We start from the raw sequence: 288358 nt of genomic DNA on the forward strand, positions 1-288358 counted from the left end.
AGGACACGCAATGCTAGAACTATGTAAACAGGTCGCGTGCTGTGTTTATCCAATCAATGACTCTAATATGCAAATATGCAAATAAGAATGTTAACCCAGGCTTTAGAAATGCACAGTGTGAAACGTCAGTTTATGAATATCCAGGATTAATTGTTAACCCCGGGAAAATTATGAGCAATGTGAAATGTGAAGCAAGATAACCCAGGGTAAACAGATTCCTGGGTTAACTAGTGTGAAAAGCCCTATCAAGTAGTTTTCTTTGGGGTAAAATCAAATCTACGAAACAGTCTAGTTTTTTTTATCTTCCTGTCACAGTGAGCAAATCCTTTGTCACAAGTCTAGTGTTATTTTATTTGCCAGTGAGTTTGCTTCGATGATGAACATTATACCAAAATATCATTATATCACAATACTCATACTCATATTATTTGTCAGGATGTTCATTTAATTGTCCTTTTTTGCCCCAATTGGTTATTTAATATTTTACTTTAGGGTTAAGGTTGTTGTGATTTATCAATATCATGTCCTAGAGATATATAGTGCCACATATGTTGAGATGGCTGACTGTTACATGGCTTTTTTTGTTGTTGCAGTTGTCTCTTTTGCAGCCCATTGATTCATTGATTGATTTACTAGCATGGAAAGGGAGCCAGACTGATGACGGGTATGAGTGAAGGTCTATAGCTCCTTTGGATAGCCTTGTCCTTGATTTAGACAAATTAATATCTATCAGGCAATAACTCTCTATGGCTCATCTAGCCCAGTGTTTCCTCCACTGGGTGAGAGGTGGAACACACCACACTGCTGGTACTAATATCAGAGTCATGATTGATGACAATTATATGCAGAGCTGAAAAGCATTCCATGTGGGCCTCAATAAAAATTATCAGGAGCATGCACAAAAGTTTCAATAGTTTACATAATAAAAGTTGGTCTTGTGCAAATAAAAGATTTATATAGTTTACATAATAAAAGTTGGTCTTGCAAATGAAAAATGTATGATGCAAGTATAAATGGATTCTAAACTGCTTTTATATTATTCATTATTTTATATGCATTTAAAATATATGCATTTATATGCAAACCTGTGTGATCATACAGTATTATTCACATAGTTCAGAGACTCAAATCGTTTTTGTAATGTGTACATTTACATGAATGTGTCTGAATGAACTGATTCACTAGAATGAATTGGACTTTCCAAAGTTACACATGAGCAAGTGGACCATATAGGACAAATTATTATTTTTTTAGTTTCCAACGTTACATATGAGACAGAGAAAGTGAACCGCTTAGACATTAAACACAGCAATGTGGCATTTGGTACACTTGTAAATTAAATAAAGTCAAATGATCTGATGTGATTTGACCTAACGCTTGCCAATTTTTATCAATGAACAAACTGTGGTTGGTCCTCATGCTGAAGCCCTTAAGTGAAGTCATAAATATTGTATTTGGGTCAATGACATGACGGGTCTTTTTTTTGTCCATAGTTCTTAATAATAATAAAAAACAAAGATATGACATCCAAAGTATGTAAGGTTGTACAACTAGATCACTTTTATTGAATCCTAAAGTTTTTAAGTATATTTTGCTACATATAAAGGTATTTTAAAGATTTTGAAATGTCAAAAGGTCATTTGGTTTAACCCTCCAAAGGCCATTACAGCCATTTCATTTGTGATTAAAATATCTTAAAATGTAATAAATGTATATAATTTTTATTCTGGCATGATTTTATAACATCATATATATCAACAGGGTGCAAAATGGTATTAAAATTATGTGTAGAAGTTGTTGCTTTCTGAGAAAGAATGTCCGGAAAAATGAATGTCATTGATGTCATTCGGAGTAATAAAGGACTATTTTGGATCAAGTGCGTTCAAAATCGTGTGACAGGATGTGACATCATTCAGAGACCTGCAAAGGACCACATGGTCATGAATCAAAGTAATTAACTCTCTCTTAAATATTTGAAAAATTTATGTTTTCATGTCCCGAAACATCAGGTCATTCAGTACAACCGCTGTAAAACATGGAAAATGTTGTAAGCAGTGTTAATTGATTACAAAAACCACATAATCTCATTTTTAGCACTTAATAAAACTTCAAAATTAATTATATCTCCATTAGTTTTTTTTTTTTTTTTTACACTTTTAAAAACCTTATTCATCAATGACCCATTTATGAGTTCAAGAACAAGAATGACCATAGAAAAAAAATTATTTTCAAGTGCGAAACTGAGAATTCTGGTGCGTCTCCGAAATATTGGAAATTATGTTTTCCGAGCACATGAATGTCCAAGTAATGTTGTATTTACAAGTGGGGAACTGAATTCTAGATGATAGTTGGGGGCATGTTGATTTGAAACATTGCGAAAACACATCTATAATATAGTTGCTATTATATAATATATCTTTTTTATTTTATTTATCCAAAAAGTCTTTGGTGAATAAAAATAAATGACTTTGCTAAATAATTTAATATATATATATATATATATATATATATATATATATATATATATATATATATATATATATATATATATATATTTTTTTTTTTTTTTTTTTTTTTTTTTTTTTTTTTTTTTACAAAATTAGTTTTGATATGAATGATAGAAATTAATTTTCCTCATTTTGAGTGAACATGTTTAGTTATTTGGGTTTATTATTCACAATAGTATAATTCTTTTGCATTGTTTAGGTTAAATCTGTGTTGTTTACTAATTGAGTGCATGACATGTTGCATTAACGAATGCCAGACTCTGAGGTACAAGTTTTTCAGGTGCACTTGAAGGCAGCATAGATACCTGAGTTTTGATGTCGGAAGGGGCAGTAGGTCAATCACGTGACCCATGGTGACAAACAAGTCTGTTCTGAATGGGAATGAATGATTTTGCAGCTTTTTTTCCCAGTAGAATTTTGCAAATGCACCAATGAAGAGTGCATAATGATGATCTTTGAGAGACTCAAACAGATTCATTAAAATCATTTATTTGTTCACCCTGTGATTCTGGTGATTTTAATTCCTTTGATGCACTTCACTGGCTCCCCTGCTGAGAGTCAACAGTTTCCCAGTCTATGCTAAACTCTTTGTGAACATGCTGTGTGCTGAATAATTGACTGGAGGTCTGATCAAGTCCCAGTAGCAGCTGGTCCAACAGACACCATGCCGCTATCACACTTCATCATTTCATTTCAAACCATTGATAATATCTGTCAATGGTCATCAGATGTGATGGCCCTGAATTCTAGAAATGGAAACCTAGCAGTCAGTTAAAAGTATAAAGAAGTCTGTAGTAACAACATGGGCCACTGCATGATGAGAAGGGCATTCATTAGTCAGGCAACATAGTTTTTGCTGGTTTGTAGCGAAGCTCATGATTAGTGGTTGAGTATTTCTCTAAGAGCAGGGCTTTGAAAAAAGCTTCTCTCATCAGAAAAAGTGCCAACAAACATACAGCACCCACTTAAATATAATAAGACTTGTCAGTTTTTAAAATAGCCATATTTATACTTTTTTTCATTTCAGACTATTGCAAGAAAGGTTTAATCTGGTTGAGCTTCTTGTCTGGTGCAAGCATTGCCCTATGACACATTTTCCAGCTTAAATAGATCATTAATGTCAGCAGTATATATAAAATAGTGGACAGAAACCAGTCCTGCATTGAGTGACCTTTTCAGAATAGTGTAACGGTGATGTATGCCAAAAGAGTTAGAGAAAGAGTGCAGATGGATGTCAGAAGCCTTTGTGTGATATCACAGATTCAAGTGTTTCATCAAGATGAGGAACTGTTTGCGATGATAAAAAGGCTTAAAATGGAAGATAAAAAGGCTTAAAAATGGAGGAGAGTGAGAATCTTTATTGACAATTCCAATTCTTGTAGACAATCATTTTCAGAACATTTGAACAGCTTGTGCATTAATTACATCTGATGCTTTTAATGTTTGTTTTATGTACTGTTTGCATGACGAGATTTATGCTCTTTATTGGAGTTGAATGACAGACATGCCCATAACTTTTTCAACTGTGAAAAAATTGAATATCTCAGGCATTGTTCACATTAGAACGGATGGGATAGACTGTGTCCCACTTCTCAGATTAAGTACTGGCTGTTGTATTTAAGTTTGCTTGATGGCTGCATTGTGAAAGGGTTGCTTTTAATTTACCAGCAAGTAGGTAGCTTCATTGCTGTTAAGCGAAAGAAATTGGTCAGCAAACAGTCATATGAATATATATATATACCATATACAGTATAAAATTGTTTTTCCTTTCTTGCTGCAGACTCCTTGAAGCTTGTGAATATTTGAAGAGTGGCCTTTTTCCTGTTTGGTGACCACATCACTGTATTTTTATGAATATTTTTCAAACCATATGTTCTGTCTGTAAAACTTTTTCCCCAGTAAACTCCAAGCAATGTTTCAATTTTTTTTGTACCTATTCAGTGGGGTCCAAAGCAACATTTCATTATACATGAAAAAAGCTGTCTCTGGAGCAGCTTTCAAAAGGTACGCTTTTGTACCTTAATTATCCCTGAAGGGTGCATATTAGTACCTTAAAGGTACACATTAGTTCCTAAAGTGTTCATGTTAGTGGTACATGGTTAATGGTACATATTATACATTTTGAAAGGGCACCAGCTAATAACAGTTTTTTTTCTAAAAGAGTGTATAGACTAAAAAACACAGACATTTTTGTGTTCCACAGAAGAAAGAAAGCCATACAGGTTTGGAACGACAAGCGTGATTAAATGATAAATTTGGAGTGAAGTATTCCTTTAACTGTAAACTGTACAATGCTTCAATTTTCATAGAAAAAGTCTCGGAATCACAGCATAAACAAGCTTAAAGGCCATTCTGAATTGCCATCAGACCTTACAGAGATAACCGAATGAAGGCAGATATTGATGCCTCCTTAGATTACCTAAGTGCTGACTATCAGTTTGCCTTCTCTGCTCAGGGGTACAGCTCGAATGCCAGATTTTCATTCCATTGTTCTGCTCTGCCAGCTGCAAGTCGATTACTCCATTTACTTACCCTAAGGAGGTTAACCACAGAGCAAGTTCAAGGCCACTTAAGAGACTCGAAGGCTAGACCTCTCCAATAGCAAATGTTTACTGCAAACTCACCATATGGAGAATCTCTGTGAAAAAAAGGTTAGACCAGTGAGCTGTCTATCCATGTTGTTGTCTAGTCTCTGGTGTCAGTAACCTAATATATATTCAGCTTCCCTAGCTGTTAACCAGATGGTGCATTGGAATCATACACAAGCGTTACTTCAGACACATTTCAGATTAGGTTATCATTTATGGAGGATTTGAAGACCATCTGACAATTTCCTCAAAACAGAAACATCAACAAAACTACACAACCCATAGACCACTTAACAAGTTTTCTGAGTTTTAAGAGAGCAAACATATTGTACTGTTTAAAATTGTATCACGTTTTAAAGGATTCAAAGAACAATATTATTTTATATCAGCAGTAAAATGGAAAAAAGGGGTAAACTTGATGAATGAGAAGACTGCCAAAAGCACTGGCTCATTGCTCATTAAAATTTCTCCCTTCCTGAATATATTGCCCATGGCTCATTTGATCCATTCCATTGTGCATTCTTACTGTACTTTCAATGTTTTGGTGAAGTTAGAGCTCATGCAAATGGTAGCAATGCTAGACCAGTCAGAATGTCTCTAGAAAACAAAACAAAACAAAACAAAAATAACATCTCCCTTTTTGGGAGATTTTTTTGTTTTTTTTCTGATGAAGCTTACTGTTTAGAGAGCTGTTCAGTGAGCTACTTCAAAGCCCCGAAGGTTGATTCATATATTTACATGTTCAGTGATATCAGTATAATGATGGAAAAATGACCCCCCTGTAACCGCCAAGCATATATTAAAGCTTGCTTGTTAGTAGTTCTTCAACACTATACTTCTTTGTTTCATGTTCATGGAATCAGTGCTTTCTGGTGCCCTGCTCATCTTTAAAATTTGATACAAATGGTGAATAATACTCTGTAATTCTTCCTCTGAAAGATTAAATTTCAGCTTACCATAAAAAGCTGAGGAAAACAAAGACGTTCAGAGCCTGCTGGAAACTATCCTCCTTGCTAAAACAATGAGATGTAACAATGAAAGGAAGACTCAGATGAACTTAGGGCAACTAATCCTACAGGAATCATTTACAATTACAACAAATTGCTTTTTCATCTGTTTTTTCTGTTTTTTTTTGTTTTTTTTTTCACCTCCAAGAACAATAGGCCTATGCTGTGATGAATCTTAATTATTAATACGATTTTATGGAGGTATTATATAGCTTGTTATAGCTTTATAGCTCTGATTTGTGTATGTTGATGGAGCTGTGTGGTTATACAAGAACAAGTATTAAGCTATGACATTAACTTTGTGTTTTTAAACACAAACAACCTTCAGTTGTTTAATTTCCTTGTATATATAGAAATGTGTCCATTTGAATATTGACCTTTACCTTGACCTCAAACTTTCCTCATATGAAGTAAGTTCTCTTGAAGCACAATGAAATGCAAACTACCCCAAATACTCATACCCACATAACTGTTTTTCGTCAAACTTTGTAATGCAGTTTTCCTCTGGTAGGAAACAAACAATGCATGATATTCTTCTTTTGCATAACTCAGTTTAGAGAAAAACGTTATGCTTCTAAATGCCGCCCACCATAAAAGGTTATTCACATTATACATTCGAATTGCTTTCTCAAATGTAATATTGCCCCCTCAGGTGCATCATTTATGTCTATTGGATATGTAAATTGTTTCTTACTCAGTGCCTCTATCCAACTAAAGCTGAGATTATTGCATTATTGTGAATCTATAGCATGAAAACATTATACATGTTCGCACACTCCTCCGTTACAGTGGGTTACATTACACAGCCTTTAATGTTATGTGTATTTATAATATATGTTATTTATGTTAAACAGTTCTCTAGATTTTAAGATGTTGCTACAGGATAAAATGTTTGTTCAGCAAAATAAAAACAACAACAGCAACAAACAAGCAATGGAGGCCTTTATTCCGGTCCTCATATTTGTTTACATGTTCCAATAGTTTAGACTAACTGCATAAGGATTTTTTACTGTTTGTATCACTCCACTTATATGTGTTCACAGCATTTCAGACTAGAGTAAATTATACTGTAAAAAATAATTGTATTATCAACTTTCAAAAGTGAACACTATGGAGTGGAAGTAGTTCGCCTATAAGGAACAGGTTTTTTTCAAAGTTGAAACATTTGTGTTTTCTTTGGCAAATGAATAGCAGGATTTATCTCTCTTGCATGCTGCGAGTGTGAAATGGAAAAAGTGGAGTGGAGCTGGAGTCGGGTGGAATCTCTAGTCCAACAGTGAAGCTTGAGGCTTTGACTTCTTTTGGAACTGCTTTCATTAGGGAATAAGAAATATATGAAATAGCTGGTCAGTAAACTTTACAGTAAACTTTAAGCAATATTAATTCTTTACAGAGCTATATTGAATTTGCAATCATGTTGCAGTACTAAATAAGTTTGTTATCTGCGATCTTGTGCCTATGGCTGAATCACAGCTGTGCTGATAATAGATACAACAGCGATCTTGTTTTTATATGATATTGCTTCATTTATGTGCATAAAGACCAGGACCCAGATTCATGAATATCTTTTTAATAAAGAAGTTAAAGGTGCCCAAGAATGCTTTTTCACAAGATGTAATATAAGTCTAAGGTGTCTCCTGAATGTGTCTGTGAAGTTTCAGCTCAAAATACCCCATAGATTTTTTTAAATTATTTTTTTTTAACTGCCTATTTTGGGGCATCATTAACAATGCACTGATTTACACTCGGCGCCGCCCCCTTAAATCGCGTGCTCCCTGCCACACGAGCTCTCGACTATATTACAGCGCATTTACAAAGTTCACTCAGCTAATATAACCCTCAAATGGATCTTTACAAGATGTTCGTCATGCATGCTGTATGCATGCTTCGAATTATGTGAGTAAAGTATTTATTTGGATGTTAACGTTTTATTCTGAGTGAATTTGAGGCTGTCCTCCGTGGCTAACGGCTAATGCTACACTGTTGGAGAGATTTATAAAGAATGAAGTTGTGTTTATGCATTATACAGACTGCAAGTGTTTAAAAAATGAAAATAGCGACGGCTCTCTTGTCTCCGTGAATACAGTAATAAACGATGGTAACTTTAACCACATTTAACAGTACATTAGCAACATGCTAACAAAACATTTAGAAAGACAATTTACAAATATCAGTAAAAATATTATGCTATCATGGATTATGTCAGTTATTATTGCTCCATCTGCCATTTTTCGCTGTTATTCTTGCTTACCTAGTCTGATGATTCGGCTGTGTGCAGCTCCAGACGTTAATACTGGCTTGTGTAATCCCTTGAACATGGGCTGGCATATGCAAATATTGGGGGCGTATATATTAATGATCCCGACTGTTACGTAACAGTCGGTGTTGTGTTGAGATTCGCCTGTTCTTCGGAGGTCGTTTAAACAAATGAGATTTATATAAGAAGGAGGAAACAATGGGGTTTGAGACTCACTGTATGTCTTTTCCATGTACTGAACTCTTGTTATTCAACTATGCCAAGGTAAATTCAATTTTTCATTCGAGGGCACCTTTAAGAAAATTCTTAAGATGAAATGTTATAACTGCAATTCTTAAAAATATTTTCTTAAACCTGATTAGTATCTTCTGCTAGTTAGTGAAGCATTAAAAAACTCTCTACACTGCTAAATAACAGATTGGAGATTAAAATAATATCCGATTTGTCTAATTTTAAATAAACAAAAAATAGAGATGAAAAGTTAACTTAAGAAAGAAACTACTTTTGCTATTGTTAAATAAATGTTCAGCGATATCTTCCAAAGATTTCTGAATTTTTGCACATTTATTTCTCTATATATTGTTGATATGGCAACTAGTAAATCAAAGATTCCTCATGCTAGCATATGTGGAAGTGTTTAAATCATGTTTGTTACAACTAACCCTGTGTTAGGTTGTGGTCCGTGCTCCCCTATAGTATGAATGTGTTTAGTGTGAATGAAATTCTATGTTCTACGTCAGAACGCCGACTCTTTATTGGCCGGCACCTGCATCAGCATCACACGCATACGTTGTGTTGCTCACGTGAACAGCTTCGGCCAGTACTGAGCCAGCGTTCTGACGTATAGAAACTGGAAGCGCTACAACGTAAATAGCATAGAAGAATGACAGGGGAGAGACAAATTTGTTGAATAAAGTCGTTATTTTTGTTTTTGCACAGAAAAAGTATTCTCGTTGCTTCATAACATTAAAGTTAAACCAATGCAGTCACGCTGACTACTTTAACAATGTTTTTACAACTGTTCTGGGCCTTGAATGTGGTAATTTTGTTCTATTGAGGATGAAAGAAACACTTGCATTTCATCAAAGATATCTTAATTTGTGTTTTGAAGATGAACGAAGGTCTTGTGGGTTTGGAATGACATGAGGGTGCGTAATTAATGACAGAAATTTCATTTATGGGTGAACAAAGACTTTTAAATAAGAAGAAAATAGCAGTTAAGTAGAAATTTAGTCTTGTGAATCCGGCCACAGATTCCCAAAATAGTTGGCTTTTACATCCAATTATATATTTTCACATTTAGGCCTATAGAAAAAAGTTCAAAACCTTGTTTGTACCATGAAATATTGAAAGACAATATTCCAAAAAATAGAAGAAGAGACAGTGCAAGTAGTATTTCAATTAAGTAGCTTCCACAGTCATTTAGCGTTAAACAGTTTTTTACTGAAGTCATTGACGACAAGGTAACAGTATATCTCCCTATTAGATTCTCGCTACATCAAAATGCAATTACATGACAACGCGATTTCTTCCCAGCGTAACTGCGCGCACACATAATATTCCCACCTGACTGGTGCTGATGCTTGTGGTGAACTTGACTCCGCCCACCGCGGTGCGCTATTGGCTGGTTCGACTAGTGAGCGTGCGGCACCTGCAAGTCTGAGTGCACTAGAACGAGGCTCTCAAGCAGGGAGGGTACAAGCCTGCACGGTGTCTGAAGTTCGGAGCACAGCAATGATGTATCCTGATCATTCAGAAAGAAGTCAGAGCACTAAAGTGAGAGAGACCAATAGAGCAAAAAACAAGGAACTGTCACAACATCATAAAAACGGGCGAATTTACCCCCTAAAATGACTGAGAGAAACAGAATAGAAATGGGAAGTACTGTGAAGCGACGTCGGCGCTTTTTGGAAATCATCCTGGTTCTCGCGCTTTGTCCGTCGTGCGCCAGCGGTCGAGGTAAGTGCTGAACGTGGGAGAAAATATGTTTTGATATTTACAGTATTATCACCTCCTGTTGTCATTAGTTCAACTTCTATACTGGATGGAGAATCTCACAAGACCTGTTTGATCTATCTCTTTGACCACGCGATCGTGCACGCGGCAGCGCTATTTAAGCGTAATTCTTTCTCAGAAAAACGGACACAGGATGCACAGTTTTGTGTGTGTGTGTTTTGCCTGTATATTCGTCGTTTATGTATACACTGAGGTGTCTGACAATGAAATGGAAAGTTAGTAACATCTGTTCTGAAAAAGCAGCAGTTTTCCCGCAACATACGTGTCAAGATTAGGAAAACTAAAGGAAACTGAAGAAATATGTTGACAGAGCTGGAGTACATTAAGTATTTCCATAGATAGTCCATGTTCAACAGGCGACCTTAGTTCTCTCTTTCTAGCTCACATCTACCAAATATCATTACTGTGACACTGTTAAATTAACTAAATGCAGCTCTGTAATTTAAACCTTGTGCTGAAATCAGTTTGTGAGCGTATATAGCAGACTCAAACATTAATTAATATAGTATGTAGTGAAATTTTTCAAGTTTTCAAATGTACCTATTGTTCTGCTGTCTTGAAGTTTACTGTCATTATTATTCCTTAGATATACAAGGTTTATCTAAGTAATCTTACATATACAAGGTTTCCAGTGTCATGGAAAATATTAAAGTATTGGTTTTTGAGCAATTATATAGGCCTGATGTGTTTTGTATTTTATTCTAATAGTACGGTTCATTGTTAATTCGTTAGCTTGGGTCCATTAATTAACAGATACAACTTTTGATTTTAATAATGTATTAGTTCATGTGGAAGGATAGATTAATAAATGCTTTTTAAGTAATTTCATGTAAAAAAGGGTAATTAATTAATGTTAACAAATTTTGAATCCCATGTTCATGGAAATCTTTTAAAAATATTTTAATAAAATGTAAAAGTGTCAGATTTATATATGGAGTCTACATTTTCCCAAAAGAATTAGATCGAAAATCTGTCGTTGTGAATGCAATCTCTATAAAACTTCATATTTGTTTCAAATTATCTAGTTGTCACAAAAGACACTAAAAGCCTTAAGGCTGTGTTTGCTGCACAAAGGGTCAGCTTTTAAGTCTTGTTATTTTTGTCTGAGATGTCTTGAAGCTTGTCAGGTTTAGCTGTTCTGAAATCAATGTGGATGAGCATCATATGTTCACAATGACTGCAACTCACGTGAAGGGGCAGTAACTGAGACTTCTTGCGTGCTACACTGCTCTCAGCAAGCCCAATGGGGCCTATATGAAACTTTAAAAGGGTTCTCAATGTATCCACCCGAGCGTGCGTGCTCCGTGGATCCCACATAACGGCACGCGATGGTAAGCTTTCTTTTTTTCCCCTAGAAGAAGGCGGCACGGATTGCATAGAATAAATTAAGGTCTATCAGCACAAGTTTGGAAAAAACTGAGTTGAAATGGAGGTGCATTAATTCATTCTCAATATTGAAAAGGTAGATTTGGCATCATTTTCTGTCATTCTCATGCAGGCGTATACCTCAGCTAGAATATGAAGATCTGTGTTGTAGATATGACAATGCGTGGCCTTTGTTCACTTTTGCTACACTTAAATATGGCAGCAATGTGATTACTCTTTTGCTCTTATTTTTAATTAATAAATATGTTTACATGCACTTTTAAAGTTTGATTTCAGTCAGATTAAAATCAATATATATATATTTTTTAAATGTCATGTAAATGCTTTAGTCTGACTGAAAATGTACCTGTTTTTTTTTTTTTTTTAGTTTTTTTACTGTGCTAAATGCTAAATGTGCACAGTAAATGCGTATATACATGTTAATCGGACTAAGTTGGACTTGTGTACTTGCTCCGAAAGACACAGCAAATGTTTATTTAATGTTCAAGTTTTTGATTGAGCATTGTGTAATGTATACTTGGCAGATGGATGAAGAACGTATAGCTTGGCTATGCAAAAACCCACTGTAGATAGAAATGCGCATGTAAACATGTTTGTTTTTGCCTTGTGCTAAAGGATTTAGTTTGAATTTCAATTATTGCACACAAGTACAATGCAGTTTTAGCAGCAACAATCTAATTTTAGCAGCGAAATTGTCTAGTCGCCAAACTCCGCCAGTGGACCGTTCAGTGAGAGTAAGCAGCCAATCTGGAAGCGACAGAGGTTCTGTGTATTTTCTTCGCTGTTATAAAAATCCATCACCAACTCGGGTCTGCTAACAGTGTGCCAATGCAGTGCTGCTCACTGCTCAAATTTACATTTAAATGAAACCAAATGACTGAACACTCACAGATGAGAGTCAGTAAAAAATCACCAGCTCCTTGTTTTGCAAAAGTACAATTCTCTACCTAAAACTGTTATTAGGCTCTAATGGGATCTGTGTTGGTAAATAAGGAAATTACATGATCGATCCTTGTTTTTGTGAAAGAAAAACTATTCTCATATATGGCCTCCAGAGATGGAATAAATCTGGTAAGAGAAAGTACCTTGAGAGCGTAACCTTGAGCATTAATAACTCATTGCCACACTTATGAGTGTGCAGAAAATAATATAGGCTTGCTGTGACTGCTTTCTCTATGTACTTCTTCAGCTAGGGGCTGTGTGTAAATATTTATTTATTTGGACGAAAGAGTGAATTTAACTTCATTAGTCTAATGTAGAAGCAATGTGGGCTGATCCACCATCAGGCTTTTTTTTTTCTGGTTTTCATCACCTCCTCTCCCACCTTCAGAATGATCAGTGCAGTCAGTAAAAGCTTTTCCATGCTATAAACACAGACTTATAGTCAAGAAATGTAGAAGTAATGTTCCATTTCAGCCTTTTTGTGTCATTCATATTTCCTTTAATCCAAGGATATGCAAGCTTATGTTTGAAGATGCAAGATAATATCTGGGCTCAGCAGAAGCTTTCACACATTCTGCAGCATTTGCAAGATCACTTCCGATAACATCTGAACATGTGCAATATTATGTATTAGTCATAAGTGTTAGATCTTTGGAAGCATTATAATCAAAAAATGTCTATTGTCACCATCACTGCCTGATTTATACGGTGCATGATATACCGTTGTTGACTCATCTCCCGTCAGACACAATGCTTTAATGGCGGTCTAGTACACAAATTTCCATTTATTGGTGAATACGATATTACAATTGTGGAATTTTGGAAAATTATGGAAAAATGTTTCAATATCAGTAAAAATATTGGTAAAACCGATTATTGGTCGATCTCTAAAGGTTGCCCTTTTTCCCAGAAGAATGAGGCTGCAGAATATGTTTAGGCAGGATTTAATATACTGTAGCCAAAAATGTAGTGCAATATGTAAAACAACAACAAAGGAGTTGCGTGTCAGGAAAATGTTAAGGCATATTGTTTTTCTCTTTAGAGATGCACAATATGTTTTGACCTCAAGGTTAAATATGAATATTTACCAGCTTTTTTGCCTTGACTAAAGAATAACACAAATATTCTTACAATAATGCTCTAAATGGCATTGCCGATAAAATCTGGAAGTTTGCCCTTTTCATTCCTCAGAAATATCCACATTTACCATTTCTTTTTGTGTACAGGACCAACTCGGTGCATATGAAAGTTTTTTTTCTAATTTTGTAGCAAACTGTGGATTGGTAGATCACTGGTGGAGCACTGTGGTGTAAAGAATTACACAAGTTTTGCTGTAGTAAATTTGTTTAAGACTAATAGAGTGCAGGAACCTGGAAACAAGTCTTTTTTTCCCGGTTTCAACTCTGGGAAGTCATTGTGACATTAAGGTTGTGGGATCGTTGTTTAGTTCATTTATAGCCTAAAATGTCTTAAAAGTTGTTCATTTATGAAGATGATCTTGATGAATAAATGTGTAAAAAATCCTACATTTTTGTTGGTCACAGAGCTTATTTTCTGCAATAATCCAAAAGCCAGTGGAAAAAATCCTATGATTATTGTCGACTTGGATTTGTAGCAGAGCTGGTGTTTTTCTGGTTCAGAAACCTTTTCCTGAAGTGTTGTCAGTGTTTACAGATGGCACAGACCAAATGAGCTTTTTATAAGCCGTTTTTATGATAGTCCCTTTTGCCCAGGCAGTTGTTAGGTTTGCAGGATTTATTTGTGTCTGCTCTGCAAGAAGATCAGTCTTCTGTCCTCCTGTAAATTGTTTTATCCACACACATTAAAGTGAACCATGAAATATCCAAAGTGTTCTTCCTCTCATTTACAGATTTATTTACTGCTACATGCAGTAAAGTTCAATTTGCAGGCCTTCCCAAGGCATCAGAAAAGTATTATTGCAATTTGAAAGTGCATCTTAAAGAAGCACAGTTTTCTGTCTCTGAATGAAGCCACAAAACACTGGACTTTTTTGGGGGGGGGAGGTAATCTCCCTTTGGGTCACTATTTCTCAAAGGTTTTGTGTGTAACTACTGTAGAAATGCAATGAGTGATACAGTCCCCTATAGTTTAAATCAGACTTTTTGGATCATAAGTTTGGTGTAGTATTGCTGTTTCACGATTATGTAGGAATGTATAACAGGATATCAAAAGAAGTAATAAGTGTGCGGGGAGAAACCAAACTTTGATCATCTCTGGTGGCATTTATTGATTTTTTTTTTTCTTCTTTCAGCTTGACTAACTTGCACATTATACATGCACACTTTCTCCGATCTGCTTTGAGTGGTCTAAAATCACTGTTTGAGTGCCTCAAGCCATTTTTGCTCTCTCTTGTCTGTGCTTTCCAAGTTTCGATCATAAGTGCCCTTTTCTTTTGTTCCAGTGCCTAAGTTTTTCTTAGTGCGACCTATAGTGGGCTCCACCCGCCTCTCACTGACACTACATTCTTCTTATCCGTCCCAGGAGGATGCTCGGCTGCTTTTTTCTTGATTTAACCTGCACCTACACCAAGGGTCATGGTAATTCTTGTGCTTTTTGATGCTGCATTTAGGAGTCAGAGAACTAGAAGAGGATAAAAGATTTCTGGAATATTCTGTAATCATTTCACAATGCCTTTGATCCAGTAGAATGAAGTAGGTCATAAACATTATACTGCAAAACAATGTTTTTTTTTCCAAATGTGGAATTGGTTCTAAAACTATTAGCTCTTCTACAGTGATTTTCATGTAACTTGATTATTCATATACCAGCCATTTCACTTAAAGATTCTCTGTTCAAGCTAGTAGCGTAATTTTCATTTCGAGGTTAATCTACCTTTGAATCATAAGCAACCAATTAGGCACCCTATGACACTTACTATTGAAGCCTTTGGCACATTATTAGGCATTTTTGATTCAATCACGCTAAAATATAGACAGTATTTCTACCCTAACCCAAAGATGACCAATATTAATCACTCACAAATTAAATTTAGCATAGATAATATATTATTATTCAGCATAGATACGGCATGTGTAGTCCAAAATAGTCATATTGATATTCATGAAGTCAGAGGCATATGCACAGCAGCAAAGGTGAGTGGAAGGGTTTTATAACACTGTATAAAACCTTAAAAAGTATTCAAAGGGACAGTTTCATTGCAAGCTCTTACCTTGGACCATACACTCACATTCATGTATATATAGAATAAGGGTCAGAGCATTGGGTCAGCTGATGGGCCAGATGAGATTTAGCTTACGCAGCAATAGGACGACAGGAGAAAGCTAGATCAAATGGAAAACCCTCTGAGTAATAACACTCTCACCTTGAAGTGCTTTACAATATCACATTACACATTAGGTCAGTGCCAGAAATAAGAAATAACCTTTTTTTTTTTTTATTAAAGGGCAATATTTGATAACTCAATTTTTCGTGGCTTTTTGCTTTTATGAGGGTATACGTTTTTCTTAACCATATAAAAACACAGAGCATCATCAAACATTCAATTTATATCACAAAAAAAATGCTTTGGATGCTGTTTTGTTGGCTGCTGCTTAAGGGCTTGATCAGAAATGTTTTTTTGTTTGACAGTATCTCCAAAGTATACTGGATTCAGACCGGCGATCAAGGCCAAACTCTGATGTAGAAAAAAACTGAGCTTTATTGATTTTCAAGCAAATTTTTATGCCTACATTTAATTTTTTTTTCAGTAGGTATAGAATCGTGGACTTCCTGTAGATTTTATAAATGAACTGATGTCTTTCAGATGCCCCATTTTTTTCTTTTATTTAGTTTGATGTCTTCCAAAAGAATATTCCCAAATTAACTCAGAAAAGACTGTCGTAAGACTAATTTAACTTTTTAGTGGTAGTGTTTTCATTTTGGTTGTAGCAACTGCAGCATGTTATGAAGATCTTTCATTTGTATTTCAATCTGGTTGTACTTTATTGGTTTACATCTTTTACTGTATGTTGTATTCACACTTCAAAAACATGAAACACAATTGAGTTCTCTTTCATGTCTTCTTGTGCTAGAATGCTTTAAAATAGCTTGAAAGTTAAATTTGCAAGACTGAACTTTTTTGATGATGTAGCACTGGCCCGATTCTATCAACTGTCCCGAGCATCTTTCACGCCGGTCCCCGGCCATGGGGCAGTCCTTATTACAAACACAGAAGTGTGATGAAGTGTCCACAGAGGCATTAAACATTTTATGCAATATCTATTCTATGCAGTAAAATATAGAATAGAATAGAATAAAATAGAATAAAATATCAGATACCCCGTTTTTTTCTTACCCTGCCTTAGTGACCTTTCTGTTGCTTGATATTCCTCATTAAATATTCGTTTATGCATAGTATTTCATAGTTATAGTTTGAAGTAAGTTTCACTTGAGCAATGGAGCTTTAATGAAATGGCATTTCTTTCTCCGATTATTTTTTCTATGCTTAAAGTAATGCTTGCCTCGCAACATGTTATGCATTTAAGCGGTGGCTTATTATGTCAGTTCACCATATGTGCACATCTAGAAGCATGTTTTTTGGACTGCCCGCATGACTGAGGTTTACTGCATACATACCTTGTCCTTCATTTTATTCTTCATCTTCATATATGCAGAAGGCTCGTAGTGATTTAATGTCTCATGCACTGGAAGGACACGCAGATAAAAGCCATCTATCCCAACTGAAAGATCCCCCCGTTCCCATTTCCATATATTGCTCGTCCTTGTAGTGTATATAAACTGCCTACTATCCAAAGGGCAAATATCAAATTAGGGAATACTATTAAAATCACACCTGAGCTCTTTGAATGTAAAGACAGACCCTAGGTCAGAGAGGGATTTGAAAACTGTCTTTCCACCGTCGTTAGAATGTCTTACGGCCAGGACTCAGGGACTGTTTGTATGAATACAGAGTCTGCAAAAAAGGCAGCATTAATGGCTGTGACATTTTATCAAGGAAAAATGAGCCACTACATCAACAGAATGGGCGTACTTGTCTAACGGTGTAATTTGTTTGCGTAAATATATCAATGAGTGGGCAGGCGAATATGAATTTTGAATAAACTGTAATTAATGGAAACACATTGATTGTGCATCCAGGGTTCAAATAATTAATGAGGTACTTTGAAATATTTATGCTGTCTAAATGAAGTGCTTCACCGAAAGCAGTCAGGCTGAAAAGTAAACTCAGCCCATCTACTAAATATTAAACAAAACATCAATCTGTGAGCTCGCTTTTCATCAGTGAGGGCTGCGGGACTATATCAGAGCAGAATTAAAGTAATTATGTTCACTGCTGGAGAGAATTGCAGTGCTTTATCATTAGATGATTATGATGTGTCTGAGGTCAAAGGTCGTAATCATTTCAAAGCCTTAGGCTACATATTCACGACATTAAAATAGGTTTGGTGTTATTGTCTTTTCTGTTTGCAGGACACAAGGTATGAATTTCAACACATTTTCTTGAAAGTTTTATTGAATTTGAAATTTTGGACCTTTCACATTTTGAATCTGCAGTACTTTGGTTATGACTGAAAGCCTATAATTCAGTGTCACTGCTGGGCTTCTAAAATTGCACACCAGTAATCTAGCGGATGTCACTTAAACACCAAATCACTGTGTCAGACATGGTACAGGATCTGTCAACTTAACAGCGATTATTACATCCATGCCTATTTCGAGATGTATCCTCTCGGAAAGCTAGCACATTAGCATTTGAAAAAGACGTGCAGGCTAAATTAATGCGTTGAAAATGTGTTTAAGTAGTTTTGAACATTTTATTTTCAATCAAGTTGAAGCAGTTACAATTTTTGTTATGCTTGAGATGGATTTTTTTAAATAGCTAAATATGCCCAATTTCCTTATTAAAAAGAAGAAGACTGCAGAATGCTGCGAGTTTACATCAGAGTAAATATCTTTCCTAATTCTTAGTGCTGTGTAGCTGAAACCTCTCTAGTGTACTGCCAGATAGCATAAGATCACCAGTCATTTGTGGCACTTGAGGCAGCTCAATCCATTTGTGCTCTTGGGTTTGAATCCCCACGTGAGTGTGGTGGTTACGGTTGTGGCTCTGATTTCATTCAGATCAGTAGAGGGAATGGCACAGAAAGCAGGAGGGGAATTAGCTGGGCTTCATTTGGTCCGTGATTAATTTCCAGCAGTAGTATTAGTGACTCTTAGACACAGTAGGGTGTGGATATTGTAATAAATACTACAAACCACTCTCTTGGGTGGTGTGTAGTGTGTTTTTACACTGTGTTTTTTTTTTTTTTTTCCTGCTCAAAAATGTATTTTTTTTTGTCATATTTTTCTAGGTAATCCCTATCCCTTATGCTAAATCTTTTAGCGTATAGATATAGAAACTTACTTTTATGTGGCATTTTTCTCTTGTATAAATCTAGCTAAGACTCTAGTGGTAAGTTTAAAGCCAAATCACTAATGGCTAAATTATCAATAATATCAATAATTTTAGTGACACCCAAAAAGGTTGGGTTAACATGACAAACAAACCATCACAAATCCAAGCACAAATAAATTTATATGCTATAAATTTCCCTTGGGTAGTGGTCAAGTTCAAGACCTGTTTAAAGAAGAGACTACATATAGAAATTAGGTGTAACAATTTCAGATATCTAAAAATATCTGCATTTCAGATAAGACTTTTTTAGCAGAAAAATCAATAATAATGCTATGAATTGTCTGGCATTGTGGCATATTTTGATAAATGACATTTTCTATTTGCTTCAGCATCTCTGGTATTAGACTTTGATAAATGTTACTTTCCTTGGTTTGTCTTCAGTCAAAGGCCTTTCTTAAAGGCCACCTTTGTCATCATCACCGCTTCCTTTTGATGAGCTGAAACTTGCCACAGTTATAGGGGTTTAAAAAAAAATAAAAACATAAATGTCAGGGTAGGATTCACATGCACTGCTAGAATTAGCTTCTTTCACTGATCTAAGACTGGATTCAAATCCTAAACTTTTTATTATACATGGTCTATTTTTAGATCATCTTAAAAGGAACACCAACAACTGTTATTGGCGCTTCCCACAGCTTTATCAAAGGTAGTTGTGTCTCGATGTGTCTTTGGTCTAAGGGCAGCAACACTGGTGTAATTACCTGCTGAAATCGGAGAGGGCTGAAGCCCAAAGCAAATGTGCAACAAAATAAGATCTTGATCTTGGACTGAGAGGCAGACCGGTTGAGAAGTAATAAGAAAGCATGATATCACAGGGGAGAACAAAGTGCTGTGATTACATTTATCTCTATTGGTCTGCTACAGGGCTGCTAAAGGAGAACAATCCCTGAGCTCTCTATGTAGCAGGTCTACTGGCTTTACTTGCTCTGCTTTTATTCAAGGCATATCGGAAAACAGTCCTCTTTGCAACAGTCCCAACAATTCAACAAATTCAACTCTATTTAGATTATGTTGGCATTTCTGTGCAGAAACCCTGAACAAAGCGTAGAGCAAAGACGCCACTAACGCCAAAAGAATACATTACAGAATATTCATTTGCGCAACCTGATTTTTATTTATTTTTTCTGTTGTTTTTATTGTCTTTAATATGAAAAAAAGTACATACATTTCAGTCGCATTAGCGAAATTTCAGTAAAATTACACAGGCAAAAAAAGGTCCATTAGTGTAGCTATTGTATGCACAGCTTACATAAAAGTCAATTTCAAACCAGAAGTCATTTCCAATGGTTTGTATTGGTCAACACTGTAAATACGGTTGACCAACTTGATCATGCTGCGACATCAGTGCGGGGAAATCTTTTGACCTCACACGAAATTCCAGATCGCATGGATTACTATTGAAATGGCAGGACTTTGTCCACAGCGGTAAATGTGACCGCACCTTTATTCACAGCATTCATTTTAGTGGTTTTTCATGTAAACGTTCTAGATGGACATGACTGAAATGATTTTTTCTTTCTTTTTTTTTTTTTTTAGTGTCTCATGCCATGAGCACCTTGTTTTTAAGATGCAGTATCAAATAAAATAATTTGAACTTTTGAAGTTGAAAATGTTTGCTCCCTTAATTCGGCACCATTTCGTTTTTCTCCGCTATGTTTGAGTTCAAGCACATGTCTTGTGTGAACGGCTTTTAAGTGTTAATAACTGTAAATTAAACCATCAACCCATTCGTCATGTGCTTCTGTCAGGGCACGACTCTCTGTAATCCTCACTGACATTTCAAACACAGCATGTGTCTTCACTCCTATACTTTTACAACAAAAGAGCACTACCAAGGTTGTTTGAACTTTAGAAATGTAGCTGACAGTTCATAATGTTACAGAATATATTGGTATCTAAAGGCCAATTCACACTGCACCAAAATGTTCAATCTGCGAAAACAAGCTTTGACCAATGGAAACGGATGCCTACGTGCAGGGTTAGCACGCTGATCTGACAAAACCCGATGAAATGTCTATTGCCTTTGGTCGGCGTCTGTCGGTGCTGGTTGAAAATTGGCCTTTCACCCAGAAATGAACATTGTCTTAATTTACTTACTCTCATGTCATTCCAAACCCATAATATTTCCATTCATCTTCGAAACACAAGTGAAGATATATTTTTAATGAAACCTCGATTGAAAGTGTATTCCATCAAAACTGACATCTGAAGTCTTCTGAAGACACACAATTGCTTTATATGATGAACAGATTTAATTTTGGCTTTTATTCATGTATAAATATTGATCAAAGTGCATACATAGATTTATCAAATATGGTAAATGGAAGCTCAAATGTGCTTGCTCTAAGGCAGAATTATTATTTTTGGGTGAATGGTTCCTTTTGGTATTTCTAATAAGCACATTGCAATTATGTTCTAAGTTCTGAACAGTTTTATGCAACAATTAATTGTAGTCTACTCATTTGATTTCACAAGCAGTGTTCTAAGAGTGATGATATTTAGTTCAACAGCACTAGAATTTTTCACTGTTTGTATAACCTGTGAACCTTTTTTTTCTGTGTGTCATCTTTCTTTGGCTTCTTTTGGAAATATTTTCATTAGTGGGGTAAAAAACAAAAAAAAACATTTGCTTTCTTATTTCTGTTAACCCATTTTTTTAGTTGTCTGATTGAGCAAGATTATGATCTTAATTCAGTGATAATCTCTTTTGTCCAACATATGCAATTTGTGTATTTTAGTTCATTAAACTTTTCCTCTCAGCTTTTATGATTCTGCATCTCTTCAGCACTTTTTCATGCAGATGTGGCTCTGGGAGGGCGAGATGACACGCAAACAAGATGGATACTCCTCCATTATCAGTGGGCAATTTTTCTGGCACCACATCCCATGGGGACAGTGCCGATGTGAAGTTTATTAATCGTATGTGTATAATTTCTAATAAAAGGCCTTCAGCACAGTACTGACTTTGCTCTCCTGAACACTGTGTGGACTGGCAAGACACATTAGTATGCCAGTCCACTCGAGTGAATAAAAGGTATTGCTAATGCACCTTGTAACTGTTTTTTTGGACCAAAATCCTCTTGTGGGATTGGAGATTGGCCTGAATGCATTTTAGATCATTTAGAGGGAGAGAGATGAGGGTGCTATTATTACATTAATGACAAAATGGTGCAGTAGTTCCTCTTAGTATGGCATTTACATGTCACTGTGGCTACCTTTGTTTTCTTGGAGCATGTTTTGTCACATGTTTCCTACAGTGAACGGGTTATCTCTGCATTTAGAGGAGATGCGTGAGAGTGCTAAAGCTAATTTAGTTTTGTTTTCACAGACTAAGGGGCGGGAAGGCTGTTGATGGGCTGGCAGCCAAGAAAGAAGAAAAGTTTTAATTAACTGTTTGTCTGCAATGTATTCTCGAACTTTCTAAGTATTCACACCAAATATGAGCAAGATAAGTCATTATTTCATGAGCGTTTTTGTTAGAATAGAAAGAAAGATGTGCAAAAGAGATGTTGGCTGTTGAATATCATACAAAATAATAAAAGACTTTCTATCTTTGATTGACAGATTTAGTTTTACCATCTAAGCAGGATATTTAATTGGAAAGGTCTTTTGCATGATTTTAGATTTTTTTTCAAGATTATTGACCTTCATGTTTTTCTGAACCTGTCAGACTTTCTTCTGTAAAGCACAAAAGGAGATATTAGGCAGAATATTAGGCACTGACAGCCTCAATCACCATTGATTTTTATTGCATGTGTTTTCCATACAAATGTGAAGAGTGACTGAAGCTGTCTTTTTACTAATAACCTTTTGTATTTCACTAAAAGTTACAGATTTCAACAACATGTTGAAAAAATTACTGGATGATGATGACACAATTTGTTGGGTGAACTATCGCTTTAATAGTTACAAAGTCTTTGAAAAAGTTGTAGAGTGCTCAGATCTGCATGAAAATACAATGACTAATAGATATATTATGAGTACCAGTATATATTAATATCCCTGTAATTTATTGATTAAATAATGTTAATCATAACATGGTAAAGTTTTCTTCTTGGCATTTTCTTCTATACAGTACTTTATTGAGATCCATGATTTAAGACTAGCGTGGAATTTTTGCACTCAAACCACTGCCTGCTGCTTCTGATTGTTTTTAGATAGAAAAGCTGCTCATAACTGCTGCTCGAGGATCAGTTTTCTCTGTAAAAATATTGGCGATTTGGCAAACAGTCCAGTCAGTGCGTATCTGTGTTTGCGCTCTGGAGAGCGTCAGAGGTTTCTGTTTACAACGTAATTTTGCAGTGTTGAGCAATGTAGCCAATCACAAACATTTCTGTTGATTTCTTGAACACAATGGCCTATCAGAGGTGTTTGAGTTAAGAATCTGCACGATTGCAAATCATCTCATTATAACAAAGTGTAGGCTATGTACATAGTAGATTCAATGTGCAGTGTAGACAGCTTCATTGATTATAATTGAAATTCATGAGATTGCGTCATTGCGATGAACTAGGATAAGTGACAGCTTTTTAGTGATAATAAAGGGATCGTTCTTTGCACACTTTCTAGGCATATTTATAATTTGAATAAATCTTTTGTTTTTCATGCTTGACCAGCAGCTATGTACACGCTGCAAAGTTTCGGTAGTGACATCTGCTAATTAATTTATTTGTGTGACTATTATTGTCATGAATGCGTGATTTTTTTATTGTAATTTTTTTTCTCCTTTCCCACGAAAAAAAAGTTACGTCTCATTTGATTGACTGGACCAGCCATCAATCTCATTGCCACCCTGGCCCTTATGTAGGCCTTATGGCCTTTTGGCCAAAATATTCTAGGGGCCATGAATGTTTTGTGAACATTATCAAAAATGCTGGTGCTGACTGGCAACTTAACAGGGAGATTGTTGAATTACATTCAGAATTACATTTTTTTTTTTTTTTTTTTTTAAGTCTGGCAGTAGTCATCAATACTGTTACTCATTCAGAGTTTTGGCAAGAAACATGCTGGAATCTTAGTCAACTCTTAACCCTGGAGTTGTGTAAGACTGCTGTCTGAGCCTCAGATTGTACTTTGTTCATGTTAGTTTGCTGTTAGATTGCATGTTAGATGGCACCAGCTTTTCTTTAGTTTTCAATAAGTATGTTGCAGTAAACATGGGAAGTGGGATTACCCATGCACTAGGGGTGTAACGATACGCTCAGGTCACGATACGGTACGTATCTCGATACAGAGTTCACGATACGATGCGTATCACGATATTTTGAACAAAATGAAACTGAAATTCAAACAAGATTTATTAAAAAAACATGAACAAATTTCAATAATTTTCCTTGTTGTACATACAAGATCACATTTCAATAAAATAAATAAATATAAAATTTTAATAAAAACCTTCTGTATTCAAATTAACAGTTGAATAGGGCTGTCTGTCACTGAAAAAAAAAAAGTTAAATTTAACATGAACTTAGAATTATGAATAGGGGCCGTTCACATATCGCGTCTAAAAACGCGTGGAAGGCGCGGCCGCACCGCTTCTCCTTCTTTCCAAAGCGCTTGCGCTCCTGTGGCGTCGGTCGTTGCTATGCAACCATGAACTGAGCTCTCCAAGAGGATCAGGATGTTTCTGCAAAGGATAAATGATTTCTAGCCCTTGCATTAGTTTTACTACGAGATATATTGATGGAGATAAGATATAAAAACCACCATGAACAGCTATGATCAGCTGTTCGGCTGAGCTTTTGATGTTTTGTTACGGAAAGGCCATAGCTGATCGGTTGATTCTTGTCACGCGACCTGCGGTGCGCTTGCGGCATTCTGAGAAGTTGAGAATTGCATGCGCGTCGCGACCGCGTTGATCCCATTATGAGCGCGCCTGCCGCGCGGCTACATTTGAAAATAATAACTGACTTGCACGCGGAAAAGACGCAATATGTGAACGGCCCCTAACTTAAAGCAAAGCATCGCAAGCGTCTTTTGCTTTTCTGTGAGCACAGCTGTTGCTGTGCACTGCGGTGAAAGAAAGCCACGACTTTTCTCACGCGACCATGCAAGAGACTGACATGAGAAACGTTTAAACCTGCTTGCAAGATTCAATGTGTGCCCCAAACACTTACTGAACTAGAGAGCTGATTGAGACACACCATCTACGATAAATCGTTACACCCCTAATACTTATAGTAATTTAAAAATGTGGTAGCATTGGAGCTGGACAGGAAGGATAACTCTGGGAGTTGGAAGGGGTGTGTCGCGATTCTGCCTTCTCACATCGCGATACAGGTTCGTGGACCTGCGTATCGCGATTTCGGTTTCATATCGCATATCGTTACAGCCCTACCATGCACCATATTTCATTCTAAAAAGCTGCATAATGCGTTTACATTGCTTTTGAGAATGGCACAAACATTGAGATCAGATTAGAGGTTCATTGAGGGCTACATGATTAATCAAAATAAAACCAAAATTACAAATTGGCTTGGTGCGGTTATCAGAAGCTGTGATTTAAATAAATAAACGTATGTGCTGCGACTTTCAGAGTGAAGCGCGGCACTGAGTTCTTACATGTGAGCAGCTCATTATCTGCCGGTGGTTGCAGCATCTCAGAGTGGCTCGGTTCACAGTAAATGCTTCTCCACATGAACTCCATCTCTGCAAGTGCTCTGAGTTTGGGTCACTTTAATGTGCATCTGAGAACGCAACATGCACCAACCGTCTTCCCATACTTTTAATTAGAATTGCTTCTCAACAAAAGAGAAGATTTAATTGCTCCCTGCAGTTTTTAATCAAAATAAAAGTTTGATGGTTTAAAGTTGTAATGAAAAATAAAAATATTATTCGATTTTTCGTAAATACTCTTATATTACATTAAAATATTACAAGTGTAATATTTATTTTATTTTGTTTTTAGTAAATAATAACACTACTAACACTACTACTACTAATTATTATTATTATTAGCCATATTGATATATAATTACAAATAGCCAAGTTGTGCAGCCCTACAAAAACAAGCAGGATTTTTTTTTTTAAATCACAATCACAGTTTTTATCTAGAAATATGATAAAAATCATGCAGGCTAGGTATTCGCTGCATAATAGAATGAAATAACTAGAATAATAATTACTGTTAGCAGTGCTATAAACTGACTGTGAAAATGTTGTAGGCGTCTGAATGGCTGAATGGGCATAAACCTGTACTTTAGGTGGAGAAGCCGCATAGAAACATGTCACTCCATAATCCTGATTTATACAGATTTATCGCCACATCCTCCAATTATATGCAAATAAAACATAAGTCACCCTGTCCATGAATACCATCTTCTGGTTTTATAACCGGTTACATTTCAAACTGGTCAGATTATTCCAAATTTTAATTGCTTCTCAGGACAAGTAATGTTTCTCAGTGTATTACAGTGTTTTTGATAAATCCCATGTTTTCAGGACTGAGACAGATTTAATGGATGAAGCAGATGAAGAAATAGAAGTTAACCTTTGCGGCCCAATTAACATTTTTTATAATTTATTCCACATGGGTGTCCCTTTTCTTCTTTCTTTTAGCTTACTACACAAGCAAAATTCCCAATCTCTTTATTTAGCACCCCTGGTATGGACCCAACTGCTCCAGCGACGACTGATAAGAATACAGTACAAAGCAACATTGAAGCTGAAAGATATGAAGATATGACTTAAAATTGGCATCTTAGACTTTGTCATACCAGTTGAACTGTTATAAATGACAATGTTAAAAAGCAAAGCAAATTTTTTTTTTTTTTTTGCTTTTAACACTTCAGGAAGTTGAGTGAGTGAAGTGATGTGTAGCCAAGTAAGGTGTCCCATACTTTTGGGAATTTGTGCTCTGCATTTCACCCATCCAAGCGCACACACAGCAGTGAGTACAGTGAGTACTGCTAGCTAAAAACAATTTAGAAAATGATTGATGTACAGCATCTTGTAATATACCTGTTGAAAGTAATGTGAAAATGGTGCCAAGGAAGCTTAAGAGTCAGCTGTGTGTAGAAAGCTTTTTCCTCTATGATTTTTTGCTTCATTGCAGACGGTTCAGTGCCAGAATCATCATGCTAATCAATGGCAACATCTGTTTCACCTCCCCCTGGAAACATTCTCATTGACACATCATAATCCAATCCGTTCCCACCAAACCTTTACTCTTCATAATGTGCTCAATGCTGCAATGCTGCATGTGTGCAATGCTGCCGCAGTATATGTCCATATCTCCACCATAGGTTCCACCGCATCCCCCCCTAATCATTATAGATTTGCTGTTACTGGCTCAAAAACAGATGGTAGAAACCCAAAGCCTGCGAGTGCCAGTGAGACTACAGTACTTCTGAATTTGAATTACTTTAGCCTATTAGGGGACTGTGTTTGAAGCAATGTAAATGAGATTTCCTTTTGCCTTTTCCCTGATGTTGTTAAGCATTGCCTATGCTCCTATTATTGAATACTAATTCCGCCCATCTTATCTGGAGAAAGTGCTCAATTGTCCTAAAGGGATTACAGATAGGTGATTTTGTAGCGGCATTGTATTCATTTGTTTTTATTTCACGTCATACTTAAAATGCTTACAGCTTCGGTAAGCATTTTTTTCTCTAATTGCGGCTTGCATAAGACTGCTAGCCTGGTTTGATTGATTAGTTTTTGGTCTCCCATATTTCTCTTGGTTTTATAAGCCATCTGTTCCGTCAAGCTTACCTAAAGGACATTTCCAGTTGTATTTCCTAGTTTTACAAGTTTTACATTACGAGAAAAGCTTTTCATATATCTGTGAATCAACTTGTTTTTCACATGCACTACATTTAGATTGTATTTCCCTCCATTTTGTGTCCTTGATTAAGCTGAAATGGATGATGCCTGTATCTTTGACACTTTGACAATGAGAGTGAAGCTGTTAACGTCAGTAGAGGCCCTATAGTGGAGTGGCTTTGAGGCAGTAGAGACACTGTTCGTCTCAGGATGAGAGAGGAAAGCTGCCGTGCCATAACACAAGGTCAGACATTGTGCTGAGTGATGGAGGACACAAGTGGTGAAGGCGGCCATAAGTCCTGCCTCTTCCATTTAGTATGGCCCCGATGGATGGGGTCATTCAGAGTTTTACACCGACCCTGCAGCTGCAGCAAAGCTGAGGACAAGCCAAAGGTTTGACTTCCATGTCCTTTAAACTTTTCGAACTCAGGCACCTATGCACATCCTCTTGATTTTATTGTGTCAATGCCAAACTCATGTCCTAAGATGAAAAAATACAAAGATATGATTTTTTTTTGTCCATATCACCCTGCCTTAAGTGTAAAGAAATGATAAACTTAAGTTGTGTAACAGGTTTGTCATTTTCATGAGGTGTTGCATATTATTTTTAAGTTTTTAGAGGAGATTACAAGAGACAAAGTAACACAATCACCAAAAAACAAATACCAATCACTAGTACCTTTTTTCACCATCAAATGATGATTAGGGGTGTCACAATGTAAATTTTTGACTCTGTTAGGTGCTAGTTCTGTGCGTACCCTGAGATAAAATCCTGCAGGCGCCCCTGCACGGACCAATAATTTTATATATGTTTTTATATACATTTTACATGTGCATGGGCCGAATGCATCTTTCCGCGCTCACAGGCAAAGGAGTGTCTTTGAAAGGCTTCCGTGCTCAACTGTGAGCGAGACGGAGCGTAACGTGGCAAATGAAGTATAACCGGGCCTTAACTACTACAAATTGAAGTGGACTAGTTCGGAGCAGATGGCTCACATCGCATATATGTATATGTATATGTATATGTATATGTATATGTATGTGCTTCAATTATTAACATGCGTGTAGGTTATAAGCGGCTCAGAGTGGCTCCATTCACAGTAAATGCTGCTCCACATGAACAGTTATTATTTAGGTCTTTTTATTACCACAAAAAAAATATATATCAGATTAATCGTCAAGATAATTATCCGATTACTCAATTACCAAAATAACTGTTAGTGACAGCCCTAATCTTGACCATTTTAATAGTTGTTAATTGTGAAATTGGGTAATCGCAACATCCCTAATAATGATATATGATCTATATCTTCAGCATATTAAGCTTTTACACATTGTAGAGCCGTATAGGCCTGTTTCTTCAAAGAAAAAACATGGCAGTGGGTCCACAAGTTGAAGTCTCATGCCAATTTTACCTGATGTGCCCTGAGAGGTTGAGGTTTTGAGGAGCCCCATTTACTATTTTGTGCAACTTTTCCATGGTGGCCCGAGGAACTGTCAGGTCTCTTATCAGCCAAAGGAGAGCTGAATCCCATTACAGCCGTCAGTCAGGCAGACACAAAATCCATTACGTGATCAGAGAGATCAATTGCAAAAGGTTACATTTTTGATGTCTGCATTTAAAGTAGCTGAGGGTATGATGGATGTTTTTCAGCTACTTAGGTTTCCAGGAAATCGACTGAAATTCCCTCTCAGGTTTAACCAGTGTTGATATGAACAGTGCAACGTAATGCGACAGAAACACAGAATGCCTCGGGGTGATGAGGAAGTCTAGTTAAGAGTAGACAAGTCGAATGCTCCATAAGAACCAACTGAACTAAAACAGTTACAGTAGAAAACACTGAGATCAGCCCTCCTACCTCATCTGGCCTGGCTTCTGTCTCTATGAAGGATTGCTCATTATGTTCCTATCAGTGTTCAAGCAGCAGGCTATCTTAACACCCAGAGACTCGCTTTTAATAAATAAGCTACTTTTCATTTGCATAGACAAAATGAGAAGTTGTTTTCATTGACTTAGAGAACCACTTACATGCATACAAGTTTGTTTTGCTTGGAAATCCTGTTTTCTCTGAGTAACAAAGCATGTGATCCAAGGCCAACTTGGCTTGACTTTAAGATTCTGAGTAGAATAACAGAAAGACGCTGTCTCCAAAATGACTGACAGTTAAAACAAGCGTGCTGGTTGTGAGGGAAGCAATTCATTAATCCATGGTAAATCCCCAGCAGTTACTGAGGTGGAGATTCAATTTTCACATTTCTAATTCATTTCCTCTAAAAGATTAGTTACTAGTTGTTGGCAGTAATCTCACAGATAGCAATGAACTATGTAATTGGTTCATTTAATTTTCTAGAAAGAGTACTAATTTTTCTAATTTGCCTACCTTTGCTTCACACATCTTTTAAAACATACTGAATAAATGTGCCATTTAGATACAAATAGTCTTAAGCTTAATAAATAAAGTGTAGGCTTTATTTGGTTTTATAAAACGGTTAGTTCCTGTCCTTGATTCTGATTGGTCAATAGCTGTGTTTTATTCACGATAAAACACGGCTATGACCGCTTCACCCAGCGGTTCTACACAACACCCTTACCAACCACTCTTAGCAACGGAATCTTTGTTCTCAGTTGATATTGTTCATTGAAGCTTACTGTATTATGAAGAGTATTGTGAGAAAAAGATAGAGTGAGCGAGTAAATTACCTGCATTCAGATTTAGCATTTTCATTCAGGTCAGTCCTATGTTCATAATAAAAAATCTGTTTAAATGTCTGATGTATTAACTTGTCCTTATGGCAGTTAAGGGATTTTCCTGTGACTGACAGTGCTAGTCAAAGCATTTGTCAGTTGTGTCTTGTTTCGTGTTCACAACAATTCAGTATTTCAATTTAAAATTCTTTGTTACTGACTGACACACTCATAAAGTCAGTCTTTGCCACCATCTAATGGCGTGATAATGTAAATTCTGTTGCTGTTCATGGTCAGGGACTATTTTTTCCGGCAGAAGGAAGGCTTTAAAGGTCCCGTTCTTCGTGGTTTTTTGAAGCTTTGATTGTGTTTATAGTGTGCAATATAACATGTGTTCATGTTTCGCGTGTAAAAAAACACAGTATTTTTCACATAATTTACTTATCTGTATACAGCTGTTTCCACTGTCATAAAAACGGGCTGATGACTTCCTTGTACTATGAAGTCCCTCCTTCAGAAATACGTAACGAGTTCTGATTGTGCCAGCGGTTCCTGTGTTGTGATTCGACAGCAGCTTAGCGCTCCTTGCCCGGAAAGGTCACGCCTCTTACCATAACGGGGAGATGCACGCGCTCAGTGTTATCGTAAACATGTCTTTAATTTTACCTTATCAATTTGAGCCGGAATCAGACCCGGAGAACATAGATGAAGAGGATCGAGTAGAACCTGTGCAAACACGTCTTTTACAGGATGTGTCACAATGGTAAGCTGTTTATTTACAGTAGGTAACGTTACATAGGCCTAAACATAGAACAATGATTCGCGTGGCTGCAGCTAAACCAGCATGTGGTTAAACAGTAAACAACAGATATAATCAACAAATAATTTAAACTGATCATAACAAACACCAACAATCGATGGTGTCCGGTTGAATTACTACACTTTTTAAAAGTTTTGGTCGGATAAGTGTCAATTGCAATGTAGTTAACAAAGCTAAACAGCGTTGCCCTTTGTGTGATAAGTTACAGAAACTGTTAAACGCACCAACGTAAATAATAAAATGCACTTACCGGTTGTGGTCCACAAACAACGCCTTCTCCAGACAAAGAGGGAACTGCTCCATCTTTCAAAAATAATCTTTGTGCGAATCCGGCATTAAACTGACTGAGATTGAGGAAGCTGTCCTCAGTAAAATGTGCTGCACATAGTTTAACATGTGGATTATAATTTTCGGGAACCGAGTTAAACATAAATTGTAACCACTGATTTCTAAGTACAGCGTCCCTGGGAAGGCCAAACAAAGGTGATTGGACTGCGGGATGAAAATAACAGCGTTTCGACGACATGGCGACAAACACACTTTACAAACGCAACTCTTGCTCTTCTCCGTGGGAGTGCAACAAGACCACGCCCCCTTTTTTTGTGTATTCCTGTGGGCGGAGGTTAGTCAACGTCAGTTTTAGTGACGTCATTAAAGAAGGAAGTAGAGGGATGTAGTCCAAACAGGCCGTTCGTTGTAGGCTATTTCTGTTAAATAAAATATCTCGCTTGGCATTGAACTTTGAGCTTTAAAATTTTACAGATTTTATTTATACTCTAACAACAACATTACACACTAACTAAAGTTGGAAACATGGGATCACGAAGAATGGGACCTTTAAGGGAACGTTTACTTCATGAAAGTTGCATTGATACATATTTTTGGCTTTAATATTTGTATTGTGTGGTAGCCATTTTATAAAAGCAATAAGGTACTCGAGGGTAGTACTGTATCGTGAATAAGTCACCGCTGAAGGGCTTCGCGTCTTGCCTAACAACACCCTTAAGCCGTGACTTATTCATGATACAGCACAACCTCTCGTACCTTATTGCTTACTTATTAAACATTTTCTTTTCCTTTTCAGTCATTTTCTCCTTTTTTTTTCTTTTCTAGCAATCCACACATACATAACCTTGAATATGATTTATAGAGCAAGAACACTCGTGTTCAAAAGTTAGGGTCAGTAAGATATTAGTGTTCTGTTTACAAAAAAAAGCTGTTTTTTAAACTTTCTATTAATCAAAAAATCCTGAAATGTATTACAGTTGCGGCAAATATTAAGCAGCTGTTAAAATATTAAAAATATTAAATATTAAAATGTTACAAATGTTGAGCACCAGATATACTGACAGATAAATGATTTCTAACTGTCAAAACATCACCCTAATGAAAAATATGAGCAACGTTTTAAAAAATTAGCATGGCCTTATTAACAGTAGCACTATAGTATATTTCATTTTTGACAGTAAGGTAATTGAGTATATAAGGGATAGACTTACAGTCTCTTCAATAACTATGCACTGTATAAAGTTGTTTAAAAACCCTAGGATCACATCTAATTTCCATAAAGGTCTGTTTTTTATGGATTTTTTTTTTTGTCTACTGATTGTTTGTAAATGTGTAGAAATGTGTTCCCCCCCTATCTTTCATCTGCTGAGTAATCAACACCAATTAGTAGTACAACCTATTGAAGAGAGTGTAGTCAGTCCCTCACAGCCTCATTTTCATTTCTGTCAAATTAAATTAAATATTGAATAAGGTAGCACACTCTTAAAAGAACTGCTGTGTGGGATCATTATTGAATATTTATGCTGATATATATACCCAGTAGCTCTCGTGGACCTGAAACTGTTTATCCATTACTAAAGCATTGTAGAGCTTCCCTGCCATATGCTGTGGAGTGTAAGAGCATTAGAGTTAATTGTACCACAAGCTACAACCAACTCTTACTAATGGCCCTAAACAAATGGACCATTGAAAGTGCAGGATGATACCTCTGTCCTACCTCTGAACTGATTACCCATAGCTAATTATCACTCATTTAATGAATGAGTAAATTAGGAGCAGAGAATGTGGACTCCCTTTTATGCTTATTAGCCTCTTATGGGGACAGCATGCATCAGACAGACCAAACGGAAAAGGACAAATTGAATAAGGACTTGGGTGCAGGTACAAAAGAGAGAAAGAGAAAATGAAAAGGGAAAGGGAGACTGGGAGAAATCGCTGCTCAATGAGGTGTTCTGAATTGGCCTGTGCTGTTTGGCACACTTGTCTGTAATCCATGGCACAGTTTGAATTGGAGCCCCAGCTTAGTCCCAGACAACCTCTCAATCACAGGAACAATCTCCTCTCTGCATATACTATGGTCTCCTGAACTCACATTAGTCCCTGATTTCCACACCACTGCTGATTCGTGGGTCTAACCGTGTTTGCTTTGCACAATAGAACAGACTGTTCCTCCTGGGAGAAACACTGCCGTTTCTGTTGTGCTCCCAGTGTGGCTCTCCGGCTCCTTTTAAGGTTATTCCAGAGGTCACCATTGTTATCTTTGAAATTATGTCCTCTCTGAGAGCTCATTTTGGAGCTGTGTTGGGCGGCACTTTACCTGGCTAATAAGCTCATATGATTCATGCAGTCCAGCACAGGGTGGGTGGCATATGTATATAAAGGGAAATTGCAGCTTTTGAATTATGTGTTTTGAAGATGTTAGAGCACATTTTTGACAATTAAGCTCTATGAACACATAGTTGATTCTTAACCATTTCTGTTTATTTGGTAAACTGAAGAGCCACTCTCTTATCAGTAGTGATTTTTGTTTCAGGATGTTTGTGCGAGAACAGTAGGCTCATTTTCCACTTTTGTTCACAAGGGTCAATCGATGCCAGCCATAGTGTTTGTAAAAGGTGTCTTTTTTTTTCTTTTTTTTTCTTTTTTCCCTCCATGTGTCAGCCATGTTTAAGGACCTCTTGTTAAATTACTCCTATTATCGCACCATTCAGAACTGTGGCGCTAAATTTCATGCAAAGAGACAATCCATGGCCAACAAAGATAAATTGCCCATACCCAACATCTAAACATGATTCTTTATGATAATAAATCTTGAACCCCATATATCAAAGCGTCATTCACTGCTTCAGCAGCCGTATCAAGATGAATGAGGTGTGTCATAACAATCACATTAAATCAGCATTAGACTGCCTGTGCCAATCAGCATATGTCTTGCAGTCCTAATTATACCCATTATTCAATCTGTAAAAAAAACTGCTTGTATTCTGAGAGAAATGAAAAATAAATATAAAAACAGATAAGATCTGGAGCTTGCATTTGCACTTTCATTTGTTTTAGTTACAGTCCATTGAGCTACTTGAGAGATTCATTAACACTGATGCATGCTGGGATTTTATTAACGGGCTAATAGTTATACTGCTGTCAAAGTTGAATGACTCTTAAGTGATTTTGAGCCTAAGATGAGGTTCAACAATTTGGTTTTAATAGTCAGTACTTCATTGCTCACACACATCATTTGTTCTACCATGGCTTGATGTTTCCACTGCGCATATCTGCTCTGGATTAATCAAAATCAAAGGCCTGTTAATTCTTAAATAATAAAAAAAAAAAAAAAAAAAAAAAAAAATTTATATATATATATATATATATATATATATATATATATATATATATATATATATATATACATAATATATATATATATATATATATATTATGTATATGTTACCATACAGTATGTACACTAGTGTTGTTGGTGGTAAGATTTTGCAATGTTTTGAAAGAAGCTGCATTTATTTTATCAAAAATTCTATACTTAACAGTATTAGTATGAAACATTATATAACACAAATAACGCAAATAAATTAATGAAGCATTTATAATGGTGCATGCAGCTGTAATCTTGGTAGGTAGAAATTTCTATTCTAATCTCTTATCCCAATTTCGCTTCTCTGTTTGCGATCAGATCATTTTAAGCTGCTCTTAAAATGATCTGGAAAACTCTGGAAAAGTTTTCAGCCCAATTATCCAGAAAGTGAATGCATTCAAACAGTCCAAAACAGCACTAATGTAAAGAAAACCAGGCTGATTACATCAGAGATGGCAGAGAGAACAGTGACTCACAGACAGTTTTCAGTGAATTATTTATTCCAGTGTCTGTTTAGCTTTAAAACACAAGCTCTGTTATATTCTGTCATTGTTTCTGAAGCGCGAGCCCTCAAGCCCACACGTCAAAACGTCCCACCGCTGTACGGCCAGATGATACACAAACTATGTTTCTTGGCTTGATAAAGTAAACAAACCAGCTTCTCGCTAGTAAAGTTTTGATGGATGTGAATTGTAATCAGGATAAAGACAATTGCAGTGACATACAGGAGCATACAGTAAGCATGCATGAGTCCGTTAAATTGATCCGCAAACAAGCCTCTTGATGTATTTGATCGCACATTGTATTTATGCAGACACATTTCAGTACATTAACAATGTTTCCACATACATTCAGGATAATGTTTTTATCTGTCACGTGTATGTTGCTTTGTTTAGTAATTCTTAATGGATCCATCTACTATAGTAGGCAAATGCAGTTAGGTCAAAGTGGTTGATTAAGTTTTTTTTTTTTGGAATCACCAAGTGGTCCTGTTTAGTATTGCAACTTGACACGTCTAAAACATAAACAAGCTCTTTACTGTTGTACTGTACGGATATTGCACACTGAATTCTGAAAAGTTTTGTTCTGTATTGCTTTTTTTTCCTCATGTATGCTTTGGTGTACATACATTTATGAATTATATGGACTCCTTATATCATTTGGTTATTGCTTTTTTTTGGAAAGACCTACATTTACCGTGAAAAAAAGCTTGCAGAAATGATTATAGCTTGTGGAAATGGATATAGCAAATGATGACACAATAAATGCATTAAACAAGACAAATGATGTATGCTTAAATTTATGAGTATGCTATTATTCGCATTCTTTTGTGAATAAAAAAAATGTAATCTATTGACAACCAAATTATTGAAATTCTTAAAGGGTGGTGGGGGTATAATGCTATTTCATGTATTCTAAACATGGTCAACGTTTCAAAACACGAGTTGGACGTATGACAGAGTATTTCTGTGCCAAAAATACTCTTCCAAATCCTCATAAATGTCTTTTTTTCGAGCATGTGCCTGTGTGACATCAGAAAGGTCGGAATTCCTTGCACGGGCACTTCTCCTGGAAGAGCGTGTGCGCCAAGCGGCAACCTCCCCCAGCCTTTCGTGAAGCCAATACGGAAGCAGAATCTCAGTGAGTCCCATGTTAAATTGGCCAAGTTTATAGCAGAAAAAAACATGTTTACAAGTTGGTTCAAATTGTGGTTTTGGTCTATACTGCTAATGTTGCCCTTCATGACAACTCTGAGGGGGGTGAATTTTTTTCTAACTCATTCGTTTAAATTATATTAAGCCTTAAAGTTCTGCATAATTAAGGGCGTGGTCACTTGAGTGACAGGTAGATGCCTCTGCTGTCTGTGAGCCATCACTTTACCTCAGCTAATTCCAGCCGCTGAATTTGGCATCTCAGCCGTATTTGTGCTCGATTATTTTATACAATTATAAAATATGGCTTGCTGCATAATATTCGAGACTGATGTGTGTCTGTGTAGATGTGCATGCATGCGGAAGAGACACAGAACACACGTTGTTGGATCGTGGCATTGGCTGAAAGTTTTGTTTGTGAGATTTACTACAATGACAATGGCGGGAGGATATCAAAATCCAACAGCACTGCTTGGATATTATAACTAAAACTGCTGCACTATTTTGAAAAAATATACTTTGGACACGGCTCATTTGTTTGTTAGATACGATCGTATACAGTTTTACAACATAAACGCTGCTCAGATTGCATTATTTCTTGAAGAACGATGACAGAGAGCAGATCATTCAGAGGAAATGTGACATGTTTTTTTGTTTTGCAATGGACACTCATATTTTACCCAAGTGCCACGGATTGGATTCATCTCGCGATCTCTATTTAATTATAAAGGTATGAAGTCCCATTTGATTTTCCATGTTGTTATTTGCACATCCAACACTGGTGTTGGAGCATCTATATCTTAAATTAAAAAAAACACCGTAGATTGACAGTAAACCTTTAGAACTTTCTAATGATAAAACCAATCATTAATATTTTAGATCGTATCTTAGATAGATAGATAGCTCCTTGGCTTTGACTGCTAACATGGTCACGTCGAGCTAGGCGGGCGTGGTTTCAGCAACCAGTCGCATCATCTCAAACCACCTCCCCGCCTCTTTGCCCATTTTCAGTTATCCGGGAGTGACGTGCAGTCACGTGCTGCTAAGATGAACTCTATGGGTGACGTCACGGACACTACGTCCATATTTTTTTACAGTCTATGGTGTGCGCACATGTCGACCAGAGTGAGACAGCAAGAGCACACCCATCAACGCGCGTTCGGCTTTACAGAAGTCGTCGGCAGCGCTGCACAGGTCACAGGACTTCACAAAATCAACAATGTCACCAAAGAAGTGTGTTTTTGGTTGTGAGGGAAAGATAACCTTGCTTTCCAAAGAACCCAGCGTTAAGTGGGGCTGAGAGTTTTGTGCTCGCGCATTACATTGATGGGCTCTCAATATTTTTTATTAAAAAAACCATAGAAACTGATAGTTGCAATCACTTTTTTAAAGTATGTGATTTTAAAGTCATTTTAAAGTATGTCTTCTGAGTTTGTCACACCGAAGAAAAATGTGTTATTAACCACCCAGCCAAATTTGAATGATTAAAAAAATCTGCAAGTAAATGAAATTAGTTATCAAAATCTCGAAAAAATAGGCAGCGCTCTCTGCTCTCAAACGCTGGGGGCGTGTCCGCTGTCTGCGCTGAAACCACGCCCACTCGCGAGAGCTGCCGTCTCAACTGACTTGAGTCTAATGAGTCAAACATACTGATGCATATAAAAAGAATCATTTAGAGGGTTGCAAATTTTAGTAGAGTTACTGTGGACTACCTACTAATTATAACATAAGCAAACTCGGCAACTTAAACTCATTGGTGGGCACTGGGCAGTGGGCACATACTGCCGACTGTTGTCGAGTCGACAGATGACGGCGCCGCGAGACGGGAGGATGAAGGCCGATGTTGTGCCTAATTTCGACTCCCTGCCAAATTATTACCCCCCTAGTTGAAGTCGCTATCTGATTGCCTAATCCTAACCCCACCCCTAATCCTAACCCCTCCCCCACACCTAATCCTTAACCTACCAATACTAGGGGGGTAATAATTTGGCAGGGGTAGGAATTCGGCACAACACACCCCTTCTTCATATCATCGTTTTAGGAAATTTAAATAAGGAGACCGAGCATATTGTATATTATAACAACCATGTAATATTCATTTGCGTGAAGAAGGCATTACTAGCTAAATGTGCAAAGGGCTGAATAACTGTAATGACACTCGAGATTGAGCGAGTGAACCGCTGTAGAGTTAGAGGCGGCGCCACACTCGGTGCGTCATCAACAGTTATATAGTGTTAGGGGCGGGGCTATGCTCGGGGCTCCAAGTGCGTCATCAGACCCCTGTTTTAGCTCCGCCCAAAAAATCCTGAGCAGAGACTTGGTGAAAAACTGTTTAATGCTCTAACTTCACAATTAAGCATTACACAATTCACAGTCTTTGTAATGTGTTTCAGCAATACATTTGTAACATTTATAACGTGTTTAGAAAGAATTCTCAGAATTGACTTTACAGGGACTTTAATTATTCATCATTCACTATACGCTATATTCATTATAGTGATTCAAAAGTTATCCAGGGATAATGTGATGGTGTATTGTCTGTGTTTAAATACATTTGTTTAGCTGACCATTGATAGCTTGCAGACAGTCGCTACACAAAAGCTGCTCGTGCTCCTCACTCTTTAGCTCTGCTCACACGGCACGCCTCCAGGCGCTCGACTGTTTTCGGAAAGACTCGGTACTAGTGTTGTCAAAAGTACCGGTACTTCGGTACCAAGTCGGTACTGAAATTTTGAAAATGTGACGATACCAGCATTTCTGTAGTACTGGTAGTACCAAGAATCCGGGTATATTCGGTACCCACTGATAGGGCTGTGCCAGTATTTACGTGAATATGACACGAGTGAAGCATAAAGCTTTGTTTACAAAAGAAATAATAGGTTAGCAATTAAATGTGACCGCAGCCATGGAAACATTTTGGTTCATGCCGAATATTTTTCTTAAATAATATTTAACTTTCTTATTATTTAGGTTACCATTATTTACCGATATTTATTTCATACTTTTACAGGCTGTAGTCGTGTGTCGTTTCATTGACGGAATATCTAAAATAAACACATGTCTGATGTTACAAAATGGATGTTTGAGCATTTTTTTTTTTTTTTATATATTTCAAAATGTATTTCATTGAGGTATATATACACACACAAACATACACACATGCTCCAAATATTTATATGTATGATTACCATATTTAATATGTTTTTAAAATAGGCTATACAAAATAGTAAATTATTTCCAACAGATTTTGCTGTGGTACCTAAATTGGTACCGAGAACCGTAACATTTTTATGGTATTGGTACCGACGACTAGAATTTTGGTACCGTGACAACACTATTCGGTACAGCGTATATATCTTTTATAAATACGATAAAACTAAAGACTTTTTGGAGATATGAAGGATGCACTACTACTCTATAGGTATTCGAGATTAACATGAGATTAGCAGAAACTGTGTGTGATATAATATATATGATATAATATAATTATGATAAATATGATATAATTAGGGCTATATTATAATATATTATTTCTAAAGAATTTCAATAATTTGGTTGTCAATTTAGTGCAAAACTACATATTTTCACAAATGCTGGGTTACCTGACTAGTTTACTAATCAGTGTATAAGAGACTCATTACTCTTACATTACCAAGTATTTTAATTTAAGATTCTGTTTTTTGATTTACGAGATGTCTGCACATAATTTCTATGAGCAGTACAGAAATTCCTGGCATGTCTTGCCATTATGTTCTTTTTAGCTCCTATCTATTTCCCTTTTTTTTTGTACTGCTGTCTCGCTGATATGCTTTCTGGCAGCTTGGGGCTGTTTAAATATATTTTTGGAGATGTATATACAAACCAGGAGTATTAAGAGGGCTGACCGTGTTTGTGACATATGTTTAAAAAGGAGCAGCTCAGGGGAGCTGGGACAGACCCTGCCTGTCAGATCACCTGTCTCCTGGGAACATTCCCACACTTGCCCTGATTCCCTTGCTTTTTTAAAGGAGACAGTCATGTAGATGTATTCAAATGATCTCCCTATAACACAGCAACTGCACAGAGAGAATATAAAAAAAAGACCTGAAGCCAGACCAGCTAACAAGATTTTGTTTCGGAACCAACTCCGAGGAGAGAGTTAAGCAGTCAGATGAATTATTGATATCAACTTTGTTGTGACATGGTGAAGAGACAGATGAAGTTCATTTGAGCAAATTCCTGACAGCTCCTCAATGGAGCTCCAAAGACTCGAGTGAAGCTCAGGCAGACGCCTCTCTGTTCTTTTTGCGTTTTGATGTTTTGGGGTTTTGTTTGACAGTTTCATTTATACGGAGGTCTTCATTTTGATTTCATGTTACAATGAACTAATGATTTATTTTATCTTTTTCTTTTTGAATTATGTAATAGCAACTGAGTGCTTCATATGTATATGTATCATCTGTTCATTTTCTAATTAGTGGTGCTTGATAAGAGTATTACTGTTGCTCATACTTTGATTTTGAGTATTAAGCTTTTGGGGAGAGCTTTGCTATCACTTTTTTAGACAATTCGGCTTTTTTGCCTGGCGAACAATAAAACGTGCATTGAATAGACTTCCATTAAAAAGAGGCCTGAACTGTATCTAGGGACCATAATATGTAGGGGTGTAATGATACACTCATGTCACAATACAAATCATGATACTGATATGATACTATCACAATATTTTAAGCCAAAATAAAGAAGAACACTTTATTATTATTATTATTACTTTATTATTATTAAAATAATATTATTATCAGGACCCACAAATGTCCCCCAATTGCATTATTATACATTATATTCAACATTAGTCTATATATAATAGTTTAATGTAGTAATGTTTATAATATAATAGTTTAATTTAGTAATGTTACTGAAACTCCATAAACGTAATGTTTTTTTCTCACGCAGTACTCACGCTTTCAATGCAGACATTCGTTGGATCCAGTGTTGTAGTCGAGACCAGCTCATTCGAGTCCGAGTCAAGACCGAGTCCAGAGAGGGTCGAGTCCGAGTCAAGACCGAGACCAAGTTCAAGTTCACATCGGTTGGGTCAATAGGTTGGGTCTGAGACAAGACCTAACAAAATCTAAAGACCTAAAAGAATATGTAAATGTTTGGTGGAAACAATAAAATTGGCACCAAACTCATCAAATATACCATGGCATGTACATTGTAATTTATTTACTTAGTGTGATATTGGTTTAAAAAATATTTTCAGTTAAGAGTAAAAAGGCCACTTAGTAGGTGGTGTAAAGGTAATTTGTTAGAAAAGATCTCTATTTTGAATAAATGCTGTTATTAGTTATTTTTAACATTTTTAAATAAAAGATATGTACGAGTACGAGTCAATTCCGAATCAATATGCACACGAGTCCATGACAAGACCGAGACCGTTACAATATGGTCCCGAGACCGAGTCCGAGTCTCGAGTACTACAACACTGGTTGGATCTCTTAAACACAAGCTGCACACATAAAGACTCCCCCGGTTCTTGCTATGTCCCATCTCTCCAGTGACGTGACATATCTGCCAGATTCAAACTATGCTTGCGCTTTGGCTGCGAGACGGACGTGCTCATTGCTTGCCATATGTCACAGCTATGCGGTGTTTTCAACCACATAATGTTTCTTTTAAGGTTTCAGACATTTACATACACATACATAAGCACCAGTAAAACAATACATTTAGATATTGTAAAATACACACTGATGTCAGACATCAGTGGAAGCAGCATTAACAATCCATTCAAATATAATTTCCCGACGTTTATTCATATTAGACACATATAGTGGGCCTAAGTAACTATACTCTATTATTCTTCCAGTTCACCAGCCACTTACTTTCATGTATTTAGGGAGAAACTGATGAATTCAAGTGCAAGTTGCACTTTCACTTTGAGGAGTGCCGTTCCAGCGCGTATGTGCTTCAGATGATCAGTGCAATCAATCACAGTTCTAATCACAAAAAAGCATGTCAAAATGACTATTCCCAAAAATGGTAGTTCATCCAAAAAAATAAATTCTGCATTTGTGATAGAGAGGATTTTTTCGTCGACTGAGAATCCAAAGACTGTTAGTGAGTTTTTGAAATGAGCGCATGCGTAAGAACAGCCCCCCTCCTTCACAGCTCATTTCAAAGGAACGCCTCCCAAAACTCGTGCACGAGTATTGGAACACGAGTGTTTACCACCGGCATCCGCTGTGTCGTGTTTTTGGATTCATTATGTCGGACTCACAGCAGGTAACTCATAATCTGCAGTTGTTACTCCTGTCTCCTGACAAAAACATTGCATGCGGCGCCTGTAGAATGTGGAAAGTTACTGGAGAGCGCAGCCGCGCTCGTCTCTCACAAGGAACGTCACGGCAGTGATTGACAAGCCAGAGGGCCAATCATCGCGTAAACGATTGGCTGATGTTTTTAAGGCCCTACCTCGTGCACAGATGATGTATATTAATATTATTCCTTTCAGTGCACCTAATAAATAGTCTTTTATCAGTTAGTAAAGACAATTCAAGTAATGTTGCAAAAATGTATAAAACAAAACATCCTCTTTAGCACCTTTAATCTTATGTTGTTTTCATGCATCTTCAAGCATTTGAACAAAAATCTTATAGGTTTGAAATGACATGAGGGTGAGTACAAAGAATGGTTTGGGTGAATTATACCTTATAAATGCAATAAGAAATAATATTGTCTATACTGCATGTCATTTTGTTAAAATTTTATATCGTGATAATCTCAATATAACGATGTATTGTTACACCCCTAGACCATAATATCACAGACTTGCCCGCTTTTGACTTGGTTCAGTGAAACAACCTAGAGAACATCCTAGGAACCATACAAAACACCTTGGCATTGTGGCAATGAGTTTTGCATGGGAATTTTGTTTTTGTTGTCTTTGTCTTCTTTGTCCTTCAAACCTCATAAATAATTGCTTTCTCATTGATTTAATAAAACACTGTCTGGCTGTCTGTTTGAATTTTCCAAATGTGTAATTTTCAGCTAAGCAATATCATACAAATGTATGGACAAAGTAATTGAACTCATCAAGCAGGGAGTGATTGATTTAAACCACAATGATTACACTGTAATATAATCAGTCTAGCTGACCGTGCTTGGTTTACCCTCCTGCCACTTCATCTTAACTCAGATTTAATGGAGGAATCTTATTGAATCTTATTGTGGCAGGTTTCCGGGCATCAGGCTATAACATAAGTCAGGACAGAGGTTGCTGACAAATCTGTAACGATTGTGGCCTATTTGTGTGTTTTCATTACACCCCTAAGAAAACTAACGGTGTAGAGCCCCACAGCTACAAAAGCACATTGAAGCCAGTGTGTTTTTTTTCTTTTCTTTGCAAGAGCCCTGACGGAAAGTGGAATGGAAGACTCCTCCATTTCTTTGAAAACATCTATATCTATGGTTTCTAATTACTTTCTCCTCCCAAGGTTATTAATATTTCTGTTCACTTTCATAGAGCATGGTACCACATCCATCTGTTGTCTTCCTCCTTGATGAGATTCAACTGTGTTACTGGAGAATCAATCCTTAGGTGATCTTCTGTCCACCACTCTCATATTTCAGCATATTAACATATTTTGTACTGCATTGCCTATCGAGAGAGGGTAAGAAAGAGAGAGATGTAGGGCTAGTCTAAAGCCTTGAGGTAGAATGGAGTGTGACTCCATAATTAAAGTTTAATCCTTTTTGTCGTTCACACTGCTCTGGGAAAAGCGTATGAGTTTGATGAGTCTAATGGATTTTTCTTGCTCTGGTAAAATCTCATACCTTTGAGTTTTTCACACCTCTGTGACACTTGAGTTTTTTGCTGCAGACATCTGAATGGTAATATCAGATAACTGAGACGTGGCGGCTGATGAAGTCTGTTTCTCCAGGGTAATTTGTATATACGTGTGTGTGTATAAGTGTATTTCTCATAAGAGATGTTTATTTCAGTTCATCATGCCTCAAACACCCTCTTCTATCCTCTTTATTTCCTTCTATTTTTTCATCCTACTCTGTTTTTGTTGTTTCTTATTTTTTTGAATTATTCAAATACTCTGTTCTTGAAGGATTTAAAAGCAATGCCAACACTGTATATGAGTTTTTGCTCTTAGTATAAAGTGAGATGGGATTTTCTTCAAGCTATCATAATCATTTTGGTTACATCGTGCTGCTCTGAGAGCTTAGTGATTCGTGACATATTCTTCATGATTGACCAGCTGCTTGGACATCAGAAGCAATGAATAACTAATGAAGGCAGGAATCTGAAAAGTGAGAATGAGTTTATGCCAGCTGAAAGATAATGTTTGGGACACTTGAATGCCAATAAGTTGACTTCCTCTATTCACAGATGGAATAGGAATTCATTTCACAGTGAACGACACAATGGCACAGTGTTAGATTCCATTAGGGCAAGGACATGAAAAGACAGGGAGATTTACATTAAATATTCATATATATTCATATATAAGTAATATTTACTTTTGCTGCCTATCAGATTCTGTATAAGGAAATTGCTATAATTGACCAGGCACACAAGGAACCAGAGAGACTGACCCACACTTTGCAGTCAGTAGCTCAACATTAGGTACAGATTTTTTTTGTTTTGTTTTGGGGTTTTTTAACAAATGTTCTGCACTGGTTGTTGGACAAAAAATGTAATTCTGGGCATTGAGTTTAATTTGATATCATATCATATCATATCATTTATTTAATGAAAATGAGAGTACTAATTAGCTGAAATTTAACACGGCAAGAAATGAAACCCAATCAGAGCAATAGGCTAAATTCAGGTTGATTGGTACACTTTTTCCAGGTCATCTCAATGGCATAAAGTGTCCCAATCACCCTGAATTCACCCTTCCTCAACACTCACTCCAAATAAATCTGCTAGTGGTTCACAGCTGTAAAACATTGTTTAGTTTAACAATAGAGAGTGAGGAGTAACTTCTCAAATCCATGACACGCTCACTGTTGTTCAAAACATTGAACAAAGGTAAATTGCAGTAATACTTGCAAGTCTGAGTGGTGCTTGTCTGTGGAAAACATACCACTGCAATGCTATGGGGAGCTGGGGTGTTCTGAATGGTTGCTAGGGCATTGCTAAGGTGTTCTGTGTGATTGCTAGGTGGTTTCACAATGGCTCAAGTAAAAAAAAAAACTCATTCCTTCAATGTAAGTATGATTTTTTTCCACCCATCCTGTTTTATCATCAGCCAGGTAAAAATCACAAGTCTGATTTTCACAAGATCACTTATAAATGAAAAAATAACTGAAATGTTGTTTTTTGTATGAATAGAGACTGACTTGCGATGCCTCCTCTTTTGTGGCAGGAGAGAACGGACTTATAAATGTTACATTAACATGTGAACATTTGCCAGTGCCTGTGAAGAGTAAATCAGACGTTTTCCAGCTCAACTGAGCTTCAGTTCTTTCTCTCTCTCTCTCTCTCTTGCTCTGATAGTTGTCCAGATGAGGAGCTTTCTGACTCCCTAGAGATTTGGGACAGGCCAAGTTAGAGGGGCCAATTAAACGGCTATGCTTGGTTTATTTTTCAGCTAAATTTATGCCATCGCTGTCTTTTGGCGCCCAAACCCCCCCACCCCCTTTCTGTATCGTTGTCTTGATTTCTCCCTTCCGTTTTCTTTCTGCATTCATCCATGGCCGGAATTTAGATATACCCCACAACCAGACAGACTTGGGTAATACAATGCTTCTTTTGCATTGTAATGATAATGATAACAAAGGAATGATTTGGATCTGATTTGATACTTTGTATTTTATGCCTCCTAAATTGTGACTTGTTTTAGGTGTCATACTTTTTTTTTTTTTTTTTTGGCACTGATTTTGGGGGAAATTTGTGGAGTGGATTTAAACGTGAAGCAGAGCTGACAACTTTCTAGCTGAAAGAATTGTCACATTTGCCAAAATATTTAATTTAAAAAAATGCAAGGGGACATGAAGTATGTAGAACTTTTTTGTTTTTTTTTGTTTTAGTGCATTGATAATTACAGTATAAATAATAATACAGTGTAGTGATGAGGTTTAGTATTATTTATTTATAATTATGATAAAATTCTTTCTTTAATTTTTTTTTCTTAATGTGAATTAACTGAACCTAGTCATAGCCTTTTGGTAAGACATGAAGTGGTGTCCCTTTCACTGTCTTGTTGCTTATGGGGAAATATGAAATGATTAATCTTGTACAGATTATTAGGTAAAGGAATATAATTTGTCAAAATATATGTTCATTCAAAATAAAGTACACAACCCTTCCAAAATTTGGGGTCAGTACAATTTATCTATAATTAATACTTTTATTTGGCAAGGGTAAATTTAAATTGATGAAAAACGACAGTAAAGACATTTGTAATGTTACAAAATGTAATGTTCTCTGTTTTAAATAAATGCTTTTTATGTGTATGCTCATAAAAGAATCCAGAAAATGTATATCATGGTTTCCTCAAAATATTAAGCAGCACAACATAATTTTCTCAGCATGTTAGACTCATTTCCAAAGGATCTAGTGACAATGAAGACTGGAGTTACAGCTGTTAAAAAAATCAGCTTTGCTCTCACAGGAATAAATTACATTTTAATCTATATTTAAATAATACAGTAGAAAACAATTATTTTAATTTGTAATAATATTTCCCAATATTACTGTTTTTTTTTTCTGTATTTTTGATCAAATAAATGTAGCCTTGGTGAGCATATAAGAGTCTTTTTTTCAAAAACTTACCAACCCTAATGGTAGTGTGTATAAAGAATATAAACTAAGTGGACATAATTAGTGCAGAGCCAACAGCAGTGTGCTATATTGAAATAAAATTATATCTTCTTTCACCCTTGTCTGCGCCAGGGGGCCTCGCTACAGCTTCCCCTATCTGTGCTCTGTCCCCCTTTCCCAGCTCTTTACAGAGCCTCTGCCAAAGGGCCATAGGGATGGACCTGATTATAATTGCTCTGGTCACATCACAATTACCGCACTGGGGCAAACAGAACCTGGTACCTAATGAAACGTGTCTCCTTTTGTGCCTGAGATAGTGTTAGGTAATGGGGCATGTTGAGTAAAAATGGAAAACTGCTCCTATTAAAGGCAAGTCTGTCCACTGAATCATATTCTATATTTGCAGGTTACATGTTCAGGAGAAACGATCAGTCTTTTTCTGAGAGTGGCGAGTGAAGTGTGTTTACAGTGAAAGCTAGGTGGGCAGATCCAGAGTGCTGAAGGGGTAATTACTTTAGGCAGCAGTTTGCGAACATTGGCTGGTGGTTGGTGATAGGTTCTGTGTAGTTGTTCAGCCTCATTACGGCACAACATGCTGACACTGCATGCCCACACCAACACCACCAACAGCAAACCACAATGGAAAGCTCTCAATGATGCACTTTCACTGGAACTTACGGCTGATACGGAGAACACTGAGCAAATATGTTGACGACAGTAGAATGGGGATAGAGGGATTACACTGAATGGAGTTGGATATCTAAAGGTGCTCCTGTTGTCTGTGTTTTCACTCTGGGGTTGTTAAGATAAGGGGAAATAATTGAGTTGCAGTAGTTCTTTTCTTAAATTTTTTTGTAAAGGTCTGTTTTCTCAGAGTAGCTCTGCTAAAGTGTGCTCAGCAAGACTGTTTTGTGCTTGAGCGTCACCAAGTCGTGTTTTACTGTAACTTCAGCAGCTCCAGGCACGTGAACAAAAGCACTAATCTCATTGGTCGGCCAGTTTTTAACGCGGTGCGTCAAACCAAAAAGGCGAACCTGATGTGTTTTTTTTAAAAATTACGATTTTACCCCTGCTGTTTTGCACGTTGGTGTGCACACTCACATTGGCACCTTTTGTTTAGTCACAAGGCGTTAAACGTTGGCGATAAGCATGTGCGGTAATCGTCCCGGTGTGTTTTTTCCACCCATTGAAAGTGTCCCACCCAATAAAAATCCTCTGTTCTCATCCAGAAACAATCTCCAGCATGTTCAGTTGTCAGACGAGACTGGAACTTCAAATGGGATGAGCTTCTATGGTCAGATGAAACTAAAAGAAGAGCTTTTTGGCAGCAAACCCACCAGATGGGTTTGGTGCACACATGGATAAAGAGTACCCCATGCCCACCAGGGCCGGATTAACATAAGGGCTAGGTGGGGCTGAAGCCCCAGGGCCCGCGGGTAGAGGGGGCCCGTGATTGGCTGGAGGAAATGAGATTGACAAGTCAAAGGTGGTTGATTTGTGTCTAATAAAATAATAAGAAAAAATGATTGGAAAATGTGCCTGACTGATAAATCACCATCCAATCAAAATCACTTTACAATTCGCGCCATGACATCGGGAAACGCCTCTTTGCGTTATGCTATCGCATGTAGACTAGAAAATGGGAAATTGGCCTTTATTGCTTGTTCAGCCTTGCTGGTGTTCAAAATGATAAAAAAGTGATAGTGGTGCGCAAAAAAGGAAAAATAAGCTTGAAAGGGAGAAAAGCGGTGCTTATCTTACAGCAAAAATTCCCAAACTAACTACTTCGGTTCACATAAAACATCCGAGCCAGTGGAAGACCCCGCGTGCAGCGGCAGCTCACAATTATCTTCACCCACCGACACCGTCGCCGATCTGCGTGCTTTACACGCTGAAGAAGGTGAGATAGCAGCTGCAGCAAGTTATTATTCTTATTACGAGTTAAGCCCTATTCGGATGGTAATTGTTTCTCATGAAAACGTAAGGTGTTTTCAACATTTACAGGGAGGAGTCGATTGATTTTATTGCCGTTTGAATTCAGAATGTCAGTGTTTTTCTCTCATCATCACCCGTGTAAAAATCCCGAATTAACTTTCCTACTGTTTTTTGACGAACACCAATGTTGTGTCTCCAGTATCTGCGTTTGAAGCACATTCAATCAGTTGCAGTTCTGGTGCCTCCATCCGTACAACTCGACCTCGACACATTCACATCACATGTTAACACAGCGGTAGAGTTACTCACGGGACACTGCACTTATTCGCAATCACAAAAGTTCTTTATTTGCATGTGCTTTAAAGCCCTGCCAGTTAAACATGTCATTCGTGTGCTGTTCTGAGATGCGCTTTTTCTGACCCCATACACCCGAAGCGTGCACACACACTTAAGCCTGTCAAACAGCACCTGACTACTGGACTTCATCTTTCGCGTCTGATTGCGCTATAATACTGTCAAATACACAAAAGGTTTAGATAAACACAGTTGGTTATATCTGAAGTGAGTTGAGAAAATCGGACGCGTGCAGGTCTTAAAGTGACAGCATCCTAATAGTTAGCAAGTGGACCCTTGTCCTTAAAGGGATAGTTCACCCAAAAATTAAAATCCTGTCATCACATACTCCCTTTCAAGTTGTTTTAAACCTGAATAAGTTTCTTTCTTCTGTTGAACACAAAAGAAAATATTTTGAAGAATGCTGGTCCCCATTAATTTTCATAGTAGGAAAAAAATATAATGTGGAAATCACTGGGGACCATCAACTGTTTGGTTACCCACATTCTTCAAAATAGTTTATTTTGTGTTAATTAGAGGAAAGAATTATTGTGTCAGCAATATATGCAATACGATTTTAAAATATGTTAAATATTTTATATGTTAAATATATTTTAAAATATGTTAAATAGCATGGAATATTTATTGTGCTTGTGCTTATATAAAATGATTTGATAAAATGAAATTTGTAAAAATATAAAAATAATAAGAATAAAAAAAAATTCTTGTGATACAAGACACTGTGGCATGGCAATCAGATGAAAGGGGGCCCTTGGTGTTGCTATAGCCCCAGGGCCCAACGTGTTCTTAATCCGGGCCTGATGCCCACGCTTAAATATACTGCTGGATCTTTAATGTTGTGGGCCTATTTTTTGCTGGAGATCCTGGACATCTTGTTCAGATACATGGCATCATGGATTCTATCAAATACCGACAGATAAAAAATCAAAACCTGACCGCTGGAGAGATTCTGCATGAAAGAATGGTCTCTGATTTCTTGTCAGGTGTTCTCTAAACTCATTAGGCATTATAGAAGAAGACTTAGAGCTGTTATCTTGGCAAAAGGAGGTTGCAAAAAGCATTGAATAAAAGGGTGCCAATAATTGTGGCCAACGTGTTTTGGAAAAAAACATTTGTTTCATAATGTGATGAAATGTTGTTTTTGACCCATGTAACTGTAAGATTGAAAATATCCAAAGATATTTTAAAATGAACAAAGACGTTTGCTTTGCTGTTTCAACACCCTCTCTCTTGCTACAAAGGCCATTTCGTTTGGAATTCCAAAAGGCAAAGAGGTGCTGATAGTGATCAAGGCCTGTAGGCCAAGATGTGTGAACATCAGGGGTCTACGAATTGTCACACCTTTAGTACAGTGGGTGAAGTTTTAATCTTCTGATTGGTCAGTTTGAATGTCTCACATTTGGGTTTCAGTCACATGGTCACAGAAGAGATAAAATAAGATTGTAACTGTTGCTTTGTCTTCTGGGCTCTTCTTTTTGCTGGGGCCTTCTTTGCTCTGGCTCCCCCCCATTCCCCCCCCACCCCTTTCTATCTTTCAGGTAACATTCAACATATATGCTGGGTACGATTAATGGTATAAGTTATCATCATCTCATGCATCTATTTTGTAACTATTTTAAGTGTAACCACAAACAGATATTGCCATTAAACCCTTTCAATTACAAATGATGTGCTAACTAGTTTTGATTTGGTATTAACTTTGAAGTGCTACCTTTTGCAATATAATATCGTCACACTATAGCAACCTCTCTCCCACATATTTTGCTATTATAACTGCGCTTATTTCCGTCATTGTTATAAGTTGCAGTGGGTGGTAATAGACAAGAAATGTACTGTTTTCTACCATCTTGCTGATAACGTTTCTTTCGGCAACTCTGCATCCTGAGCCACTGTAGGCGAACCACCCTTACATAACCTTGTATCTTAAACAAACTTTTAGATACCAGTGAAATGTAACAATTCTCGATTCCCAATTTTTATACCACAGCAAAAACTACTAACTAATAATAATAATAAGGTTCAAACATTATAAAAGACAAATAAAAAGTAACAAAATATGGAAAAAAGAGAAAAAAACCATTTAAAAGTTGAGTGTCTGACTCTGCTTCTGGGACATAGGGCAGTCATTATTGTAGAATACAACAACTGGCATAGAATACAACAAAGAGTTCCATATAATACCATGAGAAAATAGAAGGCTTACTTTTAAATGTATTCTTCCTGCTGGATGAAAATGCTCCTTTTTCACCTCAGGTTTTCAGGTGAACTATCGCTTTAATGATCGTAGAATAGAGATCTGGGATACTATCATTGACCAGATCACCTTGAGAGGCTTTTAGTTTAATTATAAATGTCAGGAACCTTGAAATGCTGGTCAAGGTCAATTTGGAGTTCAATGGTTTGGTCAGTGGAGCCTCTGTCTCGGCTGAATTGTAATGGCTATTTTTGTATTTATACTGACAGATCAAGAGGCACTGATCTGCACACCTGCTCCTTAGAGCAAGGAGAAAGAGGGGAGTTGAATGGGTACTCATACATCATTATGTCATCAAACAGGGTTGTCCAGTAAGCCTGTGGGATTGAGCTTGCTGTGTTGTCGTGCCCAGAGCGGTGCCAGAAATCTCTGGTTCTTACTGACCCTTTGACCTGAACTGTATTTTCTAATTTTTTTTAAAAAACCTTGTGGCCTCTACTGTAAGATGTTATGCTCATTTCTGACTTTTTTCTAAAAAGACTCATGTGGTGTATTTTTGTTAGTTTACTTTTTACTGTATCTCCTTGTTGTGTCTGAATGGATACCAATCAACAACTTTTCCCTGAGCCCCAGAGTGTTGATCTACAGTAGTTTTAAAAAGCTCCCTTGTGGCATCTTTTGTAAATGCTTAACAGATGTTAAATACTTGGAAAGCTTCTTTCATATGAGAGTGAGCAAAGTGCTGTCAGCGGGAGACAGGGAGCATTTGGAAATTGTGATGATTTTAGAGACCTAGAGCTCACACAAGCCCCACACAAGTCATTTGCAGCAGGTGAGCTGACTGTAGCAGGGCAGCAGGCTGACAGATGGGTCGCTGAACCTCTGGAGAACAGGTGGGACTGTTTAATTGGGACTCTCCGGCTCACAGGCTACAAAACTGCCAACTTTCAAAGACCCTGGTGACGCAGCTGTGGTCCAGAGATGCTAGGGAGCTTTCCAGTGGTCTGGTGCAAGAGCAAAGATGAGAACTGTCATTGTGGTCTCTTGAGGCTCAAGTATGTTGGTGTCATTTTAAAAAAAGAAGCATTCAGTCCTCATTATCCATCCTCATTTTTGTTTTTTGGTACCAGTAAGCAGTTGGTTTTTATCTGTGTAAGTTTCAGCAGGGCAATGATGCAATCTCATGACAATGCTTACCCACAAAAACCCATTGTGCAGAACTTTTCAGGTTCACACCTGTTCCCTTTGTGTACTGTGGTTCAACAACACTGTGATAAAGGTGCTGAATACACATACACAGTTTATCTTAGTCTCATTATGTCCACACTCAAGCAAGCTGTAGGTGTTCTACCTATAGTTTGCATTAATTGCACTTTTCTTAATCAGTATTTTTATTTTGTCCTTTATCTAAATTTACATGAGAAGTGAAATTGCGCAATTATTTTTCCTAAACCATTGGCTTAAAGTTTTCCGTATGTTGTTTTAAACATTTTAAAAACAACAAAACAACAACAGTTTGCTGTATTTTCTGAAAATACAGTAAGTTCAATACCTTATTCTTTTTAGATATTTTTTATAGAAAACAGGACAAGCATAACTGAAGAAGAGGTTATCACTTTATTTTAGTGACGTAGTTACACGTTACTACATGTACTATAGTAATAACAGTTAATTATGCATAATTACAAGTAACTAATCCTAAATCAAACCTTAACCGCAACTCCTTAGTACGTACATGTAGTTAATTAATATTACTCATTACTTATTTGAGTAATTACAATTTAACTACGTCACTGTAAAATAAAGTGTAACCGAAGATAATCTTTTTCAGTGTTTATTTTTAACTGAATGTGCTTTTACATTAATTTATATCTCCAGGTCTATACAATAATTTTGTCATCACATTCTTCTCAATGTAGTGGCTGACTTAAAAACAAAATCATTCAATTGATGACATTCATACAAACCTTTCAAAGTTTGGGCTCAGTAAGATATATATATATAAGTCTTCTATATTCACCAAGACAATTTAAAACAAATTTTTTCTATTTCAATATTATTTGGGTAACAGTTTACATTAGTTAAACATTAGTTTTCATTAGTTAAACATTACTTAATGTATTAACTAACATGAACTAACCATCAGCAATACATTTGTCTCTATTTACTAATCTCCGTTAACGAGTGAAAATACAACTGTTTGTTGTTTGTTCGTGTTAGTTTACAGTGCATTAACTAATGTTAACAAGATTTTAATAATGTATTAGTAAATGTTGAAATTAACATTAACAAAGATTAATAAATGCTGTTTGTTGTTAGTTCATGTTAACTAATGTAGTTAACTAATGTTAACTAATGAACCTTATTGTAAAGTGTATATGTCAAGTATTTCTGTGATTCCAGTTAGTCCTGAAATTATTATAATATGCTGATTTGGTGTTCAAAAAGCATTTCTTATCAATGTTGTTTACAGTTGTACTGCTTAAAACAGAACTCGGTAAGATTTGCGAAGCTCCCCCTACAGGTTCCTTCAGTGAATCACACTGTCGTAAATACTCCATGCGCAGCTCTGGGCTACAACGACTACAACGCTCACCAGCGCAGTAGTTTTGCAAATACAGTACAAGAAATATCGATGGAGGTGGGTAATTTTCGAAATTGTCTTATAAAGTCATAATATATACATTGTTTTTGAATTACCGTAAAGCATTTCGTCACTCTCGCGTGAACGTGAACATGATTGTGTCGGGTCGGCGCAGCTCAACTTGCAAGTGCTGTTTTCTGGCGAAGACGTGCCAGAGGGGATTAGTTCACGCCTCAAACACACCACTACAAGTCAATTAACCATCGTAAGGACTTATGAAGGTAAAAAAGTTACTTAGTTCTGCTTTAATATTTTTGTTGAACCCCTGATACTTTTTTCTATAAGTCTTTATTAAAAAGTTTTTATTTGAAATAGATTTTTTTTGTAACAGTATAAAAGCATTTACTGCTACTTTTGATCAATTTAATGCATGCTTTTAATTTCTTTCAAAAAAATCACTCTGATCCCAAACTTCCGAACGGTAGTGTATGTAAGCTACGCACTGCTGTAATTTACATTTATCTTCTTTGTTTAGCCTCTGTGTGGCACATACGGTATTGAAGTGGTCTAGCTCCTTAATGGTTCTATTCCATCATTAAAGCTTTTAAACTGAACAATAAAGGTTCCTCAGCAATATTTATCACTGTTTGAATTCACCATTTTCCTTTTGTCCTTGACGAAATAAAGATTTTATTGAGCCTTCATGTGACTGTGTTTCAGATTCTACACTGTATTCATACTGTACAATTGTAGTTTTGTGCATTGATTTACCCGTGGACCAGTAATAAAAAAATATATATATATTTTTATTATTATTATCTCCTAAATACTTCCAGGACACATTGACCAGAAGTGATAGAGATTATTCAGTGTATCTGAGAAGGTAAACGTTCAACAAAGTTTGTACCGTCTCTGTGATTTATTCAGAAAACTTGTATAAAAGTCGAACTTACTAATAGTAATACTAGCAGAGCTGAACAATTCCTTAAGTATATTAAACAGCTTTGAAAGATGAAAGACTTATTTGGAGTCTGTCCATAACTTCCACTTTGTTCCAACAGATGCATTACTTGAATGATAAAAGGAGTGCTAAATTAAACATCACGCATTACAATACAGACTGTCAGGGTTTCAAAGATGATAAGATGGACTAACTGAATGATGGAATAGGTACCTGTCAATCTCCAGCGATGATGCTGAATATAAAATGCATGATGAAATCTATGATCTCATAATCAGTCTTACTCTGCGTAGGTAAACTTTAGTTATTATAGGTCAGAACAAGATAGGATATTGATTTCCCCAAAAGCATAACACTTTCCGAAAGACTCATAAAACATGTTTACTATTTGGTTTATGCTCAGTTAACCCATGTCTCTTGCTGTAATGTGCTTTTTGTGTAAAAATACGCAATGGGCATAATTACCTCAAACCCAACCTATGGTTTCTGTTTTCCCACATTTATATTCTACACATTTCTCACCTCATCAATAATAGCTAAAGGTGAGAGTGAAAATGAGTGGTTGTCCTGCTCTTTCCTCTGACCCATTGATGTCCCAGAGCAGCCGTGTTATGAGGCCTGCTCCTCGGGTTTCTCCTCAGGCTAATGATACAGAGGTTCTGGATCTGTAAGTGTACGTATGTGAGAGAGAAGAAGCTCAGCTTGTCAGTGTAAATGGCACCTTATATTTTGAGTGATGGAGACGCATTGACATTCATTACTCTCTCTCGTTCACCGCTACAGATTTTCCATTCTTAAATCAATACCTACAGGACGTTAGGCTGGCTTTAAAGGAATGGCACAACGTTTTTTTGCTGTGTACTGTGCAGATTTAAATAGATAGGTGACCTGGAGTATATGGCTGTTAGGAATGTCGATCAAATTGACCATGCCACCCCCACTTTTCTGGGATAGGGGACCCTAACAATGATATTTTTAGCACAGGTAGTTCAAATAAATGAACTAGAAGCCAGAGTACAAAAGGGTAACACTTTATTAGAAAGGCAGATACAATCCTTCTCCACATATAGTATTGTTGAAATAATCTGGTCGGCAGCAATATTGATGTTAAGATGTAAATTTAAGAGAAAATAAAACAAATCAAAACAACAGAAAACATTAAACAAAAGGAATATTCAAAACAAATCAGGATTAAATTAATCAAATAAACAACATCACAAAAACAAACCAATATTGAATTTAGCGTTCAAATAAGTAAACCAAAATTGGGTTCTCAGATGATATTATATGGGAAAAAAACAATGAAAATATAATAATGAAATGAAGTAAACCAAAATGAAAGTTATCAATCAAATAACATGACAAAAGAAAACAATGAATATGATACCCAAAATAAAGCAAATCAAACTTGAATCATAAACTGGATAACACACCACACGGGAGGAAACACAAAAAACCAAAATGAATCAAAAACACTCAAACCATACTTGAAACACAAACCAAATCTCACAAACCAAAATAAGACCTCCCGTACAGTGGTACACCAATCAATAAAACAGAAATTGTACAACATAATGAATACCGTAAAAATCACAGAAAATTATAATGACATGAAAACCCAATAAACTAAATATAAACCAAACAACACAAACTAAACAAATACATCTCAAATTTTAGTGGGAAAGAAACGGTGGCGAAGGAGGATTTGAAACCTGTAATTAAAACCATTTCACATTGTTATTACACTTAAAATCTTCATATTCCACCTTAAAACAAACCTATAAAACACTCACGTACTGTATCTTCTAACAATACGCTATGGCTCACTTTGTTGACTGTGAGACGTAACATTCTCATTAAAGGCAGAAGTGGATTGCAACGCAGTCTATTCTGTATGATTGTCCATGGATGCTGGCACTCGTAACTCAGAGTATAAACACAAGGTGGCCCTAAAATAACATATCCTAAATTTATGGCGCCACGTTTCATATCAATTACAACTCGTCAATGAACTTGACCATACACTCACATTAGGTAGCTGAACCCCAACGCAGAGTTGCACGCAAGCAGCGTTTTCAGATCAACAGGTCGTCAGCACAAAAATAACCCTAAAACACATTAGCGGGCATATTAGACTAACGTTTCTCATTAAAATCTACTCCTATGAATAAAAATCATGTTTACTCACACTAAATTGTCGAGAGCAGCAGTCACACACAAGCAGCTCTTCCAATGTGCCAGAGAACCCCACAGACACTCGTTCATGAGAACAAACGCCATTTCATTGAAGCCCGCGAGACTTCACGTCACCTGCCCCTTAAAGGCATAAAATAGGTCAAATAGCATGCTCATTCCGGTTACAGATAGTTCACTGAAAAATGAAAATTCTGTTGTGATATTTTGAAGAATATTTCAACTGTTTTTTCCTGCAGTGAAAGTCCGTGTGGAATCTGACATTAGACTCCATTGACTTTTATCCTATGCACACAAACAAACGTTTGTTGAAATGGTCTTTATGGGGCTACTCATCTTAACGTCATTGAAATTCATGTGATTTAAAACCATTACACAAATTTGGCCATTGACTTTTAAAATGCTGAAAGTGTTCTCAGTTACACTTTGCATTGCTTATGCAAATGTATAATACTCCTCTAATTAATTTAATCATCATTTGCTTCATTTTTAGGTGAACTATCCCTTCGTTTAATGTGGACTACAGTATTTGTGAACAACTGCTTATTTCAAGTGAATTTGCAATTTGGTGACTAGTGTTTTGGTTCTTAAATCTTTCATTTTAAGGACAAGAAGATTTTCATGAGCCTTGACTAATCAGACTGCAATGGTTCTTTTTCTTATATGGATGGCTACATTGAATGGAGGAATTGCTGTCTGTCAGCAATGTGGCTGTTTCTACTCTTGGCAGTGTCTCTCAGTCTGTCCTCTGTAATCAGGGTTTCTTCAGCAACAGTGATTTGTTTGTAGAGGTGTGTGTGTGTGTGTCAGAGAAAGAGTGAGAGCAAAACAGGAAAGAGAGATAAAGACATATAGAGAAAAGAACAGAGAGAGCAGTTTTTTTTTCCTTGGCTCAGAATATTAGGTTTGCCAGATTTTTTTTTTTTTTTTTTTTTTTGTGGAAGGGATGAGGAATGTGCTGTTCTCTTTAGTTTGGCCTTGTCCTAAATGGTGCACTTGATTTGCACTTGAGGACTTATAATGGCTTCCGCGTACCCAAACCAACCCATGAAGTCCTGAAGCCAATGGGTCAGGGTCTCCCATTTGTTGTTTCAGTTTTTAAAAGGGTGCTCACGATTACGGCAGCTATTGACCATCGATGCACTCATTTGGTGAGCCTGCACTGGTACTGGATCCACGTCGGTGGACTATAAAAGATCTTGAAAGTGCTATTAGCAATGTTAGTTTTGAGACAAAAAAGTCTTCTCTTTGGCTAAATCTGACTGTGGAGTTGGAGTAAACATTATACATTATCTTTTAATTGGTTTTAAGGTTATTACTTATACAAAGTTTTTTATATTAAGTGCTCTTACATTTTCGTTTTACCAACATCCATGGCAAAGAATTGAAAAAGCTATAGTGAAAGTAGGCTGATATGTGATATAATATTTATTAAACTAAAGTGTACTAAAAAATCGTTAACATTACTTTAATTTAGACTAATTGTGCAAAAATGACTGAAAAGTTCATATCTAAGCTGTATTTAATAATAAAAACAACTATCATTACTAGACATTTGACATCCCTAGATATTGGCATTGTGGCATTTTAAATTTATTAACAACTGTTGTGGTAGCAGATGTGTGGATGTGCTGAAGCACACTTATTTTTATTTTATTTTATGATGTATACACCATTGATGCATGGTGAATGCTGTACATTAAATGGTGTGGATATATCCAAGAACAAGAACCTAGTACAAAATTGAAACTTCCAGTGGTCCTAAATGTTCAACAAACTGTAAACCATTGCAAGACCTTCATCCCAGAACAATACCCAGCTGACAGGATTGATCTATAGTAATGCTGGATTTTCTGTCATTTTAAAACAACCTGCATCAGACCTGCTAATAATTTTATGATCATGGTTTATATAAAAAAATATGTATTGTTATTTTTAATAGAAATTCAACTCAAAGTGTGGTGATGGCTGTTTTTCTTTCCATAATATATATATATACACTGTATATTCAGTACTCTGGCATGGGAATCCCTATTGTGTTTACTGTATCTGAGATGAAGTGACCCTTTCTACTTTCTGTCCCCTTTTCAAACTCCCCTAAATCACATGCTCTGCCCATAATTGCATGGAACTCTACACTAATAGTCATGACTTTTTTGGTTCTTATAAGGGTGGGGTGTAAATCCATTATGGTCCAGCTATCTCTGTTTTGGCATGTAATCATGCTTTTCTGTGACTCCAGTGCTGAAGAGCACATTTAAAACAGTAAGCATTTTCTAAGAGTGGAACAGCTTAGATAAAGGAGAGATGAAAGCAGAAGATAACTGTATGTTGTTTAATTAATTTGTGTGGATGCTGACCACAAATTGTGTTTCCCCCCCACTCCTGTTTACTATGAAAGCTGCAAACTCAAAGAGTTTAATTAATTCCCCCTAGACAGGGTCTGTCAGAGAGAAATGGACAGAAATGAAACTGAGAGAAGATAATATGATTTCCTCTAAATATTGATTTATGATTGCATGTATCTTAAAACATTTATATTTATATATTGTTTATTCTTGATTTGTATTTTTTAATGAACATTTGATTATTTTATATGAATTGAAAATTAGCATCTTTTGTCTTATAATTTATGCATATAGAATAAATATAAATGGCTTTAAAGATTGAACCTACAGTACATGAATTCTGAATGAAGCTTTCAATTTTCCTTTTGTGAAAAATATTTTGATTGTAGGTCATAAAACCTTGGCTGTTTGTCTTCAAATATTTCAAGAGATGACTGCATTTATTAAGTGCCTGATGAAAGGAACACACTATCTGTTCCTTTGTTTACTGGTAAAAAAAAAGGGACAGGAACTGCAGTGTACAGCATAAGAAGGATCTTATGGGTAGCTGTGACTGTGTTTAAACTCTTAAAGGTACAATATGTAATATTTTTGCAGTTAAATATCCAAAAACCACTATGCCAGTGTTATATATTTTGTTCACTTGAGTACTTACAATATCCCAAATGTTTCCAACTATTTGTAAATCGTGCAATTTTAACCATGGCTCTGGGACGTTTGAGGAGTCCCGTCAATTGCGTCATACCCGCGTTACCCTCGGTTTCCGGTTTTATTTGGTAGAAACCATGGAAACACCAAAGACGCTTTAAATTTTACACATTTTAATAGACAAGGGAACAACTGTTTTGATATATTTATAGACAGAAAATGAATTGTTGTTACATAGCTCAACACGTTTAGTCTTATTGTTTAAATCAATTTTCTTGTTTTTTTGCGAATACCATGCTTTACAGCCTCAGAGAAAAACACTATTTTGTCAAATAGCTAACATAGCATAATCAGATGCAGCTTTATTTTTAGTAACAGTAATACATAATTTTCTCTATCATACAATACGTTTTAAAATTAATTGCATGCCATTAATCAACACAAGCCATCCAGCATTTAATATGATATTCTAAAATCGATCTAGCTTACTGCAGTGTGCAACAAGTGTCTCACAGTAGCCACTGAGCGAACGCACAGAGTAACGTTATAATATTTTCAACACGCTCAAATGTATATAATAATAAACAGAGCTGCGTTACCTCATACTCATGACCGGAAAAGCGGAAGCGGCGCCGGCGACTGTGTCATAATAAAAGTTCCGCTGGTCGCGGCGTGTGTTGCGCAATCGCTCCAGCGGCCTCATTCAGCTCCCACAACACTCAGTCCTGCTCTGCTTCATAATACAGTAACGTTAATAATCTCATCCATGAACATGAGTTCTTCCCGACTCCAATCCCTATTCTTTTGCAACGTCCGTTGAGATGGAGACCACATGTCCCAAGATTCCGCTCTCAAACTTGGCATCATCAAGCTACGCCTTTGTTTTGAATAGGCTTCTAGCAACCTCTAGCGGACAAAATTATTACATATTGTACCTTTAAAGTATTCCAGGTACAGCTTTTTCAATTTGACTTTTTTAACACCCCCCATTCTGTTTTTGTCATTTAAAAGGGTTTACACCATAAAGAAAAAAAATGTTTAAAAGTAGGGCTGTAACGATATGCGATATGAAACCGAAATCGCGATACGCAGGTCCACGAACCTGTATCGCGATGTGAGAAGGCAGAATCGCGGCACACCCCTTCCAACTCCCAGAGTTATCCTTCCTGTCCAGATCCAATGCTACCACATTTTTAAATTACTATAAGTATTAGGGGTGTAACGATTTATCGTAGATGGTGTGTCTCAATCAGCTCTCTAGTTCAGTAAGTGTTTGGGGCACACATTGAATCTTGCAAGCAGGTTTAAACGTTTCTCATGTCAGTCTCTTGCATGGTCGCGTGAGAAAAGTCGTGGCTTTCTTTCAACGCAGTGCACAGCAACAGCTGTGCTCACAGAAAAGCAAAAGACGCTTGCGATGCTTTGCTTTAAGAAGTTCTGTGGGGCCATTCACATATTGCGTCTTTTCCGCGTGCAAGTCAGTTATTATTTTCAAATGTAGCCGCGCGGCAGGCGCGCTCATAATGGGATCAACGCAGTGACAGACAGCCCTATTCAACTGTTAATTTGAATACAGAAGGTTTTTATTAAAATTTTATATTTATTTATTTTATTGAAATGTGATCTTGTATGTACAACAAGGAAAATTATTGAAATTTGTTCATGTTTTTTTAATAAATCTTGTTTGAATTTCAGTTTCATTTTGTTCAAAATATCGTGATACGTATCGTATCGTGAACTCCGTATCGAGATACGTATCGTATCGTGACCTGAGCGTATCGTTACACCTCTATTTAAAAGGATATACACTGACATGAAATGAAGACTCCAGTTATATTAGTGGCCTAAAAGAAGCTGTTTTCTTGTGCATCGCCTCCTGGGCAGAGAGTTGGGATGACGTATTAAGATCACATGACCTGCCAGTACTCACTTTATCCGAGTAAACCACCTTTTACAGGATACTTTCACTCATATAATAAGTTGATCATGGCTGCTTTAATTTATCACTACAGTGGCATCAGTAAATAAAAACTCTAGCATGATGCAATATTACAAGTCCAAGACCACTGTCATATTGGTGCATCATTTAAAATAAAAATGTTTTAAAATCACTTCTTAACTAGTACTTGTTCGGTGTAACGTCCAGTATTCTTTTTCTTCTCTTGTTTGTTTTAATTTAAATTAATTGTACAGCACTTTTGTTAACAGTTGTTTTAAGGTGTTTTATTGTGGTGCTATATAAATAAATCTGACTGACTGACTCTTTTTTGCACATTTAATAGTCCCTGTTCACCTCATTGAATCAGTCTAAGTAAACATACAGGCATTTTCCTGGTCTGTTAGGATCCCCACACCATTAAAGTTCAAACTTCTTTCAAGTCATTGTCATTTCAAACTCACTGTTTTGTTATACCACCCCCCTCTAGTTAAAATATCTGCTTTTACTCTTCAGGTTGACAGCTTAGACTTGGTCTGAAATTCTCTCATTATAACTGAAGACAGAGTCAGGAGCAGGATTGTCAATTGTCTATCTGGCCATTGTTAAATGTCATTCATTGTGCTATAACAATGTAAGGAGCAAAGACTGGCACTAAATGATGTGTTTTCACCATGGCTTTCAGTGCTCTTTTCTTAACATCTTTTGACACAAACGGAAAAGAATACCAAACCAAACTATTCTGTTGTGTTCAAGCAATGTCACAATGAATGGTACAAATCAGGGTGATGTAAAGTCTTTGCTTGAGTTGATAGAAGATTGTGAATAAAATGTGTATTTCTGTCACCTAATATCTGGAATTATAGCAAAATGTGATTGCTGTTACACTAACGTAAGTTTAAAAAAAAAAAAAAGAAATTAGTACTTTTATTTAAAAGGGATGCATTAAATTGACAGTATAGACTGTTCAATTTCTATTTCAAATAAATGCTGTTCTTTTGAACTGTCCATTCAAAGAATCATGAAAAACAAAATGTATCTTTGCTTCCACATATTAAGCAGCACGCACTGTTTTCAAAAAAATAATAAGAAGAAATGTTTCTTGAGCACCAAATAAGCATATGAGAATGATTTCTAAAGGATCATGTGACATTGAAAACTGGAGAAATGGCTGCTGAAAATTCAGCTTTGCATCACAGGAATAAATTACAAATTTAAAATATATTCAAATAGACAAGTTATTTTAAACTGCCTTGGTGAGCATATGAGACTTCTTTCAAAAGCATACAAATCGTACTGACCCCAAAACTTTCTAAAATACGAAGCCATAACACATAGTCTGATTTATCCAATAATCATAAACTAAATAAATAATTTCATAATAATTTCACTGATTGCAGTATCCTTGGTTGCAGGAATATTTGTCAACAATGTACATTTAAATCATTAAAATCTGCATATGAAAATTCATTTTGAGATTTGCCAAAGAGAATACATTTAACAGTGTCAATAAATGACTAGTGACTTAAAATATTAACTTTGAGATCATCTACATTTAAAGTCATCATGAAATCAAAATTGACAATTTTTTTATGAAATACTACAGTATTTATTATAAATGAGTTATCCATACACATCATTACTTTTTTTAATTCACGTTATCTTCAATCAAAATAACTTCACCTCCGTCTTGCAGCGACAACTCTTTTTTTTTTTTTTTTTCAACGACAATGTGTTTACTGGCACGAGGGCGGGACAACCTGTCAATCACATGAAATCACAGCAACAGCAAAACACAACGATTCAATCAATACCCGATGGACAAAATCAAGTCCTGTCCTACAATTTTTTTTTTGGGGGGGGGGTTTCACTCACTCAGGTATACGTCACAATAGGGAAGAAAAGACCATCACAACTTCTGTTTCATGCAGGCTACATACCAGATGTACTGTGCATCCCTGGATTTTAGTCAACTGTATAGTAAAGGTCATTAGGAATGGGATTACTGCTGAATCTGACCGTGCTGTACTCATAGGTGTTGTGGATCATTAAGGACGCCCTGCTATGTATGTAGTTTGTGCTGTAAAATTACCACTGAGCTATTAAACCCTGGTCCAAAATCAGCTTTGCAGCTAGTAATTGATTTTCCAGATCAATAGCGTCTAGCCCAGTGCAGCAATATTTAAACAAACTCTCAGTGATAGTGGGAGAGTTTAGACATTGTCTTATTTAAACTGTGCATGCAATAACACGCTGTTATACCATCATAATTCATTGTAAATCCTGACCCAGGGATCATTAGCGGACAGCATTGCTTATTAAGCAGTTGTTATTTTGAGAGCTGCAGGCTGAGGCATTGTTGGCATGCAGGGCGGATTGTGGGTTGCTCACTCTTTCTTGCTCTCTGCCTGCAGCTCAGCTGACAACACACTTTCTTCATTCATCAGAGAAACCAGCACATCAATGTGAGACTTTGCAGAATTAACACCTTATCACTCTTTCCTCTCTTGTCAGTTTCCTTCGCATCTCCCTGCCTGTTGCTGTGTTCTTTTTGTACTTTCTTATACAGGGCTTAGCTAACTAGTAGTTTTCCAAAGTTACTAGCCACTCAGCATTTGCACTGGCCACAATTTTGACATTGAACATGGGAAAAAAACTGCCATATAGATATTTTTAATATTATCTCATTAATTACCCAGCAGGTATATTAGGCTGCTGTCACTTTAAGACCTGATGCACTGATCCATTATACTGTTACACATGCGTTTTCTTTCTCAACTATTTACGTTCACTTAAAACAACTGAATCGGCATTTTGACATTATTTTCTGTGTATTTGACTGTTTAAGGACAAGAAGCAGCGAAAAAGAACTCCATTTAGTACTGAGAGGCAGCTTTATGCTCGCATTTTGGGTGTGAGCCAAAATATGCAGGAATGAGTAAAATTATGCACAATACGTGCAATCCCACACTGAAATTCAATGCCCTACACCAGTGGTTCCCAAACTGGGGTAAGCATCAGTGACAGAGGGGGTACGCAAACAAAATGCTGAGTTTTGTTTTTCATTTAATTCTTAAAATAACATTAAAACAGAGCATGTATTTTATGGCACAGTGCCATAAATACATGACATCCAATCAAAATACCACATCTTTTGCCGTCAAACTGACTAAATCCATTTCTATATAAGCAGCGTGCATATGGGTGCTTATAGGCTACATCAGAGTCTGCTGTCTTGGCAGATCGAGCTACATTACTGCCGTTCTCGACAATGTACCTGTAGATTTAGCACTTACCCTCATGAAAAACAGGAGGTGCATAAAAATCAATTTAAGATTCAAACTTCATTCAATTTAAGATACAAAACATGCCCTTTGTGAGTTCTTGTTTTTAATGTTGATAATATTATACAAGCAAGTAGGGCTGGGCGATACATCGCATGCAATTGTCACACACATTTCGTCAGTAAAGCCGGTTCCCTGATTACCGCTAAATCTCCATCACAAGCCACGCAATATCGCGTTCATTATCGAAGGCGATTCATCTGTGATATGAACGCAATATTGCGTGGCTTGTCAGTGAACTACGGCTCTGGCTATTAAATGCCGCTCCATTTGAAAGCAGGTGATGGCGATTTAGCGGTAATCAGGGAACTGGCTTTACTGACGAAATGCGCGTGACAATCGCATGCGATATATCGCCCAGCCCTACAAGCAAGAATGCAAATCCAAATATCCACACAATTGCAAATGTGACATTGATTTTATAGAACAGTTCAACAAACAAACGGGTAATATTAAGTGGTGTTCTTCACAATATTGTCAGTATTTACTCTATTTTGCAACAAAATAATAGTTCCAACGAAAGCCACAGCAGAACTACAACAGACGCAGCAGTGTTTCATGAACGAATCTGTGGCTTTGAGCGAATCATTGATTCAATGAAAGTCATTGATTCAATGATTCATTCATAAATACAACCATTTGCTTTGAATGACAAATGACTCGGTGACTTACGCATTAAGACTTACCGCCACCTACTGGCGGTTTTAGTATGTAAAAGAATCACTTTTCACGTTTTTATCATCATTGCATATTTCTCTATTGAATTTTTTTTTTATTATTTAAAACAATATTAATGTTGTAAAGGTATTTATAAAGATTAGAAATGCACTGGAACAAGTCAATTTAGGGGGCAAATAAATTGACTTGTTCTCACTTGAGACTTGTTCTCATAAATTGACCTCTTTCACACTTACCAGTGTGAAAGAGACTCAAAATACTCTGTCAATGTTGCACATACATGTTGCATGTAATCTGTATGAAAAGAGACACATGTCAGACGCCCGTGATTCAGCTCATTATCCGCTAATGCGGCCACACCCACGAAGCTAGCGCTATTCAGACGCAAATTCTGAGGCAATACATGTATACATCATCTCAAACGTGTATTTATTGTCGTCAAAAGTGTTTTGCATAACCATAGTTAGCTATCTCTGGAAGCCTCTGTTAGTTCATGGATTGTCACATGGCCTGTTCTTCTTTAGGAGGCATTTGTGGACTAAAGGTGTTCAGAGCGCCCTCCGGCTGCAAGAATGAATTGAAAACACAGTATCTAGCGCTCACAGTGATGACAGTAAATATTGAATAAATATTATTCCTCTGTATAGAAAATTGACATAAACATATGAGAATTCATCAATATTTCTCCAAATGTGCATGCTTTTAAGCTAAAAGCCTATATGAAATGCCACAGAGGTAACATAATTCTTCAGACACTTTGCATCACAGAAATACATTATATTTTAAAGTATATAGAATACCATTATTTTAAATTGTAATAATATTTCACAATATTGCTGTTTTTTCTTTATGTTTGATATATACCATGATAAGCTTGAGACATGATCACAGAGGGTTTTTTCACAGCCTACCTGACTGAAAGGCCTCATTATTATGCAGGTCATTACAGGTCCTTATGTGATTCTTTTGTCTTTTCAGCTGTGAATTACAGGATTATTCATGATGATTCACGCCTCCACGCATACTGTGTTTCTTGGAAAAAAAAAAGTGTCTTACAAAATTTAAATCTCTCTATTGTTTTATATTAACGAGTAGGCAGGATATTTTACATCATTTTGAAGCAAAAACTCTAGTCTACAACCTCCAATACCCAGAAGTCTTGTGAACACAGATTTAATATACTTTTTTTGGCCTTATTTCAGTGACTTAAGTTTTTTGTTTTTTCAATAACCACGCATAAACGTTATTCCTTCAAAAACACAAACATGTACATACATGTTCCTCACATATTATTGTAGCCTAGTTTCTGCTGAATACAGTGTAATGACACTTTTTTCCATTAATATGTTTATGAACACCTGAAAAAAGTAAAAAATGTCAGGGCATGTCAAAACTTCTCCAGGGCCCCAAATCAGCCTAGTCTAAGTGAAAGAGAGGGGGTGCCCAGAAGGATGGTAAATGCCTCAGGGGGTACTCCACTCTAAAAAGTTTGGGAACCACTGCCTTACACCAACAATATTCATCCGGAGCAAATGAAATGAGTGAGTGAGGGGAGGCGGGTTTGTGTGAACTCTCTGTCAGAGAGATGAGTGAGTGAGAAGGCGCAGTTAGTATTGTGTATTTATTGTATTGGAAGCATTTATAAGTATATTTAAGTATTGATATGTATAGAAAAATCTATATTTTTGACAGCACTACATTGCACTTAGTTTATTATTTCAAATGCATTTTTAAAAGACTACATTTTGAAAAATGTTATATGTTATGTAAATTCCAAGTGGCTAGTAGGAGTGACTGTGTTACACACCACTGCTGAAATCCACTCACATTTGGCAGGTTGGCAAGTGTTAATGTCAAGTCCTGTATATGGTGGCTCAGTGGGTAGCACTGTCGCCTCACAGCAAGAAGGCAGGAGTCCTTTCTGTGGTTTCCTCCAGGTGCTCCCGTTTCCCCTGCACAGTCCAAAGACATGCAGTTTAGGTGGATTGGACATGCCAAATAGGCCGTAGTGTTGAGAAAAGACCTGGCAGCCTACCCTGCCAAAACATTGCCAAGAAAATTCAAGGACAATCTCTCGTATGGCGAGAGATGGCCATAGAATCAGAATATGAAAATTCTGTCATCTCACCTTAATGCCAGTCCAGTGTTTTGGAAAAAGCAGTTTGGATGTTCTGCCTAACATCTTCATTTGTGTTCCACTGAAGAAAGTAATACAGTTTTGCAGTGACCGAAAATGACAGAATTTTTTTCACAATTGTCCATTTTGTTGAACATGTTTTTTGTGCATCTGCGCAACAATGGTTATATTCTCCAATAATGGTTATATACAGGCTCCCTCCCTCTTTTTCGCTCTCTTTCTTTCCCCTCATTTCTTCCACCAGCCTTAATTAGCATTAATCACTTCTTACACTTCTCGCATTGTAAAAACTGCCAGCTGCCAATTATCAGTGATTATTCTCTTTCAGCTGGGGGAAGGGAGTGTGGTGTCAAAAGTTGTGCTCCGATTCACAGGATCCTTTCGCAGTGTTCAAAGGAATTTCTGTAGATGTTCACAAAATTCACAATTTAGAATATCATGAACAAAATTCACAAATTATGAACTGTCATGTCAGAGACAATAAATTCACAGTTTTGGGGTATGATTACATATACATGGGTGTTTATATATGGGCCACATTTTTGTGATGGTTAAAGGTATTTGGGGTAAATAAGATTTTGGTTTTGTTTTATCAGTCTGTTTTTGAGGGCTTTATAAGATATGGTATTGCAGCATGGTATGGCAACTTGTTCAATCAAAATCGAATCTTGCACAACTCATACATACTGGCCTGAAAGTAGATTTTTTTTCATTAGAATGGATGCATCTGAAGCAGTAAGTGTGTTGCATTACGTTTTCATCAGGTTATGAAGTTTACTGTAGCTATGTGTACACTTTTTTTTCTGTCATTTGGCCATAATCTCATATTATAAAAGATGTGCACAGGCTTTAGGACGGTATTGGCTATGGCGCGACAACAAATGCTAGACTAAGACACCCTTCTCTACTCTTCAGATACATAAAACATTAACCTTTTTATATATATATTTACATTTGCATTACATACAAGCAGAATGGGTCCAAAAGTTGTGCAGCACTTCGTTCAGGATTGAGGCAGGGTGGAGATATGAGGTTTTAAAATAATATAAATAATAACAAAATAATTTCTCCTCAATGTAATTGGGCCCCCCTGGATGTGCAAGCATAGGCACGTGCCTAGAATGCCTATGCATAAATCAGGTGATTGAAACACTTGTGTGTGTGGTCATCACTAAATTTTAATATTGGAGTGTGGACTTAATTTCTTTCTTTTGAAAGCACAGCCCTCATTACAGACTTTGCAGTGAAATAGTCTGTGCATGTCTTTTCTCCTAGTCCTTTATTTTACATTAGTATTTTTTAAATTAGCTTTGAAGATGTACCTCTGACTCTCAGACAGTGTGGAGTATTCAAAACACTAAAACCCTTTTACATTTCAGATAATTGATTTTTTTTCCCAACTCACCTGTCTAAAATGTCAGTCAATCTTCTCTTTTAGTTTTAATTAAATCCATGACTGAGTTCCATCAAGGTCACATGCCAAGTTTGGATCAATAGAGGAGGAGTGACCAAAGATGGTACTGGTTCGATAAATCTATAACATCGCTCTTGTCCTCCGGTTGGAATATTCTGAATTACAGTGTATGTCGCAAGAGATTATTATCTCCTGCCTTCAATTTCTTGTTCTATACTACTACAGTACTTCATGGTTAGTCACAACAGTCCTTGTCTGATTTCCTTTAGAATAGCAAAAGATGTGTACCTTTTTAAAATTTTAAATAAATTTTAAAACTTGTAAATAGTGTTCCTTAGTTTATTTTATACCACAAATATATAATTGTGAGGTTCAAATTAAAACTTTAATTTACCTTTTTTTCAATTACTTCCTAAGCCATTAGGGGGGGGCATTAACAAATTGGTGAAATCCAACATTGAATTTTACAGTATCATGTACTATAGCACTGAAGCAAGGAATTACAAAATTAGCTTGAGTTAAAGAAGTAAAAGTATCAATAAATAATAAATAAATTAATTAAATGATATTGGGTCATCTATTTGGGTCAACTATTTATGTTTGTATCTCTGACTTTTACACTTGTACCTACATACTGAAAAGCCACCACTGATCTTGTGGTCTGCATTTCACCTACACCTATACTTTGTAGATTACATGTTAGAAGGTAATATCTTGCAGCTGATGCAGAAATGAATCCGACTGCTTGCCATGTGTGATGAAACAACATTATTTCTGATAACAGTGCCATTTTCAAGAAAATCTCAGAGAAAATGATGTCCAGCTGTGTCAGTGGACACTTTCATCTGTTGTGGTTAGACATCATATTTCGCAAGGTTAAATGTGCTTTGAGGGAAAAATCTGTTGCAGTGTTGACTTACAATTCTGCGGTAAAATGTCAGTCGATGAGTGGTGGCAGGTGGACTGGGATATGAAGTGAAAGATGCATTAAGGTTAGGCTGGATCATATGAGATTGCTCACTCTTTGCCATTTTGGCAACTGATGCACAGCAGATGCGTCAGAGAAGTTTCGGTATCACATGTCTGCTCTGTCACTATCCATAAATATGATACCCATGAACATTGTAACCATCAATCATATTTTCCAGCAGACAAAGAAGATGCAGCTCACAATTTAGACCAAGACATAAAGGGTGATGTCATATTTAATAACCTAAATGATGAACATAAAATGATTATAATGCTAAGAGATGTGATTTGTGTTCATTCTTCTGTTCCATACACATGAAGGGTCTGGTTTAGAGAGTCTGAGCTCCAGAACACAAGTTTCCTTAAAGGTGCAATGTGTAAAATTCGGGAGGATCTATTGACAGAAATGCAATATAATATACATAACTATGTTTTCAGTGGTACATAAAGACCTTATGTAATGAACCGTTATGTTTATATTACCTTAGAATGAGCCTTTTCTATATACACCGCGGGTCCCCCCTCCATGTCAAGTAAACATAAGTTTACATTGCAAGTTAATTGTGTTTAAGTTATTTATTTTGTTCTGCCTATGGAAAAAAGTGAAACTGCATACTGTAAAAATTCAGAATAAGCCGTGATTTCTCTCATTTTAAAAAATAACATCAAGTAGCTATCCTTTTATTTTGACCTAGAGACAAATAAGTTAAACAAAAATAAATAAATAAATAAATAAAATGGTAGCTTATGTAGGCTATATAACTGCACTTGTTTATGAATATATGTTAATTTAAATAGTCTAATGGAAAAAACGCACAAACATGACATTTGTAAATAAAATAATTGTATATATATACACTTTAATTACATCTAATATATTTGAAGAAATTTGATGAGGAAATACAGTTCCTTGAGTATCTATGAGTTTATATATCTATATATTCCTATGAGTTTCCAGTGTCGGCGGTCCAGTTAAATAGTGTTGGGAGCATTGAACATTTACTGTAGACCGATAAAATTAAAAATTAAAATACACAAATAACATTTTAAATGACTTCTGTTTCGGAATAAATAAAGCAGTATTTTATTTTGTTCACAGATCAGATAACACAGATAACTGGTAACTCTGGAACCAGAATGAAAAAATAGCCCAGCGTTTTTTTTTGTTCTGAATGAACCGATTTGTTTTTAATTCCTGATTTGAGAATAACAGTCTACATTATTGCTTTATTATAGACCTTATGTAGCCCCGCCCCTTTTCAGCGCTGCGCTTGTTGTCTTTTGTCTTCCGGTTTGTATTTCCAAATTAACTGCTCGTTTTAAAATCTTCCCGGTCTTTTGACATTTGTTAAGACATCTGCTTTAAACATTACAATGCTCATGATAACTTTCATGAACTCTTAAACAAGTAAATCCATGTCACCAGCTAAATATTTTTTGACAGTGATGCCATAGAAATATACAGAGCTACCGCAAAAACGGACATTCAAAGACAGTATTCTAAAGATGGCGGCACGCTTGTTTCTCTGGCCCATAAGGTCACAAAAATAGCACTAGAAATGTTGTAATTAACCCTTTGACACGTACGATCACACCGGTGTGATCAGTCTTGGCTGGCCCCAGGAGCGTACGATCACACCGGTGTGATTAGAACGTTCAGCACATCACGTGATCAACTGCCAAATTCAAATGTGCGCGCGCGCTTTGGCTGGCGCTAAACCAGAGACAGAAGCGCGCAGCGCTTTTCATATATTACATATATGCAGTGTTTTCAACCAAATAATGTTTATTTTAGATTTCAGACATTTAAATACACATGAGTACTAACAAAACAATATATTTAGAGTTTGTAAAATACACACTGATGTCTATAGAAGCGGAAATAACAACCCTTTCCATTATAATTAGACAACACGTTTAATTCATATCAGATACACATTGTGAAAGTAACTTTAAAGCTTACTCTATTCTTTCCCAGTTCACCGACTCACTTACTTTCATGTATTTCGGGAGAAGTGGATAAATTCACGGGTTGTAAATCCAACAGATCCGATTCTTTGTGCGGCGCAAACTAACATGGCGGCGCCCATTGCTCATATGGCTCAACTAACGCGATCGTTATAAAGGTGTTTAAACAGCAAAACACATCCACTTGCACATATTTGGCAATCGGAATATTAGATATTTCATGCTATAGTTAAGAAATCTGTGAATATTTTGAATAAAAAAAGGAAAAACTAAATGAAAGCAGATCATCATTCATACAGTGCTGCGGTGTGTCACGTAACAAGCAACGACGCGTCACCATGGAAACCATAAAGTGACACGTTCTAAATAACGGTCGCCTTAAAAAACTCACGCTGGGGGGTCAGCCAGAATATTTTAAACTTGCGAAAGGGTTAACGCAATTAATCAGGAAATATATAATGAAATGTGTCTACTCAGGTGATAACATTGTTTAACTTTTAATAAATAAAACCACCAGTGTGGTCGGCATGGTTTATCCAGTTTTTTTTTTCTGCACAAATTGCACTGCAAATAAGTAGCGGCTGTCTGTTGACATCCATGTTTGCTTCAGTACAAGATCTTGCACAGTTGAGTTTGGCAGAATGTCTCATCGTGACTTGCCAAACGTTAAGTGTGTTGTGTAGTGGACTGACTCAATCATTAGGTTTGTGCTCTTTTCTGACTGTCAAATACTAAAATCTGCTCTAGTCAATGAGAACAGTCTTTAAAGTCCCCTTGAAATAGAAATTGAAGTTTTTTTGGCTTTTAGTATGAATATGTTAGCCTTACTGTTATTCATAAGTTAGTGTGCTCCAAAACAATGACAAAGTTTTATAAGCATTTGAAATGTACTGTCTCTCACTTCCGCCGATATGGATCAATGATTTTGATGACATAACCCTGCACTTCAGCTTCTCATCAGATTTTCTTTCCAATCAAATGCTCTCTAGAATCTGAAGCGTCCTCCCCCCCTACACTAAACAGACTCTGAAGCTTAGACCAGAAAACGTATCTGACCCATTCGAATTCTGCACAGAATGCTATATTTTAAAGCGATATGGAGGACATTAGGATGAGAAACAGATAGAGATTAGGAGAAAACTGCAGTTTTACCGAGCTTATTGGCTCTGGCTGAGCTGTGATAAACTAAATGCTATTGTCTATTTTAAAAAAGGGGAGGAGCTGTTTGATATGTCCCGCCCTGTCTTCCTGTTTCAGTGGAAATTACGTCAACACATTGAATAATGCTGCGTGTTTCAAGGCACTTCAGTGGGCCTTTGAGTGTGTTGAGTTCAGTCTTAGAATGTTTCAGCTAGTCATTAAGTGTGTCCCCAGCTTTAGTGTGCCTTAGTTGCCTCAGGGGACAGCTGACCTGTCACTTTCTCTGTTTAGTATTGAGGCCTATATACAATGTTTTTAAAAAGATAAGACTTAAAGCTATGATGTTAATGTTCCCCTAATTTGAGCTAAAAAAAATTCAAATAAATTATTATTATTATTATTATTATTATTTAATGCTATATCTATGTGTAGAACTAAATACTAGATGTCCATCTATAAGATGGTGGCCTTGTTTTCAGGATCAGTGTTTACAGGATCTGATACTGAATCCATTTGATATTCTGCTCACTGCTCAGTGAACATGGAGCCATGTTTTGCTACTTTTCTCTGAATAATAGCTTCAACTGGGATGCTAAAGTGCTGCAATATTGAAAAACTGTACCATGATTTGTTTACATTTCGATATTGGGAGAAATAATTGCTTCAGAGGGAAGAGAAAAAGTAACTGACTTTATTACATTAAACTAGCAGATTAATGAAGTGACCATGTTCTTTTTTTTCTTTTTTTAAAGATCGTTGAATTATTTCTTCCACTGCTATCTTAGAACATAGCACATTATGGTGGGCTAAGTGGCTTATATTCATTTTTTTGAAACACAATAGCTTTAATGGCAGAATTAAGAATTACAATTTGCCACAATGCGGCAAATGGATCTGAAATGGCCTTGTATATATCATCATTTTAATGGTGACTCATAAAAATACTGTAAGTGCATTTGCGTGGTTAGCTATTTTTTAGCACACTTGATTTCATTTTTTCTCCCCCTATTCATGCCTTAATGCACACATAATTTGGCTTAGGTTTTTTTGGGTTTTTTTTTTTCAGAAATGAGGAGAGCATGCTGTGGGCATTGATAACTCTGAAGCAAGGCTTTTTCATAGTAGAACTTGTTGTGCCACAAAAAAATTGTCCCGTTGGTTATTTCCATAGCTAAAAACAAGTTTATTTGTTCTCCATTCTCATACATAGTATTAAAGAAGATTGATCAGAGTGGGCCTGTGTTTGGTTTTATAGGTCATTTCCCCTGGATCTTTCTCTAGCCCCTGAGAGTCCTCGTATCACCACATGGTAAATAAATCAGCCTATGTGACCTAACTTCCCTCTGAAGAGATTTAATTTACCTCAAAACCACTGAGCCGGAGAGGGCTGTTTTACTCACCTGCCGATTACAGGGAGGCTGTAGCCACAAAAGAATGAACTGAGACAGAAAGGGAGGAAGAAAAAAGTGATGTATTTTGAGATTAGTATGTATTCTAACCTGTTTATGCTTTGTATTATACAAAACAAGTCAAAATCAGAGGTTAGAACACAAGACAGAAAAGTAATGCCTAGTATTTGTAGAACAAATGAACCTGCCAGTGCATCAAGTACATTATTCTATTATTCACATAAAACTGCCTGAACATTTAGTCATTATTAATGAGCCAGTCAAACTCTCATCTTCTGCAGAGGAGTGAGACATGACTGTCTACTCTTTCCATTTGCTGTGCCTCAATATGTATTTGTTTGTATTTCTCAAACAAATAACAATGGTATTGCCCCCTAATAGTCGACATTTATTTACATTTACATTTATTCATTTTACATTCACATTTAGTCAACCAAGATTTTATTAGTCGGTTAGTTGCAGGGGAAAAAAACTCTACAGGAAGAGGCGAAGTCACACAGTCCGTGAGGGACAGATCGTTAACGGAGGATCATTGTGGTAATAATAGTATGTCAGGCAGAAAATCCAAATGTTCGTCCTTATCCTCATCCTCAAATCCAATCATCCATCGACCTCAAATATGGCTTATCCTTTGAAACATGCAAGTAGTAGCAACTTTACATGGCTGTTTGCTCTGACGTTAACCTATATAAATGTGCGCTGATGTATATCCAAGTGTTCGAGTAGAGTGTGGAAGGCAGCTAAAGTATAGCGCGCTCTACTCGTCGGCGTGATCACTTGCAGTTTTTTCAACTTAAAATACTATAATTTTTTTGCCATACAGATAAGAGTACAATATAATTCCGAACTGTGAAGGGTCTACTTTTATTTGTGTACACTCACAATAACAACAAAACGTTGTGGTTTTGTAAAATATAGAAAACAAACAGGATGTGCTTTCTGCCGTCTCGGTCTCCCTGAACAGCAGCGCGTCAAATAAATGAACCGAAACTCAGCGTATATGCTTTTTGACGCACAGACATGAAAAAAAAATATCTATAGAAAGCTTGAAACATCTACTTTTAAACAAACCAATTTGAATCGAAAACAAATACTCTCTGATTATATAATCCATATGAAAGGTGCATTTCTCTCTATAGGCACATTACTGTGGAGTAACTTCATCTTTGCAGCCGACACTGACTCAGAAAACAGTAGTTTATTAATAAACAATTAAGATGTTTTTTATTAATAAACTTATATAAACTTGCTATTTTTACGTGTTTTGCTATCAGTGCTTTGCGGCAAGCTTTATGTGTGCGCTTGAGCGCATTGCATATTCCGCCCCCCCCAGTATATTTAAGTAATTAAATTAATATAATCATGCAATTAGTTGACTAATGGCTTAAATCAGGGGTCACCAAACTCGGTCCTCTAGGGCTGCTGGTCTGCAGAGTTTAGCTCCAACCAGCTTCAACACACCTGCTTGAAAGTTTCTCGTATGCCTAGTGAGACCTTGATTAGCTGGTTCAAGTGTGTTTAATTGGGGTTAGAGCTAAACTCTGCAGGACAGCGGCCCTCCAGGACTGAGTTTGGTGACCCCTGGCTTACATGAACGACTACCAGTCAACAAGAAAAATCTTTAGTCGGGGGTGGCCCTAATTTGTACAGAGGGCTTTTATACAGCATTATTTTTTCAGACCTTATCATTTAAATATTACACGGTAGAGTACAGTGGACATTTAGATGGAGTTGAATTGCTGTATGTACTGTTATAATTTTATCCATTTTTAAAGTTTTGTGACCCATTTTATGTTCATATTGAATGAATTTCTTTGTATTTTTACTCAAACAGAATGCTTTGTAAGAGCCCTGAATATTAATGATTCACATTCAATGCTTGTACATGCTAAACTAAGATAAGCCAGAGGACTAATGTTTTGATTTTATGTTGTTAGGATAATAGCCGCTACTGCATCTCATTTGATCATATTTAGTTTAATTTAATTTGTACTTTATTGCAAAGGATCTTATTTCTCTGGGTGTCATTTAATTTGACTGTATTTTATTTCATAGCACAGATTTAATTTATTTTCTAAAAATGACTTTCAGAAATGCCCTTCAACTTCTTTCATTTAAAGTCAAACTACCATCGATCACTGTTCTGTTCTTAGATGGCCGTCAGAATAAAGAGCCCAAAATATATTTCTGCACACACTGGTCATAGTGTTTTCACTCTTTCCTTTTCACATGAAAGAAAGTCAGTAGCTGCTGTATAATAATATTCTCTGTGCTAATATAAAATATGCCTAGTGGTATGCATGAAACAGAAGATGTGACTTGATGAAGGTAATTGTTCTCAAAGAGAGTTTCTTTTAGAATGCAGCTTTTCTTCCTTACCACTTAACATTCAATTTATTATTCACTTTTCTCCCTCCAAACGACAGTAGTTTCAGTTTAATGAATTTCCTTATCTCATATCACTTTTAGAAGATTACCAATGCAATATGGGAATGAATGTCTGTTAGGTGGGGTTGCATCTGAATGTGGAATGCCGTATTATATTGCTCATTACAGCGTTTATGACATTAAGCTCCATTGTTCAAGTGCGTCTTGTATCCATGCGAATATATTGTCTTATCTAGAGAATGAAAAATGAAAGCCATTGGAGGACCCAAGCTAACTGAAAGTTTTTTTCTAATCTATTGCTACTTCTAAATTGCTAAAATCTCTTGAAGTGAAACAAGTCAATTGTTATTTAATTGATATTACTTGATATCTGGAATTTCAGGATATATCAGTATGCAACATGAAGCAGAAAGCAAATTCAATCATCAAACATTTCTCATTTGCAAATGTAATTAATCTAGCTGCTCTTTGAGGGTTCTCAGACCCCACTTATTCCTTGTAATCACCTGTGTAGGAAAACCACAGATAAGCTCTCTGGGAAATTACACTCTTGACTTAATATCATTATTAGTTACGAAAGTGGAGGATGGAGCGCTGTTTCTTTCGTCTTTAACAAGCTCATAGACAGCACAAAGCTCTTAAAGATGCTTAAAGGGTTAGTTCACCCAAAAATGAAAATTCTGTCATTAATTACTTACCCTAATGTCGTTCCACATTCTTAAAGGTGATAGAGAGGATTTTTTCGTTGACTGAGAATCCAAAGACTGTTACTGAGTTTTTGAAATGAGCGCATGCGTAAGAACAGCCCCCCTCCTTCACAGCTCACTTCAAAGGAACGCCTCCCAAAACTCGTGCACAAGTATTTAAACATGAGTGTTTACCACTGGCATTCGCTGTGTCGTGTTAGTGGATTCATTATGTCGGACTCACCGCAGGTAACTCATAATCTGCAGTTGTTACTCCTGTCTCCTGACAAAAACATTGCATGCAGCGCCTGTGGAGTGTGGAAAGTTACTGGAGCGCGCAGCCGCGCTCGTCTCTCACAAGGAATGTCACGGCAGTGATTGACAAGCCAGAGGGCCAATCGTTTACGCGATGATCGCGTAAACGATTGGCTGATGTTTTTAAGGCCCTACCTCGTGCACAGATGATGTATATTAATATTATTACTTTCAGTGCACCTAATAAATAGTCTTTTATCAGTTAGTAAAGACAGTTTCAAGTAACATTGCAAAAATGTATAAAACAAAATATCCTCTTCAGCACCTTTAAGACTTTCGTTCATCTTCATCTTTTCTGAAGAGACACAATCGCTTTATATGATGAGCAGATTGAATTTAGGCTTATATTCACATGTAAACATTTATCAATGCACACATCAGTTGTGGTAAACAGAAGCTCAAGCATGTTTGTTTGACGCATGCAAGAACCAGTGAGGTTCGTTCTCGTCTTACGCAGCACAGTTGAGCTTCTGCAAGAGGTTTGTTCTCGCGCGTCATTCAGGTTCGGTTGAGCTTCTGTTTATGTTCGCTGATGAATCTTTATACAGTATGAGAGTATAAGCCTAAATTAAATCTGTTCATCATAAAAAGTGATTGTGTCTCTTTAGAAAATTTGGAAACCACTCAATTCATATGGATTAGTTTTACGATCTCTTTATGAACTTTTTGAAGCGTCAAAGTTTCAATTTCGTAGCTGTAAATGGAGGGACAGAAAGCTCTCAGATTGTATCAAAGAGATCTTAATTTGTGTTCTGAAGATGAAAGAAAGTCTTACTGGTTTGGAACGACATGAGGGCGAGTAATTAATGACAGAACTTTCATTTTTGGGTGAACTAACTCCTTTAAAAACGACCATTTCAGATTCGCCAAAGTCTGACATCCACAACGGGCATCATTAGTTGCACTGTGAGATGGCAAAATATGAAAAACAAGGAGTGGCAAGGTCTTGAAGTTATTGTTTTAGCCACTTAAGGCACAGCTAACCCTGGCCTAACTGTGAGGACTGTTGATTCAGCAGAGCTTTTTGTCCCAGATCTCTTCTGCCAGCCTGGTTTGATGGCTCCTAGTGCCTGGAGAGCAGATGGGCATCAGTGCCGTCTAAGGTAAATGTGAGAGGGGTTGAGGGAGCCAGCAACCTCCTCTTTGTCACTGCAGACAAATCTGAGAACTAATGTTGCTGATAAGGTAAAATGACACCTGTAATGAATGCCCAACAATGAAAAAGTGTGACGGGAGTGCTGAATGTGTGGAATTGAGAGTAGAGTCAGATCTGTGAAGAGAGAGAAAACAAGTGAGTGAAGGAGAAGTCTTCTGTGTAAGGTTCAAGTACTGGCTGCTTTTCACACTTCTGACCATACGTTCAGCTAGCGAAACAACTTTCTTAACATGCAACCCACGTCTGTTAGTGAGCAAAAAACCTGGAACTAATACAAAAACACCCTCTACAAAGGTCTTCAAGTGAAAAGAGGAGTTCTGGACTCACTCTCTGGAGGAAATTATGTCTGCCCAGGCTCATTTGAATGTGTAAAGCTGTTTAGGGGTTTTTTGTGGGTTGTACTTCTGTAACTTGAAACATCAACATATTTAGTATATAGTTCTTATCAAATAATTTAGGTGATTGTGAATTTTCCCCTGCTGCATGACATGCAGCCACCTTTTAGAGCAGTGATTGCCAACCAGGGATAGTTAAGGAGGTTCTAGTGCAGCGGTCGGGGAACCTATGGTACGCGAAATGCACCTGGCTCTTTGACAAAAATCGTGTGGCCCGCCAGGACTCTCACCAAAAGATTAATTAAAAAATTACATAAATCACTAGAGATCAGCTTTTTGATGGTAACTCAATCTCACAGTGAAAGCCAAAGGGTGTTGCACGTTTTATTTAAAAAAAAAAAAATTCTTTTGGAAAAGTTGGCTCTTAGGTAAAAAAAAAAACCTTTTCTAGTAGTTGAAAAGATTTTGCTTTGCCTTTGTTAAACCTGTAAAAAAAAAAAGGAAAAAAGAGAAGTCCTCTTAGAAATATTAATACTGACTAAAGATTCAAATAAATGCAATTAATGTATATGATAAAATATAAAAAAATGAGTAATCATATATATATATATATATATATATATATATATATATAATGAACAGCGCAACATTTTTTCAAAGGAAAAAATGTAAGTGTTGTGTTTGACAATTTAGATGGAAGCAAACATGCATATATAAGAGACTTGTTATAAAGGTGTATATTTATGCAACAGTGTGCCCTTTATTTGTCTCACTCATATTTTCACTTACTCTGCCTCTTCAGTCAAATGTCAGTAAATTAACAGATTGTATATTTCTCAAACACTTAAGTTGGAGAGGAAGCTATTTGGTAAGTCTGTTTCACAATTGTTTTTGTTTTTTTAAAGTTTAAAAATGAGTCATTGTAATGACCACTTTAATTTATTCAGTTGAGTCATTTCAGACTATTCATCAGAGGATGAAAGCTATAGAGAAGGTGAAGATTTTGTAAAGTGCGGTTTTATTTTACTCTTGCCACTGATGCTGTAGTAGACAATTGTCAATGTTGTGCTCTCAGTGAATTTGATATCATTAATGATTCTTATAACTTGTGTGCAGCTGTTGGTCATTGTCCTTTAGATTGTATAGTTTGTAAGAGCTGAGACTGGTTTGTCTCTTCCTATTAGCCTCTGAGTCTCTGTCCTTCATTAAAACCTTTCACGCACTTCAACAAACATGTCACCAACAGGTACCGGAAAGTTCAAGTTCATCCTGTCGTTTAGTCGCTACTTGCTATACAAAATGTATGTACTGTCAGCAGTGACATCTAAGTAGTAGCATTCCACAGCTTCCTGCTTTGACCATCAGTAACATGCAGAGACAGCATGTCAGCCTCGTCCACACGGCCCATGTGCTCATCGCAGTCATCTTATTGCAGTCACAACCTTTTTGTTTCTTGTCACATTAGTGAAGGATGCTGGACTGTAGATGGTTGACAGAACTGTTAAAATAGCTTATTTTCTCTTCTCAAGTTATGAAGAGTCTTATAGAAAAAAATTTGATGACTAACTTGTAAGACTAGACTTAGCAGTTTATGCAATCGGCCCCAGAATGTCCTTTTTAAAGTCCCTGTCTGTGCTGATAAATTCATTTTTGTCATTAGATAATAGATTAACTCCATCTTCTGCTCAATTTAACTCTCGTTTAGTCCCAGTTTGTACTATATGGTTTGGCTGCGGTGCTTTTGATAATTGTAGTTCAGTTTCGTAAGATGTTGAAATTATTATACAGCTTGTCATGATCTGACCAGAAACCAGCTTAAAATGTTGACACTTATCAAAATGGAAATGGAGTGTCTCTCATCTAAGCATGAGAGGAACACCAATTTCAGGATGAGAGTGTGATGTTAATTGCCATGAAAGCATATTTCTTCAGAGGTAATAAGCCAGAACGTTTGTTGAGCTTAGATGCATAGGGTAACATGAAATGTCATGTGCTTTAAGATCTTCATCAAATAATCACAGTCCACTGGGTCCCTCAATTTATTCATGTTAACAGGATCTCTATTTTTAAGTAGATTCCATACTGTTTTTCCCAACCCTGCTCTTTGTTTCCTGATGTGGTCCCTTTTTGATGACACCTTCGGTATTGTATCTGTTGGTTTTCTTTAATATTCTTCTGGCTGAGAGACTATCAGCCTATAGAACTTAATCTATCCATCTAGGGTCTCCGTCTCAAACCATTTAGCACTATCAACCATTTATATTTTCATGTACATATTTTGTGAATATCAAAGTAAAAAAGATAAATTCATCCCTGATTCCTTGGTTCATGCTGCTTTCAGTGATCCTGGTGGGATTTCCTCTCAACTAGATATGGTCAATATCTGCCCAGCTAGATTTTTCACAGTTTTGAAATAGTCTCGCACATATTTTTTTGACATGCCCTACAGCATACATCTTGCCGGTTAAGATTTTTGTTTTACCAAACCATTCATGTGAGGCGCATTAACACATTTGACAATGAGGATGCCAATGGAGAAAGCTTGTATCTTGGCATTGCTTTGGTGATTTGAAATGAAACCTTGGAATTGTAATTTCTTCCTCCTCCTGTAGGGTACCTGAGCAGTTTAAACATGCCACCTACTGGTAAAAAACATTACCAACAGTTAAATGAATGCTTATATTAGGGCTGTGTGATTAATTATAATTAATTGTTCGATTTCTATTTTGGCTTCCAACAATTATGAAAACAAGATAATCAACATAAAATGATTATTGTGCTGTTTCTGCATTCTGCCCAATGCACCTATCCTTCACAGAGATGCGCTTTCGTTCCTTCCTAAGACAAACTTAATATCCATATCAGTGTTTTAAAATACAGTCTATTGTTGATAAACAGTGTTATTAAAGGTACATTAAGCCGTGTGCATGCTCTGAGACAGGGCGGAGCGTGCATAAGCAAAGTATACTGTGGGCTTCCGATACGTGCCTAAATGTCAAAAAGCCTATATACAAAAATGTCAAAATGCTGCTTTGGCGAGTATCCACGTGAACACAGTTGGTTCTATCTTAAATTAATGTAAACAGTTGAGAAAGAAAATGCATATGCAACAGTATATTGTGCTTGCGCGCTTTGGCTGGCGCTAAACCAGAGACAGATGCTTTTCATATATCACAAATATGCTGTGTTTTCAACCACATAATGTTTATTTTAGGTTTCAGACATTTACATACACATAAGTACTAACAAAACAATACATTTAGAGTTTATCAAATACACACTGATGTCTATGGATGTCTAGCGGCAATAACAATCCTTTCCATTATAATTAGACGACACGTTTTATTCATACACATTGTATAAGTAACTTTAAAGTTTACTCTATTCCTCTCCCAGTTCACCAGCTCACTTACTTTCATGTATTTCGGGAGAAGTGGATGAATTCATGTGTAAGTCCAACAGATCCGATTCTCTGAACTGCGGCGCAAACTAACATGGCGACGCCCATCGCGCATATAGCTCAACTAACGCGATCATTATAAAGGTGTTTAAACAACAAAACACATCCACTTGCACATATTTGGCAATTGGAACATCAGATATTTGTGAATATTTTGAATAAAAAAGGAAAAATCAGATCATGCTGCGCTATAGTGGCTGCGATGTGTAACTTGACAAGCACTGAGGCGTCACTATGGAAACAATAAAGTGATTCCTTCTAAATAATGGTCGCCTTGAAACACTTACGCTGGGAGGTCATCCAGAATATTTTAAACTTACGTGTGAAAGGGTTAATTTGTATTTTTGTTCTGTTGTATCTGTTTGTCGGTAATAATAATCGTGATTAGGATTTTTTTCCATAATGAAGCAGCCTTAGCTTATATTTTAAAGGAATAGTTCACTCATAATTCAATGTGATTTCTGTGTGTAACTTCCTTATTTTCACCATATTCCTGGATTAAAGTAACATCACTGCTGTATCAGTGAAAACTAGCTGAACAGTTTAATGTTTACTAATATTGTTATTTTTTGTTAAAGGTGATAAAGAGGATTTTTTCGTCGACTGAGAATCCAAAGACTGTTACTGAGTTTTTGAAATGAGCGCATGCGTAAGAACAGCCCCCCTCCTTCACAGCTCATTTCAAAGGAACGCCTCCCAAAACTCGTGCACGAGTATTGGAACATGAGTGTTTACCACCGGCATTCGCTGTGTCGTGTTAGTGGATTCATTATGTCGGACTCACCGCAGGTAACTCATAATCTGCAGTTGTTGATCCTGTCTCCTGACAAAAACATTGCATGCAGCACCCGTGGAGTGTGGAAAGTTACTGGAGCGCCGTGCTCGTCTCTCACAAGGAATGTCACGGCAGTGATTGACAAGCCAGAGGGCCAATCATCGCGTTAACGATTGGCTGATGTTTTTAAGGCCCTACCTCGTGCACAGATGATGTATATTAATATTATTCCTTTCAGTGCACCTAATAAATAGTCTTTTATCAGTTAGTAAAGACAGTTTCAAGTAATATTGCAAAAATGTATAAAACAAAGCATCCTCTTTAGCACCTTTAAGGAACCGTAATGCCACTATTTATGATCATGCACAATTTAAGATCATGCACAATTTAAAGTTATAGATTGAATTTAGATTAAAAAATTGTAGTGCTTCAATAAGTGATTCTAGAAAAATATTTTTTTTTATTATGGAACCATTTTAATAGTACTATTTTAATAGTATTAATACGTATTTATATTTAATCCAAGGCAGCAACACTTTCCATATTTTCCTTGACCCATGTAGACAGTGTTTGCATGTGCAATGAACAGTGAGAAGGATATTTGAGACAACACCTTCCCTTTCAAACTCTTTCTCACTTTCTCTCTCTCACACTTCCTTTCTCTCACCCTCATCCTTTCACCTTATCTGGGATTATCTTGACTCTTTCTGACACTTCTGCCTTAAAATTCTCATCTTGCTGAAATCCAACAGAGTGCTCACTATATAACCCCCACATGCTCACTTGTATACACATGTACACACACACACACACACACACACACACACACACACTCCTCCTCTCATTTTAAACCCTTTTCAGAAATCCATGAGAGGCTTGAGTGAGAAAGTAAAGTGCATGGTTTTAAAGGGCAGGGGCTTTTGGTGCATGTGCTGAAACAGTGATGTGTAACTACATCAAGTGGGTGCTTGGTGATGAAGACTGATGTGTCAAATGCATTTCCATGTAACCCACTTCCACCAGCCAGGCTGCTTTCCATGCACTTTCATTACAGGAGACCAGAGAGGCCAAAATAGCTGGCATGGGAATTGCTGCTGACACATTATAAGCTATTTGGAAATGTGCTTTAAGATTATTAGAACTAGAGGTTTAGTGTTGCACTGACTCATAATGACTGCATTCAAGCATGATCAATAACATTAGTCTGACAGAAACACTGTGAAACATTTTGGTTATTATGAAGACATATAAAGGCAGCGTGTTTTCTTTTTTCTTTTTTTATTCAAAGGATTATTTTATTTTATTTTTTTAAATGTGCATATATATCATTTTTGAAAGAAGTCTCTTATGCTGACCTAGGCTGCAATTATTTGATCAACAATACAGTAAAACAGTAATGTGTAGCTGAAAGTATTGTGAAATATTATTACAATTTAAAATAATTGCATTCCCTTTTATTATATTTTAAAATGTAATTTATTCCTGTGATGGCAAAGCTGAATTTTCAGCAGCTATTACTCTAGTCTTCAGTGTCACATGATCCTTCAGAAATCTATTTTAATCAATTAAATAAGCACACTTTTAAAAAATGTATTGCTTAACCCTTTAAGCCCTTAAGGCATTTTTAGAGTAGTTTTCTTAGTGACATACACAAAAGTAAAGACTCATAACTCCAAAACTATAGCAAAGCGAGTCAAAAGGTAGGTATTGTTTGATAGAAAAAATTTGTAGAGGAAAAAAATTTGATTACATTTGGACATTCTCATGCTGAGAAACTGCTGATAAAATACAAAAATATATATATATTTTTTTATTATAATTTTACATATCTTTCTTATTTGACATGCAATAACTCAGGAAGGAAATAAGGTTGGAGGAAAATTCTCTTGACTATTGACAATGCTAATTGACATTTTTAAAAACGTTCCTCCATGAGGAATATCTCCTGATCGACGCATTGGATTATTTTGGACTCATTTTAATCACGAGAATCTGCTGTAAATAATGATGTGCCTTTTTCCACAATCAGAGCATTTTTCATGAAGTTACGAGCGAAAACGTGACATAAATGCCGCATCCGTATATTATTTACATATGGGTCTTCTGGGGCTTCACGTACAAAAACTTGCTCAGGTTTAGTCAAAGCCCAAAACAATTATGCGTATTGTATTCTACTCCTTTCAAATGACATATAACACATGATTATCTGAGCTGTATGATGTTTTTGACACATTGCAGTACATACTGTATTACAAAAAAGTATTTCATAAATTCTGAAAACAATTTTTTATTTATTTGCAAATAACTCAGCACAAGGAGTTGGCTACATTCATTGTAAAGTTCAGACTCTGCTGCCTGACCAACACAAAATAGGTATCATTTGAAAGCTCAGTTTTGAAAAATGATTATTTTTTCATAGCTAGATGGTGCCCATGGGCGGTACACACCGATTTAGAGGGACTACTCAGCACTCATTAAGAGTTGATCATGATGGTTAGATGCATTAAAAAGCTGATGCGTTTTTTGATAAAATGATATCTGTCTTGTGTTATTCCTGTCAGTGGTTGCTTAGCAATTTGACTTTTTTTTTTTTGTTGTTACAGGGGGTGGTGTACTGTCGGCGGTACACTTTAGGTTTAAAGGGTTAAAAAAAAGGTATTTTACCTCATTTTAATAATTGTTTTTGATAATTAGAGTATTTTATGTGGATGAAAGACATTAAGATCAAGGAATTAGCAGGAAAATATGACAAGTAAGCTGAAAGACTAATAATTGAACTAGAATTAGCTGTGAAAAAACTGCCTAACCTTCATTCTATCATGAAGGATATGACATTGTTAGAACAGAATTCCAGCAAACCATGGAGAGAATCAAAAAGTCATTACTAACTTAAATGGTATAACTCTCTCAGGTCAGACTGCGATTTAAAAATCATAACAGAGAATATCATACTGTATGTAATGAACTGAGAGTTGAGTTGAAAGCGAGAAGTGCACAAAATAAACATTGCTAAAGAAATGACACTTAGTGCTCTGGGGAGCTGGTGTGATGTTGCCTCATTTCATGGTTTGCAGTTTTTGTAAGAGTGTGATAAACACATATCATTAAGCAGATTTTGCAGTCTTTACTGAAATGCACATCATTATTTGAAGCGCCTGAATTAGTATATTATATACCTCTCTTTACCTATTAACCTGTCTGCTAACCATTGGACAAGCTGTGGACCTTCATTGCAGAGGCTGTATTAAAATTTACTAGCATAAGGAAATGAATGTAGCTTGCTTGTTAGTCATTAATACTTGTGTTTATGCTCATTTATCATAGGAGGAGCAGCCAGAATGGCTTCCGCTGTTTTTATAGAGCATGGATTGTGCCAATTATCCATTACCTTTTATTGCAGTAAGTGTGCAGGCATTGCTAAAAGGATAAGGCCAACAATTACAATTCTGGGAATCGGTGTGAACTCGAACCTAGTTGGAGATACGCAGGAGCCCATTAACCTCTACACCTCCCTCTCATTCTTTTGTACTTCATTACTGTTCATCGTTGAATTTACACATGGGAAGGTGTTTATAATTGGGAGAGTTTTATGATGGTCGATTGTATTGTTGTCTTGCTGCTAAATGGTGTGGATTAATTGCTCCTAGAAGAAAAACTCTTAGAATTAAAGGAATAGTTCACACATTATTTACTCACCCTGATGTTGTTTTCACATATAAAATACAACATTTAAAAAAAAAAAAACTTTGACCTCCGGTTTCACAGACAATTAAGGCTTAAGCTAGTTCTAGATTCATATCTTAAAATATGTCAGAGCCATTGTTTTGTCTCAGATGCACACCAGTAATGTTTTTTTCTAAGGTACGTTTATAAAAGATGCTTAAATGTCCTAATTGAACTAAGGCCTAATCCTGGCTTAGGCTAAGCTCTGTCTGTGAAACCGGGCCTGACAGTATGTAAACGACAGAATTTTGATTTATAGGTGAACTATCCCTTTAAAACGCCTTTCCCTCCATCGCTGAACCAGCACACATGCAGGTTTGCCCGTGACTAGTCACTAGTATTGTAATTGCTTAAATATACTGTATGCTGACAAAGTCAGAGTACAAAGTGATCTTGCATATTCACCCATTGACCCATAATGTAAAATTGCATTTTTAAGCCGCTCTGCTCTACTAATAAATTGATGGTATCAGTTTGTACAGATCGATACAGGTTTGCATTTAGATGACAGAGCAAGAGGTCAAAAACATAAACATACTGATAAGAATTGGCTTTAGCCTTCACCTTGTGTTCCATTTACTTTATTATTATAATTCATATATGTATCTATCTGCTTCTTCCAGCATAATCACTGCTTATGGCTTTTAAATTAATTAATTAAATTAATTAAAAGGCAGTTTGGGTCAAATAAAGTTTAGGCTCTCTTCACAGCAGCAGATGAATCTAGAGTAATTTCAGGTTATTTATCACTGAAATTTGAGCAATGGATTTGAGTGAAAAGAGCTGGAGAAGATTATTTATGCTGGTAAAGGACGGATCAGACTACTCACAAGAAATTGTACTTCTAATACTAATCAAATTAACTGGAACAATTTAAATGAGAGAAATACCAAGTGATGTGCAGGGTAGATATATGCATGAATGGGGAAACAAGCTAATGTAGCAGCGCACTGTATATTAAATATCGGTTTTGTAGACTGACAGATCCACAAGGAAGAATAATGAATTATGTCCAAAGGTTGTGGCTGCCGTTTCTACCATTGACCCTCTGTAGCGGAGGGAAGTGATGTCACTGTATTCAGTTCTTGTCAGCCACCTATCTGCAATACTGCACAGCACAATTATGTCCGCTTTTCTCTCTTTCACTTGGAAATAAAATGCAGTGGATATTCATGTTTTTACACAATGGAAGTGAACTGATGTGTTTGAAGCTTCAGAAAAAAAGGAAAAAAAAGAAAAGAAAAAAAAAATAACAAAGAAAAAATAACAGCTGAGAACTGATCTAGTTGCACTAGGTCTTATCACCCTCTCCATGAGGAAGTTGAGTTTTTAGTTTTAGTTGAGTTTTAGCCACAGTTTTAGTTGAGTTTTAGTTGAGTTTTAGATGAGCATAAAAACCTTCAAATTTTTAGTTTTAGTTTTAGTTGAGTTTTAGCCACAGGTGACAAAAACATCCAGAATTCATGAAGGATCTGAAGTTAAATATGCTTTATAGGTGCCCAAGAATGCTTTTTCACAAGATGTAATATAAGTCTAAGGTGTCCCCTGAATGTGTCTGTGAAGTTTCAGCTCAAAATACCCCATAGATTTTTTTAAATTAATTTTTTTAACTGCCTATTTTGGGGCATCATTAACTATGCACTGATTTTTTCAGCGCGCCGCCCCTTTAATTCGCGTGCTCCCTGCCACACAAGCTTTCGATTATATTACAGCACGGTTACAAAGTTCACACAGCTAATATAACCCTCAAATGGATCTTTACAAGATGTTCGTCATGCATGCTGTATGCATGCTTCGAATTATGTGAGTAAAGTATTTATTTTGATGTTTATATTTGATTCTCTATGAGTTTGAGGCTGTGCTCCGTGGTTAACGGCTAATGCAATATACTGTTGGAGAGATTTATAAAGAATGAAGTTGTGTTTATGAATTATACAGACTGCAAGTGTTTAAAAATGAAAATAGCGACGGCTCTTGTCTCCGTGAATTCAGTAAGAAACGATGGTAACTTTAACCTCATTTAACAGTACATTAGCAACATGCTAACGAAACATTTAGATAGACAATTTACAAATATCACTAAAAATATCATGCTATCATGGATCATGTCAGTTATTATTGCTCCATCTGCCATTTTCGCTGTTGTTCTTGCTTACCTAGTCTGTTGATTCACCTGTGCAGAACCAGACGTTACTGGCTGCCCTTGTCTAATGCCTTTCGTAATGTTGGGAACATGGGCTGGCATATGCAAATATTGGGGCGTACACCCCGACTGTTACATAACAGTCGGTGTTATGTTGAGATCCGCGTGTTTTCCGGAAGTCTTTTAAACAAATGAGATATACATAAGAAAGAGAAAGCAATGGAATTTGAAACTCAATGTATGTCTTTTCCATGTACTGAATCTAGGGCACCTTTTGGGTTCTTCAAAAAACCTTTCAGTGAACAGATCTTAAAAGAACAATTTATTACAATCGTAATAATCTCAAGAACATTTTTGACACTATAAAGATCCTTTTGGGTAATGGAAATGTTCCATTGATGTAAAAAATTCTTCACGGAACCATCAATGCCAATAAAGAACCTTTATTTTCAAGAGTGTATTGTATTTTTTTTCAGTGAATCTGTCAACAGTATGTGCTCTGTGCAACCAAGACGAATTCCTTCCCTCTATGAAACATCTGCAGAGGAAGAGTAACATTTCATTTTGAATTATTTAGAGTGAGCTCCATGTTTTGTACCTTGAACTTTGAAACCCAGTGTAATATTGTGCATCTAAGATTTCCTGCTTTTGCCTCCTTACCCATGGGGTGATCTGTGACATTCTCCTGACATCCCTAGTGTGACTGTGCTTTTCCACTTAGTGATTCTGCAAATAGCCCAGAATGCACTTCACCGTGAACTAGGTATCACAATCCTGGGAATATAACTGAATAATGTCATTCTTTTCTTTTGTGCTTCTTCAAAGCTGTTTTTCTATACACAGAAAAAGAACATTCAACTACGAATTTTTAATTGTAGGTTAAAGTGCTGTTGGCATGTTTTTTTTTTTGTTTTTTTTTTACATAATTAACATGTCCACTCTTCAGCAAATTTTTGCCCCTCTTAAAAACTTGTCAAGAAAATCACGCAAGATGAATGGTGCTCTCTGCTTTTCTCCTAATCACAGTACATTTGTCTACAGATTGTAGATGAGTAGTGGAGACCACGGGCAATTATAACACCAAATTTCTTCACAAACAAGCTAGACAGATGACACTTGAGTGCAGCTGTTCACAGTGACTGCAATTAAATCGCTGGAGGTCACTGGGCCATTCTGCTGTTGGCTTATAGTAGCCCTTCATACTATTTGGTATATTTATCTATGAGGTGTTTTTTTTGTTCTCTGCACTTCGAATGGTAGTCTACACAATGCTTATAAAGTTGGTTGCACTAGGGACACATGATGTATCTGTACTATATTAGTTATCAAATGATTTTTGAGATTAATGAGATTTTTTACGTACTCTAACATTAGTTATACTACTGTTCAAAAGTACAAAAACACATTTATTGTGAAATATTATTCCAATTTTTAAAATGTAATTTATTCTTGTGATTTCAGGAGCCATTACTCAGTCATATCCTTCAGAAATCATTACAATATGCTGATTTGGTGCTTAAGAAACATTTTTATATTACTATAAATAGTAAAAAGAGTAGTGCTGCTTAATTTTTTTGTGAAAACATTTTTTCAGGATTCTTTGAATAGAAAGTTCAAAGGAACTGCATTTATTTGAAATTTAAATCTTTTATAACATATTAAATGTCTTTACCGTCACTTTTGATCAATTTAATACATCTTTGATGAATAAAAGCATTAGGCTAATTTCTTAAAAATCTTTCAAGCAATGTATGTTCTCTTGTAGTATCTAAAGTGTTAAAAGAGAATATGAAATATGACAAAATAGTATGTATCTAAACTGCTCTTCAGAAAACATACTGTAAGTGTGGTGTGTGTGTGGTTCAGGTATTCCCTATATTCCCTATGGATGTCAATAAGAAATCTTTGACTTTGTGGGATTATTTTTGGTCCCCATAAGGAAAACAGCGTATAAATAATATTAAATTGTTTTCTGAAAATTTAAAAATTAGGGCTGCCCCCTAATAGTTGACCAAATTTTAGTTGAAGAGAAGAGGCTTAGTTGACCAAATTTTAATTAGTCGGTTTTAATTAGTCGCAAACAAAAAATCCACAGGAAGTGCCAAAGCCACGCAGTCCATGACAGACAGATCATGTGGTAATTACAGTATGTCTGGCAGGAAATCCAAACGTTCGCCTATCATTCATCAACCTAACTAAGGCTTATAATTAGAAACTAGTGCTGTCAAACGGTTAATGCATCCAAAATGAAAGTCTGTGTTTACATAATATATGTATGTGTACTGTGACAGTATTTATTATGTACATAAATATGCACACATGCATATATATGTGTGTGTATATATATATATGTATATGTATGTATGTATATATATATATATATATATATATATATATATGTGTGTGTATATATATATGTATATGTATGTATGTATATATATATATATATATATATATATATATATATATGTATATGTATGTGTATATATATATATATGTATATATGTATATATGTATATGTATGTGTATATATATATATATATATATATATATATATAAAACTATTTTATTTTACAAAAACTCAATAATTGTTATGTTGTAAAATAAAGAAAACGGTACAATAAGGTTTCATTAGTTAACTACTTGAGTTAACGAACTAAGAATAAACAATACTTCTACAGCATTTATTAATCTTAGTTAATGTTCATTTCAACATTTACTAATACATTAAAATCAAAAGTGTATTTGTTTTTTAAGTTATATTTATGGGCTTTTTGTGCCTTTATTTGGAGAGGACAGTAGAAAGCAGACGGCAGAGAGAGGGGGGCAGGATCGGCAAAGGACCTCGAGACGGGAATCGAACTCGGGTCGCCGTGAATGCATTTGCGCAGTATGTCAGCACACTAACCACTAGGCTATCGGCACCGATGAAAAGTTGTATTTGTTAACATTAATTAATGCACTGTGAGCTAACATGAACAAACAATGAACAACTGTATTTTTATTAACTAACATTAACAAAGATTAATAAATACTGTAGCAAATGTATCGACCATTGTTAGTTCATGTTCTCTATAGGCGCGTCCACTGTACACCAAAGATGACAAGTCATTGTTGCCAACTTCATCTTTGCAGCTGACATTGACTCAGGAAACCCTAGTTTATTAATAAATTATTGAAACATTCAGACAGTCCGCCTTCTGTTTTTTCCCAGACACATTTGCAATAATTTCTTTTACCGGTGCTCTGCGGCAAGATTACTATGACTACTAGTCAACTAAAATCTGGGGGTGGCCCTAGGAAAAATGCAGACAGGTTTCTGCGAGGGTTGTGTGTAGGGGTTGGATCAGGGGATAGAATATAGACTTTGTACAGTATAAAAACCATTATGTCTATGGAAAGTCCCCATAAAATATGTGTAAACCAAATGTGTGTGTTTGTGTGCATTATCCATTTCAAATAACAGCAAATGCGGGGGGTTGTATAGAATGAAAGACTATTAGATTTCAGTGGGCAGAGTTGAATTAGCTGCTTGTTTAATGGCTTTCATGAGAGTTTACGCATCCGACAGACTTTGCAGTACTCAACACCTTACAACCAGTCTCCCAAAAAGTGTGAATTTTATTCCAGAGTCCCAGGGATAATGTGTGCAATTATTAAAATGACATGGATGTAAAATATCTCTACATAAAATCTTGTTTTCTTCCCTCTATCCTCAACACCTCTTAATCTGTTTTATTTTTCTTCTTCTATATTGGTTTTTCTGCTGTTTTAATTCTTTCTTCCTTTAAAGAGAATGATAGCAGAAAGAAAGAAAAATAAAACAAACACTTGGCCTAAGGAAAAGCTTTCTCACTTTTTTCTGCACCGAGGTGCATTTTAGCTCATCAGTCAAACACAAAGCAATCAGTTGCACCCTCTTCCATCGCTAATTCTTTTATTCTTTTCATCACAAAAGCACTCAGGGAAACCTAATGCGTTTTTAAAGTAGAAAATGACTTGAATTGTTTTAGTGGAATTGTCTCTTTGGCACACAGTTTAAAATCAATGGGAAGCTCAGAACATTCCCCAGAGGAAAAGCACCATATTTACAAACCTGAAGGACTATGAATGCAGACCAAATTTAGAATACATTGTCACATTATTTTTCATCAAATAATTGTAAGTACTAGGCACACATACAAAAGATTTGTCTGGGAGTTTTCATTAATTCACAAATGGTCCTAAAATGAAGATTTTATAAGATTAAATTGTGAATAAATGTGCTGGAGAAATGTGCTTATTTCTTGAATGCTTTCATTGATTTCGCAGGAGCCGTCAGTGATACCCTTGCTGATTCCCTGTCATCAGTTGGTGGCACACTACCTCACTTCCTGCAAGAACCTGAGGATGCTTACATAGTCAAAAACAACCCAATCAAGCTCCGCTGCCGTGCAACTCCTGCCCTGCAGATCTTCTTCAAATGTAATGGGGAATGGGTCCATCAGAATCAACATACCTCACAAGAGTACATGGAACAAAATACTGGTAAGACACATGATCTTACTGCTACTGTCCACTTAATTATTTCTTTCCAAGAAATATTTTATATATGTCCAGACAAACCTATTGGTTAATCTGTAGCTCAGATTCACTTAAATCTGTGACCTGTTAGTTCGTTGGTGAATCTTTTTGGGGCCCGAGCACCGATGGTGTGAGGACCCTATTGTAATTGCTCAGTCTATTAAGCATTTTTGAGGGCCTAAACATGCTCAAAAACTCATGAAACTTGCACATGTGTCAGAAGTGGTAAAAAAATTACATCTCATATGGGTTTCAGAATTAGGTGTGGCAAAATGGCTTGATAGCGGCACCTACAAAATTTCAATTAAGCGCCCTTTGCGCTGCGTTTTTCTTGTACAGGTATGAAATTCAGTAGACACATGTAACAGCCCAATACCTACAAAAAAGTCTGGGGTCCAAATCTGAAAACCCAACAGGAAGTGAGATATTTTGAATTTTCTCTGCATTTTTTATTTTTTTTTCATGAAAGAGGAAGTTGTTGTAACTTGGGCATACGGTATCCGATCTGCCCCAAACTTAACATGATAAGAGTCCTGGCCTAAAGACATTTATATGCCAATATTCAGTTAGTCATAGCGCCACTTGCTGGCAACAGGAAATGGCATGCTTCGCACTGTAATTCACTCCCAGAAACACATTTGTATTGAAGTACTAAACATTCTAGAAACACGTTAAATCACGCAACACTTGGCTAAGAGCTAATGTTTGCGATTAACGCTGCAAAACAGGAAGTTGTTGTAACTCAGGCATACAATGTACGATCTGCTCCAAACTTCATATTTTTGATAAGAGTCCTGGCCTGAAGACATCTACATGGCAATCAGTCATAGTCAAAGCGCCACCTGTTGGCAGCAGGAAGTGTGGCACGTCGAAATGACATTGCTATATTTCTCCTGTATTTACTCGCTTACATGCATGTTGCCCACTGTTCACTGTTTTCCTAAGGCCAACGGGTGGCAGTGAGCCTGCTATTTGCAGCTTTAATTTCTCTTTGATTTTCTACTCTGTATTTTGCTTGGTGTCAAAATACTACCTGTATACCAAAATACTACTACGTCAGTTGGTAAATTTCATTAAGTTTATTCACTACTATATAATTGATCAAGTTTAGTCCATACATTGCTTCAGAATTTATGTCTTCACACTACAGCTGGTTATTTCCCAGTTAGTCTGTATCACAGAGGAGGTTTAGACATTTAGATGCTCATTGTGTTATTCTTATGAATAAATGAAGATCACTATTTGGGAGATTTGGCAATACAATGCTGTAACATTGCGATTCTTTATGCTTACTATGGCTATATTGTGATTCAGAACTGTGGTATATTGTCTTTTCTTCTCACTTCTTTCTCATTCAGCTTCACTGGACATCAGTGCTTTGCACAGTTGTAGTTTTAGCTTGTTCTGAGTTTTGATTTTGATTGAACAGAAATAGAGTGGGCACTGACCAATTCTACAATACGCCAACATTTTTTTTTTCTAAAAATATGAATGTAAAAAAATGTAGCTAAAAATATCTCATATCGATTTTTTTTCCTTCCTTACCTCTACTTGTGAAGTCAGCTATAATATTGTTTTGTAAGATCTGTAAAGTTAATTTCATGTTTCCTTAGCAACTTGCCACCTACAATAATGTCTAGTGCAATTTAGGCCAAATTACAAACACTGTCATAGGTATACACTAGACAGTGCATTGAGGATTTTGGCTTTTGTATTACCAAAAAAAAAAAAGAAAAACCCTAATCCACCAGCTCCTCTGAAGCACACCATGATTAGTCCACATAGGCGTTTGCCTCACATGAAGGCTATGTGGCAGGAAGAGCCTCTTAATTGCTTCTGGAAGTTCATTATTGTGTGATTGCTCTGCTGTGAAATTGTTGAGGTTCTTATAATTGGAAAATGAAAAATCACAACAAATTATTTTCTCATCTACATATGGGAAAAGTCAGAGAATTTTAGGCAAACTTGCTTGCCACGTCACAAACTGTAAAAAGTGATTTGCTATGTTTAAACGTTACTTTAATAACTCATTTATTTTTTTAATACATTCTGATACAGTTGTTGCTGGATTGTTGTGGCTAAGAACAGGAAGAGGAAGCTACAGTACAGTGAGCCACTGAAATGGACGCCTCAAGATTGTCTCAATTTCTGCTTTTACATTGATTTATATGCTCAACAATTGGTCAGAAAAGCCTGGAACCATGCATCTTTCCTGTCTTTTGTCACCAGTAAAGATGGAGGTGACATTATTTAGGTGATGATTCATCTGGTGAGCTGGCAGACCGATTTAACAGATTTTCTGCTTGTTGATCTCAGTTTCATCTCGGTATTGTACATACATGCTCAAGACTTTGCAGCATGTTTTCTCGCCCCTATTTCTGCACCCTTGAGCATTTGCATTTCACGTATCCTTGCACACAGATTCGTTATACCGTTGCCCTCAAAGGACATATCATCATTGCAACTTTGAGTCAGGTCCAGTGGTCATAAATGACGAACCACAAAGATCACATTTCATACGTGAAATAGCATGCATTAGGTTCTAGTATGTCACATGCTTATTTCATTAAACGTTTTGTTTCTTTATCTAGTTTGCTATCTGTTGTACAACAGATGTACAGCAGATTTCTTAGGACAGGTTGCTCACCATTGCCTGCTGCCCTTTTGCTCTGTCCAGTCACAATATGGAAAGCAGTAATTTCCTCTCCTGAGAATATACTTCCCCCATTACCAGGTTCACTGCCTGCAGTGTTGCCAAGGCGATGAAATGTATCAGTCTGGACCCAAGTGGATTTGCAATTAGAAGAGCCAGAGGAAGTCTCCATTCGGCCAATCACATTGCCAGCTTTACATCAGTGCTAAACTCATAACCAGTGATAACGACATCCTTTATAGCACCCCACCATGCCACCATAATGGATGACAAAAATGGGGATTGGATTAGAAGGATGCTAATCAGAGCCACAGATCTTCAAAGAATTGGATTTTATTGATTAAAGCATGGGTCTTCAATGTCATCGCAAGCGGAAGATAAGATCTCTTATTTACCAGCCAGACAGATAAGCAGCAACACATTGCCCTTGAGTTTAGTCCATGTGCCGATCGAGAAGTACCAATCCAAACCTGTTGGAAGGGACACTTACTTATGTGACAATGTCTGGACTTAAAATATGTTAACTTATTTTTCGTGTTTTTGTTATTCTAGCATAAAATTAAATTAAGACCAAATAGTCTGCTTTGGTTTTATTTATTTATTTATTTTTATGTTAGGAAGAGAAAACAGATGACAGAAGGGCAGCAGAAGGGACTGTCATGTTTATAGCTGATAAATATAGCTGATTTTCTCCTTCATAAAGTAACGGGTGACAGTGTTGATCAGCTCAAATGTGTGTCTCGATCTAATTCATTTAATGTTTTCCCATGGTGCATCAACTGGCATTTCTTTAATGTGGTTCTCAAATTGGTGCACAAACCCATAGGGGTGTGACAGAAAATGTTTGGAATGGTAGAAAGTTTTTAGAAATTTAAATATCATATGTTTTATTGCAGATAAAGTTCCTATAACACAAAAATATTGTTCCTCTCATTTCGCAAACACCTCTGTTATCAAATAGTTTTCAGTTTCTGTTTTCAGAATGGGTGAGAACTGACAATTAATATGCCTTACAGGAGGCTTCATATTGAGTCCCTCTCAAAACATGGACAATTTAATGAGAATGATCCTGAAAACTGTCCTCCATTTACTGTCAATTTTATAGACCTCATGTAAACATTCAGGCCATCTGTCTAACTATAATAATCTTTATTACATGGCTCTATTAATTTTTGATTGCAGTCAGATTGAATATTGACCACAAAACCATGCCATGCAACCATTTAGGTTCATCGAAGAGTCCTGAAAAAAAGTATCATGGTTTCCACAAAAACATAAGCAGCACAACAGTTTTTGTTGTTGTTGTTGTTGTTGTTGTTGTTGTTTACATTTCTTGAGCAACAAATCAGCATATTAGAATGATTTCTGAAGGATAATGTGCCACCGAAGACTGGATTAATGGCTGCTGAAAATTCAGCTTTGCCAGCACAAAAATAAGTTACATTTTAAAATATATATAAATAGAAAACAGTTATTTTGAATTGTAATAATACTTCACAATATTATTGAATTTTTCATTAAACAAGCACAACCTTGTTGAGCATAAGAGACTATTTTAAAAATCATTAAAAAATCTTACCGACTTGTTATTAATGACCAGCCAACTGTTATTCTTTATTTATAAAATGTCTCTTCTGATACACAAAGTGAAAAATTTCATGAGCCATGTTGTTTATTATTGTTGAAAATAATAACATGAAGGAAAGTGATAATGCCTCCATCTATTCCTGCTTTAGGCACACAGTGGGATTGCAAATTTGCTGTGAATTCAATGATTGCCGGAATTCCATGAATTGATGGATTTAGCTGTGCACTGTAATATTTTTGCACATTAGTACTATAATCAGTGACAAAAACATGTTTAATACATCAGCTAATTATATGCTCTCTTATGGTTTTTGCCCCAGCAAATCAATTGCTGATGTACTGAATGCCTTAATAATCCAACCCTTAAGGTGATGAATGTGCTTTATGATACTAGTTACTGTGCTTCAATAATTTGCTTGGTTGAATTATAGCACAGCAGGAGTTGAAAAGCGCTTCATTTATGCTGGTCTTAAAGTGACTGGTAAAACATCAAGATGCATTCTTTCCTTCCAAAATGAGCATTAATAATGCTATATGGAAAGCAATATATACAAACTTGTAATATTTTTCCTTTTTATTCTTCAGTGTTGACTGTGGAAGAGGTCTGAAATGTTCAAAGGTGTTCGATGAACCTCATCCTTTTTAGAACTATCTCAGGTTTATTTGTTCCAGGCTCTGCAATATCAGCCCAGGAGAACAGTTATAGAGCATAACCATCATATGAAAAATCATCCTCCTCTAAGTCATTTATCACGGCTTTGCCAAAGGAGGAAGGCACGACTGCCGCGCTGCTCGCTGTGCCTCTATTATTGTCCTTTACTGATAAATGACAAGCTGAAACTTCTATGCAGCAGCACACAAATAAGCCCTACAGACTACTCCATTTAGGATTATAACCTGTGGATTTTGTAAAAAAAAAAAAAAAAAAAAAAATCTCTGTTGATAGTGTCTGTGGAGAGAGAATCCAATTGACTGTGACCAAAAACTAGACTATGCTTTTTCTTCCTGTCTATAGATTAGAGTCAAATAGAAAGAGGCAGGTCCAGACAAATTCCAAACACTATAGGGGGCGCAGGCACTGCCTAGACCCGATAATGAGCTCTTTGTGTCCCCGTCATACCTGAAGTGAAGGCCTTGAGTCCTGGTGACCAAGCAGCAGTGACAAACTAACAATGACAGTATCTGTCCTCTGGCAGTGTGCATGCTTTTCTTCTCTGCCATTGAGTGTCACATTCTAATGGCTGCTATCGCCAGGAATTAAGTCAATATGTTCCTGGAGTTTTATGGTTTGAATTAGCGGAAGTTGTTTACTAGGATCTTAAATATGCTTTTTGGTGTTTGCAACTTAAAAGAGAGACATTTTAATTTCAATGTTAAAGCATTTTGTTACGTTCAGAGTCATTTATTTTATTTTTTATTTTCGGCTCCACATGAATATCATCATGCAGTAGTCAGAATTGTTACCTGCTCAAATTTCTCTACCATTTGAGAGAAAATTACTGGGCATGCACAGTAACATTAAGTGTGCTCACCATTGCAACTGTCATCAAATCAAAACCTGTGAAATTATATATAATAAAACATAGTCTAAAACTCTTGTATGTCTTGTCGCTCTTGCATTGGACAGCCTAATTGATTATAATGGGAGTGATGTAGTTGTCATGTCATGCTGTTCGCTTTCACACTGCGATTGGCTGCTGTTTTTTTCCTTTCCAAGCCCAACTGAGAAAACCTGAAAAAGCTTGCAAAATTACTGCATATGAATATTAAGTGTCTAGAATTGTACATACTTATATATTAAATATTAGTGTTTCTATTAGTATGTTCATATTCACTTTATATTTTAGTATGAAATTGCTAAAATGTAAAGTTGCTTGGTAACCTGATTCACTATATGGATTTGTTAATTTGCCAGTTTATTAGCATCTTCTGCCTTTCAGCCATCATTAGCTCTGCTTTCGTTAGTTAGGCCTTCTGGGCAGACGTCATATAACAAAATTAATTATTCATAAGCATATTCTTTACATTAGTAAATTGTATCTAATAAAAAAAGTAATTTATGTGCACCTCACAAAACATTGGATTTGCTTTCATTAATTGGTATTCATTTCATACTGGTAAATTTCATAATTATTAATACTCTTAATAAACATTATATTATTTATTCTTAACTGAGCATTAGTTTACAAAATATTTTCAAATATATATCATGACATTAACTTTTTTTGCTACAGATGTTGAAAGTTTTGTAGAACAAACAACACAATTATAACAGAAGTATTAAACACCTGTTACCATTTCTGAAAGCAACCAAAAATCTTATTAAATCTCAGTAAAAGTCTTAAAATGATGGTAAACATAACCCATTTTTCTTGTGCATATCATAATATTTTTTAACTCCACAGTTATACTCTAAAAGGGGTCATGTGAAGCTTTTAATGTTTTACTTTTCCTTTAGTGTGTTTTGTTTCTGATTACTATCTGCAAAGTTACAAAACCGCTGTTGCTTTCAGAGGTGAATCAGAAGTCAAGATTTTCTTGTTCTTGAGCAGTAAAACCCAAGGTTATTTCGTAAACGAAAACTGAAATTAAGATGGTGCTTCATGCACATGAGCTGAGGCAGTAGGGCTGAGCGATTAAGTCCTAAGCGGCAATTCAGACAGAATATGTTTTTGCTTTTAAAAAGCAAGACGCGGGCAGTGGAATGGGAAATAAGGCAAGGCTGCAACAGCCAAATATGTCCATCAAGTGTTTACAAAAACAATTGAAAAGCAGCGCAATGCAAAAACCTGTATAGAACTACTACTGTGTGTTTGAGATTTAATGTTTGCATGATGGTGACAGGCTGAAAAGTGCTGTTATTTTCTTTGTTTTTACAAAAAATTAATATTAATATCCACATGGATACATTTCTCCACAGCATAGGGAATACTAGGACTACACACACACACACGCTGCATTTACACTTCATTATTTAATCACACTGGCTTCACAGCAGGTTGTGTTTGCTGTAGATGACTTGAACTGTTTCTGGATTTACCAGTGGCCACACTGCTATATTTCATTCTGATCGATTGGCTTGATCATCCGCATTTTCAGAATCCGACTCTGGCTCGAACTGATACGGTATAACCAACGACATTACTGTTAAACTGTGTGTTTACAAATGCTTTGGAAGCCTTGGAAGCTGAAGCTTGTGATTATGGTACGAGGCATTACATTTCTGACACTCTCTTAAGATGTTTAAATCTTGAGGTGCCAATCACAACACACTGGGTCAGCTGGTCAATCAGAGCAATCTGAGCTTTTTGGAAAGAGGGGCTTTGTAGAAATCAGTACATTTCAGACAGACTGGGAATAGAGGAGCTATAATAATTTACAGTTTGTGAATGTGTCTTTTGAACATTAAAGCATGTTAACCTATTCTATTACAGCCAATAATCAAAATAATGAACTTTTAAAATGGCATCATACGACACCCCTTTAATATATTTTGCCTAGGTGCTGGGCAAAAATAAAAACAAGGCTTGAGTCAGTGCCTAAGCACCGCAGTTCTTTTTCACAATTTATTGGGCTTTCTTATTCATGCATGTTTCTTTATCGCTCTAAAGCAGTAGCTACAGAAGTTTGCTGCACAAATATATTTGGGAAATCAATGGAAGCAGAGCACTGCAATACTACACGCAACAAACTCTAACTTTACACAAACAAACTGCTCTGTCTCGCATATGCAAAACTGTTGCACGCGTGCTACTGTGGTAAATGTATTCATCGCGCAGACTGATTTTTTTTTTTTTTTCCCGTAGCATGTGTGAAACAGCCCTGTGTGAAAGTTTCATTCATTTTGTATTTAAATTTTCACTAACTACTAGAAACGTTTCAAGATCTGTCAAGATATATATGAAGTTTGTTAATGACTAATGAATAAGCCATGTTAACATATATTGGTTAATTAAGTGATCAGCTGTAGCTGCTGTTAATGCTGGTAACAGAATGAAAACTGAAAACAGTTTAAATCAATGAGATTTCATATCTAAAAGATATCTAATATTCTTTATCAAATATCAAATCACATGTTTTAAATTTTTCACTGCCTGCTTGTGCATAAATATATTGATTTTTGAATGATATATCCTGTATGTTATTTTGTTTAATTCACCCTATTTGCTTGTTATACTGTGTGTTTTTTTCTGATTTGTCTTGATCAGTTGCATTGAGGCATTAAAAAACTGACTGTGATTGTGTCTATAAATATTTGAATTTAGTGCTACAAGATCTCCTAAACACAATTCTAAGAGCAAAGCCCTGTTCCAGTGTCACTTCTTTTCTATTTATACTAATTTCTTCTCTCCTCTGTCTCAAATCACTTTCCAGTGACTGCACATAAAAGCTTCAGGGCAGTTGTAGCTCATGTGGCTCAGTCCAGCTCTGTGTCATGGAAGAGAGAGCCAGCTGACTACTGCGAGTTATGATGTGTCAGAGCTGACATGTGATGTGGTGTTGACATCTGTTAGCGACAGCTTCTCAGAAAAAAAAAAAAAAGCTTCTTTCTGAGAAAGTGCCTCTGCGCTACAATAGCTGACTGCCAATGAAGGACAGAGAAAGAGAGGGAGGACTTTTGCAGCACAACAAATGGAAGCTGACTGCAAAGTAAGGGCAGTGAAAGAGGACAAATACAGGGCATTACTACCTTTTGAAAGGGAGGATATTATCAGAAATTACAAATTTAAATCAGACCTGCAAAACCTGTGCCTTTCAACTGTTGGACTTCTTTAATAGCAAGGGGTGAAGAAACCCTGTAACAATATTTGCCTTAATATTAATGAGGAAAGCTAATACATTTTAGATGTTTAGCTGTTAAGCATCAAGTCATCAGATCCAACTGACATGACACATACTAAACCATTTTTTTTTGTCAACAGGGTTACAAAATGCTCTTTCTAGCTATTCACTTTATAGTTTCCTCTCTCTCTTAAAAGATTCAGTTGAAGACATTTATGTATTATATCACCCTCAAATGTACATATTTAATTTACTGTATCAAAAAACTATTAATTTAGCTTTCTTGTTGTTGTGCAATAAACAGCTAATATTTTAACCAGTAGCATTTTGTTAACTATTAATAAACTATTAAGAGGTCATTTAAACAGAATTTTTAAATCTCTTTTCTAAATGTTATTTAAATCTTATTGTGAACGATTCATCCATGCATGTTTGTTTATTTATTTATTTTTGAGTTAGTAATTTTTAATCAAAACTAGTGATTTTCCTGTAAAATGATAGACTTCTCTCTGTGACATATGCTGGACTTCTCCAGTCATTTAGTCCGCTTAAACTCCGCTCCTTTTTTACAATCTACTGCAAGCTCACAATGTAAAATATTTATGAATCTTTAATATTCTAAAGATATTTATGTAATTGCTCGATACATTTTAGATCCTTCATCCTTATCACCTAACATAATAATTTTATAGAGAATATAAAAAGAACATAATATATAATGAATACATATGTAGGAACCGTGGATGAACCAGACAAATGAATCATTTAGATGATTCTTTCAAAACATAATTCTAATTCAGAATCGAGGTTTCGGCTCCAGCTCATCTGCATAGAAAACCAATGCTGATTACTTTTTATGACATCCATGTTTCCTGACAGAAGGAGAAGTGATGAACTCAGCCATTTGTGACACCAAATGGTCACCTAGAAGATAAAGAGTCTTTGATCACCAAATCAGAAGGGACAGAGACAAAGCAGACCTTTTGTTTCCTAACTTCACAGAAAAACCAACGAAGACTGTTCTAAACTGCATCAAAATGGTTCTAAACAATTTTAAATGAACTTGTCAAACATCTTTTAACTACATACATTTTACACTGTGTCCACAAATACTACCTGTAACCAGTTTTGCTTTAGAACACTCACAATTCAGGTAAATGTGATAACTCTTGAATGACTGACTGAAAGTATGCCTTATATGGACTTGATTTAATTCTTTTCATCTTTCCTAAATCCTGGCTTGAATGAAATCTGTTTAAAATGTATCATATTCCATTTAATAGAAATTGTGGTTGAAATGGTACTCTCTGCTAAAGCAGAGATGGGTAGTAACAATGATTCATGATTGGGGGCAGAGAAAAGCCCTTTTGAAACAGGACAATATCTGATTGACCAAAACCCCTCTGAGGTGTGACAAACAACTAAGTTTAAATAGTTATATCGCAAGAGACTAGACAAGACAAGAGAAGACAAGAAACTAGAAGAAAGAACCAGTCAGCCGTGACCAGAGTAAGCAGAACAACGCGTAACCATGGAGTAACAAGAAGAACAGACAAGCAGCTCATTCAAGCCATCCAACTTTCACTCACTTTTTTTTTCTTTTACTAAACTTTCTTTTCCGCTGAAAGTCTTGTGTTTCTAAGTTTTGCCGCAAAGCTCAACCAACGACTTCTGCCGCTTCAGCTTTAAATCCAGCCATGACAAAGAGACTTACTTCCATTTTTCAGCAAGCTCAAACGTGATTGGTTTTGACCTAACCACTATCTGGACCTGAAGAGACTTGGAAAACCCTTCTCTGCATGCTGCCGAGGGAAATTCACATTTAAAGTCGACTAAAGCAAGTACCCCAGATTAAAACTGAACTGGTGCATTTAAATGAATGATTCATGGTTCGTTCAGGTCTTTGAAGTGCATTGCTAGGAATTATGTTCATCATATCACTTTCTCTCTCTTAAAACTCTTTCTCTCTCATTTCCTTTCTTACTGCAACGCGTATGAATGAATGTTTACTCTATTTTGATACCATAGACATCATTGTTTATATCCAAACTATAAGCTTTTATCCCAGTACTTCTGTGATAATTTGAATTATTGTAGCAGAAATAATGATACTGTGTGGTTGAAAAGACTGTTTGTGAAGCTGTTTCATATGACAACCGCTCTCTCTAGATCAGAAGCAGCACCAATGCAGATTTGAACATTAGCTGTGATCGTACTTTTCAAAGGTTTAACAGACATAGCCAAATCACTTTCATTTAGGAATAAGATCGCATGGGTATTTGAATTGAGTTTGCGATCTTTTAACAATTAATCATGTATCTCTACCTTACAGGGTGCAGTAATAGAGAATAAAAAAGAAAATAATGCCTGAAACATTGGTATAACACAGTTCAAAGGTCTGCAATGGCTACTCAGGATGGGTAGCATGTAAAGGAATTCAAACATTGGATGCAATGTAGATGCTATTGCAGAAACAACCTTGAATATGGATCTATGTCTTTCAGGTCATTTTTTATTTTTGATTCTTGTAGTCTTCCCTTCATTGCTCTAATAGCACTTTGTGCCGTGGTAGTTATGATAATTATTTATTTGGAGTTACGCTGGAGGGAGCTGCCATGCAGAGCGGGTGGGGAGAACATGAGTGTGTGATGGAGGATGACATTAATGTGCTATTAAAGCTTCTACCCCCTGAGCAAAGTGTCACATTCGCCACTGTGAGCTCAAGAACACACACATGCACACAATGAGATGAGTCATTTGGAGGAGGTCACACCAATGCTTTATAAGTTAGTTGAGAAAAAACCTGTTACTCATAGCCCTTTGCAATCTCACACTGTATAGGTCCACATTAGTAATGCAAGTAGTCATTTAACTGATGCTTTAGCATAAAGCAACTCTTATTATCTGGTTATTTCCCCTGGAGCAAGCTGGGGTTAAATGCCCTGTTCAAGGGCACAACAGGTCCTTGTTTGAATATCTGCTGACAGTGAGAAAATTGGCTAAAAAGTTTGTGTGTGTGTGTATATATCTGTCACGATTCCTGTCATTTCCCAGACTCCAATTCCCATAATCCTCCCTGCCAGTCACCTGCACACACTCCACACTAATCAGTAATCACCACACCCAGCTGCAGCACATTAACCGGACTATAAAGGACTCTCATTCACATCACATCATTGCGAAGTCTTGTTTACCACGATTACAATTCCGAGCATTGTTATTCTGTCTGTCTACCTGTTTAAAGATTCTCTGCCGCCTAACTTTGGACTGTATATTGTTTCCCGACCTGTGAGTGATATCTGCCTGCCTCGACTTCTGCCTGTACTGTGACCACGATTCTGCCTGTCCCTTGCTGTTCCTGTCTGCCCCTGTTCGACAACGCACTTGCACAATAAAAGCGTGCATTTGGATTCAAACCTGTTTGACCAATCATTACAATATCCATATACAGTAATCTATTAAAATAAATAAAAAATAAATTTTTGATTAAAGCAAAATTTTACTGAGGTGACGTGACAAGCATCTTTATTTATTTGTTTATTTATTTGTTTAGAAGGGAGTTACAAGTGGCAGTTTTACATTTTTTTTTTACTAGGAATAATTGTGCAACTTCATTTTTACCTTAACCTCTTCAGTTATTCAGAATAAATGTTTGCTGTCAGTTCTGTTGGTTGTTTAGGATGCCAAGCTGCCATAGGTTATTTTAAAGTACTTAAAATGAATTTAAGTTAAATTCTTACAAAAGCGAAAATTGGAAATTCTGACTTGGAATACACTAAATACTGTATGTCTAGAGCAGCCTCACTTACTGGTCCTCCAATTGCTGTCGCTCTCCATGGTTCTGAAATAATCTTTCTCTGCTACAGCGGGTGACACAAAAGCTGCAAATCAGTTGCTGGAAGCCTTTGCTGGAATCACATGGAACAAAACATTACACAGTTCTCGCTGTGCCATGTCCTGTTCTAAGTCTGTTCAAACACTGAAATACCACTAAAGTCATTCCCTGTGGCTGCTGCCACGTAATGTAAGCAGCTTTCTTTGAGTCTTGCTAGTGAAGTATTACGAAAGGAACTGGTGTAAAGCAAAGCGCATTAAAAGTGACTTGGAAATGTCGCTGATTGATGTGGTATATTGTGAACTTGAAAGTGAAGTTCTTCTTGAGTGCTGCTTTTCATATTCTATGCTGTCACAACTATGTGCCACCAATCTAAAAAACTTTTTAGGATCTCAGATACTTTTTAACATCAGGTTTTAAAGGTCACGTTCATGTAGCACACCTATTGTCTGGCTGTCGCTTATATAGGCTTACACAGACTTTCCTCTAACAGTTTGTTGCACACAGAGCACCAGAAGCATCCGCTTAGTATATCTAATACTTCTTGAGCCAAAGCTTCAAATGATTGTCACGTCCTGTCAGTTTCTGGCCCTTATATTGAGTCTGTGGCTGTGCTACATGAGGCAGACTGGATTAACTAGCTCTAAATAAAGCTTAGAGGAAAAATGAAATCTGTTATTTTTTTTATTTTATTACTTGACAAAGTTAAATATCATCCTGACCATTTTGGTCATTGCCAAAAGACAAATGAGATGCATTAGGAGTGACTATTTGTGTAGTTCAATACATGGCTTTACGAATGGTCAAAGTCATGTTTGATTTTCAGGGAACACATATGGGCCGATGTAGTTTATGTTCTGAATGCACTGTACGTAACATTGGATAATCTGCCAAATGTTAGGGTGGGAACAAATATGCGTTAATTTTTAATTTTTTTTTAAATGTTGTGATATTTTAAATAACTATATATACAGTATATTATATATACTTTTATATACTATATATATAAGATTCCAGTGACAATCAATTTGTCTGTCCACACCAGACATAACGCGAATACATGTGACAAAAGCGATCAAAAATCACATTTGATCAAAATAGCATGTGTGTGGGTTCTCTCTCCAAGCTCACTGCACTCACAATGAAATGGATAAGTACTTTATAAATATTACACCATTTTAACATCTTTAAAAATACATCATGAGTTAATGAAACAATCTTTGTCGTAGAATGAACTTGATTGTTCATGTTGAGTTGACAGTTAAACGTTCTTATTTTCTTTCATTTATTTTAAAAATCTGAGAATTATCCATTGTTGCTTTCAGTATGGCTATAAAGGGCACAAAAATTATATTCAAACTCTTATTAGACACTTATAACATTAAATAAAGCACATAAACAGTACCTGAGATTACCATTGTCATACTTTGTGTTGCTAACGCGGCCGGTTAGAACAAAAACCTTTTATCATGTGTCATGGTGTCGCGTCTGGTTAGCTCACGGTGTTTGAACAATTTCTGAAAAAAGACTAGACTTCACTGGAATAAATTACATTTTAAAGTATATTAATAAAACAGTTATTTTAAATTGTTATAATATTTCTCAATATCATTGTTTTTACTGTAATTCCACTTAAAGTAATAGATTGCAGTATTCGTATATTCTAGTTTTGAATATCTATACTCTAAACAGAAAATCTCTATATAATTGTATTGTGACTCAGATATCAATATAAGCTTGTATTTCCAGGTCCCTGCTGATTCCCCGACCTGAGTTGTTGTAAAAAGTGGTGCTGACAGATTAAAGCGTGTCAGCCAGGTCTCTCTGGAATATCACCTGTCACCTGTCGATATTCCTGCAGGAAATTTGGCTTTCTAACAGAGAGAAAGACCATCTCCTATTAACATATTACTCATATTTTCATCTATCAGGCAGGATTATGCGCCGTCATTAGTCATGATTTTCTTGCCTGCCGGCTGCCACTGAATTTTATCCCCCACACTATGCTGTCGATGGAACATCTCAGCTGGGGAATGATGAATAATGTCTGTGTCTCTCAGAGTGTCCATGAAACACAGGCGTCTGTCTTGCTTTGTTTACCCCTGACTAACAGTACCATGTAGAGTCACCTCAGAAGCGAAGGCAATCTGCTTTCATGATCAATAAACCTGTGGGACAGACAGGATACACCACGCTGTTCTGGGCTGCTTTTTTCTTTGCAGTGTCATTCATTTTTGGGAGAAAACCAATTCAAGAAGGCACTTGATTAAATGAGATGTTAGTGTTTCGCCTCCCTGTTCTCCCATGACTCCTTTCCGCAGTGGCTGAGAGCTGCTCATTTATTAAGGCAAGAATCACATCAAATTCTGCTAAATCAGACATAAGTGCTGTGTGTGGTGTGAACAACATTCATTTTGTGTCATCGTCTCGGCAGGTTCTGTCTTGAAGGATTTGTGTTCATTAGCAAAACTTTATTCTGTTAACTACATAATAACGGAAGGTGAATTTCGCATATGTACAACATAATTGGGAATGCCTTAAATGACAAATTTGCAAAATTGATTAGTCTGCGAGTTGTCTGAATGACTATTTAGTTGCTCTTAAAGAGATTTCACTTTTTCTCTTTCTTCTGAGAAAAAAAAACTGAGAAGATATTTTTGAAAAATGAGATTGGGATCCAATGTTGTTTGGACCCCAACTTTCTTCAAAATATTTTCTTTTATGTCCCCACTTTAGCCATAAATGATTTGGCCAGGTCTTGCTATCTATTTCAGGGAAGCTACGAAAGAAAATGCAAACAAATGTGTCCCACTCCTGGCATCCTCTGTCAAACATGCAATTTTGGTTTATTAAAACAAAAACTTACATTATGGTGGCTAGAACCCTAAACACACTAATTGTTGCACATTTTATTTCTAATCATGATGTTATTAATAAATTACTCGCATAGCGGTTTTAGATTGAAAATGAACATATATTTTACTACAGACCAGATCTCTGGATCAGTACATTACATAGAATATATATTTAACAAAACAGTAAAGTATCATTACACTACCTGATTAATTTTTGTGTTTATTGCCCCAAGGAGCAATAAAATGGAAATTAATTTTCCCTTGTTTTTTCCTCAATGTGTCCATTAAATGGTTGAAAACACAGTGTGAGACACTGAAAAAACAAGAAGATACAATGCGATAGCCATCATCTGAATGTGTGCAAGTAAAAAGCTATTTGGAATCAACAGTAATTGTCTCAAAATGTCTTGTTGAGGGCAGTGAATTTGTTGCAAAAGTGTGCTTTGATGGATGGAGCAGTGGTGCTTTAAAGGGGATGAATATAGAGAGGGATTCAGTGTGCTGACAGTCAGGCAGTTACTGTTACTAAACTCTGAAGCGCAGACTCTGCCAGCATGCTAAACCCCTCTCTGAGAAGCGTTATCCCTTCCACCCCCCAAAAGATATAAACTTTCTTGTCCAACAGACTAGTCAACCATTAATATTTCAATATTTGTTCTCAAAACAACCAACCAGAAATGCCACTTGTATAATGATTATTGCAACAGTGTCTAACTGTTCAGAGTTAATGAGATCTGCTGAAACCTCACTAGTAAAGAGGCAGAAGTCACATCTAATTTGATTTAGCTGCCCCAGTAACAATTTAATTTCTCTTTAGCAATCACGCCAATGTTTTTCAGGTCTGAAACCCTCTTTTTGAAAGTCTGTCATGCTCATCAAGGCATCAACGAGTTTATTTGATCAAAAATACAGTAAAACAGTACTATTGTGAAATATAATTACAATTTAAAATGTTTTTGATTTTAATATATTTTTTGTAATTTAATTTATTCCTGTGATGCTATGCTAAATTTTCAGCATCATTAATCCAGTCTTCATTGTCAACAAGATCCTTCAGAAATCATTCTAATATGCTGATTTGCTGCTCAAGAAACATTTCCTAATGTTAAAAACAGTTGTGCTGCTTAAAATTTTGCAGATACATTCATTTTATAGAGAAATCTTTTGTAACATTTATAAATGTCTTTGCTATCACTTTTGATTAATTTAATGTGTCCTTGCTGAATAAAAGTACTAATTTCTTTCACAAATAATAAAAATAAAACACTTTATTTTAGTGCCGTAGTTACACATGTACTTACTATAGTAATAACAGTAAATTATGCATAATTAAAAGTAACTAACCCTAACCCTAAACCAAACCCTAACCCTAACTGTAACTCTATAGTAAGTACATGTAGTTAATTAATATTACTCAGTACTTATTTGAGTAATTACAATGTAACTACGGCACTGTAAAATAAAGTGAAACCAAATAAAAATCGTCTTGGTTACATTTGTAACCCTCATTCCCTGAAGGAGAGAACAGAGATGTACGTCAGTAGTGACCGACGAATTGAGATATCGCTAGAGAGCCCTATCAGACATAAGACAACTGGTGTCCACACTGCAGCGAGGGTACAGAAACTGTGGCGACGGGACATACGTCTCTGTTCCCTCCTTCAGGGAACGAGGGTTACATACGTAACCGAGACCTTCCCTTTAAGTCGGTCACGTTCGGCGTACGTCAGTAGTGACCGACGAATTGGGATCCCAACTAAGGCGCCACATTTACGAAACCCCTTCCACAGGGGCGGAGCCAGAGGGGTGGCTTGGGGTGGCCCACGCCACCCCTGAGATTCGATTGGCCACCCCAGGTGCCACCCCAAAATCCTACTCTACGATTGGCCATTAACGTGGTCAAAGGCGGAACCTTTGTTGACGCACTTTGCTGCCTTTAAATCAGCGCGGGAGCTTGGACAGTCAGACACCAGAACTCAGAAATGTAAGTAGCAAGTGTTTGATATAAGCTAACCAACGATACATGGCTTATTGTTTTTTAGCATGTGAGTTTACAGCACTACTACTTGTGCTAGCACGCAAAGATATCTATTTACCTATCACATCTGCCTTGATATCTAATCACACACACAGCCCAGTATCACGTCTGTTGAATCACGTCATGTAGGCTAATTTATCTATTGTAAGTTACCTGCCTATTCTGCCTACTCAGTCGACATTTGCTAGGTCATTAACTGTTAACTAGGCTACTTTTGTAAAAAGCATTTAAAGATTTATCATTAGCAGATTAGCAGACGCAATTTTGTGCAAAAAAACGTAGCCTACATTATATTTTAACCAAATTAAACACGCCATAGCTCGCCCCTACCTTCAGTAAGTTAGGCTTAGGCTATATTCCCAGATAAATTCCACGCAGGGTTCCGTTTTTGTTTGTTCTATAGGCTATACAGTCAATGTTTTCAAGCCCTGTGTTGCTAACATACCTATGCTGTGAAATTAAGGTCTAGCCTACTGGTGGGTTTAGTTGAATTTGAGTAATAGGATATGCAACCATTTACATCTGGAGATAGTTATTTGTGCTCGCCAAAATCATAGAAATTATCATTACAAGACACTTACAGTATCTCCTGTAATCCAAGACAGATTTTCTTTGAGTTGTTAGGCTTTAGAGCATTTATTTTAACAAATGACATGGAAAACATAATTCATTTCATCCACATATCCTTATGCACAATGCACAACAACAATTTAGCTTAAACCGTGAGAATCAAGCAAACCTCACGGCCGTCAGGGCCTTAAAGTGACAGGCACTGAATTCGACTTGCACATCACCAATGCAGTAATGACATGAAGGAGTAGTCTATATCGTTTAAACTTTATAAATAGTAATAGTTTAGCTCACAGGTCAGATGTGGCCTTTGATTAAGCTTTAATTTTGTGTGATTAATTGTAAATAATACGTTCTTTGTTGTGCATTGTGCCGTTTCATGTTTGTTTCATTTCAATTTCTAATAATAATGTAAGTAATAATTACTAATAATGTAAATGGGAAAAAAAGTATTTAATTGGTGTTTTTGTAAGAGTAAGAGTACGGCCTTTGTCCTTCAATTTATGAGTATGGTGTTCGATGCATGATTTTATGATGCCACCCTTGAATTAATCAGTGCTCCACTAAGGCCACCCCTGTTAAAAAAGTCTAGAATCGCCATTGCCCTTCCAGTGCCCAGCGCAAGAGAGAGTCTACTGCTGTTCCGACATACCCACTGAGTAAACTAGACTACACTGGGGAAGCGAACCCATAGGGGACGATGCGGAGGCCACTACCTACCCTGTAGGGGAGGAGTTTACATAGAGAATACACATATGGTCTGGCCAGTTGAGCAGTACGCATATGGAGTCCCTGGGATGGCTCCACCTGGGTAGAGGGAGACTCATCTGACAGGTGACAGCAGAGATGGCTGTGCTAAGGGAAAGTCACGGGCCAGGGGCGGCGCCAGCCGATTTTGCCGGGGCTTCAGCCCCGAATGTTTTGAGTCAAGCCCCGAATCTTTCAGGTTTGAGGTTTCTTAACAGTGGTGTCAAAATATAATTTTTCTAAACATATCTCTCTATTAAAATATGTTAAACAGTTCAATACCGCTTTTCTATAGTACTATCCATACATACAGTGTTACCGGTAGCGCTTTCTCAGCACGTTCACACACACCGCAGATGTACAGAGCCACGCCTCCTGTCACTCACTCAGAGCAGCGGCAGGCCTCGAGGCTCTCTTTCGGTCCGGTTGAAGGGTTTTTCTTATGATATAATAGCTGATAATACAACTTTGGCGTATTTGTTAGCTAAATGTTCATTCAGTGTTTCCAATTAATGACCCGGTGCCACCGTTTCATAATGAACCGAAAATTTAAAACATGTAAATGGTCTCTAATGTTGTATTTTGCCAACGAACTAAAATCGAAACCATGATATGGCTATGTGCCTTTATAAAACAGCAAAATACAGTGATTAAGTATATATACAGTCTGTCTGCGCTGCGAGTGCGCACATTTGCTCACGCGATCAGCTGTGCATAAAAGCTCAAGGATTTAGGCCTATCTTAGAAATTAGTACAAAAGTCTTATAATTTCTATATTATATATTATAATCTATATTATTATTTCATTGTAATAATTGTTTGGCATCCTAAAACACCTAAAACGATGTAGACACTATATCACAACTAAAAAGATGATACTACAGACTAAAAAGAACTAAACCCTCTTTCATGTCGAGGTACAATGCTGTTTCTTTGGTCAATTTGCACACTGTACATGGGTTGAAGCTCTTAATTTTGAGCTTCCAAAGTGCCCCAGATTGATGCATTTAACCTTAAAATGTACAAAATTTTCTTTCGGGGGGGCATGCCCCCGGACCCCCCTACAGAAGGTATACCTAACAAACTTTTACAAATTAAAGTGCCAAATCATGTACATTTGATGAACTTTACTAAAGAATACTATAAAAAAAGCTTCTTTCATGTCAGTAAAGCTGTTAACAGAAATTAAAATGTCATTGGAAAAATATAGATTTGGGCTAAGCCCCGAATGTTAACAATGTCTGGCTCCGCCCCTGTCACGGGCTCACCGTAGGGAGTTTGACCATGAACAATTACACATATGGGACCGCTCACGTAGAGGGATTGTGACATATGGAACCCAGTAGGGCTGGACGATATGACCAAAATTTATATCACGATATAATTCTTAATTTCGGTCGATACGATATAATTCCGATATCGATATGAACTATATAATAGCCTCAGAAAAACTGCCAAGAATGGCCACAACGGATGTCTGTACCTACAAACGTCTGAAAAATGAATTTGCCAAGGCACGCCCTGGGATTCATACGCCAGGGCGATGGCATCTACTATCCAGTGAGCCTTTCCCTTCTGCTGGCCTATGTAACAGACAAAGAGCTGATCTGAGGTCCTAAAGCTTCTCGTTCTGTCAACGTACACATGCAGAGCGCGGACGGGACAGAGCAAAGCTAGGGCTGGGTCTGCCTCCTCCGAAGGCAGCGCTTGCAGGTTCACTACCTGATCTCTGAATTGAGTGGTAGGAACCTTGGGCACATATCCGGGCCGGGGTCTCAGGATGACGTGAGAGTCACCGGGCCCGAATTCCAGGCACGATTCGTCGACCGAAAATGTGTGCGGGTCCCCTACCCTCTTCAGCGAAGCCAATGCAACCAGGAGGACTGTCTTAAGAGACAGTGCTTTTAACTCAACTGATTGCAAAGGTTCGAAGGGATGACCCCGGAGAGATGTAAGTACCAGGGTGAGATCCCAAGAGGGTATAGAGGAAGGTGAGGCGGATTTAGTCTCCTCGCCCCCTTTTTTTTAGAAGGGGAAGAATCAGCTCTTTTGTGCCGAAGCACACAGGGAGAGTCACGATGTGTTCGGGTACACCACTCCCTGAACACAATGGAGGAACAGACAACTGCGGTTTAAATGGGACTGATTTCTGTAATAACAGCAGTTGAGAGCTTTAAACTGCTCAGGCTCCTCGGGAAGCTTGCAACCTCGCTGCTGTGCCGTCACACCAACACAAGACGCTAGAATCTTCTAAGGCTTGTTTAGTTTCACTTCTGAAAGCTGGAGACACCAAACTGTTGGCTCCGAAGCGAAAGACAGAGTGCGATTGCATCTGCTTCCTATTTATATACACCTGACGGAGGCAGTGTGCATTATGCAAATATCGCACACCAATTCCATTGGCTTGTTTTAGTTCACTCGAAGCTGATAGGGCTCTCTAGCGATATCCCAATTCGTCGGTCACTACTGACGTACGTCGAACGTGACCGACTGAAAGGGAACTTACTGATCCAAACTTTTAAACAGTGGTGTAGGTATTAAGGAGAACCACAATGTCCAGCTGTATAATTTAAGAGAGGACTTCCAAATGTATCATATTTGTTTGGGCTTCTTTGCTGCCATCGTCCAGGGCAAAATTCAGAATACAGTGTCAGCATCATTTATTTTGTTTATCCTCCCGCACTGGGGCTCATCCTAATCTCACAAAAAAAAAAAAAAATTGTTTTAAAATGAGCTGAGTCTTCTTGAACTGATCTGTTTACATAAATTGCATGCCATCGTTTTATCTTTGAGCTGCAATAGTAATCCCTGTATAGTTGAAGGCACTTTCAGATTTATTTGATATTTATGTAGTAAAAGTGTTCAGATATGGTCCCTGGTACTGTTTATTAGGAGACGTATGGTACAGGAGTATTCCAGATTACAGACTAATGTTTGAGAGTGCATTAAAGCGAGGAGCAAAAAATCTGGATTGGTTATTGTGGTTCTCAACATATAGCATAAAATTCCTTTTAATCCGCATATCTGTACTATTTTGTAAAGTCTGTAGGGTGTAGGAATCCTGTAGAACGTGGTAGAAGATGAAAACGATTAACAGTGAAAGCCTTTTCTAATGCAATAAATCTGCAAAGAGTGACTTCAGGTTCATACCATGAAAGTCAGTCATTTTAAAAGTCAAGAAACATTAAATTTTATCGCCATAGTATTAACTATCATAGATTTGAGAGTTCGAAGGGTTCAGGTTGTGACAAGCTTATCTGAAGATATTTGTCTTAAATGAAGCCTCAGGGGTAACAAGCGTGGCTCTTGTGCTTTTAGGCTAATGCAGCTTCAGCTAGCTATTTTCATCTTGCTAACAATCTGTGGCACAGACAACAAGGAAGGACCTTCTGAAAGAGGGAGAAAAAAAAGGTTTTTTTATCAGTAATGCACTCAAAAACTTGGAGCAGAGAGACATGAAACTGGAGTTATGTAGGGCAGCATGTGAAGGGAAAAGCAACCCAAGGCCATTAAATTTTTCACTGGTCTTCACTGGAATTTTTTTTTTTTTTTTTCTTAAAGGTGCCCAAGAATGCTTTTTCACAAGATGTATGTATATAAGTCTAAGGTGTCCCCTGAATGTGTCTGTGAAGTTTCAGCTCAAAATACCCCATAGATTTTTTTAAATAATTTTTAAAAAATTTTAACTGCCTATTTTGGCATCATTAACTATGCTCTCGATTATATTACAGCACATTTACAAAGTTCACACAGCTAATATAACCCTCAAATGGATCTTTACAAGATGTTCGTCACGCATGCTGTATGCATGCTTCGAATTATGTGAGTAAAGTATTTATTTTGATGTTTATATTTGATTCTCTATGAGTTTGAGGCTGTGCTCCGTGGTTAACGGCTAATGCTATTCTGTGAGAGAGATTTATAAAGAATGAAGTTGTGTTTATGAATTATACAGACTGCAAGTGTTTAAAATAGCAACGGCTCTTGTCTCCGTGAATTCAGTAAGAAACGATGGTAACTTTAACCTCATTTAACAGTACATTAGCAACATGCTAACGAAACATTTAGAAAGACAATTTACAAATATCACTAAAAATATCATGCTATCATGGATCATGTCAGTTATTATTGCTCCATCTGCCATTTTCGCTGTTGTTCTTGCTTACCTAGTCTGTTGATTCACCTGTGCAGGTCCAGACGTTACTGGCTGCCCTTGTCTAATCAAGTCAAGTCAAGTCAAATTTATTTATATAGCGCTTTTACAATTGGTAATTGTTTCAAAGCAGCTTTACATATTAGACGCACAGAAAAAAAGGGAAGTGGTTAAAAATAAGCTGTACAAACAAGCGTGGTAATATGTAACATATACAAGATGGTGCTACATTAAGCCAATGTCGGCTGACTCCCAGGGGTGGAAAAAACCCCCTAGGAGAAAACCCAGCGTGGGAAAAAAGTCCTAGGAGGGAAAAAACCCCTTGGAAGATATATATAATATATGTAAATGGATATGGAGATCAAAATCTGAATTATACATTTTTATTATAGAGATTAAAAATAGATTATATATATATATTTGTAAGCGGATACGGGGATTTAAAAATCTATGCAGCCAGAACTGGATCTGTAGGCCCATTGTCTCCTGGGCTGCGTTGTAGTCAGGTCCAGACACAGGTTCTCCATCTGATCTGGATACGGCCTGGATCCAGCACCCGGAAAACCTCCGGATAAGCAGAGAGACAGATATTAGCGTAGATGCCATTCTTATTCTGATGTACAGGTATATCTAGTGTTATAGGAAATGTTCTCGGTTCCGGCCGACCTAATTATTGCAGCGTAACAATCCTTTAACGGATTTGAAAAATGTTAATGTATTGATAATGTGTTATGTGTATGCAAGAGCAAAGAGATGTGTTTTTAGTCTAGATTTAAACTGACAGAGTGTGTCTGCTTCCCGAACAATGCTAGGAAGATTGTTCCAGAGTTTAGGTGCTAAATAGGAAAAGGATCTGCCGCCTTCAGTTGATTTTGATATTCTGGGTATTATCAACTGGCCTGAATTCTGAGATCGCAATAAACGTGAAGGACTATAATGCATTAAGAGCTCACTTAGGTACTGGGGAGCTAAACCATTTAGTGCTTTATAAGTAAGTAGCAAGATTTTAAAATCTATACGATGTTTAATAGGGAGCCAATGTAATGTTGACAGAACTGGGCTAATATGGTCATACTTTCTGGTTCTAGTAAGAACTCTAGCTGCCGCATTTTGGACCAACTGTAGTCTGTTTAAAAGCCGAGCAGAACAACCACCCAGTAGAGCGTTACAATAATCTAGTCTTGAGGTCATGAATGCATGAATCAACTGTTCCGCATTTGTCATTGAGAGCATATGTCGTAATTTAGATATATTTTTTAGATGGAAGAAGGCGGTTTTACAGATACTAGAAACATGACTTTCAAATGAAAGATTGGTATCGAAGAGCACACCCAAGTTCCTAACTGAGGACGAAGATTTAATGGAGCACCCGTCAAGTGTTAGAGAGTATTCAAGGTTTTTTCATGAGGAAGTTTTTGGTCCAAAGATTAGGATATCAGTTTTTTCTGAATTTAATAATAAGAAATTTCTTGTCATCCAGTTTTTAATGTCAGCTATGCATTCTGTTAGTTTTGTGAATTTGTAGGTTTCGTCAGGGCGCGAGGAAATATAGAGCTGAGTATCGTCAGCGTAGCAGTGAAAACTAACACCATGCTTCCTAATTATCTCTCCTAAGGGCAGCATGTACAGAGTGAAAAGCAACGGTCCTAGTACTGAGCCTTGTGGTACTCCATACTGAACCTGTGATCGATACAACATCTCTTCATTAATTATTACAGACTGATAACGGTCAGATAAGTACGATTTGAACCATGCCAAAGCAATTCCACTAATGCCAATATAGTTTTCAAGTCTTTTTAAAAGAATGTTGTGATCGATAGTGTCAAAAGCAGCACTGAGATCTAATAACACTAATAGAGAAATACAGCCACGATCGGATGATAAGAGTAGATCGTTTGTAACTCTAACAAGAGCAGTCTCAGTACTATGGTACGGTCTAAATCCTGACTGGAAATCCTCACAGATTCCATTTCTTTCTAAAAAGGAACACAGTTGTGATGAAACTGCCTTTTCTAGTATCTTTGACAGAAAAGGTAGATTCGAGATTGGCCTGTAATTTACTAAATCTCTCGGATCTAGTTGAGGTTTTTTAATAAGAGGTTTAATAATAGCCTGCTTAAAGGTTTTTGGCACGTATCCTAGTGTTAACGATGAATTAATTATATCAAGAAGTGGACCTACGACCTCTGGAAGCATTTCTTTCAGTAGTTTAGTCGGCATTGGGTCTAACATACATGTCGTTGATTTTGATGATTTGATAAGTTTAGATAATTCTTCCTCTCCTATAGCGGCGAATGATTCTAGTTTTACCTCAGGGACACTACAGTGCACTGTCTGAAGCGAAACTGTAGACGGTTGCATGTTTTTAATTTTCTCTCTAATATTATCAATCTTGCAAGTAAAGAAGTTCATAAAGTCATTACTGCTGTGCTCTATGGAAACGTCAGCAGTTGAATCTCTGTTTCTAGTTAATTTAGCCACTGTGTCAAATAAATACCTAGGATTATGTTTGTTTTCTATTAAGAGATTTGAAAAATAAGTAGATCTAGCATTTCTTATAGCCGTTCTGTACTCAATCATTTTTTCTTTCCATGAAAGGCGAAAAACTTCTAGTTTTGTTTTCTTCCAACTACGTTCAACTTTTCTAACAGCTCGTTTTAGAGCCCGAGTGTGCTCATCATACCACGGCGTTGGATTAGTTTCCTTAATCTTCTTTAGACGTAAAGGAGCGACTGCATCTAATGTGCTGGAAAAGAGAGAGCCAATAGTTTCTGTTGCAGCATCGAGTTCTTCTAAGTTGTCAGGTATACTAAGGCGATGAAACTGCTCGGGGAGATTATTTATAAAGCAATCTTTAGTGGTAGACATGATGGTTCTACAATATTTATGGCTGGGTGGTGGTTTTGTAGCCTTGGCTAATTGTATTATACACGAGACTAAATAATGATCTGATATATCATCGCTCTGCGGTAGGATTTCAACAGCATCAATATCAATTCCATGCGACAGTATTAGATCTAAGGTATGATTACGACAATGAGTGGGTCCTGACACGTGTTGTCTAACTCCAATAGAGTTTAAAATGTCTGCAAATGCCAATCCAAATGCGTCTTTATTATTATCTACATGGATATTAAAATCACCAACAACAAGGACTTTATCCGCAGCCAGTACTAACTCTGATAGAAAATCAGCAAATTCTTTGATAAAGTCAGTATGGTGCCCTGGTGGCCTGTATACAGTAGCCAGCACAAATGTCAACTTACATAATGTTACATAAAGCACCATCACTTCAAAGGAATTATATTTGAAATTCTTTTGAATGATTCTGAATATATTACTATAAATTACAGCAACACCTCCCCCTTTGCCTTTCTGTCGAGGATTGTGTCGATAATCATAACCTTGAGGACTAGATTCATTTAAAGTAATGTAATCGTCTGGTTTTAGCCAGGTTTCTGTCAAACACAGCAAGTCTAGTTTATTGTCTGTGATAATTTCATTTACAATAAGTGCTTTTGAAGAAATAGATCTAATATTCAGTAACCCAAGCTTTATCATTTGTTTATCTGATTTATCTGTGATTTTCATTTTTTGAACATCAATTAAATTTTTACCCTTAAAAGGTTTCGGAAGTTTTTTGTATTTACTAGTTCGAGGTACAGACACAGTCTCTATGTGATAATATCTAGGTGAAAGAGTTTCTATGTGCTGTGAATTATCTGAGTTCTGTGACGTGAGGCGGCTAGCAGACGGTCGGTTTAGCCAGTTTGTCTGCGTCCTGATCTGGGCCCTGGTTTGTCATGGTTTAGCTCTAAGACTATTTGCCAAATTTCTAGATAGAAGAGCAGCACCATCCCGGGAGGGATGAATACCATCTCTTTTCAACAGATCAGGTCTGCCCCAAAAGCTTTTCCAATTGTCTATGAAACCTATATTATTCTAATGCCTTTCATAATGTTGGGAACATGGGCTGGCATATGCAAATATTGGGGCGTACACCCCGACTGTTACGTAACAGTCGGTGTTATGTTGAGATCCGCGCGTTTTCCGGAAGTCTTTTAAACAAATGAGATTTACATACGAAAGAGAAAGCAATGGAGTTTGAAACACAATGTATGTCTTTTCCATGTACTGAACTCTTGTTTTTCAACTATGCCAAGGTAAATTCAAATTTTGAATCTAGGGCACCTTTAAATAACAATGCATATGATATTTTTAAACTTCAGTCTCAGAATTCAGAGAGCTTTGGTACCCTTTCATCCTTCTGACACCCAGCGTATATTCTTACCGTCAATCACCATTAAGGACCCTGACTGAAGTGACCAAACACTGAAGATCAATACTTAATGGACTTTGACCTGAAGTGAATTCAGATGTTCATGCTCTCTGTTTCCTGTTACACAGGGCTGAAAATCCGCGAAGTGACGATCAATGTTACTAGGCAGCAGGTGGAGGATTTCCATGGTCCAGAGGACTACTGGTGCCTTTGTGTGGCCTGGAGTCACCTAGGGACCTCGAAGAGCCGTAAGGCCACAGTGAGGATAGCCTGTGAGTATATTAGGTCCGAGTGGCCTCCAAGTGAGAAAATGATTATTATTCATTGTTATTTTAATTGCATTGTATTGACAATGCAAGTTTTTAAATAAGAAATAAAAAATCTAGGATATAATTTAATAAATTTAAGGGTCATGGGTATCAAAACGTTTGAAAATACCTCTTGTATTAGCTAACTAATCAATTTTTTCTCTCTTTTAGAATTGCTGAAAATTATTTAGACAAAAGCTTGCATGCTAAATCTGAAATGCACCTACATTTAAAAAACTACATGAATTTCCCACGAATTTCAATTTTCTTACGTGGTCACATGGATTTCACATGGGAACTGTTCCAAAACCATGTTTCCCATGTGCAAAGTGCACGTGTTTCACACGTTTCACATATTGGCCATGTTTTTGCACATGTGAATTTCATGTGGTTTTTCTGAAACACATAATATAAACACAGATGAAAAGGGGCAAAAATCTGTTTTATGTATTTACAATTTTTTTTTCCATTATGCATTAAATGTGTTAAAGGGTTTGTTTACCCAGAAATGAAATTTCTGTCATTATTTACTCACCCTCATGTTGTTCCAAACCCATAAGACTTACATTCATCTTTGGAACACAAATGAAGATATTTTAAATGAAATCTGAATGATTTCTCCCTTCATTGACAGCTACACAACTACCACTTTGATGCTTCAAAAAGTTCATAAAGAGACCATAAAACTAATCCATATGGATTGAGTGGTTTAGTCCAAATTTTCTAAAGAGACACGATCGCTTTATATGATAAGCAGATTGAATTTAGGCTTTCATTCACATATAAACATTGATCAGCAAACATAAACAGAAGTTGAAAGACACGTGAGAACAAACCTCTTGTGGTGAAGCTCAAACGTGCAGCATAACACACGAGAATGAACCTCATTGGTTCTCGCATGTCAAGAGAACATGCTTGAACTTCCATTTACCAACTGATGTGTGCGTTGATGAATGTCTGTATGCGAATAAAAGCCTAAATTCAGTCTGTTCAGCATATAAAATGACCTTGTCTCTTTAGAAAATTTGAACTAAACCACTCAAATCATATAGATTATTTTTACGATCTCTTTATGAACTTTTTGAAGCGTCAAAGTTTCAGTTGCGTAGCTGTCAGAAATCATTCAGATTTCATTAAATAATCTTTATTTATATTCTAAAGATGAACGAAAGTCTTACGGGTTTAGAACAACATGAGGGTGAGTAAATTATGAAAGAATTTTCATTTTTGGGTGAACTAACCCTTTAAATTTGAAGGCATTTACAATCTATTAACAGCTTTATTTAGTTTTTATTATTGTTTTCTATGAGTATCATTATCATAATTTTAAGGATTATATTTTATCATTATTAATTGATAATCACTTAACAACTTTATTCCACTTGAATACAGGGAGCATTATTTTTTTCCTACCTGAAGCTGGACCATTTTTATCATTTTTCTGTTGTTTTCTCTCTACAAATTAAAAGCATTTTGCATTGTACAGAAAAAAAAAATCTATTGCTGTTACAAGCACAGTAAGGATGAGGCAGAGCTGTCTAACTGAACTGAACCAACGACACCCGCAACTCCAGCAGATGGCCGGAGCACCATTGAGAATGCCTGCACTCTGCTGCTCTTTTGCCCTTCCTTTCTAAGGTTGCCAAAACGAAGGGCAGGGGGTGTAGATAGAGCAGGATACTGAGCAGTGAAAGCGATTGGCAAAGATAGGCCAAATATCGGCTCGGACTCTGCCCACTGTGACAGCTGCCTCTTATCTTTTCAAACAGACCTTCGCAAAAACTTTGAGCAGGATCCTCAAGGGAAGGAAGTGCCAATCAAGGGCATGATTGTGCTGCATTGTCGTCCCCCGGAGGGAGTGCCCATGGCAGAGGTAAGACCCATCCTCTCAGCCTCTGACATCATTCCCACAGGGCGGATATCTGGGAAGGGCAATGCATGCTCTCTGCTGACTGGAAACAAGCATCAGTGCTGTTTTTAAACATCTATACTAAGTAATGCCTTTTTCTGTGCTTAAAGGGATAGTTCACCCAGATAATTGCAGGTTATTCAGCCTCATGTCGTTACAAACCTGTGTTACTTTCCTTCTATGGATCACAAAAGAAGATATTTTAAAAAAACACTTTGGTCCATATATATTTAAATTCAATGGGGTTCAAAACAACATTGGACCATATTGACTTTCCATGTTGGAACAAATAACACTGAGACATTTTCAAACTATCTTTGTTTGTGTTTTACATGGAAAAGAAAGCCATACAGATATTTAAAGAACTATTTTGGTCTATATAAAAAAGTCAATAGGGCCTAAAACAACATGGGACCGTACTGATTTTAAGTGTTCAGACAAAAAAAAAAAAAAACATGTTTTCAAAAATATCTCCCTTTCATGCTCCACACAAGAAAGTAAGTCAAGCAGGTTTGGAATGACTTAAAGGTGAGTAAATGATGGACGGATTTCATTTTTAGTGAAGTATAGTTTTAAAGAGAACAACAAATGACAGTTCACTGACTGTTGTCATCAAATTTGATGGACTGGTTTCAGTTTAATACACGTTTGTGTGCAGTCAAGGGTCAAGTAAGGGACAAAAACGACAGGTCCGCATATCATTGATTATGAGCGGGCAATATATCCATGTTCATTTGTGTGTGTGATTATAGTAGGGTTTGGTTCTTGGCAGTCACCAATGCTTTGTGAATGTTTCAGTGATAAAATGTAAGAGCTCTGCCAGTGTCTGTCTATTCGGGTGCACGTTGGACAAAAACGGAGGAAATCTGGGAGGTACTGGAAGACAAGAATCTCCCTTCAAGTACTTTGTCAACATAAATGAAGTCAGCTATAAGAGGGACTAGTGAATAATGCAGAGTGCAGACCAGCAATCGGTGATCAGGTCCATTCCAGCACACCTCCACCATAAAAAATTTAAATCCAAGCTGTGAGGGGGAGAGAGCAGATTTATACGGCATCATTTTACCAGCATGCTGGATGCTAACTCTCTCTCTTTCTCCCTCACTCTCTCTTTATTCTGTCCTAGTGGAATGTGTTTGTGCTTTTAAACTGTCATAAACACCCCCTCTGAGATATGCTCTGTAGTATTTCTGTGGTCACAAAGCTAATGAGACTCGCATCTTTCTGGATAGAGTCAGTTTGTCATCACTGTTGGCTCTTAGGATAATTAACCAGCCTGATTTCTTTTCTAGTAAGTAAGTAAATACCATCTTGTTTTGGAGTAAAAAAAAATTAGTTCATATAATAGGTTTGTGTGAGGAAGAATTCAAGCCCTTATTAATAATCATCTTCTCTCTTCATCCAAAGCTATCATGAAGACATGCTTCACACATGCTTATGAACACATATAGCAATAGTAATATTTTGAAGTAATATAGCACATAAATCATATGGATCACTTTTATGAAACTTTAACCCTGTAAAGCTTGATATATGAAATAATAGTGAGAAGATTCAAATTTTTGGAAATGGAACAGTTTAATGAGCTTTTAAACAAACACAAAAAATGCATGAGTTTTTTGTTGGATCATATTTGATACATCAGGCTTTTATGGCTTATGTAGTATGATATAGGAGAATATGGAATGATGACGTTCTGATGCTTACTCATCTCTTAAAAAGGTGATATTTAAATGCTTAGTTTTATAATCAAAGCTCTGTGTTTTTGTTTTTTTTTGTTTTTTTATTGTGGGGGCAAAGCATATAATCCAATGCAACAGATTGATGATTGAGAGATGTAAAATAAACAATTATGTATGGATAATCAAATAAACCTAAGTTTCTTCTGTCCAGTATAGTGTTCATCTTGAAATATTACTAACAATACTAACAGGCCAAGGAAGGCTTGGAAAAGTTTTGATCATGTTGATAAATTATAGGCCTTTTAAATTTGCTCATCGAATATGATACAGTAAGCTTTTTATGGTTAATTGTGTTTTTTGTCATTTTTAGAGTGGCCATCAATGTATGGAAAACAAAGGTTTGGACATTCTGCCTAATTTCTTTTGTGAAGAAAAAAAAATGACACAGGGTTAGAATAATGTGGAATTATGTAAAAAAAAAAAAAAAATGAAAAAAAATGACAGCTTTATTTTGGGGGTAATCTGTTCCTTTAAATTGGAGCTTTGTCCTTTTAAATAGTAGCAGTATTAATGTGAGTGATCTGAGTGGTGAATTAAACTGTGATATGATCCTGTGTCTACGCAGGGGGGCTTCTCGGCACTGTGGTAATTACAACATAAACACAAAAAACTCCGAAATTACCTTTTAGAAAAAGAACAAGTTTTCTGTTGTAGAGCTAAACTGTAACTGTAAATGAGTTTCCCCAGAGAGCTTCTTAAGCCTCTCTGCATAGTTGGTCTAGACTGTGTTATCATAAAAATCTTTTTAATGAGATTATGCACTCTGAGTTTGCTACTGAGGAGAAGTGTTCAATTGGCCAAAAGAGATATTGCTCCCAAAGCTTTTTGTGAAATATAATCAATTTAAGTTAGACCAGAAAATGGTCTCACCTTCCCCTTTCCTGTGTTTTCGTTTCTTGCCATTGACTTGGAAAGCTTTAAGAGGATGCCATAGGAAAGAAAAATCACATTTAAAAAATATTTTTAACTATCTTGCTTGTATGAAAATTTCATGCAGCATGTGCCATATATAAATGTTTAAACAAACTTTTAAAATGTCTCAGACTTTTAAAATGTCTCAGATTTGTCAAAATACTAGCGTTTGCAATCAAAAGTCAGATATCTCAACATGAATTCATCAAATTCATCTAAGGCCACATTATCTAAGCCTTGTGACCCACATTAATAGCTCTATAACATTTTCTGCATTATAATCATTTGTGAACATAACTCATTTGTGTGTACATAATTGAGATCACCATTAAGTTTTCTTTAGCTTTCTTTTATTTATTTATTTATTTTCTAATTACTTTTTAAAAGGATCAAAAGCTTTATTCCATTCAAAAAGAACTCACTTCATGTGTTCCTACCTGTTTCCTGTTTTTTTTTTCTTTCTTTCTTTTTTTTCCTCTCCTGTCCTTTTCCAGCCACCATGAAAGTGAGTGATGATCCCCATGATCTAACAAGCCAATTACAGGCCGGTTGGAGCTGGGTGGTATCCTGTCTCTATGTGTTTAGCTGTGATAAGGCTGATCTGGAAAGAATGGTAATGTGGTTGTGTGTTCAGGAGAGGAGAGGATGAAAGGGACAACTCTGTGCTGGTTGCCTTTACTTCTGTATGATTGACCAATAAAGTCCTAGAAGTGTTTTCACAGCATTTTTCTCTGTTTTTGCCAGGTCTGGGGTTAATTCCTTGTGTGTGTTTTTTTGTTTTGTTTTTTAAGGATCATTTTAATTCAGAGTGCATCAAAGGATATCAAAGCTCCAGAATTAAGTCTAAATTTGACTTTTGAAATTGAGATGATGAGATTAAGAAACCAATTAATTGTGGAAGAATGTGGATTTAAACCACAGACATTAATTTATCTTGGATTACAGGGATCACATCAACCAATGAACTGACCAAATGATATTGCTTTCTATTACAAAAGGGGATAAACTATCTATACTGCACACTATTTCAGAGATGATTGCTGATTTAGAGTGACCAAGACTATTGCAATTTTCCAAATGTGCAATTCATAGATGTATTATTTATGATCAATTGATCAATTTATGTATTGATTGGCAGTAATATATTGGCATGTGAAATGCCAAGCACGTTCACTCTTGAATTTTGAAATATGTTTTAGATACAGTACAACTAAAAAGAAAATCAAGTATGTACTTAGTGTTCATTTATTATATAAACATTGGAATTAAATAATTAATCGCATTCTTCCAAAAGTCCATTAAATCCTGCATGATGCAAAGCTAAACTATGCTAGTAAATTCTTTATGTTGGCATACATGTCAATGGGAATTGCAAAATTGAATTATTTTGCTCAAACTATAGTTATATAAGAGCAAAACACTTTATTGGAGATGCATGTTGAAATACCACACTGATAAGTAGGGCTTGTTATCCAAAATATAATGAAACAAGTTTAAATAAAATAGCAGCTGACCTCTTAGTAAAACAGGGATGATGTTAAGTTAATAGTGAATTTTATTGCATATGTTGATACAAAGGTTGGTCAGATCCAGGATTTCAAAGCACTGGCATTTCTGCTGTTAAGTTCTTAAGCTTAATAGCACTACTGTTTAGAATCACAACTCATAGCATTACAGCAGTTTACTCACCCTGAGAACTTGGCAGCCCTTGAATTACTTGAAAAATTGGATAATTTTCATGCAGACACTTTTGTGTTTCCCACACTCTCCAGCTCATTGTCTGTTAATTCTCTAGACTGGAGTAAGCCTTTCCTGCCAAGTTCTTGAAAGGGTCCCCAAGAAGGATTCTGCCATAAGTAAACACCAGTATCTTGGTTCATTTTCATCTAATATGTATCTCATTTCACATGCCAAGAAATTATCCAGTCATAGCAGATGTCTTAGATGTCTTACATATGGAAGTCTTAAATGTAGCATGGTAAAAATAGCATGTTTAATTCTAAATGTCAGAAGGAAAGGTGGATAATGGCCATGTGAATATAAAGCATTTTTGGTGCAAGAAACCTTGCCTAATTTTAGTGGACTTATGTGCATTATATTGTGCACACCATGTTGAAAAATCCAGCATCTGCTGGGTAGGTATGTTTTGAACATGGCATCTGGTTTGAACTGGTCCTTAGTTGGTCATGAGCTGGTTTAAGCTGGTCCTGAGCTGTAGCTAGTTGCTTAGAATCAGCACTTGACCAGCTTAAACCAGCTCATGACCAGCTAATGGGCCAACTAAGGACCAGCTTAAACCAGCACAAACTAGCTGCCATGCTTCAAAACACACCTTACCAGCAAATCCTGTTTTTTTTAACAGGGCATTTGGACAGCTACTCATCAAGATCCTTTTATGTTAATTCAACAAATACATCAAGAATATGAATGAATATTAATTAGGTGAATGAATTTACACAAGCATATTTTATAGATAAAACCGCAAACTTAATACTCATTTTAAAGTTGTTTGTTGAATTTTATGCTCATTATATACCAACGACAAAAAATATACCAAAGACAAAAGCATCTGCAGAAATTCAGATTTAGCTGTCTGCATTATCAAAGGTTGGTGTCAAAAGTAATTTCAAAGTGATTGTAAGTATGTCTGCTTGTGTCGGTCTTGTCAATGTGTTGTGCGTGTGTGGGTTTGATTGAATTCACAGTCAGCGAGGCGGCGTTATATCCCTGAGGGCCGCCTATCAGAGCTGTTTAATCTTAGTAATTACCCTGCTGAAATATGAAGCAGTTTCAACAGCCTCTTCTCCACCGTACACACACAAACACACTTCACAGGTTAAAAAAAAGCTCCCCTAACACCACCCGCAAAAACCGATCCAAATATTTTCGATATCTTGTTTTACTGAGTTCAAATACATTAAGCGGCTTTGACCTCCTGTCCCACTTTTGTGGGCGACAGCAGAGTAGCCCCTGTCTGTGATAACAGCGAGGCCTTCGATTCGGCTGATCTCTTCCTGTCAACAGGACCTTAATCAGGCAGGATAGAGGCACTAATGAAATCACGAGATCCTCTTGAGACTGTGGAAACTCCTCCGTCAGCCCTGCCACTGTTAGCCACGCTGTAATTGAAACAAATGTGCCAATTAGGCCATTCATTTCTCACATCTTCTGCCACACATTCACCCAGCTAATTTGTATTTGTCCCCTACCTTTTCTCCCCTCACTCCCTCTCTTCCTTTATCCTGTCTTTCCCCCCTTCTCTCTCTCTTTCTCCGATTTTTCTTCATGTCTGTGCTCTGCACGTTTTCAAAGGCTGAGGGGAAGTGGTGCTCAAGAATGCAGAGCATGGCAAATGTCTCAACAGAGAGGTCTGCTTGCACTGTGTGCTAATTGCCTATTTCAACTCCCAAGTTTCCCTGAAAACTTGAGTAAATACATTAGAGAAGTGCGCTCTCCACTTCAATACACAAGTAGTATGACTCCCTGCTGAAAAACAGCTTAAACCGGGTGATTTGTTGGTCTTAGCTGGCTGGTCAGTTGAGTTCATTGAAAGTGCCCAAAATCCCTCTTAAACTAGCAAAACATACCTGGCTAATAGGGTTGTCCAGACTGGGAGACCAGCTAAGCTTTTTTTTTCTCCTTTTTTTTTTTTCAGTAATACACTGTAAAAAAGAAAAGAAAATCTGAAATGTACAGTAAAAATAAATAAATAAATAAACAGAAGCTGTGGTTGCCAGGACTTTACTATAAAAAATACGGTAGCATCATTTTAATTTTAACAGAATTAATTAATTAATCATTAATCAGAATTAATAAATCATTAATTTATGATTTTACTGTAACATTACATGAAATGTCCCATTAGATCTATTACAGTTTTTCAGTGTATAGAGGGAACTTACCATTAACCATTTTTTTTTACTGTAGGATTTTTACAGTCTTTTACCATTAAAATTGCAATCATTTTTTCACATTGATTGATTTTACAGCTTCATAGTGAAATAATTACTCTAATTATTCGAATGGGTTAGTCACAAAATAATTAAAGCATACTGTGAACTATGAACATGAGGGCTAATGTGATTCTGAGAAATGATCTGTGAATAGAGCAAAGTTTAAAATGCTGTGATGAGACAAAGGAAGAGAGGGCAAAGAGGGCATCGCTGTAGTTACTGCTGAGAACACAGCATTAATGTGACTGTAATTTTAGGAACCATGTTCTATTAAAAGCTCTAACCAAATCGGATTGTTGGATTGAAGTCGGCATGAAATGGAAGTTGTGATAGGTTGAGGGGAGGTTAACATTTTTAAACAAATATTACAAGTGCACATGAATAATAAAATAAAAATAAAAAAACAAAGGTTTGCACGGATTAATATTTTATAATAAACACTGCGGTTCTGTAAAGAAATTAGAATTGTCAATTTTGATTTTGTGGTGACTTTAAAGACAGAACACAATAGTCTTGTTCAAATAGTGCTCTTAGCCCTTATGTTCCTCCCAAGTAATGAATTGCAAATACTCAAGTTATCGTAATTGAGTAGATTTTTCAGGAATTAAACTTTAATAAGAATTTTTTAAAAGGCACTCTTACTTGAGCATGTTTTAAGTGCTGTAACTGCATTTTTACAGTGCTGTTTTCCTTCCATCTGTGTTATTTGCTTCCCTGTCAGTGTCACCAGATCTCAGAAAAATAAGCACTGGCCAAAACAGTCCAAAAATAAGTGACTGTTTCCATTGTGTAACACTATTTCTCCTTTAAATAAATGCAGTCCCATGAGAATCCAATGTTTTACTACGCCTGCAATAACAGTTTACTGTTCTTACTGAGTGTAGAAGCTGGTATCTCTTTTGCTAATTGCAGCTTTGGTTAATAAATGCTTCTCTTTTTGTCAGGTGGAGTGGTTGAAAAATGAAGAATTGGTCAGTTCCCTTGGAGACGACAACATTGACACTCGTGCTGACCACAATCTGATAATCAATGAAGCCAGACTCTCTGACTCCGCCAACTACACCTGTCTCGCCAGTAACATAGTCGCAAAAAGACGCAGTGCTACAGCTACTGTAGTTGTGTTTGGTAAGACGACACTGATATGCTTCATTGACTTATTGTTCTGTCTCCTCAGCTTTGCTAAAAATATTACTGAACAGCTCTCTTCTTGCAACAGCACTCTGAAGTCATTCATTATCACATTTTAACTCTTAGCTCATTAAAGGGATAGTTCACCCAAAAATGAAAATTTGATGTTTATCTGCTTACCCCCAGGGCATCCCAGATGGTAGGTGACTTTGTTTCTTCAGTAGAACACAAATGATGATTTTTAACTCCAACCGTTGCCGTCTGTCAGCCGTATAATGCGTGTCAATAGGAACTCCATCTATAAGAGTCAAAAAAACATGCACAGACAAATCCAAATTAAACCCTGTGGCTCGTGACGACACATTGATTTCAAGACATGAAACGATTGGTTTGTGTGAGAAACCGAACAGTATTTATATAATTTTTTACCTCTATAACACCACTATGTCCAACTGCCCTCCACATCCGGTTAGTGAGGTCTGAACGCGCTCTGACAATGGAAGTGATGTCTCGCACTCATTGAAGTAAAGCCCGACACATCACTTCTGTCATCAGAACGCGTTTTTTGACCTCACTAACCAGATGCTGAATGCATTTGGACATATTGGTGTTTTAGAGGTAAAAAATGATATAAGTATTGTTCAGTTTCTCGCACAGTCGTTTTGTGTCTTAGAACATCAATGTGTCGTCACAAGCCGCAGGGTTTAATTTGGATTTGTCTGTGCGTGTTTTTCGACTCTTATAGATGGAGTTCCCATTGATACGCATTATACAGCTGACAGATGGCAACGGTTGGAGTTAAAAATCATCATTTGTGTTCTACTGAAGAAACAAGGTCACTTACATCTTGGATGCCCTGGGGGTAAGCAGATAAACATCAAATTTTCATTTTTGGGTGAACTATCCCTTTAAGTTGTATACCCCTTTAAGCAATAGTTTATCCAAAACTGAAAGTTGTCATTATTTACTCACCCTCATGACTTTCTTTAATCTGTTAAACTTAAAAATTACTTCAGATGTTTTATTTATTTTTTGGTCAATACAATGAAAGTCAATGGGCTTCAAAATTTTGTTGATTTTCACTTTCATTGACCATTGACTTTCATTGTATGGACAAAAACATTCTTTTGTGTTTTGCTGAAGAAGAAATTCATTTAGATTTAAAATGACATGAGGGTGAGTAAATGAGGACCGGATTATCATTTTTGAGTGAACTATATGGACTAACTGAAATTATAGATTTAAAGTTACAAGCTATAATCATATGTGACCCGTGCTATCGAAATGAGTCGGAATATGCACAGGCTAATTTCGAGCTACAGGCAAAACAAGTGAAAAATTTAAATTTTGGTCCAATTTGACGTTTTCACAAAAATGAGTTCATTAAGCCCTCGTGTAGCGATCCCAATGCTCCAAATAGCAATTAAACATCTAAAATTATCTTTATTTGTACTGTATTTGTTTTCTGAGAGGAGAACCTTTCCTTTGTCCATGAAAATGCTCAAGAGAAGCCAGGTTATCCCAGTATATTTTTCTGTTGATATGAACAAAACATGTACATTTAGCAATATAGCGGGTGAATTATGTATATATATGATGTATATTACGATGTTATGATAAACTATGTGCTTTTCTCCACTGCATTCTAAGTTGTTCAAAGCGTTAGTAAGGATACTGATTTTTAGAATGCAGCTGTCTGACTCTGAGATGGAGAACGGGAACATGGTGTGTGTAACATTAGCAACACATTATTAGCTGTTTGATAATGTAGTCAACCAAAAGGCTAATCATATTAAATACCGTTATGTGTCTGATGTTGTAAAGAGCGATACATAAAACGCGTTACCATTCTGATACATCGACTTTGTAGACGACCATGTATAATTCTCTCTTCCACTTCTTCTAAATCAGTTTCGGGTTCAAACATATATGGCTGAATTAAACCACTGTTTCCAATTGCCATTGTGCAGCATTTACTACAGTGTGAGTGAGTGGAGGCGGAGCTAATTTGCATATTTATGGGTCTGCGTATACTAAATGAAGCAAGAGTGTAGAGTTTCATTCAAGCGTTTTAAAGGCATGCAGAATTTTTCACGGTAAAAAACGTTTAAATATGCCATTTTGGTTACCAAAAATGAGTTTTAAGGGATAAAATTATTTACTACAGGGGAACTTTAAAAGTTTCAAAGATTCATACATTCCAGCATAGATACAGGTTTGTAGTTATCTACTGTACTACTGCAGTGTTAAGTGTTGGTTTTTGCTAGACAGTTGGAAATGTGCAATTTGGAAACATCAGTCTCAGACAGAAGAGAGAAAATAGGTAATATGCAATCTTTAAAAAAAATAAAAAGTTTTTGAGGATGAGTGCATGTCACACAAATTGTCCATACTGGTATCTGGCTATGTGGCTAGCTTGTACAGATGTGCCAGATGAATTTATAAGTGCCTGTATAGAATTTAATTGGACAGAATTATATGATTAGTTGTATTTTATTGTTTGTATTCAGCATTCTATTTTTCCTGCTGTGTGTGACCCTATAGAAAAAGTTGGTGTTATCATGTTGTGTCAGTATTACTGGTTGTACAGCTAATACATATCAAAGCTAGAATACAAAATGTCAAAGCACAGATATAAGAGAAGATTTCCTTTAGCCTGTTAGTTCTCCTGACCTCTGGGTGTTTCTTCCGGCAGGGTGAGAGAAAGGTAGTCTCTTAAGATAAGTTGTATTCAGTGGATAATCTCTCTCTGCAGTGAACGGTGGTTGGTCCCTGTGGACTGAGTGGTCTCCTTGCAGCGTGAACTGTGGGAGAGGAGTTCAGAAGCGATCTCGAACCTGCACTAACCCCGCTCCTCTGAACGGAGGAGCGTTCTGTGAGGGCATGTCTGTGCAGAAGATCACCTGCAATGCTCTCTGCCCAGGTCAGATCCTCTTTCACCACAGCTCACTCCTGAGGTGCAGCTTGTCTTCCAGCATCCAAACTCAGAGCAGTTTTTAGTGTCAGTGTAATACATCATAATACATCAGACATTGTAATACATTTTACATCCTGTAATATTTCAAAGTAAGGGTATTATAATGGAATTACTGAGGATCTATTTCATGTATGTAAATGAGACCTCCTGTTCTCTGAGAATGAAAAAATAATCTCTAGTTAATGTGATCATTTATTAGAGGAGTTATTGTTCATGTTGTGCTCATGTCTTTGTGGTATTGAAATAATTATTTTTTTATGATCAGATGCATGGTTTTGTTTATTTGCATAATACATTTCAATGTGTTCACAGTTAAGCTTCAAATGAGTGAAACACATTTAATTTGTTTATTTCTTAATCATGCAATGAGTTTTTATATTGTATGCACTGACTATATATATAAGTAATTTTTATACAAATTAAATTAAATAGGAAAATGTTCATTGCATTTTCAAATGGCTTTTAGGTTATGGTGCAAAAATTAATTCCTTTGATTCTTCCAATATTAATAGTTGACAACTATATAAAATAGTTCTCACTATTTTTCAAGAATTTATTAAATGACTCAATATACAATGTTGATTGTTAATTGTTTGCAATTAAATGTGCAAAACCTCTTAGGCATCTAGGTAGAGAAAAGTATTGCAGTATTTACTTTCTTCACATCTTGTGGAAATGCATCTCTATAGGCATCAAAACATATTATGAGCAACTTAAGGTTTTTAAGACTCTTATGCTCACCCTGTATTTGTTTAAAAATACAGTAAAAAAATAAATATTTGGCCAGTATTACAGACAAGGCTAAAGCCTAGTCCTAGGCCTAGAAGAAAAGACATGTTAACTGCAAAAGAATTAAGAATTAAGGTGAAGAATTAAGTGTGAAACCATTAGGAACCATCAGGAATTTTTAGTCCATCTCTGCAAAACAAACTTCAGGATAGGAGATGGGCTAAAAATGAACTCCCTAAACTTACTGCCAGATTCTGAAAGATAAATTCTTCAAACAGTGGTACAAGAGGATGTGGTACTGGTCCTTCAAGAGTCACTCTCAATCTGTCTGTCTATAAACCCTATAAAAAAAAACGTATACATGTATTTTACAACACTTCAGCTTGTGATTCTTATTAAGAGCAGGTCATTTTTTAGGATTCTTTATCTAACCTAAATCACTGAGATCCTGACACCTTGCACTTCTGGAGACTCCAGGTAGGTTGCAGCTCTGGAAAATGGTGGCGCTGGAGACTAAAGGGTTCCTGATGGTTTCACACTTAACTCTTCACCTTAATTCTTAAGTCTTTTGCAGTTAACATGCGTCTTTTCTTCTCCACCTGTTTTTGTCTGACCCTGCTGACCCAATGAGCATTTCACTGTCCCATGGTCATGCCTTAACTTTGCAATTTCTAGTACTGCATTAGTATTGCATCCTTCTCATGGGCATTTAATAACTTGACTTTTCAGTCTGAGTTAAATCTCTTTTTTGAAAATGTACCTAATAATTATGCACACCTGAATATGAGTTTTTTTTTTTTTTTTCCAGCCTTCATAAACAATTATATATCACTTATAAATGATTAAATACAAAATTAATAGTAGCTATTAAGATTAATGTAGTTTGGAATTGGCAAGATGTGCCTGGACAAAAAATATGATCAGAAAATCAATGTACCTAATAATTATGCACGCACTATGTATATATACAGTACAGTCCAAAAGTTTGGAACCACTAAGATTTTTAATGTTTTTAAAAGAAGTTTTGTCTGCTCACCAAGGCTACATTTATTTAATTAAAAATACAGTAAAAACAGTAATATTGTGAAATATTATTACAATTTAAAATATAATATATTTCACAAAGTAATTTATTCCTGTGATGGCAAAGCTGAATTTTCAGCATCATTACTCCAGTCTTCAGTGTCACATGATCCTTCAGAAATCATTCTAATATGCTGATCTGCTGCTCAAGAAACATTTAATGTGTACAATTGTACAAAATATTTGTGTACAATATTTTTTTTCAGGATTATTTGATGAATAGAAAGTTCAAAAGAACAGTGTTTATCTGAAATCTAATCTTTTGTAACATTATAAATGTCTTTACTGCCACTTGATTGATTTAATGCGTCCTTGCTGAATAAAAGTATTAATTTCTTTAATTTCTTTTCAAAAAAATAAGAAAATAAAAATTCTTACTGACCCCAAACTTTTGAACGGTAGTGTATAATGCTACAGAAGCTTTGTATTTCAGATAAATGCTGTTCTTTTGAACTTTCTATTCATCAAGGAATCCTGAAAAAAAAAAGTACACAACTGTTTTCAAACATTGAAAATAATCATAAATGTTTCTTGAGCAGCAAATCAGCATATTAGAATGATTTCTGAAGGATCATGTGACACTGAAGACTGGAGTAACGATGCTGAAAATTCAGCTTTGCATCACAGGAATAAATTACTTTGTCAAATATATTTAAATAGTACACAGTTATTTTAAATTGTAATAATATTTCACAATATTACTGTTTTTTACTGTATTTTTAATTAAATAAATGTAGCCTTGGTGAGCAGACGAAACTTCTTTTAAAAACATTAAAAATCTTAGTGGTTCCAAACTTTTGGACTGTACTGTATATACTATATATATATATATATATATATTCAGGATTCTTTAAACAGAAAGTTCAAAAGCATTTATTTATAACATTGTCTTTTCTGTCACTTTTGATAAGTTTAATGCTAAATAAAAGTCTTGATTTCTTTAAAAAAAAAAACCAAAACCCCCCAAACGTTTGAACAGCAGTGTACATATTTTACTTCAGAACACAAAAAATGTGAACTATTTAAACAATAATTTGTGTTTTCATGGCATGAAAATAAGATGAAGAACAGATTAAAACTGTGACCAAGCTAAAGGTAATATTAAGAATATGATCAATTGGCTAAAAATATGCTGATGTTATGCATGTAACCCTGCCAATGCGGTCAAGAATTGGACTATTAAAACACTTTTAATTAAGTTTATGAAGTCTCTAGAAATCTCATAAGTTCATTGCAGAGTGCAGTTAATGCACAGAGCAGCTGTTCACCTTCCTCAAACGGCAACCCTGTTGTGTGCTCTGCAGTGGATGGAGTCTGGGAGGAGTGGAGCGAGTGGACGATGTGTAGTGCGCAGTGTGAGAGACAGCGATGGAGGGAGTGCAACTCTCCCCCGCCCCGTCACAGAGGCAAGATGTGTGATGGAGAAGGTCAGAGCATGGAGAACTGCACAGGGGGTCTGTGTACGCAAAGTGAGTATGTGCTAATGCCGTAATATGTCATAAACACTGTCATTTCATCAACGACATCTGCAGCAGCATCATCATTATCTGTTGGTCATGCTTTTGCTCACTTAGATCTTGACACTCGTCGCAAGTGCGTGAATTGTGATGTTTTGGGAACTGCGATAATTGTTAGCTAAAAGTGGATGAAAGTGACGACATCATGCCCTGTGTCCCTCTCAATATCTCCCTCATAGCTATTATGATGAGAACCCTCTCTGATTTCTCCTTCTTAATGAAGGATGGAAACATCCTGCAGCCTAAGTGATCCAAAACCATCTGCCAGTTGCTTCCCATGGCAACGATGCCGTGCAACAGTATCCACAGCTGATGTTGGCATAGCCTGCAGTTGGACATCTACCCATGATGTGAATCAGAGAGCGCATTTGTAATAAGTATTATAGGGATGGACTGTAATTCTCTCTCCCTTTCTTTCTCTTGTTCTGTCTCTTTTTCCCTGCAGATGGGAAGCTGATGCATGATGTCAAGCCTCAGAGTGAGTTCTCCTCCATGAGAATTTTTAAGTAAACTTTGGCTTGAATAATTTTATCATAAATACTCTTTGTTTTTTTGTTTTTTTACTTCCTCCTTAATTAAGATAAGCTCAATCCCCTCAAATGTGTGTTCACTTCTACGCTTGGTTACCCTGTATCATTATGCTGACAACAGGTGCCATTTGCCACAAAGTAGAAAAAAGATGCAGAAGATTAATTGGCAAGAATCCAATCTGTCTCTACAATTTGAATTTTAGTATGGAAATTACAAACCAATTAAAGCATTCACAGCAAATAAACTTGAGAAATAAGAGTTTATGTACCGCAAAAAGGGTTGTTAGAGAATATGAAATCAAATAATACATTTATAATAGAAAAGTCAAGTAAAAATTAGTTTATTTATAAAATAATTGAGGGGAAAAAAAGGCAGTGGAAATTTTTTTTGTATTATTATTATTATTATTTTAGATATTCAGGATATTTTCTCTATAAATGAGTCTGATTACCTTGAGGCAATTTTCTTCTCAACTGAATTTATCAGGAAAACAAGTCAAAGTCACTGATTAAGGGATCATTTGCTGTGTAGTCCTAAATATTCTCCAGGTGTCCTTATTAACTTGTCCAGATTTTCTGCTTATCCATTTAAGAGAATTTCAAAGTTCCCGTCAATGTATTGTGTCCTTTTAGATTAGAGAGAGAGAGAGTGATTGGATGTGGCGTTTGAACGTGCTATATTTAGAGGAAGCAACGAGGTGTAATCATTGAATATTAACTCACCTCGTCAAGCATATTATGTCTTAATTTCTCCCCGTCTATTATTTTAACCATATTGAGGCACTTTGCACAACATCATTTTAAATATGTATTAGTAGCAGGTGCTTCTGCATTGTTACAGTGCTATGGCTCTGAGACTCTTCCGTGTTCACTGATGTGTGATGTGGGTTATAATGCTTCTAATTGAATCTATTAAATCTGTTGCGTGATGGACATGCAATTAATTCACCTTTACCCTTGGACAGAAACTTGTTTCCAGCTTGAAGCATGTAATCCCGTTCAACTTTATGTAGTGCGTCAGGATATTTAAAATGCAGTGCTGTAGTTTTATAAACATATTCTTCCTCTCACAGCATGATTAATGTCCTCTGTGTCCTTTGTGATCTGGTGAGTTCGGTCTGCCCAGCTCTCCTGCTGCAGAGGTCACTTGGGCCAGTGCTGTAGATGCCAGCTGAACAGATGTATCATTGCGTGGGGTGTTGGCACACCACCATGCCAGTTATTAAAGTAGTAAGAGCCCTGGAATTCACACCTCCCAAACTGCCCTCACGTGCCAAGCATATCTTTATACACTGCTAAACATGTGCATATTGCACCTGTTCCATTTGCACAGGTGTCTGAAAGATTTGCAAGTCTAATCACAATGACCAGGCGTGACGGCTTTAAATGTTTCCCTGTCACTAAAATGTTTTTTCTGGTGCCGTGAAACATTTCACTTGCAAAAATCTACAAAACTAATACACAAATTATATCTTATTTAAGTATTTCATAACATAATATAATAATCACAGAAATAATAATAATAATTTTATTCTTTTTATTATTTCTTTTATTTTCTGGCACAACATTTCACTTACGCAAATCTACAAAACTATTAAAAATTTCTTTTTTAAAAAAAAAAAATCATAACACAATATAGTAGTAGTAGTAGTAGTAGTTGTCACAGACACGCCAGGCTCTACCAGCACCCAGACACAGCGCATGTCATCACCAGAGTTTTAATCGTGCACACCTGCAGCCCATCATTAGCAGCAGCACAAAATGCACACGCACTCACACAGTCACTTTCCGGTCTCGTTTGCACATGGTCTTACCTGTCTGCTTACCTCAAGGACTCCATCGAAGATACTTACCTGTCTCCAGCGTGTTCCCAAGTCTCCTCTTGTCTCCTCATCCTGTGTGAGTTCCTTTGTGTCTGCTCAAGCTCCAGTCCGCCGTCGACTTACCAGATCCACTCGGTAACTGGAAGGCCCCTCAGTTGAAGAGAAGTGCGCTTCATCGCCGGCCCGATCCAAATTCAATTTGGCATCCTCCACGTTGAACAACTCCATCTGCTGGTTCTGGAGGAGTCCACCGGTGACATGATCTTAGGGCACCCGTGGTTGGAGCAGCATAACCCAGTCATATCATGGAAGACTGGGGAAATCCTGAAGTGGGGTGACAACTGTTTCCTGGATTGTTTTCCTGAGTTTCCCGTTCCAACCTCTCCTTGTTCTGAAGATTTACCAGTCTGTGCTACTTCCATAGAAAGCCCCGTAGAGAACCGTTCAGTGGACATTCCCCAGTGTTACTCCCACTTCAGTGATGTCTTCTGCCCCAAGAAAGCCTCCATGCTGCCCCCACACCGGCCATGGGAATGTGCTATTGACCTGCTTCCGGGTGAGCCAGTGCCCTGAGGGAAGATCTATTCCCTTTCCATCCTGGAGGAGAAGGCCATGGAGGAATACATACAAGAGGCTCTGTCACAAGGTTACATCCGCCTGTCTACTTCCCCTGCTGCTTCCAGTTTTTTCTTCGTGGCTAAGACGGACGGAGGCTTGCGGCCCTGCATTGATTACAGAGCACTAAATAAAATCACTGTGAAGTTCCTTTACTTGCTTCCTCTCGTCCCATCTGCACTAGAACATCTCCGAGGTGCCACTGTATTCACCAAGTTGGACCTCCGCAGCGCGTATAACCTCATCCGGATACGTGAGGGGGACGAGTGGAAGACCACATTTGTGACCCCTACTGGCCATTATGAGTACTTGGTCATGCCGTATGGACTGTCAACACCCCCTCCGTATTCCAGGATTTCATCCACGAGGTGCTCCGGGAGTTCCTACACAAGTCAGTCCTGGTATACATCGATTTACTCCCGGAGCATGGCCGACCACCACCACCACGTTGCGGAGGTCCTGCAACGCCTGAGGGAATTCCACCTGTTCCTCAAAGCAGATAAGTGTACCTTCCACCAGCCCTCAGTGCAGTTCTTTGGGTACTACATCGATAGCAGTGGCATCCGGATGGACGAGAGGAAGGTAACCGCTATCAAGGACTGGCCCATTCCTACGACCATAAAAGAGCTTCAAAGATTCCTAGGATTCGCTAACTTCTATCGACGCTTCATTCAAGGTTACAGTATCATCTCCACTCCACTCACCAACCTCCTGCGCAGTAAGCCCAAGTCTCTGTCCTGGAACCCAGCTGTCACCCAAGCCTTCGAGACTCTTAAGAAAGCCTTCACCACTGCTCCCCTCCTGGTGCATCCTGACCCTGAGAAACCTTTCATCGTGGAGGTCGACGCCTCGACCACCGGAGTGGGAGCGGTCCTGTCACAGCAGCAGGGGAATCCAAGTAGACTACACCCATGCACCGCCTTCTCCCGTGAACTTAACCCAGCGGAGATCAATTATGACATTGGTAACAGGGAGCTTCTCGCCATCAAGCTAGCCCTCCAAGAGTGGAGGCATTGGCTCGAAGGAGCCAAACATCCGTTTGTCGTACTAACTGACCACAAGAACCTGGAATATCTTTGAGATGCAAAACGACTAAACCCACGCCAAGCACGATGGGCTCTGTTTTTCACCTGTTTCAATTTCACGAGACGGAGACGGAGGCTTGTGGCCCTGCACTGATTACAGAGCACTAAATAAAATCACTGTGAAGTTCCGTTACCCGCTTCCTCTTGTCACATCTGCACTAGAACATCTCCGAGGTGCCACTGTATTCACCAAGTTGGACCTCCGCAGCGCATATAACCTCATCCGGAACTACCAGCCGGGACAGAAGGTTTGGCTGTCAACAAGGGACATCAGGATGCGCCTGCCCTGTAGGAGTCCCAGATTCATTGGCCCCTTCACCATCGTCCAGCAGATCAACCCCGTCACCTACCAGCTAATGTCACAGACACGCCAGGCTCTACCAGCACCCAGGCACAGCGCACGTCATCACCAGAGTTTTAATCATGCACACCTGCAGCCCATCAGCACCATCATTAGCAGCAGCACAAAAGGCACATGCACTCACACAGTCACTGTCCAGTCTCGTTTGCACTTTGAGGTACCTTTCTGCTTACCTCAAAGGACTCCATCGAAGATACTTACCTGTCTCCAGCGTGTTCCCAAGTCTCCTCTTGTCTCCTCATCCTGTGTGAGTTCCTTTGTGTCTGCTCAAGCTCCAGTCAGTCATCCGCCAACCATTCCTGCAAGACAAAGACAAGTATCAGTCCAATATCCATATCTGCCATTGTTATAACCTGCCATCACTTACCTGTACTCTGTTTATCCACTGGTTGTTCAATAAACGCTATTACCTGCATTCCTGTGTCTCAGTCCCCTTCTGTATTGTAACAGTAGTAGTAGTAATTATTATTAATATTACGAAATATATTAAAAAACATTACTATCATTAAACTTTTAAATGAGCCAAAACAAGGCAACTGGGGATACAGGGATATAGCCACTTATGCTCATTGAATACATTAGAGGTAAATATCAGATGAAACAACAAAATGTGACCCTGGACCACAAAACCAGTCATAAGTGACATGGGTATATTTGTAGCAATAGCCAACAATACATTGTATGGGTCAAAATTATCTTTTTTCTTTTATGCCAAATTTTTTTTTTTATGCCAAAAATCATTAGGATATTAAGTAAAGATCATGTTCTATGAAGATATTTTGTAAATTTCCTACTGCAAATATATCAGTTTATTTTTGTGAGTGGATATGCATTGCTAAGGACTTCATTTGGACAACTTTAAAGGTGATTTTCTCAATATTTAGATTTTTTTGCACCCTCAGATTACAGATTTCGGCCAAATATTAAATAAAATATTAAATTTTTTCTTATGAAAGATGTAAAAACAGATTTGAAAAGGGCTCGAATCCAGCTTTCATATGATATTGTGATAGGTAAAATTTCACCATGTGATGGGTTTTCGCAGATCACATCACATATATATAATAAAGATGATGAGAATTACTACAAGAAAGGTAAAAAATCTGTTTCTATAAGAAATCCAAGATGTCTCAAGTTGTCTAAGACATTTCTATTGACAATCTATTTCCAAGACAATCTATTTCCAATCTATTCTTATGGTGCATGGAATAGATTCAATTCCAATCACTTTAAAGGAGCTATCACTACCATTACCCACCTCATTATAATGCCTTGCCATAGGATACAACAAGTTTTTAGTGTGAACAGCATATTTATGTTCAGCCACATGTGTTGCACAGATATGTGTTTGAATTGTTCAAGAATATGACACTTCCTGATCCAGTGTATTACTATTGACATATTTTCATAAATTATTTCTATAATAAACAGTTTTCCCATGGAGCCTAAGTATGTGTGTGTTTATGGCTGTGTCCCAGGCATGGAGAACTCTATTGATGTTGCACTGTACTCTGGTCTGGCTGCGGGAGTGATCGCTGTGATCGTCCTCACCGTGGCCATCACCCTCTACAGGAAGAGTCAGAGCGAGTATGGAGTGGATGTCATCGACTCATCTGCTCTTGCTGGGGGCTTCCAGTCCTTCAACTTCAAAACCACCAGACAGGGTAAGAGTTCATTGTAGATAAAGTGGTTCGGTTAGATTAATTGATTATTGTGATTCTGAAGTTCATGCGCCGCTAGTCACAATAATGGGCTAAGCCATAATGAATATTCATACAATTCCAAATAAAGCAATTGCTCGTAAAGGCGTGCAGACCATAAGATGTATGCTCATATGCTTTTATTTCACAATAAAACACTAAGATGTATTTTACTCACACAACCCCTAACCAAACACATTCTCACCCACAAAAAAAAAAAGGCATGCTACGCTAATTTCAATTCTGCCTTTTTGTCAGCTGTGGCGATAACTTTTGTAGATAAGACCACGTCTATAGTCATATGACCCACATTTGGTTCCGCTACACGCGTCCATATTAGCTCCACTGACACTTCTGGGTCAGAGAAAGTGATAGCCATCGCCTCACAGGGTAATCAATCCTGGCTGCTTGTGACAGCACAGTGAAAGGCTGCAACTAGCAGCTTGTGTTTATTGTGCTCAAGGCCTGAGATGGCAACACCCTCCTTTTCTATGCAACAGGAAAGAGGGATCAAGGCTCAGCTGAGCCGCATCTGTCAGGTTATCAATCCTATTTAAAAAGGCCAACTTTCTCCCAGCCTCCCGCTGCGCACTATTCCAACAGCCAATCCGGTTCCCATCAGCGCTCGCAGGAAAGACCAAACCCCATGCAATGGAAAAGAGAACATGTTGGATGTTCATTTAAAGTTGTGGGATGTAGAATGAGAAATTGGAAACTTCACTAAACAGTTGTTCGCTAAACATTTTAAAAGTTCAAAAGTTCCGAATTGGAGCACATTTGATTTCATTTTGATTTGGTATTATTTCTCACAAGGTTTTGTGTTATTCATTATGTGTTGTATCACTTTTCCTTTTAACTTATCTCGCTACATGATATCTGTTGCAGTTTTCTCAGTGTGTGTAATTATAATAAAGCTTCTGAAGTATTCCATGCTGACTCTCTAAATCACAGGTAACAGTATGAGACTCCAGACCTTTGCCCATCTGTCTGCTCTTGAAATCTCAGCCACTGAGTCATTTTAATCACGACTCTTTTCCTGCAAGTTGCCCACTACATGGCTGTTTCATTAACTCCTATCATCCTGCTTTCTCGTCCTTTCATTTTACTCTGTCATTTTAAAAATTTCCTGTCCCACAGTGATCATATCCTTCTGAAGAGATACAGGAGGGAAAAACCAATTTGCTGTGGGAGAGAATCTAAGATTTTGAATCATTTAATATGTTGTTTAATTTCTTTATATGTCTGGTAAATCTAAAACCAGGTTCAATTCTCTTCTATGAGTAATGGTTAAAGAGAATAATTCACCCAAAAATAATGGCCCTAATTTACTCACCCTCATGTCATTCCAAACACGCATTCATTACTTTTTTCTGTAAAACACAAAATAAGTTATTTTGAGAAATGTCAATGGGGTCCAGTATTGTTTTGGACAAGACCCACTGACCTTCATTTTATGTACAAAAACAAGTGGAAATATTCTTTAAAATATTTTCTATAGTAGAAAGACTGTCATAAAGGTTTGGAGCAACATGATGGAGAGTAAATGATGAGACAACTTTCATTATCAGGTGAATTAACCCTTTAAAAGATAACGAAGAAGTTTTGATAATTCCAAATGTGCATATGCAGCAGCATATGTTTCCACCACAATTTCTTCCATCCTGACACCTTAGAACTTTGCTGGACCAGTCAAATTTATAATACAATCCTCTTGTCACTCTATAGCAAAACCTTGACCTGCCCAAGCATGCTAACTACAAATATCCCAAAGGCCTGACACCAAACAGCCCAGACTGGGGTAATTAACGATTTTCCTAAAAATAAAGACCCATTAGCCTCCTGCCTCCCACCCCTTACTGTGCAGCAGCTGGCCAGCAAGGACTAAGTGACTCAAATGTTAGAGCTACCTTGGCACCGGGATGAATCGTGGGGGCTCTGTGATGGTGTGTCTGCCTTGGACTGGAAAAGGTGAGAGAGCAACAGCGAGAGATGAAGACCCCCTTCCAAGAGCTGTTTTGAGCCCAAGCTGGGAGGTGTCAGATTTAAAACTTGAAAAACAAAAAGGTCACTTAGATGTACTTCATATATCTATGTCTTCATTTAGTTTCTCTCTCACTAAATGAATTAATTTTATGGCAAAGTGCAAATCCCTAATGATGCCACTGGTGAACTAAAGCTAACGGTGGTAATGGGTGATGACAAACCATTTAAGGATGTGACTGTTAACATCAATCAATGCATTAAAGCAACTGTTGCCATGAACAATCTACTCTGATTAGTAGTCAAATAACATGGTAGCAACTAAGCTGAATGCTTGCAAAAGGGTCTGCATTTTATCTTTGATGATAAAGGTCTAAAAACACAAGTACATTTTCCGTTCAGGTCAGTTTGCATAATCTAAAATTCTAAATTTTTGTGCTCTAAAGTAGCTCAAAAATGCGCAGCACAACAGACTATACTTTTTTAATTAAAGGATCTGTATGTAATTTTTTATTTTTTTTTTTACTCTACTAAAGCATTAAAATATCATATGTTTTCAGATATAATGTAAATGTAGGGGTCATTTAATGTTGACCATCCTAGGTTCTGCTTTGGAGGAACAAAGATTGAGTTTGGGGTAGATATCAGGGTTAAAATGGAATGTAACATATTAGAAAAAATATGTAATTAAAATTCCATACTCTTAATGTTCTAACACCTATTCAGAACCATGTTTCAAGTGGTTGAATTTTGAAGGGCCAAGAATTTAACTGTAAAAAAATAAGCCTAAATAATTTAGTTGGTGCCAGAGCATTTACTTTTCTCACATACTTAAAATTGTCTTTTTCACTTTTGTATTTTTCAAGATAAGACATTTTTTCCCTTTTTCCAGCACTCTTAGAATGAATATTTTAGCCAAAACGTTAAACTAAATATTTAATCCTTTTCTGTTGCCCGCCTTAATTTTTAAGCCACGGTCTGTTGCACTGGAGTTGGCATGTCAGGACCCCATCTAACCGTCTTCTTTTCTTTTTACCTGTATCAACAAATTCTATAAAAACTCCCAAAATATCAAAGACTGTCTTTTCATCTCCCCAGGCAATCCACTTCTGCTGAATTCCTCCATGCAGCCTGATATAACCGTCGGCCAGACGTACAGCGGTCCAATTTGCTTTCAGGACTCCATAGACAAAGAGCTCTTTGACCCCCTGCCAGACAAGGTCAAAGTTCAGAGCTCCTTTATGGTTTCACTAGGTGTGGCGGACCGGGCCGAGTACCATGTGAAAACCCACCCAGAGACCCTCCCTGCTAACCTTCACCCAAACTACAGCACAGTAGAAGGAAAGAAGATGACCATGATTGCTCCTAATGGACTTCACACACCAGGGACAACTCGGTTGAAAACAAGCGCAGTGTTTGGGCACCTGGGTGGCCGACTGGTCATTCCAAATGCAGGTGAGAGAACGTATTATCCCCTTTCTCAGATGAGGCTTAAGCCTAGTCTTGGACTAAAATGCTTGTTTGAGATTTCTTAACTAAAAAGCAACTTGCACTGACGTATCTTAAAACAGTGATGTTTTTTTCTAAGGCACATTAATAAAAGCTACTTAAATGTCCTAATTTAACTAAGGCCTAATCTTGCTTGTCTGTCTGTGAAACCAGGCGTATGTGTTATTGTATCAGATTTAACCCAATAAAAGTATTTTTATGCAATGATGACAAAGATAGGAGGCGATCATAGGGTACAGGGAAGCTACAGTCATTCATATTCTTTTAGAAAATGGTTTACATGGAGAGTTCACCAAAAATTAAAATACTTTAATTTACTCACACTAATTTCCTTCCAAACCCACAAACAATGGCTTTGGTAACTGTGAACACTATGTGAAATATTTGTTTTCTCTAATCATTTCTTTGCATCTACTAAGTGCCCCACAAGCAAATGGTATCTTTGGCTGATGCTTGTAAAGGTCAGCAATTCACTGAATCCACTCTCTGGGGTCCTTGTGTTGAAGGGCTCTTAGGGTCAAAGAAAAACACTTTGTCTCACATCAAATTCAGGGAAACTACACAGAACAAGAGAGCAGTAGAGGATTTTGAGGATTTTAATATTTTACATAAAAACATAATTATTGTTATTTTTACATGTGCGTGTGCATGGGGAAGTGAGGAAAATGAAGTCAGACTACATAAAAACAACTAATGTTATTAAAGTACACGTGTACTCTTATTATCTGTACTTTGACTGGGATAAATTAGTTTAGATGAGGAAGAGGATTACAAAGTATTTGTATTTTATACACATTTAAGGTGCCCTAGAACTTTTTTTTTAAAAGATGTAATATAAGTCGAAGGTGTCCCCTGAATGTGTCTGTGAAGTTTCAGCTCAAAATACCCCATAGATTTTAATTCATTTTTTTAACTGCCTATTTTGGGGCATAATTAGAAATGAGCCGATTCAGGGTGTGTGGCCCTTTAATTCTCGTGCTCCACACCCCAAGAGCTCGCGCTTGCCTTAAAGGTCCCGTTCTTCGTGGTTTTTTGAAGCTTTGATTGTGTTTATAGTGTGCAATATAACATGTGTTCACGTTTCGTGTGTAAAAAAACACAGTATTTTTCACATAATTTACTTATCTGCATACCGCTGTTTCCACTGTCATAAAAACGGGCTGATGACTTCCTTGTACTATGAAGTCCCTCCTTCAGAAATACGTAACGAGTTCTGATTGTGCCAGCGGTTCCTGTGTTGTGATTCGACAGCAGCTTAGCGCTCCTTGCCCGGAAAGGTCACGCCTCTTACCATAACGTGGAGATGCACGCGCTCAGTGTTATTGTAAACATGTCTTTAATTTTACCCTATCAATTTGAGCCGGAATCAGACCCGGTGATTGGACTGCGGGATGAAAATAACAGCGTTTCGACGACATGGCGACAAACACACTCTACAAACGCAACTCTTGTGTATTCCTGTGGGCGGAGGTTAGTCAAAAAACTGTTTTAGTGACGTCATTAAAGAAGGAAGTAGAGGGATGTAGTCCAAACTGGCCGTTCGATGTAGGCGACTTCTGTTAAATAAAATATCTCGCTTGGCATTGAACTTTGAGCTTTAAAATTTTACAGATTTTATTTATACTCTAACAACAACATTACACACTAACTAAAGTTTGAAACATGGGATCACGAAGAACGGGACCTTTAAACAACATAAAAAAAAAGTTCAAACAGCTAATATAACCCTCAAAATGGATCTTTACAAAGTGTTCGTCATGCAGCATGTCTAATCGAGTAAGTACAGTGTTTATTTTGATGTTTACATTGATTCTGAATGAGTTTGAGGCTATGCTCCGTGGCTAACGGCTAATGCTACACTGTTGGAGAGATTTATAAAGAATGAAGTTGTGTTTATGCATTATACAGACTGCAAGTGTTTAAAAATGAAAATGCAACAGCTCGTCTCCGTGAATACAGTAAGAAACGATGGTAACTTTAACCACATTTAACAATACATTAGCAACATGCTAACGAAACATTTAGAAAGACAATTTACAAATATCACTAAAAATATCATGTTATCATGAATCATGTCAGTTATTATTGCTCCATCTGCCATTTTTTGCTATTGTCCTTGCTTGCTTACCTAGTCTGTTGATTCAGCTGTGCACAGATCCAGACGTTAATACTGGCTGCCCTTGTGTAATGCCTCGATCATGGGCTGGCATATGCAAATATTGGGGCCGTACATATTAATGATCCCGACTGTTACGTAACAGTCGGTATTATGTTGAGATTCGCCTGTTCTTCGGAGGTCTTTTAAACAAATGAGATTTATATAAAAGGAGGAAACAATGGAGTTTGAGACTCACTGTATGTCTTTTCCATGTACTGAACTCTTGTTATTTAACTATGCCAAGATAAATTCAATTTTTTAATCTAGGGCACCTTTAAAAATGTAGTTCAGCTACTGAGAGTATTGTGTTCATATTCACCATTCACAGGGTTGTAATCAAATATATATACACTTAATATGTAAATATAAGGGCATATAATAAATAACTTGAACATTTTTCAAGTTATTTAGTGTATTAATAAATCTCATATTGACCATAACTTAATGTAATATAGGAATAAATGTGTATTGTGTAGCTGCACGTAAATGGTATCTCAGTGTTGACGTTAACGGTGTTGGTTTTCTAGGAGTAAGCTTGCTGGTACCTCACGGGGCGATTGCTGATGACACCTCTTGGGAAATGTACATGCTCATAAATCAGGGGGAGTCTAGGTAAGACTGTAGACTGACACATCTGTATCACTTTAATATTTTTTTGTGTAAGTATTAGCATTCCTTCTTATCAGTTCAGACAAAAACATCTTTATCATTATTTTTTTCTTTTCAAAATTCAAATTTCTGTTGTTCAAGAAGCTTTTAACAAGACCCAGCATTATTTAATAAACAGTCAATCTCTACACAGAAATGTTCAAATTATTGACATATTTCATAAAACGTTTAATTTATGTAATCCACTTATCATGCCAAAAGAGAGAGACAGATAAAAGGTTTTAATAGAAAAATAGTTTAGGGCTATGTTCACAGAGTTTCTGAATACTTCACTTTTAATGTTGAAAAACACATTCTTTTTATTCATTTAGGTAATTTGAAGAAATTTCTGTGTATTTGATTTTAGCTTCTACCTTACTATTATCTTTCAAGGGCATACCGTAATACAAATGTACGGTGGTTTTTGCTGTAGTCAAAAAAAATCACTCTGCAACAATCCCACTGATGAAAAAAGTGCAGTTAGAATAGCTAAATATCTAGGAGTGAATTGCTAGAATGTGACTGTATATTGTTAATGCACTTAATGCACTGTGTATCTTTAAATCAACATTAAGTCTAGTTTACACAGTGGCTTATTGGGGTTTATTAACAGTACTGTTTTGAAAGGTTACATACTTGAAGTTAGATGCCACAGCTTTAAATGGTTACACATTAGATGAATAGATATAAATTAAGTAAAGGAACATTTCAGATACACTGACATAAACGCATTGCTGATGACATTATATGTTTGTGGAATTGGGATGGTGTCTGTATTATAGGAAGAAATGCCATTACTTGGAACAAATGAATACAGAATGAAAATATCAGAGTTGACTTTTATCATCAAGACTCTCTCGCTTTAAAGTGAGATCTGATTATGAATATTAGAGATGGAGTCTGACTTCACACTGGAACGTGTAATGCCATAAAAGCTCTGTCAAAGAAGCAGGATTCTCACTAGTTATTGAACTCTTTTCGGTGAAAAGCTGAAGTCTGATTATGTCACAAGCCGTGACTTGATTTTCCTTTATCGTGTCAAACTTGAAGTTCTTAGAAGTGAATCTTTTTATCCTGATCATTGAGTGATCATGTTATGGGAGTTGTTTTGGCATATGTAGGTTATAGTCTACACCCCCACCTGGCTGTTTCCCCATAAAACTTTCTTTAGAGTTTCTGAAGGTCTTAGATTTTGACACGTTGTGTATTATGTATTCTCAGCATGTAAAGATAATGACCCTGTGTGAGTCTTGATGTGTCTCTAGAGACACTATGTCTGTTGCACTCTGCCAAAACCTGAAGGAGATCTAAAACAACTGGCTGTTATTGCTCAAACTGAATACATCTTCATAACGACACAGGATGATGGAGGAAACGGTTACAACAAATGAGTGTAAAATGAGGACATTATGAGTCATTGTTTACCATATCTGTGGCAGAACACTGATTTAGACTGAAGCCTTGAGTTCAAGGTGCACTCTGTAAGTTTATTCGCACTGAAAAAAGTTTTACTCATAAATAAATGAATAGCACTTTTCACAAATGATGTAAAACGATGTACGATGTGAGGTACGATGAGGTGATTACTCCAGTCATATCATGGTTTTGATTTGACAGATTATAAATTAATAAAGAGTCCTTTCCACACGGTTACTTGCACAATACTATTTAGGGCCCGAGCACCAACAGTATGAGGACCCTATTGTGATTGCTTGGTCTATTCTTCTTCTTCTCCGAAATGAATCGCATTTTTGAGGGCCTAAACATGCTCGAAAACTCATGAAACTTTGCACATGTGTCAGAAGTGGTGAAAATTTATGTCTGATGTGGGTTTCAGAATTAGGTGTGGCGAAATGGCTCGATAGCACCACCTACAAAAGTTCAATTAAGCGCCCTTCACGCTACGTTTCACGTACAGGTATGAAATTTGGTAGACAGATGTAACAGCCCAATACCTACAAAAAAATCCCTGGGAGCAAACTCTGAAAACCCAACAGGAAGTCAGATATTTTGAATTTTCTCAGCAACATTTTTTTGTACTTTAACAAACTCCTCCTAGAGATTTTATCAGATAAACATCATATTTGGTCAGTATAATCTAAAGGCCTTTGCGACGTTAAATTGCGAAGATCTTGAGTTTTCACTGAAGGGCGCGTACATGGTGGCCTGACAAAATTCAATGTTTCGCCATGAAACAGGAAGTTGTTTTAACTCGGGCATACAATGTCCAATCTGCCCCAAACTTCACGTTTTAGAAGAGTCCTGCCCTGAGCACATTGACTTGACAATATTCAGTTATAGTAATAGCACCACCCATTGGCAACAGGAAGTGATGTGTTTAACACTATGATGTGCTAAAGCATGCTATTATCGTCATGAAAGAGGAAGTTGTTGTAACTCAAGCATACAATGTTCAATCTGCCTCAGACTTCACATGTTTGTTAAGTGCCCTGGCCTGAAGACATCTACATGCTAAAATTTAGTTGTAGTCATACCACCACCAGCTGGTTGCAGGAAATGTGACAAAACAAATGACTGACATGGTTGTCCTATATTCAGGCATGTGCACACATAGACAAAAAAGGGGCTTGAGCACCTGCCCTTTTTCTTCCTCGAGAGAAAGTGCCCTTTTTTTCTAGGGTGCTTTTTTTTTTTTTAATAAAGTAATATATATTCCTGTTTGCGCACAGCTTCCCTGTCAAACAAATATATTTACTGAATAAAAAAAAAAAAAAAAATACTATATCAGGTCGGCTTTGTCTAGTTCAGATGCCCTCACTCCGCGACGCGCCATTCATACCCGCACGCACGCTCGCGCGCCCCGCCCCACCTAACCTCGAGTTTGCTGCTGGCTGAAAACTTGTGACAACTATTCCCGCGAAAATGCAGCTTCTGTCTGGCGATGAGAAGTGAAAAAGAAAAAAGCCCTAGATGGATGCATCCCGTGCATTTCTTTCAGGTAGGCTAGCCTATGTTCACAAACCTGAAAGTTTTGGCTATTTAAGGGTTATTTATACATGTAACGCTGCATTAATAGTTTGACCACCATCAACACATCTGCCTGATTTGATACTAATTTATGTTATATTATAATTTCAATTATTTTACTGTGCTATGCATTGCGTTGTGAACCTTGGTGAAGATATCTGTAGGGCTGTCAATACCAGAAGAGGAGCATTCCATGGACGCACATCCATGAACCGCATTATTAGACAGTTTTCTAAGGATGCATGGTTTATTAAATCTATTTAAAAATCATAATACAGCATTAGCTACATAAATGCTATTCTTAAATCTACGCCTACACAGGATAATACATCAATAAAAGTTTAAACCCTAGCTCTGTTTTTGCATGTTTGATGTCCACACATTCTTGTTGAAGAAATTACAGTGGCTGTAGCATTTCTATCACAAAGAAGTGGCCGAATATTATTATTTAACTAATAATATATTTTTAATCATGGTTGGCTTTGATCGTGGATTTGATCGTGCTGTGCTGTCTAACAACAAAAATCAGCACACTTTTGGCGCCCTCTGCAGGCATTTGTTATAATATATAATGCATTAAGCATCAGAGATGTATAGTAACGAAGTAGAACTACTTCACTACTGTACTTAAGTACTAAAATGCGGTATCTGTACTTTACTAGAGTATTATTTTTTTTTCTCCTACTTCCACTTTTACTTCAGTACATATTTTCGATGAGTTTAATACTTTTACTCCGATATTTTTTTATGTGCTGCATCGTTACTCGTTACAATTATAAAAATGTTATGAATCATTCCATTCCAAACACACATTACCACTGCCAGAACGGTGGATGGCAGGTTTGATTAAGCTGGCACATCGAGCGAATCAAGCGATTAAGAAGACTGCGCGTGCTCCCGTTCTGCCTTTTGATCAGCGAAAAAGATGGACGAACCAAAAACACCACCTTCCATCCCATCAGTAAGTTAAGCCCTTTTGCTAACTAGCGACATGCTGCGGTGTTCACTTAACCTTAACTAGCTGGCTGTCATAAAGGCTGTCACGCAGCGCGTTGAATGGTATTTTTGACCCATCACTAATGTCAACTTTCTCTTATTTTATGACAGCCTACTGTTGCCAAAAATAAATCGTAGAGCATGTCTCCTTTGGTGCTGCTTAATCACATGCCCGTTTTTATAGTGTAGTAGTGTTTTATAGGTTAATGGTAGTATAGTTTTACACTGACATAACTAATGCAGGAGTTTTCCTGCACTGAAAGAGAGAGAGAGAGAGAGAGAGAGAGAGAGAGAGCCCCGGCCGTGCGCGCGCATTCACCGTCTTAAAACAACACGAGAGCTGTCTTGCTCTCAAATTGCTCTCTGTTTGTTTACATATTTAATGTGCACTGTGAAGTAACATATACAAACAATGAACAGCTGTTTTTTTATTAACTAAGATTAACAAAGATTAATAAATACAGTAACAAATGTATTGATCATGGTTAGTTCATGCTGGTTATTAGTCTAATGCATTAACTAATGTAGTGTTAACAAATCAAACCATATTATAAAGTGTTACAAACAAATTATTTACTCAGAACACCTCTTGAAATGAGAATATAAGCGTGCTTACCCCATTTTTTTTAGTAAGAGTGGTTAGTAAGATTTAGGGCCCTATTTTAACGATCTGAAACGCAAGTGTCAAAGCGCGAAGCGCAAGTAACTTTGTGGGCGGGTCTCGGCGCTGTTGCTATTTTCCCGGCGGGATAAATGGCTCTTGCGCCCGGCGCAAATCTAAAATGGGTTGGTCTGAAGTAGCTTCATTATTCATAGGTGTGGTTTGGGCGTAACGTGAAATAAACCAATCAGAGCGTCATCCAACATTCCCTTTAAAAGCAGGTGCGCAAGTTCCATTATGGATTGCTATTATTATGGCGTATTTACCAGGCGCACGCCAGGAGCGGTTCACAGCCGAGGAGACTGATGTTCTTGTAAGAGCAGTGAAAGACAGAGAAGTTGTGTTGTATGGGGATGGGAGAAACCCACCCAAAATAGCGTCGGTTAAACAGGTTTTTTCACATCTTCGTGGCACACCACAATGATTTCCGTCATCTCATGTGTTAATATTTTTTTAGTGTAACAATTTATGATTTGCAAAAATAACTGTTGCATCTGTGTAGATTACATGAGCAAAGTGTATGGTCAAGCATGCGCCCTTAAAATAGCATAATGAACAACGCGCAAAGTGCCACTGACTTTAGACTAGGTTTTTTCTGGTCAGTGGCGCAATTGTTTAATGGAACAGCAAAATAGCACCAGGGATTGTTTGCGCCGGAACACGCCTCCTTTTTTGCGCTGAACAGCCCAGGGAGCGCAAGTTCATTCACTATTTTAGCGACGTGCTTCTGTGGAGGGAAAAGCGCGCTTTGCGCGGGTGCAAAATAGGAATGACACATGCGTCGGTGTACAAAGTCAATTACGCTGGGTGCAAGATAGGGCCCTTAATCTTAATGAACTACAGTATTTTTAGGTTATTTATATGACAATGTGTAGAAAAATTACCTAAAAAAAAATAATTTAGCCTAGTTTAGACTGGAGTGAGGTGAAAACAGAAAAAAAGTGCAAAGCAAGTTGTTGTTAGCTAGCTGTTAATTTTATTCAATTGTATATGGTATAAAATTAGACTATTAGTGAAAATAAACTTTTTGGTAATGAAATCAAAGTGCTGACAACAAACAAAGCATCTCAACTTGTCTGCATCTCAAGTGGTACTTAATCACACTTAATCTGTTTTTGTTTACAAAAAGTTACAGCCAAAGGAATTGTGATTGTCCTTTAGGTTTATCATTTGAAATAATAAAAAACAATATGATGTTTAAACTTTTGACTACTTTCTTTAATAACTACATAACACAATACTTGTACTTTTACTTTCAGTACTTGAGTAGTAAATTTTAAAATAAACTACTTGCAATACTTAAGTACAAAAAATGTTGAATACTTTAGTACTTCTACTTGAGTGTGGTGCTTAAAGAGCACTTCAACTTCTACTCAAGTCACTTTTTTGATAGAGCACTTGTACTTTTACTCAAGCCGCGGTCTCTAGTACTTTATACATCTCTGTTAAGCATTAACAGTTCAGGAAAACAAATTATTGATGTGTTTAAATATGCAGATTAGCTTGTTTTGGTTAATTTAGAATAAATCTACAGATACAAACAGATGGAGGGTAGTAGGCTTAAAACAAACACCATCTAAATGTGTAGGGTTAGGGTTAGGTTTGAGTTTTCTTTCCATTAGAGTAAAAGACATGGCAGCAAAAATGGACCACAATCTTAAAACTGTCCACTTCATGAAAGAAGTATTCCAATAACACCAAAAAAAAAAAAAAAATTGAAATGATTTATTGATTTAAACAAATTATTAGTGAAACCTCTTCAGCAGACTGCATCACATGCTGTTATTGTGAATGCACCAGTTTTTTTTAAAGGTGGGCGTGACCAATTATTCGTTGTGTAGTGCCTCTCACCAGACATTTCATTTCCAAACTAGCCCAACAACCAACACAATAAAACGTTGCCATATTGACCCTAATATGTTTTGGATAAAACTGAACATGCTTTTAGAGCCATTCACTGGATATTTCACTTTAAAAATCTTGTGAAATGTGCAAGAAGAAACGTAATATAATTTCGCAAAAATGTTACCTGGGTTCCAGGTATGTCTTGCAAAAAGTTACTACTACTACTGCTACTATCACTACTAATAATGATAAAAATAAAGTTTTTAAAGATAGTGTTATTCTAGGACAATATTTTATATCACACTATGTAAATGTTTCATTTTGAAATGTGTCTCTGTTTTAGGTTTTTGTTTATGATTTGTAGCTTATAAAAACTTCTATAATGGAACAGTAGATTTTGCACAAGAGTTAAAGCTAGTACCATGTAATCTTAAATAGTATCAAAATATTGAATTTCAGGAACTTTTTAGAAGAATTCTTCTAATTCACAACTGAGACAGCATTGTATCTTAATTCAGTCTAAGTTGACAACCAGGCCTTGATCCAAACCTCTGTGACTTTCTTCTGTGGCACACAGATAGAGTTTAAGTTTATCATGGAGCCTCTCTTTTCCTTACAATGCAAGTGGATGGAGATCATCAGGCTGCAAAAATGACAGAAAAGCACTGTAAAACATACAAAAATGAGTGAAATCTTTGTTTTTGAAATCTTGCCCGTCATGGTCACCATTTACTTTTATTGTATGGAAAAGAGCAGTTTGGACATACTGATATAAAATAACTCCTTTTGTGTTCCACAGAAAAAGGAAGGTCATTCAAGTTTCAAAAGACATGAGGATGAGTAAGTGATTATGGGCTTGTCAATTTTGTGGAACTATTCCTTTAAATTAAGTTCCTGATCAATTTGCCACACTGAAGTTAAAAGTCACGGTCAGATGCCTAAATGAAAGAATGAATACATAATAGAAGTATTAAGTTTGCCTGTCGCCTCCTACTGTGTCCGTTAATGCTGTAGCACTCTGCTGCTTGACCCCCTAGCAGTGACTCATCAGTCTTTTTGAGTAATGCTTCTCAATACAGACCTAGGAGCTTGCAGCATAAGACCCTTGATGAGGAGGAGGAGGAGGAGGAGGAGGAGGAGGAGGAGAGTAGCAAAAAGCATGACAAGACACTTAAGGTACAAGAGTGAAGACTCATTTAGTACGTGCAGTTCCTTATGCAACCCAGGTAAAATGCCTCTATCCTTGACTTGCATGAAAAATGCAAACCAGTGTTGTGTTTCAATGAAAAACTGTTTACATAGAGAAATTCGGCTTTTTGTGATGTGAATACCAAAGAGGTCTATTAAAAAAAATGTAGCTTTTTTAGTGCTTTCCTGACATTACATTGCAGTTTTATCTGTTTAATCCATTAAAACAAAGAAATTTTGAATCATGTAAAGACAAAAAACCTTTTGATTAAGCAGTTATTTTCTTGTTTGTTGGTCAAATACACACTAATAATGAGAAAACTTAATTGAAGGACAATGTTTCACCTCAAGAATTCCAATATCAAACAGATACAGCTGAGGCATTTCAAACATTTATAATGAATTGTCCTTCATACAGCCTCTTTTATTTAAACCTGAATGTGGTTTGAATCATATTGAAGTTCCTACAGACCTGACATGCCTGAATAGTAATTAGATGTAAATAGAAGAACACTTGGAGAGAGTTTGGAACAGGACAGACTGATTGGCTGTAAAGAGTGGTTTAGTACTTATTCCCTCTTCAGCAAAGCTGAATTAATATAGATTCAGATAAACTGAAGAAGCTTCTAGCATCCTTTGGGCATACTGTAAAAGTCCTTAAAGCAAGTTCAGTTGCTGTGTTGCTCATAGACTTTTAAAGTTTGTAGGGAATTTTATATTACAAAGTGGTTAGTTGGAAAGATGAAAACTTTGGATATACATATGACACTTTGGTGTCCCGTTACTTTCTTTAAAGTATTAGAAGCACAAATCCCAGTGTTTAGATATATTTGACAAACGTTTGTCTAACAGAATTATTTATTAATGTTATCTAACTCAATTTTGGCTAAATTTACAACAGCCCTGCCTGGGGGCTTTTTTAACCATTTTTTGGGTCACTTTAAATTTTGATGACTATGCGATTTTTAAAATCTGCCACATATCTTATAAATGTATTTTTATATGCAGTGAAAATATGCAGTGTTGTCCACCAGAAGGCTTTCGTTTTTACCTCTAAATTTGCATGAAAGGCCAAAGCCTTCGTTAACGCTTTCTCATTAATGGGTTTTCTTGTTATGGTTTACCACCACAAGGAAAAGATGGAAGGTAGCGATAATGGCCAGATGATCATAAGCAATGACTAATGAATATGCAGGAGCTGGTAAATGACTCCAGTGCCCTCAGAGAATCAGTAGCCTCCCTTAAATCAAGGTTCTCTGAGTCGTGTTTGTAATGGTTCTGTAGACTGCAGATGTGACAGTTTTTATCATTACAGTATTTATGCAGGATAATGAGGGTTGTAATGTATATTTCATTGTGTTTTTAGTTTGTTTCTAATTACTTTATTTGATTTAGCTAAATGTGTTCACTATTTTGATTATTGGCCAAAGGGGTCTAGTGTAGCTGAAACAGTTGAGTGTAGCGATGGCAAGGTCATGGGTTGACACCCAAGAATTGCACGCACTGAAAAAAATTGATGCGTTTATTTGATAAAAAGTACAGTAAAAAGTTATTTTAATTGTAATAATGTTTTCTATTTTAATATATTTTAGAATGTATTTTATTCCTGTAATGGCAAAACTTTTTCTCCAGTAACTATTCCTCCAGTCTGTGTGTCACATATTATTATCAGTGTTGAAAACAGTTGTGCTGCTCAATATTTTTTTTCAGGAATCTTTGGATTCTTTGAATCATGTTCTAACCTTTCATTGAAGGAAAAGAATTGAAAATGGAATTGAAAACGAATTGTACATTTATTGGCACCCCTAGAATTTTTTATGAGTAAAATATCTCTGAAGTATATTCCCATTCATATTTACTTTTTTTTTGTCAGCATACCAGGGTGATCATGAACATGAAATTGTCCAGCCATGACTTCCTGTTCCACAGGAGTATAAACATGATGAAACACAAAGCCAAATTCTCTTAATCATTCATCACAATGAGTAAAACCAAAGAATATAGTTCTGATGTGCAGCAAAAGATTGTTGAGCTTTACAAAATAGAAAGTGGCTGTGAGAAAAAAAGCATTGAAAATACCCATTTCCACCATCAGGGCAATAATTAAGAAGTTCCAATCAACTGAAGATGTTACAAATCTGCCTGGAAGAGGACATGTGTCTAAATCGTCCTATTGCATGGTGAGGAAGAAAGTTTGAATGGCCAAAGACTCTCCAAGGATCATAGCTGGAGAATTGCAGAGATTAGTTGAGTCTTAAGTCTCAGAAAGCCTACATCCCCACAAGTTGTTCAGGAGGGTTTCAAGAAAAATCCTCTGTTCTCATCCAGAAACAAACTCCAGCATATTCAGTTGTCAGACGAGACTGGAACTTCAAACGGGAGCGGCTTCTATGGTCATATGAAACAAAAATAAAGCTTTTTGGCAGCAAACCCACCAGATGGGTTTGGTGCTCACATGGATAAAAAGTACCCCATGCCCACGGTTAAATATACTGCTGAATCTTTAATGCTGTGGGCCTATTTGGGCCTATCTGCTGGAGGTCTTGGACATCTTGTTCAGATACATGGTGTCATGGATTCTATCAAATACCGACAGATAAAAAATCAAAACCTGACCGCTTCTGCTAGAAATCCAATAATGGGCCGTGGTTGAATCTTCCATCAGGACAATGATCCAAATCAAACATCAAAACCAACATAAAAATGTGTCTCTGAGCACAAAATGAAGCTTCTGCCATGACCATCCCAGTCCCCTGACCTGAACCGTAAAGAAAATGAGTGGAGTGAACTGAAGAGAAGCTAAAGATCAAAAGGATAAACAATGCAGATTTATTTTTACAGTCATCTTTGATCATATTTACCAAGGGTGCCAATAATTCTGACCACAACACAAATGTGTATATATATATATATAATAGATATAGATATAATATTATAGATATAATAATATAGTTCATTTATGTAAGTGAGGATAGCAAAATAAAGTAAACTGTGACATATTATATCCAAAAATTATTCATACAGTGGACTACCAGTAAAACTGATAAAAAAATTGGGACCAAAAATTATTCAGACACTTTGACCTGACCATGTTTTGCTTAAGCGTTATCTGACATAATTAAGAATAATTTTTTCTGACCTGACCATGTTTTGCTTAAGCGTTATCTGACATAATTAAGAATAATTTTTTCTGACACAGTTTAACTGAGATCTTGTCATATTTTATTACCATTTTTTTAAACTATAGTGAATAAACTGTAATAATGAATGAAATGTTCAAGGTGTCTGAATAAATGTTGGTTTGACTATATATATATATATATATATATATATATATATATATATATATATTGTTACATGTATGTATATTTATGTATTTGCCTGCCCGTTAGAGGCAGGAAAAGCGTGATTTACATTTGTCCTATTTAGCAGATTCCTTACACCTGTGGACTATTATCCTGTGCTTAAAAGTTGCCACACTTCAGCAGTCGAACTTGAGCGGCCGTCCCGAGATGGAGATTTCTCCCACTCGTTGTTATATTTTGTCTTATTTCAATAAATTCCCTTATTTGACCGAGCCGTTGTGTCATCCCTCTCTTGTGTTATGGCAGTGGCTGTAATATGTTATATATATATAAAAGAAATAAATAATGGTGGGGTTTCTCTTGATAATATTTTAATATGATAATATTTATCTTGTGTTGCTAGTGCCCAATCAGAGGAAAGGTGTGAGATTCTGTTAGGGCCAGAGATCACGTATGGACCTCCGGGGCTAAACCTGTCCTACCCTGTTGCCATGACGATAGCTCATTGTGCTGAAGTCAGCACTGAAAACTGGAACATTAAACTCAAGAGACAAACCAAGGACAACAAGTGGGAGGTAGGAACAAAGACATGACTTTTGTGTTTTTCACAGCAAATTCATTTCAGATTCCTTTTAGTGTGACTCATAAGTATGTTACATTTGAAAACATTGTCAATCATTATCATTGAACCAATATAGTACAACACAATGGCAATCTTTGTCAACATAACATGTAAAAATGATTTAACACTTTATTTAGCTAAATATGTAGCATCAACCTCTCACAATTAAACATTTTTGTTGCCATTTAGATATATATTTCAAAATCCTTGTGATACAGCTAACCTGTAAAAGTGCGCTATGAACCAATTATAAGTTAAATGCATTTGAACCACATCCTTGTGGCAGCCTTTGGAGCTGTGAGCGTTTTAAAAATGTGTTGATTAGGCGATCCTGCTTTCTCGACAAGAGATCCAGGGACAGCAGCTCCTCAGAGGAGGCTACGGCAGTGAAGTGCTCAAGGAAAAAACAATTACAGTCTGTAATAGCTGGGAAGACACACAGTTCATGGCAGTCAAACAGCGGGAGCACCAGGGCAAGGCGTCCCATCAGACACAGGATATATCGATTTGGGGTGCAAAAAGGACCACCTGAAATAGGAGCTGACACGAGGCAATCAGGACAGGAGTCATGGTCGGGACCTCCCTCCTGACCCTACTACAATCACTTACATTTGTCCTAGTCCCATGTGTTTTACTCTAGCGTCAGCCTCTGAAAACCTAAAACTGTTATCACGATCTGAAAGTTGATGTATTAATGAAATTTTACCGTAGTGGCACAGAGTTTGTTTATTGTAAGCTGCTCGCATTATTGAAGACGATTAGATAATAACCTTCCTTTTGTGTCGGACCACCAGCGCAAGTCATTATTTAGATGAATTTCAGATTGTTCCAATGCACGGTACTTATCCTTGAGATTGCTACCAGCAGTCTTCAAGAAAACGCATTCGCTGTCAGTTTTTTTCCTTCGCTTTTAACAATTTTATTTGAACCAGTGACAGCTCCAGTGTTGGTGATGGCTGAAGTAATTACATAAAAACTGCCGGCTAAATCACTGACTAGTCAGAAAAAGACTGCAGTAGTACAAATTTCTCTCCCTTCTGCTTGCGCCACATCTACTTTTTATCTGTTTACAAAGGGTGGGTTCTCCAAGGAGGTCATTCTGTTTGATATTTACGTTGCTTTGAAGTGCTGCAGTCACATAAATAAATGGTTGTCTGTCAGAAAAATGAAAAGAGCCTGTATTGTGTGAATGTCTGGGCTTGACTTGATGTTAGCCTAACCTTGTCAAAGAAATACAGAAGTGACCTCGCAGATTTGTGATTTGTGAGCGATTCTATGTCAGTGTGGAGGAGCGAATGTAACTTTTTCTTTCCCCAGCTGATCACGCAGTTACACTGGCAAAAAATACTTGCTGAGCTGAGATTTTCACATTCTTGAGGTGAAAAAAAAACAACTTGCAGCAGCTCTAAGTCTGTGTGAAGATGGTTCCTCTGAAGGCTTCCACACCATGATATGTTTTACTGGGAGCACCATTTCACTTTGAACCATTCATAGCACTGGACACTAAAACAAATCTGCTCCTACATCTTGGTGAAATAATTAGTTTTTAAAAATCATATGTACCATTATGTAATATAGTCCATTTCCAACGCTAGATTTACACTTTGTAATCAGCTCTGTAGCACATGCAGTTTCTGATAAACTTGTTAGAGAGTCTTGCTGATAAAGATCTATTAAGGTTAATTAACTCTAATTGACCGTTCGCAAAGACCCGCCCCTTTTAGTTACTGTTACTACGTCCGACAAGCCATGCCGCTCTCATGCCACACATCATGTTCTCACGGAGTGAAAAATACATCGCGGAGCAAAGAGGACACTGACAACGCGCCGACAGACAAGACAGAGCAGTTTACTTTTGATATGAAACGAAGTCTCAAATTTCAAATTTTGTCATTTTAAAGAAATTTAAACAATAAATACCGTTTTGTGGCTCTTTAATGTGTCATGACAGATTGCTGTAGCACCTTAGTTCAAGCAGCTCGTCAACCGATCATCTCTTCAAACATGAATGAACATCATAAGGAATGTTGTTTCAACCGCGGAAAGATGTCAGTATACACCATTTTTCAAGTTCAAGTCCACAGACGTTATTCTACTCACTCCCCTGACTGCTTTGTCGGACAAAATGGCGTATTTTGTGTTATGATTGGTTAGATCGCCTGTCAGTCAAACTCCCGGCGAAGGGTCAATTGCTAATGTTTCCTACAGTTTTATTGTGACAGCAAGTCTGCTCCATTAAAGGGATAGTTCACCCCAAAAATGACTATCATGCTGTTCCAAACCTGTATGATTTTCCTCTCTGGGGGACACAACAGGAAATATTTTTAAAAATGGACTGGTGGTTCTTTTCCATGGAATTACAATGAATCAGGACTGAGGCTTCAAGCTTCACAAAAGGTCTTAAAAGCCCTGTCATTTACTCACCCTCAGGTTGTTTAAAACCTGTATTACTCTCGTTGTCTGCATGAGGGTGAGAGAATGGATTTTAGGTGGATAATTTTTGGGTGAATTATCTCTTTAAAGTTCATATGTTCATACACTTACTACCAAGTTTTCATACACTATCAAACATTCACTAAATAATTGGCTATGTCTGATTTCATGAGGAACTCATGGTATCATGATTTTATTTCTTTCTTGGGTTTACAGGAAATAATGTCAGTAGATGATGAATCAACCTCCTGCTATTGCCTAATGGACTCACATAGCTGTCACTTGTTGCTGGATCATCCGGGCTGTTATGCACTGGTGGGGGAACCCGTCACCGATGCCGCCATAAAGAGACTAAGGATCGCTGTGTTCGGCAGTATGGAGGCCTCCTCCATGGACTACAGCCTGCGAGTGCACTGTGTAGATGACACACCGCACGCCTTCCAGGTGAGAGCAGGACAGTCAACATGTGCTCACATTACTCAAATAGAGTGCAATGGTTGGGTTGCGAAAATACAAATCACGTTTAATTTTCTCTGTTGTGGAACTGATTTTTAACTGTTAATTTTTAATTGTAACTTATATCAGGGTCCCCATGGGTCATTTAAAAAGTCTTAATAGTCTAAAATTTAAATCTTCTGATTTTAAGGCTAATAAAATGTCTTAAATATGTGTATTTTTTCTGCTAGGTATTACATTTTGAGATATCTTGAATCTGATAAAAAAAAAGTCTAGGCATTTAGGCTGAGTCGCAAATCGACATTATTACATAGTGTTGTTAAAGGGATAGTTCACCCAAAAATGAAAATGTGATGTTTATCTGCTTACCCCCAGGGCATCCAAGATGTAGGTGACTTTGTTTCTTCAGTAGAACACAAATGATGATTTTTAATTCCAACCATTGCCGTCTGTCAGTCATATAATGCATATCAATGGGAATTCCATCTATAAGAGTAAAAAAAAACATGCACAGACAAATCCAAATTAAACCCTGCGGCTCGTGACGACACATTGATGTCCTAAGACACGAGACACGGTTTGTGTGAGAAACCGAACAGTATTTATATAATTTATATAAATTTATATAAATCTGTAAGTTTTTTTACTCTTATAGATGGAATTCCTATTGACATGCATTATATGACTGACAGACCGCAACGGTTGGAGTTAAAAATCATCATTTGTGTTCTACTGGAGAAACAAAGTCACCTACATCTTGGATGCCCTGGGGGTAAACAGATAAACATCACATTTTCATTTTTGGGTGAACTATCCCTTTAACATTTATGACACGTTGTGTGTGTTTGATTAAAATAGTCTGTAAAACATGATGTATTGAGATTGTGTGAACTTGCTCTTTATGTGTTTAGTAGGGGTGTGTGATGTGTATTATATACGATAATATCATAATTGTTGTTTTCAACGATACATAGACATTATCAAATATTTCACTTATTTTGCAAAAACCAAACAAAAAACCTGTAGTCGCATAATTTGACTTAAAAAATGATGTGTGTGTGTGTATATATATATATATATATATATATATATATGTGTGTGTGTGTGTGTGTGTATGGGTATATACTGTATATGTGTAAATGTTAATTGTATTGTTCCCTCATTGAAGAATAATACATTAAATATTAAAAATACATAGTCTTGTACTTTTGTCCAATTTTCAAATACTTTTTTATTTCAAATCAAAGTTTAAATGTGTATCTGTGGTACATCACAAGATTATAGCAGAAGTAGACTGCATGTGCAGTGGGGTTCAAAAGTTTGATCCAACTAATGAAAATGTGAATTTGGAGTTATTATAGTTTATCAGAATGACCGGAATGGTCAGTGCTATTTTCAAACACACACAGAGTATGCAAAAGTCAAAGTCAATTACTGTTGTCTTGCCTGAGTGCTCAGACTCCTGTGTGCTCAAACATTCACACACACACAAAGAGAACACTCATCTCTGCAATGCAATGACACACAAAGCAGTTTTGACAGATGAACACTGCCACGCTTGAAATCAAAGAAGCTAGTAATCAATTTAAATTCAATTTTCTTTTCAAAGCTCTAACCAACACTTTGCTTGAAAGCTCTTTTTTATATTTCAGAATGTTTATTAGCTTTGTTCCTTCCAGACATTGTACTTTTTTTAGCTACTCAAAATCGGCTTCAGATAATATTTGTTATATTGAATTTGAACCACAATGGATTGTTGTGCAAGTGTTTGAGCCTTTTTAGCCATTGTAATTTCTCTTCTGAACTGGATAAACATTCAGCATCTACTAAAAAGATAGATTAGCCACAATATTGTGGCTCTACTAGGTTGTCCAGTCTATCCACATTTTTTCTGTACCACTATCTGCCCTTGCCTATGGTTTTTTTCCCCAGTGTTCTCACTTTATTTTTCCTGTACGTCCATTTTTTCCAAAGGGAGTGGTCACTGCTGAAACCAGCAGAGGAGGTCAGCTACTAGAGGAGCCCAAGACGCTGTTCTTCAAAGGAAACTGTCTCAGTCTACAGGTGTCCATCCAGGATATCCCTCAGTTTCTGTGGAGCATCAAACCCTTCACCACCTGTCAGGTAACATGCTAGCATTAGTAACCTACTCTGACCTGTGCTGCTGTAATGTGCCATAGCTGCCTACACAATTGCATTGCAGACATCCCCAGAAGGGTCTACAAACATGACGGTTCAGCAGGGGACAGAAAACTAAACATAAAATTGCTTCTTTTTTCTTCTTTTTTTTATTAAACAGTGGTTTATTGAACAAATTGTGTCTCTCTCTTTAAATAAATTCAATTATAATTAAAAATTTTTTAAGGATAAAAAATAAAATCTTTCTCAGCTAATTCTGTTAACTGTTTACAGGGAGAACTCTTTTGCACATTACTATAGTATTAAAGGTTACCATTAATAACAGAGCCCAAACTATTAAATTCTGTTGATATTTATTGCATATATTACATTTAGTGAAATGCTCCCCATTAGTGAACTAACATGCTGTGGACACTAAATGACTTGCCTGAGGTAAATAATCTACGTGAGATATTATTCTCAAGCTGTTTTATTGATTTCTTTCCGCGGTTGAAACACTGGTTGAGAGATACACGCATATCAACCCTACGTTCCATTCGGAAGGGCTCATTCCTATGCCCTAATCCCTTCAAAGGGTTTACCCTCTGGAGTGAGAGCTTCGAAGGGATGAAGGGTGTAGGGGTAAAAAAACCCCTCTTTTTTTGGAACACACTTCTGCGTCATCTTAACGAGACAATCAAGGAGGTGCCTTCATTGCACATTTTGTACACTGGTTGACCCCCCAAAAAACATGCTCTGAACGATGAGTAGATTGTGCAAGCTGTGCCTTTTGTTTAACGTTAGTTTATTTATTTATTTATTTTTGGTTTATTGCACCAAGGCCAATGAATATTACTTCATAAGCAATTGGTTTTAAATGGATACATTTTGCCTATGCATAATTCATGCCATGTAGTTCTAAATTATTTTTGTTCTCATGCACATTTTGTCATGCATATTTTACTTGTATAAATATTACAGTTGTATAGAAAAATACTATACATACATTTATAGGTAAAATTGAACTCCGAGCCTCCTGTACCCATTCTGTGACCCCAAACAACTTCCCTATGCAAAGGATCAGTGGGGGCCCAAAGTGTCCATCAGTTGCCCTTTGAAGTGGCCAGTTTTGAGCACTTCGGTTTGGAACGACCCTTCCAATATGGCGGCCATGATTATTTTCACTGCGAAGTGCCCTTCGGAGGACGATATATCCCGTTTGGAATGCACCGCTAGATCGTCTGTTCTTCTTCTGCTGCTTTTTTGTGTTGTGGCCGTTAGCAAACAGCGTTGCATTACCACGTGCGCCCCCTTCTGGATTGGAATGTGGATCGCCTGTGACTGACTGTATTCATTGTCTAACTGCATGAACCGAATCGTAACGTCCGTATTGTATGGTTCGGGATGAATACATGTTCCATTACACCCCTGTTGTAAGGCTAACTTATATTGCTTTTGAATCTTATGCAGTATGAAATAACAGCTATTATTAAAACAAAATATACAATCTAATACAGACCTATGGTAATTATAGCTAAAAACCTACCTCCAACCCTAAAACCTACCCCTTCAATAAAATAAAATAATTAAAATACTTTAAAAACTGAGTAGAAACTAACAGGATGACTCACGCCACATCATCTGCGGATCAGTGTAATATGATCTAAATGCCTTATCATTAGGTGGCGATAGTGAACCTTTAAATAAGCAAAGAAAGTGAAGTAGAAGAAGAGCGGTACTATCAGTGATTCTAGAGGGAGGTGCCAATTGGCTGTTTCATTGTAGGGGGCGTAATTTTTTAGAGGCGTGGTTTGTATTACTGCAGGATACAGTCAGACAAACTTGGAGATCCCAGGTATAACTATATAATTTGAGGTAAGTTTATGTGATCCATATTTTTGCCTTGTTTTTCCAGTAAAAAATACTTGAACATAATGAAAAACAACATTGGAAGATTTACAAGATATTAAAACTTGTTTTCAGAGAACATAAATATATATTATTTTTGTTGTCATATTGACAAATAGTTTTTGTTTGGTTTTAAGTATCAACCTCAAGATGTTAGATTTATTTACTGGCTAAATTGTTTTCTGACTAACAGCTCTAAAAGTTTCAACCCTGAAGAACGAAAGTGTCCTACCTAGCATACAAATACACAGTGATAAGACTGTATCTGGTTGTAGGTTCATGTATTTGATCAGTTCAGGAATGCTTCTGTCTCCTGGAACATCCTTTTGCGTGCCTGCTCAAGGGAGAAATTAATCCCGGCATTAAGGCATCTGCTGTCCCATCAAGCATTTCTCCTGCTCAGGGTTCCTATCGCTGTTGACATAGAGCATCTCACAGGTCATTTCAATATGCAAGACTGGAGAAACGGTGCAGGAGAGGTCAAGGACACTCCCTGCAGATGTGCTGCTTCACGGAAATTAATAATACATCAAAGGCAATTGCTTTCCCTTCCCCTGCCCTGCTCCCAGATTCTGTGTGTTGTACATACCCCAGCAGTGACCCCTATCATCGGAATTAACAGGGATTAGAGTTTGTGTCTCTTTTGTACTGATGGTCTCATAGATGAGTCTCTTAACACACATGCTTCCACGTTTTTCATGGATCATGTGCATTTCCTGACTCAGCTCTCTGATCTCTCTCTCTCTCTCTCTCTCTCTCTCTGTTTCTTCTCTTCATTCCTGGTGTCCTCACCCACTCTGCTGCAGGAATTCTCCTTCACCCAAGTGTGGTATAGTAACCAGCAGCCTGTGCACTGTGCCTTCTCACTGCAGAGACATAGCGCCTCAACCACCCAGCTCTCCTGCAAGATCAGTGTGCGGCAGGTCAAAGGTCATGAGCAGCTCCTGCAGGTCTACACATCAGTGGGAGAGGTCAGATTCACTCTGATGTCATCTCTGTGTCTTCGGGGACTGTCGTTATTTTCTCAGCCTCATGTTTATTTTTTCTGAAATAAAAAAGAAGAGTCTCTTCCAAACAGTGACAGCTTATTGTGACAGGCTGTCAAGATTCAAAAAGGTGTATGATGAACAGACTAAAATTATTTACTGATTTTTCACCTTCACTGCAGCTCTCACACTAAATATGCTGCTTATTGACAATTAACCTGCACATACGCCCTTGAAAATAAAGGTTCTTTATTGGCATTGATGGTTCAATGAATAAATTTTAACATCCGTAGATCCTTTCCATTGTGCAAAAGGTTCTTTATAGTGGAAAAATGTTCTTTAGATTATTAAAATGTTCTTCACACTAAGAAAATAAGGATTTTTTTTTTTTTTTACGAACTTGTTCAACCTTGTGTAGGTCCCATATTTGATTTCAGAGTCAAAGCAGAGGTAAAGATTAATGTGAATAATGACATAAATGTCAGGTTAAATTCACTCAGAGCTATCGTATAACTTCAGAAGACTTGGAATATAGTGCACAAGTCATCCAGACTATTTTTGTGTTGTTTTGTTTTTTTGTGTACTTTTTTAAGCTTAACAGCCCATATTTATAGTCTTTGCATTGAGGAAAAAAAAGATAAATCTATAGAAATTCTTTTGTACAGGTGACAAATGACCAAAAAATTGTTAATAATAATAAATAATAGAGTTTTGACGCACAAGAACAAACCTCTTCCGGAAGCTCAAACGTTTGAGGCTTTTTGTGCGTTATTCAGGTTCAGTTGAGCTTCTGTTTATGTTCGCTGATTAATGTTTACGTGCGGGTAAAAGCCTAAATCCTTAAAGGTGCCCTAGATTGTTTTTTTACAAGATGTAATATAAGTCCTAGGTGTCCCCTGAATGTGTCTGTGAAGTTTCAGCTCAAAATACCCCCATAGATTTTTTTAAATTAATTTTTTTAGCTGCCTATTTTGGGGCATCATTAACTATGCACTGATTTTTTCAGCACGGCCCCTTTAAGAGATGCGCTCCCTCTGCCCCAGGAGCTCTCGACTATATATACATCGCATAAACAAAGTTCACACAGCTAATATAACCCTCAAATGGATCTTTACAAGATGTTCGTCATGCATGCTGTATGCATGCTTCGAATTATGTGAGTATAGTATTTATTTAGATGGTTACGTTTGCTTCTGTGTGAGTTTGAGGCTATGCTCTGTGGCTAAAGCTAACATTACACACTGTTGGAGAGATTTATAAAGAATGAAGTTGTGTTTATGCATTATACAGACTGCACGTGTTTAAACATGAAAATAGCAACAACTCTCGTCTCCGTGAATACAGTAAGAAACGATGGTAACTTTAACCACATTTAACAGTATATTAGCAACATGCTAATGAAACATTTAGAAAGACAATTTACAAATATCACTAAAAATATCATGATATCATGGATCATGTCAGTTATTATTGCTCCATCTGCCATTTTTCGCTGTTGTTCTTGCTTGCTTACCTTGTCTTTGCACAGATCCAGCCGTTAATACTGCCTTTCCTTGTCTAATGCATTGAATGGGCTGGCATTATGCAAATATTGGGGTCATACATATTAATGATCCTGACTGTTACGTAACAGTCGGTGTTATGTTGAGATCCAAGTGTTTTCCGGAAGTCTTTTAAGCAAATGAGATTTACATAAGAAGGAGGAAACAATGGGGTTTGAAACTCAATGTATGTCTTTTCCATGTACTGAACTCTTGTTATTCAACTATGCCGAGGTAAATTCAAATTCTGATTCTAGGGCACCTTTAAATCTGTTCATCATAAAAAGTGATTGAGTCTCTTCAGAAAATTTGGACTAAACCGCTCGATTCATATGGATTAGTTTTCCGATATTTTTATAAACATTTTGAAGCGTCAAAGTTTCAATTGCGAAGGCAGTCTATGGAAGGAAATCTGACAACATTCAGTCATCAAAAAGATCATTATTTGTGTTCTGAAGATGAACGAAAGTCCTACGGGTGTGGAACGACATGAGGATGAGTAATTAATGACAGAATTTTCATTTTGGGGTGAACTAACCCTTTAATGAAGTATTCTTTTAAAATCTGGGTCTTTTACTACATGGGGAAAATACATTATTATTCTTTTTAATGTGGCAGTGGTTTTTCAAGCCCCTTTTTTAGATGAAACAAAATGCATGCTAAAAACCCTTTTTTTTTTTCTTTCAGAGTGAGAAAGAGACAGTCCCATTTTTTATGCAGGCAGATTGCACGGTGACGTCACAGACAGGGGCCAAAGCCTTCAAAATCCCCCTGTCCATTCGTCAGCGGATATGCACCACCTTCGATACTGCCAACGCCAAGGGCAAGGACTGGCAGCTCTTAGCTCAGAAACTCCACATTCAAAGGTGAGCGCCGGAGAGAGATGTAGCCAAGGCAACAGGACTGATTGAAACTTATTGCAGCAGTGCTCACTTTGTTAACAATGCCCTTGAATAATAAGCTGAGACTGCGCTCCACTTTGCTCGATCATTTCACTCAGAACTTGTATCTCTTCAGGCTTTTCATCCTTATTGAATTCAGTTTCTGCAAAGGTTATAGAAGTTAAAGAACCACTAGAGATTGGAGAGATAAGAGAGCCAACTTCCCTTTATCTATGAAGCGTTTGTATGACATATCGATAGTTTATGCTGATATTTCTTTCTGTGTAGATGACCCACAAGCTGAAAACTTTAACCTTTCCTTTTAAATCAGAACGTTTAATTTGACAGTTGGGTATCAAAGTCTTTTTAAACAAGACTTGCAAACAAGTTAGTCTACAAAAGGAAACCATGCAAATAAAAAAAAGAACTGATAGCATTTGAAGACGTTTTTCATTCTTCCTAGTATTACTAATACATTGGTACTACTAATACTTGAATGGATCATTTATAAGAACACAGTTATGAAGATATGAACTGGTATTACAGCTCTGTAAATTGTGCAATTTAATATAAATAAATAAATGGAAATTCATAATTTTTTTTTTTTTTCAAAGTAAATGTTTTGTTACCTTTTCTTGAATCTGTGCTGTGCTACATGACCGTTTGAGTGTGGAATTATATCACAACACTGCCATCTACTGGCACTTTACGTGTAACAGTGCACACATCATATATTTATTTCATCTGTTGTCCCTAATAAAACAATAGAAGGACATAAGGTTGACAAACACAATATGCTCTTGCTATGTACTAACATTTTCTTCTATTGTGAAACCTCCATTTTCTTCCTGCACAGAAACCTGTCCTACTTTACCAAGCAGAAGAGTCCCTCTGCTGTCATTCTCAGTCTCTGGGAGGCCAGGCATCAGGACAGTGGAGATCTTGACTCACTTGCAAGTGCTTTGGAGGAGATTGGAAAGATCCACTGTAAAAGTCTGCCTCAGAGTCCAGATGAGAAAGAAACAGACTTTACATTTTGAGGGACAATTGAAAACCACATGTATCCCACCAGGTGCAGTTTGCCAGCATCTTCAGTTTAGAGTCCATGTGGACCCAGCTAATGTATCCAGTCTGAGAGAAGTCTTGGAAAGGAGGTGACCAATCAGACAGTTTCACGTATCTGTACATGTGCAGAGTTGTACATGTGGAAGTTGGCATGAATTCGGCACAGATTCAACAGATTCAAAATGCTTTTCACTAAGCAAACATCAAAGTGCCAAGCCATCACATCTTACGTGAAATTCCACCTTAGCCTTTCCTGGGTGTATATGATTTTTTTTTTTTTTTTTTTTTTTTTTTTTTTTTTTGTGGAGGGATTTGATTGGTGGCCAGGCTGGGATTTTCTTGAGCATTTCTTTAATCTTTTCTAGAGATGCACCGATACTAAATTTCTCCACCAATATGATTATTCAGTGATATCTGCCAATAACAATACCGATATTTTGGGGTTTCTGCCTTTTATACGTTTTTAAATTAATGATAATTTCATTGTAATTAATAATTAATCATTATATTTTTTAATTATTACATTTTGAAAGAAATGCAAATAAAAACTTAATTCTCTCCATTTTATCAACTTGTTTCATAGTAATTGGTATCAGCTCACATAAACACATTACTCAAATTAATATTAACACACATTCTTAACTTTCTGAATGTTATTAATTCATATAATTACTATTAATATTGAACATCAAACTGGTTTCTTAGCATTTTCTTTACACAAAGCACAAATGCAGGGCATTTTCGATAGCCGATAGTGTTAAAATTTGCTTTTATCAGCCGATAGCGATTATTGGCCAATATATCGGTGCATCTCTAATCTTTTCCTATTTTTCCAACAGTGTTCCAGAGTTCTGCAGTATTTATATCCCTTCTGCATGTTACTACTGATGTGTGCTTTGTTTGCACTATATGATATTTAGAGAAGGGAAGAGAAGGAAATGCACTCCTGCAAACTGCCTTTTTTGCTCATGACACATTGTGATTGTGGCTCACTGTGTTCTTTTATTGTCATTTTGCCGTCTTAATGAGATGAGTTGAGGAATAATTATGAAAAATATATGGTAATTTAAAGATTCTAACCATTTTTCTGCTATGACAGAGACCTGCGCGATTGAAAAGAATTTAATTTACGCAGGTTAGGAGGTAAAAATCATTTACGTTTTCCCTCCAAAACCTCAAAGCATAACCGCACCCCACTCGCTCAAACGCATTACTCTGTTCCTGTGAGCGTGTGTGAGTCATCGGGAGCGGTATCATGTCTTTTATAGAGAGCGTCAGGCCTGAGACTAATGTTGACCTGAAGAAGCATTTACTTAAGCCATGCAAACGGCAGCACATACCTTTTGTTAACATTTATAGCTTTCTTTTGAAATGCAGCTGAAAAGGAAGAGCTCCAAAAGACCTTGGTAAAATGAGCCTCTCTTATCTCCTCTGACCAAATTCCACCATGCAGTGAAAAACACAATGGGGGAACACGGGCTGGTGAGCAGAGAGAGTTATAATTAAGGTCTGATAAATGGAAAGGAGCTATGTGGAAAAATGCTGTCAGAATTGCTGGGGGGAAAAAAAAGTTATGTCCTCCTTTTAATCATCTACTTCATTAACCTTCTCTTTCGAAACAGAAATGCCTCCAAGAGCTCATTTTAGTTGGTTTTCAGTTTTCTAGACAATATAATGCTCAGCACTGGTTAAAAAGCTACGCTTTATCTCTTACACTGGATATTCTTCTTTTTTAGTTTTAATATAAGTTTTATGAAGCATTAAAAGGGTTGAAAATGAAAATTCTGTCATTAATTATGATAGTTCCACACCTGTAAGACCTTTGTTAATTTTCTGAACACAAATATCTCTCTGACTCAGCCATAGACAGGAATTTAACCACCACTTTCAAGGTCCAGAAAGGTACTAAAGACATCATTAAAACAGTTGACGTGACTGCAGTGGTTCAACCCAAAACAATATTATATATTATATTTTAATGATGTCTTTAGTACCTTTCTGGACCTTAAAAGTGGTGGTTAAATTGCTGCCATGGAGGAGCCAGACACCTCTCGGATTTCATCAAAAATATCTTAATTTGTGTTCCGAAGATAAACAATGGTCTTAGAGGTGTGGAACGACATGAGGGTGAGGAATTAATGACAGAAATTTCATTTTTTGGTGAACTAACCCTTTAAGACATCTGATTGTGCAGCACTGAGATCAGTAGCCTGTTTGACTTGTTGTTTGCTGTTATTTAGATGCTGCTAAAACACCAGTTGTCCACATAACTATATTATATAACATTATATTATGTTTGTTTTAATTTATTTGCAAATTTGCTGTCATCAATTTAAAACATGTAATCGTGTTTATGAATTTGAAAGAAAATTGTTTTGGTGCTCATTAAACTTATTAAAGTTCATATTTATGTCCAAATGATGGAAGATGAAGTTAAGCTTAAAGTACAGAAATAATTCTAGCAAAAAAAATAATAATAATATATAATAATAATAATAAAATAAATTTAAAAAATCTAGAAATGGCTATCAAACCAAACTTCTGATTTTGCCATTTTATTGTAGACCACATTTATAGTGGTACTATTTGAAAAACTAGTACAAGAGCCTTCAAACGGTAAAGTTAATAATAATAATACGTCCCTCGTTCATGTTATATTTAGGCCTTTGCTTCATATTATGATTCTTGTGCCTTGTATAACTTCTGTAAATGGTGAATGTTGTACAGGTTAAGATGGTTCTGAATCATGCAAATGTACTGTAAAATATCAGTTAAAAAAAACAAACATAAAAACACTATATTACACTGATATGCAGGGGTCAAGAGCTTTTCTAGTGCTAAATATACTTGTTTGGTAACGCCAGGCCAGCTTTGTGGTATATTGTATCTATGATTATGAACATTTTGGATGTTTTCTGTACAGTAGAGTTTGCTGATGTATATGCAGTCTTTTGGAAATAAATGTACAGCTGAAGAGAGCTGCAACTCTAGCAAACATGCCCCATGTCTTTATTCTCTTTCCATGTGCTGATGATTTACTTTTAGTGTCAGTCAGGCACAGATATGATGTAATGCGCCTGACAGAAATGGCACAGGACGTCTGCAATGGGTTTTTCTTGTTTCTCTTCATCAGAACAAATGTATTTCTTAAAATTTAAAAGAATAGCATGATGTATCTCTACAAAAACAAGGTGATTAACACATGCACTACTGTGTGTAAGACATAAATCAGCCCAATATCCTCAGAACTGAAGCCAATAGTTCAAAAGACATCTAAAAGATGAAAATGACATGCAGTAATTTAGTTTCAAAGTCCACAGTTGGAAGTCTTATCTCAAACAACCCCTCCTCTTTCAGTACCTTCTTATCAAAGGACACATAAGTAACTAAAGATTCAGCCCTCATAACCATGGTAACCAAGAGGTTTGCTTGTTCTTATTAATGTTGGATCATTTCTTTGAGCAACATTCAGAAATCTGAATGAACAATAATAAAACCCCAATTCAAAGATGATACAATAGCAGTTTGTATATAGCTATAGCCTACTTAGGCAATTACATTATAGAAAAGTCACTTTATGTTGGTGTAATTGGTTGTCTGGCATCTCTGGCTGAAGAAAGACAGAGGGAAGAAAACTAAATCAGCTTTCAGGAAGCAACAGGACAATGTAGTGAATAGATTTGTTAAAAGGGAAGAAAGATGCTTTCAGTGAGCCACAGTAAAGCCTTACAACAGACCATACAAATATTGTAGTTTATCTGGAAAACTAATCACTAATAAAATTAAAACTTTGTTGAAATTCACAGCGTAATCTAATATAGCTAATGAACGGATCATGTGGTGGTTGAGTGTGTTTAAGTGAAAGGAGTGACCTTTGTCTGCATTCTGAAGTAGCAGTATGAAATTCCCCTTAGACTTGGTAAATGAATAAACAAACAGAAGTCCCACCTTCCTCCGTGCACTGCAGTCTGCTGGAGTATCAGTCAGTTTCCTGTGTTGGACGCAGTGTCGCTCAACAGTCATAGTATCGCACTGTCGCAGTCAACTGTCTGCTAGATAGCGCCAAACTGACAGAGATGACCTTGCATTTCGGAAATTGATAATAATTGTTACGATTGTGTGTGCGTTCAGATGTCCTAAGAATCTAGATACGTGGTTTCTGGAGATTTGCTCACTGGGTTTACTCACTCTTAAGATGTAAAAAGAAAATATATACAAATATTTAAAATAAAATATTGAAATGTGGTATAAAGTAGTAATTTTGTAGGCGATTTATGTGCCAGCCAGGTTGTGTCGGCAATTTATGAATCATACTATAGCGAAGGCTTGGTTCATGAAAATAATTAGATCACGTGACTGGCAACGTCACCAGACATCTGATTAATATTCATAAGGTAAGCCTCGGCCATAGTAGGATTCGTCAACTCTCATCCAGCGTGTTTGAAGGTTTAAAGAGGCGCATAATATAAGACCGGAAGTTTTCAACAGCTAAATACTTTGAGCTGCTCTATCAGTAGGATGGTGTTGGGACTAATCTTCTTTCAGTTTATACGGAGAAAGTGACACAATGATTTGACTACTATGAGATACATTATTTTCTTGGTAAGTGAATTTAACATTTATTTAATTTAGATACAGTATATATGAATGTCGTTGTAGAGAAACTTTGAAAGTTTAGTTTGCTTCATGACGCGGTAAATTATGACATGTTTGGACTGGTCTGCGGCGATAAACCAGCTGGCACAACAGATAATAAAAATCATAATAATAATAATAAAAAAAAAAAAAAAATACAAAAACTTATAAATAATTAGAAATCATGGAAGCAATCTCTGAATCAAGATTTGAGATTTTTGATCTCTCTCTAGATACAGATCCTCATACACCTTTGGATTGTTTTAACGTGGAATGACAATAACTTGTTAAAAAAAAAAAAAAAAAAACCCTACTATCTATCTATATATATATATATATATATATATATATATATATATATATATATATATATATATATATATATATATATATATATATATATATATATATATATATATATATATATATATGTGTATATATATATATATATATATATATATATATATATATATATATATATATATATATATATATATATATATATATATGTGTGTGTGTGTACACTACCGTTCAAAAGTATGGGATCGGTAACATTTTTAATGTTTTATAAAGAAGTTTTGTCTGCTTACCAAGGCTGCATTTATTTAATTAAAAATACAGTAAAATCAGTAATATTGTGAAATATTATTACAATTTAAAATAACTGTTTTGTATTTGAAAATATTTGAAAATGTAACTTATTCTTGTGTTGGCAAAGCTGAATTTTCAGCATCATCACTCCAGTCTTCAGTGTCACATAATCCTTAAGAAATCATTTTAATATGCTGATTTGCTGCTCAAGAAACTGTGCACAGATGTACAAAATATTTGTGTACAATACTTTTTTTTCAGGATTCTTTGATGAATAGAAAGTTCAAACCAACAGCGTTTATTTGAAATATAATCTGTTGTTACATTTTAAATGTCTTTACTGTCACTTTTGATTGATTTAATGCATCCTTGCTGAAAAAAATATTAATTTCTTTAAATTCTTCTCAAAAAAATAAAAATAAAAATTCTTACAGACCCCAAACTTTTGAACGGTAGTGTATAATGCTACAAAAGCTTTGTATTTCAGATAAATGCTGTTCTTTTGAATGTTCTATTCATCAAGGAATCCTGAAAAAAAAGTACACCACTGTTTTCAACATTGAAAATAATCATAAATGTTTCTTGAGCAGCAAATCAGCATATTAGAATGATTTCTGAAGGATCATGTGACACTGAAGACTGGAGTAATGATGCAGCTTTTCCAACACAGAAATAAATTACATTTTATATTATATTCCAATAGAAAACAGTTATTTTAAATTGTAATAATAATAAATGCAATCTTGGTGAGCAGACAAAACTTCTTTTAAAATTATTAAAATTCTTACCGATCCCAAACTTTTGAACGGTAGTGTGTATACTATATATAATATATTATTATAATATATATAATATATATTGTGTGTGTGTATGTATGTGTGTGTATATATATATATATATATATATTTGTCCAAATTTTAATTTATAATTGTATTTATTTTAGTATTTTTATTATTTTAGGCAAGAGAAAACCCCTTTATAAAACCAAAACAAAACCTTCAACTTTAGAGTTAAGTTTCTAACAATATAAACTCAAGAGTCCTGAGACATAAAATTAAATATGCGCTACAATTTACACCAATAGGTGTCAGTATAAGATACAACACCACTTGATCCCAGGCTATCCTTAATTATTTACCACAAAGTCAATCTTTATTGAAGCATATGTCATCTTTTTACTGTTTCTTCTGTGTGTAGATTTTGTTGTTGCTAAATATCATACAAGCGGCTAAAAGTCACTTGGATCTGACCTGGGCTCAAGGGTCCATCAAGAACAGATCAAGCAGGGATGTTTCCTGCAAAGACGGCCTGGAGTATGGACATGATAACATCTGCTGCCTGAACTGCCCTGCTGGTACATGAGAATTTTTTTTTTATATATATATATAAAATCTTTTTATTCTGGTTAGACAATAACTGTATGTGCACTTACATTCCACCACCTCATCTTTTGCAGGAACCTATGTGAAAAAGGCTTGCCTCAATGCTTTAGAAAAAGGAGTGTGTGAACCGTGCGAGTTTGACACATACACTGAGCATGACAATGGACTGTGGAAGTGTTTATCGTGCACCAAGTGCCGTATAGGTAATTCTGGTGTTTGAAAAAAAAAATATTGTACCATACTGCCAAATCTTTATTATTTACTTGTAACATAAGCCTTTAAGGTCATGCAAGCCAAATCAGTTTTGTGTTCACATGATAAAGTTCCTTCAGATATATTATTTAATTTTAAATTGCCTGCTATTTGTGCACCTTATTTTCTTCTGTAGATCAGGAAACCACAGAGAAATGCACAAGTACCCAGAACACAAAGTGCCAGTGCAAACAGGGGTCATTTTGCTTACCTGACCAGGCATGTGAGGTGTGCAAGAAATGCAGCAGGTATGTTCTTAATGTAAAATGTTATCGAAACTTAGATTTTGGACAAAGAAGTCTCATGTTAATCAAACTGATTAACATGACTGGATAGCACACCCAATAATGAAAATGTGCTAGAACAAACTTCATTGGTTCTGATACGACAAGCAACACTTTGAGCTTCCATTTACTATATTTGATGTGCTCTATTAATGTGCATTCATCAATGTTTATATGTGAATAAAAGCCTAGATTAAATCTGTTCATCATATAAAGTATCTCTTCAGAACACTTGGAAAAAACTGCTCAATTCACAAGGATTTCTGTTATGATGCCCTTTTGAAGTCTTAAAGTTTTGGTGAAATAGACTTTTAATGGTTTCATTAAAAATCTTAATTTGTATTTCAAAGATGAATGGAAGTCTTACAGGTTTGGAACGACATGAGGGTGAGTAACTTATGACAGTAGTTTCATGTTTGAGTGGGCTCAAGATCATTTCATTTGTTGAAAGCAGATGCGAGGATGATGAAGAGACTGTAAAAGGCTGTACACCCATTTCCAACACAGTTTGTAGAAAGAGCCCTACAGGGCCTCCTACAAGCTCCATCTCCGGTAGTAGAAAAACTTTCTCACTTTGTAGCCCAATCTATTCAGCTGTATACATACTGTACTTGATTACAACTGGTCAAATATAGTATTTACGCATTTGTGTTTAAAGTAAAGGAAATTATATTATATATATTCTGTCCAACATTGACTTTGTTTCCATAGTGTTTCTCATAGCGATTACATCCCATTTGTCCTACAGTGATTTTCATTATTGGGCCATTATTTGCAATGCTGGTATGCATTGCGGGCATCGTCTACTGCACAAAGTCTAAACCATGTAACAGAGCAGGTAAGTCACACATATGTCCTGAGTTCTTTCAATATTCCTTAATTGTTTCCTTTTTGCTTATCATACAAAATCTTTTTCAATTCCAGTAACATCAAGAAGTCCAAGGGAAATGGTTAAGATTTGTATGGTAGGTCAATAAGACATGTGTTCGATGCATTTATCAGCCAATACATTTCTCAGCTTTAACCACAGAAAATTGTGTATTTTGACATAACTCAACACTGAATTGAACACTCTACACATGACGACATCTTTCTTGCCCTGCAGGGTGACAGTGAGGAGGTGACAGAGGAGAGGCAGAATGCCCAGAACTCCAAGATCGATGACTCTTCTCAGCTGCAGCCATTTCTTGAGCAAAACTATACGGTGGGTACACATGTACCTGCTTTATCAGAGATGGAGAAAGACAGGGGACTAGGGGACAGCCTCCCCAACACCGCCAACTCTTCACAAACTAGTCTGGCCATGTCTGCTGTGCCTAGTAACCTCCAGCCCCTCCACACTAACCAGCCTCCAAGCTCTGCAATTACCTGGCAGCCTCACACTTTGGTGAGAGTTGCCACTTTATTTGACTTAACACCACTTCTACTCTCATAAGTATCTGAACTGCTTAATTCTCTGCTTTTTAATGTTTCCTAAGCCTAAATGCATTGCCGTTGGTCATTTGGAGACAAGATAAAGTAGTAGTCACTGTAGTGTCTGCATTGTCATAGCTTGCTTTCAGGATAAAGGTTTTCCATGCTTTGTAATATTTTCATTTTCAGGCTTTCTTAAAATGAAATTTAACATGAGTTCATGTTTTGCCATATTTTCACAATTTTTGTTTTAAGGAGACAACTTTTGCCTTTGTTCAGCATTTTTAGACCTGACGCCTCCCTGTACCTCCAAAGCAATCTGTGTGCTGGTTTGATAAATGGGTGTTACTCCATTAAATAATGAATAACATACGTCGATCTTGATCTGAAAATCCAGACTGTGTGTGTGTGTGTGTATGCATGTGTATATATATACACGTTTATGTATGGGTAGGGTTAGAGGACAAAATATACAGTTTGTACCATACAAAAATCATTATGTCTATGGAATGTCCCCATAAAACATGGAAACCCAACATGTGTGTTACAAGTTTGACTGACTAAAACTAAATTATTTAAACATCTGTAATAGGGCTGCAGGATTTTCGTAAGATTCAAAAAATAACATTGAACTTAAACGTGTTTTTTTTATGCGCAGCTTGTCAATGAATTATGGCTCCAAATGCTAATCCATCTTTAAGCACTGCGAGTTTGAGTCGCTTATAATGTACATTTGAAAAAGCAACACGTGTCAAACATCTTTCCAGACATGAGAAGCATTTATTAACATCTTCTCCAACGAAAGACAACATTTAATAACATGTTTTTACTCCAAACTCACTTCATAACGACAGTTGAGCATCCTTCTGTGAGATGATGTGGCTTCGTACACAGAATAAGGCAGTCGTGTGTTTATTAGTTATGTTTAATCAATCAAAGCATTTCAATCTTCTGTTTATTCAGATACAGCGATATGACCATGTTATGTTCTTCTGCGGCAGGGTATATTTAGAGTTTCTGCGCAAGAACGCCCTCTGGCTTTCAGATGGAGAAGCATTTACTACTAATCAGAGCCGTACAGCTCTGACAAGCTGCGCATAAAATAATCACAGCCTTTGCCAAAACGTGTGTGATTTAATCGCGATAAATCGTGCAGCCCTAATCTGTAATAAGCCTCATATAAATAATGCTTTGTCATGCTTTGGTTGTCGTCTTGTTCAAAAAAGCATCATTACATTACAGTAGTGAACCATGCAAATAATAAGTACAAATAATTGCATCATCACACAATCGGTGTGAGTGCATTTCAGCGGAATATGGTAACAGCTTTATGGGTTGCAAAACGTATGACACATAAAACCAACAAAATTTAATGTGAGCCGACACATCATCACAGCATTCAGACCAAAGCACATTAGCGACAGACATTTCCGTATCATAGACCATGAACAGCGATTGTGGCATTTTGGAATCCACCACCACAAACAAGCAATGTTGATAATAATAATAACATTGGACTGGCACAGCAGCTGATTAAATGTATGTAACAGACCGTATTAAATTTGTTTTATACTTGTATACTTAATGTTTAATGTACCAGTACTCCCAGTAACCACTATTGTAATTGTCAATGAGTCCCATTACCATGAAATGAAATTCTTCCATCTCTTTTAGGAACGAGAGTCATCAAGAAGACTCGTTCCTTTGAACGGTAGGGTCATACCTTTTTTTCTTGCATAGTTTATACCTTTAACCACTGCACTATCAGTATTCGGTATTTATGCTGCAGTGTTTTCACTTCGTCTCACCTTTCCAGGAGAGGAATCGTTGAAGAAAACGTTTGATTTCTTTGAAGAAATGGATGTCCACTATCATAACAGATTCTTCAGGTTCATTGGACTGAGTGATAATGCAATCAAAAGTACAGAGCCTCTTATTCCAGAAGACAGAGTTTATGAACTGTTAAAAATCTGGATGGAAAAGGAGGGATTGAAGGCAGATTTCAACAGTCTTATTGAAGCATTAATCTATTTAGACCAAAGGCTGTCAGCAGAAAATATTGTTACAAAGGCTATTAGTAATGGTTACTTTAAATATGAAGATGAGTGACTGAAGGTATGCTTTTTATTTTTATTTTGTGCATAGCTGACCTTATGTAGTGTTATTTCCCAACTATTACAAAATGGAAGGTGTTTCACTGACATAATATTTATTATGCTGGCCAGTAATGTGCAAATGTTTAGAAAAGACCAATGCTATGCTGTTTGTTTACAGACATTAGTTACATTTGGAGAAAAAAATGATATTTAAGACTTATAATATTAAGAAATGTGTAGTGCTACTATTATTGTGGTTGCATTTTTTCCCCCATTTTGTAGACAAAATTGTTTTGCATTATGATCTTGAATAATGTTACCATATGTCATGAGAATTATTTTGTGAATTAATAAAAGCTATTCATTTGTACATTTGTTTTTCCCTTAATGATTATGACTTTATAATAACGTTTTAAATAATTTTATGGTTCTGAATATAGTGCCCGCATACAGTACTTCTCTTACTTGAAATACATTTCTTACAAGTACTAGTATATAAAACTGTATTTCAGCTTGCTCGCCACCAGAGGTCACCTGAACTCTAATATGGATTTTAACCATAGACTGCAAAAAAGATTTTAACCTTCATCTTTATTAACCTTCCTTTCACCCTTCACCTTCATCCAAAATTCATCTTTAGGCTTTACAAATGGTGAATAAAGTGGATTATACAGATTGGAGATGCAGGATCCTCTGGTAAACAAGATTTAAACCACAGCGGTGCAAAAGACAAACACTTTATCCTAAATGGCAACACTTCAATTGACTGTTCTGCTGTCCTTACTCCTGTTAATGGTTGAGAGGCTTTTATCAGTTCTTTCTTTTGTTAAAAACCTTTAACTCGGTCATTCTTTGTTGTGTGAATCCTTTGTATTAATGCAATATATGTGAGCCTTTTGTGTGCATTCTGAAGATGTAGGCTAGGCTAGTGTGCAAAATGCTTAACTTCTGATAAAATAACTTGAAAAAATAATAATTTTGGGGACATTTGTCTTATCTAACTTATGTAATGGTTTTGTGAAATCAGCTTTAGAGTGTAAAAAATGGAAATTGCAACTGGAGTTTAATTTCTGTTTAAAGACAGAGTAGCGTCTTTTACGTTAAATTTAATTGTTTTTTTTTTTTTTTTACTTACGTCATTATTTATGTAAGTTTTTTGTCGATTAATAATCAAATGTTAAAAGATAATTCAAATAATTTGTTTAATCGCATTTTATTGCGAAATAGGTCGTGTTCACTACACTTCCCATGCACCCTTGCAGTTAAACAGGAAATAGCATATCAAACTGGTTCTGCGTTTCCCAAAATCATCGTGAGCTTGGTCGTTAAAGTTTGTATACGCTTATTTCCTCTCTTGCATCAAATCTGATAAAATCATATTATCTTACGTTAACAGTCAATACTGTTGTTTTAATAGGCACTATTTAAAATCGTTTGCGCGGTACTTCGTCTGTTTTCCAGTGTCCCTATTCTGGCATTACGTCACAACCAAAAACGACCTGTTAGACACAACCTACAATGTAAAACTACAAAAGAAAAGTATAAACAGGTCCGTAAGTAAATCCATTAATGCGACAGAAATATAACTTTTGAAATAAACTTTTTTGTTTCATTATTTCATTGCATCAATATAAGAAGTATGAGCAGTTCTCTATTTGTTAAGTTCTCTATTTGTGTAGTATTTATAGTTTTGAGTGAGTGACATAATTTCCATTTCATCCTTACTATTGCTAGTTTGTCCCTTTTTGCTGTTCCTCATCAATTGTTTGTTGTTTGCCATCTGGTCTGCAGACGAAATCGAAAATCATGATGGGGAATTATGGAAAGAGGAACTGAGATCAACAAAAACCAGTCACGAGGTTGTTTGATATTTGCGAGATACCAGATAAAGGTACTGTACATTCAGATGTGCAGCATTGCTAAAACAGCCTTTTATAAGTATACTTCTTGATTGTTTTGTTTTTTTAAATATCACTGCATTGTATTTATTTGAGTTTGAGACATCGCGTTTTTATAAGGCAAGTTGAAATATTATGAAATGCATATTAATGTTGTTTATGTCTTTGTGAACACCTCTTAATAGATACATCATTTATTGGTGTTATTTAAATTCAAATCTAATTCATTCATGTGTATGTAAAGTTCATGTGCATTCTCTGTCTCTGCAGCACCCACAGGATGAGAGGAATTGTTGCATTTTACGTTACCTATCTGCTGTGCCTGATACTGGGGATTGTCTGTGTGGTTTTAGTAGCTCACTGGAATTACACCTACCGAGGTGGATTTGCATGGGACGGCTCAGCCAAGCAATTCAACTGGCACCCGGTCTTCATGGTCACTGGAATGGTGGTTCTTTATGGGAATGGTATGTTTGGTTGGGCATTATTTTGCCTTTTGTTTTATGCTACTGTAGCTGTAATATGATAACACGTGACATTGCACAAGCAATAGTTTCAGCTGTATGTGGTAGAAGTGTGTGGTTGTTTTAGTTGGGTGTGTTAATTTCTTTGTGAAATGACGTGATTATTAGTTTTAGGGTAAAATGTTTGACTTTCTGACAGTCATTAATGTCTTTTTCTCTTGTAACCAGCGGCCGTGGTGTACCGTATTCCTCTGACATGGGGTCACAATAAGCTCCCGTGGAAGCTGTTACACGCTGGGCTTCTACTCCTTTCACTCATTCTGTCTGTTATCGGGCTTTGTGCAGTGTTCGACTTCCACAACAAAAACCAAACACCCAACCTCTATTCCCTCCATAGCTGGGTGGGGATTTGTACCACTGCACTTTTCACTGCACAGGTGTGTATCGTGTTGAAAATGTTCATGTACACTGTAGTAGTACGTCTTCGTTTGTTGTTGTAAACAAAAAGATAACTAGTGGATAAATAATGAACTTCATTTTCTCTCAAACAATTTTGATACAGATAATGTAGACGGACATATTTCATATGTATATGAAGGACAATGTAATCGTGTTTCTGCCATGAAACAAAAAATAAAAAAAGTAATATAATAAAAAGTCTATATCTCACAATTATGACTTTTTTCTCAGAATTGTGAGCTATAAACTCGCAATTGCAAGAAAAAAAGATAAAAAGTCTAGGGCTGTCAAAAGATTAATCGCATCCAAAATAAAAGTTTGTGTTTACATAATATATGTGTGTGTACTGTGTGTAATTGTGTGTATATATATATATACACATACATTCATGTATATATTTAAGAAAAATCTTTTATATTTATATATAAAAAATATTTGCATTTTTATATAATATAAATTATATAAATATATGTGTATATTTTGGATATACATCCAAATATTTCTTAAATATATAGATGAATGTGTGTGTATTTATATATACATAATAATTAAACACAGTACACACACATATATTATGTAAACACAAACTTTTATTTTGGATGCGATTAATTGTGATTAATCTTTTAACAGCCCTAAAAAAGTCGCAATTACCTTTTTTATTTTTATTCCATGGCGGAAACAAGCTTCCTGGAGGAAGTAAATGAAATGTAAGAATCTTCCTACGGGAATTTAAAAAATCCCTTTTCTTTTTCCCCAGTGGGTCATGGGTTTTACCGCATTCCTCTTACCTTGCACCCCAATGGCTGCACGTGCTCTTATAAAGCCAACTCATGTTTGGATGGGAGCAATCATCTTGGTACTGAGCATTGTATCTTGCATCTCAGGGATCAACGAAAAGCTCTTTTTTGCACTGTAAGTGACATGTGTCAGCTATTGCAGGTGAAGACATAAAGGAACCTATGTATAAATGGCTACTAAATGGTTTGATTAGGTAGATCTGATCATTATACTGTAATCGACTGTATGTTTAAAGATTTGAGGTATGAGGAAGAAAGAAGAGGATAACAAAGGACGTATTCATAAATGTAGAACTCAGAATAGATTCAGTGTAATGCCATAGCAAATGCGTTCTTCTATTGGTTCTTTCCTCAGAAAAACAAACACCAATGAGTCTTATGCTGCATTACCACCAGAGGCAATAACTGCAAATTCATTGGGAGTCATCATTGTAGCGTTTGTATTGGTTGTTTTGAAAATCTTGTCCAATCAGATATGGCAGCGTCCTGAGCCAGGCTATGATGAGGGAATTTACAGGGTAAGAGACAAAGGATTTTATGATGGTTTTGTTAATATTGCGACAAAAGTAATATTAATTTTCTTGCCTTAGTTCGAACCTCTCTGTATTCATAGATGAATCATTAAGAAAGTATTCAAATAAGTGTTTGATATTTTTCCTTTCTCTCATTTTCAGCCACTGGCGTATGATGGAAGCTGATGTCTCAAAGCTGAATGTCTGAAAAATATTTATTTGCATTCTGACTGATTGGCTTTCTTCAGTCGAATAGAAGTCCACTGAAATTCCATCCATTGGTCTTTGTATTTCTAATTATACTTAGCACTACTGGGAAGACATGTAAAATCTTCTCTTTGTGTTTTTGCTTAGATTTGATTGTGCTGCTGCTGCTTAAAATTGTGTAGAGCATAAGGAAAAACAAAATAAATAATCACTGCTGATTGTATTTTGTGCTAATTTTTAATTGAGAAAACCTCTCTATATAATAAATGATTAAAATCATTTTTATAAAACATCAGTGTTTGTGTCTGTTAATTAAAATCAGATGAAGGTATTTCCTCTTTGTTTGTTAAACCGGTTCAAACCGGTTGGGAAGGGCATTCAAACCAGGGACAAACCACACGCGTCATCATCAGCGAATAACCAATAGAAACCAAGAAAGTCTCGCACCAATCAAAGCAGTCGGCAGGGGTGTTTAAAATTTACATATTCAGTAAAAATCCAGTCAGTTATTGTTTGATGGTTTGAAATATAGGCTAATGTATTATAAATCGGTACTAAATAAGGGCCCAAAAAGGGTGTAATTATAGTATTTGGAGAAACAAACAACATATTACAACGATAATAGATACGGAGGTTTATTTTAATTATTGAAATATCGCGAATACCAGAACATAAAGCATAGCGCACTTGATACGTGTTTATTTGTTATACATTTTCTACCATTCCATGATCTGTAATCAAAGAAAAGAAAAGAAAGTGAAGCTCAACAGAGGATTTCCCATTTCCCTTCTTGTTTTGCACTATTACACGAGCCCCGCCCGCAGTGGCGTTGTTGCAAGCATGGTTCCAACAAGGTCCGCTTTAAAGATACTTGTCAGTCTGCCCCACTATGCCCGCCCATTTCATTCGCGTTCTTTGGCATTTCAGTTCGCTACCATGTCAGGTCGTGGAAAAGGCGGCAAGGGGCTTGGGAAAGGTGGTGCAAAACGTCATCGCAAAGTCCTGAGAGACAACATTCAAGGAATCACAAAGCCAGCTATTCGCCGTCTCGCGCGCCGTGGTGGTGTGAAGCGTATTTCTGGTCTGATCTATGAAGAGACACGAGGCGTACTAAAAGTGTTTCTTGAAAATGTTATTCGCGATGCTGTAACCTACACCGAACATGCTAAGCGCAAGACTGTGACCGCTATGGACGTAGTGTACGCTCTGAAGCGTCAAGGCCGTACTCTGTATGGCTTTGGCGGTTAAATTTCACCTGGACCGGATTTCAAAAAAGGCTCTTTTAAGAGCCGCCCAAACATTCGATCAAAAGAGCAAATTAATCTGTCTTTAATGCATTCTTTGTTTTCCTTTAAGTTCTTCATCAAACTTTGTAGTGTTTTGATAAGTTTTATATTGTTCATATTTTAAAATGGCACAAAAAAAGAAGCTGCTTGTGGTATAAGTAATTACATTAATAAACAGTAGGCTGCTACTTTTAACAACATAAACATTATGACTTAACAGTTGATTAGTTAATGGGTGCTTGGACAGAATTTTCAGGATTTTTTTTTTTTTAAATGTAAATTTATATAAACTAATAATAGCTGTTAATTGGTACTATTTTGAAATTAATTAACTACTGGATAAATATATGCATGAAAATATGCAATAAGGCATCAGAAGTTTTGCCTTATAAGATAATAATTATAAGGTAATTCTCATAAGACCCCGTAATTAAATTAGCCAACGTAAAGCGTAAGAGAATAAGATATAGAAACATAAGCCAATGTAAAAGGTCCCAGACATCATAAAATGTTTCTATTCTGTGCTGATAAATACACCATATCACATGTTAGATTCCACAACATCCCATCACTGCACATGCAGCTTCCATAGAAGATGGTTATTTCGTTTTGTAATGTCATGGACTTTATCTTCAAGCGGAGGAATGGATTTGCTTAGTAAAATAACAGTTTAATGTAATTTTCACTTCTAACAACAAACTCAACCATGCACAAAATTCCTGGCCTGTAATTTGAGTATTTTAATTGAGAGATTAAGGTGTAAGAGGTGTGTGAATATAGTCACAAACGATACCACATAATAGAATTAAAAACACTTTTTGTTGCATAGGCCTAGCAGTTTTTATGGTCTAAGAATGCCACTTAATGCATTAACTTAATAAAATTATTAAAAACCAAAATTTTCACTAAAGCAACTTCATTATGTCCATTCTTCCGTAAGCAGACATAACAGAAAACTGCTATGCAACAAAAAAATAACAGCTGTGTATTAACAGGTCAAAGCCATTACATCTGCTGGAACAAGTTATTGGCCAATCAGCATCCAGGGCCGGAACTATCCGTTTAATAATTTGTTTTGAGTGAAAAATCCACTGTTAATAAAAGTATCATTTATCACAGGAATTTGCTTTTGGTGACCTAGTTGATGTTTAATATTTCTGAGTAATGAATTATAGAGTCCATATGCTTTCAGTCTCCAATAAGATGTTAGCCTTTAAGTAGCCTACTAAGTTAAACTAAATCTTCAAATTTCATTTAAACTAGAGAGTGACGGTTCTGTCATACACATTTAGCTATGCAATTCCATAAATATATGCGACAGATAAAAATAATACATTTATTGTTTAAAGTCGATCAACATCGCAGTACGCTAACTACGAAGTGCAGTAATATTAGCCTGCAGGACAAAGAAGTAGCGTGTTGAAAATCCTCGCTGTTATTATGCCTCCTTTGGAGAAAAAGTGGCTACGTGACTTTTTACAAGGACTAAATAGAATTAGAATAACAGTAGAGTGTTTAGTAGTATTGGTATACAAGTATTTAAATGTTGCAAAATGGCCATAAATACATCAAGCCAACATTATCCACCAAGATAGCTTCCTCCTGTTGTCGCACACCTCGACTACACTTTCCCTTCAGACAATAGCCTAACATTACTCCCGTTTTATTAATGACGGACAACGTCTTTAAATGTGTTCAATGTTGGGAAACTTGCTTATATATGAGTTACTTGAATCATGTACTGGATGTACACATATGATTATTAATAGATCGTTGTAGAAAGAATCTCCGAGAGATTAGGGGAGGTTGAAATGGCGACAGCGCTTATCTGTGTTACCTCCACTGAAGAAAACCGCTTCAATTTTTCATTCCGTGAGTATTCTTAGTCAAAAACCACCACAAATGTGTACATTAGGGTCTTCTTTATGCAAAATATCTATCGATTTAGTTGTGCTTTTCTAATTTGAATATATAATATACAAAAGAACAGAGGAAGTGCGATATTTACCGCTGCGAGTCGCACTAAATTTGGACGCGTTTTTATTATTGTACAATAAACTGCCCGATGTTTTGCACAAAACATGAGCTGCCCTTACAGAGGAAGGACTCAGCTATCGGGACGTGGTTTAAAGTCTGCAATCCATCACTCTTTATCGCGGAAAACCTTGTGTTTTTCAAGATCAGAAAACACATCTACAAACGACTCCGTCCTGTTGAGAGCGTCGGTTGAGGCAGTTGAGTCTATATGGTTCTCATCTCCCGTTTAAATCCCGCCCTCAGCTGTTGGATGTAAACATTGTTTGTTTGACAGCTCTGTACTACGAGACATCGGCTCTAAGTTTACTGAAACTATGACAGAAACGGCTCCTGCTCCCGCGGCTGCTCCGGCCAAAGCCCCGAAGAAGAAGGCGGCAAAGGCGAAAAAGTCTGGAGCAAGCGTGTCAGACCTTATCGTGAAGGCGGTTGCCGCTTCCAACGAGCGCAAAGGAGTTTCCCTGGCAGCTCTAAAGAAGGCTTTGGCAGGTGGTGGATATGATGTTGAGAAAAACAACTCTCGCGTCAAGATTGCTTTGAAATCTCTGGTGAAAAAGGGGGCGCTTGTTCAAACTAAAGGCACCGGGGCATCTGGATCCTTCAAGGTGAGCAAGAAACCAGCCGCCAAGAAACCCGTCAAGAAAGTTGTGGCGAAACCGAAGAAGCCAGCCGTGAAGAAGGCGGCGGCCAAGGCGGCGAAGCCCAAGAAGGCAGCAGTAAAGAAACCTGCCCCGAAGAAATCTCCCAAGAAAGTGAAGAAACCTGCAGCGCCCAAGAAAGCCACCAAAAGCCCGAAGAAAGTGAAGAAACCGGCTGTGAAGAAAGTTGCAAAGAGTCCTAAGAAGGTCAAAGCAGTGAAGCCTAAAGCTGCAAAGCCCAAGGCTGCCAAGGCGAAGAAGACAGCTGCCAAGAAGAAGTAGACTGACAGACTTCACTCCATAAACCAAAGGCTCTTGTAAGAGCCACCCCATCTTCACAGAAGTGCAAATGTTCCTGTTGCATGTAAGAAGGCTAATGCCTTTTTAATAGACTGAGAAAATGTTTTTTAGGTGGGATGTGACGCTGTTTTGAGCTGTCTTGTCGTAGAGTCTTATGCTTCTAAATATCACCAGCGCGAGCGAGCAGCACAATGCTGTGGAAGACTTTTATTAAGATCGGTTTATATAAACACATGACAGTCTCTACCTCTGTACCTGATAGCCTACATAAAGCCGATTACTTGGTGTAGATTTTCAACCCTTCAGAGATTAGAAGAGTCCGCTGGTTGGAAAGTGTCCAAAATACATTAGGCTAACATTATTACAGTTTGTTAAAAATTCATCGTGTGCGAGCGTGTGTGCACGTGCGTGTGTGACTAAAAACACGAGTGTGTTTTATCGCTATGATTCATGTTATATTTATATTTTGTATTGGATTATACGAGACTTTACTGTAAATACAGCAATACAGAACAAACACTTAATTTATTAATGGTTAAGCGATGGTTTGTTGAATGTTACTACCAAAGGCAAAATGCATTCCATCAGTGAAAGTACTTTTTTTTTTTTTTTTTTTTGTATACTATTGTTCAAGATAACATGTATTCATAAACTTATATTTTGTCCATGGACCTGTTTTAGTATAAAACTCCGAATAAAAACAAATATATCAGAATGATATCACTTGTCTTCTTTTTAAATAAAAGCTGCATTATGCTTGTTCAATTTAATTTTTTTTTTCTTTTTTTTTTAATAAAAGTCACTCTATTTTTGTAAACATTTGAGGATTTATCTTTAAATTAATTTAGGTTAAACTTTATTTACGCGTAACATGATTTCAAAGTTTTTCCATTTTGATTTTTTTTTTTTTTCTTTTCATTTTAAATGGTCCTGCAGTGTAATCTCAGACGTCACGCCCACGAATCGTGGGCTGAATATCTGGGGCACGTTCAAGCTCAAACTGGTGCGCAACGTTTTGCTACGGTTTCCGGGTTGAACGACATGTTTCCTGGAAACGGTGTGCAACGGTGTTTGAGATATGTTTACTCTTGTTTGGTGGGTGTGTCAAAAATGTCAGCCCAATCAGCTACAACATGTATATAAACCACGCGGTATTAAAGAGACAGCTCGCACAATGGGTATGAATGTAACATAAAAGTACTATACATATTTATATATTTTGCTATTGTATTTTGGAGTGACACTTTCATAAACTTTTCTATTCTCCTCTGATTATATAATGGTTAATATTACAATATCATAGCACAACAATAGTGATCATCAATAATGATAAGCCTAATACTCACAATAAAAATAATAAGGTCATAGATCATATTACAGTCTCAGAGGTAAGAAGTGGATCCTTCATCTGAAATGTTTGTCTTTTCGTCATGAAATGCGAGGCAAATGTTGGATCACAACAATTAGGAACCACAGTTTCCACAAATCCCTTCACTCGATTGGGATGTTCTCTTTTATTCTGGACGGCAAGGGTAGTGACTGTAATATTGAGCATATTTTGCATATTTTTCCATTTAAAAAACGTTTTGCAACATTTGTCGGGGCTGAACGCAACCCTGATGTCTATGGCACACTTAACTGGAAACACTTCTGGATTTTCGAAGTCGTCAACTGGTTGGTTGAATTCTACAGGATGTCCGGGAGACGTGTGTGTGTCGCATTCTTTAACGGTCCTCCTAGAAACAAATGCCATGACGTAAAAAACCCTCATGGAAGAAGAAATCCGTCGTGTTTACAACTGTGACAACGAGCGTTTTCCAGGATCAACTAAATATTGGATTTTAAAATGTATGTAAAGTTTGCGGCTCTGTTGTTGCAGTAAACTTGCACAACGTTCTTAAATGAATAATTTATTAGATGCACGCCGGTCTGTTATTGAAGGGACATCGACTTAACATTTTCACACCCCTAAACATGACGCGGAACAAATCGAACTGTGATTGGTTGCGTTGCATGTCAGTCAAACGTCTCCTTGGGCGGTCCTTGGCCAATGAAAGCCAAGTACAGGTCTCTGCAGGACATTAATGATTGATGGGCAAGGCCATAAACAGAGGGTTTTTGAGAGCGTTACCTGATTTGCCCACGTCAGAGTGTGGGTAGGGTTTAGGGGTGGGGTCAGGTGAAGGGGATCATTTTCAATGCATGATATATAAACACCCACCAGTTTGAAAACACCCACATATACAGAAACGCCCACTTTTGTTCCACAGAGACCACATACTCATGAAAGCTGCGATAGAGTCTCTAGACCTTCTGCCGTCAGTCTGAAGGTCTGGCTACACAAGACTACCTGCGGAGTGGCAAAATGTACACATTTTCCAAGTAGTCCATCAAATAATATATGAGGTAACAACACCAGAAGATATATAAAAGAATGAAATACTTAAGATTGAGTATTGCATATCACACTGCAGGACAACATTTCATGTAAACTATCATTTTATACATCCATATATTTTAAGTTTCAATTGTAAGTTTCAATATATATATATATATATATATATATATATATATATATATATATATGCAACCTCCAACAGGTTAGACTTACTGTGAACAAATCAATTCAATGAACAGAAGCTTTGTTTGGACAAAAGAGTTGCCAGACAGATTAAGTAATTAAGTAATTCTCAAGATGGTTGCATGAACTCTCATATGTCATGCTTAAATAAAAAAATAAATAAAAATCTGTCAGTCTGTCAGTGCCTTTTACTTTTAAGAGAGGACAGAGGACATTTCAAAGTCAGTGGTTATTTATTTTTGTTCAAAGTGAACAAAAAATTTCAAGATGACATGATTATTTCCTCCATTTAGTCAGTTAACCGAAAACATTTTCAAGTAGAAATAACAGTTGATACTGTATCATGAGCTTTAGCTGATAAAAGAAATGTACAGCTCTATATATTATCTTTATGTATATCTCATAGTGAGTGACCTTTTGAATGATTCATGAGCAGAGTAATTAGGAAACAGCATTCAAAATCAGTTCTCTAAGCCAATTCAATTTGTCACTGTCTCACTCAAAATGGTCAACAATTATTTTTGTCTAATACATACAAAAATAATTATTCTCAGTCAAAGTTCACCTAAACATATTTACAGATCACAGTATTCCAGAGATACTAGGAGATTCGCCTTCATTATGAACTACATGTTCAAGAGACACTAACTCGTCTGCTTTCGTAAATGGTATGATTTTATCCAAGGATAATTCTGTTTCTCCATGTTCTAGCATAGGAGGCCTTTCCCCATATACAAAGTTACATTCAGTCTCATAAGGGACTTCAGCCATCTGTGACACTGTATCAAAGCACATGTCTTTGTCACTTCCCTCCCTGACAACGTGCGGATGCAGACAGGGGTGACCAAAGAGGTGAGCGTCTCGAAGGTTCGTGGAGTCGCGATGATACGACACCAGCTCGTTGCTGAAGTCAACCGTTTGAACTGTATTCTGAGAGCACAACTTCCCACATCCCAAGAGACTGGAGAATGCTTTGCGGAATTCTGCATTAAAGGCATAAACTACAGGATTCAAGGTAGAGTTCGCCCACCCACACCAAACAAACACGTCAAAGGTTGTCTTATTGACACATGGGATCTGCCCGGCATTGTGGAGGCCAGGGTCGCAAAATGGCACCATGCAGTTGAGAATGAAGAAAGGGAGCCAACAGCAGACAAACACACCCATGATCATCGACAAAGTTTTCAGGACTTTGGTTTCCCTCCTAAATGAGCTTTTTAACTTCTCTTCAGGAGCTTTATTGCAGCTTTGGCAGGACTGCACATGTTTAATGGTGCACTCTTGCATCGATATCCTTCGGATCTGCCTTTGCGCAATGAGAAAGATTCGTGTGTAAGTGACAATCATTATGGAGACAGGGATGTAGAAGCTGATTAGAGATGAAGTGATAGCGTAAGTGCGGTTTAAACTGGCATCGCATTTTTCAGCCATTCCTCCCAGGTCTTCTTTATGGCCGGGAGTCTTATGCCAACTCAGCTGCACGGGAATGAATGAGATCAGAACAGAAAGCGTCCATGCCACTCCAATCATGACAAATGCCACTCTTCTTGTCATTTTCTGTTCGTAGCTAAATGGGATAGCAATAGCCCAGTAACGATCCACACTTATGATGCACAGGTTAAGAATGGAGGCGGTGGAGCACATGATGTCAAAGGCTATCCATACTTCACAGAAACTGCCGAACGGCCAGAAACCCACAATCTCAGCCGCTGCCTTCCATGGCATCACAAGAGAGGCAACTAAGAGATCTGAGACAGCCAAAGACACTACAAACACGTACGCCACTTTGGAGCGCAGATGACGGAACCGTACCACCGCGGTGCACACCAGAGCATTCCCTAGAAAGGTGGAGAGCACAAAAATAAAAAGCAGACAAGCAGTCGTGGTGCGAGTTATTAGCTCTGAGACATAACCTTCAGTCCGGTTTACCATCTTCCAGGATGTCCCTATTACCCTGGCTGCAAGCTGAAAAATTAAGTCTTCTGATCAAGCATCCTTCCTTCGGGGAACATTTGCAGATAGTTTAATATCCAAAGACTTCAGGAAGTCATCCATTAATGAGAGAGTTGCCTGTGATAATTGAACATTTCTGAAATAACCTTGCCTCCTTCCTTCAACCAGAGAAGTGAGTGAGAATACAGTGCAGAGGGTGAGACTAATGGTCTTGGAAGTAGGACTAGGGGGAGGAGCCTAAGAAAATACTGGAGAGGGAGAGAATGTGACTATGTCATGTAAATTATGGGATATGTATTATTTATTTATTTTTGAATATTTTATGTTTTCAATTAGGTATTAGGCTTTATAGAAATAATTCGAATGTTTATTATTAAACAAATAATGCAACGAAGCGGAAAATAAGTGGTGAATCGTGTTTCTTAGAACACAGCTGCGGTCTGACTAATGAAGTCTAATTAGCGTTTATAGATTCTGTTCCCGTGAGTGCACCATTATCCACAAGATGGCAGTATACGTACATTACTGTCCCACAAGAAAACAAGACAGAAGAGGTTATAGTGATGGCAGATCCGACTCTTCAAGGGAAACAATTCCTTCAGAAACAGTTCATTTCAAAGTACAAGTTTTAAAAGCTGTTATATTCAGCCGTTATTTTACGTCATTGCGTAATCGCGTCATCACGTGGTCTCTGACATCGCGACGACACATAACTACATATAATTTGCATTGACAATACACAATAGTTCACAATTTATATAGCCCATATATCTTATTTTTGCTGGTTTATTTAAACCAATGTTTCGTATAAGTTACATATGAGCTAAAAAGTCAAATCAGAAATTTCCATTTCTGCTGCATTGCCTTTATATTTGGCAGAAAAACAGTAAGATGTGTGCTCGGAATACATGCATTGTGCAGAAAGATTGGATGGAAAGTTTGTATGCTATGCCGAATCCAGCCACTTAACTCGAGAACTGCTCGGACCGATTGATTCATGATTCAGTCAGGTTTTGTGAACCGTTTCAACGGATTCATCGAAAACATTTGACGACCGATGTTATTAGTTGAACACACTCGCCATAACCATTCTTTAATCAACAAAACCAACCTACATAAGTATTATCAAATTAGTGAAGTTTTGTTTTCCTCCCCTCGTCCAATAAACTCGATCCCACCAGTCATCTAAAGTGCTCTTGTCGTGCTATAGGGTTATATAATAGTTCATAATTATTATTTTGAGGTCTGTTTCCTCAAAAATTCCAGTTATGTAGCCGTTTGACTGGAGGTCCATGAGGTCACCAGCTCGCAGTGGTGGGCGTGAGGGGGCAGTTCAACAAGGCGTAACTTTGTTTCGACTTTCCTAAAATTGCAGGAGATCAACCAGTGAAAGTTTAAGGGATGTGCAACAGCTGAGAGAAGCAGAGATTCACATTTCGGAGGAGGATTCTACTGTGAAATTTGCACTCACAGCAAAGTAAGATAACTGTTTTGCTTTGCGTTATTAAGATGGTTTATAATCTCGTTTTTGTTTTGATTTTCATAGAAAATGCACGAGAGTTGTACTGAATAATTCGTTTTAATTATCTGTTACCTGACATTCTGGCTTCATTCTGTTTTACAGTATAGCACGTTTCACTGTAAGATATAAGAGAGAAAAACTGCTTCTAATAGTTACGTATGACGTCATGCTTGAGTCAGTGGAGTAGGATGCAAGTACAAACATTATATTTCTAAATGTGTGATGAAAGTTTTTTTCAAGGTGTTGGTAGACTATGGTGTACGTGACTGCATAAGATCAACTCAAATGTTTTTAACAACAAATTATTCATTATTGAACATACAAAAGTGTTCTGTGCCTTTGGTTCAGGCAGAACACTGGGTTGTTGTGTTTAGGTAATATTACATAGAAATGTGACCCTTTGACTTGTGAACCCTTTTATCCTGGTCTGAATCCTATTCATGGTGTCAAGGGACTTGCTGTCTGGAAGTGCAGAATGCTAAAAGACAAAAAACAGGTCTTTAGGACCGGAATGTGAGACAATTCCAAAACTATAGAAGCACAAAGCTATAGGTTTTGTCCAGACGAACAAAAACATATGTCACAAATACATTTCTGAACAAGCTATCTGTACTGAAAGGTGGGCTTTACAGAGATTCACTTTAGACCAAGCACATCTTTAAAGAAATGCAGTGTTAGGCTGCTATACAGCAGAGGATGGAAATGTTGGCTAATTCGTTTTGAAGATGTGTTGTTTTAATAATCCTGAAAGATATTATGTTTGTGGGATTTGGTTTACACATTTAGATTTAGTTAGGTTTAGGTCCCCATAATGATGTATTTTAGACAATAACACTTTGAGTGTGTGTGTATGTGTGTGTGTATGTGAAAGTTAGTGAAAGTCTTAAAAAGTGCTTTTGTAGAAGTGCCTCTTTTATCTTGAAGTGGCAATCTTCAGGGAATCCTTTGAAGCAGGTTACATTATTGTTTTTTCATGCCTTTGGGAAAAAAACAGCTTACATGCCAGAGAGAACTGGAGAACTGAAATGTCTTGAAGACTCGTCCTATTAGTCACATTATATTTTTGCACTGAGAATGTCATATATAGATGTCTGAGAACCCTAGGTTGTATTTAGCTTTTTTTCTATTTTTTATCCATATTTGTTTAGTCAAATTATATTATCATCACACAAATTTGAGTAAACTGGATTGGGGAAAAAACAGCATTGCACATGTTTATGCAAAACCAGAATGACATTTTGCACAAAATACTTCACAATGTCAAAAATATGCTTATTTGATGTGAGATGTAAAACAAGTGCAGAATTCTAAATATTTATTATTCATTTTACATCTTAACATTTATTTATTTTGCATGTTTCAAAACCCTAAAATGTTCTGTGTATTTTGAATGGCAGATGTTCAATGTGGACCTTTGTACTTTTGTGTATATAAAGTGTTGTTTTTTTTTTTTTTTTAGTCAGGAAAGCAGTTACCTCATCTACTCGTACTAACCATATTTCCATCAGCACATTCTCTTGTCACTGAAAGAGAATATCTAACATCTGGCAAACTGTAATGCTCAATTAAACAGCATTTTCTGCCAAGAACATGACTCTTTTCCATGGTATTCAAAGTGAATTTTATATTTTTTCTGCTTAAGTCATGGGCAACGTAGATGAATAGTCTGCCACAGTAGGGTCTAAACAAGCCTCTGTGTTCTCATTATTGCTTTCTTTGATGTGGGCCGATTTGGTGATGAATGAGAATTCACATGCTGTTCTCCATCAGCTCATGACTTAGTTAAAAGTTCTTTTGATTAAAAAAGTACAGATAAATGGGTGGCTTGAAATCTTAAAATGCATGAATTATGTCTGTTAGCATTAAACATTTCCTTCTGTGCTGTCTTGCAAATAATAATAACACAAAAAAATCTTTTGTTTTTTTGCAGGCCATAAAAATCATCGGAACCTCTATCATTACGATGGCCCTCTGGTCTGTATCATTTGTACTATTGTGCGCATGGAGACTGAGCTACGCACAGTATGAGCACTTGGGTTACCCTCCGGGCTACCAGGGCCCTTCACAGGATCTTTACACTGCTCCAGAGCTTCCTGCTGATACGCCCAGGATACAACTACGTCTGGCAGGAGAGAAACGCAAGCACAACGAAGGGCGCGTTGAGGTCTTCTATGAAGGGGAGTGGGGGACTGTGTGTGATGATGATTTCACCATTCATGCGGCCCAAGTTGTTTGCAGAGAACTGGGTTATTTTGAAGCAGTCTCCTGGTCTCCATCATCTAAATATGGGAAGGGAGAAGGTAAGCTTGTTGTGTTCAGAATGCCTTTGATATAATCTGAAACACATGCATTTTTCTCAATTAAAATGGCGTCGCAGTAAATAGTACAGGATAGTAGAACATATCCATTGACTTTTTATTAAAATCTACATTTTAGGTTAAAATTTATATGAATGTATGGAGGCAAATGTATATATTTGGGTCTGGAACCTTTTTGACTTCATTATGGGCCAGTGCTTTGACAAATTAATTTTTAAAAGTACATTTTATGTAGTGTCTCATGTCATAAAAGAGTTACATGCATAATAATTCTGAAAGAATTAGTAAAATATAATATAAGTGAATGCCAGTTTACATCCTATATTATTAAACTTAGTCATTCAATAATATTTTTTCATGGAAAATTGATGACTAGTCAGAATATATATGCACTGACTTCCTGTGTTTTTAGGCCGTATCTGGTTTGACAATGTCCACTGCACGGGGAAGGAGAAGAGTTTGGCTCAGTGTGAGTCTAATGGCATAGGTGTGTCTGATTGCAAGCATACTGAGGATGTTGGGGTGATTTGCAGCGACAAGAGAATCCCAGGATTCAAGTTTGTTAACACCCTAACCAACAACATCAATGTAAGTGGATTCAGTACAAATGTGCTTCCATTGTATTGTATTGTCTAAAACTATTCAGAGGCGTCATGCCCATTCAAATTTTTAAACCAAATGGATTTTGAATGCAACTATCAAAAGACAAAAATTAATATTTGATAATTATGTTTTGTACGAAATGAATAGTGCCCCACAATGATCACCTTTTTTAGTGAATTTTGCCATTTATGTCATTCAGCCTATGTGATTTGTGCAGAAGCAAGTGGTTTTGGGAAACTTTCCAAAATTTTTACAAAATAATGATTTGTCAACACAACCAAGAGTTTTAGCATTTAATGTGATATGTATTATATATTGATTTAAATGTCAGCTTTTTCTGAAAATGACTTCTGCTGATTGGACAAACTGGGGAATCAGAGAACAAGCAGCCTCTACATTCACAAATGCAGAGATAAGGTGTATTTTAGCCTTGTGGTGTCCAGTGCTGATAGTTCAATTAATTTGTTTCTGTAAGCTACAGAATATGTGGAAGACTGAGTCGACGCAGGACTTAGAGGCCTAATATTCTTAACTTTCCCCTGCCAGCATTTATTAAAAAAGTTGCCAGCCACCGCCAGCATTTTTGATCATTTTCACAAAAATTTCATGGCCCCCAGAATATTTTGTATAGCTGAATTTGCAAAATATCAAAAGAAAGAGATTATTAACGTTAATGTAATGAAGCAGAGCAGGACCAAGTGTTGTGGAGCTGAGCGAGGCTGCTGGAGTGATTGCTAATGTGAGAGAGACGAACGCGACAATCGCCTCGCGAGCAGTGGAACTTTTATTATGCCGCAGTCATCGCTTCCACTTGTTCCGGTCAAGTGTATGAGGTAACAGAGCTGTTTATCATATTAGATACATATGAATGTTGAAAATGATGGTATAACGTTGCTCTGTGTATTCGCTCGCCGGCTGCTGTGAGATACTTGTTGCACACTGCAGTAAGCTAGGTCAATTTTAGAATATTATATTAATAAATACTGGGTGGCTTGTGTTGATAAATGGCATGCAATTCATTTTAAAATGTATTGTAGAAAATGCTGTATTACTTAGCTGCTTGACAAAGTAGTGTTTTTCTCTGAGGCATGGTAAAAGCATGGTACTCCTGGAAAGTTAAGGAAACCGTATTTAAACAATATATGACTAAACGTGTTGAGCTACATAACAATAATTCTTTTTCTGTCTATAAATGTAACCAAATAGATGTTCCCTTGTTCAATTAAACATGTAATATATTAAAGCGTCTTTGGTGTTTCCATGGTTTCTACAAAATTATACCGGAAACGAGGGTAACGCGGGTATGACGCAATTGACAGGCGACTCCCGGACACGTTCCGTATCCTTGGTTAAAATCACGATTTTCTCAGGATTTACAAATAGTTGGAAACATTTGGTATATTGTACTCAATTGAACAAAATATATAACACTGGCCTAGTGATTTTTGGATATTTTACTGCAAAAATCTTACATATTGTGCCTTTAATTAAAAAAGCATCATTCTGAACAAGACTATAGCATGGACATAAGCAATGCTTTTATCACTTGTTTATGCTTCTTTTTTGCCTGTGTTTTGATTTGGAGATTCTGTAGTCATATAGAAGGTGCATAATAGCATGGCCTACGTCAGGGGTATAGGGGCAGGTTTGGTCCTATAGAGCCGCTGTCCTGCTGAGTTTAGCCCCAACCTTAATCAAACACACCTGAACAAGCTAATCAAGCTCTTCAAAAGTATATAATTGGGTCTCACTAGCAGTTGAGTGTCCGGGGACCAGGTGCAGGTTGTTGCTGTGGCCCCTCGTAAAATTACATTCCAGGCTGGGGAAACTAGGTGCATGACAATCCTGAAACTATTGTTGCTTTTTTTTTTTTCCTTTTGATCACTTTTCCAATCGCTCAATGCATTCTTTTCCATTTATTTTTCTACCCAGAGCTAAGTGGTTTTGTTGCTAGGAATATGGCAATGGAATGTTTAAACACCTTCTTGACACATTTTTTACGCTACCCATATTTCTGCTATTTGGTGTCTAAATTAATGTCTGTGTCCAGTTAGAGTAATAACAGGATTTGTCCCCATCCTCTGTCTCTTTCCATACACAAGCTGCTCTGAGCCGACAGTGTCATCTTGAAAGAATGCATTAGCAATCAAAGAAATATTTCATGATAGGCGCTCCTGTAAACAAAGGGAAGTGTAATTCGAGCCTTATGATGAACAGATTCTAGATGTGACAAGTAAGATTTTGGAAACTCAGATTGTGATTCTCAATGTAAAGCCAATAGAAACCTCAATGAAAGTCCATCTAAGTGGTCAGAATTCACCACCACTATAATTTGCAGTAGGAAAATATCTGAATGTACATACAAAAAGTTTTCAAAAAGATGCCTATTGTGTCTGAATTTAATTTCAAAGTATTATCGCCTTTTCTAAAAGGACATGGACTATATGAGTCAAGCACAGGCTAGGGTGAAGTCTAGACATCTTATATCAGCTTCTATTTGGTGGTCTCCAGCTGAGAAACCTGGAGAGAAAGCCAGAGTCAGCTTTTCCATCTAGTGATAGCCTGCACGGGCTCCACATTAAGGCAGTTAAATCACAGGGAGGTTTACCATAATGCCGGCCACATTCAAGTCATCTGGGAATGTTCATAGGCAACCCACTGTTGCCTTCCTCGGGTTAAAATGGGAAAAATGATGTAATGTAAGTGTGGTGCAGAGATGGCATATGTGGAGGAGAGTCCAAAGATGAGACTCCAAAACAAGATGCAAACAGACCTTGGGGAGAAAATGTGAACACTTAATTTTCTAGGTAGTGCTATGGAATAACAGTTGTCATGAAAAATATTTTTGGTCGCTAATCCATTTAATAATATGCATTTATCTAATTATCTTAAGCAGTTTTTAGACTCAAGACAATGTATTTTTCTGAGCACATGAAAGGTCACAAATATTTAATCATGGCTTTACATGACTTGTTTACTGCAAGACTTAGGGTCAAATCTGTGAAAATTATTTTACAGCCTAATGTGAGTGAACAAGATGTTCTCCCTGTTTGGAAAGAAAAATTTTGACTGAGTGGTAACTAAGTGGCTAACCTTTTGTTTTGTTTTTTGTTTTTTTGTTTTTGTTTTTTGTTTTTTAGTGTGTCCAGACCTTTTAGTCCATTTATTTAACTTTATACCTAAGAATCTAAATGAACCCAGCTTTGTTTATTCTGATAAATCTAGAAAGTCCAAGTCCTGTATAAACCAGGACCATTGGTCTCGTCCACCATTACTATGTGAGAGTGGAACACGCAGAATTAGCTGGAAGCCTGTACCATACAGACAAATGTTATGCAATACCTTGATTACAATCATCGGGAGTTTGTGTATGAGGTACTACAGAGGAAGTTACATTATTTATTTGTTGAAGAGTTGATGAGGATGTTTCAGCTAAAGGATTCCAGAACATTCACAGTGTTACAACACAAATGGTTCAAAATGACTTAGATGAATTTTTAAAGAATTAAAGAATTTCATAGAAATTCTTGTTAGAAATAATTTGGTTTTCTTAATACTTTTACAACAGCTGAAGTTAAACATGGTCACCGTCAGAACAGAGTTTAGAACCACTCAGCCATCATTGTTCTAGTGACTAATATGTTCTGTGGCCTCTTGGCCCAGTATGTGCATTTATTCTCTACAGGTTCCATAAAAGCCCCCTTTTTAACCTTTTTCAAACCAAAATTTTACAGAGATTCTTAATATGTCTACTGTATAATGTAAACATTATGCAGTTATGTAGTTTCCTTGTAAATTCCCAGCACACGTCAAAGGTCATATTGCAACTGAAGAGTTCAGATGCAAAAGCCTCTAAGTGCCATCTGAAATTTTCTTCTAAAATGATCATTTTTATCAAGCTTGTATGTTTAGGTTCAGTAATTTCACTTTAATGTAAATTAATCGGTCATTTTCATTGCCATTAAAGTGAAATAACTGAACATAAACATAAGAGCTTGATAAAAATGCTCATTTTAGAAGAAAATTTCAGATGGCACTTAGAGGCTTTTGCATCTGAACTCTTCAACTACACTCAAAAAATGCTGGTAACTTTATTTAAGCAATTGATTTTGATTTAACACCATTGTATCAGGTTTCTGGTTCAAATGTGATTGCTTCATGTTAAATTGACTTGAAACGGTTACTCTTTGACCTAAAGGATTAGTCCACTTTCAAATAAAAATTTCCTGATAATTTACTCACCCCCATGTCATCCAAGATGTCCATGTCCTTCTTTCTTCAGTTGAAAAGAAATTAAGGTTTGTGACGAAAACATTCAAGGATTATTCTCCTTATAGTGGACTTCAATTGGCCCCAATTGAAGGTCAAAATTACAGTTTCATTGCAGCTTCAAAGGGCTTTAAACGATACCAGATGAGGAATAAGGTCTTATCTAGCGAAACGATCGGCCATTTTCTAAAAAAATAAATAAAAAATGTATATACGTTTTAACCATAGACGCCCGTCTTGAACTAGCTCTCTTCTTCTTCTTCTTCTCTATTAGAATTCCAGGAGTGTAGACGCTGCTAAGTGTATTATTGCACTCCACAGGTCAAAGTTTGAACTACTTGTCACATACTTGCACTAGCATATTTTATATGACCCTTTGAAGCTGCACTGAAACTGTCATTTTGACCTTCAATTGTTTGGGGCCAATTGAAGTCCTCTATAAGGAGAATAATCCTGGAATGTTTTCATCAAAAACCTTAATTTCTTTTCAACTGAAGAAAGAAGGACATGGACATCTTGGATGACATGGGGCTGAGTAAATTATCAGGAAATTTTTATTTGAAACATTTAACTTGATGTTTTCATTTTGAATTAACATTTCAATCAAGTAACCCAATCAAACAGCACTTTCACTTCCCATCATGCTTTGCAAAGGGGCTGAATTGGGAGAATAAATGTTGAAATAAAGTGTTACTTAATACATTTTTAGCAAGATGAGAAAATGGAGAGACTTGTCAATGTTTAATGTTCTATTACGTTGGTATTTGAAAGTTTCTGTTATGTTTGTGTTTGGGGAGTTAGCATTGTGGTAAAGTGTGGAGCTTGTGATTGGGTTGAGGACCTGCTAAGATATTGCTTTAATAATAAAGCCACCACTATAGCAGTTCTCTAGGTGAAACCAGTATCACTTATGGACTGCCAACACCAAACGACACGCATAAAGAAAAGTTATATTTAGTTTATGTAAATCACATGACTAAATGGGAAGCATTATTTGAATGTCAGTTAAAATGAAAACCATTTATTTAAGTTAAACTAAAACCATTCATTCAAGTTAAATGAACATCATTGATTCTAGTTAGTTGTACATGGTTGATTCTATTTGGTTCTACTTGTTTCGGTCACGTGGAACCACTGTCCATGATTGAATCATGTTCAGCCAAAGAGCTATTTTTGTCATATCTTACATTTGTGTAGATAGCAGAAAAAGTAATATTTTTGGTTATTGGATTTCATTGTAAATACTTTTTTTTCCTGTTAAATGCTTTTAAAAACAGGAATGAGTCAAAATTACAGTCTGTGGTAATGAATAGCATGCCACAGATGTTTGATGGACGATAGATTGAAAATAACCCATAATATTCCTTAAACTACTACATTCAACCAACTGTCATTTGCTTAGCAGGGTATCACTTGCATTTACTTGCAATGCAGGGAATGTACTTACATTGCTTTCTCTCTGTCTTTGAGACAATATTCATCTTGTTTATTTATCTGCCTCTCCTTCCCTTTAAGTTACATACTTTTGGGGGTGACACTCCCTACATTAAACAGGAAGTTTATCTCTATTAAATAGCAAGCGTAATCTCTGAAAATGACAATCAAACCACATGAAGACTCGAAGTTGTTCTGTCTTAGCTTGCTTCAATGCTTTGTTGTCCACATTCAGCATGTCATGCGATCATTGCTTGTGGTTATTAATTTTGCTTTTGACCGAAGTGGAAAAACACATTTTTCAGATTCCCGAGGACCCAAAGATTTTTGTAGATGTACAAGTTTTCCTTGAAAACCGACACCGATGTTCATTGTTGTTTTTCCTCAGTGTTCTTGTAGAAGACTGTTAGGTCAGAATTAACTGCTCAAAGAGTTGCAGTCAGAAAAAGAATTAAAGCCAATTAAACATGGGCACCAGATAAGTGGAATGGACCACGCTAGACTCTACTCTAATCTTGCTATTTTAAGAAACAGATAATCATCAGTTTGTGCAATGGCTCTCAATCTGTCTAACAAGACAGGCCAGGACTGTTGTCCAGCAATAGTCTATGTGTTCTTTGTTAACTGTTGTCGATTTAGACCATTTTGAAAAAACTCAGTAACAGAGCTGCATTCAAAAACTATTAGCTATCTGCTAAAACACTGTTCTATTATGAGTTGGGGGAGGGAATTGTGTAGTTGGAAAAGGGCTCCATCTGTAGAGGAGGCATTCTTTAACATGTCTTTGCAAAGAGTTTAAAAAAAAAAAACACAAGCAATAGCCATGCTTTTAAAGACAAAAGTCACTAGAGTTTCTAAAAAAAAACACCATATTTAGTTACTTTAGTTTCTTCTGGGGTAGTTTACACCTAACACAAACATATTTTGAATCATATCAAAGTTGTATTTGGACTTTTTGTGGACTGAAAGTGTTGGTTTATCTTTTTCGTTGGAAGAGAACATGCTCTCTCACTCTTCTCATTTTAAGGGAAAAACAGTGTGGGCTGTGTGACATTTTCCTTTTCACAGTCTGTGTACCGGCCAGTAGAAGAATGCTTGTCAGTTCACCACTTGTGCCTCTGACTCCTTCTCCAGCATGAGCAGTAGGAGGGTTCTCTTTTTTTCTTTTTGAAAGACAGACTAGTCTCCTGAGATGCTTACTTACATCCACAGAAGGACAAGCCCTCACAAATCGATATCCCAGCTGCTCTATTTTTCTTTCCTGTAGCTGCAGAATCCCCTCCTCTTCCAGTTACCATAGAAGCCTGCCACACATGTTTAGGAAATCTTTTTCTTCCTCTTTTGTGCTAATAAAACACACCTCAGTTGCTTTTTTCTTCCAACCTGTTTTAAAACCTTGCACATTGCCTGTTTAGAAAAGAGTTAATTGAAACCCCATGTAGCTGCAGATATGTGCACTGGCTGTTAAACTCTCTGATCAAGTCACAAAGGAAAAATGGAAAAAAAAACATTTATCAAGACTAAAAAAGCTACTTTCTTATGACGCATGGAAAATCACATTTTATTATCCATCAAACAATGTTTTATGTAACATGTTAAAAAATTAATGATACTGTTTGTTCAAATGCTGCGTTAGGATGGCTTTTATTGCTTGTATAGTGTGTTCTGTATACTGGTGTATTCCTGTAGCTTTTTTTTTTTTTTTTATTTTTTTTTTTACCTTTGATGAGAATTCTTTGTTGCATCACAAAGTGCCTTAGATAACAAGAACTGTTTTTGTGAAAAGTTTACTTGGTTTTGGGCCATGTCACGGTAACCACTTCTATATTTTGAAGTCTGTTGTTGACCAGAGTGTCCAATTTAGATTTTGGAAACACACAGTTCTTCATTAAATCCGTTCAACCAGCAGCTGTAACAGCTTGGTCAGAAGCATTGGAAAAATGACTGACCATTCCATTCACAAAAAGTCTTTTGATTTACAGAAATGAATATTTTGTGTGGTTGAGTGTTTGGTTGTTCATCTGTTTAGTTTTACCTCATGTGAAAATGCTAGACTTTTTAAAAAATATAATAGCCCTCAGGTCATATGAATAAACATTTATCATTCTAGAACTCTATCCGAAGTGTATCCATGTTGGAATAAACCCACATAATTGCATTGCTTACATTTCCAGTGTGGTACAGTAAGGATACCCTTTTAGTTTGCCACATGTTCATTCACAACCGCATGCTCATTCCTAGTTTGAAATCTCTGCTTCAGCTTATATTACTTGCATGACTTTTTTAATGAAAGACACCACCTTCTTTTTTGGTTTATGATGTCGGGGGAATCGGAGGAAAGAGTCTCCCAGTGGTGACCACTTCATGTACTCATTTAATAAACAATTATGTTCTACAGCAGGGGTCTTCAACTTTTTTTTTTAGGCCAAAGAGCCCCTTTATGTCTGGCCATTGCAAAGTTATTTTTATTTTACTTAATACAGTTGTATTGTGAGAGAGACAAAGAAACTTTTAGCTCAACTTAAGTTAGCTTTGGTTAAATGTAACTTTAATGCTGTATTTTTAATACATACACTACTGTTCAAAACTTTGTGGTTGGTGAGATTTTTTTTTTTATTGGTTTTGAAAAAAAAAAAAAAAAAATTATGCTCAAGGCTGCATTTATTTGAACAAAATTCCAGTGACAGTGACATGACGTGTGGCCAAGTATAGTGCCCCATGTCGGACTTTGTGCTCTGCATTTCACCCATCCAAGTGCAGTGCACACATACCAGTGAGTAGTGAACACACACACCATGTACACACGCCCAGAGCAGTAGGCAGCTATTTTTGCTGTGGTGCCTGGGGAGTGATTGGAGGTTAGGTGCCTTGCTCAAGGGCACCTCAGTTGTTGGTAATGAGAGTGGAAGTGAGCCCTGTTCATTTACTCCCCCCACCTACTTTCCTTTCCAAACTTACTGACCCCAAACATTTCAATGGTACTGTATTTAACATAATTTTAAACATATTTCACAAATATGAGTTCAAGAAAGGCCAAACAAAAATTGGCAGACCTCCCCTGCAGTCCTACAGCATGAAGTACATAGGGCAGTGGAATGTTTAGGCCACTTTATTTGCTGAGTACAGCAACTCATACAGTCTTTCAAAACTCAACCCACATGGTCTCATAGTACAGGAATGTAAAACTGCTGCTAAAGCCCTTCATGTAGTCTTGGAGTCTACTGAAAAGATTTAGCTTCATTCCTCCTGACGGATTTACAGTTCATGTAGTCTTAGATACATCCTGGAATAATTTGGTGTTTGTTCAAATAATAAATAAATTAATAAATAAATGGGATGAGCTGCATTTAGATGCAGCTATGTAATTTTAATGCCATATAATATGTTGAAGTACCTGATATTAAATGTTGCATAAGATGCTTTCCATGTGCTTCACTTTTCCAGACTTTCTAGTAAATTTGGGGAAAGAATTTCAACCACACACCTTTGCCTGATTATCAAGGTGTCTAGGATTATTTGATGTGAGCTTGAAAGTAGTAACCTCTTCTCTGCCTTTTTATCCATCTACTATATACGTCAGAAGCCATTAAATGCGTTTTTATAGTCTCGCCAAAGACGTGAATTGTAGTTGGCTTGAGGGTAAACTCAGTTGGAAGATTTTCAGAGGTCGCGCAGGTCAACAAGTCCTGCTGATAGGATGTTTATAATGAAGTGAAGAGCTGTAAAACCGGTTTAGTTTTATAGTGACTGTGGTTAAAGTGTCCAGTTAAAAGTTTCACAACATGGGAACATTAAATAATGCTGACACAGAACAAATGGATGTTTCCATTTTTCAGATGGTACATATATATATATATAATATATATATATATATATATATATATATATATATATATATATATATATTAAATGTAAATGACATTTCTTGTTAAAAATTATGATATGTCTAAAATGTCTGGCCTGAAATTTGTCACCCTCCTGCAGTTTTTTTATTGCTAATACAAGAATCAATGTCCATCATAAATCAACTTCAGTTTTACAGTAACAATACTTGTCTTTTTTTGCCCTTCAGAGTCTGAACATTCAGGTGGAGGATGTTCGTATTCGGCCCATCCTGTCATCTTATCGTAAGCGTGTCCCAGTGACAGAGGGCTACGTGGAGGTGAAGGATGGAGGCAAATGGAAGCAGATATGTGATGATGAGTGGACTCAGATGAACAGCAGGGTCATCTGCGGTATGTTCGGCTTTCCGGGAGACAAGCGATACAATACCCGTGTGTACAAGTGAGTGCTCGCTTTCCCTTCAGTTGAGTTGTCTTTTGTGTAGATATTCCTTTAGAATACATCCTATAGAGTTTCTCTGCATACAAGCAAAAGTAACTTTGCTGACCTGAAAAAAAAAAAGTAAGATTATAGTATTTTACATGGATGTACTCCCCTTATGATAATATATACTTCTCCATTACACTCCCACTCCAACAAAATGCTAACACAGTACACAACATGGAGGTCTACAGTCATAGTTTCATTTGAAATTTACAATGCCAAATATGCTTCGCTTGAAAAATGGTCATGTTGTCAGTGCAATTCAATCCCAGGATTTAAACTATGGAATGAAGCATGTTTTTCATCTATTATGCTTCAATAGGTTCTAATCTTAAAATCAGGGACCCCTGGGGATCCATAAAGGTACTGCAGGGGTTCTGTGAGCTAACGTATTAAATATATAGAAATTTTTGTAAAATATGTAGGGTTTTAGATTTGTAGTCAAATTAACTGTATGTTATCCATTCTATGAGTTAATTTGTTTAACTTTATTTAATATTAAATTATTTTTTTGAATAAGGTTTAACTTTATAATCAAAGCAAATTCTCATTCCGTACTGTCTAAAAATAATCTCATCTCATGACATTTCACACTGTTAGTAGTGTATTCCCAAATGTAGCTATAGCTTTGCTTTTTAAATTTTAATTGATGCTTACATAAATTAAATTTTTTATTGATCTGTAAAAATCAAAATATAACTTCCTTTATTTAAAGGTGCCATTGAACGTTTTTTTACAAGATGTAATATAAGTCTAAGGTGTCCCCTGAATGTGTCTGTGAAGTTTCAGCTCAAAATACCCCATAGATTTTTTTTTATTAAGTTTTTTAACTGCCTATTTTGGGGCATAATTAGAAATGCGCCGATTCATGCTGCGGCCCCTTTAAATGCTCGTGCTCTCTGCCCCCGGAGCTCGCGCTTGCCTTAAATAGTGCATAAACAAAGTTTACACAGCTAATATAACCCTCAAAATGGATCTTTACAAAGTGTTCGTCATGCATACTGTATGCATGCGTCGGATTATGTGAGTATTGTATTTATTTGGATGTTTACATTTGATTCTGAATGAGTTTGAGGTTTTGCTCCGTGGCTAAAGCTGACATTACACACTGTTGGAGAGATTTATAAAGAATGAAGTTGTTTATGAATTATACAGACTGCAAGTGTTTAGAAGTGAAAATAGCGACGGCTCCATGAATATAGTAATAAACGATGGTAACTTTAACCACATTTAACAGTACATTAGCAACATGCTAACGAAACATTTAGAAAGACAATTTACAAATATCACTAAAAATATCATGTTATCATGGATCATGTCAGTTATTATTGCTCCATCTGCCATTTTTCGCTGTTGTTCTTGCTTGCTTACCTAGTCTGATGATTCAGCTGTGCACATCCAGACATTAATACTGGCTGCCCTTGTCTAATGCCTCGATCATGGGCTGGCATATGCAAATATTGTGGGTGTACACCCCGACTGTTACGTAACAGTCGGTGTTATGTTGAGGTTCTCCTGTTCTTCTGAGGTCTTTTAAACAAATGAGATTTATATAAGGAGGAAACAATGGAGTTTGAGACTCACTGTATGTCATTTCCATGTACTGAACTCTTGTTATTTAACTATGCCAATATAAATTCAATTTTTAATTCTAGGGCATCTTTAACATGCTATCTTGCTTAAATATATGTTGACTCTCTTAGAGTAAACAGTCTGACACATTCATCAACAATAGCAGTCATTTTTTGTGTGACAGACATAAATCTTAATCCATTAACTGTTGGGAGGAGGCCTGAATGAAAATACTTCCTTTGAAATAACAAAGATAGACGTGCTGCTTTTCCATCAGTATATTGGTCAGAGAAACCACTGGCTTCCTTTCAATGAAGCCTAAGCAAATGAAACATTATTTTCCGTATTTTGAATCACATCATGAAGAATGTTTCTAGCAAATCTTCAAGACTTCTGAATCTCTGCAGTATGTCCAATAGAAAATCTGCAAATAAGTAAGAAAATCTGCAGAGAATATAGTCTTGAACTTTCTGCTAAGCTGTTACATTCCATACAGTGTTCGTAATGTATGGCTCTCAAGAGTTGCATAAATCTTCATGAGCACTTTCATAACTATGTGGAAATCACTAAAACGCCTAGTTAGTAATTCATTTGCTATATGAGAAATCACTCAGGCACAATGGAAATTAAAGCTTTATAGTTGGTTGTATGATTGCAGACTGTTCGGCTAAGCTACGTGCCTCCCCGCACATGCTGCGTCTTATGAAATGTGCAGGCACTGTCTGTTTTTTTAAATCGGTGCTTGATGTTGGGGGGAGGGGGGACACGTAGCCAAAGGCTGTAGTTTTTTTCAGCGTGGAGCCAAAATGGGCTTCCTTTCAACTACCTCTGTCTGCCCTGTGGCTTTAAACCATGCTTTCATAAGAAAACTTGGACAATCCTTTCAGAGGGCCGTGCATGAATGGCTCCTGTAAATAATATGGGTCTTTCCCTTGCTGGAACAAGCAGACGATGTTCTCAGATGATAAAGCTTCGGCGTGGAAGTATAATAGCTCTCCCTACAGCTGTTCTCACAACCATTATAAATTAAACACCAGGCTAAATGTTAAAGCTTTTGTAACAAAACGTTTTTGTTTTAAATCAACTTTTGATCAAATTTGTGAGTTAAAGTGTATGTCTATGTTTTCTTTTGTATCTATCAAAGCCTGTGTGTGTGTGCGTGTGTGTGTTTGTGTGTCTACATTTGTTTTCCCAAATGTAGGGATCTGACATAGACTTTGGAGCAAGTCCAGTGTGAGACATTCTCTCCTTCAGAGTCTAAATAAAAAACAAATGTGGATTGTGTATTTTTTGTGAATGATGGCCAGTATACTTCTGACAGGGGAGCTTGTTATATATTTTGTTTGTAGGATGAGCACTGTTTTTCCTGCAGGAGTATATGATGTCACTTCAGCTGTGCTTTCTTCTTTCTGCAGTTCAAAGTGTATCGAATCTTTAATGCAACCATGAATCATTTACTAGCCATATTATGGCTAGAATCTTCCACTTGGGACTACATGGGTTTTGTGTGAGTTATATTTTTTCAAATTAATTCTAAAGTTCCCATTTGCTTTGTTTCTCAGGATGTTTGCCCGCAGGAGAAAGCCAACTTACTGGGATTACTCCATTAATTGCACTGGAAATGAAGCTCATTTGTCTAGCTGTAAGCTGGGCCACACGCTCTCCATTAAAGCCAATAGCACGTGTGAGCAGGGCACTCCTGTGGTAGTCAGCTGCGTCCCTGGCAGAGCTTTCGCCCCGACTCCCATGGCAGGATTCAGGAAGGCCTTCAGACAGGAGGTGAGGCCAGATGATACATTTATTCCAAGAATACAAGAAGCCACATGTCTACATGAGGTATTGCTTTGCACTGAACTTCTGACTCTTACCATTGAGAAGACTAATAAGTATGGAACAGAGCTCAACACACTTTATCACCATGGTGATAGTAAATCTTGATCTAAGCGGCTACTTTAAAGTGAATCGTCTCTTACTTATTTTAAGATGTATGGCAAAAGCGGCAGTTTTCGAGTCCAATATTTTCAGTTGCCGCAAAGTGTGATTATATGAATACTAATGTTAGAGAGCAGAGAAGAGGATATTTTTAAATCTCTAAAGTGCCTCGATGACAGACATTTTACCCAAAAATGACATTACTCTTTCCAAATGATATATTTAAGTAGTCCATGTGGAAGCCTGCCTGTTACATACCATTCAGTGAGGTCAGTGAGTTCATTGCGTGATGCAGAGCTGTACTATTGAAGTGTCTGTTGTGTATTCCTGAAAGAAATCCTGCAGAATATATACATGGATATGATATATTCATATAATCACACTTTGTGGCAACTGAAAATATTGGACTCGAACTGCCACTTTTGCTATACTTTTGCTTAAGTAAGAGACAATTCACTTTAAAGTAGCTGATATTTATTCTTTTAATGATAAAGGTTTTGGAGTTAGGAATTTAGCAAGGACGTATCAAATTGATAAAAAGTGACAGTAAAGACATTTATAATATTACAAAAAAATGTATATTTTAAATAAGTGCTGTTCTTTTGAACTTTTCATCTATTCATCAGAGAGTCCTGGAAAAAAAATGTATCATGTATCAAGCAGCACAACTGTTTTCAATGTTGACAATAATAAGAAATGCTTCTTGAGCACCAAATCAGCATATTAGACTGATTTCTGAAAGGGTTAGTTTACCCAAAAATGCAAATTGTCATTACAGAACTCACCCCTCACCCACATGTCATTCCAAACCCGTAAGACTTTCGTTCATCTTTGGAACACAAATTAATATTTTTTTGATTAAATCAAAGAGCTTTCTGTCCCTTCATTGACAAATATGAGAAGTTTTGAGGTTAGCACTTCAGCTTTTCTGCCAGGAGGAATCAGTCTTTCTCATTCAGTCTTCCTTTTCCTTCACAGCAACCCCTAGTGCGTATAAGAGGTGGCGCTGTGGTTGGCGAGGGGCGTGTGGAGGTGTTGAAGAATGGAGAATGGGGCACGATCTGCGATGACAACTGGAATCTCGTAGCAGCTACTGTGGTGTGTCGTGAGCTTGGATTTGGGAGTGCCAAGGAGGCGCTTTCTGGAGGTCAGCTTGGACAAGGTGCGTATAGTTGAAATGATCTGAAGGTTCTAGATGGAACGCTACAACTTCTCTGACTTCCATGCATTTACTTGGGCCCTTTAAAGGTATTCATAGCACAAAATGCTCTAGGGAAATGGAGGACTAAATGTGATACAATGTTATAATGAAAGTAATTTCCATCAGTGTCTTAACTACAGATACTATGTATATAGCACATGTAATATCTTTGCATATGAAATAAGTATTACGTGTGTAAAGGCCTGTACACACCGGGACGAATATCGCAAGTGTTTATCGCCAGCGTTTTTAGAGACGTTTTTTGTGTTCACACCCAAGCGATTTTCACTGGCGATGCACGAGTGAACGTGCAAATTCACTCCCTGACAGTATGTGGCGCTTGTGCTTAACGGTAGTGCAAATAAACATATTTATGATATTAATAAAGTTAAAGAAGATAAAAATGCAGATATTAAATGGCATATATATGAGAGATGGTAGTCAGAAACGGTAGTGCAAATAAACATATGATATTAGGAAAGTTAAAGAAGATAAAAATGTAGATATTAAATGGCATATATGAGAGATGGTAGTCAGAAACAGTAGTGCAAATAAACATTTATGAAATAGACATTCTTAACTATATTTCTTGATTGTAAAAGAAAAAACAGCAAAAATAGCGTGCGTCTCAATCAGCTCCCTAGTTCAGTAGTCAGGGCACTGATCAGGGAGTCGGCCACATTCATTTAAATGGTATACTGATACACGACCTAGGAAGCTAGGGAGCTGTTTGAGACGCAGGGATAGTTTGTAGGGGTCTTCCTCGTCTACTTACTTTCTCTTCGTCGTCTTGTGTGCTCGGCAAGACTGTTTTGTGCTTGAGCGCCACCAAGTCGTTTTTTTACTGTAACTTCAGCAGCTCCAGGCACGTGAACAAAAGCACCAATCTCATTGTTCGGCCAGTTTTTAACGCGGCGCGTCAAACCAAAAAAACGAACCCGAGGCGTTTTTTAAAAAATGACGCTTTTACGCCTCGCGTTTTTCGCGTCGGTGTGCACACTCACATTGGCGCCCGTTGTTTAGTCACGAGGCGTTAAACGTCGGCGAAAATCGCACGCGATATTCGTCCCGGTGTGAACAGGCCTTAAGTCTTTTGAAATATTTTACTACATTTTTACTATTAGTTGAAAAAAAAGCCTGGTTTCAATAAAAGCTGTTTTGAGTTCTGAAAATTACATTATGTTTTTATAGTACAATGATCACTTATTTGTCAGAAGATCAGGGAAAATGTGATTTCTCAGTTTATGAGATTTCCTTTTAATTTTGCAGACAGCATGCTGTATTTATGTTATCATGCTTACTGTTTTTTCTCACACAAATGGGTCTTTAAAAAATGATTAATGACTTAATATTTTAAGGTGGTCCTCATGGGAATCATCATATTTATGGGTTTTCAAACCCCTGGCTTAAATAATTGATACATCCCACAGTCACAGTGTGTCTGAATGTTTTGTAGTAGTCCTACCATGTTATATATATATATAAAAAAGTATTGTTTTTTACTAATTTCATGTTGCCATGTTTATTTCAGGTTTAAAGTGTAGTTTTAGGTCACTAATCTACAGTTGTCCAAAATTTTAACATGGCCAGTAAATTCCATCTTAATGGCATGTTAGATTCATATAAACTCTGGATTGATAGGTTCAATTCTTTCAGTTCTTTCTCTTTTCAAAACAGTAATTCCCCAAAAACTTTAAAATATGTACGCAATGCATTAACCTGTTAGTGCATTAACCTGTTAGCGTTCCACTGTACTGCTCGTGGTACACCACTTTCAAAAGAGACCTAAGGAGTTAAAATTTGGGGGGTAAATTATGTTTTGTTCCTATGATGCCATTATTAGATATGTGTATATAGGTAGGTATTTATTATTATTATGACTAAACATGTGATGACCATTTATATTTGTGTCTCTGTTTGAAAACATGTATTTTCTAGGAATGGGCCCTGTACATATGAATGAGGTTCAATGTTCTGGCTTTGAGAAGTCTGTCACTGAGTGCCCCTTCAATATGGATAAAGACTCTGAAGGCTGCAGTCATGAGGAGGACGCAGGCGTGAGGTGCAATGTTCCTGCCATGGGCTTCCAACAGAGAGTAAGAACTTACTCAAATTGACTGACTCTAGAAATGCATTTTTACTGTCATAGTATAACATGACCAGTCTGCTCTTCATTATTGCAGCTGCGGTTGAGTGGAGGTCATAACCCCTTTGAAGGCCGTGTCGAGGTTCTTATGGAGCGCAACGGTTCTTTGGTGTGGGGGACTGTGTGCAGTGAGGGCTGGGGCACTATGGAGGCCATGGTGGTCTGCAGACAGCTGGGCCTGGGCTTTGCAAGTAATGCTTTCCAGGTATGTTTACTCTCAAATCCTCATCAGACTTGAACATTTGAGTCTCACGTTGTGATCCTTCTACACTGCTGATACCTCAACAGGCAGTTGGTAAGGTATGTCTATCCCTCTCACCGGATCATCCCTTGATCTTAGTAAATTAGATGTTGGCCCTTTGAAGAAATTCATGGTATTTCAAACTCGCATTACTATTCAGTTTTGTTTTTTTGTATAAGCAGGGATGGTAGAAGACTGAAATCAAAGCTCTGTGTGGGCTAAAAGTTTTTCAGTGACGTCTGAACTTAATCAAAACCAAATCATAATCATTACTGGAATGTTTCAGGTCAGTTTGATCTTTATTGACCATCTTGTGACAATGTGGTTCTGTGGTGTCTATTGCAGCTGGTTGTTAATAAAAAAATCTCAGCATTCCATCACTCAGGCACGTAGTGTAATGACATCACATTTGTCAATTCACAGATGGGATTTTGTAAACAGACTGGTGTACCTTCTAAAGAATGTCCTGTGATTTTGTTTGTCAAATTTGTCCCTAAAGAAACTGTTTTTCAAATATTGCTTGTGTTTTTCCAGCAGTGCACTTTCTCTCTACTCATTTGTACCACATCCAAGGTAGAATTCTTTCTTTTAATAGCCAGGGACAAAATGAGTTACTGCAAGGAAACACATGTACTTGTATATCTGAAGTCTGAAATGAATCCCAGTTTTATTAGAGTCTGATGTGCTTTCACGTTTTGCACAGCTCGGCTTGAAGTCTTCTTGTGAGAATGATGTTTCTGATAGTGATTAGTAGAACAACCAGTTGTTAAGACATGTCTCAGATTAACCTTCTTAAATACATGCTTTCTGACAGTTATAGATGTCTTTGTTTACGGTTGCCAAGAGAAACCGTTACTCCCTTCTGGTTTGACAGCATTGAAGATAAACAGTTACACCTGGGAAGCATTTATGAGAGTTAAAGACTCTCTATTCCAAGAGGAAATTATATCTCTTCATCAAACGGATCTTAAATGGATAAGAACGAACGAAACAGTTGACTGCCGCAGGGTTGGAAAAAGAAGGAGAGGTTTGCTTTTGAAGATGTTACTGTTGTGTTGACAAGTAATTTATGACTGGAAATGGTTAAACAATATGGACTGTGTTTGTGTTTCTATTAAATAATGAAATGGTTTAATAATAAGAAAGGCTTAAGACTTTAGTGTAGGTAACTTACTGTAAAATATGGCATCAAAGAGAACATTTTGTTGCTCTGGGTATTAAGTTTAATTCTCCTTTGGCTACTATTTAGTGTTTTGACTTTCCCCACTGATGCCCTAAGCTAGGTCTAGGCTGCTGAGGATTTTTCTAGGTTAGAACAAAGAAGCCCCAGAGGTTTTGATAAGGTGACAGGCAATAGCACCATCTTGTGGTTATCTTACATTTTATTGTTATAGTGATTTCACTTTCTCTGTTGAAATTTCCCCTCAATTTTGTGTTCTCTCATTTTAATATATTGTATCTGTTCTTTCACAAAGGTGCATTCAGTAAGACTACATTCACATTGCTAGCGACACCTAGCAATGTGAATGTAGCATCATGAAAAGTTTTCAGTTACTGATGCCATTGGATAAATGCTCTATTCACAGTCAGCTTTGATTCATTTATGAAAAGTGACCAGTAACAGAGAGGTTACTGAGACAGTGTTGTTTCAGTATTACTTATAAACTATAATTTATAAATTATTTAGTATTTATTTTTTATTTATTTATTTATAGTTTGTTTTAGTAATTTCATGTGCTTTTGTCATTTTTACTTTTTAAGATTTCTATTTAACTTTAGTGTATTTTTATTTAAGTTTTTAGTTTTAGCAATTTTAGTACTTCAGCTAAAACTGGAAAAAAAAGGCAACATTTCTATTTTAAGTTTTTCATATATTTGTATTTAATTTTTTTCTTTCAGCTTTATTTTAATAGTTTTAGTTAACAATAACAACACTGTGTACTGAGATAAAGCATGTATGATATACATCTTATAAGTATTGCACACATCTCAACGTGTCTGCTCCCATGATGCAGCTTTCTCCATTTAAAATTAAACAGCTTTTACTATGCTACCAAGTCATTTTAATCATATTTTTCAAAAGTACTATTACTGGTTGTATCTTTTTAATGAGTACAAATTACTGGGTGCATCTTTAACAATGTAATTTGTTTAATAATAAATGGTTTCTTGATATTCAGTGTATTTGCACTACCTTTAATTTCCCCTGTGGGGTGGATGAATCACTTGAACTGAACTGAGGTGTAATTTTGTGTTTGTATAGGAGACGTGGTACTGGCCTGGTGCAGTGAGTGCAGATGCAGTGGTTATGAGTGGGGTGAGGTGTTCGGGAACAGAGATGTCTCTCTCCCACTGTCTGCATCATGGAGAATATCTCAGCTGCCCTAAAGGTGGAGGACGCTTTGCTGCTGGAGTTTCCTGCTCTGAGAGTAAGTATTATCATCAGAGAATTCAAATTAAAATCTAGTTATTCTTATAATTATACATTTTTATATTTGTATGTCTTGACTGAGTGATTACAGGTGCTGGTCATATAATTAGAATATCATCAAAAAGTGTATTTATTTCACTAATTCCATTCAAAAAGTGAAACTTGTATATTATATTCATTCATTACACACAGACTGATATATTTCAAATGTTTATTTCTTTTAATTGTGATGATTATAACTGACAACTAAGGAAAATCCCAAATTCAGTATCTCAGAAAATTTGAATATTGTGAAAAGGTTCAATATTTAAGACACCTGGTGCCATACTCTAATCAGCTAATTAACTCAAAACACCTGCAAAGGCCTTTAAATGGTCTCTCAGTCTACTTCTGTAGGCTACACAATCATGGGGAAGACTGCTGACTTGACAGTTGTCCAAAAGACGACCATTGACACCTTGCACAAGGAGCACAAGACACAAAAGGTCATTGCAAAAGAGGCTGGCTGTTTACAGAGCTCTGTGTCCAAGCACATTAATAGACAGGCGAAGGGAAGAAAAAGATGTGGTAGAAAAAAGTGTACAAGCAATAGAGATAACCGCACCCTGGAGAGGATTGTGAAACAAAACCCATTCAAAAATGTGGGGGAGATTCACAAAGAGTGGACTGCAGCTGGAGTCAGTGCTTCAAGATCCACTACGCACAGACGTATGCAAGACATGGGTTTCAGCTGTCGCATTCCTAGTGTCAAGCCACTCTTGAACAACAGACAGCGTCAGAAGCGTCTCGCCTGGGCTGAAGACAAAAAGGACTGGACTGCTGCTGAGTGGTCCAAAGTTATGTTCTCTGACGAAAGTAAATTTTGCATTTCCTTTGGAAATCAGGGTCCCAGAGTCTGGAGGAAGAGAGGAGAGGCACACAATCCACGTTGCTTGAGGTCCAGTGTAAAGTTTCCACAGTCAGTGAAGGTTTAGGGTGCCATGTCATCTGCTGGTGTTGGTCCACTGTGTTTTCTGAGGTCCAAGGTCAACGCAGCCGTATACCAGGAAGTTTTAGAGCACTTCATGCTTCCTGCTGCTGACCAACTTTATGGAGATGCAGATTTCATTTTCCAACAGGACTTGGCACCTGCACACAGTGCCAAAGCTACCAGTACCTGGTTTAAGGACCATGGTATCCCTGTTCTTAATTGGCCAGCAAACTCGCCTGACCTTAACCCCATAGAGAATCTATGGGGTATTGTGAAGAGGAAGATGCGATATGCCAGACCCAACAATGCAGAAGAGCTGAAGGCCACTGTCAGAGCAACCTAGGCTCTCATAACACCTGAGCAGTGCCACAGACTGATCGACTCCATGCCACGCCACATTGCTACAGTAATTCAGGCAAAAGGAGCCCCAACTAAGTATTGAGTGCTGTACATGCTCGTACTTTTCATGTTCATACTTTTCAGTTGGCCAAGATTTCTAAAAATCCTTTCTTTGTATTGGTCTTAAGTAATATTCTAATTTTCTGAGATACTGAATTTGGGATTTTCTTTTAGCTTCAAATAATTATTTTCTGGAGAAACACTGACCTCTACTGGTCACTTTGAAAATACCATGCTAGCCTGTCATATGTTTGTAGTGTGTTAAAGGGATAGTTCTCCCAAAAATAAAAAATTATCCCATGATTTACTCACCCTCGAACTATCCTAGGTGTATATGACTGTCTTCTTTCAGATGAACACAGTCGGATATTTAAAAATATCCTGTCTTTTACAAGCTTTATAATGGTAGTGTATGGGGCTCGAGATTTTGAAGCCCAAAAAATGCATCCACTCATCCATCATAAAGATAATCTATAGAGCTCCAGGGGGTTAATAAAGGCCTTCTGAAGTGAAGTGATGAGTTTTTGTAAGAAAAATATCAATATTTAAAACTTTATTAACTATAATAACTAGCCTCCGGCAGACGGCTGTATGCATCGATTTGTGGCAGAAGAGTAACCTCTGACCCGATGCATTAGCGCAGAGGATAGAGCAAAACAAAACATTGTACACGAATTAGAAGTCTAAAACAAGAAATTTTAAAGAGAAATATCAGAGGATTTCGATAAAAGAGAAGAGGAGCTTGAGTTTGTTTCCCAGCCCTATTTGTTTAAACCGCAAGAGGCGTCTAAGCTTACGATACTCCTACATCCTACGTCATACATCTCGTCAGGGGTTACTCTTGTGGCACAAGCCGACTTGAGCAGTATGCATGTGGTTGTCTGCCGGAAGCTCGTAATTTTAGTTCATAAAGTTTTAAATAAGTCATAAACACCTAGGATGGCTTGAGCATGAGTAAATCATGGGATAATTTTTATTTTTGGGTGAACTATCCCTTTAACACTAGCATACACTAGTATACTACTACAGGATTACTAATATAGCTGGTGGTGTAATATGTGTTTGAAACAAATCTCTTTTTCAGATAATATTGAGGTCAAAACAATGAAAAACCTGCATAAACCAATCTTTAAAAGAACACTGACAGGAACAAGTTTTTTATTTCCCTCCAGCTGCCCCAGATCTGGTGCTCAACCCTCAGGTGGTGGAACAGACCACATACTTAGAGGACCGACCTATGTTCATGTTACAGTGTGCTTATGAGGAGAACTGCCTGGGCTCTACCTCCAGTGCCACCCCAGCCAACTCCTATCGCCGACTCCTCCGCTTCTCCTCCCAGATCCACAACAACGGACAATCCGACTTCAGACCCAAAGCCTCCAGAGAAACCTGGGTTTGGCATGACTGCCACAGGTGAGGGGGTCTGATAACTGCTGGGGACAACAGAGGTAGAATTTGGATGTCATGTGAATATATTAAATTTATCCAGATTTTGATGTCATGAACAAAAATAAAATACCTAATTACCATTCAAAACTTTGGGGACAGAACATGTTTTTATTTATTTATTTATTTATTTATTTAAGAAATTAATAACTTTATTCAGTAAGGACAGATTTAATTGACAAAAAGTGACAGTAAAGACATTTATAATGATTTCTATTTTAAATAAATGCTGTTCTTTTGAACTGTGTCTATTAATCAAAGAATCCTAAAAGAAACTTTATAGTTTCCACAAAAATATTAAGTAGCACAAATGTATTCAACATTGATAATAATAATAATAATAATAATAATAGTTTCTTGAGCAGCAAATCAGCATATTACATTAGAATAATTTATTAAGGATCATGTGACACTGAAGACTAGAATAATGACCGCTTAAAAAAAAAAAGAAGCTTTTAAAATTACATTTTATAAAATATATTACATTAGAAAACAGTTTTACATTGTAGTCATATTTCACAATATTACTTAAATAAATGCAACCTTGGTGAGCATAAGATTCTTCTTTCAAAACAATTAAAAAATCTTACTGAAGACAAATTTTAAATGGTAGAGTATGCTTTTACTTGTAAGGGTAGATTTTTAAATCGTTTTCTTTTTACTGTCACAGGCACTATCATAGTATGGAAGTGTTCACCCACTATGACCTACTTAGCAACAATGGCACCAAGGTGGCAGAAGGACACAAAGCAAGCTTCTGTCTGGAGGACTCAGAATGTGACGAAGGTATGAAAGAATGTGCATGTTTTGTAGCCAACAATTGTAAGCATAATTTGACCTCACTCTAACTCTGTGTATTACTGGTTTTGAAATCATAGTTATGTTTTCTGTTCCTTTTTTATAGTAGCGTAAACTCGTGATCAACCTTGATGACGTGCTCTTTGTATTGTTTACTTTATAAGGAATTGAGAAGAGATATGAATGCGCAAACTTTGGTGAGCAGGGGATCACAGTGGGCTGCTGGGATACATACAGACATGATATTGACTGCCAGTGGGTGGACATTACAGATGTTAAACCAGGAGACTACGTATTCCAGGTAACAGTGACATTTCTGAAATAGTATAATTTTAGTACCATTCTTTTGAATCATTCCTGGTTCTTGGAAACTGACATTGTGATTAATTCTATGTGCTGACTGTTTTCACTCTCTGACAGATTGTAATTAACCCCAATTACGAGGTTGCTGAGTCGGATTACACCAATAACGTTGTCAAATGCAGATGTCGATATGATGGTCACCGTATATGGATGTATAATTGCCATATAGGTAAACAAAAAGTCATGAATGTCTTTTCACATTGTCTTGCCATGAATATGACTTACCTTTTTCACATACACTGGCTCCAATTATTATTAACTTTTGGACACTTTAGTGACACTTAGAAATATGCCTTCTTTTCATTGACTAGTCCCCTCATGCTAACTACGAATATTTTCTACTACGTTTGACCACCAGAAACTCTCTAAATACTATTTTGAACATTTATTATATACATTTTATAATTTGAAACTTTTTTGTTTTACCTGAAAAGTTAGCTTATTCTTGTACACTACTCTTCAAATATTTATGGTCAGAAAGATTGTTTAAAAAAAAAAAAAAAACTTTTATTCAGCTAAAATGCATTGAATTGATCGACTGTGACCATAAAGACATGTATAAAAGATTTCTATTTCAAATAAATGCTGTTATTTTGAACTTTCTATTCATCATGCAAAAACGTATCATGGTTTCCACAAAAATATTAAACTGATTTTTAACATTGATAATAAGAAATCATATTTGAATGATTTCATTCACAGGAAGAGTTTGTTTAAATTCTAATAATATTTTTAAAAGATTTTGGATCAAATAAATGCAGCCTTGGTGAGCATAAAAGCCTTCTTTCAAAAACACTTTAAACAAAATTACAGACTCCAAACTTTTGAATGGTAGTGTAAATATAAAAAAGAGGCTGTGTTTTTTTTTTTTTTTGATATTGTTATATATCTTCACAATTTTTTTTAAGTAAAATCTAAAGTGTTCAGATATTTTTGAGACCACTGTATTACCCATAATTGCATAAAATGTCATGCTTAGAACCCTGTATAGTGAATGTCACTGTGATTCTGTCTCTTTTAAGGGGGCTCCTTTAGTGCAGAGACAGAAGACACATTCCCTGGCCTGATCAACAACCAGGTGACCCATAGGTAAAGGAGTGGTGCTAAAGAACATCTAGAAACCCCGGCCAACCAGTGAGATTATCAAGAGCCCTGAACCACTACACCTCTCTAGAGGACCTTTCATCTCTAAGTAGTAATTCCATGATACTCGTTCAACTATGCTCAGTGTCTCCACAGTTTTCTACTGTATTACAGGACTGAACATCACTTTTTCAATCGAGAACTCGATTCGAGACAGGAAATGACTCTGAAGACAGCCCTTTGGCTGAGATTAACAGACTGTAAAGCTGTTTTTTCCCTCTGACCGCTGAGCCAGTAGCAATTCTGAAACCTCATTCTTTCTCTCTTTGCTGCTGGTGTTGAAGATGAAACTCTGGATAACTCTCAAGTGAGCTCACTTCAGACATGAAAGGAACTCTGGTGCACTTTTCTTTTTTTTTTTACTTGACAGGATCTGTGGTTTAGGTCTTTTTGTAAGCGTTTCAATAAGGTGAGAGGAGTTTCCTCAGATGAGTCTTCTGAAAGAATATTACATATGTCTACAAAAATATAAAGGCTTGAAAAGACCATTTCCTTTCCTTTTTAGTGACATGCATTTCAGGTATATACGTTGGCATTTTGAAAACCAAGCTGATTACTTCTGCTTATAGATATTATTGGTTATTATTTAAGTGTCTTTTGGGTTTGTAGTGGAAACAACTGATACATTAGAAAGATATGATGAGCCCTACAATATTTTCCTATTTTAACAGTATTATCAGAAAATATGTTGTTACATTATGAATTGTAATGTAAGATTACTTTAAATATTGTCAGTAGCCTCAAGCCGTCCAATTCAGATCAGAGGTTCATAAACACTGGCATCCCAGGAGCAGGTGACCCTATTTAAATATTTTTTTTTTTTTTTTTTTTTTTTTTTTTCCCTTGTTCTTCTCGTTATTCTAAATTGACTGATGGTCAGTTTTTGTGGACAATCATTATTATTTATGCCCTCCATTCTGTAACTCTTATGAAGCTGACTGAAAACATCACAAGCAGTCTTGATCCTTTCCAAGCATTCATACAAGAGTATTCATAGTATTTCATCATACAAGTTTTAAATAACTTATTTTAAGACAGGGATTTCAAATGCTATTTTGTAATTTCTTCTTTTTTCAATGTGGAATGTCTCTCATTTGTTGTCTGTCAATGGTGCTAACATAGTGTTATCCTCTGTTTTTTGAGGGACCATATCAGCTACTTTTATATTATGCTTACTTGAATGGATGTAAAAATCATGGATGAATGCGATAATAAACGTACATTATTTGGCAAAGAGAAATGTGTAGTAGTTAGGTCAGTTCATTCTCCTATCCTTTCCTCCTCATTGCACCCTCTTGTGGTGTTTTGCAATGTGGCAAACACAGATGCTATATTCATTTCATCCACTAAAGTGTACTCTTGTAACAAAATGAAAAGAAGATGGACTCTACAGTACTTCAGTACTTTTTTACACTGTATGCATTATGAATTCTGACAATTATGTAGCTATACAATGCATTTTATCCTTGCATACTGTATACTGTTTCACATACTATTGCATTACAGTAGTATTTAACTTTGTAAATTGAAGCCCTGTGTCTTTACATGGCCACCACTTAACACCAATTTACTTTCCATACAGAGCAGAGTATGTGAAGATTAATGCATGTGTGTGCATTGCTTATTAAAGCATTCACTAGTTTTCTAAACAGGGCTATGCTCTTCAGATGATTAATTACATATCTGTTTTTACAAAAACAGCATAACTCAGGATTATCGTAAACAATATTAATGTTGAGTCAGTGAATCTGAGGGTAGGTTTATGCATTAAAATGCTAGTAATGATGATGGCTAGTTTTGAGATTAAAGTTCATCATATTCATTGCTACAGGAGATGTGGGAACAGAGCCATTTCCTCTCGATGACAGATTATTTTCCTAGATTTTCCTTGTAGATGGTGGAGGTCTATTTTAGAGAGAATGGTCATTGTTCTTACTGGTTAAACCTCAACTGTTAAATGTACAAAGACCACCCACAGAATATGAAAACATGTGGTTTACGTGTTCATAAACAACAGTGAATGAGGTAAATGTATTTATTACTGAATCGCATTTCCAGGACAATGGAGGCTGCAGACCTTCACTCTCAACCTCATATGCACTTTCTCTGGAACCAGTAATACACAGTTTTTTTTTAAAATGTGGTATTGTTTGCTGTCTGTTTATAGAGCATTTAAATGTTATGCTTCAGCATCAGATGTAGCTACACTTTTTAGACTCTTTGTCTTAGACAATAATTGTAAGAACGCAACCAGGGGTGAAAAAAAAAAACAGAAGAAAAGAAGAAAAACAAAATATTTTCCTTAATTTTAAACTTGAAAACTTTAGTGGTAAGTACTAATTACAAAAAAAAAAAAAAAAAAATGCAAAGTGGTGCCGAACATTTCCTGACATGGCAACAACAGGTCACATGTAAAGGCATCTTTGAAAACAGTACGTGAAAAAAGAAGTATTGGTGCATTCAAGTCATGTCGAAAGAATGTATTTTAAGAGTTGAAAGCACAAGAATGCGAATACGAGTGGGAATACCCTTTTAGACCTATTTAACAGTGATATTTTCAGGCTTTTTTATTTACAACATAAGCTAATGCCCAGCACAAAATATAATAATGTTGCAATATAGGCTAATATGCAAGTTTACAGACACACTGGCTTGTATTAATGAATTAAAAATGTTAAAAGCTAAACACACCTGATCCACATTCTTTCTTCTTTTTCTAGAAGTACCGTTTTAAAAACATGCTGCAGAACACATGAGAATGAACCTCACTGGTTACGCAGCACGTTTGAGCTTCCGGAAGAGGTTTGTTCTTGTGCGTTATTTAGGTTAGGTTGAGCTTCTGTTTATGTTCACTGATCAATTTTTACATGTGAGTAAAAGCCTAAATTTAATCTGTTCATCATAAAAAGTGATCAAATCTCTTCAGAAAATTTGGACTAAACCACTAAATTCAAATGGATTAGTTTTCTGATCTCTTTATGAACTTTTTGAAGTGTCAGTTGCAAAGGCAGTCAATGGAGAGACAGAAAGCTTTCAGATTTCATCAAAAAGATCTTCGTTTGTGTTCCGAAGATGAAAGAAAGTCTTACGAGTTTGGAACGACATGAGGCTGAGTAATTGATGACAGGATTTTCATTTTGGGGTGAACTAACTCTTTAAGCCTAGTCCTAGACTAAAATGCATGTTTGAGCTGTTTTAACTGAAAGCAACTTGCACTGACATATCTTACAACATGTCAGTGCCATTGTTTTGTCTCAAGATGCATACCAGTAATGTTTTTTTTCTAAGACATGTTTATAAAAGCTACTTAAATGTCCTAATTGAACTAAGGCCTAATCCTGGCTTATTCTAAGCTCTGTCTGTGAAACCACAGGCCTTAATTCAGTATAAATCTAATTAAAGATGCATACTATATGAAGGTGAGCAGATGAGCCCAGAATATGAATGCAACACTCTAAATGGTTAAGCAGGCTATTCTTTATAATGGTTTTCTTTGGAAAAACACTTAACGAGAAACTGTGCATTGTGTTTATATTCTGGGTTCATCTGTTTGCCTGTACATAGTATGCATCATCTATAAGATGTATAGTGAATTTGGTCTTTTAATGTTGTTTTACTACTTTAGTACTTTGTACAAACCTGGTAAAAAAAAAAAAAAAAAAATGGCTGGCGGGCAATAGAGGAAAGCCTGTTTTGTCCTCCAGGTGGGCATTCCTATAGCTGTGTGACGTCACGTGAAAACGATGTATTTGTCCAAATACTCATAAAAGAGTAGGCAAAAAGTACCCCGATGACCTACTACTTCCGTCGAGATTCTGAAGTGTGCATATGATGAACACTTTACTATCCCATGATTCCACAGGAAAGGATTTGTGAAAATTAAGGTAGGTCATTTGATAAGAGTGCAGATTACTATATAGAACATACATTTTTAGCGGTGTTTTAGTAATTACTTGTTCAAAATAAGTACCTACTCAAACGATTTCAGATGCAGACTTTGTCTCATCTTAAAAAATAAAAATATAAAAAAAATCGTAAAACCTTCAAGGATCATAAATGATAAATGATCATTACCTCACAGGAAAATATGATGCCCTCATCCACCCACTGTAAACGGAGCAATGCGGTGGTGCGAACACGTTTATGTGCAAGTCTATGTCAGTACGTTTGCACGCAGAAATCCGGAATTGTCAATAAGTTGCATCAAAATTGATTTTAAATTATCAATCAAGTTTAGAACCAACTGATACATCTGATTAGAGCGACGTCTAGGCCTCTAAAAAAAACTTTGTTTTGTTGTCATTTCTGTACAATTTGCTTAACTGTTACTTACCTGCTTTGAATCCGAAAGAAATGTTTTTGGATATATGTGTTTTTTATGTGTTAGATTATTTATGAATAAGGCCCACTGCCCCCCATACAAAAACAAATTGCCAAGACGTGAGGTTATATTAATACAGCCAGTGGTTCCATCTGCGTTGTTTTCATGGTAACACACTTTTGAGTTTCTGCTAAACCTCATAGCTCGATACTGTTGCTTGATAGAAGCCTTAGTTTTATCTGGTGATGGGCTGGATTTGTTTTGCACCAAAGCTTTGCTTTCAAGACATGGATCTCAATTTTAGCCTCACTCGACCACCAAAAGTTTTCTCCAAAAGGTTTCATGATTTATCTTGGAATCTAGAAAACTTTGGACATGATTTACTGTTTGCCTTTCTCAGGCTTTCTTCCAAATCTGACAGGCTGAAGAAATGGTTATATCTGGGCAGCCAGCCAAAAAAAAGGTTTAGTGACAGTGTCATAAGTGACTTTCTGTCCATTGTCCTTGTCCAATTGCTCATTTTGATTTTTTATCTCATTTGTTTAAAAGACCTCCGAAGAACAGGCGAATCTCAACATAACACATTAATATTAATATGTACGCCCCCAATATTTGCATATGCCAGCCCATGTTCCAGGCATTAGAGAAGGGCAGCCAGTATTAACGTCTGGATCTAGCTGAATCAACAGACTTTATGCAGGTAAGCAAGCAAGGAAAACAGTGAAAAATGGCAGATGGAGCAATAATAACTGACATGATCCATGATAACATGATATTTTTAGTGATATTTGTAAATTGTCTTTCTAAATGTTTCGTTAGCATGTTGCTAATGTACTGTTAAATGTGGTTAAAGTTACCATCTTTTATTACTGTATTCACGGAGACAACAGATGTCGCTATTTTCAGTTTTAAACATTTGCAGTTTGTATAATGCATAAACACAGCTTCATTCTTTATAAATCTCTTCAACAGTGTGTAATGTTAGCTGTAGCCACGGAGCACTATCAAACTCATTCAGAATCAATGTAAACATCCAAATAAATACTATACTTACATAATCGGGTATGCTGCATGACGAACACTTTGTAAAGATCCATTTTGAGGGTTATATTAGCTGTGTGGACTTTATGCTGTTTATGCTGTTTAAGGTAAGCGCAAGCTCCGTGGGCGGGGAGCGCAAGATTTAAAGGGGCCGCAGCATGAATCGGTGCATAGTTAATGATGCCCCAAAATAGGCAGTTAAAAAAATTAATTAAAAAAAATCTATGGGGTATTTTGAGCTAAAACTTCACAGACACATTCAGGGGACACCTTAGACTTATATTACATCTTGTAAAAAAACATTCGATGGCACCTTTAAATATCCTGCATAGCACTTCTTCTTTTTTAACATGAGATTTTAACCAAATGTTGATTTTGGAAAATGTTGCAACAATTTGTTAATTTTTTTCCATGAAAAATTACAGTTTTGGACATATAGGGTAATAACAAATAACTACAAATGAGCATGTAAAGCAAATAACTTTGAAAAAATGAAAAAAAATCTGTGCCCCACACCACGCAATGTTCTCACCTTTTTCCCCCTTACCTGTTTGCATCCCTGAGTTTAATACACTTAACATAAGTTTTAGTAAAATGATTAGGCTTAGTAAAATAATTGACAATTAAACAATATATTGATTTTACTTATTTAGTTTCTCATCTGCATACCAATTTGCATGCATTTATTTTAATTTTTGTAGCCCACAGATAAATGGGAATTGTTGCTGCATACAGTAGAATTTCATTGCTGTCATGAGACAGATGTTTTAAGTAACATTTGATGAAAGATAAACACCTTGTCTATAACAGAGATGAATTAAAACCAGTCAGTAAAAATTGCAAGCCAACTTTGTGCCAGAGAGATGATGGCCAGACAGACTGAGAATCATGTTTGTTTTAATGAAGTGTCCGCTCAAGGCTTTGGTCTCTATAGGGAGAAGAAAAAATCAGAGCTTTCAGAAACATGGAATTTGTGCACTGTACGTAGCCAGGATTTGTCAAAATCCAAGTTATGCTTGTGATTTCACAAGTTTGAAAAACTCTCATTGCATTCAGTATTCAGAAGAACATTTCTTTGTGTGCTCACTAATCAGAATCATTCTCTGAAGATGTTAGACTACGAGAAGTTAGATTAGATTATACTTGATCATATATTTAGGGATATTAGGTATCCCCACAGCACATCATAAACAACAAAAACAAAAACCATCATTAAAATAAGTCATTAAAGGTGCCCAAGAATGCTTTTTCACAAGATGTAATATAAGTCTAAGGTGTCCCCTGAATGTGTCTGTGAAGTTTCAGCTCAAAATACCCCATAGATTTTTTTTTAATTAATTTTTTTAACTGCCTATTTTGGGGCATTAACAATGCACTGATTTACACTCGGCGCCGCCCCCTTAAATCGCGTGCTCCCTGCCACATGAGCTGTCGACTATATTTTACAAAGTTCACACAGCTAATATAACCCTCAAATGGATCTTTACAAGATGTTCGTCATGCATGCTGTATGCATGCTTCGAATTATGTGAGTAAAGTATTTATTTGGATGTTAAAGTTTTATTCTGAGTGAATTTGAGGCTGTACTCTGTGGTTAACGGCTAATGCTACACTGTTGGAGAGATTTATAAAGAATGAAGTTGTGTTTATGCATTATACAGACTGCAAGTGTTTAAAAAATGAAAATAGCGACGGCTCTTGTCTCTGTGAATACAGTAAGAAACGATGGTAACTTTAACCTCATTTAACAGTACATTAGCAACATGCTAACGAAACATTTAGAAAGACAATTTACAAATATCAGTAAAAATATCATGCTACTATGAATTATGTCAGTTATTATTGCTCCATCTGCCATTTTTCGCTGTTGTTCTTGCTTGCTTACCTAGTCTGATGATTCGGCTGTGTGGAGCTCCAGACGTTAACTGGCTGCCCTTGTGTAATCCCTTTCATAATGTTGGGAACATGGGCTGGCATTATGCAAATATTGGGGCGTACACCCCGACTGTTACTTAACAGTCGGTGTTATGTTGAGATTCGCCTGTTCTTCGGAGGTCGTTTAAACAAATGAGATTTATATAAGAAGGAGGAAACAATGGGGTTTGAGACTCACTGTATGTCATTTCCATGTACTGAACTCTTGTTATTTAACTATGCCAAGGTAAATTCAATTTTTGAATCTAGGGCACCTTTAAAACAGACAAACAATTTAATGTTTGACTCATCTGGGTTTCATCCTCATTGAACTGTATTGCAGAACAATGTATAATTAATGACAAGTTAATTTTAAATAAAAAATAATTAAGCCTAAACGAAAAGACAGTGATAGTGATTTTATGTGCATAAATGAAGCAGTCTACAACATTGATTAGGAACAGTGTAAGGCAGGACAGTGTAGTAGTGCATAACATAGCAGGCAGACTTGATAAGCTTAATTATGTCTCATCTAGAAGACATGACGTTCATGCAGACTTCTGGTCCTCTACTTGGATGACTGATTTCCTAAAGACCATTGACATCTTTCAACTGTTAAAGAAACCATCCTGCCTAATCCTAGACAATTTCTAACTATGGTTTACAAAACGTCTCAGTTGAGTATTTTCCTTATTAGACGATGACAGACAAATTGGGAGAAAAATAAACAGCAGGCCATTCTAAAATCAACTTGAAATAACAGTGTGCGAATATAAAGTAGCTTGTTACACAATATCAGGAATTGTTTAGATAAGATAAAAACATGCTAGAACTTCATCCTCATCAAATTCAAACACTAAGTCTTAGTTTTCAGTGAATGTTTTCACCCTGCATAAACCTTTTTTATACATTTGTATTGTGGAATTGAAGATGCAGTTTATATAATTCAATGGGCTTCTCATTTGCCTGTGGTTCTGTGAAACTTTTTTTAACCAAAGGGGGGAAATTTAGAAAGTGTAAGAAAAGAGAAGTGAAAAAGAAAAACAGTTAAATGGTTTTGTATTGTCTCTTCCCTTGCAAGAGAAAAAAATGTAATATAAATGAATAAAAGATGTTATTTTAATGTAATGTGCAAAGAAAAATAATCTATAGGAAAATGCAAGTCCATTTTGAAATGTTAATCAACTGTTCTTTCTCCTAAAATAATACCTATATTTTTTTTTATTCTTTTCATACTCAGGGAAATAGTTTTGTCAAAATAATATACAAATACTACATTTACAGTGTAACTTTAGCACAAAATTTAAAGACCACCTTCAGAATGGATACCTTTTTTTTTCTTTCTTGATTCATTGTGCATCTGAGTCTTTTTCTCAGCTTTAAGCACATCTATAAAAAGAACAATCAGGATAGATCTTAATGACTGTTCACAAGTAGGTTTTACTGTGCTATACGATTGTGTCGTCCCAGTATAAATCAAGGCTGTGGGCCACACTGGTCAGTCTGGGTAGATATATGCTGCTTCCATGAGAGAGCATTAATACAGGCTGAGCAATAAAGCCAGCCATTAAGCAGCATGCCATCTAAATGGCCACCCAAAATGATGCTTGTTAGAGTCCTGTCTGATCCTGGCTGCTTAGCTGAAGAAGGAATGCACAGATGACAAAGAAGGCCTGAGAGGCAATGAAAGATCTTTATATATCAGTAATCAGTTATATAACTTTATATATCATATATATATATATATATATATATATATATATATATATATATATATATATATATATATGTCAGAATTTCATGTCCATGTATTTATTTATTTATTTATTTGGTAAGTAGCCATATAAAGATAAATCAATAGTTATGACTTTGAGAGAAAGTATTTTAATCAAAGATGCCCTTCTAGTAGTGACTCAGCACTTTTCATATTATTAAATAAGAATATAGCGAAATCTAATCTTGTTACAGTTTTGGCAGAAATTATAGTACATTACAAATAAGTAACTTATTTCTTATCTTGAATAGTAATTTAGATATAATGTTGACAATATTTGATACTTCAAGTGAAAAGACATGTTTCAGGTCATGGTAAGAGTTTAAATCTGGATACGGATCAAGCTAACTGACCAGTACAGCCAGCAAATTGTAGAATCCAGTCTGAATGAGTGAATAACATTCCTTGGAGCAATGAATGAATTGCAAAGGGAACATCACTCTTGTTTTCATTTCGTGTCAGCAGACTAGTGATGTGCCAATGGAAAACACAGAGAGACAAGTAAAAGTATTCAGCATTTCACCAACCTCTTCCACCACAGCCCCTGCTGGAATTCAAGACAAGGATAGTACTGTTGTCCCAATATGGCCCCTTTCCAAAGCAGTTCAGTTACATTTGTCAGAGTGTAAAATGGCTTGTGTGTTTTTGGAATTGGAGGGATATAAAATATTACAAGCCATGTAACTGAAATGCAGTCTAGAATTTAAGTATTTCATGTGAACTACAGTTTCATGAGTAAGCCAGGTATTGTTATGGCATGTTTGCGAGCCTTTGAATGTGTGTATGTGTACCCACTTCGCCCACAGTAACACAGCTTCTCTGCACTCATAAATCCCTATTAATTCAAGCCTGTACCAAGCATTTTAGTTGGAAGCGCATAATTCACTCTCACAGATACAATACCTTTTAAATTAGAAGAAACACAATACATAACAGAAATGCTTAACATTATTTAAAGGTTTGGAAATTAGTGCAAAATTTTATGATGAATTTCATGATGTTCATTTTTCAGATATTTTCCCTAGAGTAGAGGTCAAGCTACAGTTTGCAATACAACTTGTCGTAATTATGGAAACACAGCAATCTGGCAAAAATGGTAAATAATTCAATAAGCTGTTTGATTTTAATCAAGGGACGTCACAGCTCTATTGAAGCAGTACATTATCCGTGCTACAGATGGCAGTAAGTGCTATGCAAATGCATGAGAAATGTTCAAAATGGAAATAGTGGCAATAATGCAGTGTAGTGATGTAAATCTTAAAGATAAAATCAAAATTGGTTAAAGAAAATGTGATTTAAACTGATTTTATTAGAATATGACTCACATTTTATTCGTAGCATATGTGCAACTCCACGTCACTGTTCCAGCACCCATTTACACACCAAAAGCCATTCATTCTATCAATTGGTTAATGGTGTAAATAACAGATTAGAGTGACCATGACAGAATATAACAACACATTTGAGCTTAGATTAACTCATATCGTGAAGAATGGGTAATGTCTGTTGTTCTGGAAAATAATCAAAATATCTGTTCTTATGATATCTCAGATCTTCAGACAACTTACTGTTACATCACAGTAACAGTGCTGTCTATGTGCACTTTGAAATGGTAGCTTTATGGGCGAAATAAAAACACAAAAACAATAGGCAACAGATGTGGTGAATCTGAGGCACAGAAGAAAGCTCCCTTTAACCATACATGGATCGAGTCCAATAGCAGACTGCAATATGCCAAACGTCCGGATGACCCAGCTGTACAAGTAAAGTTGAAAAAGAAAGAAAAAAAAAATGGTTTTGACAAAAATGAGCTCTTAATTCTTTTTCACCATGAGTTTGAAAATGAGAAATGCTGAGGCCAGTCTGCTTTGCAGAAAGCTGAATACTGAGTAGTGCAGTTAAAAATCATGTTTTTAGGTACCTTCTAGGACTGTTTAAAAAAGAACAATGTCATCTTTCAATGCAGCCTTTGTTTTGGGGTCATATTATGGTCTGGGCCGAAAGAGAGTAGAATCTCAGGTCAGTCCATCTCATGTGCAACCTTGGAGCACTCCCTGCCCAGCATTTTTCACACTGAATAAGCCATACATAGTCAAGCATTAAACTAGCCATCCAACTGTTTATAGATGACATCATTCAGAGTTAGTATAGATAGATTTCTAGACAAGGGTTACCCTGGTTTTTGGCTGCTGCTCCGTTGCCTTGTAGATGTGCCAGCTGGTTTCTTTTAAAATGCCATTTATAACTGTGAGACTAATAAATATGGACACACAACTGGAACACATTTTCACTTTTATTTACCAGAATATAAACCAAAAGTCTGTTTTACGTTCTGATGGATTTCAGTGTCTTCCTGGCTTCCAAATTTGTGTTTTGATAAATTGTTTTAAGCTGCATCTTCTGATGTATGAAACGTGTTAACACAGCAAGCATGCTGTCCAGTGGTAACAGAAATAATTTTCGATAAATCAAATTTTTGCAACCGCACAGTACTTGGCACAAAAAAAACTAAAGAAAGTAATAGCATGTGTTTGACATATCCTGAATTTAGCTAGTCTCGAACATTGGTTTGTAACTAATGAGGCCTTGTCTTTGCAACACATGGAAGGCTACTAGAAAATGTGCCCTAAACACATTAATTGTACTTTTGCTAGTGAGCCATGTTGTTTTGTCAAGCTGGTAAGCATTAAAGAGAAGCAAAGTATGTCTCTTAATGTTTATTAGCTGTTTAATATCCTGCTTAGAGTCTCTTTTATCATTTGGGTTACATTTGATTCCTTTTTAGTCATTACATTCCAGTTCAACCCACTAGCTCCTTTTGCTCTCCATTCCTCACAGTCACATTTTTAGGGTAACATTAAGTCCTGTTATTCTAGTCTAAGCTGTGACAATGAACCTGTGGTCAAAGTCTTGCCACTATCAAAAGTGATTTATAATAACCCTTGTAGTTCAAACAAAACTTTCTCTAATCTTTAATAGAAATGGAGTATGAATCACGATCTTGTTATTAAGTTTTCCTGTCTTGTGGGTAAAGCATGTGGCAAACTTGGAATAGTTATATGGTTTGCATGTTGCTGATGACATTCATTGGCTCTGTGGGGTCATGTCTAGTCGTACCCAACAAGTAAATTTAATTTAAGTTGCATGTTTGAACCAGAGGTGAATTACTTCATGTTGCACTCATCTCTATAAAAGCTGTTAATCAAACAGTTATACTGTGAAATCTGACAGTTTTATTATTTTCTCTCTTACACTGTGTGTATGTGTGTGTGCATGCGTGTAAACTGCTTGACTAGGTAGTATACCTTTCTTGATTATTTGTAAAAGTGTATATGCAAAGACCAGCGCTGCAAACATTAGTCAACTCATCACACACATATATATAATTACATATATAAGTATCTGTTAAGTGTTTGAAAACATTACTTTTTTTTTTTTTTTTTTTTTTTTTAAAGAAGTATCTTATTCTCAAACAGCAATATTGCAAAATATTATACTTATTATACTTACAAAAAAGTAAAAGAACCATTTTCTATTTGAATATATTCTAAAATTTCTGTGATGGCAAAGCTGAATTTTCAGCATCATTACTCCAGTCTTCAGTGTCACATGATTTGCTGCTCAGGTAACATTTCTTCTTCTTCTTCTTCTTCTTCTTCTTCTTATTATTATTATTATTATTATTATTATCAATGCTTCACAACAGTTGATGATATCTTTTTCAGTATTCTTTGATGACTAGAAAGTGCAATGAACAGCATTTTTTGCATGTATTAAATTTATTTATTAAATTTATCAAAGCAGGAATCTTTTGTAACATTCACTGTAACTTTTGACAAATTTAATAGGCTACATCCTTGATAAAAGTATTAATCTCTCTCTCTCTCTCTCTCTCTCTCTCTCTCTCTCTCCCTGTTTTCAATATAATAATAATAAATGTTTCTTGAGCAGCAAATCAGCATTTTAGAATGATTTCTGAATGACTGGAGTAATGATGCTGAAAATTCAGCTTTGTCATCTCAGGAATACATTACATTTTTAATGTATTAAAATAGAAAATGATTTTAAATTATAATAATATTTCACAATATTACTGTTTTTACTGTATTTTTGATTAAATAAATGCAGCCTTGGTGAGCAAAAGAGACTTCTTTCAAAAACATTTAAAAATTGTAATTGCAAACTTTTGACAGGTACTGCATGCTTTGTACATGATTCAGTTTGATTGCTTTGATTGCTAAGAGACATTAATAGTGACTGTTTCCAGTATGCAGACCTTTGAATGCGTCCAATATTCATGTTTGTTTAGTAGTGAATATAACAGTGTGCTTTAGACAATTAGACTAGTTATCATTCTTAATCAGAGCTGTTTACCTAAGTTTTATTGTTTTATTGTTTGTTCTTCTCAAATTTGTATGGTTTATGAGAAACAAAGCTGAAGGTGTTGAAATTAAATTGCTTGCTCAATAATGGGTGTTTTTTCCCCCTCCAGAACTAATAAATATTATTCAAAACACATTTTTCAAATTCAAAACATATTTTCTGTCCTCTGGATTTGATTACTAAAGGCATTAGGGTTGTAAATATGTTCAGTACAGTCATAGTCATTTCATTTTGAATATGCTGTGTTTAAACATTGAGGTACCTAGCAAAGAGACTTCGTGTCTCAGAGTGCGTTTATCACTCTATCTCAGCTGTAACCGTATACCAGATATTTCTCTGGAATGCCTTTATATTCCGTAAAGCCATTTCTTCTCCAAACAAGGACACAAAATTTGTCTGCCTGCTCACTGTCGAGACCTCTTCATCGGGGTCATAAAAACGGTTTCATTTTTTCGTTAAGCATAAGACTCTTTTAGGAAATATATACACAGGCTTTTCCCAAAAACATCTATTCTCTGTTCAGATTTATGCTGGATTGGTAACTTATAAGTAGTTAGCAGAAGTAGAGAACTATGTAACTGATGACACTTGAGATAAAATTGAAGTTTCATATCTAAAAATACAAACAGCCTCTCCAAATTTGAAAGTAACAGACAAGCTACATCACTCCATCTGTTTAACTTTGCTAAGTAGTGTAAAAAGAATGCAGCATGTTTCCAAGGCCTTTTAATCTTCTGATTATATTTACAATAAGATCTAATCCTTATAAATGGAAGGATGTGAATAACAATAGAACCAAGACATTTTAACAAGCAACACAGTGAGGAAATGGAGCAGAGAAGAAAAAAAAAATGAAAGAGGGATATCACACTCCTTATAGCTGAAGATAAACAGCTAATCTCTGCACAAGTGATTATATAAGAAAGACAGAAAGAATCCAAATCTTTTCCGACTTATTGATTCTGTGACTCACAAATGCTTGTTTTATCATCCTACCATTTTAATTCCAAATGAAATTTCTCAATAAATATTTTGTTTCAATTACCACCATGTCAAGCTGTTCCTAAGCAAGCAAACAATCATGTTGTCTTTAATTCTCTTCTAATTACTTTCACTTGAAAAAACACAATTTTGATATAAGAAAAGAAAATGGAATAACAAAAGAAAAATGCTTTTCCTTTCATCGCAACTGCCTGGGTGACAAGTATATTTTTCTTGTGAAGCAATAGTGAATTTAATTTCGTCTCTTTAGAATTCCTTCATTTAGATCAAGTGAGATGAATGCAGCCATCTGAGGATCTTTGAATTCCGGTACATGTTTAGACTGAAACAACAAGCAAAGCAACTCTCCTCGTAGGTTTAAATGATAGATTTTGGCACAGATCGTGAATATGGAGTATCCTAATGTTTCAAATGACACAATCAAGACATTTTCATTGTATACAAGGAAGGGAAGAACAAAAAATAGCCTAACAAATATGTTCATTTGTTTAGATAATGCTGAGGGAAAAACAAGGGTATATACTGCACTGTCACAGGTTGAGATTTAAGGGAAATAAAAGCCTGATGAGTTTGGGAGGATGGAAATCCACCTTGAAATGACCCAGGGGTAAAGCCTGTGCAGCTCTCTTAAAGACCCCTAGGCATAAAGTAGAAATTATTGAATATTGAGAGGTAGTGAACAGTGGAGGGGGTAGATGCGAAAGCAGCTTAGACAAAAAGCCCTTTTTTCCTAGGTCCAGACGACCCCCACTTTTGCCATTCAAGATAAATAAATAAATAGGAATGGAGAAAGAAACCATATACGCCCTCTGAAAGGCTCTAGGCTTGAGTGAGTGACAGACAATTGAAAAGACAAATTGTTACATTGTCTTTGGCCATGGATGGCAGGAGGGTTGCTGCAAAAAGGCAATTATGGGGTGATGTGAACTGTGAGGTCAAAGGTCAAACACTGTGTCTGACCTCAAATTTAAAGGCAGCGTGTAACTGACCTCTTGTCTAGCTCTCAAACTCTCTCCCTTTCTCTGAGTCTCTCTCTCCTTCTTTGTTTGGGTTTTCCTTCAACCATTTTTTTCGGTGCCCCTTCCCTCAAAAAAGCCGACTGGCTTTCTCCTGCTGTTGAGAAGTGCTGACGAGGCATTTGTCCTGTAGTCACTCACCCATGTTTGATTTAATTGCTTTTCCAGTGCCTTGAAATGTTCTCCTTGGAGTAAGCTCTCAGGGGCAAGAGAAATACATGAAATCACTGCCAAACATTTTATATCCTAACAGTTTTAGGTTCCTGTGTTGCCTATAGATTTAGAGACCATGATTAAGTGTAATCATTGGAACAGTCTTGACCAGACAAGTCAGATTAGAACTGCACTTAATGGCATCAAGTTGCCCATGGGCTGCCAAAACTTACATTATTTTGACAGTCAGTTGAGACGACGGGATGACCTACTGCGCGCCGGTGGAGGCAGCACTCCCATGAAGCTTGCGGGCTGGAAAACCCTCCCTTTTCCTGTCACATCCAGCCTGTCTCTTTAAGCAAGGAACTGAACGCTGTTTTCTCCAGGACCTTTTCCAACAGGCAGGTGACCTCCCTCTTCCTGGTCTGTACCTCACTCTTAGAAGCAGCTGGACCTATCATTAATCATATGTCCACGGTGATATACCATACATGTAAGTCAGAAATCAGACACAGATCTTGTATATATATGAACTTGCTTTTATTTTGCACATTTGAAACCGCTTCTTCTAACCAGCTGTTCTAAGTATGATTATGCTGAAGTTTTTCTCAATATAACCAAGGAAAATCTTCTCTGCAATGACGATGCCCATCCCACCGAACACTACTGCCTTGGAAATGACCTCCATTGCCAACAACATCAAAACACAGATCCTCACAGGTGTGGACATCGATTTATCTTCTCTATTATCCTTGCTTCCTCCTCCTATTTCAAATCGCCAGATTGACTACTTCAGCCCATAATCCATCCCACATCGGTTCATTATCTTCATTCTTCATTGCATTCAGTCACTATAGCAAAATCACTTGTGGTTATTTTTTATTCCCCACAGGAGGCCGGAGCTGAATGATTATCTTGCAACAATTGCAGCGCTCTTGTTATCTTACGGAGGAACTCGCTTTTACACATACCACAAGCTGTTTTCAGCAAAATGCATCGTCCGCGTTGCCCTACTGGGGCGCACTAGACACAGATGTCCACAACAGAGTGTTCCTTGGCTGCTGCAATATTTCCTGTGGTGTTTGTAGATCAGTTGCCCAAATCCACCACAGCTTGTCCTCTGATTTACCCTTCAATTCCCCCTTGCCCAGATTCATCCCAGGCAAAATCAAATAGCTACATCCCGCAGCCAGCAAACAGGAGGAAATTAAATACACAATGGTGATAAACTAAAAGACAAACAGCTGGGATGATTAGTGTTAGTATCCATGGTAACAGATGAGCGGTGGAAACTCACACAAAGGAACATGTGATGATTAAAAACTAACTAAAAGTCCATGATTACTAAGACAAACTAAATATAACTGTGACGGTACTACCCCCTCCGGCAAGGTGCGACCTCGCTCCATGACAGAACAACAAAGGGAGGTATGGAGGGGGTTTTGGAGATGGTGAGAAGCTGAAGTGAAAGGATGGTGATTGGAGGACAACAAAATCCCTGAGGCGAAGATGTTGGATGCCTGATGGCGCAGACCCAGAGCTCATCAGTGCCGACAGCCCACGGCAGAGTCGAGGGAGGGAGGGAGGAGCCAAAATGGTGTTGTGGTGGCTGACGGCATCTGGGGGACGACAGACGGAGACTGGGACAATGGATCCATAGGCGAGTGTCGGAGGCGGAGCCGGTGTGATGGAGAACAGAGGTGAAGCTGAAGGGAAGGAGGAATCCGCTGCAGCCATAGGGATGGAGGGACGGAGCGCAGCGGATGGTCCATGGCAGAAGTAGTATGACGACTGACCAAGGGGAGCTGGTGGGATGAGGGAACACAGAGTAGCCACCGGGCCGAGGGTCACAGGTGAAGCAGGTGGAGATATTGTTGAATAAAGTACACAAAATGTATTCTTGTCGCTTCATAAAATTAAGGTTGAACCACTGCAGTCATGTCGACTGTTTTAACAATGTCTTTCCTTGTACCTTTCTGGACCTTAAAAGTGGTTGATTATATTGCTGTATATGGATGAGTCATATACCTCTCGGATCAAAAATCTCTTAATTTGTGTTTGTGTCAACAATCTAATTAAAAAAGTTGAATCAGGCTTCACAATCGGTCCTTTTGACATATTATGGATATTCAACTTTTCTTTTTTTTTTTGCTTTCCAGAAATTTAGGCTGCTGGTACCAGAGGCAGACCCAACCCTAACCCCAGTACCTTATTATTCAGAGTTGATATTCCTATAAACCACCCATTGAAACCTCTTCTTGACACCTCTCTCAACTCCATTTTTTCAATCTTTATTCTCCATTCTTCCATTCTTCTAGAACTCTCCAATCTTACTGCATAGAGATGTTTAAGTCATTTCACTTCACATACAACCTGCCTTACAGGTTTATCAGTGGTAGATAGCAAACATTACAGATTTATCAGTGCTAGATAGGGAAACCTTACTTCATCAAACAAAGACAGATCAAATGAAAAAAGGCCATTTCATTTACATTTTGAATCTCCTATCTCCAATTCAGCGGTACCAATTCCTTTTAGCCTACTTACATTTCAGAAGCACACAGGCTAAATTCCCGTCCCGCTCTTCACAGATGATTCCAACCACGCCGCTATGTGTTTCTGATTCCAAAAACACCTGAAATCCATTTTGATTCAAACCGGCATCCCAGCAGATCACTTTTCAAGCCATTCATTTCACATAGGTGCAGCAACCACAGTTGCTCAAAATGCCTCTCTCAGCAGCAGATTCAAGCACTCGGCCGCTGGTCATCAGAGGCTTTCAAGTGCTATATTAGATCCAATCGCTTCCATATCAAAGAAGTTTAACAAACCTTAATAAGCTAAATTCTTTAGCTAAGTTTGTTCTTATACACTCAAAATCTACAGGCTTACCGTGTCCGCTTCAATTAAAAAAAATTTTTTTTTACTTCATTGCCGCAGCAGTGATATCCCCTCTGCTCCTGCCGGAGCTCTGTTTCTCCATCTAACCTTGCTTTTACTGCCGCAGCAGTGATATCCCCTCCACTCCCTCAGGAGCTCCACTTCATCTAACCTTCCATCACTGCCGCAGCAATGATGTCCCCTCTGCTCCTGCAGGAGCTCCGTTTGTCCGTCTAACCTTTCCATCACTGCCGCAGCAGTGATTTCCCCTCCGCTACCACAGGAGCTTCATTCTTCCATGTAACCTTGGCTTTACTGCTGCAGCAGTGGTATCTCCTCTGCTCCCGGAGGAGTGTGCCCCATGAACGACCGTCCCCAGCCAACTACTGCAGAGGCTTACCCATCTGATGCTATGAGTATCAAACACCCGTTCAATGATGTGAGAGCTCTCCTGTTGTAACCTACTGTGATGTAAGGATGCACTCGACACAGGTTACCTTGAACGAATATATTTAATTTAGGGGGAAACGCAAAAACGAATACAGAATGGCGCAGCATATATCTCTGTTCAACTCTGTGTGAATGCAGGACTCAGGGGAAACCCCAAACATGGGTCTTAAAGGAACATACACCCAGACCATTACACCGTTCCAGCAACCAACCCCCTCCCTGTGAATGACACACCATCAGCTTTACACTCCACAATTTTTGGGGGTTGTCTGTACTACTATTGGCTGCTGTCCCGCATTGGTTTTGCTCTTTTTTGGGGGTTTACTCTGGGTTCAGGCCAAAATATTTTTTTTTAGAGCTTGGAGCCCTGTTCTCGGACAGCATTCCAAATAAGCATAATCTTTACTCCGTTCGATTATTTGTAAGCGTGAACTCGTGAAATCAATATATTGATTTAGAATTTGCAAACATGCATTCATTATCCCCTGAATTTAGAGTGTTCCTGTTGCATGTGAATAATTAAAGTGTTTGTTTGTTAAGTCAAGGAGGTTTTTAAAACAAAAATGATCAAAATTACACATAGTAATGTTTAAAATTACTCTAACAAAGTGTGATTAATGCTTTCATGCTATCATTTTGGCGAATGTTTATGTAAGCTTGAGAATGTTAAAAGAAAGTTCTACTGATGATACTGTGAGAATGTTTTGTTTGTAACTTTGAGAGAAGTAATTGTAGAATGTTCTGAGAATGTTCCTTGTTAGCTGGGATACATATATAATACAAAAACTATTGCACATATGCCAGAACACAAAGCCATGTTGCAGTAAACAGGGAAAAGACTTGTGGGTAAAATGTGGAGGTTCTGGAAGGACAGATTATTCAGTGGTTGGAATAACTAAATGCAACACACCATGCTTTCCTCGTTAAAATTCAATGAGTTCCTGATGAGACCACATTAAGGCTGCTTTGTGAAAAAAATAAATTCATTGAGCTGGACAGATTCCCATTTTGTTTACAAATGGTCACCAGTGAGGTGTTGCTCTCAGTGCCAATGACTTAAAAACTCTTTGTTTGGAAAAAACACAGTGCTAGTTACATTCTGTTCAGTTCATTGGACAATGAGCAACTGCTGTGTACATGTCACATAAATATCTTATCTGCAATAATCAGCAGCTACTAAATTTTAGGGTCATCAACGGTCATAATTACTTTAATTAAAGGCACTAATTTCACAACATCTCATCTGATTAAAGAATAAATCCACTGAAGTTAACAGTGGAAGATTTGTTGTAATTTACTTGCTAATAGTCTCGGGCAAACAGTGATTCACAATTAGATGAACTGAAATGACAGTTGATATGTCTGGCACTCATTTTAGCTAGCATGGCTGTGAAATTTTGTTTATGTGAGCGTTTATATGTGCTGAGGTTAAACGGGGTGTCCCAAGTGCCCTGTTTAGCATCATGTTGAGTAGCGTGCAAAAAGAAATATGAGAGCCCCGAGGCTACAGTGCTGGACAAATGTCTCTGCCCATGCATGAAGTCACAGAGCCACCGCAACACATGTTTCAATGTCTGGTGAATGTCATGCATCAGCTGACCTAATTTCTTCTACTTTACTCGTTCTTTGTGCCGAAGGCCCCAGAGCCATGGGTGAAAAACTATTGTGGTTTTAATTTGTAAGTCTTATAATTATGCTGTTTAATTTATAGATCATAGTGATTATTTACATTTTTTGTTCCACAGCAAGCAGCACTGTATGTACATGTAATGGATTAAAACAGATTTTTGAAAGAAATAAAAAAGACAAACTAATTGTGGGGGTCTATTTATTTATTTACTGAAGCACGTATACTTTTTAAAAAGTTTGTCCCATTTATACTGAATTAAACAAAACAAAAAAATCCTACAGGAATACTGAAGCACTTATTCTGAAGAAGGAAATAAAACAACAAACCAGCTGAATATGATTTACTGACGAAATATGTTTCAGCGGTAAAATACAGAAGAAGAAAACGTGTGTTCTTTGGTGGCATGAGGTCTGTAATTATAAACAGATGGATGTCAAAATGGCTCTGAGCTCCAGCATACCCTTCCAGTCACAAACTCATTCCCCATATTTATTAAGATGTTCTGACATGGATTTGGTAAAGACTCAGTTTGCGGTGTTCCTCTCTGGAAAGTAAAACCTTTTCGATATGATTGCCTCCTTTGATTTAGAGATGTAGGCTAATAACCCTCCTCCCTTTTTATGATAAGCCTATTTATTTAGCTATCCTATCCAAATCCTGTTTGGTTTGAATTTTAATTTTTGCATTTAACATTGTTTAATCCCTGTTGTCCGTGCCCCTTTTATAACAAAATACAATCCATTTTCTGAAAGCCACTGTTGTAAGATGGTTTTACAAATAAATATCCGAAATCATAATAAACTCATAAGGCTTGCAAGTGGTTTAGAAGATAAATGGAGTCATATTGTTGTGCAGTTCCTCCATTTGGCTCAAATTCGAAAATGTCATAAGTGGTTTAATGCATGCTGTCATATTTGGATTATAAACAGACATTAAAATGAGAACTAGGCAATATCAGATCTGAGCTGATTTACTCGAACACAAGCTGGAAATCGTGTGTGAGGTTAGATGATGATATCATTGCTGTCCAAAAAAGTGGGGTCAGCTATAGACTAGAGTAGTTAGTTATCAGTTGCAATGTTACTACCGTCATGGGACAGGCTCCTAAATGGTCTTTCAGAGGCAAAGGGATTTTCTCTGCTTTCCTTGGCTTTGAGCTGTGAAAGAAAAGTAACAGCATGTTTGTTTTACTGCTCCTCACTTTTTCCTCTTTTCTCCTCCATGCAAATCAATCTGTCATTCCTGCCGGCTGCTGGAGAGAACATTGTAAATGTCTAAATGTCCATCTTTTACTCTTTGGCAGACTTTCTGAAGGCCTGCTGTGCAGTGTGGTGGATATATTGTCTCTTTATCCCGAGAAGCCCTGGAGATGCTATGGTGGTCTACAAAAAAAGACTGAATTGCTATGCCCAATTAAATATGAATATTTTAAATATTGTCTCCTACTAAGATCAACTTAAAATACATCACCCAAATCAGCTTGAGGGTGCTGAGAACTCTTCATAAGATTCATCTGGCTTCTCATTCAAGGGTTTTATAAGCATGAACATTCAACTGTTATAATTTCCTTTTCACTATAGAGTTACTTTTTCCTACTCCCACATAGCTCCCACATAAACTAGTTGTTTATTTATAAACATAACGGTTGCTATGATCCACCTTGGCAATCAATGTGACATAGACAGAGTTGGCTATAATTAATTTGTAATTTGGGTCTAGTTTAAACGACAAAATTAAAGATTTACAGAGCAGCCAACCCCCAAAAGGCACAAGGATGACACTCTGCTTCATCTCATTTATAGTGTCTTGACAAGCCTTAACAAAGACACAAATTAAGCAACCATTCAAGTCCAGTTGAGTCTTGAGAGACGAGCAATAAAGCAGAATCGGTTTCTCTCTGATAAAGTAGTCTGCTTTCTCCCTTCTGAGTGATTATGGAGTGTGAACATGTTTTATAACTTGACATGTCACATGTAAAGAGTATCAACAGGAGTGTAAGAAAGGGAACGACTATTTCCTTCTCTCTCTCTCTCTCTCTGTTTCCTCATCCCAACATAAAAGTTCAAGCTATCTGTAAATGTTAGTCATTGGCTTTGCAACACATGCAGACAAGCACTCACAGGTTGGTGTAAAATGTGGAAATGCGGTATACAGTCTTGTGAATTCCCCAGGAGGTGTCAGGACAACATTATCTTAAATGAGGATAGTCTTGAATGGGATAAGTTGTGAGTAAATGAAATGGCATGCATATTTCCATTTTAACAGAACATAGAGGCTACTTTGGAATTCACTTTAATTAGTACTGATGCGATTTGTTGAGTAACTTAATTAAGAATTCTTATTTTTCACACATGGGTGTGGAACTCTACGGCGGGAGACAAAGACCTCCCATTATGCATCATCACATTCCTGCATTTAGCCATCTATTCTCCTTTAAATCAGAAAAAGTTGCTGTTTAGGTGCTGCAGTTAGTATAAGATTAGACCTTTCGTGTACCCGAATGCGCATTTTACTGATAATGATCTCCATTGTGGCTGAGGAAACCGCTTTGCATAAGGTCCAATGGGCACTCAATACAACTACCGCTGTTTTGCTTTGTTAGTTTAAATGTTATGTTAAGAGGCCTACTGTTGGGTCACTTTTCCACTCACAGCCATTCAATTAGCATTCATGCAGGCATCTCCCAGTGTGATATTAGCTTGATCAAGTCCTTTTCCCTCTATACCAGAGGCTATACAAACAGAAAAGGCATTCATTTATTCAGCTTAAGAGACTCTGTAAACTCCCAGACCGGCCAGCCAGCCGGCCAAAAAATTCTTTGGAAAGGTGCTTGCTGAAAAATGCTTCAGTTGAGGGCTGTTGAGGGATTCACGTTGTTCCTTCCGATAAGCCAGCACTTCCTGACACCATTGCTTTTTTAGCCTCATATCTTTAAGATATGTTCACCCTCATGTAGACCATGTCATGTTGTTTAGTTTAGCATATATGAAATGCAATCTCAGTTGACATGTTTAACTAAATTCATATAAACATATATTCTTTCATGATAGAAGACCTTATGCATATGTGTTTGTGGAAATGTTATATACTGTAAATTAAGGTCTCTAAAAGCCAATGGTGATTCTCTAGGTAAATGGAACCACGTCTAAAATATTCAAATTCACATATTCAAAGACAGAGCATGGTACACGTCATCATATTTCTAATTTTAGCAAACTATTTTGAACAACTGTTTATTATATTTGTCTTTTTCCTTAGTTACTTAGCCAACTGAAATAAATAAATATGAATCATAAGCCAGCATATTTGATCAAATATATTAGATCAAACTTGATCTAATCAAAAAGTGTCACCATTTAAACAAATTTAACTTGATTGCAGAAATTGTTATAATGATATTCCTTGATGGTATGGGCATGACAGGTTTTTTTTTTTTTTTTTTTTTTTTTCAAAATGTCTGTAATTGTAACTGAACCTAGGTGTAAGTTGTAAAGCCTGAAATAATTGCCTGAAAAGAAAAACTATTTTATTTTTAAATGGAATAGTTCTTTGAACCTTTAGACAAAAAAAAAAAAAAAAAAAAAAACACTATTTGGGACAGTTTATGACCAAAAATATATGACCAGTAAGAGGATATAATGTCTTATTTAGATGATATTTCATCTTGAAATATTACTAGCAATATGAATGTCATTTATATGTTTACTTTATAAAATCATTAAAGAATTTACAGAAAAAAAAGAAAGGAAAAAAGTACCACAGCCTAAAGGTGGACATTTGTAGAACTTTACTTTTTACTTATTAAAAAGTAGGCTGTTTTGGTCATGCTGATCATTTAGAAGTGTTCATCTATCAAATATAATACAATTTAGGGTTAATTAAATGAAATAATGTATATTAACAATTTCTAATTAATGTCACCCTAATTGCTATTGATTAAATCATCTTTTGTAAATAAACTGGGAAAAGAAAGATAACCTTGCGTTTTAATAGACACACCATTCCAGTGGCATCTATCCAAATCAGCTTCCTAATTTTCTACACAGAAAGACTAAGATGAGGAAACATTTCGCGTGTATTCTGCATGGTACATTTCTTTTTTTTCCTTTTTTTTACACGAGCAAGTAAAACGGTGACCATTATAATGTCCGTGTTGCTTTAAATTGTCCTGACAACGGGAGTTGGTGGTAATGAGCTCTGAGCTATCTTCAGACTTCATTATCTCACCAATGTGATTAGCAAAACAACTGCGCAGAGGAGAGCTAACATGTGATGGGCGATTTCACACCTCACATTCTAACTTAATTTGGCTCGTTGAAATACAAATGAGACCATGAACACAGAGCAAATAATGTCTTATGACATTGAATGCTCCTTAAAACGTTCACGATGTGTAGAGAAATCGCCTATATGATATCAGTATTACAGCTAACGTAGATAACTCCCTACGTTTTAAAGAGACTTCATTGCCTGGTATTAAAAATGCACGCTAGTTTCGTGGTAATGCGTGGATGTTTTACTCTGCAGGTAATGGCTTTTGCCGGCTTTTCAGAATATGGTAAATGTACTTATCACAAGTGTAAAAGCGAGTAAATCCTCATGCATTTCAATGCCTCGAATAATGTTATCGAAATGAAGATATTAAGGATCTGTTTCCACAGAGGGTGAGTGAGAGAAACGCGCGCGGGCGGGGATATTGGCTCATTCATTGGGTCATTGAATACTTTGATTGACACGTGAGAAGCAAAAGGTGCGGAAAGTTTCCTATTGGTCGCCGAGGCGGTCTCGGTCTCCCCTGGTCTCGAGCGCAGCGCATTTCAAGCAACTCATCCGTGTGAGTCAGCAACAGCTACAGGGCTTCAGAGGTGGAGTTTCTACAGCTTCAATACTTTGACTTCGGAGACTTATAAAATTTAGAGGTATTTGGCTCTCCCTCCCCATTTTCTAGACAAAGAGGACTTCATTTCATTCAAGGCTCACCGCTTCTGGGGGCTGCATTGACTGGGGATCCTGACCAGGAGTTCACAATGAAGTCCCTTGCATCTTTGTTCCTTTGCTGGATCATCATCTTGATTATGTCACTGGTCTCATTGGGCCAGACATCTGAGTATGTGTACGATACCTGGAAGTCAGAGATATACAACGGCGGCCGTATCTACGACAAGCCTCCCCAGTGTGTGGACATCCCAGATGACCTGAGGCTCTGTCATGGTGTGGGCTACAACCAGATGCTGCTGCCCAACTTGCTGGAGCATGAGACTATGGCTGAGGTCAAGCAACAAGCGGGGAGCTGGGTGCCACTGGTGCACAAGAACTGCCACCCGGGCACTCAGGTATTCCTCTGCTCCCTTTTTGCCCCTGTGTGCCTGGAAAGGCCCATCTACCCATGCCGCTGGCTCTGCGAAAATGTTCGTGACGGCTGCACCCCCATCATGGAAGCTTTTGGGTTTCCCTGGCCTGAGATGCTCACCTGCGAGAAGTTTCCTCAAGATGAAGTGTGCATCAGTGCGCCCAATGCCACAGAGGCATTCCAGCCCACGGGTAAGTCCAAATGATTTATTATGATTTAAACTTTAGATTTGGTTCAAAAACTTTCAACTTTATCATTTTTATCAGGTGTAATTTCATTAAATCCTGAAGATAAATGTGTAGCTAACCAAAAAACATGTCAAATACATATATTAGAATGCATATTTTGACATACAAAGAAATAATAAAAAAAAAGTTTTGCAATTTTTATTTTTATTTTTTACATCTGTATATTTCAGCGATGGCACATTTTTATCTTGTACTGCAAGGTTATACTGACTGTTTCAATGTATACTATATACATTTAGTATTATTTTACCCACTTTACAACCTTTCACCTTTTGCTGTGCGTGAGAAGCAACACCTGAACTTCTTAAAGGCAGTTGCAATGTTATTTCAGGGACTGGTGTCCATTTGGGGGTTTTCATCTAGAGTTATCGCACCTTTTGTTGCCTCTTGGGTTCTCAATACCTCAGTGTGTCTGGTTTTGACAAATGATTCAGTTTTTGGAACATTTTAGTTTTAGCAACATTTTTGGTAACATGGTTATTAAAAAACATCTGTAGAGGACGCAGGGGATGTGACTTCTTGGTAAAGTTTGATAGATGAATAACTGAAGTTTTTGCTTGTTTAACAGCTGGTAGCAATTGATTTCAGGGTGTTAGTTGAGTTCCAGGACAACACTGGGATGTGTTCCAACAACAGACCATTACATATCTATTTATTTGGTGTTATTTCACAACTGCAGCACCTATTTTTTTGGAATAGATCAGAATTTTTCAGAATAGTGCAAAAAAGACACTGAAGGCAAGCAGCAAACATGACTTGAATTACTGTATTTATGAATAACCCTATTATTTCTGTAAATTTAATGCTGTTTTAAAGCAAAACTTTTGCCAGGCTTCCCTGCTGTGCCTGTTAACACACATTTTTTTCATAAGGTAATGCAGCAGGATAGTACTCTTAGTTCAGACACAGAGAGAGAGAGATTTGAACAGCTGCTTTTATTTACTGGTGGCACCTAAGCAGAAAATTTTAATTTTCAATGGTTAGAAAATAAATAAATACATTTCCACTCTCTTAGAGACTCTTGTTAAAAACCTCCCCTGTAATTTAAAGCAAATTTATCTTGTAGTCATGTGGAGTATTTTACCAGGTAAGTCAGGGCATCTGGCACTAGTCAAACTTTCCCTATGGAAACACTTGAGCCCTATAGTTGTACGTCTCAGACAAGGGAAAGTACAAACTAGCTTATGTAGATGGCTCATGAATTACAAGGGAATTTCCATTTCCAGAGTTGCATAATGGTTTATGAACAGACTGTGTGCCAGAACGATGTACCAAACTGAGAGAAGATACTTATGTGACTTCAGCCATCTGCCCTAGCCTGCTGTTAGTGACGCACAGTACTGAGTGTGAGAACACTAGCATGGTGGCTTGGAAGCTGGAATACCAGAGAAGTTAAATTAATAAGCACCCCGTAGAGATCCTGTCAGCTGTTATCACATGCTGTCAGCATCACGGTCAAATGAACCCAAAGCCACAGATACATTAGACCCTCCCTCACATATCGACCCACTGTCAAGCTTCAAGCAGTGCCGGGTAAAAGACAAGAAAGGGCTTCCTATTCTTTACAAGGGGTTAAGTCTAACCATTTGTCCACTATTTTCTTGTGATTCCATGGTAATAATGCCTGTGGAGAAAGTAACACTCAACAAGAACCACTGAAATTTGAACTCTGTTTTATCTTTCGCAGGGCAGTTTAAGTTTACAGCTGATGTCATCATCCAAAAATGCAGCATTGCTTTAAACTTCTAGTTTTTGCACAATTTTGATCCACTGGCAGCTTGTAAGTGGGTGATAATATACATTACGCAAAAAAGTTGGGACATAAAAATGTTTACCTTTGGAATTCCTTGCCAACAGCTGTCTTTACAAGCTCTTTTCACCAGAGTGCAATTTCAACAATAATCTGTTAAATAGATACAAATGAAAAAAAAAAAACAACAACTGCAGTTACCAGTTAGCTACCAAAAAATTAAATCAAAGTCTAGTATAAATGAAAACAGACAGAAGTTTTATCCTGCTGAAAAATAAATCAAAATGACAATTTGCTTGAATATGAATAGATTTTAATTCAAAATCTTAAAAGGGACTATGGGAGTTTACATTCAAGGGTTAATGTCTCTGTTTCCATGACTATAGGGAGGCATTCATGGAACAATAGTTGTTCTAATTACAGTCAGCCCCAGTTATTGGGGTGTTGTCCCGTGCCTCCTTTTTCTAACCCGCGTAACTTGTAACAATAGTTTATATACAAATGTAAATAACACAATCATATTTGTTTACTTCAAATTACCATGTGACGGGCAAAGAAAGAAACAGGCAAACATTTTTTATGTATACCCAAAAAGTTTTGAATTTAATCCTTTAGTGCCATGAGAAGAGCAGAGGAAAACAAAAGGATTCTAACAATTCAAAGCACAGGATAAATTTCAGGCCCTTTCAAAAAAGAGAAGAAAGCCAGGAAGAAATTCCCACAGCTTTTCTGATAAGTAGATAATTTGAGAAAGTTAAAGAAGTTTGAATTAGCTTGTTTTTTGGAAGAAAATTGCACTTTGATTGGTTCCCCACTGTTTAAAGCCAGTTGCAAACTTGCCAGAAAGTCATGGGGGGGTTTGGTCACAATTGTTTTTTGACACCAATGGCAAATTTCTCTAACATTTCACTGACAGCATGTCCTCTGTTTTAGGACACTCTCCAGTTTGTCCTCCTTGTGACAATGAAATGAAAACGGATGTGATTCTGGATCACTTGTGTGCCAGTGAATTTGGTAAGAACACCAATACATACACTAAACATGCCTACAGACTGAAAAAACACACACATTCATGCTATTTTGCACTCACACACTGAACATGCCAAGACTGCAGCCCATCTTCCCCTCTCATCTTCTGTATTCTGGAAATGGAGTAGGCATGCAAGACAGCCAAGACTGATATATATTAGTTTGAAAGAACAGCCAAAACCACACAGTCCTGAACCAGAACTACTCACCTATTCCTTCAGCTTCCCCAGCAGCCTCATACAGATGCTTGAAGATTAATGTTTTTGCTCATCTTAAATTTAGTTCTCATGGTCTTATGTTAGAATAATGAGGGAAAACTTTATCCTTTCAGGAAGGGAAACCATAGCAATACATTTATTTTATAATGACTTGCTTACTGGTATATTGAATCTTTCAGATAAGTTTAGCTTAAAGATGAGGTCCAACATCACCAGTGTTTAGTCATCATGTTGAGTCATAACTTTCTTTAGCCATAAATGTCGAGTGCCAGAATGATATTTTATTTCATGGCCATTAACACTGCTTTTGGGACAGATTCAAGCACTTTTAGAAACACTGGATCAAGATTTTATTATTTTGCACATATTTGGCTGTCTTGACTGCCAAATCCACTTTTAATAGAACAATGCAATGGTTTTAAACACTTAAAACAGCAGCAGCAGAATGTTTTAACCCTTGTAAATCTATGTCATGGTTTGGATTACCCTTTGAGAGGCCACAACTGTTTAACTAATGAATTGAGGTAATTCACAGAGGCCCTAAAGTCTTTATTTGGCTGTTATTAACAGCTCTAAATTGGGATGTTTGCTCTCCTGTCTGGATGTGACAACAGCCCAGGGGTTGACCTCTGGGCAGAGTCTGACAAAGTCTGAGTTTACTCTTTGGTCATTGGGGTAAATCGGAGTACCCATTATACTCTGATAATTTCCAACAGATTCCTTCTCTCTCTATCAATTCATAGGGTCACTAATATTTTTAAAGAAATTCATACTTTTATTCAGCAATGATGCATTAAATTGATCAAACAACATTTATAATACTACAAAAGTTTCTATATCAAATAATTCTGTTCTTATACTTTCTGTTATTCAAAGAATGTCTTGTATTTTATAATTTCAACATTGATAGTAATAAGAAATGTTTTTTGAGCAGCAAATCTAAATATTAGAATAATTTCTTAAGGACTATGTGACACTGAAGACTGGAGTAATGGCTGCTGAAAATTCAGCGTTGCCATCATATAAATAAATTACATTTTAAAATTATATTAAAGTGTAATACTATTTCATATTGTTACTTTTTTATTGCATTTCTGATCAAATAAATGCAGCCTCAAAAAATGTAGTATGTATTATAAGAGAGTGTGTGTATATTAGTATTAATAGGAGTAGGACATTGATACATTGGTGGTCTGTATTATCTACTGTAACGAAAGGTGGGTTTAATTATTCGATTTTCAGTGCGACTGAACATTTAGATTTGAGGATGGTTAACAACAATGACTTTTAAATGAGCCTATAACTGCAGCCATTAAGGCCAATCACAGCAGGAGTTACCTCAACAAAAGGAGAGCAGTGTGAGAGTGACTTCCTGCTTCCCTCTGAAGAAGAAAACAAAAGCTGGTTTTGGTTAGCCTCTGACAAAACCATAAAGTTTCATTTAGTGTTTGAAATGGGTAAGCTATCTCTGGAAAGCTGCCGTCGTTCTCTGGTCAGCTTTATGTATACTAACTCCACTGACACTCTCTCTGTGACCTCAGTACTAAATTTCCAATCTAGGATATTGAAAAATACAGACTGTGAAAGAAAACAGGGTTCATGCTGTGCAGTATTTATTGAAAGTAAATGTAAGGAATAGAATAGTGTCTCCCTCCAGCTTAAATATCTATTTTTGTCTTCTTAAACATTACGAACAGCCCCGGAATACTCCTATTAAACATTAATTTCCGTCCAGATTTTGAATACCAGATATTTGAAGTATTGATGGAGTTTTATTGCCACCCCAGCTTTGCTTTTCTATCGTTCCTGTCCGACAAAACAGAACAGCATTAGCACACTTTAGTTGGCTGTCTATCCTGTGGTCAGTGATGCATGCAGCTTTCCTGTAGTAAAACTGTATGGTGTAGCACTATTTTAACTGGAGCTCACCCCGAGCCACAGGTGCCATGTTTGTGAATTGTTTCAGCCCAAACTCTCCCTACTGGGTTTATGGCATCGTTACATCTGGCTGCGGACATGTCTCCAAAATGACAGAGGAAGCGAGGTCAAAGATCAGGGACAAAGGTTAAAAGGTTTTTTAAAGCAATATTTATCACAGAAGAAATGTGAATACTTTCACTGTTTTTATCAAAATGATTAATTTCATTTCGGAAAGAACACTGATTGTGACCGCACGATTTCTGAGATATGCTCTCTTTGTTTATATCTCATTTATCAAATATTTACCAAAGCTTTCAAGCATGAAGTACTTATTTGGACCATCTGAGACTGAAACATTATCTTCTTGGGTTTGTGTTTAGAATATGATCTACCGCACGTGCTCGGAAATGTGAACATTATTATGGCTGCTTCATGTTTTTGTGGTATGCGATACAGATGCAGCATCTATGTGAAATCTTTGAGCACAATATTTGCTCATCCTCACATGGTTCAGTAAACTAGTTCTGCTTATGTAGATCTGTGAATACTAGTGGTATGCTAGTCAACACCCCCTTGTTTACTCGTATTGTCTTATCAGTTTGAGGGAGATTAGAAAGGCATCTCGCACGGCTTGATTTATGTGACGCTTTATTGTGGCGTGCCCTTTTCAAGACACTGGATTACTGTGAACAAGAGAGACTAACCCTATTGTTATTGTTCGGAAAGTGTGGCGTTACACGTATTAACTGTAAAGCCACATCTGAAGGTATTCAACTGTACCCATGTCCTTGCATTTGTAAGGATTACATTCACAAACACAAGGTGCAAAATGAGTTCACCGTGGGGTTAAAGTGGGATTTGAACTAAGATAAATTGGTTGTGGGAGGTAGGCAACACTCTTTCTTGCCTGACTTGATAATTCTTTAACCTTCAGACCATTTTTTTTTTTTTTATTTCATCTAACACTAAGCCCCTTTACAGACTTCAGATCAAGCTGTAATCCCTTCCATGTGCACTTATAATACGGGAAGACTTTTTTCTGCAAGAGTCATTAGAAGTGAGAAGGTGTGAGATATGAGGTTATGGGTTGTGGAACAGAAGACATTTCATCATGTAACTCTTTGAATTACAGTATGTCTTTAAGTGTTAAGAGCTCCTCTTCTGACTTAAAAGGGGTTTCGATGGGGGATTTCAACTTTCCTTGGCAATGATCAAGCATTACATTTTCATGCTTCAGGCTGCAGAGAATGTGTGTGTATGTATATATATATATATATATATATATATATATATATATATATATATATATATATATAATATAGGTCAAGGTTCAACAGGAGGATATGGGGGAGATTTAGTTTCATTGTGGTCTGCTCACTGACAGCCAGTGGAGACTGATCAGGTTGTTAAAGCATAATTAGCAGTAAATCTCAATATAGATGTCTGCTCATTTCCACGGGTCTTTAGAATCGGCCTGCTAATTGGACCAAATTCTTCTGAAAGTGCCTGAAGTTCACTGGTGGGTCACTGATGTTAGACAACTGAAGATGATAAGATGTTACACTCTGCATGTTTCTCCATCGTTAACCCAGAATGAGAGAAAAAAAAATCACCTGCAAGGCGGAGGAACAGCCATTGAAGTTTCACTCTCTGGCAGGACCACCGTGGAGTTGACTTGTGCATAGGAAGGTTAAGGAAATGAAAAGATTAACGGGTTAAAGAGAGTTTACTGACAGATCAGACAGATTAGTCTTTGCATAGGTTTTTACCAACGGTTTTCTGTTACTTTTAGGGTTACACAGTATATTGGTACCACATCTGTTATTGAGTTGTTGTTGTTTTTTTTGTTTTTGTTTTTTAAATCAGTATCGGTTAATATTAGATATTTACTTGTTCATTTAAATTACTTATTTCCCCATTTTTATATTTAAATGACTTCATTAATTACTTTAAAAACACTAATAATCTTAAAATGAATATACATTTTCATATTTTACATTATAATTTTGTAATGCTAAATTCACTTATTTAATTTAAAATGATTGTTTTTAGTTTTTTACTAATAGTTTTTTATATATTATTTATATATATATATATATATATATATATATATATATATATATATATATATATATATATATATATATATATATATATATATATATATATAATATATATAAAATGGTATAGACTTTTATTATCAGCTATTTATTGGTTATCAGCATAATAAGAAAATAATTTTTAGTTACTGGTGCATCCCTGGATACTTTTGGTGTCTGATGAATGTTGATGGTTTTCTCCAGTAGAGTAACAGTTGAATGGGGACCATTTCACCTGCAGCCAATATACCCATCTAGAAAAATTTTGACCTTTGACTAATTGCCTTAAGCTTATGAGAGAGGTATTCAAAGGAACAAAACCTAGTATCCTGTTACATCTGGAGGGGCAGAGGGCAGTGAAGCTGCAATTTGGGAAATTCTTGCCCCCTGGGAAAAGAATACGGCAATGAGAGAGGTTTTGGTTTGCATGGATATCGATGCTTTCTCTTGAACTTGAGTTCATGACAGAGAGACCAGTATCATTATGGCTTTGCCCTGAGACCATTGGCAAAGAAAACAGGCCTGATATTAATTACACCTACTCTTAATTTTTTTTTTTTTTTCCTCCATTCCTTCATTTCTCTTTTGCCCCCTGCATTACTTAGCAGACTAATCTCTCTTTTATGGCCTTGGACGTTTGGGAACTGCCAGCGATACCCCTTGCAACCCAAACCCTTCTTGGCCTCTTTGAACCCAGCACATGGCCTGAGGGATTAGATGACTTTGTGTAGATGTGAGAGCGCTACACAGTCCAGAACACAACGCAAGTTTAAATGAAGCTTTGGAATATCATAGACCACAACAGATGCAGTAGGTGGGAGCTGTGGGGACTTTCAAAATCTCCATGTCATTATGGCACGAAACAAAAGGGCTTAATTTGAAGAAATACAGAAAACTAATATTGACTGGCAAGATGATGTAATCTTCAGTCTCCTCTCCACCCACCGGAGAAGATAACTTTAGAAAGCTGATCGCAGTTCTCTCTGTTCTCTTTATCCACAGCCATAAAGACCAAGATCAAGGAGGTCAAACGGGAGAACATGGATCGCAAGGTGATTCTGCAAAAGAGGAAAAAAGCCGTAAAGCAGGGCACTTTGAAGAAAAAGGACCTGAAGAAACTCACTCTGTACCTGAAGAACGGAGCTGACTGCCCCTGCACGCAGCTGGAAAATCTCGGAAACACATACCTTATCATGGGACGCAAGGTGGACAAACAGTACCTTCTTACCGGTATTCACAAGTGGGACAAATCCAGCAAAGAGTTCAAAAAGACCATGAAAAAACTCAAAAGCCACAAGTGCCCTGCCTATGAGAATGTCTTCAAATAAACACTCTCAAAGCTCCCACTCACTTTATGAACTTGCACATCCAGGCAACCCAAAATTTTGTTTTATTTTTCATTGTTTATATACTATATATATATATATATATATATATATATATATATATATATATATATATATATTTCTCATGTATTTTGTAGATCAAACACTTAAGGTTTTTTGTTTTGGATCTGTGCTGTTTAAGACTGAAAAGATAATGAATGATACACTAGACAAACTCTCCACCAAAACCAACTGATCACTTTTGTATATATCCAAATATGTATCTGTTGAATAATATCTTGTGAAATAATCAGAATTCACCTGCAATTGATGGTTTAATTTTCTTTTCTAACAAAAAAACAAAAAAACAAAAAAAAAACATGACAGATTTCCAAACCATAGTTCACAATTTATTGGTACAATTTTGAACACACTGTGAAAGTACATACCACATAAGCCATTTAGCCAAGCAGTGTGCTTTGATTACATTCTTTTCTGTGACCTGTACTGTGACCATCAAGCAATCAGTCATAAAACTTGTTTAGCAATTCTCTGTTGACTCTAATAAGAGGTCTGCTTCTCATAAGTACTGACAAGATATATATGCATAACATTTATTGCACTGCTAAATCCATGTATATGACCAATTGAATTGCCCAGTCCCATGTGATTGGGTTGATAATAGATTCTGTTTGATAGATGATAGATTAATGTATACATAGGCCTATACTTTATCTGCTGTAGAAAAAAACAATATTTTCTCACTAGTAAAATGATTATACAAGAACAGTATTCAACAGCATATAGCATCATATCAACAATATTGCTAAAATGTTCATTGGTACAGGACATTTTTCCATGTAATCCCACAACTCGCTACTATTATTAGTGTATAGTGCTGTTTGCATTGCAGGTGAAGGAGGCTTTATTAATGGCAAAACTTTTAACATTTTAGCCAACAGCTTTGTCTAAACCAATCATTAAAGAATGCATTTTTTCCTTAAAATGATCTTGCTGTGGTGTAGAATTCTAGTTTCAATGTTTCTCCATTCCCATTTTTTATGTTGGCAATCATTTTGTATATAAAATTCTAGCACAAATATAAAATAAAGACTATAAAAATGTTGATGTCTTCTGCACACCATGTTATTTCCAGTCTTCATTAGACTAATAATTCAAAGTTTTAGCTAGAAAAGGTTTCTTAAACATTTATGTTGTCATCTTATATTTCATACACAGAGATTTTCTGTGGTTAAAATGTATAAAACATCCTGACCTCTTTGGTCACACCTTTACAAAATACTTGTATTATTCATAATAGAATTACGTTTGCAAATTGGAACATTCAGATTATTTTCTTATTGACTTTGCTTAGTTGATTTTAGTTTATCTGTGAATTTGGTGCACTATGATGTACAGTATGAGGGATTTTTCATAATGAGGGTTATGCCATGACAGGTAGCAGCTGAAAAGTTCAGGCCAAACACACAGACTGGTACATAATTACAGAGAAAAGAGTACATGCATGCTGGCCAAGATAAATTATTCACAAAGTGAAATTACTTTTTCTTTTTTTATATATATAAGAAATAGCAGTATTCATTTCTTACTGTCTGAAGTCGCATGTTTTTGAAGCATGTTAATCCTGTCTGGAATGTTGCAACAGTCTTATATCAACAATGAGCACAAGTTCAATAAACTGCAATTTCACTGCCATGTTTCAGATGATTTATGGGCCATGCTCTACGAAAAAAAAAAAAAAAAACAAGCCAGCTCTGGAAACGATTGCATGGATGAGTACAATAGACTGTCAGAGTTAATCAAACTGTCTACATCTTCAAATATGACTGCCAAATACAGCTAATTGTTGTTTCTATGCTCAATTTTACCTCTGTGGTGGTTTGAGAAGAATCCCAACCATAGGCATGCTTTTCTTATTTGTTTCAATATGGTTATGATATGAAATGCTACCTCTTACAAATCTCTTATGTTCCAGCTGTCAAACTGATTTCACAGAGTTGGTCTTGGTCGATGGCATGTCTATACACGGGCAAATATATTGCACGGTTGTTGCTGACGGTGCTGTTTTAATAATGACAAATGATGTGATAAGTTTTAATGTTGGTAATGGTTCTTCACCTTTCAACATTTGTGTTCTCGGAAAATGACATTGTAATAGTCCTTTCTTAAAACAGCATTTTGGCACAATGACTCACATTTTAAGTTAACAATAAACCACATCAACCGATCAATTAACATGTTAAATCAATCAGTGAAACAACTACGTAACCTAAGATTGATTTGTGTGATGTTCAAACACAGAACTATTGTTAAAATGCCAATAAACGCAGAGTTCCTGTTAACACTGGTAAGGAAGCTAATTACTTTGGTGTGTATCTCAATAGAAAAAAAAATAAAAGAATGAAAAATGCAGGAATAATACCAAGACCAATCTTCGGACATATGGTTTTAGAAAATGATCTAGTATTGCGAAATGTATTTCAGATGTGGTTTCATCCCTGTCATAGTTAAAGCAGCTGTCTTCAAAAGCCTGGAAAGAGGCAGGATGCAGCTTTGCCTTATTAGGAAACAATCTATGATTAAAACTCGCTCTCTTTCCAAAGGTCAGACAACACCTTCTGCTTTTAATTAGTGTTTGCATACTTCCAGTTGGGTTTATTAGAGTTGACAATAGTAAAACATCATTGAGATGAGTTTGAATAATAATGAAAACTATGAAAATATGGACAAACTTCATGGTTTTGATCAAGAGAAAAGAGTGGGCAAATAAATTAAACGCACAATCCACATAACAGGTTGTGACACGTTTAAGATTAATTCTCATCTAAATTATTAGTAGTAGCCTATGTTCTGTCAATTACTGACTGAACTACCTTGTTGTTGTAGATCAGATAAGTCATTTTGGCATAGCCTACAAAAAGCTTGACACCATAAATTTTAATACACATCAATTACATTCAAAATAAGTGGTATATTCCAGCTTAATTTCTGCCATTTCTTGTTGAGTTCTTGCAACAAGGCTTACTTATATAGGCTACTTAGGTGCTTAGTCTCGGCAGTGGGCGGGATTTATGTGCAAACGGTAATCATTTTTGATTTCAGCAAATCATTCTGGACAAGCGTAAACTACTTGATAAATATTCATGTATCCATTAGTGACAGACACACAGCTGTTGACAATTCGCAATCTATACGAGAGGGTATTCCAGAAAGAAGGTTGACAAGCAGGTATTCCAAACAGCATGTGACATACCTGTTAAATTTACTCATAGTAAACTGATAACCTAAATTTTCAGTTCCAAATACAGAGGTAACTTTCAGGTTAAGTAGCCATAGCAACGTAATCTCTGAACATAACCTGCTCCGGAGCAGGTTCAGAGATTCTGATCCAGGGTTAGTTTGTTTCAGGGGTGTACAGAGCACGATGAGGCTCCAGTGAGCATGAATTTATTTATGAATAATAAATGATGTCTAATTTATTTATCTTATTTTCTTCTCACACATCATAGATGTGCATTCAAAATGTTTTTGAATGAAAAGGGGACATTTAATGTATTTCTATAGGCTAATAAAATGCACGTGATACGTCTCACAACAAATACGGAAGTATAAGGTCAATCCATCTCTCTTATTTAATATATATATATATTATATATTTATATATTTTGCATCAAACAATATAATTCTCAAAGTAATAAATAAGAGATTAAAAAAAAAACATTGAAAAAGTATGTTCCATATAGTACGAAGGCATGTTGTATGAATGAAATCCTGATGTACTACATCCGCCATGTTGTTACTGTCACATGACCTACCAGCATCAGTTACATCCCTTCAACTCCATTCACAAATCCTCTCCCGTGGCCTCATGGGATAGTAAAGTGTACATCGTATGAACACTTCAGAATCTTGCCGGAAGTAGTAAGTCATCCGAGTACTTTTCGCCTACTGTTTCAAATTCAAATGTAGCACCTACTCAGTACACGATTTCAGACGCAGCATGAGTTTCATACTTCCGGGTTGACTGAACTTATCGTAGATGACAGTTTTGGAACTTGTACACTTCGAGTAAGCAAGATTTGGGTTAATCAACCGAGAGTTCAGGGTATACGTGACGGTAAGTTATCCTTGCATTCTGGAATACCCCCTAAGGAAAGGCATGAGCGAAACAGAAGCTTTCTTTGACTATTGTAATGTTAACCACGGACATTCATCAACTCACAAATCAGTTATGGTAGACGTTCAAGCATTCTTGCTTGATGTGCTTCATCAAGCAGGTTTGGTTGAGCTTGTTTATGTTCTCTGATCAATGATATGTGAATAAAAGCATAAATTCAACCTGTTCAGCATATAAAGTGATAAAGTTTCTTTAGAAAATTAAAAAATGTAAATTCTAAAAATCTAAACCCGCTCAATTCATATGGTTTAGTTTCACGATCTCTTTATGAACCTTTTGAAGCATCAAAGTTGTAGTTAAGTAGTTGTCAGTGGAGGGACAGAAATCAATCAGATTTTATTAAAAATATCTTCATTTGTTCCGAAGATGAACAAAAGTTTGGAACGACATGAGGGTGAGTAAATGATGACAGAATTTTCATTTTTGTGTGAACTAACCCTTTGAAAGGAATTTTCATGAGATAGTCTGATGATGCTCATTTAGATTCCTTACACATATTATGTTATGATTACTCTCTGTAAAATGCTTGCATCAAAGTATGCTAAGGTGCTTTGCGTCTCTCAGTCACCTCAATTCCCATTTTGTCTCTGACTCCTCTCTTACTTACATAGGAATTTGCTTCATAATGTCCAGGAATAGATAACAGGCAACTTCTTGATTAAATAAATGCTGATAAAGCTGGAAAAAAGCCTCTGTAATTTTTAAAGGCATAATATAAACTGTAAGTGCTATTTATCTCCATGCAGTGGCCAAGACAGATCTAACAGCGTTCTTGCACGACGTGGGAGGTCTGATCTTTCCAGCAAGTCTGATATTTGATGAGTGGACACACTCATCTGACCTGGCTGAATTCCTGTAGTTCTAGTAGATGTTAAGATTTTGGTCATGCCTTGGTGCAGTTGACCTGACTGGAAAAAAAGGGTTTTACCCTGAGTATATCATTTAAACTTTTAGGACAACACTTTGACATATTTATTAAATCAAATTATGTAGACAATCTTTGGAGGCTGGAGCCTAGGAACAGATTAACAATAATAGTTTTGCGGTGAAGCATGTAGAGCAAAGGCAAACAACCCATGGTGAGTGAACATAAGGACTTTTTTTGCTAAATAATAAATATTAATGCAACTCATTAAAATATTTGTAACAATGCCATTCATCACAAATATTAGCAAGTGAAAAATATTTTAATCAATCATTTTTATGTTAAACTTTTATTATTGTTTTACTGTAATAAAATATCCATAATTGGTTGCTGATGTGTATACATTTCATATAAGTAACTTTGAATTAAAATGCAGCTTTAAAAACGGATTAAACATCACATATAATTCTTTACTTTTCAACCTACTACTAATATAAGAAACCCAGGAGCATAAAATGAAATAAATAAATATGGTAATCATCTCAATCCTACAATATAACATTCAAATCCTCATGCAAAGTGCATTTGATACTTAAAAATTACATACCTAATTTATAAAATCGCCTTAAACCTAAAAGTTTGTGGAAAAATATCAATTTTATATTCTCTTCAGTAGTTCATAATGTTTCATTATTTGTTACAGCTCTCATATGAAAGCCACTAGTTTCTTGTTGCTGGAAAAAAGGACGCAATTTGGCAAACCCAGGGTTTTATTTAACAGGTTCCTGTGTACAGACGCAGAGTTTGCAATAGAATGAAAAAAAGCAATTTCTTCAGTGCAGGAGTTTCAGTTGAAAGCTCAGTGTTCTGTGTTGCTATTGTTGGATTCTTTTGGGTATAGCAAGACCCTAAAGGGAACATGAATGTAAAAGTAATTTACAGCCTGAAACGCTCGCCTTTAAGCCTTCCAAAAACCTGATGAACCAAATGAAGGTTAAGGGTTGAACTTTCTTGAAATTAGCCATAAACATTACATTGAGTAATGAAGTGTTAAGTGACCAGGGAAATTAAAATGGTAGCATTACTGCAGAGGCATAAATGTACAGGTTAGTTGAGTGTTTTATTGAAACGTGTCGCACTAAAGCTTTCAGTCTGAGGGAAATGTGCAGTAATTGTACATTACATATATGCCATATAATTTATGGTTCACAGGAATAAAACGTGATCATACAAAAGCGACTTTATTGTGGTTTAAATGTAACAGACATACTTGCTGTTCTCTCTAATTCTCTTCTGGCTTTGAGGTGTCTCCTAACGAGACTAAGATGAACACAAATGCGCCAAGCTGTCCCAGACCCCTCACACACTGAGAAGACGGGGTGCTGAGAGAGATGGGGGACCGAAAAATTGAGGGGTGGGGGTGTGGGAGGACAGGGTTTGCCAGCTAAGCAGCTCAGGCAGCTATTGTTGGTGCACCTGGCCACAAGACTCATTTCTAATTTATAACGCGCCTCCCAGATCTGCCAAGGGGAGCTTACTCCTGAGGCACCTCAGACCACTATTGTTTATTATTCTCCCCCAGCTCCCACTTATAACTGACTGCAGAACGTTGACCAGAAACACACTTGTGGCTCGATTATTCATTTTAGTGTGGAGCTTGGGAGGTGAGTCATGGTTAGAATGCGTTTTATACCAAGCATGTACAGCACCCACATTTATTCATATTGTAAACACACTTAACCCAACTGGACTGCAGCACACACAGAGCCATAAATGTACATGCTATACAAACTGCTCATTCCATCATTCAATCATCATTAGTTTGTGTGTAGTGCTGGTAACATATACAGCACATTCTCAAGAATCATTATAGTAATGTTCAGATTATTATTTTTATTTATTTTTTGGGGGGGTGAAAATATCAGATCCTTAGTTTTATATATATATATATATATATATATATATATATATATATATATATATATATATATATATATATATATATATATATATATATATATATATATATATATATTCAGATCCTTTTAAAAAGATTACTTTTACTTTTTTTTGTCAAAGGATTTTGTATCTTCATAACTGAAAATTATTCATAACTGAATGGTGCCCAGATTCATTTCTGCAATTTAAATATTGAAAATATCTGTTTTGGTGGTACATATGAAGTGTAAATATGTACTGCTATATAATTTAATGCATAATACCCAATATGTTTCACATGGTCTTTCTATCTTTGCAAAATGCCAATTAAAAGGAATAGTCTGCCCAAAAATGAAAATTGTCATCATTTACTTCATTTTGGAAATTCATTTAGTTGTTCTAAAACTGTATTACTTTCTTTTTTCCATGGAACACAAGTAAATGGTGACCATGAGAAAAAAAAATTATAAAAAGGCCCCAAAATTAGCCCATGTGTGCTGTATTTTAAGTGTTCTCAAGAGGTTTTGTATGAGAAACAGACATTTAAATCATAATTCACTGACAAACTTAACAGCAGCTCTTAAGTCTTATTCATGTTCATATTGAAATATGGTGCGGCAAAAGGAGTCAGACCAGGTTTGATGTTAATAATGGCAAACATTGTTGGTTCTTGTGTCTCATGACCAATTAATTACAACATTCAAATTGAAGAAAGAAAAAAAAGAGAGAACTGAGAGGTATAGTGGAGGGGATATGAATTTAAATTTACTTTTTTTTTTTTCCATTGAAATTTTGGTCTGTACACACACAAAACTACCACATGTCATATGAACAATTTTGTTAGTATTAAATGTTTTTTGTCATATATTGGAGCTTGAAAGCCCCTAGTCATTTAACACATAATTTTATCAAAAATAACAGCATGAAATTAACATCTATTTTTGTGTTACTCAGAAAAATCAGGGCAGCTTTTTTTCTAATTTCGGCCCTTCTCTTAATTTTGTATATGCAAAGTTATAGAGTATTCTGGATCCAGAACACAATAAAACAGAATTCCTGAACACACATCTTATGTGAAGCACCCAAAAAATATCCTTCTCATTAAAGAATGGACTGCACTTGGATCCAAGCTAATGAGCTCCAACTAGAGTTATACCTGTGTTTTTCTCGTGGACAATGTGTCTTTGTGCTCGACTTGGAGATGGAGAACTATCATCTTTCCAAGTGCCTATGGCTAGTCAGACAGGGAGAGAGAAAAAGAGAGAGACTGAGGAAAGATAGCGATCTCAGAAGAGCTTATTTTTTCTAAATTTGACAGAACATTACCTTACTTAAAAAAACAGAAAGGAAAAAGCAGATGGAGAGCAAAAGATAATGCTAGGAAGATAAAGTTATTTTATCTGTTGGAGAATCTGAGTTTCCCTGAAGTTTGCCAAAACTCCCACAGTCGTGTCTGTCTCAAGTCTCCCCCTGTTGGAGAAAAGTGGATAATGACATTTTAGCCTTTCACCAGATCACAAATGAAGCCACGGCCAATTAGACGTTTGCTTCGCATGATCAAATAATCATAGGGCAAAAATGTAGGAAAACAGGTTTGGCATGCTAGCCATTGGTAAAGTTGGTTCTTAAATTGAAAACTTGCTTTTAGATCCTAAGCTCCTCCTGAACTTCATTAAAAGACACCAGCACAGCTGTATATACAACACACTGTATATACAGTCATGCTCAAAATTATTAATACCCTTGGTAAATATGACAAAAGAAGGCTGTGAAAATAAATACTTTTGATCTATTATTTAAAAAATCTACAAAAATCCAACCTTTCATTGGAGAATAATAATTTTAAATGGGGGGAAAATCTCATTATGAGAGAAATGTTTTTCTTTAAAACACACTGCTCACAATTAATCATACCCTTTTATTCAATACTTTTTGCAACCTCCTTTTCCCAAGATAACAGCTCTGAGTCTTCTTCTATAATGCCTGATGAGTTTGGAGAACATCTGACAAGAGATCAGAGATCATTCCTCCATACAGAATCTCTCCAGATCCTTCAGATTCCCAGCTCCATGTTGGTGCTTCTTCTCTTCAGTTCACTCCACTCATTTTCTTTAGGGTTCAGGTCAGGGGACTGGGATGGTCATGGCAGAAGTTTGGTTTTGTGTTCAGTGACCCATTTTTGTGTTGGTTTTGATGTATGTTTTGGATCATTGTCCTGATGGAAGATCCAATCACGACCCATTATAATACTTCTAACAGGGACAGTCAGGTTTTGATTTTTTATCTGTTGGTATTTGATAGAATCCATGATGCCATGTATCTGAACAAGATGTCCAGGACCTCCAGCAGAAAAATAAGCCCACAACATTAAAGATACAGCAGTATATTTCATTGTACACATGGGCTACTTTTTACCCCTGTGTGCACCAAACCCTTCTTGAGTGTTTGCTGCTAAAAAAGCAAATTTTTTGTTTCATCTGACCATAGAACCCATCCTGTTTGAAGTTCCAGTAGTGTCAGTTACTTTTCAAATGTTCTATGGTCAGATGAAGCAAAAAAAAATTGCTTTTTTAGCAGCAAATACTTAAGATGGGTTTGGTATAGTCTGAATAGACTATATATATAACATCTATTTAACATAGTGATGCATTAAAAAAACTTTTCTACACCCCCATGATGTTAATTGCAGATTACATATCATCATGTTTTTACTGTTTTACAGCATATACTGTTGTAAACTGTATATTCAACAGTCAGCAGGACCAGAAACAAACCTGAACCTAAACTTTTTCATTTGTTTTTGATTGGGAAAAGAGAATTGTCTTCTCTGGCACGGCAGGCAAGGTAGTCATTCTTCACTGTGATTCATACTGTGATCTCCAGTGTCCAAGGAGGTGAGACGTTGTTGGACATTTACACCCCAACCTGATACTCCATCTGGGAGGAAGATGGGGACTTCTCGTACATGATGAAGAGGGATTCCAAGACTAACAGCACAGTCACTGGCTCTTCTCCATTCCTCTGGGCAAGGCTGGCTCCCATCATGCACTTCTCTGCCAGCACCTCATTGGCTCTGACCGCCTTCTCTAATTGGAAGCACCGCGCATTCCCAGAATGCCTAGTCTAGAGTCAGACTAGAATTGTGGTTTAGGGAAAGTGAGAGCTTTGGTTTGGAATAAAATGAAGTGTGAAGAGGGAAGCCCTATATACCCTGCTGTCATAATCCACAATAACTACTCCCTTCCTTCCAGTTTTTTTTTTTTTTTTTTTTTTTACTTTCTGTAGTTAATCAATATTTTCCAAACCACAAGAGGGAGACAAAATCATTTGAAACAGCCTACTTTAGCGTTAGAGAATTTTTAAACATTGACCAAGATGAGAACATACTGATGTAAACTGACAGTTTCCAAGGGATATATTTTAATAGATGCATTAAAATTATGCATTGTAAACAGTACTTTCTTTATACATATTCTATTGCCATCATCAGCACAGACTCATGCGTGTAGTTTGATGGATGCTGTATTTGCTCTCCAGCATATTGATCTGTGGGTGTTTGTGGGCAGGTTGTATGAATATCCCTAGCCCTCTCTGCCCACAGTGTTCACAAATCTCTTGTGTTATTTTAAGTTGATAGAGACAATGATGTGAGACTCCTATAAGAAAAGATGTATAGTTTGTCTGTGCACTGATACACAGTATTGTTGCACATACACCATAAGAAACAAGCTATTAATAAGGAGAAGGACTGGTGCCTTATTTGCTGGCTCTACAGGAATTTTTACTATTTAAAACAATTAGGTCACCTATCTCACTCCCTGTTGCGTAGCAATAATAAAAGTAGAGCATGTGAGGAAATGCCTCAATTTTGTTGTTTTAAAAATGCAGCATAGAATCCCCCTAAATAAATCTTAAGGGAATATTCCAAGTTCAATACAAGTTCAGTTGACAACACTTAGAAAGAAAGAAAAAAAAGAAAAGAAAAAAAAAATCAAGGTTACAGTTACAGTAAATAGGGCCAATTTTAGACTTGAAATCATAAATGTGAACCTTATGTTGTCAATACAATATATAATTATGCACTTGCATTAAATATTCCAGTATTATTTGAGCTAAAGCTGTGATTGGAAAAGCCTGGAATACATCACCAGAGATAAGTCTGTCTTTTCACTAGAATGTCAAGTGACATTTTGATTAAAAATAGCAATGTCAATAAAAAAAATCATATGCATGAATGATTATTCATAATAGGCCAATAACGTGCATTTAGAAAATACACTCAAACAAATTTTAAGCCTTTTTTCAAGATTTATGCATTTCAATTAATAGTAAAATTCCATCAAATTGAATTGAATAATCCTTACATATTATTCAAATTATGAATTAAGAATTTTAAATGAGTAAAAAAATAGACCTTTATAAAACATTTTGTATTAGTCTTACATTTAAAACTTTTTTAGTATTAATATACTAAATCATCCATTCCCTTGTTCCATTAAGATTTATACAAAATGTTTTTTAGATAGGGTGAAATTCCATTTCATGCTATATGCACTGACGTCACCTTCTCGCCAGGACATGCCCCCGCAGATCTATCTATCTATCTATATGGCTCATCATAATTGATGTTTTTTAATAAATGCTGACAAAAAGAAAGTGGGCAGTTGTGGCCTAATAATTACAGAGTAGGACTTATAACCTGAAGGTTGCAGGTTCGAGGCTCAGTATACCGACATTAACTGTAGGTGGGGGGAGTGAATGAACAGGGCTCTCTTCCATTATCTCTCTTCCCTTGAGCAAGGCACCTAACCCCCAATCTCTCCCCGGGCGCTGCAGCAAAACGGCTGCCCACTGCTCTGGGGGTGTGTGTATGTTCACTACTCACTGCTGTGTGTGTGTGTGTGTGCACTTGACGAAATGCAGAGCACAAATTCCAAGTATGGGATACCATACTTGGCCACACGTCTCTTCACTTTCACTTTTCACTTTCAAAAACTTTACAGTTATGCAGGATGTAAAATAGTAAATGTTTTTTTAATGAGTTGTGAATACAATACAGTATATAACATAGGGTATGATTTTACCCCAAAATTCCACATATCTGATCATAAAATAGTAACTGCATATCCACGTTTCTGCTGCCTGCCCAAATTTCTGTGAAAACATATACTTTCCAGGAATGTGTTCAGTTTATTGCTGCTGTTGTTGTGGCAGTCAACAACATTTTAGTTTTCAGTGGAAATCAAGTGGAAATGAAATGTTGTGGTAATCAACATTATGTTTCTCTAAATCAATATTATGAACTCCTCTGAATTCCTCTAAACAAGTGCTCAACCAGAAGAATACAATAAAATGTCTAGATATGTTTACTCTTAAAGTCGGCAAAAAGACAAAGGAAAAAATGAATTCCTTTTAGTAAGCACACAGGAATATGTTTATTAAATTAGCCTTGAACACTGGCACAAAGCCTACAAGCTGTCCTTGCCCTTTACAACCCTCAGCATCACCAGTGGTGGCACACAAGAGCTTGCAGCTGCGTGAGTGACCTCAATTTCACAAGGGCCTGATTCTGCTACATTACTAGTGCACACTTGAAATGGTGTCAGAGAAAGAAAAATCACATCTCCTCACATTATTTCCTTGGGCGTATTCATTCACCCTTACCACTTATCAAACTTTAAAAAATGCCTATGCATAAGTGACTGACAGCCCAGCAGGATCAACCATGCATTGATAAGACATCTTACCTTTAAATTGAAAACTTTAAATTTATTTCACTTCAGGCTCCAGGTTGAGGCTGCCTTCATGCGCTTATCTTAAAACTATAGCTTCCCTTATCTAGGCATTGGGCATTCGAAAGGAAACGGCAAAATTGGTCTTGAAGTCCTAGAAACCATTTCAAGCATCACCAAGAATGAGGTCTTGACACCTGTGGGTACAGTGAATATGAGATCACTGTGAATGTTTTAGCATGAGGTTATATTATTCACCAGTTTTTATGCTCTGTATAATAAAGTGCTTTTTATAATGGTTCTTGACATTTCCACAGGTGTACTCACATCTGAAAGGGTGTGGGGGAAAAACGTATTGGTCTATTATAGTGGATTTTTTCCATTCAGTGGAAAGCAGATCCCATATGTTCTAGCAGAGGTCTGCTGCATGTTGTCTAGAAACGCGTAACAAAGCATTAAGCATACAAATGGGATCAAATGCATTGCTGATAAAATCACAGCATGTCCATTTTTAAATATAGAAAATTTCTCTAGTGGCCCATGAATTCCCCATTCTCTCCTCTTTTTCTTTTCTCTCAGTTTGTGTTGGGAGATTAGAGTTGCCTAAGGAAGAAGCTGTGACATTACTGTAGGTGACCTTGGTTCCCCGTCAGCCACAGCCGTATGGAATCTGGTATGAGTGTGTGCGTGCATGTGTGAAAACGTGTGTGCGTGTATGTGTGCGCTCAGGCATAGAGCTGTGCAATGGCTGTGAAGCAGAACATTAGCTTAACTTTTGAGGTGCATTTGCCTAAAGCCTGAATGAAGGTGTAAACCTGTTTCCTTAATTTTTCTTTGTCTTCTGGAGAAAACTGCAACTTGTGCCATAACATAAATACTTTTTAAATGGATATAAATGCCTGTGTACAGAGCTTAGCAACCACATTGTCAGTAAGCAACACCTCTATATTTTTAGTAAGATAAAACATGATCTGGAACTCATCCTAGTCAATAATGCCACAATATATCAAATACTGGCAACTGGTACAAATATATATATATATATATATATATATATATTTATATATTTTCCCTTAATCAACAAATAAATATAATAAATTTAATATGCATGGCTTTTCAGTGACCTCCAGATGACAAAATGTAAAGTACAAGAGACAGGGTCATGGGTGTCATCTGTGAAGGACCCCAGGCTGGGGCTAAAGCCTATGTCCTGACATGTCACATTTGGATCCGGCAGGGGCTGGGCAAAGTAATTTCAGCACACAGAGACAGTATTTCAATGTGAACACTACAGCCCCAGAAAATGCTACAGGTACGGGATGAACATGACTGGCTAAGTAAGCAAAAGTGCATGTTATTTGCTTCAGTGGTACATTTAATTAAAATGTATTCTATATTTTCAGAGGGCACTGCCACTACATTTTAAAATAGTTTTTAATTTTTTCAACCATTTAGGCCTCCTCACACCGCACCTCTGTTTCAATCTGCCATGACTGCTTTGATTGCCTTTGTGATTTATTATGCTGGTATGAGATGGCCATTGAACAGAGAAAGTCACGCAGTAACCAGCAGCTTCTACTTTTGAATTCTAGATGCCTATTTACCCAGAATTCCTGAAGAGAATGTAAATGAGCTGTTGGGAATTTGAATGCAGCCAGCTACAAGACTAAGAATTGAATGAAAAGGGAAGAAAAGCATAATCCACAGGAGATTTTCTCAGGCATTCTCCAGAATCTCAGAATAGTTTGCTGCGAGAATAATAAGCAGTTTTTTTTTTAACTGTAATAAAAGAGTCTATTATATGATTGGGTTGATATAAATGAGGACCTTTATTATCATATTTAATATGATGGATTTGTATCGCAAAGTATTCTGGTGTACATTGAAAATCAACAAACCAAAATATAATCTTTTAAAATCAATGCATGACCCTTTTTATTTATTTTTAGAAAAGCTCTTATTTTATGATGTTTTAAGATATGCAGCTCAAATTCTTTTTAGTAGGCCAAACAGGTCATTGCAGTTGTTAAAGGGATAATTCACCCAAAAATGAAAATTCTGCTATCATCTTCTCACAAAAATGTGCATGACTTTCTGAATATACAATTAAGCTCCAGGATATCCCATGTACTGTGCTTCAAATTAAACTCTATAAGACATCTGAAATATATTTCATAGGCTCAATGCCTTGAAAATTGCAAGCTGAGACAAATGAAAACTAGTGCATACCAACTAGTGAATAAACCAGATGATAATATTTAAATAAAAGCATCAGTACATCTATAAAAGTATCTGCTAGCACAGAAATGTAAATGTAATATTTGCAATATTTAATACAGTATTGTATTAAATATTGTATAGTATTGTGTATTGAATACACAATGACTAGAATTCATAAAGAAAAGATTAATAAGATACATAAAAAGGATAAATTAATAAAAAAATTAATAAAGGACATTAATCAATAGAACAAAATTGAACAAATTCAAATAATTTAGAACGTAATCGAGCACTATGCATGTCAGTCAGTTCTTGATCAGTCTGTCTGAGACTACAGCAACAACAGCTGGTCAGTTAGGTTGCAAATAGCTTTGTGCTCTTAATCTGTCCACAAATGAATCCCCAAATGTTTGTCTTGTTCCCATTCAAATCTTTTCCTTTTCAATGGTCACATTATTTATTCAAACAGAAGCATCAGTGCCAAAACACCAATCAAGAACTAAAGTCTGAATATATCAGGTGAATAAATTAAACAACAACAATAGCAGAGAAAGAACTGGCACACCATGAGGAGGAAAAAATTCTATAGATTTTATTTAGAGGCCTCACATCATTTATTCTGTCTTATTTCTGCCTACATTAGGCTATACACCTCACAAATTTGGAGGATGGACTCTCAAGTGGGGTTGTGAAGCTTGAGTGAATGCTCACACATTTTCAGAGCATGACAGCTCATGTAAAACTAGCCTAAAGCCCAAAGTATAGTTCACTTTTTACTTATACGCGAGGGTCAGCATACAGCGCACATGACGCGAATTTCATCATCAGAAGAGTAAGCGCATACTGTACGCACATCACCAGATTTTTGTAACCGCATTAATTAGTTTATCCACAAGGTGGCAACTGTGCTCTGGGTGCGTCGTTTCACAAGGTAGTCAAAGAAAAACTGCATAAACAGAACAGACCGGAACGAATGCAAGCTACAGTGACAAAGGAGGCCTACATAGACGAGAGATTGTGCGACGAGGTTAGAAAAGTAACCTCATTTAGAATTAAAAAATACAATGATGTTTACATGGGTTATAATTCGTGGCAAGATATTGCTCAAAACTGCATATGTGTCGAACGTCTGTGTATGCATACAAGTCAAATGAAGTATACTTGTGCGTTTGACTGTGCGCATACACTAGCGTACGTATAAAAAAATGAAGCATACCCATACTGAAATGGCTTGTTACCAGTCACGGTTACCTGAAAATGAGATTTGATGCTGAGTGACTCTACAGTTAACCCAAGGATAAACACAGACATTTAGGAATTTATGCTTTAATAAGCAATGAAGACAAGAAACACTAATTACAGAATACCATTCAGTGAGATAATTATGTCAATAACGAGCAGATGTCATAACACAAAATCAATTGGGCATGTTATAAATATGGAGGGGTCTAATGTCACAATATGAATCTTTGTCCTTTATTTAAAAAGAATTTTAATTAGACGTGTACAGATGTGTGGCCATCTATATGATGAATGGTTCTGTGGCGCTCAGTAACAAAAGGGAATATTTGCTGTTTTGCCAGGGATCTCAAAGTCGAGTTTAGCCTAAGGCCACATTCTCTTTAGTGTCACCCTGATGAACTGCTCCCCACACAGCCTGGCATCACTTCAAATCATAATCAAAATTCACTCTAAGGTCAATGGATTTTTCAGAGTTAAAACGTGTGATATATTTTCTTTAGGACCTTTTCAAGGTAAACACTAGCACATGAAAGTGCAGTAATCTTTGGAAGCCCTAAGAAGAAATGCATTTTTATTTTAGCCTGCTGTCAGATATGAAAAGGACTTCATTCGTAGACCTGCACTGTAAAAAATCATGTTAAATTAAAAAAGCAAACAGCAACAATCAAAAAAACCTTGCAGCTGTGGTTTCCAAAAATTCATATTCATATAACATTTGATTGCCAGATTGGACACATTTTTACAACATAACGTTGAAAAAATTCCAAGTAAAGTTTTTACAGAGATGTATTTACACATTTTTATTGTCAATACTTTGCCCTTAAAAATAAACTTTCAGCCATTATGTAACAGACAACACAATTTAATTGTGGTGCTTTTAATTAGGTGATAAAAAGCAGTTGCAAATAAACATTTAACAAAATACACATACTCATCTCTGCACCAATACAATGTGCAACACATTAAATTTTTTACCAAATTATATGTAATATCTAATTAATTTAACTTATACTTTTGCTTAATTTACTCTTAACTTAGTTTTCCTTGAAATCCTGCGATTTTGGGGACACATGAGATTTCTTTTGAATAAAAATTTACTTTGTGACCACTAAAAAAGTACGTTCAATATAGTATGAATGTAATCTTGATGTACTATCGACATGTTGTCATTGTCATGTGACCTCTCAGCATCAGTTACATCGCTTCAATGCCATTCACAAATCCTCTCCCGTGGCCTCATGGGATAGTACAGTTTCCATCATATGTGCACTTCAGAATCTTGCTGGAAGTGGTAGTTTTCACCTACAGTTTTGTGAATACTGATAACTCTGACATAGGCTACTACTCTTTTCACATACAGTTTTTTTTGCCTACTTTATATTAAGGAAGTATGTTATTTCAGATGCAGCCTTAGGGTAAGTTAAGGCTAGTGAGCTTTGGCATTTTTCAGACCTGGGACAGTCTTGCGCACTTACTTCCTGATATTTACATGTGCCAAGTGGCCAAGTCTGCCATTATGGGTATTGGGAAAGGCCAATAAAGATGTAATGTGTCCCCTCCCCTTGCGCCAGTAAACACGCCATCATCAGAGAAGAGATGTCGTTGCAAGAGGGAAGGGAAGTTACATTGATTAAAGATTATGAGGCTTTTTTTAAAAAATAGGCCTACTGAAATATTCCATAAAAATAAGAATCATCGATTTTCATTTGAAGGTGACTTTACCCATGAAAGGTGCAGTAAGCGTTTTCTGAAAAACGCTGTTGAAAGTGGATCAGTCTGAGCACCACAACACACTTGTAGCCAATCAGCAGTAGGGGGTGTGTCCACTCATGACAGGGGAGGAGAGTGATTGAGCAAGAGGGAGATTTGAAGAAAGACTGTTGAAAGAGAGATGACTAAGACATTACAAAAGAGAAAAGGTCAGAGGAATATCACTGGAAAAAGAAGAATTATGATCAGGCAAGTGCTTTAGGACCCGCGTTAATATTAGAAAAGCTTTCCAGCACTGGCGAGACCCAAGCGGTGAAAACGGATGCCAAGGTTGCATTGTTTCTGCTCCATACATGAATAATGTTGGTTTTGAGTGTCATTGTTTGTCTGGAGCTTGTGTGCTTCTGGTGACTAACAACAAACTTTTGCTTTTATATACTCTTGTGTACTGTATGTTCATGTTTTGTTCTTCCTTGTCATTCGTTCGTCATCTTCACTTTATTTCTCCCAAAGCTTTATTTTGCTTCTCTTCATTTTGCTTCACTTCTGCTATGATAAAGAGACATCCACTCTTGCATTGCGTGTTTGTGCATTTTGGGGTGGAGTAATGAAGGGAGATGTGTGTTTGATTGGGTTGATTTTAAATATCAACAAGTGTTCAGCAATGATTTTCAGAAATCGCTTACTGCACCTTTAACTAAACATAAAATGTGACAAAACTATTTCAAGGAACACTATGTAACTTTTGGTAGACACGATTACACAGTACTTTGAAATTCCAGCACAGCGCTACAACAACCCATAATAAAACGACCCTTCAACTCTGTTAGAGAGCAGCATATGGCTATTTATCTGTTCAATAAAATACCCTACTCACCTTTTGAGCAATAAAAATGCCATCTGCATCGTCTTACAACATTTCAAATCACTCAGTTCTTACCATCTCTGAAAAGCTACTCCATTGTTGATTCTCATTTTATTACGAGCTCTGAGCTCTTTTTGGGGATGCGATTGGGCTGTTTCTCCACTCTAAAAGTATTATACTTATATGTGAATAAAAGCCTAAATTAAATATGTTCATCATATAAAGCGATCGAGTCTCTTCAGAAAATTTGCTCTAAACCACTCAGTTCATATGGATTAGTTTTACAATCTCTTTATGAACTTTTGGAAGCGTCAACGTTTCAGTTGCCTTTGCTGTCTATGGAGGGCCAGAAAGCTTTCAGATTTTATCAAAAAGATCTTTATTTGTGTTTCGAAGATGAACGAAAGTCTTACGGGTTTGGAACGACATGAGAGTGAGTAAATGATGACAGAACTTTCATTTTTTTGGATGAACTAACCCTTTAAAAGATAATCAATCACATATGATAGGTCAAATAGACATATTGGGCACGTCATTGGTCTGTTTTTCCAATGTAAAAGTATTATACTTAATAATAAGGAATCACTTTAAAATACTGTAAAAATACATATATTGCCTTGTTGAATTCTGACTTAATCCATCAATTCAGCTTCACATTCTCTCTGATCTTTCTTATTCAGTGTCTGATGTAAAGCCACTACTGCAAAAAAAAAAAAACTACTCCAGCAATCTAGCCAATGGAGGACTGTGGGGCGGAGAACGCTCTGCAATTGAACTAAAGGACCGCAGGCAGCTGTACACGAGCATCCCCTATTCTACACACGCGCCCACATCACACAGTCAATGGATTACACCTTCTCACTCCAAGTGCAACACCATCTGACCGTGTACCCGACGCACTTTTGCGAGGACTATAGCTTGGAGTTACAGGTATGTTTTTAAAAATGAAGTCAAAGTCGCGGTGATGAGCGCAGCTCTGAACTAACCCTTCTCTCGACACTATTGGAGATACTTGTCAAACATATGAGCAACATTACCAGACCAAATATCTCGTACTCTAAAATGGCATGGCAGTGTTATACTTTCTCAGATTTCATGACGCTTTTGAACGCTAAACGCCAGTGTTAACGCGAGCTCGATGAATGTACCGCGTGCTGTGATGTTTACACGACAAGGGGCGCAGGAACTGTAGATACACTTCATAGTATGACATTTGCGTTTAATTTTGAGTGATTTTAACAGTGTCATTTTCGTGTGAGCTTTGTTGCATCAAGAAGCAAGAATGACCCTTGAAAAAGCACATACCGGTGGCACGAGGCACTGTTGACAGATTGCTCTAGGTTTCGTCAATCTTACAGCTGTTTCATTTACTGCAAACGATCAATTATGTATAATTGTACAGTCCCGGGAACCCTGTTGATGCGGACAGTGTCAATTTTCAGTCAAGTGCGCTTTGATCTTCGTTTTCACCTGTTGTGATCTGTGTAATTTACTGAGACAGGCTGTTTGATTGTTGTAGCGTCAAACCTTGAATATATCAGGATTTAGTGTTGTGCCCTGGGCAATTTTGGATTATTACCTGTCCTATATCTGGCTAACTGGGAGACCAATTGGTTTAGACTTATCATTTAAAATGTACAGATTTACTATGTACTAGGAAACAAATTACAACAATTATTCAAAGTAAATTAGATTTGAAGTGGTGTGAATAGTTGTTTTTCATAATCCTTGTTGGCTGAATGATCTTGCTTAAGCAGTGTGCAGTGTACGCATTCAGTGTACAGAACACTGAATGTACAAAGAAGTGGAATGTTTCATGAACTTTTATTTTTGTTTTTGCAGCCTTTGTAAGTTTCTTTTTCCATGAAAGCATTATGCCCACATTTTAGTTATTTTCTCTAGTTTTTGTACTAATAATGCATATGCAGACATTTTCATTGTACATGTATTTAACTATTCATTCTTTTATTTATAGCCTTTGAAAATTTCTCCTCCAGGTGCTGCTTAGATCATCTTTTTGTGGAACAATGGTATAGCATTACATTTTCTCTTTCATATTCCTTGGAGTGCAAATACGTGACACAAAAGCAGATGTCTGTTCGTAATAAGTGGCTTCCCTCTTGTTTAACCCCGGATGTGTACTTTGCTCAAGACTTCAGTTGATATTTGCTGTAGTCAGTGAAGAGCCAGATCTCATTCCTTTAGTTTAAACTGGACTACTATATTCTGTTAAATTCTAGCGTTACCATCTAGAGTTATAGATGAAAAATACATTAATTAATTTAAATTTTTAGCTATTCATTGCTGTACTGTCTACCAAGCTTAGCTAATAAGCACTTGTTAGGAGAGAGTAGAGTGAGAGTAACATGTGAATTATTGATGTTCTCTTGACACTGTTTTTCCTGTGCAGAGAAAATCGGCTCATCTTTAATTTCTGTTATTATGGTGTGTTTATGAATTGATATTCTTTGCCTTCGAGCTAGCCAATAGAAAACAGTATAAAGAGAGAGGAATACCAGATATAACAGCATCACTTTTATTGCATTCATGCATTATAGACACATCATAGTCCGAACCGTCCTGCTGTAGTGTACTTTTCAGCAATAAGGGTAGAATAACTTCAAATTGCTTATTTGAGCATTATTTCCTGTCAGCATTCACATGTGTGCTTCCCTGTCTCCTGCCATGTTTTTAAAATTGAGCTATTTTCTCAGTATTGGGGGCAATGAAATTGCACAGCTTTGGGTGGGAGGTTGGTTTAAATTGTCAGAGAAAATGTTCATCCATGCACCACAAGGTGGCTCTGTTAGTGTAGAGTCACCTACTCTCAGAATGACCTCTGGTTGGATCCTTTTTTTTTTTTTATCACTGACTCCTGTGCAAAGCTTGCCTAACCCTACAGATGCATTTTCTGTTGAGGTTCATTTTTGTGGACTGTCCTATCCACAGTAATAGGCTGCTTTATACTTCAGAGTTTGTTTACTGAGTGATAAAATCACAATAATTGTGATTAAAAAAGAGTTCAGATCATGATATATATATCATTTATAATAAGATCAGTTGAACTCTTTGAGCCATACTTTTAACAAAGCTTTATTCTAACATAGAAAAGAAATGAAAAATCTACTCTCTCCATAACATGAGCATCATAATTCGCCTCCCAGGACGTCTGAGCCAGAAGTGACAGCCCATTGCCTCTCCAATACTGTTTTTCCACTGGGAGGGACAACGATCACACTTATGGAGAAGCTTATGTAGAGGAAAATGCCTTGCCAAAGCCCAGGGATATGATATGATATTATCTTTCCCTGTCTATCTCCATTTCTGCTCACAGGAATTATATAGCAGAGCTGAGGTTTAGACTCTCAGCAGTATTTACAGCAAGACTTACAGTAATACTAGCTATGCTCATTGCACCATATGCTGATAAAATCCTCCTAAAGTGCCAGATGAGTTCTTATTTACTGAAAATATGGTGTTATCTAGTCATTTATTTTATAAAATGATAGAATATATGTCAAATATACTGCTTGTTGTTTTAAGTCGGTGTAAGGGTTATTAGGTTTGAAGGAGTGAGGAAGGTTGAGTATTTGTGTCCTTTATTTGAACCTAAGTCCGTGGGGTCCTAGTGTGATGAAGAAAATTAGTTTTCTCATTTAATCTAATTTATAGTACATATTCCACATAAAAGCCCTACTGTGATTAAGACATGTTTGTCATTTGGTTTAGCGTGGATATTCTTAGCTGGCTTTGAAAGCACCCTGCAGATATTAAAGGTGCAAAAAGGTAGCTCCAAATTAAATGGCACAGTGCATAACCAGTGGCAGCATTCAAGGTCGTTTTTTGTCCTTATACCCAGTAAATGCATTGTCGGTTGACAACCTTGGAGTACATGCTCTGAACTGTTTTCCAATGAACAAGTAAATAATGCAAAATAAGATTTGTGTAGAATTAAAAAGGCACATTTTACCATTATTTTCCCTAGCTTAGGGCTATAGGCTTATTCATAGCTTAGGTGCGAGAGAGTTATGTGCTCTTCCACCTCAGTTACATTACTGCATTGGAATGATGTTTCAATGTAGTAGAAATTGGACAAAGATTCAAGTCACACTGTTGTATGATAATACATTTTATTGCAAAAGCACAGTTTAAATTTCAGTCCAGTTCGAGGATGATTGTGTGTCTTTGTTATGCCTCTGTAAGATGTTTATTATGTATGTATCCTGAACAAAATATATCACGGTTATAAAATATAAAAATTCAGCTTTGCCATCACAGAAATAAATTACATTTATAAAATACATATTAATAGAAAAGTTATTTTAAATTGTAATATTTCACAATACTGTTTTACTTTTTTTTATCAAATAAATGCTGCCTTGGTGAGCATAATAAACTTCTTTCAGAAATCTTAAAGTCCCCCTGCAGTCAATAATTTTATCCCGTAAAACACATTTAATTGTTAATTTCACCCTTGCTTCATTTAGTATGCAGATCCATGAATATGCAAGGAACATGTCTAACTCTGCAAAATCAGGACGTGCGAAGAGGAAGAGCGAATTATGCAGGCAGGATTGGTTCTACAGGGGTGCAATGTAGCCCATCACAGACATGTCTGGTGATCATTCAGGTCTTTGATTTTGTCAGAATCCACTCACCGGTTAAAACGCAGGAGTTTTTGTTCAGTGCTGAGTTCTGCACACTCGCGAATCCTCATTAAATACACAGTGTAAATAAGAGAATCATTGTGCAGTGCTGACAACTTCATCGATTATAACGAAACTTTGTGAGATCATGAACTGAGATGAGTGACAGCTTTTTAGTTATTATAAAAGGGAGCTGTCTTTGCGCACTTTCTAGGCTATATATAATCCATTCAAAATTTGAGTAAAAGTCAACACATAACGGTAACTGATATGATTAGCCTTTGGCTTGAATCAGAGCCGTTAAATATGGGAGTTGCGACACTCTTTGATCTCGCCGCCACGCTGTCACGTGGTTCGTGTAGCTCTCAACGGTTCCAAACAAATCCGTGCTGTCGACCAGTTTGAATGGTTTTAAGCGGGACAGACAGCTGTAGCTATATTTGCAGCAATTATCCGTAAACATTGATGCATAATATACATTGATTATTACGTTGACACTTACATTACATACATATAATAGCCTGGGGAGTGGCGAAAAAAGCATTAATCGGGTTTTGTTTAATTTCGGAGGGAAGAGGGGCTGCACCCATAACGTAAAATACATTCACAGCAACTACTGTATTTGCAGCAATTTTTTCGGTAAATATTAACGCATAATACTGATTAAATACTGAATAAAATTGATTTCTACGTTGACTACACTTACAGTAGTGTATTGTATCTGGAGAGTGATAGAGAGATGGCATTATCGTTAACAGTGCGGTCTGTAAATGTACAGGTAACTGGAGAGATGGTTACTGAATGAATTAACAATGCTCCGAAATACAATCCATAACATTAACATTTCTGTTTTCTGGAATAATTTCAGTATGGCTAATGTACCCCCTCATCATGACTTTCCCTAAACATAGGCTAAACCATTCATCTGAACACACACAAATACATACAAACATATGTGTATGTATGTAGTATGTTTTTTAATATATATATATATATATATATATATATATATATATATATATATATATATATATATATATATATATATATATATATATATATATATAATATTTTTATTTTTTTTTTTTTTTTTCTTTTTTTTTTTCTCATGCTTCTATGGTCATAAATATTACTAACATCCTAATGTTGCATTATGTTAAGATACATTCACATAAACATGCGCAACAAGTGAATATCAATGAATGAAGCTGCTCAGTTTAAGTCAAGAAAGAAGTTTGGTCAACAGTGAAAAATATACAAGGCAACCAATTGCATTCAACAAAACATTTAATTTATATATTATATCCAGGGAGGGGGTAGGTAAGTTTTCCTTGAATGTTCGGTCTTCAGAGAAACTCATTCGACTTCTTACAGGGAGAGAAAGATGGCAGAAAGCAGGCCAGAAAAGGAATATAAGTGTTTACAATAGCCATTATTCTTCCAGGGCAGCTGTAGGATGTAACATGCATTGATATCAAAAGCATTCAGACTCCACACTATAAGTAATGCTATAGTTTCTTGAATTTTTGGGTGAGAGCATTCCACTGCCAGAAGCAGACTGTGGCCCTGTTTCCACCTGGTGTTAAGATGCGTTTTGGCTGATCTGATCACAAGTGGACGACACTAAATACAGGTTTAAATGGGGTCTAAAACGGTTTGAGTTTGTCCACTTTCGACCACTTCCAGAGGTATTTGAAAATGCATTCGGACTGCTTTCATAGTGTAAACGCTCATGTGGTCGAATGTGTTCGAACAGCCACTAAAGACTGTCTACTCTCCGCCTATACTGACCTTATGTGCAAACATTATGGGAAGCACGCTAGCTAGATTGGATTTAAACTTTGTTGGCTGGAGACCCAAGTTTGGTTTGAAGATGAAAAATGTACCAAGCACAATGTTCTCTCACCATTACGGATTTCTAACACACACTCACTCGTTCAGCTGGTCTCGCAGCTGTCAGAGCAGAAACGAACACTGATGCTCACTGTATGTTTTCCTGTCATCTCTAGGTGAGTTCATATGTAAACTACTCAAGCTTATTTTGTCCATTAGATTGAAAGATCTGTAAAAACCCATACATTTACCCACCCCTCGAAGAAATCAGGACAGAAGTGGTTGAAAGAGGACAAAAGAGATGGATTAAAACACCAGTGTAAATGTGTATGTGTCTCCCTCGTCCACTTATGAGCCAATCAAACAAAATGCATCTTAACTCCAGGTGAAAACAGGGCCTGTGTCAGAGCCCAGAGGAGACCGGGTCTGGATAAAATATAAGGGAAAATAGTTATAATAGTTTTTTTTTTTTTTTTTTTTTTTTAATTTAATGATGATTTAGCATTGAGGTCATAGTTTGTGGGGGTGTTTTTGCACTTCTTGCTTTCTATCCAGATGTGTTTTAATATTCTGGCCACCTCATGTATATAAATAGGAAACCCATCTGAAAACAATGTAGTGCAACATCACCTTTAACTATGACCTCAGTATTGAATTTAAACATTCTGGCTTATTATAAATTTCATTAAAGTAGAATTCATGGCAGAGCTTTTGTATTAAATTACATTAGATTGTAAAAGTGTTCCTATAGTGGCCACTGTATGCAACCTATTCTCTGGTACTTTAATGAACTGGCAACTAAGTGTTGCATTAACATTAACATTAACAGCAAATCTAATAACTGAAGATAAACGTTGTTTGACAAGGAACTTGTAAACGTAAAGGTAAATGAAGCCCAACTGACGTCAGGTTATGGTAGCTAAAGTCAGTGAAGTGTTGGTCACTTAAGCTAGCTGCAATTAGAGTCCAACTAACTTTATTATCTTCCAATAAACATTAACTAAAGCTGGTTACATAAAATACAGCTATGGACTAGATTCATGAGAGGTCAGGTAATGCGTCCAAATGTCAAAAATGCGGTAATTTCATCAACTTACCAGCGAGCGAATTTCGGAATCACTGAAAATGAATGGGTTCAGCGCTAGAACTATCAGTGTTTGGAACTATCGGCTGCTCCACGACACGCGTTACTTCCGCATTCCAAAGTTCATATGGAAGTCTATGGGAGTGTTGCAACTCTGTTTTTCAACAGCTCTGGCTTGAATACGTTATCAAACAGCTGATAATGTGTTGATGTTACACAAACCATGTTCCCATTCAC

General features: G+C 36.6%; 9 protein-coding genes across 19 annotated transcripts in view; 8 read left to right on the top strand and 1 right to left on the bottom strand.

The window, feature by feature from the left end:
• The first annotated feature begins 10123 nt into the window (after nucleotides 1–10123).
• On the top strand, nucleotides 10124–175946 carry unc5db (unc-5 netrin receptor Db). Of its 2 annotated transcripts, none has more exons than XM_048187240.1 (17): nucleotides 10124–10318; nucleotides 94979–95194; nucleotides 122858–123001; nucleotides 124807–124910; nucleotides 132498–132678; nucleotides 135437–135604; nucleotides 138775–138939; nucleotides 139433–139465; nucleotides 144880–145065; nucleotides 148180–148536; nucleotides 151276–151360; nucleotides 162783–162954; nucleotides 165651–165878; nucleotides 167865–168014; nucleotides 170723–170887; nucleotides 173131–173309; nucleotides 174181–175946. In XM_048187240.1, the coding sequence occupies exons 1-17, from the start codon at nucleotides 10210–10212 to the stop codon at nucleotides 174362–174364; spliced, it is 2826 nt and encodes a 941-aa protein (XP_048043197.1). In that variant the 5' UTR covers nucleotides 10124–10209; the 3' UTR covers nucleotides 174365–175946. The 2 variants fall into 2 exon arrangements, with proteins under 2 accessions (XP_048043197.1, XP_048043198.1); XM_048187241.1 differs by having other exon boundaries at nucleotides 170789–170887.
• Nucleotides 175947–178820: 2874 nt separating this feature from the next.
• hdr (hematopoietic death receptor) lies at nucleotides 178821–185412 on the top strand. 2 transcript variants are annotated; one of them, XM_048187242.1, is made up of 10 exons: nucleotides 178821–178991; nucleotides 180813–180969; nucleotides 181072–181200; nucleotides 181386–181497; nucleotides 181988–182085; nucleotides 182282–182371; nucleotides 182458–182498; nucleotides 182639–182920; nucleotides 184621–184657; nucleotides 184763–185412. In XM_048187242.1, the coding sequence occupies exons 1-10, from the start codon at nucleotides 178971–178973 to the stop codon at nucleotides 185053–185055; spliced, it is 1260 nt and encodes a 419-aa protein (XP_048043199.1). In that variant the 5' UTR covers nucleotides 178821–178970; the 3' UTR covers nucleotides 185056–185412. The 2 variants fall into 2 exon arrangements, with proteins under 2 accessions (XP_048043199.1, XP_048043201.1); XM_048187244.1 differs by having other exon boundaries at nucleotides 178823–178991; nucleotides 182639–182737.
• A 195-nt stretch (nucleotides 185413–185607) lies between these two features.
• LOC125266506 (lysosomal membrane ascorbate-dependent ferrireductase CYB561A3) lies at nucleotides 185608–189669 on the top strand. Of its 6 annotated transcripts, none has more exons than XM_048187249.1 (8): nucleotides 186264–186372; nucleotides 186504–186595; nucleotides 186834–186933; nucleotides 187211–187407; nucleotides 187633–187841; nucleotides 188621–188775; nucleotides 189016–189178; nucleotides 189335–189669. In XM_048187249.1, the coding sequence occupies exons 4-8, from the start codon at nucleotides 187221–187223 to the stop codon at nucleotides 189356–189358; spliced, it is 738 nt and encodes a 245-aa protein (XP_048043206.1). In that variant the 5' UTR covers nucleotides 186264–186372; nucleotides 186504–186595; nucleotides 186834–186933; nucleotides 187211–187220; the 3' UTR covers nucleotides 189359–189669. The 6 variants fall into 6 exon arrangements, with proteins under 6 accessions (XP_048043205.1, XP_048043206.1, XP_048043203.1 ...); XM_048187246.1 differs by having other exon boundaries at nucleotides 186504–186591; XM_048187245.1 differs by having other exon boundaries at nucleotides 186297–186372; nucleotides 186460–186591.
• A 597-nt stretch (nucleotides 189670–190266) lies between these two features.
• zgc:153409 (uncharacterized protein LOC767650 homolog) lies at nucleotides 190267–190869 on the top strand. Its single transcript, XM_048187253.1, has one exon. The coding sequence runs from the start codon at nucleotides 190316–190318 to the stop codon at nucleotides 190625–190627; it is 312 nt and encodes a 103-aa protein (XP_048043210.1). The 5' UTR covers nucleotides 190267–190315; the 3' UTR covers nucleotides 190628–190869.
• A 2075-nt stretch (nucleotides 190870–192944) lies between these two features.
• LOC125266507 (histone H1) lies at nucleotides 192945–194355 on the top strand. The gene has a single exon (XM_048187251.1). The coding sequence runs from the start codon at nucleotides 193017–193019 to the stop codon at nucleotides 193617–193619; it is 603 nt and encodes a 200-aa protein (XP_048043208.1). The 5' UTR covers nucleotides 192945–193016; the 3' UTR covers nucleotides 193620–194355.
• A 1894-nt stretch (nucleotides 194356–196249) lies between these two features.
• Nucleotides 196250–199305, bottom strand: drd7 (dopamine receptor D7). Its single transcript, XM_048187255.1, has one exon. It carries the CDS (start codon nucleotides 198148–198150, stop codon nucleotides 196801–196803), a length of 1350 nt encoding a protein of 449 aa, XP_048043212.1. The 5' UTR covers nucleotides 198151–199305; the 3' UTR covers nucleotides 196250–196800.
• A 195-nt stretch (nucleotides 199306–199500) lies between these two features.
• loxl2b (lysyl oxidase-like 2b) lies at nucleotides 199501–228525 on the top strand. The gene is made up of 14 exons (XM_048187254.1): nucleotides 199501–199648; nucleotides 201624–201993; nucleotides 202424–202599; nucleotides 212390–212601; nucleotides 215778–215994; nucleotides 217126–217309; nucleotides 219287–219444; nucleotides 219532–219699; nucleotides 221999–222164; nucleotides 224708–224948; nucleotides 225652–225767; nucleotides 225944–226080; nucleotides 226200–226311; nucleotides 227165–228525. Exons 2-14 carry the CDS (start codon nucleotides 201657–201659, stop codon nucleotides 227233–227235), a joined length of 2295 nt encoding a protein of 764 aa, XP_048043211.1. The 5' UTR covers nucleotides 199501–199648; nucleotides 201624–201656; the 3' UTR covers nucleotides 227236–228525.
• Nucleotides 228526–252097: 23572 nt separating this feature from the next.
• Nucleotides 252098–262912, top strand: sfrp1a (secreted frizzled-related protein 1a). Of its 3 annotated transcripts, none has more exons than XR_007184502.1 (4): nucleotides 252099–253390; nucleotides 256131–256211; nucleotides 261466–261876; nucleotides 261907–262912. XR_007184502.1 is itself a non-coding variant. In XM_048187256.1 (4 exons), exons 2-4 carry the CDS (start codon nucleotides 252877–252879, stop codon nucleotides 261789–261791), a joined length of 921 nt encoding a protein of 306 aa, XP_048043213.1. In that variant the 5' UTR covers nucleotides 252100–252376; nucleotides 252511–252876; the 3' UTR covers nucleotides 261792–262912. The 3 variants fall into 3 exon arrangements, 2 of the variants coding, with proteins under 2 accessions (XP_048043214.1, XP_048043213.1); XM_048187256.1 differs by having other exon boundaries at nucleotides 252100–252376; nucleotides 252511–253390; nucleotides 261466–262912; XM_048187257.1 differs by having other exon boundaries at nucleotides 252098–253390; nucleotides 256143–256211; nucleotides 261466–262912.
• Nucleotides 262913–281178: 18266 nt separating this feature from the next.
• The window catches only part of zmat4a (zinc finger, matrin-type 4a), a 112850-nt gene continuing 105670 nt past the window's right edge, over nucleotides 281179–288358 (top strand). The window contains exon 1 of one of the 2 annotated variants that reach the window (XM_048187260.1): nucleotides 281179–281488. In XM_048187260.1, the coding sequence (XP_048043217.1) occupies nucleotides 281402–281488 (87 nt within the window). In that variant the 5' untranslated portion in view covers nucleotides 281179–281401. The remainder of the gene's footprint in view (nucleotides 281489–288358) is intronic. The other variant, XM_048187258.1, reaches the window with a different exon arrangement.

The sequence above is a fragment of the Megalobrama amblycephala genome, linkage group LG4 (assembly GCF_018812025.1).
Source record: "Megalobrama amblycephala isolate DHTTF-2021 linkage group LG4, ASM1881202v1, whole genome shotgun sequence".
Taxonomy (NCBI): Eukaryota; Metazoa; Chordata; class Actinopteri; order Cypriniformes; family Xenocyprididae; genus Megalobrama; species Megalobrama amblycephala.

Excerpts from the sequence above, each read along its gene's own strand:
- loxl2b (XM_048187254.1), top strand. The coding sequence starts at position 201,657 with ATGGCCCTCTGGTCTGTATCATTTGTACTATTGTGCGCATGGAGACTG. Across the intron at positions 201,994-202,423 it reads TAAATATGGGAAGGGAGAAG|GCCGTATCTGGTTTGACAAT; the intron begins GTAAGCTTGTTG and ends CTGTGTTTTTAG. Across the intron at positions 226,081-226,199 it reads CAGGAGACTACGTATTCCAG|ATTGTAATTAACCCCAATTA; the intron begins GTAACAGTGACA and ends ACTCTCTGACAG.
- hdr (XM_048187242.1), top strand. The coding sequence starts at position 178,971 with ATGAGATACATTATTTTCTTG. Across the intron at positions 181,498-181,987 it reads GTGTGCAAGAAATGCAGCAG|ATGCGAGGATGATGAAGAGA; the intron begins GTATGTTCTTAA and ends TGTTGAAAGCAG. Across the intron at positions 182,921-184,620 it reads CCTGGCAGCCTCACACTTTG|GAACGAGAGTCATCAAGAAG; the intron begins GTGAGAGTTGCC and ends CATCTCTTTTAG.
- LOC125266507 (XM_048187251.1), top strand. The coding sequence starts at position 193,017 with ATGACAGAAACGGCTCCTGCTCCCGCGGCTGCTCCGGCCAAAGCCCCG.
- unc5db (XM_048187240.1), top strand. The coding sequence starts at position 10,210 with ATGACTGAGAGAAACAGAATAGAAATGGGAAGTACTGTGAAGCGACGT. Across the intron at positions 151,361-162,782 it reads ATAAATCAGGGGGAGTCTAG|TGCCCAATCAGAGGAAAGGT; the intron begins GTAAGACTGTAG and ends TTGTGTTGCTAG. Across the intron at positions 170,888-173,130 it reads TCTACACATCAGTGGGAGAG|AGTGAGAAAGAGACAGTCCC; the intron begins GTCAGATTCACT and ends TTTTTCTTTCAG.
- sfrp1a (XM_048187256.1), top strand. The coding sequence starts at position 252,877 with ATGAAGTCCCTTGCATCTTTGTTCCTTTGCTGGATCATCATCTTGATT. Across the intron at positions 253,391-256,130 it reads AGAGGCATTCCAGCCCACGG|GACACTCTCCAGTTTGTCCT; the intron begins GTAAGTCCAAAT and ends CCTCTGTTTTAG. Across the intron at positions 256,212-261,465 it reads CTTGTGTGCCAGTGAATTTG|CCATAAAGACCAAGATCAAG; the intron begins GTAAGAACACCA and ends CTTTATCCACAG.
- zgc:153409 (XM_048187253.1), top strand. The coding sequence starts at position 190,316 with ATGTCAGGTCGTGGAAAAGGCGGCAAGGGGCTTGGGAAAGGTGGTGCA.
- drd7 (XM_048187255.1), bottom strand. The coding sequence starts at position 198,150 with ATGGTAAACCGGACTGAAGGTTATGTCTCAGAGCTAATAACTCGCACC.
- LOC125266506 (XM_048187248.1), top strand. The coding sequence starts at position 187,221 with ATGAGAGGAATTGTTGCATTTTACGTTACCTATCTGCTGTGCCTGATA. Across the intron at positions 188,776-189,015 it reads GAAAAGCTCTTTTTTGCACT|AAAAACAAACACCAATGAGT; the intron begins GTAAGTGACATG and ends TTCTTTCCTCAG. Across the intron at positions 189,179-189,334 it reads ATGATGAGGGAATTTACAGG|CCACTGGCGTATGATGGAAG; the intron begins GTAAGAGACAAA and ends TCTCATTTTCAG.